Source organism: Musca vetustissima, unplaced genomic scaffold (assembly GCF_032173495.1).
Source record: "Musca vetustissima isolate MV318-11 ecotype Yass unplaced genomic scaffold, APGP_CSIRO_Mvet_v1 utg10925, whole genome shotgun sequence".
Taxonomy (NCBI): domain Eukaryota; kingdom Metazoa; phylum Arthropoda; class Insecta; order Diptera; family Muscidae; genus Musca; species Musca vetustissima.
Window position 1 is genome coordinate 117,174 of NW_026881510.1, and position 237,032 is coordinate 354,205.

Below are 237,032 nucleotides of genomic sequence, written 5' to 3' on the forward strand. Positions count from 1 at the left end.
GATGGACTTTAGAGATTTTGAATATCCACCTCATGGTATTGGTTATAAAAAGATCAACCGTAGGCATACACATGCATATTCACAAATGAATGGCTCAAATACTTTGGAAATAATGTAAAATTCCAAACATTTGAAAATCGATCGGTCTAGATTTATATGCGAACATATGTTCGACATACATACACACATTTTATACATATTTATGCATTGTATACAAAAACTATTATTATATAAGATCCTTCACTTGTTGTCAAATTAAGAATTCAGTGCTCAAATAAATATATTTTTAAATATCCATAAATAAACGTAGGCGGTTAGAAATTAGTCCCCCAATAGGTTTTCTACAATAAAATCTTTCTGTAGGATCTAAAAAAAAAATAGAACAACTTCAAAAGGTCTCCTAAATTTTTTCAACATAGAGAATAGCTTCAATATATTTTCTATGTATAGAAGACTATCTGAGATACGTGGTAGATAGAAAACCTTTGTTCGTCTTCTACATATAGAAGATCTACCGACTTAGAAGTTTCTGTAGGTTTTTTTGTGGATATTCTATACACAATGGACAGAATATTAATGGAGACTTTTTATTTGCAGCAGATGTTCTGAAGGCCACCTTTATATATGTTTTGTACAGATAGAAGGCCTTCTTTGTAATTTTATGTATGCGGAATACCAACTGTACGTCTCCAATAGAAAGGAGAATAAATATATGACCTTTTATAAGCCTTCTATGAATATCTATCTTCTATAAATCTTCGGCGATTAGACGTCGATTACAGTTTTTATTCCAGCTAAGCTATGGTACTGCCATCTATCGTTGAATAGAAAAATCACACACCAACTGTACGTCTCCAATAGAAAGGAGAATAAATATATGACCTTTTATTAGCCTTCTATGAATAGCATATCTTCTATAAATTTTCGGCTTCTTACGCGAATAGACGTCGATTACAGTTTTTATTCTAGCTAAGCAGATGATTAATATGCTGTCGTCTGTGGTAGGCTATGGCACTGTCATCTATCGTTGAATAGAAAAATCACACACTTGAATTTTTTACAGTGGTTGGGGTCTTTGCTTATGTAGTGGCGGCTGCACCATCCTGATCTTAGTTGGGCTAAAACCACTCTCGTTTGTCTATGCAGCTGTCGCTCTTCTGCTGCTATAGGCGGTGGGTGGACTCCAAGTACTGCATTCACACGGTATTGGTCCATTGCCTGGGTCACTGCTTCCCTGTGAATGCTGGTAATTCCTGCTCGATAAGCCTCACGATCTAGGGGTTCTCTTTTGTACCGTTGGACCTCTCTCTCTCTAGATCGTGTAGGTCTCTCCTTACGTGTCTGGGTGGGAAATTCTATCCATAAAATTATGGCATGGATGATTCCTGCGATAACACCCAAGCAGGTACTGCATCGACAACATCCTGTTGTGACGATGTACGGGTAAGTCCATTGCCTCCTCATGTAAATGGTCCGCTGGCGTCATAAGGAGGCACCTTGTCGCAGTTTTCAGGGCGGGATTCTGGCAGGTTTGTATGTTCTTCCACTGCGTATCGCTTACATTCGCGTACCACACTGGCGCCGCATAGCTTACCACCGACCGACCTATTGCTTTGTAAGAGGTCAACAAGGTGTTTTTATCAGCACCCCAAGAGCTGCCGGCAAGCGACTTGAGGACCTTGTTCCTACTTCTCATCTTATCGCAAATAGCGGTGGCTTGCGAGGACGACTTAAATAAGCTATCGAACGTTACTCCCAAAATTTTTGGTGGTCGGAATTATTGCACCATCGACCAACATCATGTTTAGAGGGAGCTTCATTTCACCCGTCCATGTGGTAACAGAGTGGCTGTGGATTTGGCGGCGGATATCTTCATTTTCCTCAGATTGAAGAACTGTACTAAATCAGCTATGTAGACATTTAACCTTTCACAGATGTCATCGATAATAGGGCCCGACGACATGATCGTACAATCATCCGCGTACATTACGATTTCTATGCCGTCCGGTGGTTGTGGAATTTCAGAAAGGTAGAGGTTAAACAGTTCCGGAGATATGACCCCACCTTGGGGAACTCCCTGTTCCACTCTACGGGGGTTAGATTTCTTGTTTCTGAATTCCACATATGACTGGCGACCACACATGTAATTGATTATCCAACGTTTCAAACTAGGCCGGAGGTTGGTCTTCTCTAAGTCCTCGAACAGCTTGGCGTGATTGACAGTATCGAAGGCTTTCGATAAGTCAAGAGCCACCAAGACTGTCCTGTCGCACGACCTGTTCTGGTTAAGACATCTGCTTACATGTGTGGTTATGGCGTTGTGCTACTACGACATGTTTGTTTTGCAGTGGTTGGGAGCTTTGCTTAGTGTTGTCATTTTCTTCTGGGTGGCGCTATCACCTACAATTCCTCATGTGTATATTTTATGTCCAGATTAGTAAGTTCGGAGTTTTCTGATGTATTTCATCTGGAGGAGTATGTAAGCCTACTTTTTACAAATATTCAAAAACCATTTTGAAATAATGGTTCTTCTCCGTTGAGATTTGGGTACACGGGACCCGGGATCAACCCAAGGACCCACAAACATTAAGTTAAAATTTCAGTTTTCTATTATAATACTTCTATGTTTATGTTGGGAGTAGCATTCAGATTCTTCAGTGATATGGAATTATTAGATTCTTAGGTTATGAGATCGGTGCTTTGGAAGTTGTACCATCGGACTGAGAGAGGTAGTAGCAGTCGCCTTCGGTTGTATAGTCGGCTCGCGTTGTATATATTGTCTCTGGTTGTAGTCAGCTCGTGTTGTGGTAGTTTTGCTTAAAGCAGTCGGATCGTGTTGTATTAGGTATTGGACTCGGATTGAAGTAGTAGGCTCGGGTTGTAGCAGTCGTCTAGGATTGAAGTAGTCAGTTCAGGGGACCTTTGGTTAGCCTCCTTCTGAAACGAGAAACGTTATATAGAAGCGAACGAGTTGCAAGAAGGGAATGAATCACAGGAAGATTACGAATCGCTGAAGCGAACAAATTGCAGTTGCACACTAGTTGCAGAAGCGAACGAATCACAGGTCGAAGACCTCGATTATGTTCGGTACAAGGTACTGCGAATGCGAACACTGTCACAAGTCAACTCCGCTCGTACTTGGTCTAATTCTAGCACTCAAGAAAATCTGCCAATGAAAAATGAAATACTTATGTATACGACAACACAAAGTGAATGAGAATTACTTTCCCATATTTCAAAAACTATTGTCATGGTAATTCATTGAAGTCTATTTGTCTCGCTATATACAGCGGCTCCATCGCATAATCGGACAAAAGTTTTTCTAATATAAATGTAGTCTGAACGTTAAAAAAAGTGTTAAACATATATATTTTTTTGCATTTATTTCGACTTCACATACAAAACTTTCGGAACAGAAAAAAAAAACAACAACATTTCTAACGATAACTCTAAATATCAGTAGAAAAATAAAAATAACTCAATTTCTTACGTTCAACGCATAATCCTACAAAGCAATATATCAATGCTAAAAGTCCCGTTATTATGCAAATATGCACTCCAAACCTGTATTTTGTTTGTCATATTCATTCATAAATTGCATTTAGATCAAGAAAGTGGTAATACTAAATAAAAATAAATTTAAATGGCTCCAAAAGGAAAAAAATCAGTGTGGAAATCAGGCAATTAATAGTTAAATTGAAGGTAAAACAGTAAGAGAAATTGCCGAATTAGTAGGAATGAGTAAATCTACTGTCCACGAAATTATAAAGAGGTTTCGTGATGAGTTTAGATTGACCAATAAAAGCAGAGAAGGTCAAGGGTAGATATTAAATGAGTGAGAAGAGCGTTCGATATTAAAAGAAATAAAACAATATCCATTTAAAACTGTAAAAGAACTTAAAATAAATTTAAAAATTCTGATCGCAATACATTACATAAATATGATTATTATGGGAGAGTTGCAAGAAAAAAGCCATATATAAGCCTTAAAAATAAAAACAGTAGAATAAAATATGCCAAGGAGTATTTACTAAAACCAGAAGATTTTTGGAAGCAGGTAATTTGATGATAGATCGTCTTAAAATACATTTCTATGGATAGTTTTCATTATATTAGGGTTCTGTTTACTGACGAAAGCAAATTTAATTTGCACGGATCAGATGGAAAGATGTATGTGTGGCGTAAGCCAAATGCTGAATTTAATCATAAGAATACAAAAGCCACTGTTAAGCACGGAGGAGGTTCTGCTATGGTTTGGGGCTGCATATCGAGTGCGGGAGTAGGCAATTTGAATTTTATTGATGGTAATATGGACAAATTTGTCTACCTCAACATTTTAAAACAAAATGTAAAGAAAAGTGCAGACAAATTGGGTATCGCGAACAACTTTGCCTTTTATCAAGACAACGATCCCAAACACACATCAGGTGTTGCAAAGCTTTGGTTGATCCATAACTGCCCCAAATTTATACAAACACATGCATAGAGCCCAGACCTTAACGTAATTGAGCATCTTTGGGAAGAATTAGCTAGGAGAGTGTATGAAAAAAATTTAACTCCTTAGTACAGCTTAAGGAGGCTTTACTGGAATCGTGGAACTCCATAGAGCCGGAGGTAGGCCGTTCTGGACAACAAAGGATATGCAACTAAATATTAATTTCTCGATTTTTTAACATTGATACTTTGCTTTGTCCGATTTTGCGTTGAACACAATAAATTGAGTTAATTTTGTTTTTCTGACGAAATTTACTGTTATCACTAGGAAAGTTGTTGTTTTTTGTATTGTTCAGAAATAAAAGTAAGTAATGTGTAAATAAAAGCGAAAAAACTACAAATTTAGACAATTTTTTTGAAATGTATAGCATTATTATATCTGACAACCACTTGTCCGATTATTCGATGGAGCCACTGTATAATATACTACTATATATAGGAAATTCTTGGAGGTCTTCTATATGCAGCTCTACTTAAGATAGGGAAATTTCTGTTAGTATATACGACCTACAGAAGGTATTCCATAAGTCTTCTAGGTAAGTTTTCTATTAACATACGATATTCTGCATTTCTTCTATAGACAAAAGCACTTAAAATTTTTTTTCAATTTATTTTAATAACCAGTGAGCGGAGCAGTATAGTCGGACGGGGCCGACCGTATGATACCCTACACAACTACCACGAAAAACACACTTTCGGCGGTTCTATATTCTGAGCCTAAGCAATATTTCGTGATATTTGCACCCTTTTTACCGATTTTAGATCAACAACTCCATATTTGCATATTTTCCAAAATATTTTTTATTGAAGTGAATTTTTACACCATAAAATAAAAAATTGGTCACTTTAGGTTTTGGTTGATTTGACTCTCGGAAAATCGACCGATCAACATCTAAACAGCCGCTGTAAGTATTTGATAATAACATCCCCTTCACCTCCCTGTAAAATATGTGATGTTCTGCGAAAATTAATATAATAATTAGAGAAAACTCTAGATTTTCCATTTGAAACTAGAAAATGCTTTATAACTGACAAAATTAAAATGATATTAAGCCATATAAGTTTTATTATATTACGGGGAAGAAAATTAAGTTAGCTTTCGAAAATGATAAAAATCAAAAAAATCGGTTAAAAAATTGATGACTTATACACATTTTTGTATTGAATCTATGCATATTCTCTAAAGGAAATATGGGTCTGTATCGTTTCCTGTTACAAACCGTTATGATTATAACAGGCAAAAGGAGACGAGATAGAACCATATTTCCTTTAGAGAATATGCATAGAATCAATACAAAAATGCGTATAAGTCATCCATTTTTTAACCGATTTTTTTGATTTTTATCATTTTTAACTTAATTTTCTTCCCCGTAATATAATAAAACTTATATGGCTTAATATCATAATTTCATCGTACAGTCCGAAGAAAAATAAATTTTGACATTTTATGCGTATTTTTTCACATTTCAACCGCTGTAACTACCAAATATATATCTTGTTTGAAAGGAAAAATTGTACTCTTCGAAAGAAAAAGAGAATAATATAAATCCGTTATAAAGTAAATAAGTTATTCAAGTTTCAAATGGAAAATCCATGAAACCACGTTTTTCTCTATATTTACCGTTATAAAATTAATTTTCGAAGTGACCCAGAAAAATCAAAGGTACTTTCGTGGTCCAGGGACTCCAACTAAACAGAATTGGTACATTAGAAGCCCTGAAAAATTTTCGTGTCGCACAGTGTAATTGACTCTAGAGCGACTAGAAAATCTGACAAAATTAAAGTTTTTGGTTCATTGCACCCCCTGAATGAAATCTCAACTTCACCGAAAACTATAGGCGTCGTCCCTGACCATAATCGGAAGTTCATGTACAATTTCAAAGCTATCAGTGCGACATTTCCGTCCTCTAATGGAGTAATAGTAAAAATATGCACATAGTCACCTTTACTTAATTACGTATAACTCCCGCATCGGGTTACATACAGCCATATAATTGGTATCAATTTGAAGGTCAACAACTCATCTTGGACAAAATATCAACATCTCGAGTATATGTCCTTCAGGAGCAAGTATATACGCCCCAGAATACAAATTTTATAATTTTTCACACAAAAGTCAGGGCCCATTTGACCCGCTAAATATTGACCGATCTTTATCAAAACATGCATGCTTATTCTCTGGCCCGATCCCCTTCTCCATGCAAAAATTCGCGGTGTTTGGGCCATAATTGCGGCCTCTGGAGCGACCAGAAAAACCGACAAAAATTCAGTATTTGGTCCATTTCATCCCCTAAATATTAACCGATCTTTCCCAAAAACAATAGGGGTCTTCATTGGCCAGAACCCATCCTACATGCAAAATTTCGTGAAGATTGGTACATAACTGTGGCTTGTATCGTGTTTACATATTATAATGGACAGACGGACGGACGGACACACATGTCTAGATCGATTCAGCTAGTCGAGATATGACGATCGGTATACTTAAAGGTGGGTCTAGGACCAATATTTCGCGGCGTTACAAATATTTGGGGCTGCACAAAGCTATAATACCCTGACAACATAGTTGTGTAGGGTATAAAAATTACACAAAGTGAAGGATTTAAAAAAACAAAACTAGTATGTCGGCATAGCCGAACATTATTGTTAACTATATTATATACACATCAATATCGATCGTATCATTACATATTGTTGTTATTGTCATATTTACACACATTATTTTGGTGTATCGATTCAAATTGATATTTTAACATATTACGATATTTACAAAAATTATATACAATTATGCATATAACACAAATATACCGTAAAATATAGATTATATTGTAGTAGAAAATTAGTTTACACATTTTTATATAAAAATTTTATTTTTAAAGAAAATTCTTATTATTTTTTATTACTATTCACAAATATAATATTGTTATTCATTTTTTTTTTGTAAAATGTTTGTGTAACAACAATAAGAAAATCATGTCAATGTATTAAATGTATTGTATTAAATACTAATGTATATTTAAAAAAAATTGTTGCATTTTTATTAGAATTGGAATTGTTGAAAGCCGGAAAATGCACCCCTTTATTTAGAATATTTGTAGAATTTAGTGGGTGGCGTAGGGTATGATAGATACTAAGCAACGGTTCTAATTGGCTTTAATTTACAACAGATAGCAGAAGCCAATTCCGCTCAATTTACCCACCTGCTTGACGAAAGCACTCCTCGTCGCGATAATAATATACAATATATACTCCCTACAAACTGCAGCAAAAGCAACACTTGGGTACCAAAGAGTTCCATCCAGAAACCTATGGTACGATCCGGAGTGCTGTAATGCTACTGAGTTGAAAAATGCAGCGTATAGGGCAATCCTTCAAGCAGTACCAACACGCAATGCGTGAGAGGATTAGAGTTGTACAGTTCAGGAACGAACTAGTTCAAATGAACGATTCACTAAAAAGACCGATTGAACTAGGTCTTTCAAAGTCGTTCCTTTTAGTTCGATAAAATAACGAACTGGAATAATCGTTCCTTTTGGTTCAAATGTGAGCGTTTTACGGACCTAGTTCGATTTTTCTCTAAATGGAAGCCGCACGAATCGAGTTTTATTTTGCATGTGATATTAACAGCGCTTTCATTTAGTAAACATATAAAATATGTTGCCTATCATTTATGCTCGCAAGAAATTTTTCAAGTATTCTGAAACTTTTCTTTAAAATCCACACCTTATGGATCCCTATAAACTGTTCTAAAATTTTTCTATATAATATCCTCACCATAAATAAAACAAAATTGTAAATTTGTTTTTATTCACACATCACAATCTCCAAGGAACACAAACTATCAACAGAACGATTCGGAAAGTCATGAACTATTAAAAGAACGATCGAAGTAAAACGACAGCTGAATAAAAGAGCTTAATTGTGAACGATTGAACGATTGAACTAATGAACTAGAAGACCGAACTAGTTCAGTCAAAAGAGCTGAACTAAAAAGAGCGATCAGTAACTGAACTAGATAGAAGAACTCTATTGAGGATTATCGGGAAAAATGGAGATAGGAAGAAAAGAAGAAGAAAAAACAAGGAAAACGTGAGCAAATCGAGACGTACAGGAGTCAGAACAAAGTGCGGAAATTTTACCAAGAAGTAAAACACCAAACCGAAGGCTATGGTGCAGGCACATTCTCCTGCAGAGATGAAGATGGAAATCTGGTGACAGATACAGGCAGCGTGTTGAGGATTTGGAAGGAGCATTTTGAAAAGCTTCTGGTACCAAATAGTGGCGGTGAAGAGAATACCCCAAATCCAATAAGAGATGGCGGTATTGAGTTTATACCACCTAGCCAAGATGAGGTCAGAATAGCAATCAATCGGCTGAAGAATAATAAAGCAACAGGTGCCAATGCACACTCCCTACAAACTGCAGCTAAAGCAACATTTGGGTACCAATAAGTTCCATAAAGAAACCTATGGTACGATCCGGAGTCCTGTAATGCTACTGAGTTGAAAAACACAGCAGTAGCAACACGCAATGCGAGAGAGGATTATCGGGGAAATGGAGATAGGAGAAACGCATTTTCAGAAAAGAAGAAGAAAGAACAAGAAAAACGTGAGCGTGAGCAAATCGAAATGTACAGGAGTCAGAACGAAGTGCGGAAATTCTACAAACGAGTAAAACACCAAACCGAAGGCTTTGGTGCAGGCACATTCTCCTGCAGAGATGAAGATGGAAACCTGATGATAGATACAGACAGCGTGTTGAGGATTTGAAAGGATCATTTTGAAAAGCTTCTGGTACCAAATAGTGGCGGTGAAGAGAATACCCCAAATCCAATAAGAGATGACGGTATAGAGTATATACCACCTAGCCAAGATGAGGTCAGAATAGCAATAAATCGGCTGAAGAATAATAAAGCAACAGGTGCAAATTGTTATCAAGACTGGTGGTCAGATGCTGGTCAGATTACTAGAGGAATGCATGTCCAATGATTGGAACCTCAGCATCCTGTGTCCCGCCCACAAAAAAGGAGACAAGACGATATGTGCCAACTATAGAGGAATAAGTCTCCTTCCCGTCGCCAATAAAGTGCTATCCAGCGTGCTGTATGAACGTCTGAAGCCAATGGTCAATGAAATTATTGGACCAGATAATCACTGTGCGCCATATCCTGGAAAAAAACTCACGAAAAACACATCGACACACTCCACCAATACGTCGACTACAAAGCCGCATTCGACAGTCCCATCCGTTCAGACATATTTAAAGCCATGTCTGCGTTCCGTATTCCTGCAAAATTAATACGACTATGCAGAATAACTTTAACTGGCACAAGATCAGTAGTTAAAATCGGAAAGGATCTATCGGAGTCCTTCAATACCGTAAAAGGATTCGGACAAGGTGACAGTTTGTCGTGTGAACAGAAATGACATTCTGTATACCAAAACAACACATGTTACACGCCTACGCCGATGCCACCATTGAACAAATTGAGAAAGAGCCTGCCAAAGTGGGAATGGCAAGACGTCCAGTAGACTGTGGATCTTGAGAACTATAGCTTCGAGGTAGTCAAATATTTTATACACCTTGGTATCGACATAAATAAAACTAATGACATCAGTTTTGAAATTCCGAGAAGGACAGTGTTGACCAACAGATGTTACTATGGACTAAGTAAGCCCCAAACTCACAAACTACAAATTTTGGACATCGCCCTTGTCAGACTTATCGAGCTGCAGCGACTACGTTAGCTAGGTCATGTGAGAATGGATGAAGATGTCCGAGCTCAAAATGCACATAAAAGCCAACCAGCTGATGGTTCATGCAGAAGGGGAAGGCCAAGAATTAGATGGAATGATCAAGTGGAAGACAACATTGCCGAACATGGTCTTTCAAATTGGAAAAACTGCGCAAAAGACCAACGCGCCTGGAAATCTTTTTTTAAGCTCGGCTTATGGAACGAAAGTTCTGTCACAAGCCAGCTCAGTAAGTAGCATTTAGAGTTGACTCATCTTATTATTGGCTACTTTTCTAGCTACATGGTTGTTGTTGTTGTAGCAGCGCTATTGCCTTTACACAATGGGCTGAGGTTTCGGATCGTCGTGGAAACGGGTTACATGGTAGTATGCCACTGCCGTCATTACTTTTAAAGTTTCGTTAGCGAAAGCTGATGAAAAGTTAGAAAGATGTACAAAAGGGTTTTTGGAAATTCGATCTATAAGTGTACGGAAAGTACTAAACTTGACTAAATTTAGTAAAGAGATTGACTGACTGACTAACTGATTTAACGATTCATCCCAAATGAAACGGCTGAAGCTAGAATCTTTAAATTTTGGGTGAGGGTCACTCTTGGTCCAAATGTGACAGATAAGGCTGGGTTCTTGGGAATTCGTACTAGAACGATACGAAAAGTATTAAATGCGAGACCATTTGTATTTGCCGAACCGGTGGAGCTAGAACTATGAAATATGGTTTGGTGGTCGTTGATGGAGTGTAGGATAGATGTACCAAAGGATTTTTGGAAATTCGAACTATAACTATCCGAAAAGTACGAAAATGTACTAAATTTGGTACAATTATGTAGCATTTGAACGGATAGCGCCAAAAACTTGAAATTTGGAGTGTGAATTATGGTTTAGAAGTAGGATAAGGAGATGGTTTTGAAAGCGTGTACACATGTGTACGAAAAGTACTATATTTGGTACCAATTTAATTTGGAGATACAAATCGAGCTGGAATTCTGAAATTTGAAAGTAAAAATACCGTCGGAGTGTAGGATTGTGATATGAACGTAGTTTTAGGAATATGTTACTTGTGTGTTCGAAAAGTACTAAATCGTACTATAATCGGTACGGTTTGGATTTGGGTGAACCGATAGAGCGGGAACAATGCAATTTGAAGTTAGGATCACTGTAGTGGTGTGGGATTGGGGTCAGGATTCAGTTTAAGAAAATAATACTTATGTGTACTAAACGGTACTAAATTTGGTACAATTTCAATTTTAGGAGAACCAATACAGCTAGAATCATGAAATTTGGAGTCAGGATCACTGTTGAGGTGTAAGATTGAGATATGTAGGAATTTTTATAAAATTTTACTAAGTGTACTAAAATTGGTACAACTTAAATTGTGGCTGAGGCGATAGAGTTGGAATCCTGAAATTTTGATTTAGGATCATTGTGGAGGTGTAGGATTGGGGTAGGAAGGTTTGGAAAATAGTACTACTATGTACTAAATTCAGTAAAATTTGATTTGTGGGTGAAGTGATTGAGTTGGAATCCTAAAACTTGAATTTAGGATCAGTGTGGGGATGTAGGATTGGGGTATGTTTTGGAAATTGGTACTATTGTGTGCTAAATTTGGTAAAATTTGATAAGTGGTGAACCGATAGAGTTGGAATCCTTAAAATTGGATTTACGATCAGTGTGGAGTGTAGGATTGAGGTATGTAGGAAGTTTTGGAAATTGGTACTACTGTGTACTAAATTTGGTACAATTTGAATTGTGGGTGAACCTATAGAGTTGGAATCCTGAAACTTGGATTTAGGTTCACTGTGGGGTGAAGGTTTGGGTTAAGTACAAATTTTTGGAAATTCGTACTACTGTGTACTATATTTGGTAGAACATCAATTGTGAGTGAACCAATAGAGTTGAAATCCTAAAATTTGAATTTGGAATCATTGTGTAGGATCGAAGTATGCAGGAAGTTTTGTTGGATGGTTGAGGAAGGTACTTATGGAAATAATGTGTGCTAATTGGAACTAAATACTAAACGGTACTAGATTCGGTACAATTTGAATTTGGGCGTAGTATTGAGGTAGTTTCGAAAATTCGTACTTATGTGTACGAAAAGTACAAAATTTTGTACAAGGTGAACAGATAGAGATGGAATCTAGAAATTGGGAATTAATATGACAGTTAGAGTGTAGGATTGGGGTAGTTTTGCAAATTCATTTTTATGTGTACTAAATTGTACTAAATTTGGTACAATTTGATTTTGTGTGAACGGATAGATATAGAGGCTTAAATTTTGTAATTAAAATTACTGTGGCATTATAGGATTGAGGTAGTTAATTAATTCGCACTTATGGAAACTAAATGGTACCAAATATTGTACAATTTGTTTTTGGGTGTACCGATAGGGTTGGAATTCTTAAATTTGCGATTAAAAGTACTGTTTCAATGTAGAATTGACACATGCAGGAAGTTTTGAGAATTTGTAATAATGTGTACTAATTGGTACTAAACTTTGTACAATTTAGATTTGGTTGAACGGTAAGAAATTTAAGACCTGACATTTTAATTTAGATTACTACTAGAAACATGATTGAGGTACTTTAAGAAATTCGAATCGAGATCCTGAAATTTGGAATTAAAATTACTGTTGGATTGTAAGATAGAGGTAATTTATCAAATTTTTACTTTGGGTACGAAAAGTACTAAACAAGAAAAAGACAAATATAATTGCTATAAATATGTTTACGTAATACTTGAACGGTGCCAATGTATGTGGCGTAGGTACCAGAAGGAGTGGATCGATGGGTCCCATCTTCGGACATGATCTAGGTTTTTTAAATGTATAACGATTTGCAAAGTTTGGATCAAATCGGACATTCAATTTGTTTGATATTGAATTAATATATTTTCAAAATGTTGACACTTTGTGGGGGAGCTACCAGAAGGAGTGGATCGACGGGTCAAAGCTTTAGACATGATCTAGTCAAGGTAAAAGTATTACGATTTGCAAAGTTTCAGTAAAATCAGACATTGTTTCAGTAAAATCGGTATCGATTTAACAAAATTTCAAAAATCACACTTTTTATGGGAGGTGCCTGAAGAAGTGGATCGATGGGTCCCATCTTCGTCCATGATCTAGGTTAGGAATAAAGATAGAATAAAGATTTGCAAAATTTGGATCAAATCGGACACTCCATTTGTTTTATATTAAATTCATATATTTACACCCTACACAACTATGTTGTCAGGGTATTATAGCTTTGTGCAGCCTCTAAAGTTTGTAACGCCGCAAAATGTTGGTCCTAGACCCACCTTTAAGTATACCGATCGTCATAAAAATCGGTTAATATTTAGGGGTTGAAATGGACCAAAAACTAAATTTTTGTCCGTTTTTCTGGTCGCTCCTGAGGCCGCAATTATGGCCTAAACATCGTGAAATTTTACAGGGAGAAGGGGATATGGCCAAAGAATAAGCAAACCTGTTTTGATAAATATCGGTCAATTTTTAGCGGGTCAAATGGACCCTGACTTTTGTGAGAAAAATTGCTAAATTTGTATTCTATATCGTATATATTTACTCCTGAAGGACATAGACCCAAGATGTTGATAGTATATCGAAGAGGAGTCGTTGACCTTTAAATCGATACCAATTATATTATCGTATGTACCCGGATGTGGGAGTTACACATAAATATTTACAAGTGGTTATGTATTCATATATTATTTAGTTACCCATTGCCACACTAGAGAGCGGAAATATAGAGCTGATCGTTTTTTTTTTTAATTTGGGGTCGATCTATAGGTCACAATTGATAGCCGAGCTTCACAACACAAAGGTTGAAGGGAATCTGGACAAGTAGTTAGAAATGCTGTACTGAATATTAGTAGTATTTGTTGATCTCTAGTCCATCAAGAGGGTGGAAATATCGGGAAATATTGTCCAAGCTCAGAACATAAAACCACAGAAAGTTAGACTTTCGTGGAAGTTGTGTAGGGTATCATATGGTCGGCCCCGTCCGACTATACTGCTCCGCTCACTGGTTTCAAAATGTTGACACTTTGTGGGGGAGATACCAGGGGGTTACTCTGTACTGCGTTAAGAATGCAAGAATCTATAAATATTGGAAATATTGACCCCTTAAGGGGAGGTACTAGAAAGAGTGGACTGATAAGTATCATCTTTCAACATTATACAGTCTTACTTACTTAGCTGGCTTGTGACAGAACTTTCGTTCCATAAGCCGAGCTTAAAAAAGATTTCCAGGCGCGTCGATCTTTTGCGCAGTGTTTCCAAATTGAAAGACCGTGTTCGACAATGTTATCTTCCACTTGATCTTTCTGCGTGAACCATCTGCTGGTTTGCTCATATATGCCTTCTGGGCTAGGGGCATCTTCAGCCATTCTCACAGCATGTCCTAGCCAACGTACTCGCTGCAGCTCATTACGTCTGACAATGCCGATGTCTGAGAATAGCTGGTACAGCTAATGGTTCTTTCGACGGCGATATTCACCGTCAACGCAGATCGGCCCGTGGATATTTCGGAGAAATTTTCTCGCAAACACTTCAAGACCTGCCTCATATGCCTCAGATCCATATAATATCACGCGTAGTATCAGCGTCTTGTAGAGTGTGAGCTGGGTCTGGCAGAAGGTGACCTTGCTTTTGAATTGCTTACTCAGACCATAGTAGTATCTGTTGGCCAACACTATCCTTCTTCGAAATTCAAAACTAATGTCATTAGTTTTATTTATGGCGATACCAAGGTATATAAAATCTTTGACTACCTAGAAGCTGTAGTTCTCAAGTTCCACAGTTGGTCCAAGACTACTGGACGTCGTGCGCGTTGATACCATAGCTTGGTCTTCTCGCCGTTTATTACCAGACCCACTTTGGCAGACTCCTTCTCAATTTGTTCAAAGATGGCTGTTACCGCTCTCAAAGTTCGACACATTATGTCGATGTCAACGGCGTAGGCGAGTAACATGTGTTGTTTGGTGTATAGAGTGCCATTTCTGTTCACCTTTGCCTCTCGTATGACATTTTCCAGCATGATGTTAAAAATGTCACACGACAAACTGTCACCATGTCTGAATCCTCGTTCGGCATTAAAGGGCTCCGAGAGGTCCTTTCCGACTTTAAATGCTGATTTTGTGCCAGTTAAAGTTATCCTGTATAGCCGAATTAATTTTGCAGGAATGCCAAACGCAGACATGGCTTTAAACACCTCCGAACGGATAGGGCTGTCGAATGCGGCTTTATAGTCGACGAATAGATGGAATGTGTCGATGTGTTTTTCGTGGGTTTTTTTCCAGGATTTGGCGCAGAGTGAAAATTTGGTCCATGGTGAATTTGCCAGGTCTGAAGCCGCATTGGTATGGTCCAATAATGTCATTGACCATTGGCTTCAGTCGTTCACACAGCATGCTGGATACCACTTTATATGCGATGTGCAAAGTTTGGATGGAATTTGTTACTCTGTTTAAGAGTCATTGTGCACACCAGCCGGTCAGACAGACGGACATTTGTAAATCGACTCCAAATGTATAAAAACGGATTTGGTCCAAAGAAACAAGGATCTAGAAAAAAACCAGTGAGCGGAGCAATATAGTCGGACGGGGCCGACCATATGATACCCTACACAACTACCACGGAACTCTAACTTTTGCGTATGTTTATTTCGAGCCTGGTCAATATTTCGTAATATTTGCACCCTCTTGACCGATTAGAGATCAACAGCACATCTTCCTTACACTGACATATTTTCCGAATATCCCAATATTCAGTAAATCCCTTCTAATTACTTGTCCAGATTCCCTTCACCGTGTTGTGATTTTCGGTTTGTGGCCTATATATTGACTCGAAAAAAAAACACAAAAAAAATAAGTTTCGGTCCACCTCATCCCAAAATTTTAATGTGATCATCAGCGAAAATTACAGGCGTTGTCCTTGACCATACCTGGATCCTCAAGGAAATTTTCAAAGCGATCAGCGCTATATTACCGCCCTCTAGTGTGGTAATGGTTTATTAAATAATATCTAAATACGTAAGCAGCTGTAAATATTTAAGTGTAACTCCCACATCCGAGTACATACGACAATATAATTGCCATCAATTTAAAGGTCAACAACTCCTCTTGGATATACTGTCAATTTATCGGGTATATGTCCTTCAGGAGTAAATATATATGTCAAAGAATACAAATTTTGTCATTTTTCACACAAAAGTGTGGACCCATTTGACCCACTAAATATTGACCGATCTTTATCAAAACATGCATGCTTATTCTTTGGCCCGATCCCCTTCTCCATGCAAAAATTGGCGAGCAGAAAATCAGACGAAAATAATAAATTAACCGATCTTTTCAAAAAACAATAGGGGTCTTCATTGGACAAAACCCATCCTACATGCAAAATTTCGTGAAGATTGGCCAATAACTGTGGCCTGTATCGTGTTTACAAATTATAAAGGACAGACGGACGGACGGACACACATGTCTAGACCGATTCAGCTGGTCGAGATATGACGATCGGTATACTTAAAGGTGGGTCTAGGACCAATATTTCGCGGCGTTACAAACATGACAACATAGTTGGGTAGGGTATAAACACAATTTTTGATGAGGCACATTTTTATACCCTTCACCACACTGTGGTACAGGGTATTATGTCTTTGTGCATATGTTTGTAACAGGCAAAAGGAGACGAGATAGACACATGGTTCCTTGTGAGAATATGCATAGAATCACTTTTTAAGTCGATTTAAACATGTCCGTCTGTCTGTCCATGTTAAATTGTAAACAAAGTACAGGTCGCATTTATTATTTGAATTGCACGAAATTTGGCACAGCGTACTGAATTAAGCCTAAAATGATGTGTGCTAAGTTTCATAAAATCGGTTCAGATTTATATATAGCTCCCATATCTATTTTCGCCCGATTTTAGGAAAATGGTGCACCAAAGCACCTATATATCTTTCGATTTCCACGAAATTTGGTACAGCGTACTGAATAAAGTCTAGAATGATGTGTGTTAAATTTCGTGAAAATCGGTTATGATTTAGATATAGCTCCAATATATATTTTCATCCGATTTTAGGTAAATGGCGCACCAGAGTCCCTATATATCTTTCGTAATGAACTTAGTATAACCTATAAGTTAGATATAAATGCTGCACCGAATTCCCCAGGTGGGTCCGATTGGCACAAAATTTTGCACAACTTATAGAAATTATTATGAGATAACGTGTAGCAAGTTTTGTTGAAATTAGTTCAGATTTAGATATAGTTCCTATATATAGTTTCGTTAGATTTTAAGTAAAATGTGCACCGAAGACCCACAGTTATATAGTTTATATAACCTAACATGTGGAAAGTTTTATTGAAATCGGTTCAAATTTGGATAGAGCTACCATACATATTTTCTCCTGATTTTAAGTAAATAATGCACCAAGAACTCAAAATGGTGCCGATATTCTGTGACAAGTTTCGATGAAATCGGCTTAGATTTCGATATAGCTTTTATAAATATTTTCGTCCGATTTGAAGTAAATGGTGCACCAAACTCCTCATGTTTATCAGATATGTATCCAAATAATCAACGGGTATCCGACTGCAGCAAGATATCTTTATGCGTCCAATTTCATTTTACTGATCCTTCAAAAATGCGACGTCTGTTAAGATTCATATGGTGAATATACCCAAAGTGGTGAAGGGTATCATATAGTCGGCCCCGTCCGACTTTACTACTTTCCTTACTGGTTTCTTTTCCGATTGTATTAAATATTTTTTTTGTTTTAATTCTTTTAGTTAAAAAAAAACAATCGAAATTGTAGACGGTCTAACGGCTTTCCTTTAGTCATGTTTGGTTAAACAACACAGTTGTCAAATTGTGTATGTAACACAAAGAAATACAACCGTGTTTCCTCTTTGAACGGCACTACAACACACAACTCTCTCTGTTTGTGTGTTTCCCTTTCCTCCCTCTCTCTCCCAGCATTTCCATCATTCTCTTTACTAGCGTTGAATTAAATCGCATATACCGAGTTTAGTCAGTTTCTCGCTGGCCGTTGATGTACAAAATACGTGAGTGAATGAAGGCGCGCGTTATTGTTCCGTGAGAATACGATTTTAGTATTTGTTTTTGTTGTGTTTTGTGCCTTGTTTTCTTCTGCTACCCAGCCAACACCCCCCGCATTGGCTAGCAAACAAGTAAAGAATAATAATAATAACAGAAAAAAATCTAACTAAAAATTGTTATGTTAATGGCAGCAACAATAACAACAACAACTGCCACCCGCATATGATGATAGAATTAGAAAATAAAAGAATAACAACAACAACAACAGTAACAGTAACATCATCGAAACAAGAAAGAGCAAATCTAATCATTTTAATTGAACAAAAATATTGGCCCCCTTTTGAAGGCCTGCAACAAGGAGAGCAAGAGTGAGAGAGCGACAGAGAGAGGAGAATAGTTTGCACGATGCCAAAGTGTTTGTTTGTAGTGCAAAATCGAAAATAATAATAACAACAACCACAACGGAATATTACAATAAAAATTATCTATAAAAAAGTGGAATATATTAATAAAGAAATATATTAATTAAAATAGTAACAAATAAATAAAATAAAAAAATATATATGTAATTGAGTGCAAAATTTAAAATAAAAAAAACTGAGAATTCTATTCCCCAAGCAAGAGAGGCCAATGAATGAAAAAATAAAATAAAATATTGCAAAGCTTAATAAAAATAAAATAAATTAATTAAAAGAATACACCAGAAAAATATTTTGAAAATACAACTGTGCTAAAAAATCAAATAAAATTCAATAAAAAATTAAATTAAAAAATCGGCATTGTCATTCACATCATTAATATTATTAATGTTTTTTGTGAAAAATAGTCTCTCAAATCTGTTTGCAAAACAAAAAAAAATCATTAAATTTTATTAAATATTTAAAAGTGGTTGTGTGCAAAACGCGTGTGTGTTTGTGTGTTCCCTCCTCTCTCAATCCCATCCCCACACGACTCGTGTAAATTATTAACAACACAACAAATTGCCAATTCATTAATAAATTTTTAAAATTGAAAAACAAAAACAACAACTGCTCCTAGGTATAATACCACAAACGGATCATCTGTCCATTCATCAAAGGTGGGTAAATTTGTTTTTATTTTTGTTTTATCTCTTTTTTTCGTAGTAGGGTCCCACCATATTTTCTATTCGTTTTCACTTTTTGTTATTTCATTTTCGTTTCGGCTCGGTTAACATTTAACACGAAAAATTACCTTCATTAGAGGTCAAAAGTTCATGTTAGTACAATGTCAGGACAATTGAAGCTATTATAATTTAAATGAAGGGGAAAATAGGTAACTTAGGTGGGTTAAAATAAAGAAAAATACTCAGCCCAAAGGAGGATTATTTTTTTTTCAACTTCTACACAGAAGAGCTGAAGGTCTTTTTCATAGAAGAGTTGAAGATCTTCTTCTTCATAGAAGAGCTGAAGATCTTCTTCATAGATGAGCTGTAGGCCTTCTACATAGAAAACTAACATTTATTGTGCATAATATTTATGGAAGCAATAATAACAACAACTGAAGGTCTTCTTCATAGAAGAGCTGAAGGTCTTCTTCTTCATCATAGAAGAGCTGAAGGTCTTCTTCTTCATCATAGAAGAGCTGAAGGTCTTCTTCTTCATAGAAGAGCTGAAGGTCTTCTTCTTCTTCATAGAAGAGTTGAAGGTCTTCTTCTTCATAGAAGAGCTGAAGGTCTTCTTCTTCATAGAAGAGCTGAAGGTCTTCTTCATAGAAGAGCTGAAGGTCTTCTTCTTCATGGAAGAGCTGAAGGTCTTCTTCATAGAAGAGCTGAAGGTCTTCTTCTTCATGGAAGAGCTGAAGGTCTTCTTCTTCATAGAAGAGCTGAAGGTCTTCTTCTTCATAGAAGAGCTAAAGGCCTTCATCTTCATAGAAGAGCTGAAGGCCTTCTTCTTCATTGAAGAGCTGAAGGTCTTCTTCATAGAAGAGCTGAAGGTATTCTTCTTAAAAAAAGAGTCTTCTTCATAGAAAACTAAAATTTATTGTGCATAATATTTATAGCAGCAATAATAACAACAACTGCCACCCGTATATAGTAGTAGAATTATAAAATAAAAGAATAACAACAACAGTAACATCATCGAAACAAGAAAATATGATCGCCTCCCTGTTCAGAGATGAATGTTTTCTTCTTCATCATAGAAGGGCTGAAGGTCTTCATCTTCTTCATAGAAGAGCTGAAGGTCTTCTTCTTCATCATAGAAGGGCTGAAGGTCTTCATCTTCTTCATAGAAGAGCTGAAGGTCTTCTTCTTCATAGAAGAGCTGAAGGTCTTCTTCTTCATAGAAGAGCTGAAGGTCTTCTTCTTCATAGAAGAGCTGAAGGTCTTCTTCTTCATAGAAGAGCTGAAGGTATTCTTCTTCATAGAAAAGCTGAAGGTCTTCTTCTTCTTCTTCATAGAAAAGCTGAAGGTCTTCTTCTTCATAGAAGAGCTGAAGGTCTTCTTCTTCATCATAGAAGAGCTGAAGGTCTTCTTCTTCATCATAGAAGAGCTGAAGGTCTTCTTCTTCATCATAGAAGAGCTGAAGGTCTTCTTCTTCATAGAAGAGCTGAAGGTCTTCTTCTTCATCATAGAAGAGCTGAAGGTCTTCTTCTTCTCCATATATGAGCTAAAGGTCTTCTTCTCCATAGAAGAGCTAAAGGCCTTCTTCTTAAAAGAAGAGCTGGAGGATTTCTGAGGGTCTTATTTTTCCTAATAAAAGACCTGTATGTGTTCCTTAAAGAAAAGTAGCCCTCAACTAAATCTTTTCTTTACAGTAAAAATTTATCAGCACATCTAAGGATTTTTTTTCTATAGAAAAAAAAATTATCAGCCTAGCTGAGGATTATTGCTCGGCTCAGCAGAGGATTATTTTTCTATAGAAAATAATCATCAGTACAGTTGAGGATTATTTTTTCTATAGAAAAAAATTCGTCTGGTCCACCAGAGGATTATTTTTTCTATAGAAAAAAAAATGGCTAAGCTCAGCTGAGGATTATTTTTCTATAGAACAAATGTATCAGCGAAGCTGAGGATTATTTTTGTCCATTACAATTTCTAATCAAAGTGCAGACTGTGGTTATACACGCATTCCCAATCATCCTGACATGATATATGTAGTTTCGGTTCTGAACTATAGTTTTTGATATTGATCAGCTTTTTTGTTTGCTTTCTGGTCGCTCTAGGGGTCACAACTATGACATCTCGAAATTTTACACCGAGATGATCTGACCGACTAATAAGTATGGTAGTTCTCATGAAGGGGAAACACTGTTTGGGTATTTTGAAGACCCATCTCATGATGGAGAACTTAAAGACATTTTTATTTTTTTGTAATGAAAAAATGTTCTCAGCCCAACTATCGATTTTTTCATATTTGAAAAAAAAAACATATCTCAAGGATTCAGAAAATTGAAACCATATGTACATACTATGTATTTATTCGACTATTTCTCATTTCATAAATAAAAACCATTTGGCTAATGACATCAACATTCACAAAGGAGCTGAGCTGAGCGGAATGAATCACAAATTGATTTAATGCAGGTCAAAAGAAGGTAATTGGGTAAGGATGTGTCAATGACGACGACGACGACGATGATGCCACATACCAAAGCTTAATTTGTGTACCGTTGGTCAAAAGAGACAGAGAAAAATCTTGTTGACATACAGACGAATGTTTTCGAAAGCTCACTCATCCATCAATTGTAAGGAGATGACAGCAAAGTCCTTGAAATGATGTTTAGTATTTTTCTCGAACAAAAAATGTATGTCTTAAGGGGACCCCCCCCATTCTCGGGGTCAAAAATTTTGTTGACTTAATTCCAATCTACACTAATTAAAGAATGTCCCTACAAAATTTCAAATGAAAATCTCAAGAACTCTTGAAGATATAGCCGATTTATTGTGTCAGCATCAAGTGACGGCTGAAGGGCTTCTCAAACTTTAAACGCGTTTTTCTCTAAACATTTTTTTGCGAATAGCGGGCACGATAACTCAAAAACTAATAACCCAATCGATTTCAAATTTTTACACGTTTCTCTGTGAGTGTATAGCTCTCGTATGAACTAGGATAAAGCCAATCGGTGAAGATCTTCCTTATTTTTTAACTTGGGTTTTGGTAAAAAATCGGCGATTTTCCAAAAATATTTTTTCAAAGGTCCACCATTTTGTTAATTTTAGAGCGAAGTCAATAATCCTAGTTCATACGAGAGCCAGACATGTACTCTTTCTAACACCGTTGGAATTTTCGGATTCCGATGTTCCAGTGAGGAGTTATCATGCCCGCCATCAAAAATAAGGACTTTTCTTTAATTACAAAAAACAACAACAAAAATTTTTTGTAAATTATTTTTCTTCTATTTTAAATCTTCAATTATATATGCGTGAAGTTACAAACCTTAACAAGCATTGGTATTGATTTACCAGCCCATTGAAAATCTTGAAAAATTAAAATCGAGAATGGGGGGGTTCCCTTAAGAAAATTTATTTTATAAAAATTTAAAGGTTTTTTGTTATAAAAAGGCTGAATTTAACTCATCTATAAATATTGCCACCAATTATTTTTTTCAGCGGGTTCTTACAGCTCATGTATATGGATATGCTGAAGATCCGTAAAGACTACCGACATGTGGTCCATAATGATCCTCTTCAGGCTCGTCAATAGAGACTGCCTGCTTCAATTCTATGAACATACTCCCTTCAACTAGCCAATAAAGACTCTCTCCATCTCGTTCATGAATGACTCCTTCCAGTTCGTCTAGAAAGACTCCCTTCTGCTCGAATTTAAAGACATCCTTCAGCTCGCCTGTTAGGGCTCCCGTCAGGTCGTGCATAGAAACTGCTATCAACTCGTCACTAGATACTTCTTCCAACTCGTCAATAGAGACTCCCATAAAAGATCCACATCAGCTCATCTATAGAGACTCTCTTCAGTTCGTCTATAGAGACTGCTTTCAGCTCGTCTATGAAAGATCCACATCAGCCCGCACAGACTCCCTTCAGCTCGAATGTAGAGACATCCTTCAGCTCGTCTATAAGAGCTTACTTCAACTCGTCTACGCTCTCCCTTCAGTTCGTCTATAGAGACATTTTTCAATTATGGAAATTCCCTTCAAATCGTCTATAAAGATTCCCTTCAGCTAATCTATCGAGATTCAGCTCGTCTATAGAGACTCCCTTCAGCTTGATTATAGAGTCTCCCTTCAGCTTGATTATAGAGACTCCCTTCAGCTTGATTATAGAGACTCCCTTCAGCTCGTCTATAGAGACTACCTTCAGCTTGTCTATAGAGACTCCCTTCAGCTTGTCTATAGAGACTCACTTCAGCTCGTCTATAGACCCGCTTCAGCTCGTCTATAGAGACCCGCTTCAGCTCGTCTATAGAGACCCGCTTCAGCTCGTCTATAGAGACCCGCTTCAATTCGTCTATAGAGACCCGCTTCAGCTCGTCTATAGAGACCCGCTTCAGCTCGTCTATAGAGACCCGCTTCAGCTCGTCTATAAAGACCTGCTTCAGTTCGTCTATAAAGACCTGCTTCAGCTCGTTTATAGCGAGCCGCTTCAGCTCTTCTATAGAGACCCCGCTTCAGCTCGTCTATGGAGACCCGCTTCAGCTCGTCTATAGAGATCCGCTTCAGCTCGTCTATAGAGAACCGCTTAAGCTCGTCTATGGAGACTCCCTTCGGCACGTCTATAGGGACTCCCAGCTTCAGCTCGTCTATAGGGACTCCCTTTGGTACGTCTATAGAGACTCCCTTCAGCTCGTCTGTAGAGATTCCCATCAGGTCGTCTACAGAGTCTAAAGACTCTCTCAGCAAGCTGATAAAAAGCTCACCCCTGCTCTTTGATAGACCGGCATGGATTTTGGTCTTCAGCACCTAGAACCTCAGCTTCTTTATGAAATACTCCATGATTTCAGTTCTTTATGAAAGACTTCCTAATTTTTTTAGATCACCTAAGACCCCAGGATATCTGAGTAGAAGCTATGAAAGACATTCTAGAATGGAAAAAACTATAATAGATTTAAGATCCCCCCTCCTCCTTCTACCTTGTGTTTCAATCTTGGTGGTCTATCATCAATAAAAAAAACCTGGTAATTTCGTTTTGTTTGAAAATCTTCTATCAGTGTGGAAGTTGTGTTAAATGTTCAGCCCCCCTACCCCCCTCACAGGGGGCATAAAAGAAAATCTGTTTATTGTGCAATAAAACTTAGTTTTATTATTCTGTTATTCTAAACATCTCTCGACGACCTTTCTACTCCATTCAGAAAAAATGTTCCGAACAATTAGATCTGATCTTAAATGGGGAAGCTTAATTTATTCCATTTCCCCTTCCATCACGCATTTAGACAACGATAAGCCATCATAGCATGAATTATCCATTTATTGTTGTAGTTGTTGCTGTTGTTGTGTTTATCTTGTCATTATTATTGAAATAGATTTCCCGTGAAATAGAAAATAAAATAAGGAAATGCAATGTAATGCGATGTAAAGTAAAGTAAAAGCATTTCAATGAAAAGTGCATTAGAAAATGAAGAAGAAAATGCAATGGAAATAACAAGCCATTATAATAATTATTCCAAAGAACCTTTTTATGTAGCTTTGATGAAGCTATGCAATGAGTGGTTGTCGGGAAGGGGTGGGAGATTGTGATAAAGGAGAAAGCCAATATGTGTTGTAGTTTTTCCCCCTTGTTGTTGTAGTTTTTTTCTGAAAGGCCAATCTTTCGAATTCCCTTCAACTAGCAATTGCACGCTTTCATTCACATCGCTGGGTTGGGCTGTACTGGCAGGGCTCAAAGAAAAGTGATCTTGAATTTTCCAACTGTAAAATTTTAATTAAAGAAAAAAAAAAGAAAATTGAGATGTTTTTTCCATTTCATGTTTTGATTATAATGCGGGAAAAATTTTTGTTCATTCCTCTGCCTATGATGGTTTTCCCTTATGGAAGTAGCAACAGCTCAAAAACAATAGCCAAATCAGGGACAGCCACGACAAAGAGAGGGAAGAAGTCGGGAGGGAAGAGTGAAAAACTAAGGCCGCTTGTTCACACAATAACTTTTGGTATTGTTGAATGTCTGATTATTTCTGTTTTTTTTTTCGGAATTCTCAAGGTTTCTTTGGACAACAACAACCCAACACACAACCCATAGGGGCCATGGTGTTGTATGACACCAACAATCAACTGGCAACAACACCACTGCGCCACATTCACATGTTGTTTTTCTTTACCATAATTGTTGTTGTTTTTCCAACTATGAATGGCTTGGCTGAGTAGCTGGCTGGCTGCTGCCTTGTTATAAACGCTTGGCTGGCTATTGTTCATCACATGTACTTAGCTGACGATTATTTTCCCTGCAGATTGGGTAGGAAGGTTGGTCGGTTGGTTGGTTGGTAGGTAGATAATATTATTTTGATTGTAGGTTTACATTTCACTCCTGTGCTACGCAAAATACACACAGCTGAAAAGATTTTGTCATAGATTTTCGTATTGTTTTGAAAAAAAAAAAAAAATATAATGAATAGCTACCTTCAAGGAGGAAAAGCCATACTGAAGCAGGAAGTGTGGACGAGTAGTAAGTGGAAGAAGGAAGTCATTATAGTCGATGTGAAGCAGAATGTCCTTCATTAGTTCATAGACCAGCTGAAGTGAGTTTTTATAGACGAGCTGAAGTCAGTCTCTATAGACGAGCTGAAGCGGGTCTCTACAGACGAGCTGAAGCGGGTCTCTACAGACGAGCTGAAGGGAATCTCTATAGACTTTCAAGGAGCGAAAGGCAAACTGAAGCAGGAAGTGTGGACGAGTAGTAAGTGGAAGAAGGAAGTTATTATAGTGGAGGTGAAGCAGAATGTCCTTCATAAGTTACTTGAAGGCCAGGTTATCATTCATACACAAGCTGAAGGTAGACCTTATAGACGAACTGAATTTAATGGGAACTGTAAGAATTCCTTAGAGGCTTCAAACTGACAGAGACTTCTTTCAGAGCGCAAGCAGAGAGTTTATAGAAACTCTGAATGCAGGAGAATCGTTCATATACAAGCTGAAAGTATCCTCCATAGGCGAGCTGAGAGAAGTACTTCGTAGACAACCCAAAGAAAATCTTTCATAGACCGGCTGAAGGGAGTTTTTATAGACGAGCTGAAGCCAGTCTCTATAGACAAGCTGAAGCGGGTCTCTATAGACGAGCCGAAACGGGTCTCTATAGACGAGCTGAAGCGGGTCTCTATAGACGATCTGAAGCGGGTCTCTACTGAAGGGAATCTCTATAGACTAGCTGAAGAGAACCTCTACAGCCGAACTGATGGGAGTCTTTATAGGCAAGTTGAAGGGAGTCTCTATAGACGAACTGAAGGGAGTCTCTATAGACGTACTGAAGGGAGTCTCTATAGACGTACTGAAGGGAGTCTCTATAGACGTACTGAAGGGAGTCTCTATAGGAGAGTTGATGCGGGTGTTCAGCTGTAACCCTCGAAGCAAGCAGAAGTGTTCAAAAAACTCGCGCATTGCAGTGAATTTTCTTTATTTTTTTATTGCTCAACCAATTCTTTTGTTTTATCCTCGGTTAAACACACAAAAAATAAAATTACAACAAAAATGGAGTGGTTAAAAGTGCCAAAAATTGTATGCAATAAATGCAACGCACCAATAACTTCGATCAGTTACGTTTGGTGTCGCAGCTGCGACAAAAAATACCACTTCTCCGCATGTAGTGGGCTCTCTGAAGCCAGCTACAAGACTATGAGTGCAACAAGAAAATCTGAGTGGAAATGTGAGATATGTAAACCAAGACAGAAATCTCCCAACAACACTCCGCAAGTTTCTCTACACACAGGCGATGTGCAAAATATCACAAAGCAACAACATCAACCTGCCGTAGACAATCTGGCTGCACAACAATCTCTGAGCGGAGATGAAACAACACAACTGGATTGTATTCAAGAACAACAGCAACAACAAAAGAAGCAGAGAGAAGGAGATGATGGTCACAGTTACTCTCCTACGAACGACAACAGTAAACGGTTCAAAGATATGCAAACAACAAATATCACCAACTACAGCAGCACAAATTCTCAATGTTACAACAATAACAACACTTACCTTGCTGAGATCAAGTCTGATATTGGAGAGCTTAAGACTGCAATTCAGTTGATGACAGCAAATGTAAATGCATCTAATATAGCCAACAACAATATGGCAGAGCGAATCAATACCAATCTCAACAAGATAAATGAGACACTCTCCACTATTTCTTACCAGGTCATTGAACTTCAAAAGAAAGATGAAGAAAAAAGCCTACAAATGAGTGCAATGGATAAGAGAATAAGCCGCCTTGAACAGAAAGCTATAGAGCGTAATATAGAAATAAACAGTGCTAATGCTGCAAAAATAGATGCTTATGTTGTTGTGAAAAAAATTGCTGCCTCCGTGGGCGTAGATGTAAATGATGCTCACATTGAGAACGCATATCATGTAAAATCAAAGAATAAAATAATTGTGGAATTTTCTTCCATGCACAAAAAGAAAGAGATAATGTCAAATTTAAAGAGACATAGAGTTGATGAGTGCGTACTAGAAGACAGTATCAATCCAACAAATCGGTATATCTACGTGAATGATGAACTCACAGCTAATTATAGGCGTATCTTATGGATGGCCAAAACGAAGGCAAAAGAGAATGGGTGGAAATTTGTCTGGGTAAAAAATTGTCATATTTACGCAAGAAAAAATGAAACATCACCTCAAATAATTATAAACAATTCTGCTGATATTGAAATGATAACACAATCACAATAAGTAATACCTGAGTAATCTGATTAATATTTATCTCTATCACAAATCTACGCTGTTATACAAATAAAAATAAAAAAGCCTATTTTTTAACCTTTTTTTATGAAAAAAGATAAATCTCAAATTGAATTTCCATATTATATTTAATAAAAAATTATCATCATGAACTCTCTAAATTGTGTTATTAATAACTTTGGTGAGCTTAATGAAATTATCCATAGCAAACGAATAATATCTATATTGTGCATGAATATTAGATCTATCAGAAAAAACTTCATAGATTTTCTAACAAGAACTAAAAATATAATGAATAATATAAACATTATAATTCTAACTGAAACAAATATAAATGATAATGAAACTCAGTTTTACCAGATAAACGGCTATAATTCGACATTTCTGAATCGTGAAAGCAAAGGTGGTGGCATAGCAGTGTACATAAATGAAGAAATGTCTTTTAAAATTTTAAATAAATCAACACAATTTTTCGAAAGTATGCAAATTGAAATATCTATTTGTAATGAAGTTGCCATACATTTAATTCCATGTTACAGACCACCTAACATGAACACCAACTACTTCGTTAAAGAACTTGATGATGTTCTTAGAGAAATCAATAAGAAAAAAAGCATTATACTCGTAGGTGATATGAACCTTGATATAAGCGGTAATAACAAGGCTGCTAAAAGTTATCTAGATATGTGCGCATCATATGGTCTACAGTGTCTTATCTCCGAAAAAACGCGAGAGGATGAACGTATTGGGAGCAGAACATGTATAGATCATCTGTTCGTCAGACATGGTGCAAAATATTATGCTACATCCGCTATAATAACATCAACAATCTCCGACCACTATGCTATATTCGGTTGTAATCAGAATCTGAACAACTAAATACAATAAAAGAGTCTGTCATTAAAACAAAGATCAATAGCAATAAAGTAACCAGTCTAATAAAAGATATAAATTGGAGACAAGTTGTCGATGTATACAATGACACTAATGAGCTTTATAGCAAGATCTACGAAATTTTTTGTGAAATATACAAAAAGTCAACTGATACAAAAATACTTAAGACCAAAAGCAGGAGTGGACAACCCTGGCTTACGAAGGATTTGATAAATTGCTGCAACATAAGAGACAAATTGTATAAAGTATACCGAAAGAACAAAAATTCTGTCAATGAAAAAATTTATAAAACATTCAACAACAAACTGAACAAGGAAATCATAAAAGCCAAAAATGCTTATTTTTTCCGAGAATTTGTTCAAAATAGAAATAATATAAGGCAGACATGGAAAACCATAAACCAAATTACAGGAAAGAAACACAATAGCATTGACGAAACAATTACAATCAACATGGGAAAACAGAATATAGTAGATGTCACTGAAAAATTTGCCCAACAATTTAAAAGAAATGTAGAAGATATAGTACATGTTTGCGAAAAGAATACCCTACGAACCATCCCTACAAACTGTGTGAACACAATTTTCTTCGAGGATACCAATGTAATTGAAATACGAAATATACTAAAATCCCTCAATACTCGAAAAAGTGCTGGTATAGATGGTATTAGGGCTATAGATCTCAAAAACAACGTTGAAAGTATTACACAAACTTTAACGGATTTCATTAACAGAAGTCTACATGAAAATATAATTCCTAATCTGCTAAAAGTATCCATAATTCGTCCAATTTACAAAAGCGGCATCAAATCCGCATACGAAAATTATCGTCCTATATCTATACTACCCATAATAGAAAAGGTACTGGAAGAAATTGTTGTAAGAAGATTAAATAGCTTCATAACAAAATACAACATCATTAATAAAAACCAATTTGGTTTCCAGAAAGGAAAAAACATTAATCAACTACTGGGACAATTTGCTAACGAAATAAACAAAAACCTAAGTGAGCAAAAACAATGCTTAGCATTGTTTATTGATTTCAGTAAAGCGTTTGACACGTTGTCACACAAAAAATTGTTAGACATCCTTGAAAAAAATGGAATAAGAGGACATAGTTTAATGTGGTTCCAAAATTATTTGAGCTGTCGCAGCTTTAAAGTGAAGATAGATAATTATACAAGCAGTGAATATAAATCTGATTATGGAGTACCACAAGGTTCCAAACTCGGTCCCATACTATTCATTATTTATGCTAATGACATGGTGAAATATCTCAAAGATAGTATTACGTTCTCATACGCTGATGACACAACTATAATAGTATCTGACAAATGTCTCCGCAGTGCAGAAACTAGAATTCAAAGTGAGATGAATATAGTTACAAAATGGTGTCACGATAATGGGTTGGTAATAAATGCTAGCAAAACAAAACTTATGCATTTCAGACCCAATCATATTTCAGCGAAGCATATCGATAATTTTTCATAACTACGACTGTTTACACAATGAAATCAGTTCAGACATACGAATGGAAAAATGTACAACGTACATAGAAGTTGTGGATACCTACAAATACCTTGGCATTATTTTAGATAGCCATTTTAAATGGAAGCCGCATATCGAAAATGTGAGAAAAAAACTTCGAAAATCATCCTATGCCATTTATCACTTGAGCAACTGCGCCCCTTACCATGTCTTGAGGCAAGCATATTTTTCATTAGTTGAATCATACCTGAGACATGGAATAACCGCTTGGGGGAATTCAACGCACTGTCGATTACTACAAACTTCACATAATAGCATATTGAAAATACTCCAAAAACGATTACCCATACATGAAGTTCATAATCAACAAATAAATATAAACTCACCCATAACCAACACCGCATTAAACGACGACATTAACCAACATATAATAACATCGCACTCCAATCTGTCAGAACATTCAATCTCACTACATAAAAAATTACACATTCTAAACATCACAAATCTGTATAAAACAACAATACTAAATGAGTTCTCTGAAGATACCAACTTGCTAAAACGTATAAGTCATGGTCAGAATACTAGAAGACGAATGCAGAGAAGATACGACATCCCAAGTTTTAAAAACGAATACGGCAGAAGATCCCTGATAGTGAGTCTTCCCACAACATTAAACGAGCTGAAGCGGATGTCTATAGACGAGCTGAAGCTGGGAGTCTCTATAGACGAGCTGAAGCTGGGAGTCTCTATAGACGAGCTGAAGCTGGGAGTCTTTATAGACGAGCTAAAGGGAGTCTTTAGGCGAGCTGATGGGGGTCTTTATAGACAAGCTGAAGGGAGTCTTTTTAGACAAGCTGAAGGAAATCTTTATAGGCAAGCTGAAGCGGGTGGGAGTCTTTATAGGCAAGTTGAAGGGAGTCTCTATAGACGAACTGAAGGGAGTCTCTACAGACAAGCTGAAGCGGGTTTCTATAGGAGAGTTGATGCGAGTGTCTATAAAGGAGCTGAAGCGGGTCTCTCTAGACGAGCTGAAGCTGGGAGTCTCTATAGACGAGCTGAAGCTGGGAGTCTCTATAGACGAGCTGAAGCTGGAAGTCTTTATAGACGAGCTGAAGCTGGAAGTCTTTATAGACGAGCTAAAGGGAGTCTTTAGACGAGCTGATGGGAGTCTTTATAGACAAGCTGAAGGGAGTCTTTATAGACAAGCTGAAGGAAATCTTTATAGGCAAGCTGAATCGGGTCTCTATAGACGAGCTGAAGCGGGTCTCTATAGACGAGCTGATGCGGGTCTCTGTAGAACTGCTGAAGTCATTCTCTATAGATGAGCTGAAGTCAGCCTCTAATGACGAGCTGAAGCTGGGAGTCTCTATAGACGAGCTGAAGCTGGGAGTCTCTATAGACAAGCTGAAGCTGGGAATCTCTATAGACGAGCTGAAACGGGTCTCTATAGACGAGCTGAAGCTGGGAGTCTCTATAGACAAGCTGAAGCTGGGAATCTCTATAGACGAGCTGAAGCGGGTCTCTATAGACGAGCTGAAGCGGGTCTCTATAGACGAGCTGATGTGGGTCTCTATAGACGAGCTGAAGCGGATCTCTATAGAACTGCTGAAGTCATTCTCTATAGATGAGCTGAAGTCAGTCGCAGTCGCTGATGGGAGTATTTATAGACGAGCTAAAGGGAGTCTTTATAGTCGAACTGATGGGAGTCTTTATAGACAAGCTGAAGGGAGTCTCTATAGACAAGCTGAAGCTGGGAATCTCTATAGACGAGCTGAAGCGGGTCTCTATAGACGAGCTGAAGCGGGTCTCTATAGACGAGCTGATGCGGGTCTCTATAGACGAGCTGATGCGGGCCTCTGTAGAACTGCTGAAGTCATTCTCTATAGATGAGATGAAGTCATTCTCTATAGATGAGCTGAAGTCAGTCCCTATAGACGAGCTGAAGCTGGCAGTCTCTATAGATGATTTGAAGCCGGTCTGCATAGACAAGCTGAAGGCGGTCTCTATAGACAATCTAATGAGAGTCTCTATAGAGTAACTAAGAGGTGTATTTCGTAGACGAGAAGGGAGCCTCTGTATACGTTAAATGAGTATTTATAAATGAGCTGTAGAAATTCTCCACACTCTATATAGTCTCTAGGCAAGCTGTGTCCGATCTGGGGGGAGTCTCTAGAGAAAAGTTAAAATCCGACTCTATATACGAGCTAATAGTGCAGCTAAAGCGGGGAGGCTTTATGGGCTCTAAAGGCTGAAGACCAGAGAGCCTTATATTGACGATCTGAAATTGAGGAGTTTTTTACATGGACTTTAGATCAATCTCAGGCAGAAGTTTTGTCTTCTTCGTATACATCTCCCCCCACCGGTGGAGACTATTGCCAATATTTATATCGGTAATTGATTGTCAAATCTTCCTCATCGTCTTTCTCTTTGTCTGGGTGAAATGTTTTACCGACATGTAAACCGATTACAAATGCTTGTTATTCGCTCTCAATACCTGAGGGGTAACTAGTTATACACCCAAACGTCTGGCTGACAGATTTGTGACAGTTTTCCAACTACCTGCTGATTTCTATTTCAATGAAAAACACAACAACAACAAAACCTTCAACAGATATGACGGAAATTTCCCTCGTATTTTAATATCTCGTCTTTTTGTTTTAGTATATTTTTTTTTTGGAAAATCTTTTGCCTTGTCTCTCATCTGCCTATGGAGAGGTACTAAGACTTAGTTAGCTACTAAGTCTGGATTTATTTGTTTTTTGTTTTGTATTCGATGTAAGTTGATCTGCTTCGCAGGTTTTTTGTGTGTTTGGTTTAGAGAAAAACTGAAATGGAAATCTAGTTTTTATCTTCTATTCCGGTATGTCGGAATATCTCCCGCCCTCTCCCTCTCTCCACATTCTCCTACTTAGTGTTTTGCAAAAAGCAAAACCGTTCTGCTGTCTTTCTTTTCGAAAGTATGATTGACAGTAAGCCAGCGGAGAGTTGGCGTATTTCATTCATTTATTTTAATCGGTATTATTAGAAATTGTTGTTGTTGTTGACTTCGTTAACCTAAATTTAAAAAGAAGAAGCAAACGGCAAGATTTTTGGTTTTTCTTTGATCTATTTTCCACTGATCCTGCTGTATATGTAACCATTTGCTATGTAAGGGAGAACACACTTCTGAAGAATGGTATTTTGTAAAATTAACCGATTTATGGCCCATTGTGGTCCATTATCGCTCTGAGACGAAGGACTCCGTTACATTCAGACTTCCTAAACTTAATGGGTCAAAAAAAAAAAAAAAAAAATTAATCAACCGTCAGATCCTTTGTAAAGACTCCTCATCTGTAAAGACATGATGACCTTTAGCTCATCTATTAAAGTTCAGAATTTCAAATCGTCTACAATAACCTCGTCCATGTTGTCTCTCAAGTACTCAGACCGATGAGTAGACCCCATCTATGAAAGAACCCATGACATGCATCTCGTTTATTAAAAAATTATCACCACTAAATGAAAGACTTTTGGGCCTTTAGATGGTGTATCATAAACTACCTGAGCTTCAGCTAGTCTACCAAGACTCCTTGGCTTTCAGTTCATAAAGAATGATTCCCTTAAGCCCGACTGACCGACTTCCAGCTTAAGATCCTCTATGAATGCCTCCCTTCAGTTGGTCTAAAAATACTCTCAGCTTCAGATCATCTATGAAAGCCTCCCTTTTGTTGGTCTATGAAAGGCTCCCTTCAGTTCGTCTATCAAAGACTCCTTTCAAAGACTACCAGCTTCTGACTCCCTTCTGTTCTTCTATGAAAGTCTCACTTCTGCTCGTCTATAAAATATTCCTTTCTGGGTGTCAGTGTAAGAGTCCAATCAGCTCGTCTAAAAAATATTTTCTTCAGGTCAGGTCTGTGAAAGACTACTAGCTTCAAATGATCTATGAAAGACTCTCAGCTTATATAAAAATTCTTCAGGTCGCCTATGACCGTTCAGCTAGTCTATAGAGACTCCCTTCAGCCTTCATCTCGTCTACATCTCATCTATAGAGACTCCCTTCAGCTCGTCTTTAGAGACTCCCGTCAGCTCGTCTATGAAAGCTTGTCTATAGAGACCGCCTTCAGCTCGTCTATAGAGACTCCCTTCAGCTCGTCTATAGAGACTCCCTTCAGCTTGTCTATGAAAGACTTCTTCAACTCGTCTATGAAAGCTTGTCTGTAGAGACCGCCTTCAGCTCGTCTATAGAGACTCCCTTCAGCTCGTCTTTAGAGACTCCCTTCAGCTCGTCTATGAAAGACTCCCTTCAGCTCGTCTATGAAAGACTCCCTTCAGCTCATCTATAGAGACTGACAGCTTCAGCTCGTCTATAGAGACTGACAGCTTCAGCTCGTCTATAGAGACTGACAGCTTCAGCTCGTTTATAGAGACTGACAGCTTCAGCTCGTCTATAGAGACTGACAGCTTCAGCTCGTCTATAGAGACTGACAGCTTTAGCTCGTCTATAGAGACTGACAGCTTCAGCTCGTCTATAGAGACTGACAGTTTCAGCTCGTCTATAGAGACTGACAGCTTCAGCTCGTCTATAGAGACTGACAGTTTCAGCTCGTCTATAGAGACTGACAGCTTCAGCTCGTCTATAGAGACTCCCTTTAGCTCGTCTATGAAAGACTCCCTGGCGCCCAACACATCCACAAAAGGGCCCCTGCTGCTGCACGTCTGTGAACCCCTCCCTATTTTTATATCGTCCCCACAAAGTGGTATTGTTTAGACTAATTAATGAAAAGCCCTTGCCCTAATTAATACAAAACAATAACCAACAACAACAAAATAAACAAAAGCAATACAAAACAAACCCCAAAAAATTGCATTTCAAAACAAAAAAAAAAAAAAAAATATTAATAATACAACAAATATACAAATTTGGCCATAACAACAAAATCTCCGAATGAAACATAAACAATAGGCTCTGATTTGGTTTCTCAACATCGTTATTTATTTATTTTTGTTATTGTTTAGTTTTAACAACAAATAATCTTGGCAATTGTTTGGATTTGCAATATTGGGTTTTTGATTGGCCCGTAACACTGCCGAAATCAAATTGCTTCACATTGCATGGAAATAAAGATAAAAACCGAAATCATAAAATAAATAAAAGTAGCATTTGCGAAATTTTCAGAATATTCCACAACTATTAACAACACAACAACAATTGTTGTTGTTGTTAGGTGTTCTAATTTTTTCATTTTGTTGCTGGCCGAAGATCACGTTTATTTAATTAGTACATTTGCGTAACTTTTGTCTAGCTTAAGAATTTCAGTTCGGTGTCACCGCTGACGACATCGCCTTATCTTTGGAATTTTTGTTTTTGGAGTTTGAAAAAAAAATTGTTAAGAGAGATAAGATTGCAATCGTAATGGGGAAATGAATGCCAACTTAGAAGTGCTATGAAGTGGTTTATTTCAAATATTTATTTTTTTTAATTAAAATAAAAAATATAGTGGCGTGGAAAATATCGAATACATGTTGTATAACATTAGTATTCGCTGGGAACCCTGAAACACGATATGTTGTTAAAACAAATTAGGTCAACATCGAAATTGTCTTGAGGAAGAGGAAATTGTCTCTACGGCCTTCATATCATATTGTGTAGTAAACACTTTCTAAAAATTTTTTTTGCTTCCGTAAAAAACTCCCTGGAACCCTGACTTTAGATCGCCTATGAAAGACTCCAAGCCCTATGAACAACATATTACAGCCTGACAACCAAAGGATTATTTCACTTCGCCTATGAATGTATTCCTGAACATAAATTGGCGTAAGAACGACTTCCTGGCCTTCGGCTCGTCTATCAAAGATTGCACAGTTTTAAAAATACACCTTGAACTTGATATACAAAGGGTGACCTCAAAAATCCATTTGACTCGATTTATACCTCGTGTGGCATATCGTATGGGTCTTCAAAGTCGAGTCAAATCAAAGAAGCACTTCAAGGAAAATTGTAGGACGGTCAGTTGTGATGGGTATACAGCAAAATCTGTTTGCCTGAAGTTTTAAAAGAAATTGGGGAGAGTAAGGATAGAACATGGCAATTCGAGATCTCACATATCGGCTCAAACTTGCGGTTTTTTTGATCGGCAAAAACTTGTAATTTATTGGTCACCTGGACTAAAAAAAGGACTTTCTACAGATCGGATCTCAAAGCTTCTTTGCTGCTCGCTAAGACGGTCAGTTCTGAGGGGTATACCACAATCTGTTTGCCTGGAATTTTAAAAGAAATTTGAGAGAAGAAGAATAGAACAAGGCAATTTAAAATCTCACACATCGACTCAAACCAGCGCCATTTTGATCGGCCAAAACGTGGTATTTATTGGTCGCCTGTGGCACAGCCCCAACTTCACACCTGATAATTTACTTTTATTCCCGTTGGAAAAGCTATAAAAATTTCCAGATCTTCAGTTCACCTTGAACCCCCCCAAATGCCTTTAGGTGGAGTACAAAAAAAAAAAAATAAATAATAATAATAACAGCTCAAGACTCCCTTCAGCTCGTTTATGTAAGATTTCCTTTAACTAGTCTGTAAATAATATCTTCAGGCCTTGCAAAAAGCCCAAAAAAAACCACCGCAGCTACTCTAATGAAGACTTCCATTAGGTAATGCATAACGTATCATTTCTCTGATTCGGTAATGATCTCTTCCGATAGTCTACAATAATTAACCCAAGTTCATCTGTAAAAGACTCCCTTTAGCACGTCTATAAGAACTCTCCTTAGTATGTCTATGAAGACTCCCCCAACTATATTCAGCTCGCCTATTCAGACTTCATTTTCGTCTATGAAATAATTCCAATAGCTAGTCTCTAATGTTTCATTTTGGCTCGTCTATAAATACTTGACTCATTTCGTCTATCGAAAGATTCCTTCAGCTCGTCTACAAGGACTCCCTGCGGCTTGTCAAAAAAGAATCTCTTCGGCATAACAAGACAGCCTTCGGCTCTCTTATAAATATTCCTTTCGGCTTTCTTTCAGCTTGACTGCAAAGACTCCCTCAGTTCGTCTTTTAAGACGCCCTAAATAGGATCCCTGACCCTCAGCTGGTCTATAATAGTCTTCCTTTTGCCTCGTCTATGAGGACTCACAATGAAGACTTCCTGGATCTCATATCGTATATAAGAGACTCCATGGCCTTGAGCTCGCCCATGAAGGCTCTTTGGGCTTTAGCACATACCTGAAGGACTCTCTGGTCTTTAAGTCGTCAATGACGATTTTTGCCCTTCAGCTGCCCTATAAAAGGCTTCCTTGTCTTCAGAAAGTCTATAAAACGCGCCCCTCTATGAAAGGCTTCATGGTCTTCAGCACATCAATAAAAAGATCCCTTCTTCAACTTGTCTGTGAACGACTGATTGGTCTTCAACTCATTTGTAGAGAACTCTCTGACTACTTGGCATACAACTCGTCTGTGAAAAAATCCCCAGACTTTGGTCCTTCTATAAAAATCTCCTTCAGTCGAAGTCTTCAGCTTCTATATGAGAGAATCCATGGCCTTCAACTTATCCATGAAGACTCTTTGGACTTCAGTCCATTCCTGAAAAACTCCCTGGCCTTCAGGTCGTCAATGAAGGTTTCCTGTCTTTCAGCTCGTCTATGAAAGGCAGATCTATGGTCTTCAGCAGATCTTTAAAAGGATTCCTGTTTCACCATGCCATGAACGACTCCTTGGTTGTCAACTTATCTATAGAGGACTCTCTGACTCCCCGCTCGTCTATTAAGTCACCTTGGCCTACAACTCGTCTTTGAAAGATTCCACAGAAAGTCTCGTCTTTGAAAGACGAAATCGTCAGCTGGCCTATGAGTCTCCCTGGCCATGAGCTCTTCTATGAAGACTCGATGGACTTCAGCTCGTCTATGAAATACCCCTTGATCTTCAATGTTCGTCAACGAAGATTTCCTGCTCTTCCGCTCGTCTAGGCAACCTGGTCTTCAGGAAGTCTGTAAAAGACACCCTGCTTCACCTCATCTACGATGGTCTCCTTGGTCTTCTACTCAGTTCGCATATGAAGCTACCCTGCACTACAACTTGTCTATGAACGACAAAGTCTTCAACTGGCCTATGAGACTCCCTGACCTTCAGCTCTTCTATGAAAACTCCATAGACTGCAGCTCATATATGAAAGACTACCTGATTCTCTATAAAAGGGTCCCTGCCTTACCTTGTCTATGACTGATACCGTGGTCGTCAACTCGTTTATAGAGGACTCTCTGAATCCATGTTCGCATAGGAAAACACCTTGGACTACAACTCGTCTATAAAAGACGAAGTCACTGAGCTTCAGCTCTTCTATGAAAACTCCATTGACTTCAGCTCGTCTATGAAAGACTACCGGATTCTCAGCAAATTTGTAAAAGGCTCCCTGCTTCATCCCATCTATGAGCGATTCCTTGGTCGCCAAGACTCTCGGACGCATACGAAGACATCTTGAACTACAACTCGTCTATGAAAAACGAAGTCTACTGAAAAACTGACCTACATCTCTTCTATGAAGACTTCATGGACTTCAGTTTATCTGTGAAAAACTCCCTGATCTTCCTTTTATGAAATAGGGGAAAATCAGACTGACTTCGACTATATTAAAGCTCCCCAACCTTCAGCACTCCTATGAACTACTCCCTGATCTTCAATGTTCGTTAATGAAGATTTCATGTCCTTTAGTTCATCTATGTAGAGCTACCTGATCTTCAGCTAGTCTATTAAAGGCTGATCCTGCTTCACATCGCCTAAGCCTTCAACTCGTTTGTAGAAAGATTTCCCAGTCTTCGTCTGGTCAAGGAATGTCCTCTTGGGCTTCAACTCGTCTATGAAAGACAAAGTCGTCAGCTGACCTATGAAGACTCCCTCGTCTCTGTAATGAAGGGTCTCTGAGTACTATGAAGTACTCCCTGATATTTCGCTTATGAAAGAATGTTTGTTCGTGCTTGTCAATGAAGACTCCATGACCTCAATTGAGCAGAAGAACGACTATGAGGACTACCTGGTCTTCTAGGAAAACTTCCCGGCCCTCAGATCGTATCCAAAGATACTCTGACCTTCAGCTCGACAAGTTTCCCTTGTCTTTAGCCCATCTTCTAAAGGCATCTTGGCCTAAATTCTACCTGACCTTCATCCCTCTCGAATTTCTTTGGAGGGTCCGGAATTTTCTGCAGTTTTTTTGCGATAGTTTGTCATTTTCGAAATTTGTGTCCTCGATATAGACCGACCACAAATAGGTTTTTATTTGTAGAAATTCGTCTTTATTTTTTTAATTCACTTAGTGGTCTCCTAATTTGTTGTTGTGGTAGTCCGAATAATGTTTCGTTTCATGTTTATATGGTTTTCATGCCTTCTTTTACATTGTGTCTCATTAAAAGAACTGGTTTTTCGCGCAATAAGCCAAAATAAGCAAAACTAACAACAAAAAACCCCACCGAAAGATAAAAACGACAACAGATAAAGACAGACAATAAAATTCACTTTCAGTGCCAGCCGCCAGAAAAACCACCGAAAAAATGAAAAATTCATTTCGTTTAGGAAAAAATGAATAAAAAAATCACAACAAAAATAAACGACAAGAAAAAACCCATTCACACACATATCGAGAAACGGAAGAAGATGAAGACGAAGAAGTAGGAGATTGTTGTCGGATAGCTGCGATCCATTGGATAGCCAAAAAAACCAAAACAAGCCACCATCTCTCTATGGTTAACGCCACTGAGCTGCAATAAATAGTGTTTTTGTAGGCTATAGTCGGAACGTTGTGGCTTTTTTGCTAGCGCTCAGTTAATTCGTTTTCATTTCTCAGAGATTTGTATTTTTGTGTTGCCGATTTTTTTGTTTTCTAGCCATTGAAATTTTTGTCATGTTAATGTTGTTGTAGATTTTTTTTTTTTAAATTTTTTTTTACAAGTACCCGAACAGATCTAGTTGTGGCAAAAAAAAGTAGTTTTGTACAAACTTGGCATTGTACATGAATTTCGAATTCAATATTCAGACGGACAGACTAGCACACAAAACCGATACTCTGTAATTCCAAGTATTCGCACTCGTGCTGGGTTAATTACCAGTAAAGTGAACAGAAAAAAAATCGGAGCACTGTCAAGCAAAAACAAAAAACTTGTTTTTATTTTTCTAAACAAAAAATAACTCAAATAACTTTGAATCTATAAATAAACGCTTTCATTTTGTAACTGCCTGACTTCGAAACCAATCCGAATCAGATCAGATCGAAATACCGAAATACTTTGGCAATGTCAATAGACAACAAACGCAAATCACCAGAAGTTTTTTTTTAATTTTTAGAAATTTTATTTTATTCACAACGAAATGGTGACACCGTTGCATCGACACCGATCTTTGCATCTCAGCAGCTTAACCAAATTCCGAATAAGAAAACAAGTTATTTTGTGAGATTCAGTTGTTGTTTTTTTTTCGTTTTTAAAACTTGATGACAAATTCTTTTGGAATTCAAATGAGTCGCCGGTTGTTGTTTTTTTTATTTTTTTAAAACATTCGTTCTTATATGGAGATTGAGATTATTTATAGCATAAAATTATGACTGAATGCGAATCTAAATAAAAATCGACCTAGATTGAAGGAAAAAATAACGAGAGATTTGAAGTCCAGAATAAATTTAATTTTAAAGAAAAACATTAAGGTCTTCTAGTAGAAGACGGCAACCTTTAGAATACAACAATTCGTGCTGTGAAGGACCTCTTGGTCTTCATCTTTACTATGAGGATTTCCTGAAATACTCCCTGGTATTCCGCTTATGAAAGACTGCCTACCCTTTGTCTCGTCTTTGAAAGAATCCTTGTTTTCCATCTCGTCAGTGAAGACTAAATGGCCTCCATTGAGCTGAAGAACGGTTATGAGGACTATTCAGTTTTTTTAAGAAGTCTCCCTGGTTTTCAGCCCTTCCAAGAAGTTCATTCCAGAAAGACTCCCTGACCTTCAGGTCGTCAATGAAGAATTGCTGCATTTCAACTCGTCTATAAAAGGCGCACTGCATCACCTTGCCTATGAACGACACATTCGTCTTCAACTCAAGCTTTATAGAAGATATTTGGCCTACAGCTCATCTGTGAAAGATTTGCCAACCTTTGGCTCGTATATGAAAGTCTCCTTGGGCTTCAACTCGTCAGCCTGGCCTTCAGTTCGTCTATTTAGACTCCCTGAAGTCCATGCAGTCTTTATAGAAGTGTTGAATACCATTCAGCTCTTCTCTTAAGATTAGAAGGTCATCAAGGCCTTCTAGTAGAAGACCACGACCTTCAGAATACAAAAATTCGCTCTGTGAAAGACCACTTGGCCTTCATCTTGGCTATGGGGACTCCTAACCATAGCTCGCCTATAAAAAACTAACCTTCATCGTCGGAGAATCACTTCAGCTCGATTTTCGAGACTCCCTTCAACTCGTCTATTAAAACGCCCTATAGAGGCTCACTGGCCCTCTGCTCGTCTGTAATAGTCTTCCCGTCCTTCGGCTCATCTATGAGGACTCACTGGTTGCCTATAATGACTCTCTAGCCTTCAGATAGTCTATATAGACTCCTTGGTTTTCAGATCGTATATCAAAGACTACATGGCATTCTGCTTGCCCATGACAACTCTTTGAACTTAATCGCATTCCTGAAAGGCTGCCTGACCTTCAGATCGATGAAGATTTCCTGCCTTTTTAGCTCGTCTATAAAAGGCTTCCTGCTTCACATTAGTCTTTAACTTAACGTTTATAGAAGATTTTTGGCCTACAGCCCATCTGTGTCTCCTTGGGCTTCAACTCGTCAGCCTGGCCTACAGTTCGTCTATTTAGTCTTCCTGAAGTCCATGCAGTCTACATAGAAGAGTTGAAGACCATTTAGCTCGTCTCTTATAATTAGAAGGTCTTTTGTTCGCCTTTGAAGACACTCGAGCTATCAAAACCTCTTTAAAGACTCCTGTTGCTTTTATTAGCAACGAAATTTACTTTCAAAAGAAGTTCAAGTCGGACTTCGAAGTATTTGAAAATGTTCGTTCTTATTGAAGACCAGAAGTTTTTTGTGGAAAGAAGTCCAGAAGTGGCATTTTGACGGAATATCCTACTTCTGCCCTTTACGGAAAAATTATTGGCCTTCTTAATCTTGAGCTCGCCTATTAGAGACTCCCCGGCCTTTACATAGGATATGAATGGTTCCATGCCCTTGAGTTCGTCTAAGAAAGACCCCTGCCTTTAATATATTTGTATCTATGTCAGATTTACTTCAACTAGTCTACGAAAGTCACCTAGATTTCAGTACGTCAATAGCAACCACCCTGCTTCTGTTCGTATATGAAAGACACCCTAGCCTTTAACATTCTAGGGTTTCTTCTACTGATCCTCAACCAGTCTATCAAAAATCGGATGGTATTCAAATCGTCCTTAAAAATCCTTTTCGGCCTTTAAGTCTTCGTCCGATATATCACACAATTGCTGGTATTCAGATCGTCTGGCCAAATATCGCAGACCTTCAATGGCTTTAAGCCTGAATATGAACGACTTGCGGACCATCAATACGGCTATGAAAAACTCCTTCTCTTTAGCTTACAAGCCTACGAGTTTATATCAGATCATTTTTAAACGACATTCGGAAAACCAAACTGTATTTTTCATAGAAGCTCTTTAAGGTTTTTTAGAAAAGTAGCAGGTCCTCTTATTGTGAAGCAGAAGATCAGAAGTTCAGAAGGCATTCTTACGGAAGACTACAAGCTCTACTCATAGCACACCAAAAGTCTTGTCATTACAGACCGGAAGTTTTCTTGCAGAATAATAGAAAATCTTTTTATAGAAGCTAAATACGTCTTGTTGGCTTCTTAGAGAAGATCAGAATATCTTCTTCGAGAAAATCAGAAGATATTCTTCAAGAAAATCAGAAGATCTTCTTTGAGAAAATCAGAAGATCTTATAGAAGATCAACAAGTTTGCCTATGGATCGAAGTGTACATTAAAAGAGGTCAAAATAGGCTTCCTCTTGACCAGAAGTCGAAGAGTAGGCCATATTTTAGAATACCAGAATGTCTTCGTTTTGAAGAAGATTTGCTGAAGTTTTCTCATAAAATATAAGAAGTCTTCACATAGAAAACCAGAAGGTCTTCTTATAAAAACCCTGACATCTTCCTCCTGAAGACAACAAATCTTCTTATTGAAGACCTGAAGGTCATATTTTACAAGACCATTAGATTTTAGTTTAGAACCCTGAATATCTTTCATAAAATATAACCAGTGAGCGGAGCAGTATAGTCGGACGGGGCCGATCATACGATACCCTACACAACTACCACGGAACTCAAATTTTCTGCGGATGTTTATTCCGAGACTGGGCAATATTTCGTGATATTTGCACCCTCTTGCCCGATTAGAGGTAAACAGCACCTCTTCCTCACACTGACATGTTTTCCGAATATTACGAGTATTCAGTACAGCTATTGTCCAGATTCCCTTCACCGTGGGTTGTGTTGTGATGTTCGGCTTTCATTTGAGGTCTATAGATCGACTCGAAAATAACACAAAAAATTAAGTTTTCGGTCCACTTCATTCCAAAATTATTATCTGATCATTACCGAAAATTATAGGCGTTGTCCTTGACCATAACTGGAACCTCATGGAACATTTCAAAGTGATCATCGCTATAGTTCCGCCCTCCAGAGTGATAATGGGTTACTAAATAATATACGAATACGGAGATACCTGTAAATATTTAGGTGTAACTCCCACATCCGAGCACATACAACAATATAATTCTTAATTTAAAGGTCAACCACTCCTCTTGGATATAATATCAACTTCTCGGGTATATGTCCTTCAGGGGTAAATATATACGCCATAGAATACAAATTTTGTCATTTTTCACATAAAAGTCAGGGTCCATTTGACCCGCTAAATATTGACCGATCCTTCTCCAAACAGGCATGCTTATTCTTTGACCCGATCCGCTTCTCCATGCAACATTTCACGATGTTCGGACCATTGTTGCGGCCTCTGGAGCGACCAGACAAACCGATAAAAATTTAGTATTTGGTCCATTTCATCCCCTAAATATTAACCGATCTTTCCCAAAAACAATAGGGGTCTTCATTAGCCAGAACCCATCCTACATGCAAAATTTCGTGAAGATTGGTCCATAACTGTGGCCTGTATCGTGTTTACAAATTATAATGGACAGACGGACGGACGGACACACATGTCAGAGATCGACTTCAGCTAGAAAACCAGATATGACGATCGGTATACTTAAAGGTGGGTCTAGGACCAATATTTCGCGGCGTTACAAACTTTTGGGGCTGCACAAAGCTATAATACCCTGACAACATAGTTGTGTAGGGTATAAAAAGACATGTTTTCAATTGCCTCTTATAGAAGGCCTCATAGAAGACTGGAAGATCATCTCTAGAAAACTAGAAAAACTTATCTTAGAAGAATTGCTGGTAATCTCATAGTACGAGAAGCCCAGACCAGAAGGCCACCTCTTAGAAGAAGGCCTCCTCTTAGAAATTCACATAGGCCTTCTTATAGATGATTGAAATACTTATGTCAAAACATGGGCCACATTGTCTACTAGAGGAATATGAGGATAGAACCATTAAAAAACCTTAAAATCTAGCGCGACCTTTAAACTGCTGAACATGCCAAAGCATTGTTTTGCAAATATTTGTTACGGCTCTCCCAGAACCCGCAATGCTAAATTGTGGGTAAATGCAATTAGTACTTTCAAAATAATTAAAATGTGACGGGACCTTCCGTTGAAGGCAACATTAAAACATGGATCCCAAAATTCCGAAAATGAAGCGGTAAAGTAAAGAATATGAAAACTATATCAAAACGTGGATCGGTATATCCCATTTTCTATACTTTATAGTCTTGCCGTCCTTAGGCTCGTCTATGAGGACTCACTGGTTGCCTATAACGACTCTCTAGCTTTCAGATAGTCTATATAGACTCCCTGGTTTTCAGATCGTATATCAAAGACTCCATGACATTCTGCTTGCCCATGACAACTCTTTGAACTTAATCGCATTCCTGAAAGACTCCCTGACCTTCAGTTGGTCAATGAACATGCAACACAATTAGGACTTTCAAAATTATTAAAATGTGACGGGACCTTCCGTTGAAGGCAACATTAAAACATGGATCCAAAAATTCCGAAAATGAAGCGGTAAAGTAAAGAATATGGAAACTATAACAAAACGTGGATCGGTATATCCCATTTTCTATACCAAACATTCGAGAAGTAGTAGCAATGCAAGAGAAAAATTTTCCAGCTCTATATTAAATTTTGCCATCTCTTTAGTGGTTTTGATTTCGACAGGTCACTTCGAACTGCAATTTTATTTTGATTAAAAAAAATCTATACTCTATTGGATCTCCGACGAATATTTCAAGGTCTTGCAAACGAAATGACAAATTGAACACACACTCCATCTAATGATAGAGTTTATAAAACTATTATGTACATACATACATTTATACCTGTTCGAAACATTATTATTATCAATTGTCAATGACAATTAACGTTAATTAATAATCCATGACAGTGACATTAAAAACAAATTTTTATGTGACATTGAATATTGATTTTATTTGAAATCAACTTAAAAAACAACTTTTTTCCAAATAGCACAAAAAGAGAAACATATTGAAACTGTATTTGAAAGTGGTGTGTTCTGTCGCTAGACCAATGCAACAATTATCGTCTTATTTTTATCTGCGATGTTTTCTAGTTTTGGAGAAAATCCAATTTTCTCGAATCATAAAACCGAAATCTACTTTCCAATTTGTAGGAAGATAATCGGGTAATGCAACAATCTGTGTGTGTATGTTGTTGTTTCAAATAGCACTTCAAGGTTAACTTCTTTGCAAAAGGAAAATTTATTGGCAAGGATATCGGTTGTTTCGCTTTTTTACATTTTGGAAAAATTCTGATAAGAGTTGTTGGGTGTCACGTTCGCTGTGGAAAGAAAGGTGTGTAAAGTGAAAAGTGTTGGAAATGACAAGCCCTTATATCCGTTTTTAACACTCAACAACAGGTGATTTTTTTGTCCTGGTGAGAAAAAAGACGGATTTTAAATATAATAAATACAACGCCATTTTTATACAATTCATCACACTGTGGTACAGGGTATTATGTCTTTGTGCATATGTTTGTAACAGACAAAAGGAAACGAGATAGACACATAGTTCCTTTTGAGAATATGCATAGAATCACGTTCTGAGTCGATTTATGCATGTCCGTCCGTCCCTCCGTCTGTTGGTGTTAAATTGTAAACAAAGTACAGGTCGCATTTATAATCCGATTTGGATGAAATTTGGCACAGCTCATTTGTTTGGCCCAAGGACGAACCCTATTGAAATTGGGAAAAATCGGTTTAGATTTATATATAGCTCCCATATATAGTTTCGTCCGATTTCATGTAAATGGTGCACCAAAGACCCTATATATCCGTCGATTTGCACGAAATTTAGTATAACGTACTGAATTGAGCCTAGAATGATGTCTGCCAAGTTTCGTGAAAATCGGTCCAGATTTATATATAGCTCCAATATACAGTTTCGTCCGGTTTGATGTAAATGGCGCACCACAGTCCCTATATATCTTTCGATTTGCACCAAATTTGGCATAACGTATTGAATCGAGCCTAGAGTGATGTCTACCAAGTTTCGAGAAAATCGGTCCAGATTTAGATATAGCTCCCATATATATTTTCGTCCGATTTCATGTAAATGGTGCACCAAAGTCCCTATATATCTGTCGATTTGCACGAAATTTAGTATAACGTACTGAATTGAGCCTAGAATGATGTATGCCAAGTTTCGTGAAAATCGGTTCAGATTTATATATAGCTCCCATATATAGTTTCGTCCGATTTCATGTAAATGGTGCACCAAAGTCCCTATATATCTGTCGATTTGCACGAAATTCGGCATAACGTAGTGAATTGAGCCTAGAATGATGTATGCCAAGTTTCGAGAAAATCGGTACAGATTTAGATATAGCTCCTATATATAGTTTCGTCCGATTTCATGTAAATGGTGCACCAAAGTCCCTATATATCTTTCGATTTGCACGAAATTTGGCATAACGTACTGAATCGAGCCTTGAGTGATGTCGGTCAAGTTTCGTGAAAATCGGCCCAGATTTAGATATAGCTCCCATATATAGTTTCGTCCGATTTAATGTAAATTTAGTCCAAAATGATGGGTGCCAAGTTTCGTGAAAATCGGTTGAGATTTAGATAGATTGATTGATTTTAAGTAATTGACGCACCAAGGAACCAATAGGCTGGTAGGAACAAAACGTACTTAGTATAACCCAACCTGTGACAAGTTTCGTTGAAGTCGCTTCATATTTGGATCTAGCTTCCATATATATTTTCGCCCAACTTTTAAGTAAATTGGGCAAAATTTAGCATAGAATTGTTGCGTTATCTAGAATTACAGGCATAGTCCAACGGATGACCTATTTATATTTGTTTGAAATCGATTTACATACTTTTGTCCCATTGTAACAAACGAATTATATATTTATGGATAGATCTAGGTAGATTCACATTTAGATAAATATCATCAGCTGTTTAATATACCCATAGTGGTGAAGGGTATCATATAGTCGGCTCGTCCGACTTTACTACTTTCCTTACTGGTTTCCTATTGTAAACTCTCTTTAGCCGAAAAGTAGGCAGTGACATTTTTTTTTGTATTTAAAAAAATGAATAAATTGAAAAAATTTGGGTCATTCAAAATCAATTTTAAAAACATGTTTTTTTGAAGACAGATACCTGCATAAGAGTATTTGATGCACTTTACCGAAATTAGCATAATAGATTTCAGATTTATTTTTTCAATTATCTCTGCAACAAAACAATATGTACCCACAGGCATAAGGTCCATTTAATTTTTTTATATATTTTTTAATATTTTTGGTTGATTGAATTTTAAATGAACTCTATCTAAAATCTTAATTCAAAACTAGTTTATATTTGAATAAGGTAGCATTTTAAGTAGGAAAAACTATTTTGAAATATTAATACAGCCCAACAGTCTACAAGAAAAAATTAAATAAATTAAATGATTAAATGGAAATGGGACAACTGGTTATTTATTTATAATAATTTTATATTTAGTGGAACTAGATTTTACATACAGCGTTTTATACCCTGCACCATATTATGGAGGGTATATTTATTTTATAATTCCGTTTGTAATTCATCGAAATCTTTATGTCCGGTCTATTAAATATATTCTTGGTCAGGGTAATATCCTAAGACCATCTAGCCATGCCCGTTCACTGCATTACTTACTTGGCTGTTTTGTGACAGAACATTTGTTCTATAAGCCGAGGCCTAAACAATATTTCCAGGCTGGTCGGTCTTGTGTGCAGCTCTTCCAATTTGAAATACCATATTCCGAAATGTTGTCTTCCACTTGATCTTTCCATCGAATTTGTGGTCTTCCCCTTCTGCGTGAACAATCGGTTGGCTCGCTGTTATATACCTTTTGAGCTGGGGCACCCTCATCCTTCTCACAACATGGCCTTGCCAACATAATCGCGACAGCTCGATACGTCTGACTATGTCGATGGTCCAATCGACGGCGATATTCACCGTCGACACAGATCGGCCCATAGATCTTTCATATAATTTTTCTCTCAAACACTCCAAGAGCTGCTTCATGTGCTTGCACAAGTACTCATGCTTCAGATCCATATAACAGCACGGGCAGTATCAGCGTCTTGTAAAGTGTGAGTTTAATCTGGCGTGATGTGACTTTGATCCTAAATTGCTTACTCAGACCATAGTAGCAGGTGTTGGCCAACACTTTTCTTCTCCGGATTTAAAATCGACCACTACCTCATTGATGATACACCGCGTTGATACCGCAATTTACTGCCAGGCCCACTTTGGCAGTCTCCTTCTCAATTTATTCAAATATGGCTGTTAACGATCTCAATGTTCGACCCATTATGTCGATGTCATTGGCGTAGGGGAATAACATGTACTGTTCGTATGTACTGCATCTCGTATGACATTTTCCAGCAGGATGTTGAAAAGGTCATACGATAGGCTGTCACCTTTTCCGAAACCTCGTTCGGTATTAAAGCGCTCCGAGAGATCTTTTCCGACTTTAACTGCTGGCCTTGTGCCAGTTAAAGTTTCCCCGGCATAGCCGCCTTGTCCGAGCCCTTGTTTGGTATTAAAGCGCTCAAGAGATCCTTTCCGACTTTAACTGCTACAGTTATCCTGCATAGCCACATTCGTTTTACAGGAATTCCAAACGTAGATAGGGCTGTCGAATGTGGCTTTATAGTCGACGAATAGGTGGAATGTGTCGATAATGGAACACAGAACAGAGATCTCCTATATATAAAAAACTTTAGAATGACTTCTATAAATGGAAAAACTATCGAAGGCTTTTGATAAATAAGTGACCCTTTAGATGTCTCGTATAAAAATATAACTGGAATACACTTCAGTGACCATATGCAGATAGAAGATATTACAGAGGTCTTATTTATATTTAAGGTCCTTCCGAAACGTTTTATAGATAATATACTGAAGATATATTCTCTTCTATAGCGAGAAGAGCCTTTCTGAGGCATTCTGTAGATAGAATCTTCTTCTCAAATAGTAGACCCTTTAAAGAACTCCTATAACTATAACACCAAGCGAAGGTCTTGAATAAATTGAAGAACTCTCGGATGTCTTCTATAAATGGAAAAACTATCGGTGATTTTTTGTAAATTATTGGACCTTGTTTAAATGGATATTTTACCTATGCATTCACTTAAAATACTGTCTTTAGATAGACGACTTTACAGAGGTATTGTTTACTTTAAGGGCCATTCAGAGGTATTTTGTAGATAAAATGCCCCACTGAGGATAGTTTAAGTTAAAGAATGTACAGTCGTATCAATCGGAGACATTTGTCGATTGTACTCATCCCGAAAAAAGGGAAAAAAACGGAGGGGAGAGTAATAGAAGTTTGTAGGGTGTATAATTGTTTGTTAATTTATCCATGTCAAGATTTTGACAAATCTTAAGAACTTTTTTGGGGTATATTCCGGAGAAGAATGCTACAGCATCAATTTCATATTTGGCAAACAGTCGATGTGTTCTGCAAACGATGGACTCCTATATAGTTGTAGTTCAATTGTTTCCAGCTCTTCCTCATCCTCACATAAACGGCAGTAATACACTTCATTTTTGTCCCATTCAAAAGTGAGTAAGTGACAGCTGTCCAGTAGTTCTTCGTCGTTAGAACTCAGGCCATATAGTTTTTTAAATCCCTAATCCAGGCTACTGCCGGCTTTTTCGCAGTAGCTCTTCCGAATTTCGACAATGAAGTATTCTATATGAGGTCCTACAGATCCCTCGGTAGACTGGGCGATTGCGAACCCTCTCCAGCAAGCTCGTCAGCTATTTCATTCCCATATATGTCGCTATGTCGTGGAACCTAACAAAAATTAACGTTCAGTCACTTCTGAATTTATAGTACACGACTTAAGAGCCTCAGGGCCGCAAGACTATAGACATATACAGTCACCGGACCTACATTGTAAGCAGTAAGTGTTTTCATTATTTCAATCGCTTTCGTGATGCTGATTGCCCCGAGTCTCAGAGCACACCTTACCTTCTGGAATTTAACTGAAACATCCAATGATTGGAGATTTTAAATACATTCAAGACAGTTTGCGGCGTCCTTCTGAGTGCTCCAGTTATTAGGATTATCGCTGTACGCTACTCATTTTGTCCAGTTAGCCTCCTGCCACCAAACAAGGCTACCACAGTTAAGTATGGTGAAGACAAACATTGTACGATCTCGAGTTTTTGTCCCCAACTTTTACTTATGGAGTTCTTGCAAAAGTAGAGTGCCGTTTAAATCTGCTTAGTTCGCTCTTCAACATTCCTTTTCCACGTAAGCTAGGGGTCAAGGACTGTCGCAAGGTATTTTGCTTCTAAGGAAAGGTTTATGGTTACTCCACTCAAAGATTGCAGACAGAAGTTTGGGACCTTACGTCTCTTTCCTTTCCTGATTCCTGATATGGTTACTCCACTCAAAGATTGCAGACAGAAGTTTGGGACCTTACGTCTCTTTCCTTTCCTGATTCCTGATATGGTTACTCCACTCAAAGATTGCAGACAGAAGTTTGGGACCTTACGTCTCTTTCCTTTCCTGACGATTTTACATAGAATCTACTTTTCTAATATTAGAGCCTTCAGAGGCTAAATGCTAAAGTCTTAAATTAAAAAAAAAATAAAACTTTTGTTGATTTTCTATAAATAAGTGGCCCTTGGCCCCGCTGAGGTCTTCTGTAAATGGAAACTTCTTATACAAATATTAAAACATTCAAATGTCTCCTACAAATACAATAGCATGAACAGATCTTTTATACATATAGTATACCCATTGGATGTCGTCTACGAATAAAAGGACTATAAAAGGAACTCTTTAAATAAGAGATCCTTCAAAGATCTAATAAATAAATAGATACCTCTTCAGAAGTCCCTTATAGATACGATTGATGCCTTTCATATGTATATGTTGGAACCTTACAGATCTTTAATACATTTTTTACCTTCCATGGGTCTTCCAGAGATCGACAACTTATTGAACAGATCGTGTAGCTGTGTAGAATTCTTTACGGAGTTTATATACTTCTCCACTGACGTATATTACATATATATACGTAAGAGGACTTCAGGCTTGGCCTGTTAAGTTGGCTTATTTTATTGTAAAAGAAAAAAGGAGGACGACGTCCAAAATCAATTTTATTTATTTATTTTTTGACTCTGATATTCCTTTATAAATTGACATTATTATTAGAAATGTAGTGTCTCCAGGTCTACTATTTACAAAAAGCCCTACATATATATGCCTTCTGTTCGATATAGACTCGCATTTTAACGTAGCGGATATTTTGAAATTTAATCATCCCTCGGAACGACCTAGTTCAAAGGAACTATTTCGCAAAAGAAACTAGTTCCTACTACACTAGTTGGTACTAGTTCCGGTCATTTAGCTCCTTTTGATCCTTCTGTATCTTCAATCCAATAAAAAATTCAACTAAGAGGAACTCTGAAACTAAATGAATGACCTAGTTCCTTTTGTGGAACAAACTGAAAATGATTGAACCCCCTCAGGAACTAACAAACATGGCTTATTGTACTAATAACCTATATTACTAATTTAAAATGGGATTAGCTATACGAAATCATCGATGTTCATACTAACGCTTACAGCAAAATCTGAACACGGCATCGATTAACAGCATACCAGATGCCATGAGCTGAGTTAGTTTACTTGGATGTAGGCATCTACAGCCTTTCAGAGCATCCATATCAGAATTTCAATGCTTCAATGACCCTGTTAATACTGATAACACGAGAATTCTAAATAAATGGAAAAGCATAGGCAATTATCGATCGGATAATCTGTCGATATATCAACTGTCTTACATACAAAGCCAACTTAACAGTCCATGCCTGAATCCTTGTATGTGTTTCCCCCCTTAATATTTTGTCCTAAATTTCAAAAACATTTCTAATTTATTTTTCCTTTTTTGTCATTTCAGGATAAATCAAACAAAAACAACACACACCGTCCGTTCAACATAAAAATGAGCCGTAACCTAAATCACAGATCCAATAGCATAACGAATTTTTGAATCCCAACCGAAATTGGTTAGCAATTTTCCAAATGAAATGAAAATATGCAAAAATCTATACAAAGGCACAAAACCGAACAGCAGCTGCCAGTTAATAACAACACAAAAACTACAACAACAATAGTAAATGCAAACGAAACCGATCAGCAGCACCACCACCAACACCAAACAGCCTGAGCAGTTCGCAAAAATTCCAACATTCCGCCGTTAACAAAATTCTTAGCTGTTACTTCTAAAACTAAGTTGTCTGACTATTTTGGCCAGTTAACGTTTCGTTTTTTTTGTTCCGTTCTTTTCTGGTTCTTTGTTTAGTTCATTCGGTTTCAGTTTTTTTTTTTGCTCTCTGTTAACTTCATCTCCCATTTATTGTTGGCCATTACAGAAAAGCAAAAACTTGTTTATTTCCTCTTAGCGAATTTGTAGACAAGTTTAGCGACCAACCAAGTAACAGCCAAGAAATAAATTCTACAAGACTTGCAAAAAAAAAACAAACTACGAGACAACAACAAGACAAAGGAAATAAAAACGAAACTCCAGTTCAAGTGAAAAAAAAATCCCCCAGAAGAAGTTAAAAAAAAGTCGGCGAAGAAAAAACCAAGGGATTGGCATAGGGTCAGTCAGTCGAACTAACCAACCAACCAACCAAACAAAGAACCGAAAACAAACATGACAACGTCACAGACGGACATAAACACAAATTCAAACAGTTCGACGGCTGCCGCCGGCATGGCCAACAATAATGCCGGTGGCATGAACTGTGTTGACAATGTCGGTGGTGTTGGTAGTGGTAACGGTGGTGGCGGCAACAGCACTGGTGGTGGAACCACCAACCTATCATCGATGAATATCAATAGCAATGGATCGGCCGTTGCCACCAACAGTGGTGAGTTCTGCATATTTTTTCTCGTTTCTTTATTTGGTTGTCGTAAACAAACAATTATTGATTTTTTTTCTAAACGTTGCGGGTTGGTTTTGAATGCAGTTTTTCTTATACACTGAGAGAAATTTTGTGTTTTTTTTAATTTTGAAAAAAATTAAAAAGTTTTAGAAATGAAAACTAGTTTTTCAAAGATCCAGCCGAGAAATTTTCTATGGAAAGGATATGATCCAAAGGCACTCTATATATAGAATACCTTTCAGGGACCTTCTAGAGACCGATAACCCTTCGGAAATCTGCTATAGACAAAATACCCTTCAAATATAAAACCCTTCGGGGATTTGCAAAGCTTCTGGTATCAAATAGTGACGATGGAGAAGAGATGATGGTATAGACAGTGTATACCACCTAGCCAAGATAGGGTCAGAATAGCTATCAATCGGCTGAAAAATAATAAGGCAGCCGATGGGTTCAAGCCGAACTATTCAAGACCGGCGGTCAGATGCTGATCTGGAGCATGCGCCAAAGGCACTCTATATATAGAAAACCTTTCAGGGACCTTCTATAGACCATTAACCCTTCGGAAATCTGCTATGGACAAAATATCCTTCAAATAAAAAACCCTTCGGAGATTTGCAAAGCTTCTGGTATAAAATAGTGACGATGGAGAAGAGATGACGATATAGAGTGTATACCACCTAGCCAAGATAGGGTTAGAATAGCTATCAATCGGCTGAAAAATAATAAGGCAGCCGAACTATTCAAGACCGGCGGTCAGATGCTGATCAGGAGCATGCGCCAGCTGATTAATACAATTTGGCTAGAGAAATGCATGCCCAATGATTGGAACCTCAGCATCCTGTGTCCCGTTCACAAAAAGGAAACAAATGCTGGAGAGACCCACGAAAAACACATCGACACATTCCACTTATTCATCGTCAAATAAATCCGCATTCAACAGCCCTACCGCTTAGAGGAGCTTGAAGTCATGTCTGCGTACGGCATTTTTGTAAAATTAATACTGCTATGCAGGATAACTTTAACTTCAAAGTGTGTTCACCACATTTTTAGAGGTCTCCAAATTTTTTTTTTTTTTTTTTTTTGAACATAACATCCTACCGATTTTTACTGCAGTTAGACGTCACTTCAAAGGTCTGTCATCGCTCGAAAACATAGGTGGAAAAGTAGGCCCTTCAACGGACTTTTATATGGAGAACCCTTCAGTGACGCTCAGTAGTGTCTCAAGGTTTTCTATAAACAAAATATCCTGCAGATATGCTGCCCCTTGGTTATAACGATTATTTTTTATCAGACATCGTACATATCAATTCGCCCAGTGCACATGGGGTGTTGTTTTGTAAAACGAACTAGTTCAAAGGAACTATACCACAAAATAGATAATTGGTACTACATCTGGTCCTTTCGTTTGTCTACCTAATTTTCTATCTTATTCCAAATAATGACTGATATAATATGGACTATTGAACTAAATAAATGCCCTAATTCCATTTCAGGAGAGAATAGTTTTGGGAACGATATTGTCTTTACAAACTAACAGAAGTGCCTTATTCCCACTCTCGCACATTCTAATCCTTTCCATCTGATACGACAAAAAGTCTAAACAAGCTGGAAAAGCATAGATATTTAACGGCCGGATAATCTGCCGATATATCAACAGCCTTACTTTAGGAGTGCGGCGGTTTTATATCTTTAACATACTATGACAGCTGAAGACATTTTTTTCAGATTTAGCCTGAATAAAATCTATATACCTGTTGAAATCATAATTTGAAAATTTCAGTGAACTGGACCAATTTAATTCTATCGCCTTCTGACCTATTATAGAGGCTCTATTTGAATGTCGTTTTATTGTTCTGTCCTGACTACATTTTAGTTCACTCAGGCCTACACAAGTAGCAAGAACCCTTCGCTCCCATTTTGAAATACTTTCCATATGACGAGATGTCAAACCAAACTGGAAGAGTATAGGCAAATATTGGACGAATAATCTGTCGATATATCAACAATCTTACGTCGGTTAATAGACGGCCGTGTAATGTCAAGAAACTGCTAGGGGACCTTTTTATCACTATCCAAAATATGTCTGTTGAAATCAAATTTCTGATGAAAATTAGTTACCATTTATTTCATTCTTTCCTTCATCTCCTCTATATTAAGACCAATTTTGAGGATAGGACGGTAATTTTTAAACTTGGAACATATATTTTGTCTTAAATTCTAAAACTTGGAACATATATTTTGTCTTAACGGTTATAATTATAGCCGAGCACTTTACACATTTTAACTTTAAACCCCATGCGGTTAAATACCTATATAGAACCGTCAGATAATCATTCAGCTGTGCCGCCACAGTACGAGCCAGTGAACTTGTTAACACCAGAAGCACGTCATCGGTCTAAGGTAATGCAAACTGAAAAATAATACACAATTGGCCGCCGAATAATTTTTTTGTCTTAAATCCTAAAACTTGGAACATATATTTTGTCTTAACGGTTATCTTTATTGCCGAGCAGTTTACACATTTTAACTTTAAACCCCATGCGGTTAAATACCTATATAGAACCATCAGATAATCATTCAGCTGTGCCGCCACAGTACGAGCCAGTGAACTTGTTAACACCAGAAGCACGTCATCGGTCTAAAGTAATGCAAACTGAAAAATAATACACAATTGTACGCCGAATAATTTTTTTGTCTTAAATCCTAAAACTTGGAACATATATTTTGTCTTAACGGTTATCTTTATTGCCGAGCAGTTTACACATTTTAACTTTAAACCCCATGCGGTTAAATACCTATATAGAACCATCAGATAATCATTCAGCTGTGCCGCCACAGTACGAGCCAGTGAACTTGTTAACACCAGAAGCACGTCATCGGTCTAAGGTAATGCAAACTGAAAAATAATACACAATTGTCCGCCGAATAATTTTTTTGTCTTAAATCCTAAAACTTGGAACATATATTTTGTCTTAACGGTTATCTTTATTGCCGAGCAGTTTACACATTTTAACTTTAAATACCATGCGGTTAAGTACCTATATAGAACCGTCAGATAATCATTCAGCTGTGCCGCCACAGTACGAGCCAGTGAACTTGTTAACACCAGAAGCACGTCATCGGTCTAAGGTAATGCAAACTGGAAAATAATACACAATTGTCCGCCGGATAATCTGTCGATATATAACATCCGTACTTCGTGATTTAGACAGCCGGGCTTCTTCCACAACCTATGACAGCTGAAGAAGACCATTTTTAGCTTTACACAGAATAAATTCTATATGCCTGTATATATCAAATTTCTGATGAAAATAAATCCCCAGTTATTTTATCCTGACCTTCATTTCCCCAATATTAAGACAAATTTGTAGAACCTGTGAGTAGGTCCTAAAACTTGTAGAAGTGTATATATTGTGTCTTGCCTGTTATCATCATAGCCGAGCAATTTTCACCGTTTAACTTTGAAAACCATAAGGTGAAATACCTATAGATAACCGCTTAATAATTATTTATCTATGCGCCCACAGTACGAGCCAGTGGGCTTGTTAACGCCAAAAGCACTACATCGGCTTAAGGTAATGCAAACGGGAAACAAATACGCAACTGTCGGCCGAATAATCTGTCGATATTTAAAATCCGTATTTCGTAAGAATAAATCTATATGCCTGTTAAAATCAAATTTCTGACGAAATATATCCCTAGTTACTTTATCCTGCCCTTCATCTCCACAATATTAAGACCAATTTGTAGGACCGGTCGGTAGGTCCTAAATCTTGGAAAATATATTGTATCTTACCCGTTACACAAAACCCCGTTAACTTTAAACCCTATAAGGTTTTGGTATTTTACCTAAATATAGTTCGGTCAGAAAATCATTCAGCTGTGCCGCCACTGTATAAGCCAGTTGTCCGGTTAACTCTAGAATGCTAAACCTCCAGGAGGACATTCAGGCATATGTAAATGTAACACGTATCACAATGATTCTTTGACAAGAGAGTCTCTCACAAAACTTCACCGTTTACAATTTATCTGTTAAGAAACAAACCACTCTATTGATTTGTTCCTGTCGCTAATTAGCGCACCAATGTCTTTGTGTGTGGACGTCTACTACATCCCTATTATCGCATAGATTTTATGACTGTTCGGAATTTTTAAATGCAAATCTTAAGAAAAAAAAAAACAAAAATTCTCTTCGAAGTATTTGAATATGTTGGAGTCTGACAAATGGAATTTATACTCAAACAATTTTGAAGACAGCTTCTATAGGCACGATATTTTGGACAACCTTCCCTTCGATCTTCAACAAGCTTTTCATAGCTGGGAAATCTCAATGGGCTCCAAAGACCCAATATGTTTCCTATCGATATAAAAAGCTCGACATATATTCTATATGTAGAAGGAAATCAACAGGTCTTCAGCTTACACTGAAAAAAGAAACATACATTTTAATTAATAACATTTAATAAACAATAACATCACAATAAAAATATATATGTTCGCACAAAAAAAATTAATAATTAATGCCCACACGGCCCATCCACAGATCTATACTGCAATCGCCATAAAAGAAAAAATGTATTTCAATTACCGCCAACAATCGACAATGTTGGCAGAAAATAAAACATTTGTTAATGCTAAATATACTTGTAAGCCATGGAATCGTACTGCAACAACAACAACCACTACAATAACATACACTTTTTATAATAAAACAATGAATTTTTGACGAAATACAACATCTAATCGGAACGATTAAGAAACTGTTTTCGTATTAGTTTTTCTGTGCGACCATGATGATGATCTTCAGTACGGCGTGCTGGATTGCGTGCCAACAATTGGTGCTCCATGCAATTGCGAAATGCGGCAGGCAAGTGAGGAAAAACACATTAATCAAAGAAGCGTATAATTTTCCAAAAAAAAAAAATAAAGACCACAACTACCTCTAAACATCGACTAAAAACTAAAATCATCATTCGCATTCGCAATATTAAAACAAAGTATGAATTAAATGGTTCGATGATTTTCTAACATCGTCATTTCCTTCTTTTGCGATCTCGACACTGACTGATGGATTAAAACTTGAACGATTTGCCAAGATGGGCTTTTTAAGTCAGCTCCCCCTTCGGGTATCCGGAAATTGTATTGATAAATGGTTGTTTGGTTTGTTATATATGGCACACACACAAGTTGTTGTAGTTTTGAAAATTATATTAACACGTTTTCCCATAACAGTGTTTACACCTGCAACAATTAAATGGTGTTTTTGTGGTGTTACACGCTTTTGAAGTAGGTTAGAAAATCAATTAGTAAGGGGTAATTTTGGGAAGTGAATCATTTATCTTAATTTATTTTGGAAGAAATTAGAGAAATGTAATTGGGAGGTCATGTGTTTAAAAAGCCCAAAAGTCTACAAAAAGACAATTTCACTGAAAGCCTCCCTAAAGGAAGTTTCTAATTAATTTGTATATTTTACCTTAAACACTACTTACACCAAACTAACTTAGCCTAATTTCGGACAAACAATACTTATCAATTCTCTTTGCAAAACTCTATGCCCCTTGAATGCCTGTAAATCGATGGGGATCATTCCACCTATAACAAGTATGGCTTCCCGGAGACCATTCGGTATAATGAAGTCACCCGAAGCGCCGCCACTCTTTGGACAGGCAATACTTTTTTTAGCTCTTACTTGAGTTTTCACAACTGGTCCCCAAATTTTAGCTCCGTACAGTAGTACATTGTTGCTCGTCTCCATGAGAATCTTCCTCCTGTTCGGTATTGGGCCACCAATGTTGGCCATTAGTCTAGCCAGATGCGATGTTGTTTTCACCTCCTCCTGTTCGGTATTGGGCCACCAATGTTGGCCATTAGTCTAGCCAGATGCGATGTTGTTTTCATCGCTTTCGTCACTGCATAATTAATCTGCTCTGAGTTTTGGGTCCTGTCTCATGCATATTTCGAAGTGGTTTTAATGGGATGATATAGTCGTCTACGTTCATTTCAATCTCAGTGTCTTCGTGTCAGGAGCAATATTTCTGTGTTTTGCATGGGATTCCAACGAAATCTTTGTGCCGATCATGTGTTGGCTTTGTCTTCGTTGTGCTCCTGGCTTTAATCACTGCGTATTCTCTTTCTGTGGCATCTATATTTTAAGGATGTCAGAATATGTTACATTCCATATATCCGGTCCCAATATAGAACGCTGAGCTGCACCTGACTTGCAGGGATCTTGAAGATTTTATCGAGAGTTTCAATAGCGTATATCCATCGCAGCATATTAAAAGCGTTATTGATGTCCAATGTGGTTAGCAGTATAATCGATATCGATCGAATGACCAGATCCTGACCACTGTGACTACAACTTTTTCGATTGTGGATTTCCCCGGCCGAGACCTGTATTGTCTTCTAGAGTGACCCCTGTTGCGCTAATTGCCTAGGTTTTATTAGCCTTAACCAATGTAAATGATTGCTACTCTTTGGTTGTCGGTGATAATCTGTCAAGTAACTATGATATTTCGGTTTACATTTTTCAATTTGCCGAAAAATCAACTCTTGTCCGTAGTAGTCTGCTTTAACCCCTACCAATGCACCAAAAACTGACAAATGAACTGTCTGAGACATCGTCGGCTTCTTCGCCGCAAGTTTTGTGCTCCTTCGTGGACTACAATGTGTTGCATGAGGATATTACACCGCTACTGGAGGTAAAATACGTCAATTGATATTTTACATTGTTGAAAGCTCCCTCTGTACAGACGAAAGTTACTGACTTACTTAGCTGGCTTGGGACAGAACATTTGGTCCATAAGCACAACTTAAAAAAGGTGTCCAGGCGCGTCAGTCTTGTGCACAGCTCTCCCAATTTGAAAATACATGTTCCGAAATGTTGCCTTCTACTTGATCTTTTCATCGAATTAGAATTCTTTGTGAACCATCAGTTGGTTCACTTTTATGAGCCGTTTGAGCTGGGGCAACTTCATCTATTCTCACAACATAACCTAACCAATGTTGTCGCTGCAGCTCGATACTTCAGACTATGTCTATGACCAAGCATAGAGGGTACAACTCATGGTTCATTCGACGGCGATATTCACCGTCAACGCAGATCGGCCCATAGACCTTTCGGAGAATTTTTTCTCTCAAACACTCAAAGAGCTGCCTCAGCTGCTTGCGCAAGTACCCATGTTCAGATCCATATAACAGCACGGGTAGTATCATCGTCTTGTAGAGCGTGATTTTAGTCTGTCAAGAGGTGGCCTTGTCTTTGAATTGCTTACTCAGAACATAGTAGCATCTGTTGGCAAACACTTTTCTCCTCCGGATTTCAAAGCTAATGTTATTATTTTTGATTTGATGGTACCGAGGTATATAAAATCGTACACTAACTCGAAGCTGTAGTTTAAATTGCCACAGTTGCTCCGAGTCTACTAGACGTCTTGCGCGTTGATACCATTAGATTTTCTTTTCGCTATGTACTGCCAGTCCCACTTTGGTCGACTACTTCTCAATTTGTTCCTCTCTCAATGTTCGACCAATTATGTCGATGTCATCGGCGATCGTATGACCTTTTCCAGCAGGATTTTAAAAAAGTCACACGAAAGATTGGAGACAAATCGGAATTGGAATGCCAAACGCAGACATGGCCTTAACACCTCTGAACGGATAGGGCTATCGAATGCGGCTTTAAAGTCGACGAATAAGTGGAATGTGTCGATGTGTTTTTCGTGGTTTTTTTCCAGGATCTGATGCAGAGTGAAAATCTGGTCAATGGTGGATTTGCTAGGTCTGAAGCCGCATTGGTGTGGTCCAATAATGTCATTGACCATTGCCTTCAGTCGTTCACACAGCACGCTGGATCATTTGGCATGCATTCCTCTAGTCAAATTGTACAAATGGTGCATGCTCCTGACCAGCATCTGACCACCCGTCTTGAATAGTTCGGCTAGTAACCCATCGCACCTGCTGCTTTATTATTCTTCAGCCAATTGATTGTTATTCTGACCTCATCTTGGCTAGGTGGTATACACTCTATACTGTCATCACTTATTGGTTCTGGGGTATCTTCTTCACCGCTACTATTTGATATGGAAAGCTTTGCAAAATGCTCCTTCCAGATCCTCAACACGCTGTTTGTGTTTGTCAACAGGCTTCCTTCTTTATCTTTACAGGAGGATGTGCCTGCACCAAAGCCTTCTGTTTGGTATTTTATCCGTTGGTAAAATTTCCTGACTTCGTTCAGACTTCTGTACATTTCGATTTGCTCCCGCTTACGTTTTTCTTGTTCTTTTTTTCTGGAAATACGTTTCTCATCTCTCCTTTTCTCCCGATAATTCTGGAGGGTTGCCTTGTTCGCTGCGTTTTTCACTTCAGTAGCATTACGACACTTCTGATCGTACCACGGGTTTCTTGTTGGTGATCTTTGGTACCAAACTGTTGATTTTGCTGCAGTTTGTAGGGAGTGGGCAATTCTTTGCCACTGTGCTATTATTATCGGGACAATGAGTATTTTGGTCAAGCACGTAGGTATGTTGAGCGGAGTAGGCATCTGTTACCTGTTGTGTTTGCAGCTTTTCGACGATAGATCGCACTTTGGCTGCTGCATTAAGACGAGTGCGAACCTTGGCTGCTACAAGGTTGTGGTCCGAATCGATATTCGCTCCTCGGATCGATCTAACATCTAAAACACTGGATACTTGCTTTCTGTCTATCACAACAGGATCGATTTGATTTCTCGTTGTTCGCCTTGTGTATATCGAAATGCTTGAATCTGGTGCTTCTAACTACCATGTTTTTTACTGCCGCGAAGTCAAGTCATGCCGTTTTCGGATGTGACTTTATGAATTTTCCGACGGTGGGCCCAAAATAATTTCCCTACCGATTTTTGCATTAAAATTTTATAGCAGAATTTTAATGTCATGACCAGGGCAGCGGTCATATGCTAATTCTAGGCGCTCGTAAAATATGTCTTTGGTCTGTTTATCTTTGTCTTCGGTCGGAGATTGATGTAGAAGAACTTCGCTTTTATACGGATTATAGCAATTCGCTTATTTAGTGGAGTGAATCTGGACATGAGGTCTTTTATTCTCCTGTTGACCAAAAACCCGCAGCCAAATTCATGTCTCGTTTCATGGCAGCTATAATACAGTGCGTAATCGTCTGATTTACTTACGCCGCACAGTGGGTTAGAATACCCTGTTTCCTTGGATTAATTAAAAAATTAAATTTTAAGTATCGTTAAAAATTTTTGAACACGGTTAAAGTATATAAAATTCTACATCACTTGTTGAAATAAATGTTAAAAGTGGGCTAGTGTTTTTGTAGTGAAACTTCAAAGTCAAACTTCATAGAAATTTTTGTGCCAAAAAAGGCTGAAAAAAGTGAAAACGTTCCCGTTGAAAATTTTATTTATTTTAAAAAGTATTGTAAAAGTTAAACATTTTTCAACGGAACCATGAAGTTTAGGTTATTTTGCAAATACTTCGTTAACATTTGAGTATGAAATTGTGTTTGGAAGTGATTAAGATTTAGTTATTTATGTTGAAAACCCCAAAAAAATTAATATTTTTATATTTTAAATGGATAAATAGTTATTATTCGTCCACATTCGTGTCATAATTTTTGGTTTATATTAAAGAGGACATAAATCTGTGTTATATTGCAAAATTTTACGCTGCCCTTTTGTGCCTTTTAGAAGCTATGCATTGTTTAATACAAGTGTTGCAGCAGTCAAATTAGCTAAAAGTCACATTGATCTCGTGGCTGGTGCTGTTGTTGAGTGTTGTGTTTTCTTGTTTTTCATGTTATTTTTTCTAATTATTTTATTGTTGTTATTTTTGTTTCTTTTAATAATATTTTACAATAATATTTTGTTTTTGTTTATTTTAATAATATTCATTGTTTTGACAAATAGTGATTGTGTTGTGCAGTTTCAAGTAGTCGGGTAAAAGGGTTCTTTATTAGCATTTTTTATAGGTACAAGTTCGAACGTTGTTTTTTATAATCGTCGAAGCTTATGATGAATTCGAGCGCTCAAACAATGAATGACAAGATGACATTTTTAGCTAAAGAAATCAAAAAAACGCACCAAAACGCTAAAAAAAATCTGCCGAAATAACAAAAATATATGTTAATTTAATAAAAATGCACGTGTCGGTTATAGCTGTATCCAGTGGCCATGAGATTAATAATGAAAAATTTCAAATATATGCACACAATACAGGACGACTTTTTGTTGAAACGTATCCTTGGTATAATATGCCTAGCACTCTGCACAAGTTTTTTATTCACGGACCCGAAATTGTGTCAAATGCCCTTTTACATATTGAGCAATTATCAGAAGTTGGTGATGCTGCGGACAGAGATGGCCTGTCAGAAACAGTGACGTAAATGACATACATTCACGACGTATAATACATACGTCAGAAACGTCGGAAACCCACTCAAAACCATTATTTATAAAATAGCTATTTACATTTTTCGATTTGGAAATAACGTATGCTTTACTCAAATTCATATGGAATATCAAAATTTTTTTCTTAAAAAAATTCAGAATTTTTTATCAGTTCTAGAAAAGAATAGCCACATATACAGTAAAAATAATATATGGTCTGGAAAATTACTGTATATGGTGATAATATTGAAATAAATGACGTTTACGACATTTTATACAGGTATATGACGTTTTCGACGTTTACACCTTTTTGACAGTCGAAAACCTGAAAGTTCGTCATACGGACCATCCCTGGCTGCGGATGATGACGATGTGGATGATTAACTTTAAGATGTATAAAATTCAAGGTTTAAGTTATCATATTATACTCCTTGCACTATATACCTACACTGATATTTGGCACTACTTAATAAAATTATACTCAAATATACTTAGAAAACATTTTTTTTAACTTATTTTAATGGTATTAACTGAAAAATAAAGAAAAATTATTCTAACATAGCTTCCCTGATTTGATCCAAGAAAACATGGTACTCTAACCCACTGTGCGCCGGTCTATTTCCATTGCATTTCCTGTATGACAAACATTTCGGTTTTATACTTCTTGAGTACATCCGCCAAAGCGAAAACTGCGCCTGTTCTGTACAACGTGCGCACATTCCAAGTGCCGATTCGCAGATCGTGGTCCATTACACGTTTGCGGGGTCGTCAACATTAGGGGGATTGGTTTTCTTTTTCGTTGCTTTTTCATAGTAGGAGGAATTTTCCGAGTGTGGGCTACTAACCCGACGCCTCAACCCATTTTTATACCCTACACAACTATGTTGTCAGGGTATTATAGCTTTGTGCAGCCCCAAGAGTTTGTAACGCCGTGAAATATTGGTCCTAGACCCACCTTTAAGTATACCGATCGTCATATCTCGACTAGCTGAGTCGATCTAGACATGTGTGTCCGTCTGTCCATTATAATTTGTAAACAAGATACAGGCCACAGTTATGGACCAATCTTCACGAAATTATGCATGTAGGATAGGTTCTGGCCAATGAAGACCCCTATTGTTTTTGGAAAAGATCGGTTAATATTTAGGGATGAAATGGACCAAAAACTTTATTTTTGTCGGTTTTTCTGGTCGCTCCAGAGGCCGCAATTATGGCCCAAACACCGTGAATTTTTGCATGGAGAAGGGGATCGGGTCAAAGAATAAGCATGCCTGTTTTGATAATGATCGGTCAATATTTAGCGGGTCAAATCGACCCTAACTTTTGTGTGAAAAATGACAAAATTTGTATTCTATAGCGTATATATTTACCACTGAAGGACATAGACCCGAGAAGTTGATAATATATCCAATAGGAGTGTTTGACCTTTAAATTGATACCAATTATATAGTCGTAGGTACTAGGATGCGTGAGTTACACTTAAATATTTACAGGTGCTTACGTATTCATATATTATTTACTAACCTATTACCACACAGGAGGGTGGAAATATAGCTCTGATCGCTTTGAAATGTTCCATGAGGATCCAGTCATAGTCAAGGACAACGCCTAAAATGTTAGGTGATAATCAGATAATAATTTTTCGGATGAAGTGGACTTAATTATTTGTACTTTTCGTGTCGATAGCCGAACATCACAACACAACCCACGGTGAAGGAAATCTGGATAAATAATTAGAGGGGCTGTACTGATTATTAGTAACATTTTCTGACCTCTAGCCAGTCAAAAGTGTGCAAATATCGCGAAATATTGCCCAATCTCAGAATATAGATCCACCGAAAGTTAAATTTTCATGGAAGTTGTGTAGGGTATCGTATGGTCGGCCCCGTCCGACTATACTGCTCCGCTCACTGGTTTATAGTTCTTATGGGTGAACTCGCGGCACATATCAGCTCACTATTTCAACGGGTTATGAAAATAGTTACCCCAGGTGACACCGCGGGCAGGTCAGTGTCCACAATTGAGATGAAAGGGGGACCAAGATAAGCCTGGGCTTCGCCACGTTAAAGCCAATCAGAGCCGTTGCTTGATATCTATCATGCCCTACGCCACCCATTTCGTTAACCCAGTGGGTTTAAATTGTTAATTCTTTTAAATATATACAAAATAAATAAAACAATGACGTCAAATATATGTTAGTTGTTGTTAATATACTGCATGATGTTTCAGTTCCCGCATTTAAAAATTGTACAACTTTTCAGATTTATAAAAGGAAAATCGAAAACAAGTTCGATTAAGAGAATATTCTAAAAATAGTTCAGTGATTTTAAAATTTTAAAGTGCTTTATACCCCTCTATTTTTTACGGCGACCGAGGAACTCTATCCTTAAGTTATTTCCAAGAAATTCAAAAAAAAATCCAATAAAAGTTCAAACTGTCACATTATTTCTATGTCAAAGCTAGTTTCAACGGAAATCCTCTATAGTTCTTTGCGTCTTCATTTTATTTTCTTATTTTTTTGAAATAATTAAAAAGTTCATTCCTCTTCTTAGTCGACTGCATTGAAAACTTTATGACTGGACTATTGAAGTGTCCATAAACACCACTTGATTGAATGTTCTCAAGTCCATAGCGGGGCCATAAACAGGCACCTTATACCAATGTAACAACACACATCAAGCATTATGACAACAACTACAATAAATAATATTGTCAATATGTATGAATGTACACACTGTCAATATTCTAAACATATGCATACAAAATCTAGGAATGTAGCTGGAGGGAGTAACCACTTGGCATATATTTAGACACACATTCAGAATACCTATGTAGCTCTCCTCCTTAGTTTACATTGTAGATTCCATAAGACTGCGGGCAGACTGTTTAATATTCCACATGTGCGACATGCTAAACATATTTCTTTTATGGAATTATTGGCCTCCAGGGGATCTGTCTGTCTGTCTGTCTGCCGGTCTATCGATGGCGTTGTCAACGTCATATATTCAATGTTTGGGTTGTTGTTGTTGTTTGTCGGTATTATTACATTATGTGCAAGCCTAACCAACCAGCCATGTTATGCATTTCAAATACCCGGTCGTGGTTTGGAAAAACTCCATAAAGAAAATCTAAACAAAAACACAAAAAAATGTAGTCTATGGTGGAAATTTGTCACTCACCCCCTGTAAAGCAAAGTGACAACAAACATTTCAACGACAACAACAACAAATCGTCACAACCAAAGGTGTGTGCCAAATTCTTTTTCAAAATTCAGTGAGGGTTAAGCCGAGGTAAAACGTGTGTGTGTGTCAGAGAGGGAGAGAGGAGAAAACGCGCCTTTTGCCAAAGCCAACAAAAGGAGTTTTTTGTTTGGGAGTGCCGCCCAAACAACCGCAACAGCTGAAACTCCCGGTAAAAAAAATTAGCATGAAACCTTCCCTCCCTCACACCCCCACCTTGGCTTGCGTGTTAATCATCTATAAAAACGCAAATGGATTTTTTGTCCTCTGGCCAACCAATGACTCAGTCTGATGAAATAATTTTCTTTTTTTTTGTATTTGGAAATAAAAAAATTGAAATAATTTCATTTGGAATTCGGTAGATATTTCTTTGATTGTTTTCTATTTGAAAAATTGTCATTTGAATCTAGTTAACATTTTTTGAATCTAGTAATAATTTTTAGACTTAATTAATGAAACCCAATTACCTAAAAAATAAGCGGATTATAATGTATAAGACTATGAAACCTTAGAAAAGAAAACAAAAAATTAGGCATGTGTAATAAAAAAATCTTAGTTTTCATATTTTATTTTAATGAGTCATGACTGACAACCATATTCAATTCAATATTCGTGGATTTCTAAGAAAGCCTGTTTTGGTGACCAAATATCTTGAATTGTTTCGAGTTTTTATAGTCTTTTGGCTAATGGAGTGTATGATGTGTTCATCTGCTTTTGGTACCTGTTGGCCCCTGGGACACATGACAAATACATAAGTTGCAATATTGTTTAAGGAACCTCAATATGGGAACATAATATCAAAAATTAAATAAATTGAATATTTCTTAGTTGTAAGAAATTAAAATTGTATGTAACATTAGAACAAAGATAGCTAAAAGAAAAAATAAAATTAGATTACGAAAATGAATTGGAAAAATGTCAGTTGTTGAAAATCAACCGTAATCTCTCCGGTGACCCCTGCCATAAAAATTATTCTGTGTATCTTGGTATACATAAACTCCGACAAAAAAACGTCCTGAAACAAGTTTCAAAAGACTAGAAAATTCATTAGAAAAAGTCTGCGTACAAGGAACAAAAATTAAAAATATAGCTTTTATTTCATATTTTACGTAATAGTTTATAGCCAGTTGGATATCCTTTACGTTATAAAACTTCTGCTAAGTGCTGTTTACGTTTTAAAACTTCTACTGAGCGCTGTGGCATCGAAGAGACCAGCTTGGAAGTTTCTGTTGTAGATATTTGGTTCTTGCAGCGATTCTTTGAGCATTGCCATAGAGGTCGTTCCAGGGCATCCCATAGATGCTCTATCCTGCTGGAAGTAGTAGTCGTTCTCCAGACCCAATTTCCCGGCGCTCCACTATGTCGCGAGTTCATATAAACAGCGGCCAAAAATAGAAGGAGTTATCGTAAGTAAATGAAATTTGGAACTGACAAAAAATTGGATAGATCGGACCAAATTTGGTATACCTCCCATATAAACAAACAAATTCAATGAAAATTGCCAATTTACATTTAATTAGGCCTCTAAAGCAACTGACCAAAAACTGGGTAGATCGGACCAAGATTTGATATACCTCTCATACAAAGGGTCTTGAAAATTTTACTATTTTGGGCTATATAATCTTTAATATTCAACCAAATTCAATGAAAATTGGCAATTTACATTTACTTATACCTATAAAGCAACGGACCAACAACTGGGTAGATTGGACCAAGATTTGATATAACTCCCATACAAAGGGTCTTGAAAATTCCGCTTTTTGGACCTATAAATTGTTTATATTCATCCAAATTCCATGAAAATTTTCATGTCTTCGTCCAAATTACATCAAATTTTGGCGAAGACAGTAATAGGTGTTGTAATTTAGTTGTTGGCTCATATTTCAGGTACCTACCATACCAAAAGTCCCTAAAAATGTAATTTTATGTACTATAAAATTGTTATATGCAGCTAAATTAAGTAGTAGTAGTAGTTTTTTTTGTTATTTTTATTATAGTGTAATAAATATTTGATACCCTTTAGTAACTAATAAATTACTTTTTTATCATTCAAAAAAAAAAAAAAAAAAAAATTAAAACACAAATCATATATATATATATATATATATATATATAAAATATTTCTTCCCAAATGTACGATTTAGTATCATTCACGTAATAAACTCGGGCCTTTACTTTATGGCTGTTTAAGGATATTACAAGTTCAAATTGAAATATAAAATACTAAATAAAATCCTTATTTAACTCGGCTTTAACAAAAGTTCGGCTGCTACTAATTATTTGTTGGCATGACTTGTTAGCATCTTGTCGCCGAAAATTCGCTCAAAAGGTATTGTACTGCACTTTGCATATCCCATGCCATGAAGTAATATTTTTCTGTATGAACTTTCCACAAAGGTAATTCATATGCGACCTCTAAATTTAGATTGTAAGATTATGTCTCAAATGATCTGATAAATAAGTACAATCTTCAAACTGACTGAAAATGTATTTAAAAGCTATATTTTAAAACCAATTCTCCCATATCTCCGCTTCGAATAACGTTTTTACCACTGAATTCCATATTTTATGTAAAATATTGTATTATTACTATGTTCTGAATCCATCTTCTCCTTCCTATTTGGTTGTTGGCTCATATTTCAGGCTCATATTTTAAAAATTTGATGATTTTTTTACTTAAATAACACACTTTTACAAATAAAAAAAAATTAGAGCTAAACTTTTTTTCTGCCCCACTAATTTCAAAATTTGTTTTAAAAATTTGATGAACTAAGTACTACAAGCGTGGGCGACTGTATACACCATATGATATCTATATACATACAAACTAAAGCGAATCGTAGTTTTTACATCCTCAGCAACCAAAATAAACACTTTTATAATAACCGTTAATTTTAATATTCAAACATTTGAGCATCAGAAAAACTACTCGACATATCGATATAAAATTTCATATTTATTCTAATTGGAGTGTTTTCTATCATACCTCATCAAAAAAATTGTACTCCGTCGTACTTTGTTTTGACAATTTTTGGCCGCGGTCGTGACATTGTGCGCTCCGCTTCAAATTTGCCTTTAAGATACGCATATTTATCCATAGTAGACTCGATGAATTCAAATTGTCACACGCCATTACTAATTTCTTATCACTCTTTGTATTGATGAATGTATTCTACCAACAAGTTCACCAATTTCACGGTATGTTTTTCTTCAATGAAGAGCTTATTTCTTTTCCCTTCGCGGTATCGTTTATTTTCTTGTTATAGAAATCTTTTAAAAAATCAAGAACTTATTAAAATACTTACTTCTCTAACATCGAACGAAGCAAATGCGCTTGTTCAATAATTCATGTAGCTACAATGCGAGGAATCACAATTTTACTCTTTGTATGCAGATTCTATGTTGCCAACTAGAATTTTTTCATAAACTAATCGATCTAAACAGTGTTGCCAGACCTACAAGTATATAAACGCCATCGATTTCTTTAAAGGCCCGCAATTAAGCGCAATTTTGTGTACCAATTTTGTGTAGAAAATTTGTATAGAGTAAACCGTATGAATGTACGCAGACTTTTTCTACTGAGTGTATGTCAACTTTTTATTTTGAAAACTCTTCAACTAAAAGGCTAATTTTAGCATATAAATGTTTGTTTATAATCAAAATTTCAAATAGAAATTTCAGAATTTTTTAAAGGAGATTTTTCCTAAAATCGCAAAATTCAATATAGAGGACAAAGTTATATGATGCCATCGCCAAAGTACACATTATTGTATTGGGGTGGAAGCTGCTGGTTCAATATGGAGGAAATACCTAAAGCGGGATCAATATTGATTACAGTGTGTAGGAATTACCGAATAGTTGGAGTTATTATTATTATATGAAGTTCTATGCTTAATTGAGGACTGATATGAATCAATTTCGAACCAAACCCGTGATGTAATTTAAGCGTGATTTTTTTATATTTGGCTGGAAAACCACAAGGGGCTATCGTTAGAGCATCCAGCATTTAAATGTGTATAAATCTTTTGTGTCTCGTACCATCGCTCGTTACCATGATACGGTAGCGTAGCGACTTGACCGAAAATCGTGTCGCGGTGGCCGAAAAATGGCTCGTGAATTGAACATATCATAATTTTCCATTCGGCAAATATTGATAAATGAGTTCGGCGTAAAACCATAGAAATTTCAAAAAGTGCAAGAACTTACTCTGCAACAGAAAGAAAATAGACTCAAAAGAGCTAACAAGTTGCTTCGCTTGACCGGGACCTTGGTCTTTCCAAGAGGAGTCAGCACCATAGCACTCAGCACGCGCCACCCAAGAATGGTTACAAAATCAGGTACCTCGCTTGCTTTACAAAATAGCACAATTGTCACCAAAATCTCCGGATACCAATCCGTTGGACTATTGTGCCTGGAGTATTTTGTAAAGCAAGGTGGGCACTAAATAATACCAAAATAAAGGGCCAAAAGGAACATTTGGGCAGTGTGTGTGGTTTCATTGGCCATAATTCGTTCCAAAGGTGACCAATTCGAACAAATCTAAACCTATTCTACAATGTGATGCTATTTCCGACATTTTTTGCTTTCATTCAATACAATTTAAAAAAAAATTTAAAAATTATGGCGTTTGGCTTTGTTGCATAACAAAGTATTCAAAATTATCTATAATTTGGAATTCCGTGATCTTGTTGGGTAAATAACTTATTCAAAGAACATTCGCATATTCGCAAGTCCATGCTTCTGCATAGCCCCCCCAGCTCGAGATTAGGTCCAAATGTTGTGCGTCATTTTCGGTATCTTAAATTTCCAAGCTCAACTTTCCAACCTGCATGTTTGTAGTTGGGTATTTCATATTACCCTGACAGCAATTTGTCATGCCATTTTCACTATATAAAAGACCAGATCGTTTTTATGCCTTTCACCATAGTATGGACGGCATATTACTCCAAAAAATATTTTGTTAATCTGTCTGTTGAAATCACGGTATAGATCACAATGTTTAAGATCAGGTCCACTTTTTCGATTAGCCATCCCGGCATTTTTTCTACTGTATTGATTGATCATTTACTGGTCACCAAGGAGTCATAGGCAACGAGATAGCAAATCAACTAGCAGCGCTATTGCACTACCCACAAAAGATGTGAATACCGGCAACCCTTTTAGCGAAACACGCCAAGAAATGAGGAAATGGGCGAATGAGACCCACAAAACCCTTTGGGTAATGAGGGGACAGGAAAAATCACTAAAATCTTATGGGGTGACCCAAGTGAAGACAAAACTAAGCAAATCCTAACGCTAAACTAAAAAGAAATAAGGCGGCTGACGGGTATTCTGACGGGACATCTCAGCCTGCAGGCACATCTACTCAAGATTGGATGCGAAGGTAGCAGCATGTGCAGAGCGTGTGTCAAAGACACTGAAACGCGGGGACATTTTCTGTGCCATTGCCCAGTATTAACATGCCTTCGGAAACAATTCTTGGGAAATGACACTCTTGACGGCAGCGTGACCGTTGTGCCACTAAAGTATCAATTTTGATACTTTTTTCGGCCTTGCCACTCTTGTGCCACTTTTCTATTTTGATACCAAATGTGCCCCTTTTTGAAATTTTGTGCAACTTCTTTCCCAAATGAAGGTAGCATTAATTATCCGAATAGGTTAGTAGGATAGTAGGCCTATCCAAATTGTTGAGAATCGGTTCAGATATAGGTATAGCTCCCGTATACAAGATGGTGCGCCTAAGACCCGACTTTTTTCCCAATTGAGGCGAAATTTTCCATTGGGCATCGAATAGAATCTACAATGACTTTTGATTGGATACAGGCTTGGGATTTGTTATCGAATAGAATCTGCAATGACTTTTCATTGGATACAGGCTTGGGATTTGTTAAAATCTGTTACATTCAAGCCTAATGCGCTGCTATGGTGGGGTTCCATGATAGCTCAGTTTAGGAACATTTTTTTGTCAGGGGGAATTCTCAATACTTGCCACCATTAACCCTAGGGAATACACAAATTGAAAAACTGGATCATATCACAAACAAATGTTCCCAAACTGAGCTAGCATGGAACCTCACCATAGCGCCGCATTAGGCTTGAATGTAACAAATCGTCGCAAATATTGAAATATTAGAAGATAATTCTTAGCTTTTGACCGATTTTAAAATTTGTAAGTACCGTCCATATATAATTTCATCAGATTCCATGTTAATATGTAGCAAAATAGTGTGCCACTTTTTGTGCCACCTTTTCAAAAGTTTTGTGCCACTTTTTTTCAAAAATGATACTTTCTGTGATACTTTTCGAAAAAGCGGTCACGCTGCTTGACGGACTAACCGATCTGAGGGGGTGTGAATGGAGAAAACTGAATGAGTTCACAGAAACACGGAATTCCTAGATTTTCCCCTATGAATCTAAGAATTTCGTGTTTCTGTCAAATCCAAATGTTTTTAATATGAACTTTCACTAATTCTAACTTTCTCCGCATTTCTAGAGCGCACAACAGGTCTCAATTGGCTTATGTGTATGCCCTTCTCATGTTGGACCTGTGGTGGTATCATCCACCCCTCTTTTTCAACCTAATCTAGCCTACGTTGTCATTGGGTGACAAATCTTCCTATCATAGCATAGGCCTCATATATAGAAGTCGAGATCGATTTTAGGTATAATAAAAGTTTACCTCATGGTGGAGGTTCAGCAACGGCGAACTTTAGGACTTTTTTACTTGTTAGGTCTTTTGAATGTCCATCTCATGGTGGAGGGTCCGAACTTAATGGCGTTTCTTCTAGCTTTCAGTTAAATTCATGGACCTTTTCCGAATAAATTTTCTTCACTTCACAAACCCTCGAATAACTTTTAGTTTCAAATCTCACATCTACACCCGAAGAGACCACCATAACAATTTGCTGATTTTGCTGTAATTGGAACTCCCCAGCGATATCATTTACATTCGTACTTTTTTCTTCTCCTTCTTGTTAATGGTAGTCTGGAGATCGTTTTCAAAAAATATCACAAACAAATAAAAAAAACGAAACGACAACAACATTCATGTCGGAATGGATGGACGGCGAATGAATGAAAATCTTTGTTGGACTTCGAAACTAAGATTGACATGACTGCATAAATGAATGAATGAAGTCTCAGTTATTTCTATTTCTGTGTTTTTTAAGTGCTGACACTGCTTGTGGAGGCGCCATCCGCTGACATCCCCCCGACATTTAGAAGAAACATTTACTTCAGACTGTGTTTGTTGTCGGTTTTTGTTGCTGCTGGTGGGGGTAAATAGATCACAAAAAAAAACAAAAAAAAAATTATAAAAATAACAACAACAGCAATAACATGTTAAAAAAATACTTTATGCATTTTATTTTTATTTGGTGAATGAACTCTTCGTTAATCTGGCCTTTGCATGATGGCTAACTTCTTCAGTTCGAAAAGTGAAGGGGAAGGTTGAAAATACTGAACATACTCTATATGTCTGGGCTATAGATCATATTTATTGCCCTGCTCCATGGACAGTGTATACATAAATGTGTGGGTGGATGGAGGCTACGGAGTGGAGTGAATTCATGTTGGGTTGTTGTTGTTCATTTCTGTGACGGTCTTGACTGAATTGTTATTAATACAAATTCGAACAAAATTCGATTACCTATTAAAATACAAGATGTTGGTGATTGAACAGATTTAAACCAATTAAAAATTGAATATTTTTTTATATAAAAATCTATAAATTGATAAAATCTATAAATTATAATATCGGAAAATAAGTATAAGGATTTCAAAGTTACACCGGCATATTCATGGATGAAAATTTTACGATTTTTATGAAAATTGTTTTCAGTCAGTAGTGTGGTAATTTGAGTATTGGCAGGGATGGTCCGTGTGACGAATTTTTAGGTTTTAGACTGACAAAAAGGTGTAAACGTCGAAAACGTCATATACGTATGTATTATACGTCGGAATGTATGTTATTTACGTCACTGTTTCTGACGGACCATATCTGGTATTGGGGTTTTAAACAGACGAAGATTTTCAATCTCGATCCATGTTTGATATAGGCCCTATATAAAAATCCTGCCTTATTTTCGACATTTTGATAGTTCTAACCGCTATTTTCCACTGAAGTGGCATTTCGGATTCGTAGATGGTGAAGAACATATTTACAGAAGAAGTATGAATTTTGAGTGATACACCAAAATTTATTTACCCAGAAGCATTTTAATCGGCCATAATTTGTAATTTATGGGATACACGGCCCACCAAATGACTTCTTGTCGTTCCCGTCGTTTCTTTTTATAAATATATTGTTTTTTTTTCAAGGACCACACAAGGCGTTTGTTTTTATACCCTTCACCATAGTATGGAGGGTATAATAATTTTGTCATTCCGTTTGTAACTCATCGAAATATTCATTTCCGACCCTATAAAGTATATATATTCTTGATCAGGGTAAAATTCTAAGACGATCTAGCCATGTCCGTCCGTCTGTCTGTTCGTCCGTCTGTTGTAATAACTCTATCTTCTGAAGGAATTGAGATAGGGTGCTGAAATTTTGCATAGGGTTGTCTTTTGTCTGCAGGCAGGTCAAGTTCGAAGATGGGATATATCGGTATTTTGGCATAGCTCCCATATAAGGGTAGCCGCCAAATTTCGGTATTTTGGGGATTTTCAGACGAATTCCCTGAAATTTGCTACATTTGGTTCTTATTGGGTACTAAATGTCTCCACAAAAAATTATAAGTATAAGTCCATCTTTTCTGGTAGCCCCCATATAGCAGTACCTTCTAATTTTGAGGATTTTGGTCGTATTTTTCCACCGAATTGGCTGTAATTTAGTATTTTGAGTTCTTAATAGATACCAAATCTCTCCACAAAAAATTATGAATATAGGTCAATTTTTTCGGGTAGCCCCCATATAAGGGTACCCCCAATTTTGGATATTTTGGGTTCTTGAGCGCGTTTTTCAACCGAATTCGCTGCAATTTGGTATTTTGTAGTCGTATATGGTAACAAATCTCCCTACTAAAAATTATTAATATTCGCACCCTTTTTGGCATAGTCCCCATATAACCTCCGTTTTTATATTAAAATAGTTATCTGTTGTAATCATTTCACCTGCATAGGATAGAACGTAAGGTTCGATAATGTACTATATATGAACTATAGCCCGGATTTAGGCCTAGGCCTACCCCCTATGTGGGACGAACCAGAAGGAGTGGATCGATATTTCCCATCTTCGAACTTGAACAAAGTTTGGAATAAATAATAATATAGGCAAAGATTGGATGAATTCAAAATTTTCTGAAATGGATTTGATCCAAAAATACGTGGGGTCTAGAACCAATATTTCGACGAGGCACATTTTCACTGTATCAAAGTGTATACACCCTCATTAGCCATAAGGCTGAGGGTATAAATATTCATTAAAAATTGCTGAACTTATGGTTTACATAATCAGTTTGTAGAAAGGTCACTTTTTGGTATGTCCCCTTTATTTTCATTTCAAGTACCTGACAGTATATCTATGGTGGAGGGTATCCAAAATTCAGCCCGGCCGAACTTAACGCTTTTTCACTTGTTATACCCTCAGTCTTATGGCTAATGAGGGTAAAAATGCTTTGCTACGGCAAAAATGCTCCCCATCGAAATATTAATTTTAGACCCAATGCTTGTCACAGATTCACAGAATTTGTAAGCGACTTACAAATGTCCGTCCGTCTGGGTGGCTGGATGTTTGCGGAATAAGTAACAGAAGACAGTAACCGATTTCATCCAAACTTTGCACATCGTATTATTTCTTCCACCCCCTTTTGTTACCTCACCCCAAAATTGTCAAAATTTTGTTGATGATTTTGTTGTTGAAACGAAGTCTATATCAAGTGCGAAGATGGGACAAATTGGTCCATTTTTCTGGGTTATTACAAGGCGTGGATTTTTTAAAAAATATTTTTAAGGACTATTACAAGAACGTGCAAGCCGTGAATTTTTAACAATTTCTACAATTATTATACCCTACACAACTATGTTGTCAGGGTATTATAGCTTTGTGCAGCCCCAAAAGTTTGTAACACCGCGAAATATTGGTCCTAGACCCACCTTTAAGTATACCGATCGACATATCTCGACTAGCTGAGTCGATCTAGACATGTGTGTCCGTCTGTCCATTATAATTTGTAAACACGATAAAGGGCACAGTTATGGAACAATCTTTACGAAATTTTGCATGTAGGATGGGTTCTGGCCAGTGAAGACCCCTATTGTTTTTGGAAAAGATCAGTTAATATTTAGCGGATGAAATGGACCAAAAACTTTATTTTTGTCTGATTTTCTGGTCGCTCCAGAGGCCGCAATTATGGCCCAAACATCTCGAATTTTTACATAGAGAAGGGGATCGGGCCAAAGAATAAGCATGCATGTTTTGATAAAGGACAATATTTAGCGGGTCAAATGGACCCTGACTTTTATGTGAAAAATTACAAAATTTGTATTCTATAGCGTATATATTCACTCCTGAAGGACATATACCCGAGAAGTTGATAGTATATCCAAGAGGGGTGGTTGGCCTTTAAATTGATACCAATTATATTGTCGTATGTACTCGGATGTGGGAGTTACATGTAAATATTTGCAGGTGCTTAGGTACTTAGATATTATTTAGTAACCCATTACCACACTGGAAAGCGAAAATATAGCGCTAATCGCTTTGAAATGTTTCATGAGTTTCCAGTTATGGTCAAGGACAAGGCCTATAATTTTCGTTGATGATCAAATATAAATTTTAGGATGCAGTGGACCGAAAACTTATTTTTGTGTTTTTTTTTCGATTCCATCTATAGGCTACAATTATAAGCCGAACATCACAACACAATCCACGGTGAAGGGAGTATGGACAAGTAATTAGAATGGATGTACTGAATACCGATAATACTCGGAAAATATTTCAGTGTAAGGAAGAGGTGTTGTTGACCTCTAATCGGGCAACAGGGTGCGACTATCACGAAGTATTACCCAGGCTCGGAATAAAAATCCGCAGAAAGATAGAGTTATGTGGTAGTTGTGTAGGGTATCGTATGGTCGGCCCCGTCCGACTATACTGCTCCGCTCACTGGTTTTAAGATTATAACAAGGTGTGGATTTTTTAAAAACAGCTTTTAAGAATTATTACAAGAGGTGGATTTTAAAAACATATTTCTTAAGGACTATTGTAAGGTGTGGATTAAAAAAAATATGTATGAAGGACTATTGTAAGGCGTGGATTTTTAAAAAAAAATCTTAAGGACTATTATAAGGCGTGGATTTTTAAAAACTATCTCTGGATTTAAAAAAAATAAATTTCTTATGAACAACTATAAGGTGTAGATTTAAAAAAATATATTTCTTATTGCACTGTGTTTAAGATGTTTAAAACACGCATTCCTTCCTTTCATGCAACCTCTACATTTCAAATGCCGGTTTGTAAAATGTCTGAACATTTCAAGTGTCATCATGCAACAGAAGAAAAACTTGAAGTAAAAACAAAAAATGAAAGTAAAAATATATAATTTTTTTATCTCCTTAGACAGTCGATGCAACAGGTATTTAATTAGTGTCTAGCGTTTTTTGTTTCCCTCTTCTCCGTATTACAACTTGAGACAAAACGAAAGTAAATACCCCGGCTAGACTTATGTGGAATAAAAACGACTTATGTGGAAAGTAACCGGTAATTAAATATTTTAATTGATAGTTTTGAAATTAAATATTTTTCAACAATTATACAACTGGTTGACAACATATAAAAAAAAAAAACAAAATTCACAGTAGCTCTGATTGTTGTGTCAATGTGGCTGTGTTTGACAAATTCAACAGAATCGACAGATATTGGAGACGTAACGATTCTTTTTTTTCAAAACAAAAAAACGGCAATAATTGTTTATGACAAATTAACCACATGCGATTATTGTTAATATTATTCGAATGCAATTAAAAAAAAGTTTCCAAAAGAGAAATAGGAATTTTGTTAAAAAAAATAAATAGATTCGATTTGTTTATACAATTTCGATAATGTCTGTCACAGTTTCAAGTTTCAAGAGGTTTTAACCCTTTGAGCCCCGAAGGGGGGTTATTTTTTGTGAACATATTCAATGCAACTATCCTAAATAGGATATGAGCAAAATTTGACGTCGCTACATCTTTGCATTCGGGAGATATTTAGCCTTATTTCATAAAAATAAATGTCCACATTTTTGCACTCAACCATATAAAAAAAGCGTATAACTTGACCAAAAATTTGAATTCTTTAGATTTTCTTATATGTTATCTAAAAAGTGTATATATATATATATATACTAGTAGCGTATTAAATATAAGCTCTAAAACATTTTGTTGCCTGTGGGCAACATTGGGCCATAAAGGGTTAAGGAATGCTAAGAGATTCTCTCTTGTCCGACAATTTGTTAATTTGAAATTGATATTGATTGAATATTACACTGTGCAACAATATTTTGGGGGTGGACAATTCCTTGTTGGAATAAAAGCCCTTGACGATTACATTAATAATCCAATAGAACCAATTAATAAACATAGATCAAATTTTCCGGTTATTGGCGTGATATTTTGTTTGCTGGTAATTCTAAAGATCATGATGAAAAAGATTTATGTCTTTGTTTGCAGCTATAACCGTTTAATTTTTATTTCAGTTTTGACGATAATAATTTAATGATTTTTTTGTTTTCCATTTCAGTGTAAAACTTTGATTATTAAGCTCGACTCGAAAGAGAAAAAACTCACCACTCATCCTTGCGGTGGTAGCGGTTCATTTGTAGTAGAGCTAGTTCAAAACCATCAATACCAAATTACAACCACATACGCCCAGTCCAACAAAATACCTAAAACGGGCCGGGACCTTTATATGCGGTGTCTATGCAAAAAAAAAAAAAAAATGTACCTGATAAGCCTGTACGATAATCTTTGTTAGCTGTGCCCTACCTTGAGAGAAATATTAAGATGTGCAAGGTTTGGAAGACATTAGTTAGTCTTCCAAACCTTGCACATCTTAATATTTCTTCCAACCTCAAATTAATTTCGAATGTGGGGAATATCCGTTCACCTCAACTGGTTCCTAACCCACAAAATTGTCAAAATTTTTCTGAAAATTGATTTTATAAAATCATGCGTACGGACTGCCCGATTTGAACCAAACTTTGCACCTACTGTCTTTTTCAAGGCTAGATCCAGAATTCCATTGAAAAATGGGCTAAGACAATTAAAATATCTGAAATGGGGCGAAACCTTTATGCGGGATCTATGGCAAAACATTGGCCTATATTTGAAAGTAAAGATATTTTTCCCCCACTCCAGGAACCGGTTTGCAAATCACAGCCCCTTTCGCTACATTTTTCAACCGAAGTCACAAGAAAAAAACGTAAATTGGGCGGGGTCATTATATTGGTTCTATGTGGAATATCTTCTGCAAAGATATTTTTCACCCTCCAAAAACCCGCATAATCAAATTACAGCCCCTTCAGCTCCCAGAGTTATACCTCAGATTTTATAGCAAATATCCTAGGAGTTGTTCAATCAAAATGCCTAAAATTGTGCGGTACTGGATCAAGATATGGATAATTTTTTGCTAATATATATATATATCTGCCCAAGAACCGAGATTGCCAAATTATTATACCCTCCACCATAGTATGGAGGGTATATTAGTTTTGTTTTTCCGTTTATAACGCATCGAAATAATCATTTCCGACCCTATAAAGTATATATATTCTTGATCAGCATAAAATTCTATGACGATCTAAGCATGTCCGTCTGTCTGTCTGTCTCTCTGTTGTAATCACTATAGCGTCTAAACGAATTGAGATAGAACGCCAAAATTTTGCATAGAGTCGTCTTTTGTCTGCAGGCAGGTCAAGTTCGAAGATGGGCTATATCGGTCCACGTTTAGGCATACCTCCCATATAAGGGTACCCCCAAATTTTCAATATTTTGGGGTTCTTGAGCGTGTTTTTCAACCAAATTCGCTGAAATTTTGTAAAATGGACTCTTTTTGGATACCAAATTTCTCTACTAAAAATTATAACTTTAGGTCCACTTTTTCTGGTAGGCCCCATATAACGGTACCTCCCAATTTTCAGTTTTGGGGGTGTTTTGACCGCATTTTTTCACCGAATTGGCTGTAATTTAGTACTTTGAGTTCTTATTGGGTATCAAATCTCTCCACAAAAAATTATAAATATAGGCCTATTTTTTCGGATAGCCCCCATATAAGGGTACCCCCAATTTTCGGTATTTTGGGGTTCTTGATCGCGTTTTTCAATCGAATTTGCTGCAATTTGGTATTTTGTAGTCGTATATGGTAACAAATCTCCCTACCAAAAATTTTTAATATTCGCCCCCTTTTTGGGGTAGTCCCCATATAACCCCCTTTTTTATATTAAAATAGTTATCTGAGTTTGGGAGGATAGCGAGATAAAAAATTAGAACGTAAGGTTCCATAATGAACTATAGCCGCATTTAGACCTAGTCTCTGTGTGGAGGTTCCAGAAGGAGTGGACCGATTTTCCCCATCTTCGAATTTGAACTAAGTTTGGAGAAATAATAAGATGGGCAAAGTTTGGATGAAATCTAAATTTTCTGAAACGGATTTGGTCCAAAGAAACATGGGGTCTAGAACCACATTGAGGCACATTTCACCGTATTAAAGTGTATACACCCTCATGTATACACCCATAATGTTGAGGGTATAATTATCTATTATAAATAAATTTTAAATAAATTTCTGAATCTGGATTATTTACATAATCCGTTTTTAGAAATTTTGGTATAGGTCCACTTTTTGGTATGTTCCCTATATTTTCATTTCTAGTACCTGTCAGTATATCTATGTGGAGGGTATCCAAAGTTCGGCCGAACTTAACGCTTTTTCACTTGTTTTAATTTAATTTCTTCTTTATTTATTTTGCAATTGAAGCCAATTATTATAAAAACAATGGCCAATTTATATATAAAACTTACAAAGAATCCACATTTTAACATATGTAGCTACTCTAAAACCAATCCTTATAAATATATTATACTAGCATATGCCCGCTGCATCGCTAGCGGGTGTGAGAATTATTTAAACATGTCTAAATATTTTACTTTGTTTTCACAGATAACTGCATACGACAGTAATGCTAATCAACATACACACCAATTTTGACCAATATAGAATTAAATTTTAGTACCATTTAGTTCCTTTGTTATCTTATAGTACGTATTTCCAAAATTACCTCCAAACTACACCCCAAATCTGAATGCAACGCAAATCTAGCTCTATACTAATTTTGGTACAATTTATTATGTTTCGTACTCCTGTAGTACTTAGTTCCAAAAGTAATTCCAAATTTTATGATGCACTGCAAGGTCCACCCAAATCTTTTTTTAACCAAATACAGTACCATTTAGTAGACATTAATATAGATTTCCACATTCAATCCAAAAATAACCTTAATTCCAAATGTAAGAATTCCAGCACTATCGTTTCATCCAAAAGTTTATCAAATTTAGTACGCATAAATGTGAATTAAGACTGTCACTAGCATACAACCAATGGAAATTGTATTTCCCGATTTCAGGATTCCAGATCTATCGGTTCACCCAAAATTTAAACTGTACCAAATTTAGCAGACATTAGTATGAATTTCCAAAACTTCCTACATATCTAAATTCTAGCCCACACAGTGATCCTAACTCCAAATATCAAGATTCCAGCCCTATCGGTTCACCCAAATCCAAATTCGGTACCATATTATACACATTACTGTGGATTTTCAAAACTTCCTACATAGCCCAATCCTACACCCCAACAGTGATCGTAACTTCAAATTTCAAGATTCCAGCTCTATCGGTTCACCCAAATCCCAATTGTACCAAATATAGTACGATATAGTACTTTTCGTACACATAAGTTAAAAATCTGTAAAACTACGTATATATCCCGATAATATTAATTTAAAATTTCAGGATTCCAGATTCATCCTTACCTCCAAATTAAAACTGTACGAAATATAGTACCATATAGTACGTTTCGTGTACATGAGTGCACACTTCCAGAACCACCTCTTTATATAGACCCTACTTCTCAATCTTGATTCGCAGTCTAAATTTATTGGTCCTAGATCCACCTTTAAGTATACCGATCGTCATATCTCGACTAGCTGAGTCGATCTAGACATGTGTGTCCGTCCGTCCGTCGGTCCATTATAATTTGTAAACACGATACAGGCCACAGTTATGGACCAATCTTCACGAAATTTTGCATGTAGGATGGGTTCTGGCCAAGGAAGACCCCTATTGTTTTTGAAAAAGATCGGTTAATATTTATGGGATGAAATCGACCAAAAACTTTATTTTTGTCTGATTTTCTGGTCGCTCCAGAAGCCACAATTATGGAGAAGGGGATCGGTTCAAAGAATAAGCATGCCTGTTTTGATAAAGATCAGTCAATATGGGTCGAATGGACCCATACTTTTGTGTGAAAAATTACAAAAATTGTATTCTATAGCATATATATTTACTCCTTAAGGACATAGACCCGAAAATTTGATAGTATATCCAAGAGGAGTTGTTGGCACTTAAATTGATACCAGTTATATTGTCGTATGTGCTCGGATATGAGAGTTACACTTGAATATTTACAGATACTTACGTATTCAGCTATTACTCAGTAATCCATTACCAAACTGTAGGGCGGATATATATCGCTGATCGCTTTGAAAATTTCCATGAGGTTTCGGGTTTTGGTCAAGGACAACGCCTATAATTTGTGGTGATGATCAGATAATAATTTTGGGAAGTGGACAGAAACTTATTTTTATTGTGTTTTTTAAGTCATTCTATATGCCACAATTCTAAGCCGAATATTACACTGAAAAATAAATCTGGCCAACTAATTTAATGGGCTTCAGTAATGATCTGTCACTATTCAGCTGGTCAAGACCTTTCTGTTTAAAATGAAAAAAAATTATATTATGATATAAAACACAATTCGAAATAGATGTCATGGCAAGAAATAGAAGATATTGACCTCTAATCGGTTAAGACGGTGCAAATATGGCGGAATATTGACCATTCTTGGAATATAGATCTGCAGAAAGTTAGAGTTCCGTGGGAGTTGTGTGGGGTATCATATGGTCGGCCCCGTCCGACTATACTGCTCCGCTCACAGGTTTTATTCTACACGGCATCAGTGACCCTCATTCCAAATTCCAGACTCTAAATGGAATGGCTAAGTGAATATATTCTCCACTTTATGGTGGCGGAAGATTACCTTTTCGCTAAATAGGAATATTCATTTGTGTGTGTGTGTGTGCGATGACAAAGGTGCTAAATAGTTAGGTGGTATACCTTGAACGTATACAAAATAAGCAAATTTCTCCTAAAACTTAGATCATGAGTCGGAAAGAGAGGAGGACTTTTGTGACAAGTTTGAATCGATGAAATTGACATCATTTGCCGATATCGATGGCCATTTAAATGATGGGAAATAAAAGTACAAAAAACAAACATGCAACGAATTTTTGTTGGCCACAAAATAAAAATAACAACAAAAAATTATACAAACAATTTACATAAATATTTAGCCATATTCGTTTGTTTTTGTTTTTTATACTCTGAGACGTCATTTGAGTCATCATTAGTGAATGTGCCAATTGAAATAATGACCACATCGATTGGCTCTTCGTATTGTTGTTCTTTTTTCGTTGTTTATTTACGATTTGTTGTTTCAATTTTGTTTTTGGGAATTTTCGCTTTCAATCTTTACTATCGACGAATTTGCAGTCATTTGTATGAAACAGTTCGAGTATTGCAAAAAAAATCCTATGAAACTTAAAAAACAATAGAGGCAATAGCTAAGCGTGTAACGTTGAAACAAACGATAAAAATCTGCCATGCAAAAAGGGAATAAATTCACTTTTATAACTACAATTAAATGCTTAATTATATAATTGAGTGTAATACTTATTTTGGGGTGATAAAAAATTATTGAATAGTAAACAAAAATTAAACTTGAATTTGTTTTGTAAATGGGCATATCGAAAATTAGGTCGTATCGTTCTATGAGAACTATACCAAAACATAGAATCGAAATTACCAAATGACACCCAAAAATACACTCTCACAATTTTAGGGAATCTTCCATTTAGATAGGACTTGTATAATAAACTCTATACATAGAGGAGCTGTAAAATTATTCTTTTCATTTAAAATTCATCGAACCACTTCAATCAGTGGACTACCCCCTGTATTGTACCAAATATCTATTGAACGATCTCCAATGGAAAATATATTGACATACTACTTCGTTAGCGAATGTGGGATGTATTTAAAACCACCCTATATCGATCATTATTGAAATTTTAGAACCATTTAGTACCATAGTATGTTCTCAAATATATCTCTGTATCTCAACCCTACACACCCATTCCGACCGCAACAGAAATCTACCTCTATACTAAATTTGGTGTAATTTTTTACCATTTGTACTCTTGTTATACTTATTTTGAAAAAAAATCAACCAAATCCAAATTGAGTATCAGTTAGTCCACATTAATATAAATTTCCATAACTACCTACTTTAGCAATCATAAGTACGAATTTCCAACACTTCCCACATACCACAATCTTAATTCCAAATTTCAGGATTCTATCGGTTCACTTAAATCCAATTTGTATCACATTTAGTACCACTTAGAACACATAAGTAAAAATTTCCATTACTACCTACATCATGCAATCAAATTGAAATCATGAATTAGATAAAATTAATTATAATCCAAATAGTATCAAATTTAGTACACAGTAGTACGAATTTCCAAAACTTCCTACTTAACCCAAACATACACTCCCACAGTGATCCTAAATCCAAGTTTCAGGATTCCAACTCTATTGGTTCACCCACAATTCAAATTGTAGCAAATTTAGTACATAGTTGTACCAATGTCCAAAACTTCCTACATACCTTAATCCTACACCCGCACAGTCATCCTAAATTCAAGTTTCAGGATTCCAACTCTATTGGTTCACCCACAATTCAAATTGTACCAAATTTAGTACATAGTTGTACCAATGTCCAAAACTTCTTACACCCCCACAGTCATCCTAAATCCAAGTTTCAGGATTCCAAATTTATCGGTTGACCTACAATTCAAATTGTACCAAAGTTAGTACACAGTAGTACCACTTTCCAAAACTTCCTACCTACCTCAATCCTACATCCCTACAGTGATCGTAAATACAAGTTTTAGGATTCCAACTCTATAGGTTCACCCACAATTCAAATTGTACCAAATTTAGTACACAATAGATCGAATTTCCAAAACCTTCTTCTTACCCCAAACATACACCCCTATAGTGATACTAAATCCAAGATTCAGGATTCCAACTCTAACGCTTCACCCATAGTTTAAATTGTACCAAATTTAGTACACAGTAGTACGATTTTCCAAAACCTCCTTCTTAGCCCAAACCAACACCCCCACAGTGTTCCTAAATCCAAGTTTCAGGATTCAACTTTATCGGTTGACCCACAATTCAAATTGTACCAAATTTAGTACACAGTAGTACGAATTTCCAAAACTTCCTACTTAACCCAAACCTTCACCCCCAGAGTGATACTAAATCCATGTTTCAGGATTCCAACTCTATCTGTTCACCCAAAATTTAAATTGTACAAAATTTTGTACACAGTAGTACGAATTTCTAAAACATTCTACACACCCCAATCATACCCCCACACTGATCCTGAAACCAAGTTTCACGATTCCACCTCTATCGATTCACCCACAATTCAAATTGTACCAAATTTAGTACACATTAGTACCAATTTCCAAATCTACTTACATGCTCCAATCCTACACCTCCACAGTGATCCTGAACCAAAATTCAGGATTCAAACTTTATCGCTTCACCCACAATTTAAATTGTACCAAATTTAGTACACATTAGTACAAATTTCTAAAACATCCTACATATTTCAATCTTACACCTCAACAGTGATCCTGACTCCAAATTTCATGATTCTAGCTCTATTGGTTCACCTAAAATTCAAATTGGACCAAACCATTTAGTACCCATAAGTATTATTTTCTTAAACTGAATCCTGACCCTAATCCTACATCCCTACAGTGATCCTGACTCCAAATTTTATTGTTCCCGCTCTATCGGTTCACCCAAATCCAAATTGTACCAATTATAGTACGATTTTGTACTTTTCGTACTCATAAGTAACAAATTTCCAAAACTACGTACATACACCAATCCTATACTCCGACGGTAATGTCAATATCAATTTTCAGGATTCTAGCTCCATTTGTACCTCCAAATCAAATTTGTACCAAATATAGTACCATATAGTACTTTTCGTACACATGAGTACACGGTTTCAAAACCATCTCCTTATATCGACCCTACTTCCCAACCCTAATTCGCATTCCAAATTTCAAGTTTTTAGCTCTATCCGTTCTCATGCTACAGAATTGTACCAAATTTAGTACACTTTCGTACATTTCGGATAGTTGTAGTTCGAATTTCCAAAAACCCTTTGGTACATCTATCCTACACTCCATCAGTGACCCTCAATCCAAATTTCAGAGTTCCAGCTCTACTGGTTCGCCAAATACAAATGATATCATATTTAGTACTTTTCGTACCCTTCTAGAACGAATTTCCAAAAACCCAGCCTTATCTGTCACATTTGGGCCAAGAGTGACCCTCACACAAAAATTTCAAGATTCTAGCTTCAGCCGTTTCGTCTGGGCGTTGATGAATCGTTAAATCAGTCAGTCAGTCAATCACTTTACTCTTTTATTAGTTTAGATATTGGTATCTATATATAATATTGAGACCATATATTCCAATGGGATCAAAATTAACTACATGGCAGGGTATAACGTCTTTGGGCATTTAGGTATAGCTATCATATATCTTCTATATTCAATTCTATCATGTCGATTCCCTGAAAAAAGGTGCAGACGGATTTATTATACGACTGGGATGAAATTTGACATGATAGGGAATTACTATTTTAGGAACAACCTAGGTTTTCATTAAAACCTCTTACAATATTTTAGAAAATAATATTGACCTTCCACATGTCTTACACCCTTTCGAAAACACCAACACTTCCTAAAACGATTTTTACAAACGCTTTAGAAAAATTGTGGGAATTTTGTAAATATGAAAATTGATGGAAAATACACAAAAACACCACCAACAACAACAATAAATCACTATTTACCAGCTATCATCAGTTGTTGCTGTTTTTTGTTTTTTTGTAATTTGATTATAGGTGGAAATGCATAATTTTCTGCTCAATTAGATTTGAAGGAAGAAAAACAAAAACACTGAAATGTTAAGCCCCTACACACTTGTATCGATGTATGTTAGTTTGTACGTATGTGAGATATTTACGATAGGATATCGTGTGAACCAACATATTTGCATTTTCCTATAATCATAATAATTTGTATGCAAACAATAACAAGCAAAGAGTTTACGATTTAAGGAAAATGCAAGGTTACAAAAAGCTTACTTACTTTCCCACGCTATTTGTCTATTGAAATCGCGATATAGCTCGCAATTTTTAAGACAGAGCATACCACACACCTTGCTAGTATACATAGGATATGACATTGATAAGGAGGCATATGGATCCACGTTAAAGTAACTTAAATCCCGTACATTCACAGGACAGATGAAAATTATCAATATAGGCTAATGTATCGATATAACCCGCAGCATGCCCCCTTTTTATACCCTTCACCACACTGTGGTACAGGGTATTATGTCTTTGTGCATATGTTTGTAACAGGCAAAAATAATCGAGATAGGACCATGGTTCCTTTTGAGAATATTCATAGAATCACTTTCTGAGTCGATTTATGCCTGTCCGTTCGTATGTCCATGTTAAATTGTAAACAAAGTACAGGTCGCATTTATGATCTGAATTGGATGACAATTGGCACAGCTCATTTGTTTGGCCCAAAGACGAACCCTATTGAAATTGGGAAAAATCGGTTCAGATTTAGATATAGCTCCCATATATATTTTCGTCCGATTTAAGGTAAATGGTGTACCAAAGTCCCTATGTATCATTCGATTTGCACGAAATTTGGCATAGCGTACTGAATAAGGTCTAGAATGATGAGTGCAAAGTTTCGTGAAAATCGTTTCAGATTTAGATAAAGCTCCCGTATATATATTCGTCCGACTTAAGGTAAATGGTGTACCAAAGTCCCTCTGTATCATTCGATTTGCATGTAATTTGGCATAGCGTTCTGAATTAACTCTAGAATGATGTGTGCAAAGTTTCGTGAAAATCGGTTCAGATTTAGATGTAGCTCCCATATATATCTTCGTCAGATTTTATGTAATTGGTGCACCAAAGTTCATATATATTTGCACGAATTTTGGTATAGGGTACTGAATTAATGATGTTGCTAAGCTTCGTGAAAAGATCCATAGCTAGGCCGATTGACACAACGTACTGAAGTAATATAAATTAGTCTCTGGCAAGTTTCCCTGAAATCGGTTCAGATATAGATATATAACAAACACGCGATGTCTGTTAGGATACATATATAGAATATAGAATATACCCAAAGTGGTGAAGGGTAACATATAGTCGGTCGACATTACTGCTTTCCTTACTGGTTTATATTATGATGGTGGGTTTTCCGACTTAGCAATTAGGTAGTCTGTTCCCGTATTGCAAGAATCTACTAGATTTCACTATTTACTTCGATAACATAAAGGAAAAAATTATTATCGTAGTAGAAAGTAGTAAATTTTTGAAGTACGGGAACAGACCAAGGGTGTCTGCGGATAAAATTCTATCTGGTAGACACATTTTCATTGTAACTCCTAAATTTTCCACTAGACCCAATTTTCTTTGAAATATTGATTGAAAATGAGTCAAGAAATAAAACGGGACCTACATATGGGGGTACTGATCTATTTTAGGCCATTGTATCGACATAGCCCCATATAAGGCTACCAACCGATTTTATGTATTTTGATGATCCCGCACAGTTTTGTCTATACTTTGAAATTTAAACTTCTTAGAGGATAAAAACATCCGGGAAAAGCTTGTCAGTCTGTAACCGGCGTGACTATGATTAGGTATTTCGGGATTTCACGGGACAACTTACTTAGCCAGCTTGTGACAGAACATTTGTTCCATAACCCGATTTTAATAAAGATTTCCAGGCGCGTCTGTCTTGTACGCAGCTTTTCCAATTTGAAAGGCCATGCTCCGAGATGTTGTCTTCCACTTGATTTTTCCATCGAATTCGTGGACTTTCCCTTCTACGTGATCCTTCAGTTGACTCGATTTTATATGTCTTTTGAGCTGGGGCATCTTCATCTATTTTTACAACATGAACTCTCGATACATTTGACTATGTCGATGTCCGATAATAGATTGTTCATTCGAAGGCGATATTCACAGTTGACGCTGATCTGCCTTAGATATTTTTAAGAATTTTTCTCTCAAACACGTCAAGAAATGTCTCATCTGCTTGCGCAAGTACCAATGCTTCAGATCCATACAACAGCACGGGTTGTATCATTGTCCTGTAGAGCGTGAGTTTGGTCTGGCGAGAGGTGGCCTTGCTTTTGAGTTTTTTACTCAGACCTTAATAGCATCTGTTGGTCAACACTATTCTCCTCCGGATTTCAAAGCTGATGTTATTAGTACGGTTTATGGCGGTACTAAGGTATATATAATATTTGACTACCTCGAAGCTGTAATTTTCAAGTTCCACAGTTGGTCCGAGCCTACCGGACGTCTTGCGCGTTGATACCATCAGCTTGGTCTTCTCGCCATTTACTATCAATACCACATTGGCAGGCTCCTTCTCAATTCATTCGAAGGTGGATGTTACCATCTTCTCTCAATGTTCGACGATGTCGATGCAATCGGCGTAGACGAGTAACATGTGCTATTTGGTGCGCAGAGTACCCTTTTTTACATTTACATCTCCAGCAGGATGTTAAACAGGTCACACGACAAACTGTCACCTTGTTTGAATCCTCGTTCGGTATTGAAGGGCTTCGAGAGGGCTGTCGAATGCGTCTTTATAGTCGACGAATAGGTGGTATGTGTCGATGTGTTTTTCGTGAGTCTTTTCCAGAATCTGGCGCCGAGTGAAAATCTGTTCAATGATGGATTTGCCAGGCCTGAAGCCGCATTGGTATGGTCCAATAATGTCATTGACTATTGGTTTCATTTGTTCACACAGTACGCTGGATAGGACTTTATATGCGATGGGAATGAGACTTATTCCTCTATAGGTGTCACATATCGTTTTGCCTCCTTTTTTGTGCACGGGACACAGGATGCTGAAGTTCCAATCATTGGTCATGCATTCCTCAAGCCAAATTGTACTAATCAGCTGGTACATGCTTCTGACCACCGGCCTTGAATAGTTCGACTGGTAATCCATCGGCACATGTTGCTTCATTATTTTTCAGTCAATTAATTGCTACTCTGACCTCATATTGGCGAGGTGGTATACAATCTATACCGTCATCTCGTATTGGTTATGGGGTATCTCCTTCGCCGCCACTATTTGATACCAGAAGCTTTTCAAAATGCTTCTTCCAGATCCTCAATATGCTATATGTATCTGTCACCAGGTTTCCATCTTAATATCTACCGGAGGATGTGTCCGCTCCAAAGCCTTCTGTTTGATGTTTTACTCGCTGGAGGTCTTCTTATAGAAGAGCTGGGAGTCTTCTTAAAGAAGAGTTGGAGGTCTTCTTATAGAAGAGCTGTAGGTCTTCTTATAGAAGAGCTGTAGGTCTACTTATAGAAGAGCTGTATGTCTTCTTATAGAAGAGCTGTAGGTCTTCTTATAGAAGAGCTGTAGGTCTACTTATAGAAGAGCTGTAGGTCTACTTATAGAAGAGCTGTATGTCTTCTTATAGAAGAGCTGTAGGTCTTCTTATAGAAGAGCTGTAGGTCTTCTTATAGAAGAGCTGTAGGTCTTCTTATAGAAGAGCTGTAGGTCTACTTATAGAAGAGCTGTAGGTCTTCTTATAGAAGAGCTGTAGGTCTTCTTATAGAAGAGCTGTAGGTCTTCTTATAGAAGAGCTGTAGGTCTACTTATAGAAGAGCTGTAGGTCTTCTTATAGAAGAGCTGTAGGCCTTCTTATAGAAGAGCTGTAGGTCTTCTTATAGAAGCTCTTCTATAAGAAGACCTACAGCTCTTCTATAAGAAGACCTACAGCTCTTCTATAAGAAGACCTACAGCTCTTCTATAAGAAGACCTACAGTTCTTCTATAAGAAGACCTACAGCTCTTCTATACTACAGAAGGACTACAGCTCTTCTATAAGAAGACCTACAGCTCTTCTATAAGAAGGCCTACAGCTCTTCTATAAGAAGACCTACAGCTCTTCTATAAGAAGACCTACAGCTCTTCTATAAGAAGACCTACAGCTCTTCTATAAGTAGACCTACAGCTCTTCTATAAGAAGACCTACAGCTCTTCTATAAGAAGACCTACAGCTCTTCTATAAGAAGACATACAGCTCTTCTATAAGTAGACCTACAGCTCTTCTATAAGTAGACCTACAGCTCTTCTATAAGAGGTCTTCTTATAGAAGAGCTGTAGGTCTTCTTATAGAAGAGCTGTAGGTCTTCTTATAGAAGAGCTTCTATAGAAGACCTACAGGTCTTCTGTAAGAAGACCTACAGCTCTTCTATAAGAAGACCTACAGCTCTTCTATAAGAAGACCTACAGCTCTTCTATAAGAAGACCTACAGCAAGAAGACCTACAGCAACAATTTTTAGTTTTATGGGTTTTACTCAATTACCGATTAACTGAGCATAACATTGTGATATTCAACATAACCTTACAAAATTTTTGCAAAATTCTGCAATGATGTAGACATTTTTTTAATTTCTAGAATTTGTCTCCCCTTGTTAAAATCTTCTCATTCTTCGGTTCAATGACCCATAGCCCATTCCAACAAAGACAAATCATCATCGTAATATGTGCCTGCCATTGATTGTGATTTTGATCGCATTTATTTATTTCTTCTTCACTCCTTTCCTTTCTTAGCTTTGCTTTTCTTTTCATTTTCCCATCTTTTCGAAGCAATTGAAAATGTAACGGCTGCCTTTGCTTCTTGAGCTCAATTTTTTCTACTAGAAAAAAAAAAAACAAAAAAAAATACGGCACAGAAAATTAAATTAGTAACGGTATAAATGCTATGATCTGGCCTTCCAATTGGATGACTTGTTCAAAAGAATGACGACGAAGAAGAAGAACAAGCACAAGAAATTGAAATTCGATTTAATATAAAAATCACAGCGATGAATATTCAATCACGCACTCACTCCCCTGCTCACATGCATCATCATTATTGTAAAATGTGGAGGTTCGATGGGGGAGGAGGTTCGACCCACCATACATGATATCATTATAGATATTCAAAAATTCAGCCACAGAAACATGTGCAGCCAGGGACAGACAATACGGACCCACCGCCTATCAATCCAAATGTGAATAAGAGAATCTGGTGGCATTCGGTTGTTGTTATTAATAGAATTACATATTGGAATGGGATGGATGATGACGATGATGATGGTGGTGGCGTTGTAATGTTCTGTGGGGTGGGTGGGGTGTGCCGTTATGTGGTATTCGAATAGCTGTGTAAGAATGCGACGCACAAATGCATTCATTATTCACATATTTGACTTGACTTTTTTGTTTGTGTATCCAATTTTTTATAGACGGGAATGGTTGTTGTTTTTTTTTCTGTGAGACAGTGGTTTGCATAGGGGGATTGGAGGTAACATGTTAATCCCTACATAGGTCTCTAGATATAAACCCTAAAAAATATTCCTTCATATGAATATTTTATAGGGTTTACATCTAGATGATTTCATATAGGCCGTCATTATAGAATGAGAATTTAGACAGGTGTTCTGCATGTAGACAAAAAGGTCTAATAAATATAGAAGTCATTAAGGATACATTTTATGGGTTGAAGATCTCAAAAAGGCCTTATTTCGAGTTCTCATAAAGAATAAAATTGAAATAGATTTATGTTCGGACATAGTCCCTATATAAAAGTTCCGCTGCTACTATGGCTACTAGCCCTATTCTCCAACGTTATTTCGCATTTCAAATTCTCAGAGGGTAAAAAATGTCGTCGTGACCGAAAATTGTCACTTTAGGCATAGTCCTCATTTCAGATCATCGAGCGATTTTACATATTATAGAGGTGATCCTAGGTTACGTTCCCGGAGTATAAAATATAGTAGACATTACAATTGCCTTATATGGGTAAATGATCTTAAAGAGGTTTAATTTTGTGTTCTCAAGAAGAAAACCAGTAAGGAAAGTAGTAAAGTCGGACTGGGCCGACTATATGATACCCTTCACCACTTTATGTATATTGTAAATATGTATCCTAACAATTCCATGTCAATGTTCCCTCGAACATTCATACCTATGCTAAATTTAATTTCAATCGGGCAGATTTAGCATCGTTTGCGTACAATGGTATAAATTTATGGAAATCGATTTAAAGCAAACTTGAAATACGCTACTGAGTATGCTCATACTCAGTCTCAATCAGACACCCGTTCGAAAATTCGTGGAAATCGAATAATAGATATTAACTTTGGTGCACTATTTACATACAAACCGGACGAAAATATATATGGGAGCTATGTCTAAATCTGAACCGATTTTCACGAAACTTAACATAGAAATTCTAGACTCAATTCAGTGCACTATACCAACTTCGTGCAAATCGAAAGATATATAGGGACTTTGGTGAAGCATTTACATAAAATCGGACGATAAAATATATATGGGAGCTATATCTATATCTGAACAGATTTTCACGAAACTTAACACACATCATTCTGGATTTAAATCAGTACCCCATGCCAAATTTCGTGCAAATCCAAAAATATATGTGGCCCATTTACCTTAAATCGGACAAAAATATATATATGAGCTATATATAAATCGGAACCTATTTTTACGAAACTTAGCACACATCATTCTGCACCTAATTCAGTACCCTATGCCAAATTTCGTGCAAATCGAAAGATATATAGGGACTTTGGTGCCTATATCGGACGAAAATATATATGGGAGTTATATCTAAATCTAAACCGATTTTCACCAATTTCAATAGGGTTCGTCCTTGGGCCAAATAAGTGACTTGTGCCAAATTTCATCCAAATCGGGTCAAAAATGCGACCTGTACTTTGTTTACAATTTAACATCTTCAGACGGACGGACGGACGGACATGCATAAATCGACTCAGAAAGTGATTCTATGCATATTCTCAAAAGGAACCATGTGTCTATCTCGTTTACTTTCGACTGTTAGAAACATATGCACAAAGACATAATACCCTGTACCACAGTGTGGTGAAGGGTATACAAAATAAAATAGATTCATGTTCTGACATAGCATACATATAGAAATTCCCATCCCATATTCGATATTTTTAAAATCCTATTCCCATTCTACAACGTAAGTTTCTGTAATTACACATTTCTTCTTTGAAGACAAAAAAAAAACGTCTTTGTCCTGGAAATGGTCATTGTAGGTCCATATATTAGCATTATCCTCATATAAGAACTTCGGTCGATTTTACTCATTATAAAGGTCCTATGGCATGTTCTCATAGTTATCATATAATAGACCCGATCAACTCTATGCATTATAAAGGCTCTAGGTCTTTTGACGTCGTTCTCAATGTATACCAATTTTTATTCACACCCCCTATATTAATGTCCAGTAAATTTGAGTTATTTTGAAATTTTAGGTATTTTGTAATTCCATACATAATAATGTTGTAAGGGTTATTATAAGATTTAATGATCCTAGACCCTAGACCAAATATTGTTTATAAAGGCGACCTAATAAGAACCTCTCAGAGATATTCTACAGGTATAAAATCGGCATACTATATACAGAGGCCTTCGATAAATAGAAGAAATCAAGAAGAAATTTTTTTCCAAAATTCTTCGAAGAGACCTCCCATAAATAGAAGACCTCTGCGATGACATCAATAGGCAGAAGACCTCATAGAGGGCTTCTATAGCCAGAAAACCACTGGAGGGATTTTTCGATGGTTGTCATAAAAGCTTTCAATGGATCAACAAATTCACAGAGACGTTCTATAGGAAGAGGAACCTCACAGAAGCATTCTACAACTACCAGACCAAAAGACTTCGCAGATATTTCATAGCCCAATAATTCTATATAAAGCCTCCAATCAATAAAATCACTCATTGATTGGAGGCCTTATATAGTATTTTAAAAATGAACCACCTCACGGATTTGTTCTATAAATAGAAACCGGTAATTCATTACGTCCATGCTTTCAATAACATTTAGAAGACCTGCAACAGAACTTCTCTAGATAGAAGATCTCAGAGACGACTTCAATAGACAGATGACATCACAGGGGGTTTTCGATGGGTAGAAAACGTTACTAAAAGACTTGCTATTAACTGAGAAAATCACATAGGCAGCTGGGCTTCGTATATATACCTTACAATTTATACAAATACCTGGACCTAAAAGAGATCTTCTAAAGATAGAAGATCTCACAGAGAGGTTTCAAAAAAAACCTTTTACATGTCCTCAGAGAGGCGTTATATAATCAGTATCGGCTAATTCCTTCCATTATTGCTACCAGAAGCTTCCCTTTGGACAGAAGATGGAAGAAGTCACAGTGGACTTGTATGAATAGAAAAGCTTACAGTGGCCCTCTATAGATAGAAGACTACGCAGGGCTCTTCCACAGACAGATGAACTCACAAAGTACTTTTGTAGATAGAAAGCATCCCAGAGATTACATTGTCCAAACAGTGATTTTGTAGATTGAAGGCCTAATAGAGGCCTTCTCATCGAAGTGTTCTATAAATAGGATCAGTTAATTCGATAAGTCCTTGGTCCCAGAGGCCTTCAATAACAATAAAACCCCGTAGATTGGTTCCTAAGAATCCTCCCATAGATAAAATAACTAACAGACCTGTTTTGTAGATAGAAGACCTCTATAGATTTTAGAGCTCGAAGAGGCTTTAAAAATAGCCCACGACATAAAATCTGCAAAAGTAGTTCGATAAGAAATTTTCAGAGTGAATATAAAAATTACCCTACAAAGGTTTTTTATAGACCTCGTCTATATAAAAACTCCGGGCTTCCGCTCGTCTATGAAAGACTCTATAGAAATACGCCCGTCCATACAAATACCAACGGTTACCGCCCGGTAGCTATAAAAGTCTCCCTGTTCTTCAGATCGTCTATAGAAAGACTACCGGCTTCATCTCTTCTATGGAAATATTGTAGGCTTCAGTAGGTAGACATCCTACTTAATCCCAATTATGAAAGACTCCCTGAGTTTTTTGAAAGACTACCTTCGTTTTTTATTAAGAGACTACCTTTAGACGGAATTAGAGACTACCTTTATCGCCAATAAAGATTAATTTCAGATGGTCTATAGAGACTCCCACCCGAACATCTATGATAAACTTTCTCCAGCTAGTCTATAGATACTTCTATCAGGTCGCATATAGAAACTCCTATAAAGACTTCCGTTCGCTCATCTACAGAAATACTCTCTTCAGAACATCTTTAAGAGACTCCCTTCAGGTCGCATACAAAGTCTATGTTAAGTTTAGATCTTATATGAAAGACTCCCCTAGGATCATTCCTTTTGTCGTCCATAAAGACTCCCTTCAGGGGGAATATAGAGAATACAATTAGTTCGCCGATATAGACTCCCTTTATCTCATCTATATAAAGACTATAATCAGGTCGTCTATGAACAACTCGTGGCTTTAGATGGTCTCTTTTCTGTTCCCCGCTCTGATTGTCACCAGTTTGATCTTTTTTATTTTTTTCGTGGTCCATTCTGAATACCCCTTAAATATGTCATTCTTAATTATCAGCTCGAAGAATGTCTGTATTAAAATCTCCATTATTTTTTGCAATGACTTACAATTTCGGATAATAACCGACACCCTCAACGCACAACAGTTTCCTTGTGCGCCGCACTCTTCTTTAAAAACAAAACTGATTTGGCGGCAAAATACACAACGTGTCTGTCTGTTTGAGTATCTTTTTCCAGTTTATCTTTGAATGTGAATGAATAAATGGAAGATTATGACTCTGAAGTGGAGCACAAGGGTGCGGAGTGTGCGACAAAAGACAGAAAATTAAAAAGTCATCCACATATAAATGTGAAACTATTTAAAAAGCTCTTCTGTTCTCAGTTTCATTATGTTGGGCGCCACATTAAATTTTAAATAGAGGGGGGAAATTTTTTTAATTTAAATCGAGGCGACATAAATACACCAATTTTAATAACTGTAATATCCGGTCCCGGAGATTAACAAAAGAGATTGCAAATTCTTTGAAATTGAGGGGAGGGGAAAGTGGAAGGAGAAATTAATGAAAAAATTAGGGATTAAATAAATTTCCGGTTTAGAAGATATAAAAAGTCTATAGAAGATTAGAGTAAGTTTTCTGCCTATACCAGACCTATGACAGATATTCTGCCAATAGAAGGATGTGGGTGGATGACATTCTAGAAGACATGTGGATGATCTTCTGAGAGGCGTGGATTTTTTTAAAATATTTTTTCAATGGCCATTAATGGCCATTTTTAAAAAATATATTTTTTCAATGACCCTACAAAGGCGTGTATTTCTCAAAAATATTTTTTTTAATGACATAGGCGAGGCTTTTTAAAAATATTTTTTCAATGACTCTACAAAAGCGTTTTTTTTAATGTATATTTTTCTAATGTAAATGGTTCAGATCCTCCCGCATATAGATGAAGGTCTGAAAAGATCAATAGATGCTGTCATATATTTTAATTAATTTTTTTTAAACCGGAAGTTCATTATTATCTGCCGAACACAACACATGCAAGCCCCAATACATTCGGGATAGGCTTGCAACACTGATAAGGGTATTCCCAACCCAATAATCAATTCAAAATTATTTCAAATACAAAGTTTTTATAACAATAGTGTGCTGATGGAATAAAAGCCCATTCGAAATAATTACAAACAAGTGGAGCGGATATTCAATGCAATAGAAAAAAATTGTTTCGAACAATCAAGGTCACAATAACACAATACGAACACCCCTAACTATTTTTATTAATGTCGGAAACCTAATCGATTTTGTTTTTTTTTTTCTCTCTTTCTTTTCAGCTGTCATCAGTGAAATGGGAAAACGAAAAAAATTGAAATCTCGCAATAGCACGACATTACCAGCATCGATTTTGAATAGCAGTATTGGAAGTGGTGGTAGTGGTGGCTATACAAAAGATCATTTGGATGCTTGGCTGGAGACATGCTTGAAAGATGCCTCCGCTACCCAGCTGTCTTCATCATCGGAATTTCTAGATTATAATCCGACGGTAAAGACCAGCACATCTAATTCTGCAAATAATTTAAATCAGAAGAATCTCCTCTCGCAGCAGCAGCAACAATCGCCAGTTTTCAATATGGCAAATATGGGCCAGCAGCAGCAACAACAACAAGCAATGAATTCACCACAACAACAACAATTCGCCATGCGAACATCATCAAATCCCCTTAGCAATAATCTGCCAAATAGTAGTAGTTATAATTTTCCATTCAGTCAAGGGTTTCAGAGGGTAAGTACACAACAACAACAACAACAAAAGGGGAACTTGATTTAAAATTATACTATGGGCCAAGTTTCCTAGCTTACTCCTATCCTATTTATAATAATCTCCATAATTGTTTCTCTTAATATTCTAGCCCATGCCGAACTTTATGAAACCGTCCTCAATGAATGCCTTCAATAATCGTTATTCGATGATATATCCATCCATGACGACCGGTGGTTATTATCCACAAAATGATGGTTCGCAGGACTTTGCCAGTCTACCGCCAATGGTGAATATCATGGGCGGCGGAAGTGGCGGTAATTCATCCGAACATGAAAACAATTCCACAGATGTTTTAGATGGCAGTGCCAGTAATCCGAATATAAGTCGGGGGTAATATAATTATTTTTGAAACTTGAGGAAATAATAATTCTAAATATTTTTTTTAGTTTCAGATTTAGCGACCCCTGTCTATTGAATCCTTCGGATAACGATTCGAAAATGAGTGGTCAAAATACGCCAGATCGTCGTAATAATCTACCCAATGATATGGATCAAAATAATAAATTCTTTAATGTGTTGATGGAACAAATCCAATTGCTGCACGAGACAAATAGTAAAATATGCCGTGATCTGCATGAGGCCAAAGGTAAGTGTGTGGGGAAAATTATTTATTTGTATTCGATGTATTTCATTCATTCACATGCCTCGTTATTTAAAAAAAATCAAAGGATAGATGTATCCGAACTCTAAATTGCTGATATCTTCAGATTCTCTAGGAATAAATTTCAAATTGAACACATATTGCTGGACGTGTATGCAAGAGCTAACTTCAATATCTATAGGTATATATCTCTAGTTTTCAGAAAGTCCTCTTACTAGATAAAATCTCACTATGTTCTCTATATAAAAATATTTTTTCAATGACCCTACATAGGTGTGGATTTTTTTAAAATATTTTTGCAATGACCCTACATAGGTGGATTTTTTTTTAAATATTTTTTTAATGACCCTATATAGTCGTGTTTTTTAAGTATTTTTTTAAGGTCTTTTTTTAGGCGTAGATTTTTAAAAGTATTTTTGAAAGTTTTTCCTTAGGCGTGGATTTTTTTAAAAGTATTTTCGAAAGTTATTCCTTAGGCGTGGATATTTTAAAAGTATTTTTGAAAGTCTTTTCTTAGACGTGGATTTTTTAAAAGTATTTTTTCAATGACCCTACATAGGCGTGGATTTTTTAAAAGTATTTTTTCAATAACCCTACATAGGCGTGGATTTTTTAAAAGTATTTTTTCAATGACCCTACATAGGCGTGGATTTTTTAAAAGTATTTTTTCAATGACCCTACATAGGCGTGGATTTTTTAAAAGTATTTTTTCAATGACCCTACATAGGCGTGGATTTTTTAAAAGTATTTTTTCAATGACCCTACATAGGCGTGGATTTTTTAAAAGTATTTTTTCAATGACCCTACATAGGCGTGGATTTTTTAAAAGTATTTTTTCACGCCTACATAGGCGTGGAATTTTAAAAGTATTTTTTCAATGACCCTACATAGGCGTGGAATTTTAAAAGTATTTTTTCAATGACCCTACATAGGCGTGGATTTTTTAAAAGTATTTTTTCAATGACCCTACATAGGCGTGGATTTTTTAAAAGTATTTTTTCAATGACCCTACATAGGCGTGGATTTTTTAAAAGTATTTTTTCAATGACCCTACATAGGCGTGGGTTTTTTAAAAGTATTTTTTCAATGACCCTACATAGGCGTGGATTTTTTAAAAGTATTTTTTCAATGACCCTACATAGGCGTGGATTTTTTAAAAGTATTTTTTCAATGACCCTACATAGGCGTGGATTTTTTAAAAGTATTTTTTCAATGACCCTACATAGGCGTGGATTTTTTAAAAGTATTTTTTCAATTATTATTATTATTATTATGTCATTGTGCATATGTTTGTTTGTCCATGTGTGTGATGTGTGCTAAGTTTCGTGAACATCGGTTCAGATTTAGATATAGCTCCCATATATATTTTCGTCCGATTTCATGTAAATGGTGCACCAAAGACCCTATATATTCTTCGATTTGCACGAAATTTGGCATAGTGTACTGAATTGAATCTAGAATGATACGTGCTAAGTTTCGTGAAGATCGGTTCAGATTAAGATATAGCTCCCATATATATTTTCGTCCGATTTAAGGTAATAGTTGCCCCAATCCCCCTATATATCTTTCGATTTGCACGAAAGTTGGCACAGCGTACTGAATTAAGTATGGAATGATGTGCGCTAAGTTTCGTGAAAATCGGTTCAGATTTAGATATAGCTCCCATACATATATTCGTCCGATTTAAGGTACATGGTGCCCCAAACCCCCTATATATCTTTCGATTTGCACAAAAGTTGGCACAGCGTACTGAATTAAGCCTAGAATGATGTGCGCTAAGATTCATGAAGATCGGTTCAGATTTAGATATAGCTCCCATATATATTTTCGTCCAATTTAAGGTAAATGGTGCCCCAAACCCCCTATATATCTTTCGATTTGCACGAAAGTTGGCAAAGCGTATTGAATTAAGCCTAGAATGATGTGTGCTAAGTTTCGTGAAAATCAGTTCAGATTTAGATATAGCTCCCAAAGACCCTATATATTCTTCGATTTGCACGAAATTTGGCATAGCGTATTGAAATGAGTCTAGAATGATGTGTGCTAAGTTTTTAGATTTTGATATGGCTCCCATATATATTTTCGTCCGATTTTAGGTAAATGGTGCATCAAACTCCTAATGTACGGATTGATGTTAGTCGGTTCACATATAGATAAAGATCACATTCGGTCAATTTCAATGTTCCCTCGAAGTCCATTAGGATATATATGTAGAATATACCAAAGTGGTGAAGGGTATCATATAGTCAGCCCAGTCCGACTTTACTACTTTGCTTACTGGTTTAAATATGTTTTTAAGGTTCTTCCTTAGGCGGGGATTTTTAAAAATATTTTTTAAGGACTTTCCTTATCTTTAATAGAGTCTTTGTAATTTGTAATATTTATACCTGCGGAATCTGAAAATATCTAAACCATTTTTATTTCTTTTTATATATTTTTGTATCATTCACGTATTTTTTTTAATTTACATGTATTTTTTGTACATACACATTATCCTTTATTTTGTATCTCTTTTTTATATGTATTTGTAATTTTCTATATTTTTACTGTCTTACTATCTCTCTTCTATTGTATTTCTCTCTGACTATTAACTCTCTCTCTCTCTTCATGTAATATCCTTTCTTTATTAAAATATCATTTGTATTCTGTTTTGAATTTATTCTATGTATGTCCTTTGTCGCAAAAATAATTTTGTATTTTTTCTGTTTTTTTGTCTTTTTTCATTTGTTGTTGTTGGTTGCCTTACCATCGCCACCCGATTTTTGTGTTTGGAACATTTGATTTGTTGTTATTTTGTTGGTGTTACGACAACTTTTTAGTTTGTATTGAAGTTTTAAAGCACGCTCCCAATTTGGGTATGAGGCACCGTAGAGATAGCATAAGTGGATTAAGTACCCATAGTCAGCCGATGGTGTTTGGCAGTGGATTTGGAACCCAAAGTCCAGCGCCATCATATCATTCAGGTGCGTTTTGAAATAAAGAGAAAGAAACATTGCTTCGGGGGCTTGTTTTGAGATTTGGTTTTAATTTTTTCCCATTTTTCTTTGGTTCTTGCTGTGATCTCTTTTCAGGTGCCTACACGCCCGGCATAATGACAGATGTGGTACGTGAGGTCAAAGAGGCCGCCCGGGTACGTGAAGATGCCCTCTTGAATCGTGTCAAAGCTTTGGTAGAGGAACGCCAATGGTCTATGAATGAATCCAATTTACGCATGATGAGAGATATTGAAGAGTTGAAGGTAAGTCGAAATTCGGAATAATTGATTAACATGATTTTTAATATCGAAAATCCCCTTTTTGTTTCAGTCACAAGTTCATCATTTACGCTCGGATCGCAAAGAAACCAATAAACGTCTCAATCACCTGGAGGCTGAAAATAAATACATGCGTCAAATGTTGGCTGCCCTCTATCACAATCGCAATTCCGTACCCGATATCATTTATGAAAATGAAACATTACGTCCGCGTAAATCATTTCCCCATACGAGGCGAAGTCATCAACAAGCCATAAATTTACATTATGGCACAGTGCAACAACAATCCCAGACAGGAACATCTTCACTGGATGAACAGGAAGAGGAGCCGTTACATATTGTGGAAACTCCCTCTACAACATCGACGGCAGATATTGCTGCCCTTACAGGTCAACGTCCAGCTGATATGCGTCATTCCTTTTCCAGTTCAGATGGTGGTAGTATTAATGGTGGTGGTGGTGTCGGTGGAACTACAACAACCTCGACTAAAATTTCCGGTCCCATTATGTCTCCACCCAATTTTGCTTTAATTTCCTCGGCCAGTGATGATGTGAAACGTAAAAAGGAAAAACCGGCCAAAAAGGCATCATCCGATGAGTGCGATACCGGTGACATGTTGCCAACCATTACCAATGTATCATCGAATCAGGATTTACGCCGTGAATTAAATGAAGCTGTCATTGCCCGTAAAGAAGCCGATGATCGTATTATAGCGTGGGTTTAAAAGCATTTTTTTCTATTAAATTTTGAATGATTTATTTCCACGTATTCATGTTTGCTTTTGCACTACATCACCATGTATTTGTCAGTCATTGAGATAGAAATTGTGCATATTTAATTAATTGACTTCCACTTTATTTTGTTCTTCATTTTATTGTTAAGAACTTTAATTTTTTACAACTAGTCTAAATTGTTAATTTTTTTGTCACAAATTAGAATTTTTTAAATATTATTTAATTGTCTAATTGGCTTAGAGTTTTGTAGATTTATATTTTGAATTTTTTATATATACATATTTATATTTGAGTTTTTGTAAAACATTTGCAAACCATATTTGACCCTCCTTCATTCGATTTTGATATATAAATTGCAAATATCCCTAGAACCTTTAATTATGAACTGTGTCATATTGTTCCAGGCTTCAGTATATACTTCTTAAATTGATTTCTTCCGATTTGAGGTATATTCTTCTAATTTTTAGAAGAAGAAACTCACCTTCTGAAATCTTCTACCCGTATTCGAATGTTTGAACGTTTACTATCATTTCAATTTTCGTTTTAATACAATAAACACTTGACTGCCTCTCTGCTTACATTAATCACTCATATAAATCAGAAGAAAAAGTTACCCAACATCGATCACATTTCTGGGAGGATATAATGCCGCATATGGGCTGTTCCTTCGTTGAAAGATGAGGAGTTGATTTCGTTGGAGTTTTTAGCACGGATAATATACTTCTGAGCAAGTCATCTCAGTCGAGGTCATGATAGAAGGCATTTTACAACTCAGGGTAGGTTAACAGACTAGGTCTATAGAAAAATACCAATGGAGGTATCATTGAACAACCTATTTTCAAACCATTATAGCACAAGTTGTAAATAAATGTTGTCGAAGATTCTGCGATCTTTGTGTAGATAATTTCCCTACCAAAAATTATAACTATTGGTGATCTTTTTAGGTTAGCCGACATATAAGGGTACCTCCAAAGTTCGATATATTAGGGACTTTGCACACGTTTCATCCATCATTTAATATTTTGTATGATGGTCAATATCTCCCCCACAATATGGTCAATATTGTGCAAAAAAATATTTTATAATAACATTCAAATGGACTATCCGATTTTAACGAAGATCTGTCTCATTGGCCCACTCCTTCTGGTACTTTCCCAACAAGTGGTTAACATTTTCAATATTTATAACTTCAATATCAGGCGAAGGGAATGTCCGATTTGATCTAAACTTTGCACAACCTATTATTTCTACCAAGCCCATATCAAGTCCAATGGTGGGACCCGTATGCCCTCTCCTTATAGTACCTCCCCCAAAAATGGGTCAAAATTTTCAATATTTATATACCTATCAAATATCAGACGAATGGAATGTCGGATTTGAACCAAATTTTGCACAACCTATTATCTTTACTAATTTTAGATCAATTCCAAAGATGGGACCCATTCCACTCGTTCTCCATTTTATGAAATGTCTGAGCCGAAATCTTCTACCCACCGAAAATTTTTGCCATCATTTGTTTGAGTTTAAAATCACTTCGATATGCATCGCAGCTTGTGACTTAGACGGCACTCCTCGATTTGTGAACTATTGTCAGAAGTTAAACTGACTTGATATCTCGTTTGTCATACATGTCTTCAATTCGATTGACCTAATACTTACTTACTAAATACTTACATACTATGACAGAACGGTTGTTCCATAAGCCGAGCTTAAAAAAGATTTCCAGGCCCGTCGGTCTTGTGTGCATCTCATCCAAATTGAAAGACCATTTTCCGAGATGTTGTCCTTCCCCTTCTGCGTGAACCATCACTGGGCTCGCTTTTATATGCCTTTTGAGCTGGGGCATCTTCATCCATTCTCACAAGATAGCCTAGCCAACGTAGTCGCTGCAGATCGATCCGTCTGACAATGTCGATGTCCGGAATAGATGGTATACCTCATGGTTCATTCGACGGCGATATACAGAGTGCCATTTCTCTTCACATTTGCATCTCGTATGACCTTTTCAAGCAGGATGTTGAACAGGTCACACGACAAATTGTCACCTTGTCTGAATCCTCATTCGGTATTGAAGGGCTCCGAGAGGTCCTTTCCTGCTTTAACTGCTGACATTGTACCAGTTAAAGTTATCCTACATAGCCGTATTAATTTTGCAGAAATGCCGAACGTAGACATGGCTTTAAACACCTCTGAAAATACGTTTCTACTCTCTCCTCTTCGCCCGATAAATCTCCATCGCATTACGTGTTGCTACTGTCTGACCTAATATTAATATTATTAAAAACGTAAGTTGTGGACCTAGAAAAATATTCCTTTAAAAATGGAAACATATGCCTTCGCCAGGTCTTTGAGAAGACGATTTCAAAAATCTGCAATTTTTTTGCCAGGCCTTAAAAAATATTTTCTTTTAAAAATGTTATGTATTTACAAGACCTGGTGAAAATTCAAAAACCCTACACCTGAAAAAATCTGCACTCATGGATATTTCTAGAAAAAGATACCCTTACGTCTTACCAAGACCTGAGAAAATATTTTTCAAAAGTCCTGGATAAAATATTCTTTTTAATCGATGCTCATAGCATGAACTACGACCAGGGATGGTCCGTGTGACGAATTTTTAGGTTTTCGACTGTCAAAAAGGTGAAAACGTCGAAAACGTCATATACCTGTATAATTTATTTCAATATTATCATCATATACAGTTATTTTCAAGAATATATATTATTTTTACATATATCTGACTATTCCTTACTAGAAATGATAAAAATTTCTAATTTTTTTGAGAAGAACATTTTGAAATTTTATATTAATTTGAGTAAAGCATGCGTAATTTCCAAATTGATTAATGGAAAAGCTATTTTGTCAAAAACCTAATGGATTTGGGTAGGTTTCCGACGTTTCTGACGTATGTATTATACGTCGGAAATGTATGTAATTTACGTCACTGTTTCTGACAGGCCATCCCTGACTACGACCTGGAAAATCCTCCCACATACCTTTACCTGTCCTTAAAATTCTAATAATTTCTAAATGGACCGAACTCTTTATACTCTCCACCATGCGTAAAATACTTAAAATTTATTGATATTTTGGTTGGAGATTTCCATCGTATCCTTAAAATGAAACGGAACATTTATATATAAGTTTCTACTTCTATTAAATTTTTTTCTGCCAAAAAGAATTTTGTTCCGAAATATTTAATTCCAATGAAGAACAAGGTGTTGAGGGTAGTGGAAAATTTCTTATGGTAATAAAATCCCTTGGAGATTCGGAATAGATTTTTTTCGATTTTTTTTTTTTTTTTTTTTTTGGCAATTAAAAACTTTAAATGTTTGTTTGCTGCCACTGCAGGTTATTTTTGAGATCAAATAAAATGAGATATATTTTGTAATACAACTCCTCGCTCTATACCGAGTCCTCGAGCGACTTCTTGAGCCTAATATCAAAAGACGAAGTTTTATGCACTTCAAATATTCCACAAATATGTTGCTCTTACAATTGTAGGTAGGATCCTCAAGGACAAGAAATCCATATTCGTATGTTTTCATCGCCCTTTTTCAATTTTACACGCCCCTATGAATGCATACTAATAAATTCAAAGCTCGGACTTAAATTCTCTTGATCTTTGCCAAAGGTCGCATTTGTCCACGCAGTCTGAGCCTAACGGTATTAACCTAATATTCAAAGGAAACAAAACCGAATTACCAATATCTATATCATCAACGTGTTTGTTTTATTTGAAAATGTTTTCAATAAAAACTCAAATATAGTAAATATTTATCGCTTTATATTTAGTTTAAAAATTAAATACATCTATTACAAGCGTAACATTACTACAACACTAGTTATTGTTGTATTCAGATATTATATATATCACTACCAAAGTCATAATCCCCATTTTTACATTATTATTATTTTTTATTTTTAATAATATTCTTACAATAATTGGCATTAATTATTTAATGTAATTCTAACCTATAAATTAGAAAGTAAATAAATTGTTAATTAATTTGTATTAGCACCCTTAGTATTCGTAGTAGTAACTTCTATAAATTGTTGAAATTTACCATCCACAATATCACCATCTATCCATTAGCAATATCCACCCACCCATCTACCCCCATTACATTTGACACATAACCTCAATTTAATGTTTTGTTTAAATTCACAAACCACTTGTGCGTGTGTGTGTGTTTTAACTGACCATAGAATTATTTCTTCTTCTTCTTTTTATATGTGTGTTCGTTGCCTCTTTTGGGATCTCAATGTTTAGACTTGAGAAATTGGTTAAAACTCTACAAGTAAATGCAACTCATCCCCCATCCTCCATGGCTAACAGTAATAACCACCATAATACCACCACGAACTCCACCACAACCACAGAAAGTAAAACACAGCAAAAATCGCCACAGCAACAGCATCATGTAGCTAATGGTGAGGGTGGAAGTGTTCCTAATAAAAGTAAAACTAATAGTTCGGGAATAACAACGGGTGCAGCTCCACATAGTAAACCCACTAGACGTAGCACAACAGCATCAACGGCTGCGGCCCATAAAAGTAAATGGTCATCATCGACGTCAACGACAACAACAACAGCACATCATCCCCATACCTCTCATCATCATCAGAGTGCCACAACAGTGCATAGTTCACCGGTGAAATTAAGTGTCGCTGGTCCCATCACCGATTTATAGTGCGAACCACAACCAATGACACCGGTAATGGTGCGTAAACCACCCCGACGCAAGAGATCGGGTGTACGAATATCACATTTTTGAAGTAAAACAAAAATTAAAATTTAAAAATAGGTGGCCAAAAAAAAAAACACAATTTCCAAAATTTAGACACAACAAACACACTCACGATTAAACGTAAGCAACGAAGCAACGAACAAAACAGAACACATAACCTAAAAATATAAAACAAAAAATATGTTTGTGTTTAAAAACAAATAATAATATAACATTTAAAAAAGTGTTTATAATATATTTATGTATTTATATGTTATTTTACATATTATCAATTTGTAGTTTGTTTATTTTTAATTAAAATTTTTGTTTTAACTTTTTTTGTATTTTTTGTCACTTAATTTATGGAACTGTGTAAATATTGATATAGAGTATTTTTTTTCAATCTTACTATACTAGTAGTACTATTATGTATTGTAACCTCAGATATTTTCTTATATGGGATATACTTTTATTTAAATACTTCACAGAGAAATAATATACATTAGAAATCGCTTATAACGACGACCAATAAAAAAAAATATTGTATACAAAATATTGTATACAAATTTTTGAAATAGACCAAAATTTCCTGAAAAAAAAATATGTTTTCTAAAATCATGGCTTTGCAAGACATGAGAAAAAAATTCAATAGTCGGTATAAATATTTGACGCTGTATAAATATTAGACTTACGGTCTTGCTAGACCTAGAGAGCCGAACTTTTTATATATTCCCCTTTGAAGTGGACATTCAATATACTAATCAATGATTCGGACTTTTGTAAGGGGCTATGACAGCCGAATGGGTTGGAAATGTGGGGGTACCGTTATATTAGGGGGCTAACGAAACCGTGGACCGATATTAACAATGAATCCAATGGGAACCGAAAATATCGAAATAAAAACAATTTGATTTGAAAAATTTGCCTAAAATATCGAATAATAAGGGCTACTGTTATATGGAGTATACCCGGAAATTGGACCAATATTATATATTAAACAAAAATTTACCTTTCGTTCGTCCTGCGATGAATTCAAAAATTTCAAGACCTAAAAAATGATTCTCTCAAAACTCAAAAAAAAAAAAACTAAAAAATATAAACAAATTTTCTTTTTTTTTAATTCCTTGACGTGGAAAAAATATTCTTTCTAAAATCAAGATCTGATAAATATTCGAAGCCTTACTCCCGTGATAGACGAACTTTTAATATCCTCCACTGGGAGATGGACATTCAATATTTAAAAAAAAATAATCGGGACCTATGTCATGGTAATGCAGTCGAGAGTGTAGCCCCCCGTTATATGGGGGCTAACCAAAGTGTGTACTGATATCGATCAAAACATTTGACATCCGCGTTTGTCGCGTTTTCCTATCAAATGGCTGCAATTTGGTATACCATCTTCTTAGAGGGAACGCAATATTTTTCAGAAATTATTCTATATAAGCCCAGATTGTGACATACCGTATTATTTTTGGTTCGCCCTGAAAAAATATTCTTCAAATGTACGCCGCCTGTTATAGTCATTGAAAAATATTCTTAAACAAAACCACCCGCCTGTTATATAGTCCTTGAAAAATATACTTAAAAAAATCGACCCCTTTAATGGTCCTTGAAAAAGTGGGTGTCAAATTGCGTACGAAAAAACGGCATCCCAGAAAATATTCAGGGCAGGTCAATGTTTATAGCCTGAGCCTTATGGCTATTGAGGGTATATACACTTTGTTACGACAAAAAATTAGCCTTATCGAAATATTGGTATTGGTATAGACCGCATGTTTTTTTAAACTAATTCCGTTTCAGACAAATGTCCGTCCGACTATCTAATGACAACTGTCGCAGGGAGCAACCCATTTTATCCAAACATTGCACATCGTAATATTTCTTTCAAACTGAGTTTAAGTTCGAAGTTGGAACCCACCGGTCCACTTCTTCCGGTACCTACCCCACAAAATGATCAAAATTGTGTTCAACCGTCATATGGGGGTCTATCCTTAAAGTTCCGTCAATTTCGATAATTTTTGTTAGGGAGATTTTTCTATCCAATCCAAAATATGACATTACCGTCAATTTTGGGTAATTACCATATAATGGGGTTTACCCTGGGCCAATTTTGATAATTTTTCATTGTGAGAAGGTATAAAAAGTATTTCTGTTACTGGCTGAGATAAATTTTTAAAAGCCTTCACTATGAAATGACCCTCAAATCGGTCCACACTTAATGTTAAAAATTCTTTGTCAGGAGGTTAAATATCCATTAAGAAAGCGTAATATCAAATTATACACACACTAAGGTTGGAAATTATGATCGAGGGTATTAAAAGTATTTCGGGCTAAGCTGAGAACTTTTCTAGCCTTCACTATGAAATGGCTCTCAAATCCATTCACATTAAATGTGAGAAAATCTTTGTCAGGAGGTTTCTTATCCATTCAGAAACCGACATATCAAATTACACAGACTCAATGGATCGGAAACTTTTATGGTCAAGGCAATGACACGTTGATGTTTCGACATAACCTCAATATGAAGATTCCCATTAATTTTAGATATTTGAAAGGATCGTGGTTCATTTTTTAATGGATGTTGACCAATTGTCAATTCTATTTTAAAGAATCCATGTTTTGAAATTTTGAATTTTTCTCAAATGTTTAAAACCTCCTGGTAAATATCCTCGTTTAGATATAACAGCCATATACCGGACTTTAAATCTTTTCAAGTACTTTTAAAGGTTCTAAGCGCATTTTACAACAAAATTGACTGTAATTTAGCATTTCCATCTTCAAAAAACTCATAACCGATAGATTTCAATTAAGGACCATATTTTAACATAACCTCAATATAAGGGTCCCGAACGATTTTAGATATTTTAATAGCCTAGCCTCATTTCTCAAATGAAAATATTGTAATTTCGCATTTCGGTGTCAGAGGGGATAAAAAAACTAATAGTAAAAAATCGTTAAGGTAGATCCATTGTTCAGTATAATCTCCATATAATGATCCCGCACCACTATACTTAATTTGAAGTTACTTGTATTATTCTCTCACGATAGGTTTGTAATTCGGCATTTTAGTTTCTCAAATTGGTGGCATTATTCGCTGAGGGGTAAGGCAGGGAAGACTATAGTTTCGGATCTCGCCAATGATCCTCATCAGTTCCCTTAGTTTTTTTTTTTTTTTTTTGTTAGGATATTCTCCCCAGAAGCTATTAATAGCTTCTTTACAAAAAAAAAAAACTTTCATACCCAAATGTCTCTTGTAACAAATCGAAGTTCTTACGTTACCAGCGATACGACCTCAATGAGAAGTTCGTTGGCGTCTGACTTCGTGGTAAACAAGGCATTTGCAGAACAACATTTCCCACTGATAATAAGCATTTCTCCATTCCCACGAAATAAGCATTTCTCCATTTCATATAGGAAAAAATATCCATATCCTAAAAATTTTAGGCCCATTGAAATTCCTAACCTCAATTTCTAATTGAAGTGACATAATTTGAAACTTAGCGACCCCTCAAAATGGTATATTGAAAGTTCTGGTTTCATTTTCTAACAAAAGTGAAACGTTCCTCCCAGAATTATATAGTTCAAATGTATTTGGATATTTGGTAACGCAGGTGGAAAGAATCTTGCGTATTTATGCATACTCTGCAATTTTTTACTACAACATTTTTTACTCCCATTTTTCCAAATTATTCAAAATTTATATTTTATAATTATTTTACTGACCATATATGGACCGTAAAATTCCCATTGATTCATTATTTACACAGTTCTTTGAATAAATACGATATGTGTATAATTTACTTAATTTTTTTTTTTTTTTTTTGTTCTTTTCAATATTTGTTGTTGGAAAATGTTAACTAAAAATAATAACAACAACAACGTAACGTACATAATCAAAATGTTTCTAATATATTCCTTAAAACAAATTATTTACAATAGTATAACAACTATATGCGAATATAAAAACCTATACAGACATCAAACTAAAAAAAAAACTAAATAAATTAATGTAATAATAAGGGGCAAACGTAATAGAGGAGGAATTATATAGCTTGCCTTGAAGCTAATTTCGCCATTCAAAGCTGCGAATAAAACTGAAATTCTTCGGGCCCCCTCTTAATTACACTATTGAAAATTATTATTACAAAAAAATAAATAAATACACCAGTAGCCAGTACATATAAGGGTAATTAATATACAAATTTTTAATATTACAAAACATATAAATATAATTATTATATCAATCGAATATATATATAGAAATGGTTATAAACTTTTCATCGGAAATTCGAGTTTTATTAAATGTTTATATAGAAATCTACAAAATAATTTGTTATTTTATGAATATAGCTATAGAATATAAGATATAGAATATAATCATATAAGATATAATGATCGTGTAGAAGACACAATTTTTATACATACAATGTGTGTTTTTTTTTAGTTTATAGTCTTAATAATATTTCAACCACAAAAATAATATATATCCCATTGTATGTATTAATATATGAAATATATTTTTAAGTGCCATTTCATTAAAAAAACAAACAAACGAGTATATAAAATATAAATCAAAATAAATATTTTCATTTTAACATAAAATAAAATTGATTAGTTTATTAGTTTATTTATCAAAGGTCTAGTATAAATCAGCACTTTTAAAAATTTCAGTTATAAGCATCGAATCCATAACAGGATTTCATTGATATGCCTGGAACGCCTAAAGCCAACCATTGCAACGGGACATAGAGCCCTTAAAATATCTTTTAAAAAAATCCACGCCTTGTATAGAGCCCTTAAAATATCTTTTAAAAAAATCCACGCCTTGTATAGAGCCCTTAAAATATCTTTTAAAAAAATCCACGCCTTGTATAGAGCCCTTAAAATATCTTTTAAAAAAATCCACGCCTTGTATAGAGCCCTTAAAATATCTTTTAAAAAAATCCACGCCTTGTATAGAGCCCTTAAAATATCTTTTAAAAAATCCACGCCTTGTATAGAGCCCTTAAAATATCTTTTAAAAAAATCCACGCCTTGTATAGAGCCCTTAAAATATCTTTTAAAAAATCCACGCCTTGTATAGAGCCCTTAAAATATCTTTTAAAAAATCCACGCCTTGTATAGAGCCCTTAAAATATCTTTTAAAAAATCCACGCCTTGTATAGAGCCCTTAAAATATCTTTTAAAAAATCCACGCCTTGTATAGAGCCCTTAAAATATCTTTTAAAAAATCCACGCCTTGTATAGAGCCCTTAAAATATCTTTTAAAAAATCCACGCCTTGTATAGAGCCCTTAAAATATCTTTTAAAAAATCCACGCCTTGTATAGAGCCCTTAAAATATCTTTTAAAAAATCCACGCCTTGTAAAGAGCCCTTAAAAAAATCTTTTAAAAAATCCACGCCTTGTATACAGCCCTTAAAAAAAATCTTTTAAAAAAACCACGCCTTGTATAGAGCCCTTAAAATATCTTTTAAAAAACCACGCCTTGTATAGAGCCCTTAAAATATCTTTTAAACCAGTGAGCGGAGCAGTATAGTCGGACGGGGCCGACCATACGATACCCTACACAACTACCACGAACTCTAACTTTCTGAGGATGTTTATTCCGAGTCTGAGTAATATTTCGTGATATTTGCCCCCTCCTGTCCGATTAGAGGTCAACAACACCTCTTCCTTACTTTTTTCGAATATTTAGTACAGTCCTTCTAATTACTTGTCCAGATTACCTTCACGGTGGGTTGTGTTGTGATTTTCGGATTATACTCGACTCGAAAACACACAAAAAATTATGTTTTCGGTCCATTTCATCCCAAAATTTTAATTAGATCATCACCGAAAATTGTAGGCGTTGTTCTTGACCATAACTGGAACTTCATGAAAAATTTCAAAGCCATCAGCGCGATATTTCCCCCTCTAATGTGGTAATGGGTTACTAAATAATATCTGAATACGTAAGCACCTGTAAATATTTGACTGTAACTCCCACATCTGAGTAGATACATCACTATATTTGGTGTCAATTTAAAGGCCAACCACTCCTCTTGGATATGCTATCACCTCCTGGGGTCTACATCCTCCAGGAGTAAATATATATGCCATAGAATACAAATTTTGTCATTTTTCACACAAAAGTCAGGGTCCATTTGACCCGCTAAATATTGACCGATCTTTATCAAAACATGCATGCTTATTCTCTGGCCCGATCCCCTTCTCAATGCAAAAATTCGCGGTGTTTGGGCCATAATTGCGGTCTCTGGAGCGACCAGAAAAACCGACAAAAATAATGTTTTTGGTCCATTTCATCCCCTAAATATTAACCGATCTTTTCCAAAAACAATAGGGGTCTTCATTGGCCAGAACCCATCCTACATGCAAAATTTCGTGAAGATTGGTCCATAACTGCTAGTCAGCTAGTCGAGATATGACGATCGGTATACTTAAAGGTGGGTCTAGGACCAATATTTCGCGGCGTTACAAACATTTGGGGCTGCACAAAGCTATAATACCCTGACAACATAGTTGTGTTGGGTATAGAAATGCATGCCTTGTATAGAGCCCTTAAAATACATTATATACATTTATGTTTCATTCTACAGGATTTGGACTTCTTGTTTCTGAATTCCAAATATGACTCATATATAAGACGTTATGTCGCTAAACATGTCATTCTTCTTCCTTCTGGGATTCGAGAGTGACCTAACCGGCGCCCACAAACTTTTTGTTCCGGCTCCAATGTTGCAATGCTTCAGCCACTTTTTTTCGTTTGTGCTCGTATGCAAATTTGTTGACTTCAAGGATGAGTTCTTTCACTATCTTACTTCGGATATACGACCAGCAGATACATAGCAGGCGGCTGCAGACATGCTGATGTCTCGGAAATTCCTTTCAGCTATCCGAAGATTTGAGTGTATGGACAGCTCTCTGAAGCGGCGATTGGTAAAATCTCTGAAACCATTTACCATGGTTCTGAAAAGTTCGGTGTTCAGAGGTAAATCGGTTGGTCTATTTAGGGAGACGATAATGGCGTGGTGGTCTTAACCAACACAAATGACAGACTGACATACAACGTCATTTATCAGACCCGAGAATTTGTGATGTCCGGTAAACTCCAATTTCAAGCGGGCATATTCAATCACCATTCAAAATGTGGAGCTGTCAATTAGCTCTCTCAGCGATGTACTCCTCTGCTCATTACCTAGGACGGAATGCCAAAATGTATGATGGGCATTAAAATCTCACAGCTCTCATTTTTCCCTCCAAAGTGAACAAATGTCGGGTAAATAACGCGGATTACACCTATTAAACGGCGGAATGTACTCGATAAGCACCTTTATCTCGGCAGTTTCACATTTGACTGATACCCCCATACACTCCTTGTATGAGTCACTAGAATATATCTCAGGCGAGATAGGTCTGTACTGTGCATAGTCCAGAAATACAATGTGATGATGCAATTACGTTCTATAGTGGATCGTAGGGAGATAAGTTTTATGTAAGGTATTTTTGCATGGCTATCGGTAAAATGTGATGTGCAAACATGTTTACTATAATTGCACAATTTATGGGCATTTTTAATAGCTCTAATAAAATTTAGCTGATGTCACAGCTAAAAATACCACCAAAAATACCTATATTTTGATTTAATGGGAAAAAATCGGATGCGCATCAAATCATTTCGAAGATTACTCTGTTTTTGTGCCCATTATTAAAAATATAGAATACTATTTTTTTAATATCATTTGCGTCTTTAAATTCGGTTTCACAACATGATGTTATGGTCAATATGATATAGATTTTAGGTGATATTCTTGACGTAGGAAAAATTTATTTTTTTTTTTTTCAATTGTTCTCATATTTGTTGATTTTCCCTGAAATCAAGTATGTACATATATTTTGAATAGATTAATGGTGAAATTTCAAATTATTGTATTTACATTGGGTCCTTTGCTTTCTTGTTTTTATATTGCGATCCAGAACGTTGTTGATTTTTACATAAAGATTTTTATTTCATTCACATACACAGTATGCAAAAGCAGTATAATTATTAAATTATTTACGATTTTATACACAAACATCTAAACATGCATTTTCTTCTTTTTGAAAGACGGCTTATGACACAATTCCATAACCTCACTATTTTCTCTTTTCTCGGGTGTATCCTTAGTTTTTGGTGCCGCAGGGCAAATTCTACAATTCAAACACTCCAGACATTTAGGTCGTTGAGGGGTACACACGGTTTGACCAAAACCCACCAATAAATAATTAACTTCATTCCAAAGTTCACGGGGTAACCATTTCTCTAGGGCTTTTCGTGTATCTTCCGGTTCTTTGGTGGGTTTCGGTACCCAACGCAAACGATTAGATATGCGATGAACATGAACATCAACACCAATACCCGTGGTAATATCCCATGCTGTTGACATACAAATATGTGCCATTTTTGGACCAACACCCGGCAACGATACAAGTTCTTTTATGTTGTCCGGTATATCGGAATTGTATTTTTCTATTAGAATTTTCGATGTTTGTTGTAGGTATTTTGCTTTGTTCTGTAAGTAAGGATTGTTTTATTTTTAAAAATGTAATTAATGTTGTTGTGAGGAGCTCACCTTATAAAATGACACGGGATGTAATATATTTTCCAAAACATTCAATTTCATTTCACATATCGACTCGGGAGTCAATGTGTGTTCTCTCAAGCGCAGCATGGCATGATAGGTGGTATCATCTTTAGTTTGACTGGATAACATTAAGGCAACCAATTTATGAAAACGTTGAGTCTGTAAATATTATTGAAGTTATGTTAAATTCCCCAATGTAAATATGGACTTAATGGTCTCAAATTTTATCGTAGTATTTTCAGTATTATTCGTCATAGCAATTACCCACGAGGCGAAGAATATAATAAATTTATTATTCCATTTGCAAGGCCTCGAAATGTCGAAATTTTGCACATAACCTGCTACTAATCCTTAGACGATTGGTATTAGAAATCGGTATATGCTGCATTTTTCCATATTTTTTTAGACACATTGTTAAAGGAAGTGGCTGTGCAATCCGGATTTATGTACCCACCATTGGTAAGATGTGAGGCGACACTGTCTGGAGCAAATTTACGTGCGAATGGTCCACACCGGCCAATAACCTACCTATCTACACCCAATTTCAATTCCAATATCAAATACTTGTAATATCCCATCTTAGCGACAAGACCGCCTTTCTTTTCATATAAGGTGAGGATCCTCTATTTCCTCATCTGAAGTCCGTCGTTCTGCTTTTTAGCCAACCTCAGCGTTTTCTCCAGTCCCATTACTGAGATCACCATCCAGCAGATTTGTTTTTTCCTCAAAGGGAGGAATTCTATCTATTAAAAAGTCTCTCGCAATGTCAGATTGTTCCGAGAGCATATCCGAATGAATTTGAGATTCCTCTTAATCAGAAGTATTTTTTGTAGGTTATAGAGTCCCTTTCCCATTCGATAAACCGGTTGCAGAAGATAACAGCTCTCCTGTAAATTCAATTCGAACATCGAATACTTATAACAACCCATCTTAGCGACAAGACCGCCATTCTTTTCAAATGAGGTGAGGATCCTCTATTTCCTCATCTGAAGTCCATCGTTCTGCTTTTTAACCAACTTCAGCGTTTTCTCCAGTCGATGGTGGGATCCACAGTGAGATCGCCATCCACTCGGAATCTCGTGGACCCTTTCCTCAGAGGGAAGTCCATGCTGTAGGAATTCAATCTATTAAAAAGTCCCTCGCAATGTCAGATCGTTCCGTGAGAACTTCCAAATGTCGTGGAATTTCGTGTTTCCTTGTGCTGGCGATTCATCCATCGCTTTTATGGGGAGTCATCAGCACCAGTCTCTAAAAACATTTTCATTTTGGATGAGAAAATTTTTGTTGAGTGAGGACTTGAGGTCAGCCATGGCATAGACCCTTACCATGGTAAGGACTCCGCAACTAAGATCGAAGAACGTGTTGAGGCGCTCAGATATCAAGGTCCTTCCGAGTCTGGGCCCTGAGTGCAAATCAAAAAAAAAAAAAACTTAGGGAGGATATTGGATATTTGAATGCGCCATTCTCGCCACGTCTGTCCTGGAGCATAGGAACTCGGCCATTTTCTCCGAGACTATCCCCCAGGACCCGCTGATTGTCCGCGACGTTTTATTTATGTTCAGCTACCCAATGAATAATATTGGGCTTTCCGCTATCCGCAACCTGTGGAGGCGTCCGTTAGTTTTCTGCTCTGCTCTCGGTAGGCGAGGCTAATACTCTGAGCCCAACGTGGGAAATTAAGTCTCATCTCGAGTATTTGAAAGAGTAAGAATAAATCTAGCTGTAGCAACTGTAATGAAGTCATGCACTGTACAGTTATGGTAATACTGATTTCATTTGAGGCCAAATATTGCTTCATTTAGTCCAAAAAAATCAAATATCATCAAAAAATTACCTTCTCATCGGCATTTTCATCAGCACACTTGTGACAACCCATCGTATCGACAGGCGCTTTCTCTTTGGAACGCATTATACGTATATTTTCCAAAAGTTTTTGCCAATTTTCTGGTTGCCATTTGTCGATAATATCCTCATCGATTTGAACTTCATTCTTCAATGGACTTTCCGGTGGTTTTTTCTTTGGTGATTTTTTCTTTTTCAGATTTGTATCATTTTCTATTACGTTTATGGATAATGGTATAGAATCGCTTGTTTCTGGTTTAATTACACTTTTATCATCAGTAACTTCAACCTCCTTTTTCTTGATACTTTTCTTTATCGATTTTTGGTTAGTTTCTTTTGTTTCCAACTTAGTAGAGGTAGAGGGCAGTTCTTCATCATGTTCAATTTTGATTACACATTTTGAAGAACTTGATAGAATTTCCAACGGACCATTCTGCGTTTCATCTTTAATAAAATTCTTGTTTCTGGTTATTCTTCGGGGCTTTTTAGTTTCTACTTTTAATTCTTCTTTTGGTTTTATTTTTACATTATTAGACAATTTCGCTTCTTCTGTATCTTTTAGATCCTTTTTGGTTTTAGTCGATCCTCTTAGATTTGATTTTGTGTTAGTATTAATTTGGGAGAAAAGGTTTGGATTTGTTTCCTGTAATAAGAAATGAATAGATTAATAACAGGCAAAGAAGCACCTCTAAATTAATGATTTTAATAAAATACAAAAACCGGATTTCAGAACATTTGTTGTAAGGGTATATAATAAGTTTATGTGGGCTCAAAAGTTTGTAATGCCGCGAAATATAGGTCCTACACCCACATTTTGCATGTAGGTTAAGGGCCAAATTCGGCTTGGCTCGGAATACAACAGTTCCGCTGAAAGTTAGAGTTCCGTGGTAGTTGGTAGGGTATAATATGGTCGGCCCAAGGTTTTTAAATAAAATTATTGTATCAAACCTTTGTTGTGGTCAGTACAGTGAAATTCATCGCACATGAGTGAAGTTTATACTTCCTGAGCAATTTGTCCTTCGATGTTCGGGAATGGTTTGTAATACATTAGTGTTACTACTCCCCCTAGGGCAAAAAAGATTCCCATAATCTGATCTTTATTTACTCGAGGTTTGCACATGCAATTTTTGTAAGTAACTCTTCAGACTTCTTAGGAGAGAGAGAATTTCTCTCAAATATAAAATAACTTACCTCTTGTCGGGCTACCGGTACCTTCTTTGCGGTGGCACTTAGCTTTTTGGCTAATGTTAGTTTAGATTTTCCTTCGGTCGTACTCATATTTCTTAACATCAATGTGATTGCCTTTCGAAACATAAATACAAAGCCAATTGCTAATTAGATTCTAATATTCCGCAGCAGTACAGTACATTTAAGATCAATGTATTCAATCAATTCCAACCAATTTGTCAAAATCGTACGATCTGTGTTGAGGGCGTTGCGATTTGATTTGTGCTTTTTATGCGCCTTTAGCCAGAATTAAAAAAATACTCCAAACGCCGCGCCTTGGGGATACAGGTTAGAATGGCCGATGAATCCTGACCGAAAATAAAATTGAATTGATTGTTTACGAATGAATGTGAAGCATAACGCCGATGTCATGTTTGGAAATAGGGACTTAAAAGAAAGGACCAAAATGGTATTGGAACACTGGGAAACGTTGTGAATTGAAATTTGTTAGGGTTCTCTAAGTCGATTTTGGAGTGCAGTTTCCCAAACGGTACATTAACAATCATGGTACAATTATAAAAGGTAACAGCAAATCCCAGCTGATTTGATTCAAACGTAATACTAGTGTCAATATGAATTTGACAAATTATGTTTTTAAAAATCACCCAACAGGAAAATTGGGAACGCATACAATTTGAAATTGTTCTTTATTAATGTGCTTCCGTATTCAATTTACTCAATCTGCCTGCTGGGAAAGTTTGAGGAAGCAAATCTTTCTTGAAGGAATAACTCGCTATTCCCAGCATTTTCATACGTGTTACACATATATATGGCAATGGCTCAATTAATGGAAAGATGTGGAAGCGATAGAAATATAAATTTGATAGATTTTCATTCATGTTTTTCAATTTTTATTTTGAGGATTCGAAAATATTTCATTTTCAAAATAAAAATAATTTGATGATAATTTGTTTGTTTGTTTACATTTTTCTGTCAAATGAGTTGACACTAGTAGAACTTACAACAACAAATTTCCATGTGGTTGTTGTATCGTTTTTTGTACAACAACATTTGCTGTTACCTTTTATTATTATACCATGATTAACAATGTAGATGTATGGCACAAGAAATATATTTAATAGCACATTTACACACGCACTCATGGCATAATTACAGAAGGTAGTCTCTTTTGAGAATTTTATGATGGCAACCCTTTTTAATTTGGAACTCATCTGTCAATTTTAAATAATATGAAAAACAAATTCCATAAAATTGTATGTATGTCGATTGGCATATTTTCAATAAATTAAACAAAATATATTTTCTAAAGCTGAACATTGATCTCAAGATTTAACAATAGTTGTTACATCTTATATTTATAAGTTTTAGAGGCAGGGAACATCAAATATTTATAAATATTGTTACGTTCTAGGACTTTACTTATTCCCGTGTAGACGTTGTTTTATTTCCCGATACAGCTCGTACCAAATAAAACGCGGGTTCGTTCTGATTACGATTATTACAATGATTTTATTCATACAACTTTACTTTGCACTTTACTTTACACGACGGTTTCAATTCGCGATCTGATTCACAACTGACTAACTGCCTTCCCATTTCCTCTATTTATATGAGCCCTGTCTGTCGCTACAGAAGTTTCTAGACGATCTGGTAACACCTAGATCACGAACAATCTACCAATGCAACAAACACACATACAAACTTACATTGAGTAAACAATAACAACAACACATACAAACTTACATTGAGTAAACAATAACAACAACACATACAAACTTACATTGAGTAAACAATAACAACAACACATATACAGGCGAGGGGGTAACAAAGAAAGAGGAATTAAGCGATCATCAATGATGACGTTTAACAAGAATTGTACGTCAACAAAAAAATAGACAATGAAAGAGGAAATGGAAGGATGTAGAAAAATCTATACAGTAGTTGTTGTTGTGAAGTTATTCAAATAAACTGCGTAGTAGAAATTTACGTTACAATTCAAATTCTTAAATTAACGGAATTCATCTAAAGTAACTTAAATCTAAATTTATATTCGTAACATTGCCCCCCGCTTAAGCCTGTTCGTCCCGAATAGGCACAGTTCCCGTTCCGTAGGGGGTCAGCCGCTCCAAATGTACAACTTTCATCTTCGACCTGGGACTGTCGCTCCTCTGGATGCGATAAACGACGTCATTTATTTTCGTGACAATCTTGTAGGGTCCTTCCCAGTGCGTTTGCAATTTGGGGCATAGTCCTTTCTTTCGTTGTGGGTTGAACAATAGTACCAGTTGCCCTTCTTGAAACCCATCGGTATTTGCCGCTCGATCGTACCTTGCCTTCATGCGGTTGCTAACCATTTTTATTCGATGGCGAACTGCATCGTGGATTTTACTAAAAGAGTTCTGACTGTCTTCTTCTTGGTTGGGGTAGCACCGAATATCAAATCGCCAGGTAGCTTTAATTCATTTCCGAACAGAACTTTGGCTGGGGTCCGGGATGTGGAATCATGAATGGCCGATCTATAAGCCAGTAAAAACTTTGGAATATGCTCATCCCAGTCTCGTTGGCCACTGTCCACCACTTTCCGGAGATGTTCTCCACAATCAGATGGCATGGTGAATCTTTCCACCATGCCATCTGATTGTGGATGTAGAGGCGTCGTTCTGGTTTTCTTGATTCCGTAGGAGTCACACGTTTCCTTGAAGATCGCCGATTCAAAATTCCTAGCTTGATCGGAATGAACCTCAGATGGAACACCATAGCGACAAATCCAATTTTTGCTGAACACATCCACAATTGTCCTGGCTTCTTGATTTGGGATAGCATAAACCTCTGGCCATTTACTGAAGTAATCCATGACCACTAAGACATACCGGTTTCCAGAGTCGCTTGTTGGGAACGGTCCAGCTACATCCATTGCGATTCTTTCAAAAGGGGCTCCTGAATTATACTGCTGCATGTAGCCTCGACTCTTCCGTGTTGGACCTTTAGCTCTTATGCACCTTTCACAATTGGCGATCCAGTCGGCAATGGATTTTTGGCAGCCGACCCAGTAGAATCTCTGCTTTACCTTTTCAGCGGTTTTCAGCGGTCACTTGGCCCATCGTGAAACTCCGACAAGACATCTCTTATTTTGGAGTCTGGGACGACGATCAAGTTCCGGTGAGATTTACCGTCCTCACTTTCCCATTTGCGATATAGGCAACCATCTTTTATAAGCAGACTGTCCCACTGGGCCCAATAGGATTTTAAAAGAGGGCTTTCGGAGGTAATTTCTTTGCGACTAGGTCGCTTGCCCGTTTCTATGGCCGAAATTATTTTGCCCAGAATGGGATCCCCTCGTTGTTCCGTCGACCAATCTTCACCCGACTCAAACTGCAATAGCCGGACATCCACGATATTCTCCTTACACTCAGCCTTTGAGCAATGCCTGCATTCTACCTTGCATGGCCGACGAGACAGGGCATCAGCATTACCGTGCTTTCCGCCTTTTCGGTGCTCGATTCTGAAGTCATAACTCTGGAGCCTCTCGATCCAACGGGCTAGTCGACCTTCCGGATTCTTAAACTGCAGCAACCATTGGAGAGCAGCGTGGTCGGTCCTCAGCAGGAAATGCTGGCCATATAGGTATTTGTGGAAGTGTTTAACGCACTCAAGGACAGCAAGCAGCTCTCTCCTCGTCACACAGTAATTCCTCTCAGGCTTCGACAATGTCCGGCTGTAGTACCCGATGACTTTTTCCTGTCCGTCGATTTCCTGGGAAAGGACGCCACCGATGACGCACGCACTTGCGTCTGTGTCCAGAACAAACTTGCCGCCAGGTATAGGGTATGCCAAAATGGGGGCTCTGCATAGCATGTCTTTGAGCTTTCTGAATGCCTCCTCCTGGCCGTTGCCCCACTGAAACCTCTGGCCTTTTTGCGTCAAGCGGTGTAGACAGGCGGCGATGTTGGCAAAATTTTGGACAAATCGACGGTAGTATGTGCAGAGACCCAGAAAGCTTCGCAGCTCATGGAGATTTCGGGGCTGCGGCCAATCTCTGACGGCTTGAATTTTCTCCTGATCCGTCGATATGCCCTCCGGCGTCACGTGGTGCCCCAGGAACTTCACCTCTCGTTGGAAGAGACTGCACTTCTTTGGGTTTAACTTGAGGCCTGAAGATGAAAGCTGCTGTAGAACATCCTTTAAGTTCTTGATGTGTTCGTCGAAGTTGCGTCCCATGACTATGATGTCATCCAGGTATATTAGGCACGACTTCCACTGCAGCCCTTTTAACACACGCTCCATCAGCCTTTCAAATGTAGCCGGGGCGTTGCAGAGTCCGAATGGCATGACGTTGAACTGCCAGAGACCCCCATTAACGCCAAACGCTGTTTTCTCTTTATCTTTCTCGGCGATCTCTACTTGCCAGTACCCACTCTGCAGGTCGAGGGTGGAGAACCATGACGTCCCGGCTAATGTGTCCAATGTGTCGTCGATTCTTGGGAGCGGATAGCTGTCTTTCTTGCTGACATCATTCAACTTTCGGTAGTCCACACAAAATCGGGTGCTTCCGTCTTTCTTCTTGACCAAGACCACTGGGGAGCACCATGGACTTGACGATGGTTCTATTACACCACTCTTTTCCATTTCACTTATCAGCTTCTGGACCTCGTCTCTTTTCGCCAGGGGAACACTCCTTGGAGGTTGTTTAATGGGTCTCGCGTCTGCTGTATTGATTTCATGCTTCACCACTGATGTTCTTCCTTGGTGCTCTTTTGTCAACGCAAAGGTAGAGGCATATTTCCATAATAGCTGCTTAGCCTTGTTCCTCTCGGAAGGTGATAATTGGTGTGTCCACTCTTTTATGTAGCCGTCGAGGTGCTTCTTCTCCATGGCTGCTGGCTTTTCGGTGCTAGTTTCCAAATTAACTACAGCTTCAGCTGGTGTGCATTGTCCAACATCGGAAAATTGGCAAATTTGCTCTTGCTTGTTTGACAGGTTCAAAACTCTAACAGGAATTAATCCGTCCTTGTTGCTTTTCACCAGGGCATTCGCTATTAGGATGTTACTGTTTTTGTTTTCTGCTGGTTCCACCACCCACAACTTCTCGGCTCCACAATCTCCATTCATTGGTACCCATATTATTGCTTCGGCACAGGGCGGTATTATCTCTGGATGGTCCGAAGTCAGACGTCTAATGGGTGTACTTTCATCGTAGCCCACGTTTAACGGAATTTCGACGTTAGACCAGGTCATCACACGCTCTTTCATATCCAGATTGATACCTAAGGCAATCATAAAATCTGCGCCTATTATCACTTCGTCTACGATATCGGCAACTATGAACTCGTAATTCACCGATTTATTGGCAATAGTCAGTCTCAGGGTAATCTTGCCGTGTACTGCCGCGGGCTCCCCCGTTGCTGTGCGCAGTCTGACTCCATTAAGTTGCGTTATTTTTCCCTTTACCAGATCTGATCTTATGATGGACTTTGATGCGCCAGTATCTAACGTCAGAACTCGCTTGTCACCATTGATGTACCCAGTTGCTGTTAGGTTGTGACTTTTCTGTTGTACTATTGCTATGGAGATTGTGGGGTCATCGTCGATGGGTGCCAGTTCATGCCCCGCTGGACTGGCTCGATTTAGTTTAACGGTGACTCATTGGTGGACTGTTGAGCAATTCTTCTACCATCTTTCGTTGGAGGTGGTGACGATGACCTGGATCGTTTGCGCTTAGCTCTGCATTCGCGCGCAATATGACCTGCTTTATCGCAGTTGAAGCATATAATCCTGCGCTTAGTCATCCCTACTGACTTTGTTTCTTCTATTACCTGCCTCATGGCGTCCTTGATCGAGTTAACGAGAGCTTTGGGTTCGCAACATTCGGTCTCCAGTTGACGAATCTTGTGGGTCTGGGGCTTAACAATTATCCTTGCCGTCTCTTGGGCAAGGGCAAACGACACAGTTTCGGCAAATGACGCTTTTGGTGACGCATATATTGCACACTTAATCTCAGGGTCTCGTATGCCATTCACAAAGGTTTCGATTTTCATACGGTCCACCAATGGGTGATTCTCTCCTGGATACGCCATTAGCACCAAACGTTCCACCTCAGCTGCAAAGTCTTGTAACGTCTCGTTTGCCCTCTGTACCCTTCCCCTTAATTCCATAAGGTATATGTTTTGTTTATGTTCGCCACCGTACTTACGTTCCAGTGCAGCAATAACATCTTCATAGTTGTTCCTAGAAGCGACAGGAATGCTCTGTATAACATCAGCAGCACTGCCCTTCAATGCCAGAAGTAGTGCAACCGCTTTGTCGCTGTCGTTCCACGAATTTCTAGAAGCCACTGTCTCCAACTGTAACTTGAAAACATTGAATGACGTAGAGCCGTCGAATACAGGAGGTTTGATTTTTAGTGTGGTATCAGGAACTCGCACCGGACCACCCTTAATTTCCAGTTCCGACATTTTCTTCTCCAGATTAGTAAACCTGTGGTCGTGGACCAGAAATTTCTCATCCACAGACAGAATCTTCTCGTCAACCGACTGCACTTTCTTATCCAACTCTTTAATCTGGACCTCCACGGTTTCCACTCTCCTTCCAATAACTTCTGTAATGCTCTCGAGTTTCTCGTTCATTATTCTCGAATTTTCATCTAACTTTCTGGCATTCTCTTCGAACATTCGTCTCGTGTTTTCTTCTAACTTTCTGGAATTCTCTTCGCTCCTTCTGGAATTTTCCTCAAACATTTTAGCCAGCATGTCTCTGAGATCGTCAACCCTGGCAGCTACTGACGAGATTTCCCCACCGTTGGATTCGCCCATTTCCGATAAATCCACTTCATCCTTACTGTCAAACTCATATGTATCGATGTTCATACCACGGCGTTCGAACTCATCCAACAGACGTTTTTGCAGCTCAGCTTTGTTGCCAGTAGAGGACAATTCCAATTTATTGAGCTCCTTCTTCAAGTCTTCCACTCGTAGATCCTTAAACTTCATCGTAGTATTATCGTGATCCCACTTCTGACACCAATTGTTACGTTCTAGGACTTTACTTATTCCCGTGTAGACGTTGTTTTATTTCCCGATACAGCTCGTACCAAATAAAACGCGGGTTCGTTCTGATTACGATTATTACAATGATTTTATTCATACAACTTTACTTTGCACTTTACTTTACACGACGGTTTCAATTCGCGATCTGATTCACAACTGACTAACTGCCTTCCCATTTCCTCTATTTATATGAGCCCTGTCTGTCGCTACAGAAGTTTCTAGACGATCTGGTAACACCTAGATCACGAACAATCTACCAATGCAACAAACACACATACAAACTTACATTGAGTAAACAATAACAACAACACATACAAACTTACATTGAGTAAACAATAACAACAACACATACAAACTTACATTGAGTAAACAATAACAACAACACATACAAACTTACATTGAGTAAACAATAACAACAACACATATACAGGTGAGGGGGTAACAAAGAAAGAGGAATTAAGCGATCATCAATGATGACGTTTAACAAGAATTGTACGTCGACAAAAAAATAGACAATGAAAGAGGAAATGGAAGGATGTAGTTATTCAAATAAAGTTATTCAAATAAACTGCGTAGTAGAAATTTACGTTACAATTCAAATTCTTAAATTAACGGAATTCATCTAAAGTAACTTAAATCTAAATTTATATTCGTAACAATATAAATTATTTGTCAGTTTTTGCCACTGAACACCTGATATGCGTACATTTCGAAGGAAGATTTTATCATTTAAATTTTGAAAGCTGAATAACGTCAAAGGAAAATTTATGAAAAATTTGGAAACATATGGCTGCATGAGACAACCTTGTATAATTATGTCATGGGTTGGTGTTGCATTTCCTTCAACTGGATTTCTCGCTTGACACAAACAGCTGATTTGAAGTAAGGCCGAAGAAGGGTTAGGGTTACCAAACGTTCCCTTAAAACAATCAACAAATCAACAAACAATCAACAAATCAATGATTTTCATACATATACCTTATGTGGCGAATAATAAAATATTAAAAAGTAATAATAAAATTATTGTTAAAATTAACGAAATTACTAAATAAAATGACACTGGCAACACTATTTCTGCAAAGTACCATGTTGCACGTGAGAAGCAAAACAGGAAGTACTTATGAGGTGAAGTGTAAAGAACACACCATGAGTTTCAACTTCATATAATTTTAATAATAGTCTAAACCAGTGTGACCGCTTACATTTTTTTGAAAAGTATCAATAAAAGTATCATTTTTGAAAAAAAGTGTCACAAATTTTTTGAAAAGGTGGCACAAAAAGTGGCACTCTATTTTGCTACATATTAACATGGAATCTGACGAAATTATATATGGACGGTAGTTACAAATTTTAAAATCGGACAAAAGCTAAGACTTTTGTTCATATATTTTAATATTTGAGACGATTTTAACAAAATCTATATTATTCTCATCCCAAGCCTGTATCCCATGAAAAATCTTTGTAAACTCTATTCGATACCCAATGGAAAATTTCGCCTCATTGGGGAAAAATCGAGTTTTAGGCGTACCATCTTGTATACGGAGCTATACCTATATCTCAACCGATTCTCAAAAATTTGGATAGGCTAAACAAATGATTGCATCCTATTTCAAAACAAAGTCTAAACAACTCGGAATAAAAGTATTATATTTGGAATTAGCTCGATTTAGCATATTATTTCGAGCAAGTCGAATTAATTATTAAATTATATGGTGAATCAAGATAAGTACAACTGAAACTTACAGGGAATTGAGGACAGGTGGACTGATATTATAAAAACTATTTTTTTAATTTGCTTTAAATTCGATTTAGACATAGATATAATACACTTTTTATTTGATCTGTTTCAATAAATCATTATATTAGATTGTCCCATGGCACAATAAATAGGTAGTCCATTTAGCGCGGCTGATGTCTCGAATAAACTGTCAAAGTGGGTAATTTCTACTTGAATTCGATGTGCAATGTTGCCAACCATATGAAATAGTAAAAGGAATAATTTGAAAGATGGTCGAGACAAAAATAAGAGTTCTTGTTTTGATACATCAAGGCAAGGCAGTAAAACGGCATATACATTATAACTTTTTACTGGCTAACCTACTTTATGATGATTTATTTGACATATATGCAAATAAATTGACAATTGAAAACCACTGGGTTAACGAAATCCGGTTTAATCTAAACGCATTATAATAAGTAGTAATTAAACTAAAAATATCGCTTAATAATTCAAAAGTTTTAATAAACCATTCGTTTTCGAGCTTATATAAAAAGTTTTAATCTAAAAATAAAAAAATTAATAATATATTTTTGTATTCCAAAACAATGTAGGTGGTCTTGTGTTGATAACAAGTGTTTTATTATAAATTAGAAGACACACGTGCTAATATGTATAAACCAGTGAGCGGAACAGTATAGTCGGACGGGCACAACAATCAGTGAGGTCTAATAGCGCGTTTAGATTTACGAAATCCACTCGATCTCAAATATTATCCACTGGATTTTTGAACACGATTAACGTGGAATTTGAGATCGTGTGGATGTAGTAGTCTAAACGCGCTCTAACTTTCTGCGGGTCTATATTTTCACTCCCTTGACCGATTTTCCCGTAGTGAACATTTCAAAATTTAAACTTTCACAAATATCTTGGCTCATTGGACCCCCTACATATTGACCGATCTTTCGATATATCTGACTAGATAAAATGTTATCAAAAATGATAAAATGCGTATTTGATAAAATTCGAATAAGTTTCAAAAAATCCACTATCTCTTTAATTTTAACAAAAAAATTTCATTGTCATATAAAATCACCTTTCAAGTCCTCATAATCCTTAGTAACATATATGTTTTCAATATTCCAATTAAAAATAGCCTAATCATTCTGTAAACAAAATTGAAAACACCGTTCGCTTGCTAATAATCTTTATTTGCCTTAATCACAAAATGATTCTGCATATTTTTTATGTTTCTAAAAAATAAAAAAAAAAAACATGATTATAGCTTTCACGGTCGTGCCTTCAAATTCAACAAATTATGATACAAAAAAAATGGCAAGTCATTCTTACCTTGCATTAAAAAAATCACAGCTCATGTCAGCGATTTAAATATTTTTTTTTTATTTATTTACATACTTAATTCAAATCAGTTGATATTTGTTTCTTTTCCACAATAATTCCTTGTTTTTCTATCCTAATCAGAATATATAGTAAACAATTAATATACGCAGCTTCAAAAAAAGTTCCACGCTATTATCAAAAATAAAAATTTGCAATTCTGTTATGGTCTTCCCAAAAAATAAAATGGGGACTAAAAGGAATGATAATCACAGCGGTTATCAGTGGTTTTGCAAAGGTTTATTAATTGAAAAAAATGAGACACATGAATGGACCAATGTTGTTAATATATCGGTACTAAAGATTTTGTATACTGAAGAAATCGACAAAAATTGCAAAATTTATTACAAATGAGCAGAGCCCTCATTTACGAAATCCACACGATCTCAATTGTCAATTCCATGAACAGAATTAATGCTACAATAATACAAGGTGAATAACAAAAATGCAACTATGTGTGTAGTGGCTTCCTCTGACATATACATATAGAAACACAACAAGTGGTTGTACCAAGGTAGATATATAAGGTAGCCGCATCGGCGAATTAGGAACATTATATGTCAAAATTTTTACCATGGCGAATAGTAATTGTTTAACCATGACATATAAAACTCAAAGCAAATTACATCCACCAATCTGAATTATAGTACGTTTACATAGTTCCGGATTTCGTTAACCCACTGGGTTTAAATTGTCAATTACAGTATTTTTCGGTTAATTGAACATCAAAATTTGCACAAATTTTTGTTCAATTAACCGAGGAACCAATTATCCGAACCCGCTTAATTGAAAAGTTTATTCAATTACAGTAATCACGTATAATTGGAACTACTACAAATTACGCTTTTCAGTTTTGTATTAGTAGAGATGCCACCTAGTATTTTTCAGAAATTATGTCAAATATTTATGTAAAAAATGGCAGATTATTTTTCAATTTTTATTTTGCAATTAACCGGGGAAAAGTAAAAGGAAACTTATTTTTGATGACATGAATTTTGAACCAATTAAGCGGGAAAATCAATTAACAGGGTTTAATTATCCGAGAAAATCTACATGTATTTTCCTATGTAATATTTTTTTGCCCAATCATGTGGTTCAATTAAACGTGGAAACCAATTAACCGTAGGGTCAATTGACCGAAAAATACTGTACATTGTATACATGTCAAATAAATCCTCATAAAGAAGGTTAACCCGGTAAAAAGTTCTAATGTAAATGCCGTTTTAGGCATTTTGAAATATCAAAAAAAAAAAATTGTTTACTTTTGAAATATATATTTTTTTAACTGTTAATTGTTTTTTAATTAATGTTTTGTCTGTAGAGATCTGATCTGTGAATAAAAACAATACCAAAACAGCGGTTAAAATGCAATAAAGTTGGTGCACTCGGATATATGGAAATGGGATATACGAAACGAACTCTTTTCAGTGAAAAATATGCCCTTTTTGCGGAGGATACAACAAAACGAGTAACAGCCAAATGTCGACAATCATTAAGCGGCATTTATATTAGAACTTTTTACCGGGTTAACCTACTTGATGAGGATTTATTTGACATATATGCAAAGGAATTGACAATTGAAACCCACTGGGTTAACGAAATCCGATTAAATGTAAACGTACTATAAGACATTTCTAAAGAGGGTTTCGACATCTCTAAGTGTGAAATTTTACAGGACTTTTTCTACCAATTGACATCTATTATTTCTTATTAAAAGCATCTACGCATCTGTAACTGGGAAGACCATGTGGCTATATATTTTAAATACTGTTTGTAAAGAAATATACTTGAATAAAATTAAGCATTCCATTAACCATTTACCTAATTTTGCTTTTATTCCCTTCTCCACATTGTGGTACTGGGTATTACGTCGTTGTGCATATGTTTGTAACATGCAAAAGAAAATGAGTTGTACCCATAATACCTTTTAAGATATGTACGTCTGTTATTGTAAAAAAGTACATTGATGAAATTTGGTACATCTCTTCTATTTGGCCCAAGGACGCGTCCTATTGAAATTGGTGAATATAGCTTCAGATTTAAATATAGCTACCATATGTTGCTTCGTCTGATTATATCAATGTTTTACTAAAGTCCCTATGTTTACCCGATTGAGACGAAATTTTATTCAGCAACCAAATTGAGTTCAGAGAACAAATAAAAACTTCACTTTGCCCATAACATCTTTCTTTATGCAAAGAATACACACTCTCATTCTTATATGACGATTTTAAAATATATATTTCAAACAATTTTGTATGGTATTTTTTCTTTCTACCTACGGCAAATTCAAATAAAAAATATTTATTTGACATATAATGTTACCATCAGCTGCCATGATACGGTTACCTTATTAACATACCTTGGGTTCTGTGTTATTTGACATTTTTCATCACATAACTAAAACGGCATATACATTATAACTTTTTATCGGGTTAACCTACTTTATGAGGATTTATTTGACATATATTCAAAGGAATTGACAATTGAAACCCAGTGGGTTAACGAAATCCGGTTAAATGTAAACGTACTATAGGAAGGTGATGAATGAATGAAAGACTATGATTTTCTTTTTGTCTTTTTTCATCCACAGCAAAGTAATTATTACCAGATGAAAGCGGTAACAAATCATTTTGATTTCATTTAAATTTGAATAAATAATTTGTACAAATACGGAGTATTTGCAAATCAGTACTGGGAAAATTTACACAGTAAATATTTCCAGTAACATAAGCTGATATTTTATCAGCTGTTTTGTTACGATTCGTAAACAAGTAAAACAATTTGTTTACAAACAACTTCAATGGATGGTAAAGTTGATTTTGTTTCTATAAATATTAAAATTGACAAAGCAGACACGAATAGAAATTAAAATAAATAAATAATTCAAATAACATATGTTATCATTGATCTGCTCCCGTACTGAAAGAATCTAATACTTTTTACTATGATAACGAATTTTCCTTTATGATATCGGTAGGTTCTTGCAATACGGAAACAGATCACTTGCTATTCATTTTTCGAAATAAAAATGACACATTTTTATTCGTGTCAAATTTTTTGTTGTTGTAAAAAGCTGTACTGGTACAACCTTTTTACTAGATGTTGTTGGTTTTATTTTTATTATTTTTTTTTTCAATTTTCTCTCTTTTTCATTTTTACTCTTAACAAATTCTTACTGAGTAAATGTAACTGGAAAAATAAACGAACATACCTATTATGTAATGTATGTGGATAAACAAATATCAACTGACTGTCTTCATATGATTTTAATAATAGTCTAAACAGCTTAATTTAGTAGGTCATAGTCTAAACACTCCTTACCAGTTACTATCCTACTACCTTGTATATTTATGCCATGGATGGTAATGTAAGTAGCATGATGCAATAATAAGGTGATGTGTCAAAACAAAAACCTTTGTTTTTTTCTCGATTATCTGTCAAATTGTTCCTTATAATATTTCACGTGGTTGGCAACACTCCACGAATTCAAGTAGAAATTATGCACTTTTACAATTAATCAAGACATCAGCTGCTCTCAATGGACTACCTATTGATTGTACCATGGTAAGTAGTGTCGACAATCTGTCAATTTTTTTCTATTTTTTTTCGAATTCAAGTAGAAACTACACACTTTAATCGTATCGTAAGGTACGGTAAATGTACTGCCTAATTATTGTGTCACGCCCCCTTCCGTCTCGAGGCTGGAATCCCAGAAACCGACACATAAGCTAGCCACACTATTGCTCAATCAGAGGTTCCTGAAGGAACAACAGTGATTTGTTTTACGCCTTCCTCCATTACAACAGACAGTAGCCAGCAACAGATAAATAGGCATCACTGCAGCTGCTGAAAGGCTCTTTACCCCTTCCTCCGCCAATATCGGTAATGCATTCGTCCAGGAGTCGTATATCAACTAGAATTGACTGGTTTGAGTTGCAATAACATGTTTCACCGCCTCCGATGGAGAAAAGTTAATTACAGTATTTTTCGGTTAATTGACCCTACGGTTAATTGATTTCCACGCTTAATTGAACCACACATTTCATAGTAAGCGGGTTCGGATAATTGGTTCCTCGGTTAATTGAACAAAAATTTGTGCAAATTTTGATGTGCAATTAACCGAAAAATACTGTATTACAAGGTAGGGCACAATGTCAATTAATAAGGTCGTCCAGTGAGACCAGCTGGATATCTGCTGCCTGTTAAGTTTGCTATCAAAATCCATTATTGTGAATTGTCTTCCATTATGAAAATGTAAACAAATTCAAAATTTTTGACTTTCGCTAGCTGTGTGACCTTATTATTAGATCTTGGTAGGGCATAGCTACCAGCTAATTATATTTTTTTCTCAAGGTGCGTGTTCTTTCAATTCAAAAGACATATTTTCAAAAATACATCTTGTCAAATAAATTCAAATTAAATTGAAATGCATTCAAATTTAATTGAAATGAAAATCATTGTTTACCGTGTTCGTCTGGAAGTAATTACATTGTTATGGATAAAACATACATTTCTTGGTATTCCCTACTGAATTTTGAAAATAAACCTTCCATAACCTTCCATTAATTTTTTCCACTTTGAAAATATTTGAAATAAAGGCAATCACTTGTTGTGTTTATTTATTATAATTTGACGTTAGTAGTCGCTACCTACATGGTTGCATTTTGTTAATCACCTCAAGTTGTCCTACCTTGTATTATTGTACCACTACCGAGGTACAATACCACTACCGAGGTACAAGCTATAAATGAACTATATTTGATGCTTATTTCAAATTTCAGCCACAGTTCAATTTATGGTCTGTTCTCGCACTGCAAGAATCTAATATTTTCTTCGATACAGTAGATATCAGATATAAGCACATCTCATATAAGAAAAAATCGCATATAAGAAAGATTATCAAAAACACCGAGCTTATACTTTCTTATATCCTATAATTCCATATAAGAAAAAAAAACGCATATAAGAAAGAAAACAAATTGACAACATTGGTCCACATTATTGTATACCCTCCAAATACCTGTGACGATTGATTTGATACGTTTGTTTTACGATTTATTTCTTCAAATGCTGTCTATAATTTTTTTTTTTTTTTTTGATGTAGCTGCTTTTAAAACATAGCAACAATTTCCCATCGGCCAGTTTTCCAACATCGTCATCATCATCAATACCCCCCACAACAAGAACATCGATAAGCTCCCTTCGGATGGCTTCAAATTGTCGGCCTTGTTCGGTAAACACTTATCATCGTGTTATTATGATTGTTTTTAAAATTTCAAATTTCACACAAACACACGAAAATAATTTGCACAACACACACACAGACATAACAGAATAAATGTCTTCGTCCCAAAATTTTACTCGTACTTTCTTATCAATCCCTCGGGTAGACTTAAATTCATTTTACACAACAAGACAAATGCAAATATAAGGGACTATGAAATTAGATTCGATTTAAGTATTGAAAATCGTCGCAAAGCTACAAGTGTTCGGTTGAAGAAAGCGCGAGTTTAATTCGTCTCAATTTACTATTTGAAATTGAATTTCCTGTAAATCTAAATCGAAATCCTTAAGGATTCAAAAGAAAAAAAAATGGCGATACCATTGTTAACAGTTGGTCTTGTTGGCCTGTTCATATACGCCGCATACAGATATGCCGTGTCGAAACCAAAAGGATTTCCTCCCGGTAATAATAATTCATAACAAAACAATGTTAAATATTTAAGGTGTTGAAAATTTATCGTACATGTGTGAAACGATTGTCTCAGTTGAATAGATTTGCGAAAATATTGTGCTGTGTGAAATATCCTAATATTTATATCATGTTCAAACAATCCAATGGAAACTAAGCAATAAAATAAATGTTCCAAGTCCTGTTGGGATAAAGTGGAATAAAAATATGTGATATTTGATATACAGGATTGATGTGATATTTTATGCAGGATTGCTAAACATATTTTCACTGGTTTTATCGTAAAAAAGATGATATTTTTTACAATACGGAATATATTATCCTGATTAATAGTACGTTTACATTGTACCGGATTTAGTAAACCCAGTGGGTTTAAATTCCCTTACCTATTTGTCAAATAAATCCTCATAAAGTAGGTTAACCCTGCAAAAAGTTATAATGTAAATCCCGTTTAATACACATTGTCAATTAAAATAATCCAATTATTAATTATAGTTTAAAAAAAAGAATCATGGTACAATAATACTTCAACATCTTACTAAAAAATTATGGTTCAATAGTACAAGGTAGGACATTTTGAGGAGAATAATAAAAATACTATGTATACTTCTTCTGTCAAAAAAAAAACATACGCAGCAAGTGGTTGAGTTTATTTCACATTTTTTCAACACATAACTAAAAACGAAAAAGGATTATTTTAGGATATTATTTATTCTCAAAATCCAGTAGGGAATACCATGAAATGTTTGTTTCATCCACGACACAGAGTAATTACTTCCAGACAAAAGCGGCAAAGAATCATTTTTTATTTCAATTAAATTTGAATATATTTTATTTTTTTTTTTTGACACAATATTAAAAATACGGTATTAAAAATATCATAAAATATATTTTTTTGATTTGATTGATTGATTACACCTTGTGAAAAAAAATTGTAATCAGATGGGAGCTATGCCCTACCTTGTAATAATTATACTATAACTAGCGGGCTCGGCAAACGTTATCTTGCATAGCAATATTGTTGATGTATAATTCACATAACGATATCCCAATATTAAGATAGTTTTTTTCTACCCTCCACGATTAGAGATCGTGCTTTGAAATTTTTTGAGATCGTGCTCTGAAATTTGCACAAACATTGCTACTACTCCTAGTATATTTGGTATTGAAAAATTTCAAAATTAGTTTACTATTTAGGGTAGCTCCCATACAATGGTACCTCGCAATATGACAAATTTTGACTATTTTTTTTCAACAGAGTTGTAATTGAGCAGAAAGTCTTCGTATCAAATATTATTAAGTCCGCTTTTCCACAGGCAGATTTTTATTTGGTAAATTTTTTGTTTTCCCTTTTGAAATTTTCGCTTGCTTTTCCATTACCAAATTTTTCTTTGCCAAATTTGCGAATCAAAGTACAAAAGAAAGAAAAAAACGTCAAAAGTGTTTGCATTTTAAAGATTTTTTAATATTTCATTTATTTTTTATATATTTTATTATATAAATTGCAAATATTAAAAATTAAATTTCACTTGCACAAATTAAAACAACAGGTTTGTAAACAAAAGCCGGCTGTGTGTCAGTAAAGCGAATAGGTTCAAAAGGAAATGTCAACAAAATTGTTTTCAACGAACAGAGCAAAGCAGAATTTGCGTGTACGGCGAATTCTGAACAGGCAAATTTTTGTTTTTCTTCCTCGCACCCCTCTCGCCTACAAACTCAGTATTTGCCAAATAAAAATCTGCCTGTGGAAAAGCAGACTTACTAAACACGAAAAACGATATTATTTATTCACCAAATCCAGTAGGACAAAAAGCGGTAAAGAATCCTTTTTTATTTTTTAATTAAATTTGAATATATTTTAATTTGATTTTTTTGACACGATATTGCAAATATATTTTTGATTTGATGGAAAAAACACGATGAGGAAAAATTGTAATCAGATGGGAGATATGCCCTACCTTGTAATAATTATACTATAATTGAAAAACATTTTTAATAAGACCATTTAAATTGTACTGGAGTTTAAATCGGTATAAAGTCCTAATAGTCCGTTTACATTGTACCGGATTTATAAAATCCAGTAGATCTAAATTGCCAATGACATTACATATATGTCAAATAAATCCTCATAGAGGAGGTTAGCCCACCAAAAAGTTCTGTCGTAGTGCAGGGATGCGAAATGAAATTATTCCAATTGTACTGATTTTTAATAAAATGTGTATTTTTTTGTTATTAATAATAGAGAAAAATTATTTTTATATAAACATAGATAAGATAAACACTTAACAATTAACAAAAAAGTACATAAAAATTAATTTGTTCTACGTACTTATAAGTATTATATATAAATGGTCTGTTCCAGTTCTTTTTTAATAGAAAATCTAGTAAAAGGGAATAATGTCAAAATCTCTCTTAGAGTACAAAAAAATTCGAAAAGTTCGGAAACGGAAATCTAGTAAACATTTCAAAATTAGATGTCTTTACTTTAAAATCAAAACAACAGCCAATCATAAGTTAGTATTTCTGGTTACCAGTTTTTCTCGCCCAAATTTTTCGAGTAAAAACTTTACAAAGAGAACGCCATTTTGTTTTGTGCTCTCTTAAATTTGATTCAATGTTTTACCGCTTTTGTGGGTTTAGTAGTGGTTTTCGAGTAAAAAGTTGCAATACTTGTAGAATTAGTAGATTCTTTTAGGTTCTGGAACGGAACTAAAATGATCAATTAAGTAAAACTTTTTTGCAACATATTCTTATGTATCGTTAGAAGCACGACTTCAACAAATCCTTAGTTTAGATAGGATTTGAAGCCGTCGAAACATGTAGTATCTTCCTTTCTTTGGTTTTAATTATATTTCGATATGAAAATACCCTTTTTACATTTGCAGATTAATCTGGAATAGATAATAATCCACTAAAAATTTGTGATTTATAAGGAAACATAACTTCATTTAGCTCATTTTTGACTTCAGCCACCTTTGACCCACTAGTTGTTTTTGGAAGACTTAATAATTTCTACATGCATTCTGGCATCCTCAGACTACATTTCGAAATTGATATTATTTATATTTTTTAGTACATATTGTAAGAACAAAAATAACAGTTTTTACAAGGGTTTTGAAAATGCTGAAATTATAGAATTGAGCCTTAACTTTTGGGAATCAGTTTCGAAATCATTGAGTGTAAAAAATTAAGCCCCAAAATCGTGGAAGCCATCAAGTTGTTGAATATTTAAAAACAACATGAATTTCTGTACCGAAATATTCCTGAAACTTTGAAAAATCATCTCTCTCAGAAATAATAATTAATATTTTTACTGAATTTATCAATCTGATGGGGAATACTAAATTTTGAAGAGGGCACTAAGTTTAAACAGCTAGGGATGGCGATTCATTTAATATGTTTAAGCACTTATAATACTTTTAAGTGAGAATAATTTTCTAAAATTTAGAAATAGTGCTAAATATGTCATTGGGGTGCTATTATATTTTTGACTTCCAAATAGTGCTAAAATTTGTACAATTGTACCAACTTTTGCATTTGTCAGTTCCATTGTATACATGTCAAGTAAATCCTCATAAAGTAGGTGAACTCGGTAAAAAGTTATAATGTAAATGCCGTTTAAACGCCGGTTATTATTTTATTTATATCGAACATGTTTTATCGAAATTATTATTTTAATTGAGTTTTGCGCATAAATTATACTACATTTTTAGTTAAATTCGTTGGCATATAAGCTAAGGATAACATTTTCATTCACAAATTTGCAATTATTTGGGGACCATAGTTTGTACAACACATGCTATTTCATTTGACAACTAACATATGACAGGACAAAAATGTCTCAATGATAACGATGTATGAATTGGAATGTTATGAATATCAAATGTTATCCTTGATATCGTGGACCATTTTTTCCTTTTATTTCATGATTTTTAATTTACTATATTAAACGGCAGGTACATTAGAGATTTTTGACCTTTTAACCTCCTATATGGGGATTTCATTGACATTTATGCAATGATATTGACAACTTAAATCCACTTGATTTAATATATCCTAATGTAAATTTACTATTATAGGAGCCAGAAATTTGAATCTGATATTCCTTTATAAACTCTCATTTAATACAAGGCAACAGAAATAAGACTCCCTGAAATATTTCTACATATTTTCAACGTTCTTTTAAAATTTATACAAATCAGTAGTGTTGGCGGTTTATTTATTTTTTTTTTATTTTTTTTTTTTTTTGGATAACATTTGCATTTTGTTTTTGCAAAATTGTCAGGCTGAATCCCTGTTTGTTGTTTTTATAAACATAAAACAACTATTTATTAGTGGGGAATGTATGTCATTGTCCGCCGAGGGGTAGGCATTCAAGGCTATAGTTTCTGATCTCGCCACTGATCCTCATGAGTGTCCTTAATTTTTTGTTGAGATATTCTCCTCACAAGCTATTTATTGCTTATTTACAAAAACCTTTATGATGATTTATTTGACATATAGGTAATGGAATTGACAATTTAGTTATACAGGATTTAATAAATCCGGTACAATGTAAACGTACTATTAGCTTGTGTAAAAGGGGAAAACTTTTTAAATTTTTAAAGGGAAAATCGAAAACAAACACAAAGACTCGGAAAACTTTTCAAAATACAACACAAATTATTATTTTTTGTTGCCAAAGTTAAATTAAAATCTTTACAAATCCTTCGTTAAAGAATATGCATGACTACGAAATCCACCCGATTCCAAACGTCAATTCCATAGCGTATGTGTCACGTTAATCCTATTCACAAAACCAGTGGATTAAATTTGACTATACGCTATGGATTTAACATTTAAGATCGAGTGGATCTCGTAAATCTGAATGTACATCAAGGCCAAACTAGAAAAAAGCTCTTAAGGCACGTTTAAATATACGATTCTAAATAGACACGATTAAGGAAATCCTGGAATTGCCTAGCCCTGCGTTTTCAAGGGACAGGACAGTCGATGACAATTAAATTCATGTGTTATAGTACGTTTACATTGTACAGGATTTTGTTAACCCAGTGGGTTTAAATTGTCAATTGCATTGCATACATTGTCAATTCGACTTTTATGTTTTACATATATTGTTAGTATTTAGATATACTGTTAGTATTAAAATAAATCGAGATCTGGGATAATGTTTTTTTGTTGATAATTATTATAAATCTGGTTAAATCTAAATCTGCAAGACTATTGCAACATTATAGTACGTTTACATTTAACCGGATTTCGTTAACCCAGTGGGTTTCAATTGTCAATTCCTTTGCATATATGTCAAATAAATCCTCATAAAGTAGATTAACCCGGTAAAAAGTTTTAATGTGTATGCCGTTTTATAAGTTATAGTGTAAACACGCTATTAGTTTCTTTATTTTGATATGGATTGACCAGTCTGATTATTTTTCAGACGCAAAGGCTTGGCATCATGATGCAATAATAAGGTGATGTATACCAACAAAAACCTTTGTTTTTGTCTCGATTTTCTGTCAAATTTTTCCATGTGCAACACTGCACATCGAATTCAAGTACAAATTACCCACTTTGACAATTAATCAAGACATCAGCTGCGCTAAATGGACTACCTATTCATTGTGCCATGCTTTGGCATCTTATGATCAACGAAAATAGGTTCCCATTCATATCAGTTATTAGGTTTTATTAAATACTTAATACACAAATATAAATTCTGAATAGATCTTAAATTTCCGATTTTCATTGGGGCAGAAGTATACTATAAACCAAAAAAAAATAATTTTCTTTCTTTAAATCAGATTTTCAGCACACGTGTGGCAAAAAATTAAATTTGTATAAACAAAAATATAAATGATAAGCTATATTACGCGTTTTAGAAAGCAGTTTCCAAATTTTAGCGTCATCTACATTTTATTGAACTATGGATTTTTTTAGGAATATAAACATTTTTTGGATATGTTTTTATTCCGAAAATTTCATAGTTCCCACATTTTATTATTAACCTAGTAATAATCCAATTAATTATTTGAATGACATATATTGTTATTGTTACAGTAATTCATTTGAGATGCCGTGAAATTTTGTTATGATTTGGCTATTTTACCAAATTACCATATGTACATTCAAATTGTCAAATAAACGTTTGACTCTTGAACCACGCGTTTTGTGATAATAAGAAATTTATTTATTATAGACATGGAATTTGTTCGCATAATAATCTAAAATTCCCATGAATGGAGATCTTGATTTTTGACGACATATTGTCTAGTAAACTATTTTAAAATGCGCCATTTATTACGCCGATGATTACATAATAGTCAAATATTCCCACGACTATTTTTTTCATATTCTGTGATAAGGGATCTCAATCATAGTACAATTATAATGTGAACCGTAAATTAAACATCTTAAAATGCGTCATGTGTATTATTGACATAATAAAGAAAATTCCGATGTTTTCATAATAATATATTCCCACGGAATAAATCTCCATTGATCAAATACTTTTATTAAACTGAAATCGCACAATGACTCCATTCTGATTTTATAAAAAGTGTTTATAAGCTATACTCAGCTATACTTTATTCATAAGATTAACCGGCAGGCGAATTCATATACATTGGAACTTTTACCGGGTTAACCTACTTTATGAGGATTTATTTGACATATATGCAAAGGAACTGACAATTGAAACCCACTGGGTTAACGAAATCCGGTTAAATGTAAACGTACTATTAGTCTTCTCTTGCTGTCAACTTTTTAATCGTAAAATACAAAGCAGGACAGGTTACAAATTCCAAATATCTTTAAAAAAGTGTATTGCTAAGATTGTACACGAATATTTTATTTCAAATAAAAATATTTTTTGTTTATTTATTATTCAAAAAATAAATTTGACAGTCAATGAAGACTTTGAATTCGCCTTCTTAACCTTATACTCATCTGTTCTAGACAAGATGACTAGGTTGACATTAGTCATAATCGATTTTAGTGTTTTAAAATCGGACTTAACAGCTGCATATGCTCTGTTCCCGTACTGTAAGAATCTTTATAATCCACACCATGACACAATGAATAGGTAGTCCATTTAGAGCAGCTGAATGTCTTGATTAATTGTCAATTCGTTGAATTCGATAGGCAAAGGAAACCATGTTAAATATTACAAGAAAAAATTTGACAGATGGTCGAGACAAAAACAAAGGTTTTTGTTTTGATACATCACCTTATTATTGCATTATGATCCACACCAAAGTAAAACCTTCAAGAAAACAGCTGATCTCCTAGTATGAGTACTAAATTTAATATCATCAAACCTTTGAACATCAGCTGATCGTGAATTTAAGATGTGAATTGACAAATATACTATTAAATTATTTCTAATTTAAACTTGTTTACTAATGTTTACATATTTTGTTTATTTCAGTTATTCCCCGCATTCCATTCTTTGGCAGTTATTTGTTTATGATGGCAACAAATTTCCGTTATCTACACAAAGCCGTGTGGAAATTCTCGCAATGGTTTAAATCCGACATTATTGGCCTACACATGGGCCCATATCCAATTGTTGTTGTGCACAATCAAGATGCCATACGTGAAGTATTGAATCGTCCGGAGTTCGATGGTCGTCCCGCATTGTATTTGGCTCAAATACGTGAACCCGATAATGATGTTAAGGGTAAGTGAAGGGGATTACTTTTTAAACTATAAACATTATAATTTGAACAATAACTATACCTAACAAATCTATAAAAATGTATACAAAGATTTGATAGAAATTTCCCATTAAAATCATGAAACCAAGATATATTAAAAAGATCACCCAGCAAGCAATGTCAGCTGTTTCTTATGAAGTCTAATGTCCAAAATTTGGACTTCGTTTATGTTTTTATAATGGAAACTAATTCACAATAATGGAATTTGACAGCAGACTTGAGTGTCAGCTGATCCCCCTAGGTAACCTATTGGCGTAAACGTTGTTTTTCGTTTTCATATTGTGAAGCAATTCACAATAATGGATTTTGACAGGAAACTGGAAAAGCAGCTGACAATGCCTACAAATAAGGTCAAACAGGGAGACCAACTGGATATCGACTGTCTCTTAAGTTTACTGTCCAAATCCATTATTGTGAATTGACTTCCATTATAAAAACGTAAACAAAGTCCAAATTTTTGACATTAGACTTCATAAAAGCAAGACCTATTAATAAGGATACCCAAAAAGCGAACTCAAAGACCAGCTGATCATCACTTCATTTGTCAAAATTTTTCTGATTGAGTCTTGACATTCAAAAGTATTTCCCATAAAAAGATTTTGCCAATTTTAAATTCAATCCAATTAGTAGAACATAAAAAAATTCCAAATTTTTTATTTTTCTGGAAAATAAATAATTAATTCAGTTGATTATCAATTTCAGTTGATTATCAAATTAAATTACTTTTTGGCATGATTTCAGACAAGGCCTATCCAGGGAGACCAGCTGGATATCAGCTGTTTCTCAAATTGGCTGATGTAAAAAGTCAATATTTTTGACAGACTTAAAAAACAGCTGATACATCTTTATTTCTTTTGATATATTTTGATTTTATGCTGAAACGATTCATAACAAAATATATTTTGACTTTGTGCAGGAATTTTCTTCATTGATGGCCCCGAATGGGAGGAACAAAGACGTTTCATTTTACGCTACTTGAGAGATTATGGATTTGGCCGTCGTTCTGATCAATTGGAAGCTGCCATTCAAGAAGAATTAAGCGATATGGTCTCACTTATTCGTAACGGTCCAACATATGATCACGAACGATATGTTGTCAAAGAAGGCGGCTATCGTATCCAACTGCCCTATTTCTTTAATCCCTTCGCTGCCAATTGCGTCTTCCATGTCCTGTTCAACGAAAGATATCCACGCTCCGAACAAGTTGACACCTGGACACTGATGCGTATGATACTCCAATTTACACGTACCGGTGATGATTATGGCAAAATTTTAAGTATTATGCCATGGGTTCGTCACATTTTCCCCAATATCAGTGGTTACAATAAATTGATGGAGGCAAATAAATTCATTTATAATTTCTACAATAAATTGATTACGCAATGTGAACAGACTTATGATGAGTCAGCTGAACGTCATTTCATCGATGTCTATATCAAGGAAATGAAAAAGGCCGAAAAGGAGGGAAAAGCCGACACAACAACATTTAATCACAAACAATTTGTTATGGCTTTAATTGATTTCACATTCCCCGCCATCACCAATTTGGGTACAACATTGGCATTCCTGATTCAATATTTCCTGTTGTATCCTGAAGTTCAAAAGAAAATGCAAAAGGAAATCGATACTGTTGTCGGACCGGGACGTTTCCCCACTTTGGATGATCGCAAGGATATGCCATACACGGAGGCGTGTATTCGCGAAATTATGCGAATTGAAACATTGGTGCCATCGAATGTGGCACATCGTGTTAAAGTTGATACCGATTTAATGGGTTATCATTTGCCAAAGGTAAGTTGTAGTTCAATACCAATTTTTTGATAATTATTTCATTTAATAATTGAGGGATAGTTAAAAGAAATCGTAAATGATAAGGGAAAATTCTAGCATTCAGAAGAAATCTTGACTATGAAAATCTGCTGTTTTTCAAAAAAAAAAAGAGTCGAAAGTCAGCTGTTTCTTCTCAAGTCTAATGTAAAAAATTTGGACTTTGTTTACGTGTTCGTAATGGACGTCTATTCACAATAATGGACTTTGACAAACGTGAGAAGCAACTGATATCTAGCTGGTCTCCCTGGATGATCTTATTAATAGATCTTGGTGTAGACCTTGATTTTAGACAAGGTTATAAAAGTTCCGTTCCAGAACCTAAAATAATCTACTACTTTTACATGTTTTGCAACTTTTTACTCGAAAACCGTTCCTCAACCCACAAGCCACGAGTAATAATGGTAAACAGGAATGACTACTTCTGATTGGCTGTTATGTTGATTGCCATCTAATTTTGGCACATTTACTAGATTTGCTTTCCCGAACTTTTCAAATTATTTTGTACTCTGAGAGCAATTTGGAAATGTTTCCCTTTTACTAGATTTACTATTAAAAAATTACAGGAACAGACCAAAAGTTGACAGTGGATCTCACAGCTGTTTTGTTCTGATTCGCTCTGAAATAACACCCTATTATTGCATCATGGGCCTAGCATTAAATGTCCGAATTGTTTACCTTATTTCAACGAGATGACTGTCCAATTTTTTGATTGCCATATCATTTTGTTTACTATGTCTGGCGAATGACTCGACACTAGTTTGATGGATGATTGACAGCTACAAATGATTATGATAATTGATATAGTCTTAGCACGTGGGCTTAACAGCTCGACGTTATGTCGATTGAAGAAAACACAATGTAATCAAAATTGAAAGTGATGCTTTTCATAGGTGAAAAGTGAAGCTTAGGGAAAATCCCTAAAATATCATATATTTAAAGGGGTAGAAACATAGAAAGATTTCGGGTATTCTTCTATAAGTTTCATTTTATTAAATGCCAATTTCTAAAGGTTGGGCGCCGTTCTCCTCTATTCTTTTACATAGCCAACTTCTTATATTAACTTTTCATACAATCGTAGTAAAGTTAAAAACACACAAGGTTTTGTATGAAATGTCAATTTATAAAGGAATATCAGAGTCAAATTTGATTTTGGACGCCCTTCTCATTTATTTTTTTTAAGAAGCAAACTTAATAGGCCATTCCATGATGCAATAATAAGGTGATGTATACCAACAAAAACCTTTGTTTTTGTCTCGATTATCTGTCAATTTTTTCCATACAATATTTCAAATGGTAGGTAACACTGCACATCGAATTCAAGTAGAAATTACCCACTTTGGCAGTTAATCAAGACATCAGCTGCGCTAAATGGACTACCTATTCATTGTACCATGGTTTTGACCATGATGCAATAATAAGGTGATGTATCACAACAACAACATTTGTTTTTGTATCGATTATCTGTCAAATTTTTCAATATAATATTTCAAATGGTTGGCAACACTGCACAACGAAATCAAGTAGAAATTACCCACTTTGGCAGTTAATCAAGACATTAGCTGCGCTAAATGGACTACCTATTCATTGTGCCATGGTTTTGACAAATATTTGTTTTAAAAATCAGCTGATTTGCTGATCACCTGTTGCTCAAATTACGTTATTGTGAATTAAAAACTATAGAGACATTTCTTCCAGTTTTTTTTGCCTTAAATGAATCATTTCCCCCATTCCACTACCTTTATTTTAACTGATTTTAGAAAAGATAAAAGTCTCTACCTTTCTTTTACACCAAGGAGCTGTCCTAAATCTCATAAAAAATAATTTTACTTATAAAACAATTTAAATCTTTTGTTTTTTCCTGCAGGATACTATTGTCATGGCCAGTTTGTATGCTCTGCACAACGATGAACGAGTCTGGGGTGATCCACAAAACTTCCGTCCCGAAAGATTTTTGGATGATGATGGTAAATTGTGCCTTAAGAAAGATCACTCATTGCCATTCGGTGCCGGTAAGTTTAAAACTCAATTATTTTTTTGAAAGATCCCCAGTAATAAAACCCCGTTTTCCCACTACTTTTTCTGCAGGCAAACGTTTGTGTGCTGGTGAAACATTTGGCCGCAACTTGTTGTTCCTTATGACCGCCACTATGTCACAAAATTTCAACTTTGTATTGGGTCCCAATGATAAACTGCCCGATTTGAATACAACCATGAGTGGTTTGACAACATCACCAACTGACTTTTGGGTACAAGTACAAGATAGAATGTAAATAAAACAGATGGATTTTTGTTTTAGATTTAAGGCATTATATAATATATATTTTAAGTTGAAGTTAAAAAATTTCCCCAACGTACATACATATGAACCCATAGATTGGATACAATCCAAATTGTTATGTTATTTTTTGAAAAAGTTGTTGAAATTATACATTATATGTATTTATTGTTTGTATGTTTACGTTGTTATAAATAAATATAGATTTTTATATAATTATTGGTTTTTATTTAAATATAAAATTACATTTACATATACGATTTTAAATCGACTCGATTAACGAAATCCAGAAATACACCGTAATTGTTTATACATACCTTTAAACATCATTTACATGTCGATCAGCTGATTATTGTTAATGTCCATATAAAATTAAAAATTTGCGCCGAAAACTATTAGTTTGCAATATTTTTGCAATGCTGTGATAGTTTGAAAAGTAAAAAAATTAAAAAAAAACACAAAATTCCTACAAATAATTTTTGTTTTCTTTGATTTTGCATTTGCCAACCGTTAAACCATGGCATAATTATACAAGGTAGTCTCATGCAGTCATATGTTTCCAATTTTTTCATGAAGTTGCCTTTGACAGTATTCAGCTTTCATAAATTAAATGAAAATATCTTTATATTTATAAATATTTATATTTATTTTCATAAATTTATATTATATATTTATAAATATTCTAAAACTTATAATTATGAGTTGTAACAACCATGGTTAAATCTTGAGAGCAATGTTCAGCTTTAGATAATATTTTTTGTTTAATTTATTTTAAATATGCCAATCGACATACACAAAATTTCAAGAAATTTGTTTTTCATATAATTTAAAATTGATAGATGAGTTCCAAATTAAAAAGGGTTGCCATCAAAAAATTCTCAAATTAGACTACCTTCTGTAATTATGCCGGTTCTCGAACGGAGTATTGTTTATTTGGTCTGTTCCAGTATTTTTTTAATAGTAAATCTAGTAAAAGGGAAACATTTCAAAATTGCTCTCAGAGTACGAAATAATTTAAAAAGTTCGGGAACGCAAATCTAGTAAGTATGCCAAAATTAGATGGCAATACTTCAAAATCAACATAACAGCTAATCAGAAGTAGGCATTCCTGATTACCATTTTTACTCGGCCAAATTTCTCGAGTAAAAAGTTTACAAAGAGAACGCCCTTTTGTTTTGTACTCTCTTAAATTTGATTCAATGTTTTACCAGTTTTGTGGGTTGAGGAACGGTTTTCGAGTAAAAAGTTGCAAAACATGTGAAATGAGTAGATTCTTTTAGGTTCTGGAACGGAACTATTGTGTTGGTATGTCTAAATTAGGGATAAGTAAATCGAGTTTCGACTTATCGACTTTTTGTATTGAAAAGTCTAAAAGTCGAAGTCGACTTTTGACCTTTGAGAAAATTACAAAGTCGACTTTTCAAAGACCGACTTTCGATGTTCTTTATAAATTTTTGGTTTATTATCACAAAACCGAAATTGCCGAAAAATTACACATTCCAGAACATTTTTTCATCTCCTGCAACAATTCTTATAAAAAATTAAATTTTTTTAACGATTTAGCTTTATTTGGTAAAAATCGAAAATCGATTTTGAACAGGTTTGACAAAATCGATAGATCGAAAATTCTAAAAATCGACTTTTTGGTCAGAAGCAAAAATCGAAAAGTCTAAAAGTCGACTTTTGCGCTCAACTACGTATCCCTACTCTTAAGTTATAATTATCCCTACTTAAAAGTTATAATTATTCTGTTCAAAACATTAAAGCTAGTAAAAGGTCGTTTACATTAAACCGGATTTGGTTAACCCAGTGGGTTTACATTTTCAATTCCTTTGAATATATGCCAAATAAATCCTCATAAAGTAGATTAACCCGGTAAAAAATTTCAAAAATCGCTCTCAGAGTACAAAATAATACAAAAAGTTGTGGAACGGAAAACATGTAAAAATGTTAAAATTAGATGGCAACACTTGAATATCAATACAACAGCCAATCAGAAGTTGGCTTTCCAGGTTACCAGTTTTGCTCAATTATGAAAAGAGAAATCCATTTTGTTTTGTGTTCTCTTAAATTTTGTTGAAAGTTTTACTAGTTTTGTGTGTTCAGATATTGATTTCACGCAAAACTTCTAATGCCCGAAATATTCGATTTGGACTTATTTATTTTGTGATTGGCATTCTACCAAAATTTATCTTTTATTGTGATAAAGTGTATTATCTCGATTTAATTGCTAAAACGAGCTCAATTTACCATACAAAATTAAATCCACTCAATATCTCGATTTGCTCAAAATTCTATGCCAAATCGAGATACTTTCAAATACAACTCTGTGTTTGCACCAAAAAATAATGACTTATCCATGGCACAATGAATAGGTAGTCCATTTAGAGCAGCTGATGTCTTGATTAACTGTCAAAGTGGTAAATTTTACTTGAATTCGATGTGCAATGCTGCCAAATTTTTGAAATATTATAAGGAAAAATTTGACAGATAATCGAGACAAAAAAAATGTTTTTGTTTTGATACATCACCTTATTATTGCATCATGTACTTATCCTTAAAGTATGCTACAAAATACGTAAAAATTCAAATAGTTGTCTCCAAAACATATGTCAGCTGATTTTATATCAAAATTATAAAAATGTTGTGCTTTTATACGAAAACAAATAACAGCTGTGAAATCAACTTTATATAATTGTAATACTAGTCTAAACAGTTAGGATTTAGTACCTCGATTAACATATCGAGTCGATTGTAGAAGGCATAGTCTAAACGCGCCTTAAGATTGATACGTTTGAACGTTCTGGAAGAAGTGAATTATTATTTTGGTATTTGGTAACAATTGTTTCCAAATTTTATTGTTGTCTGTTTACTGCAGGCATGCTTACCCATATACGCTACCGTAACTGAGGCTCGATGGGTAAACACATTTTCTCTTTGCGTCAGTCGTTTTTAATTGTGAATTCTCAGTTACGCTCGCACAAACTTGCTCTCAATTTAATTTTGCCCAACACTGGTTTACTGATATTGGATAGACAAATGATCTTGGTTTTACAAATATTTAAAATGTTTACCATTTGCGAGCGAGGTACCAGAAGATGTAGGCTAGATAAAGATAATAGGTTGTGCAAAGTTTAGTTCGAATCTGACATTCAATTTACCTGATATTTGATTTATAAATATTGAAATTTTTGACCATCTGTGTACGAGGTACAGAAGAAGTAGAGCAATGGGTCACATCTTCGGACTTGGTCTAGACTTCGCAAAGATAATGAGTTGTGCAAAGTTTAGTTCAAATTGGACATTCTATTGTAATAGAATTTATAAATATTGAATTTTTTACATATCGGACATTCCATTCGCCTGATATGGGATTTACAAAATATTGAAAATTTTTACCATTTGTAGGGAAAGTATCAGAAATAGTGGACCAATGGGTGCCATCTTTGGACATGATGTAGGCTTAAAGATAATTGGTTATACAAAGTTTAGTTCAAATTGGAAATTCGGTTCGCATGATATTAGAATATTAATTTTTAGCACAATTTTTAAAATTTTGTGGGGGAGGTACAAGAAGGAGTGAACCGACATTCCACATCTTCGAACATAAACTCAACGAAATCGGTTGCTCCCAGCCGGCCATACATACAGAATTATGACTGACAAAATTACAAAAATATTACTGTCCATTTTTAATGGACACCATAAGGTTGAGGGTATAATGAAAAAAAAAAAAAAAACATTATACGGATCTTTTACTATCCAAAAGGACGGAAACGGATAATTTTGAAGTACCATAAATTACTAAAATACGTATTTGGGAAATATATAGTTGTAGTCACATTGTCAATTCTTTTCATCTATACTATTAAAAGATTAAAGTTATTGACTGACTTTACGATTCATAAACGCTCAGGATTCAGTTTAAGCAATTTATATTCATGGGTACTAAATTTGGTACAATTTGAATTTTAGGCGAACCAATAAAGCTAGAATCATGATCACTGTTGAAGTGTAAGATCGAGATATGTAGGAAGTTTTAAAAATGTTTACTAATGTGTACTAAATTTGGTACAATTTGAATTGTGGGTGGATTTAGGATCACTGTGGGGGTGTAGGATTGGGATATGTAGGAAGTTTTGGAAAGTGGTACTATTGTGTACTAAATTTAGTACAATTTAAATTATGGGTGAACCGATATAGTTGGAATCCTGGAACTTGGATTTAAAATAACTCTGTTGGGTTTGGGTTAAGTAGGAAGTATGTAAATTCGTACTACTGTGTACTAAATTTGGTACAATTTAAATTGTGAGTGAACCAATAGACTTGGAATCTATATTTGGTACAATTTGGATTTGGGTGAACATTGAGAGCTCGAATCATGAAATTTGGCACTAAATGATACTCAAATTTAATTTAGGGTCGATATTAATGTGTGGATTGCGTAGTTTTTCTGAAATACGAATTTTTCTATGAAAATAAAATAAGACGTTAATACATGTTTAAATATATCCCACATTCGCTAACGAAGTAGCGGGCATATGCTAGTTTGTTATTTAAATATGATCGCTTTTGTAATTTTATGGCAATCCTTCTTAATATGGAATTCATATATCAATTTCAAATACATAAAATGAAAAATAAATTCAATAAAGTGTTACTCATGGCGATTGGCAAATTTTCAAAAAATTAAAAAATATTATTTCTAATTCTCCACATTGTTCTCAAGATTTAACTAAGAATGTTGCAATTTATATTTATAGGTTTTATAGGCAGGGAACCTTAAAATATTAATAAATATAAATGATTCAAAAAATGATGGAATAAAATATTTTGTGTATGTGTGTATATTTTTTGAATACTATGTCCCAATTTAGATTAGGCGAGTTTACTTGCGGCAAGTCTTTGTTTGCTGGAGAGAGGGGTAAGGGGAATAGAAATTGAAACAAATTGCTCGTACACCGCACCTGAACCCACAAAACTGGTAAAACATTGAATCAAATTTAAGAGAGCACAAAACAAAATGGCGTTCTCTTTGTTAACTTTTTACTCGAGAAATTTAGCCGAGTAAAAATGGTAAACAGGAATGCCAACTTCTGATTGGCTTTTGTGTTGATTTTGAAGTATTGCCTATCTAATTATGGCATATTTACTAGATTTGCGTTCCCGAACTTTTAAAGTTGTTGAGAGCGATTTTGAAATGATTCCCTTTTACTAGCTTTACTATTAGGAAAGTACGGGAACAGACCAAACATTAAATATTCGAAGGAGATAAAATTTAATACGTCTCATTTTTTAGCCTATCAAAATTGTTGAGAATCGGTATATAGGTACCCATTCCCATATAAAAGATGGTGCGCCTAAGACCCGACGTTTTTCTAGTTGAGGGGAAATATGTGATACAGACTTGGAATGAGAACAATGTGGGTTTTGTTAAAATCGCCTCAAATATTGATATATTTGCATAAAACTCCAAACTTTTGTGCGATTTTAAAATTTGTATGTAACTTCCAATAGCAAAATAGTGTGCCACTTTTTGTGCCATCTTTTCAAAATATATTTGCCACTTTTTTCAAAAATGATACTTTTCGAAAAATCTCATCGGTCACGCTGTCTGCAGTTTTAAAAACTATAAACATGAAACTATTACTGTAAATATGCCGCATTTCCTAGTAACACTACATTAACTCTGTTTTGTTTACATTTTATTTTCTAGATTTATTTTTATAATTCATTGATACGATGACCTTTTTTACTTATTGCGGCCTCATCTGAAATCGAAAGTATCAACAATTCTTTGTCTAAATGAATGAATGAATGGGTAATGCACTTCTATTTGTGTTAATAATACATTCATTAATAATATACAATATATATATATGCATGTGCTGATAAGAGATGTTTTCTACTAGACAAATTTTCGGTTATTGCCATTTGGCTTAATATTTTTTTGAGAAAAAATATGTAATATATTTTCTTACTTTTAATATTTGTTTTTGGACATACAAACAGTAAATCAACAAATCTGTGCTGATATTCATAATATATTTAATAAATATAAATAAATTTAATTCTCATGTTTATTAATGTTAATTTCTTTAAATTAAATTAACTCATTGACTAATTTTATATAAAAAATTTTCATCTGTTTCCAAATATTTCTTTGGCAAATATTATGATAATTTTTTTTCAAACACAGACAGATACTTTTCCGACACATGAATAGGACAACACAAATATTTTTTAAGAGACTGCTAGTTTTTACAAAAGAAAGGTACAATTGTATATTATTTGTTATTGTTTTTTCTTATTGATTATCGCTCATTAATTGAGTGTAATTTAATGTTCCGAAAATGTACCGTTATGAGATTTTTTTCTATTTTGTTTTGATACTCTGGTAAAAGTACAGTATTTTTTGCGACACTTGAATAAGACACTGCTTTAAATTCCTGTTTTTTCGTACAAGTTAAAACGTGAAGGTCAATAATTTTGCCGTATTTAAAGTAACCTAAATTACAATTCGTGAGAAATGGGACGAGGAAAATAATTGAATGTTAAAGAAAAACTAAAAATTAAAACTTACAAAGAATCTGGTTTATCTATTCATCAAATCGCAAAAAAAAAAAAATTGGCAGAAGCCGGAATGTTGTATACAATTTTTAAGTTGTATAAAACTTAATAAGAAACCACCGCTTAACGACACACGTAAAAAGGCACGTCTCGAATTTTGTCGTTCGCATTGGACGGGTAAACCAAATAGGCACCAAAAATTTAATTTCGAGGGGCCAGATGTTTTTAATTATTATTTCCACGATATTCGAAAAGAAAATCATTATTTGGATCGCTTGCATAGCAGAGTGGGTGGTGTAATGTTATGGGGGCCATATCATACTATGGCACTATCGATTTGCAATTCATGACCACCACTCTGAATGCAAATTGCTATAAAAATGTTCTTCAGGAAACATTTCCTCAATTCAGATTTTTTTCGGAGAAATAGAATGAATATTACAGCACGACAATACACCGATTCATACAGCTGGAGTCGTAAAGTATTGGATTCGAAGCCAAAATGTCAAGCTTCTTAACTGGCCACCTTACTCCCCGGACCTTAATGTAATTGAAACTGTGTGGGGTTGGCTAGTTGAAAAGTTTACGCTTCTGGTAAGCAGTACAACAACAGAGATGACCTTATCTATGCAATAAAAGAGGCCTGGTCCACAATTTTCCTCGACTGCATTAAATCGTTGTACGATTTCATTCCAGATAGAATGTACCAAGTAGTTCTTAACAAAGGAGGACATACTCATTATTAATATTGCAAAAATGTGTTTAAATCTCAATAATGTAACTTTAAAAATAAACCAAAATAAAAACTATTTTCAAACTATACATATTATGGATTTTTTTAAAGAGTGTCCTATTCATGGCACAATGAATAGGTAGTCCATTTAGAGCAGCTGATGTCTTGATTAACTGTCAAAGTGGTAAATTTTACTTGAATTCGATGTGCAATGCTGCCAATTTTTTGAAATATTATAAGGAAAAAATTTGACAGAAAATCGAGTCATAAAAAATGTTTTTGTTTTGATACATCGCCTTATTATTGCATCATGGTCCTATTCTACTGACGCAAAAATAAAGCCAAATTTGCAGTAGTTTTACATTCATTGGCATTCTTTTAAACAACCATTATTCATATCACATCGAAAAATATTTTTCTCCTTAAGAACTAACCTGTCGTTGCAAAAAATGCTAAAACGTCAAATTTGTTTTGCTATATATGTTTATAACTTGTGATTTAATATGAATTACATAGGTGTACTATTCATGTGTCGCGGAGTGTATTTGATAAAACACACAAACTTAAGAAAACCACTTCGATGTTCATGAAATATTCTGCAATAATAAATCCTTACCAATATTTAGTATTTATCTTAAAATCATAATTGTAGTATTTACGACTCTATATGAAACAAATATTTATTTTTAAAACAGTTTTATATAAACATTGTCTAGACAAACATTCTTTTCATCAATATGAAATTGTCAATGATCTCAAATTTTATTTTTTTTTATTAGTTGACAATGAATTGCCATTTTTGTTTGGGTTTAAAAAAAAAATCCAGAAATCACAGAAACTAATAAATTCAATATTCTAACCCACACGATCCTTAATAAAAATGCTTTCAATAAAAAATTCTGTCTAGTCATTCTTTTGGGGCGTTTTGAAACCACAATTTTCCAAAATTTGTTTTTATTTACATACATAAACGGAATGAGTTGCAATTTTTCTTAATAATTCCTTGCCTCCAAATCCTAATCAAAAAATAATAATAATAAAATTAAACCTGTGATACCGGTTTTGTTTTAAAAAAAACTTCCACGATGTTATCAATTTTTGTTTTCAATAGAAATTTCCATTTCTGTTATGGGTGTCTAACAAAAAAGGCGGACTTAAACGAATGATAATCAGCGGTGGTTATCAGCTTCTCAAAAGCCAAGTACGCTCAAACCTAGACAACATCGAGACAAAATTTGGTTTATCGGGTGCAGCTTAATGATGAGACCCCTCCACTCCCTATCTGCTATAGGCGTGCCAAGTGTATTGAGTTGTTGTCGTTGGACTATAATTTTAAACGCGTGGATCACTCAAGAAAACAAAACAATTGCGTTTATGTCTTTATTAGGGTGGATATGCGTATTAAGGATTAAAATTGTAAAATTTAAATTTTGTAGTAAAACATATTTTATTTAATTTCTTTTTTGTAACAAAGAAACTCTACATAAAAGGTAATACTTATTTTAAGAATTATTTTTGTTACAAAATATATAGAAAACTATTAGAATAAGCCAACGTAGACGTTATCACCACCAAAAGTAGCCAACAATAGGTATTTTCAAAGCATTTTGGGGGTGTGTCCCAATGTGCAAAATATTCTCTCAAAAAAAGATTACTTGAATCAAATTTGTTATTCGATATTAACTTTTCATCAATTTTTTTTAAATTAATTTATTTATAGGTAAATTTTTTATCTTCTTAACACCACACTTAAATTACATCTTTTTTATCAGGTTAACCTACTTTATGAGGATTTATTTGACATATATGCAAAGGAATTGGCAATTGAAATCAACTGGGTTAACGAAATCAGGTAAAATGTAAACGTACTATAACACACATCGAGTAAACAGACACAACTAATAAGACACCATTATCTTCCTAAAGGTGCGTTTAGAATATACCTTCTAATGCCATGTTCTGACGGGCATTCGAACAACGTAGTTCGCTCTCAGAATTACGTACATGAATTAACCCGTTCATACTACACTATTCTTAATTCATGTCATTAGAGTTTTTTTATTTCAAACTTTTGTTTCTTGTTTTACACAAAAATGTTAACATATTTGCGTGAATCACATATGGATCTAAATAGAAAAAATAATTCTCTTTCTCCTGACTATAGTATGAACCTATATCTATTTACTTTTAATTCATGTTTTCCATTTTTTCCGAAAATAATGTTGCTATGAATAATTTTTTATATTTTCTCCATTCAAATGTGACATATAAAAAATTGGAGAATTTTTGTTTGGGTTTCCCCACATTTGTTTCTCGTTTTGTACGCTAATTAGAAAAAAAGGGAAGGAAAGGCATATTGCATTATGTAGATTACAAAATTTACTTCCTTCTGCATATATAAAAAATAGACAAATTGTTACTTTTCATTCATCATTTTCAATTTTACTGAAAAAGTTTGAAAATTTCATAAATATTTTCAAACTGTCAAAATTAATTTATTTTCGATAAATACTCTCAATTGTTAGGGATGGGACAGAATTCTTGGTTATTCAGAGAGTGATTCGAATTGAACAACCTATAAAAGTCGGTGTTCGCTCAGAAAATTTTGTATGGGGAACTAAGTAATTACTTCATAATTAGGGGTCGAACAACGAATGAGAGAGCGAACGACGCTCGTCTGTACATGGCATAAATCGGCTCGATTTTAAAATCAAGGTACAAAATAATAACAGATTAACATTTGAAATTTTTGATTGTAAGCGTACTATTGGAAAAGTACTAAAATGATATAAACTTGGTAGTCAGCTGTTATTTATTTACGTATACATACACATTTCTAACACCATGTAGATGGCCACAATTTTCATCATCGTAATCATGGCACAATAATAGCAGTTAATGATCAGCTGCGCTAAATTGACTACCTATTTATTGTGCCATGATCCTAATATGAATTCTCCCATGGCATAATGAATAGGTAGTCCATTTAGCGCAGCTGATGTCTTGATTAACTGTCAAAGTGGGTCAGTTCTACTTGAATTCGATGTGCAGTGTTGCCAACCATTTGAAATATTATATGGAAAAATTTGACAGATATTCAGACAAAAAGGTTTTTTTTGATACATCACCTTATTATTGCATCATGAATTCTCCTCCATCAAGTAAACAAAATCAATAATATCGGTTATTATTCATTATATATTTTTTAGACAAATATTTTGAATTTGAATGGCTTTTGAGTTTTAAAGTAAACAAATGACACATGAAGTATTGGTACATTTGGAAGAAGTGATGTATTTTTGTATTATATCTTAAATTATCTCTGCTATGCATAACTTTTCAAGCAAATCGAAAAAATGAAAGGATTTAATTTTGTATGGTAATGCACGCATAATCTAATAATAAAGTCGCCCAGCTAGCGAAAGTCAGCTGTTTTTTTTCAAGTCTAATGTCAAAATAATAGACGTTGTTTACGGTTTCGTAATAGAAGTCAATTTACAAACATGAGAGGTCAGCTAATATTCATCTGGTCTATTCTATTTTCTTAAAATTGCTAAATAATTTGTATTTATAAATATGTAGACGTCGTTATTCCTAGTAGAGACGACTGAAAACGAAGTAACCCTTCTCTGGACGGTCTGGCCTTCTATACAGACCGATCCAAGATGGAAGAAGGTACTGGGGCAGGCGTCTACTGTGAAAGGTTAGGCCTTGAGTTGACCTACAAGCTGGATAGCAACTGTAGTTTTTTCCAAGCTGAAATCTTCGCGATCTGGAAGGCAGCGGAATTGATAAAAAATCTGGATGCTGATGTCGTTGAACCGATGACTATCTTTGTGGATAGTCAAGCGGCTCTTAAAGCCATCAAATCTTGTCACATCAAATCCGAAGCCGTCCTCAAGTGTAGAGCAGCTCTGGAAGAACTTAACCATAGATATCAGTTGTGTTGGGTACCAGGACATTGTGACATCTCGGGTAATGAAAGAGCGGACGAACTAGCTAGATGAGGAACTCAATCCACCGATTTAGAAACTGATGACTCAATCAAACCACCCATATGTTTTTTCTATGGGAATTTTTAGGCATTCTTTGACGAAGCAACCTGCGAACTTTGGCACAACGAACCTAGGTGCAATGTGTCAAGAGCAATTTGGCCGACTCTGTCTACCAAAAGAACGCACTCACTAATGAACCTGAGCAAAGCTGAAATTAGAGTGATGACGGGAATCATCACTGGTCACTGCAACATCAGGGCTTTTACTAGTAAATGGGATCTTGATGCAACTGATTACTGCAGATTCTGTGTTGACAAGGAGGAGACGGAGACAATTGAGCATCTCCTGTGTCATTGCCCAGCCCTGGCTTACAGGCGACACAGACTAATGGGTGCTCATTTTCTACCGGGTCTCAGCTTCTTCTCAACAACCGAACCTGCTCTAATCTACAGCATAATTAGAAACATAAAGTGGTTAAGAGCATACAACCTTGGCATGTAACACTTTTTCTGTCTGATTCATAGGGCCATCGATCTTCATTCATTCTTCACTCCTTTAATTTACTAATAAAATTTGTAAATGGTTAACAATATTTCAAATTTTACAAAAAAATCCATTATTGTGAATTGACACCATTATGAAAACGTATACAAATTTTTGACATTAGAATTGAGAAAAACCAGATGATTTTCGCTTACTCTGTAACCTTTTAAATAGATCTTGTACCAGAGGAATGTTAAAGTACATTTACATTGTAATGGATTTCGTTGAACCAGTGGGTTTAAATTGGTAATTCCATTGCATATAGTAGGTTAACACGGTAAAAGTAGGTTATCACGGTAAAAGTAGGTTAACACGGTAAAAAGTTGTAATGTACATGCCGTTTTACCTTACTCAATCAATCGTATTTTAAATATTACCAGGGAGTTTCTTCCGTGGGACATTTTTCCCCATTCCGATAAATGTAATAAGTGTTTGCCAAACCGTAATAGGCATAATAATTTTTATAATAGGACACTATTTTTTTCTTTAAATTATTTTTTCCTAATTATTACTATGAGTTACAAACGAAATAAGAAACTTAATATACCATCGGATTTATGTATAACATTTCGCATTGATCCCCCTAATAATAGCAACGCCCATTTTTCCATATAGACTATTGTATATTTTGCATTATTTTTTTTTTGCCTTCATTCTCACCTTAAGATCCATAAAAAAATTTAATTTCTTTTCTCATAGATGGAGGGCATACAATTTTCGGCCTTGTCTGGTCAAACTTATCGCCACAACTACCCTTTTAAATTGTATTTATTTTCGTTTTTACGCAGACATCGTGAATTGGCACAGACAATAAACAAAATGTCTTCGGCTAAAAGCAAAATTGCTCGTCGACTGTTATCAATTTCTCTCGTCGGCCAATTTTAACATTAACATTTATTTTTGTTTGTTTTTTTGCGGTAACAGAAATGCAAATATAAGGGACAATAGAATCTGGATTTCAGTTGAGTGTTGAAAGTTGCCGATCAGCAACAAGTTAATCGGGCGAAAGCGCGACTTTAATTTTGCAATTAAATTTAAAATTTCCAGTGAATATAGTTTAAAATCCTTAAGGATTGAAAATGGCTTTCCCGTTGTTAACAATTGGTCTAGCTGGCCTGTTCATATATCTCTCATACAGATATGCCGTGGCGAAACCAAAAGGATTTCCTCCCGGTAATAATAATAAGAGATTATTAGAAAATATTATTAAAAAAACATTATAAATATATGAAAAAACGTTATATATTCAAAGTGTTGAAATTGTGAATTTTTAAATAATAGATTTGCAAATATACTGTGGAGTGTAAAGTGTCCTAAGAATCTAATGAAACGTTTGATAAAAATTTTAAAAAAACATGCTCTATAAGTATGCTCTGGTATAACATTAAAAATAAAATACTATTTGCACTGAACAAGTAACCTTAAAATATATGTGATAACAATTCTATATAATTAATTAACATATATCTTATGTCCTCATATGTAATTGTCTTTGATTTTTTAAAGGATTCGCAATTTCCTAATAAAATTAAAAAAAACATATTTAATTAATTAAAATGTGGCAGGGTATCCTGTTTTGAAGTTTTTACAGAACAATTGAAAAACGTTCATTTATAAACAAAGTTTATATTCCCGTACCAAAAAAGTTGCCAACTTTTTTCGAAAAAAAGGGTTAATAGAAGATTCTGGAAAAGAGCAATATTTAGTACGTTTACATTGTACCAAATTTATTAAATCCAGAAAATGTCAATTCCTTTACATATATGTCAATTAAATCCTCATAGAGAAGGTTAACCCGGCAAAAAGTTCTAATGTAGATTCCGTTTTACGTATTATCAGTTTTACCAAAAGTTTTTATTTATTTGGCCTTTGTTCAAATGACAGGATAAATTAAAAGACTCGTGTACTTCAAAACATTGTTGATGTAAACATAGAAAATTGTTTTGTGTAGTGTTTAATAATTTCAAAGGATACACTTTGTTTTGAATACGAAATCCATTCGATTTGAAATGTCCGTTTCATTATGTCAAATAAATGATCTTCATAAATTCAGTGACTTTTATTTGACGTACATCAAGGTCTATTAATAAAGATCATCTGTTTTTTTTAAAGAAGTCTGTTCTCAAGTTTAATGTAAAAACTTGGACATTGTTTACGTTTTATAATGTGAAGTCATAATAATAGACTTTGACAGCAAAATTGAAAACAGCTGATCTTCCTGCCTGACCTTATTAATTGACGTACTATGGTATTGACATTTGCAATGGAGTGGATTTCATATGTCTAAATATATTTTAAATAAAATATGTATATAAAGACTTGCCTGATCTGTTTTAAATAATATGAGAAGATTATATCCTTGGACGAACTTTACCCAGGACAAGCATGACAAAAATAATGATTATTCTCAATAAATAATTATAAATTATTTTAATAGTTCAAAGGGACAAACAAATATTGTTTCCTAAAATTATAAAAGCGACATTTCCCAGGGTTTTATTTACTTTAGTCATAGAAGGAAATAAATTGTTTTCCCCAAATTCCTATCAATATTATCACCCAGAAAGCGAAAACCGTTATTATTTCTGTCAAACAAATTTTGGACGTTATTTATGTTTTTATTATGTGATTTGACAGTACATTTTAGAACAGCTGACATTCAGCTGATCTTCCTGGATGACGTTATTAAAAGGCCTTGTTCTGCCAGAGTATTTATAACATAATACACCTGTTCCCGAATCTATAAAAATACTAAACAAAATGTATTTATTTGACACATATACAAAGAAACCAACATCTGTAATGATAAATTATCATAAAAACATTCGGTGTAAATATAACATCAGTTTGCAATATTTTACTAGAATTTTGTTAAGTAAAAAATAGGTGAACATTTCATTTGAATTTTGTAAAAATAATTATTTGACATTCAGCTGATTTTGCTGAAAATTGTGGAATTTAATTTCTTTATTTCAAATTATTTTCGTTCCAATATTTTTTTATTCCTAGAAATATTACTAAAATGTAGTAAAGTGAAAACTAATAATTAATTGTCCAAATTTGTTGGAAAAATTTTTTAAATACAAATTTATTTTGTAATTTTTTTGACATTTTACATGGTTATAAATGACAATGTTATAATTTGCTCAACGCGATTTTGAATATAACGCGTTTTAATTTCCCTACTTCAAATTATTTTAAGTTCCAGAATATATTTTTTAAAACCTCTAGAAATATGCTGTCAATATTCAGTACATTGTATATATTGAATGAAAATGACAGTATAAATGAAATTTTTTATTAAAATGCGTTTAATGTTAGCTTTTAATGTAAATTTTTTCACAAAGATTTTTTTATATATTAATTTACTTTAAAACAATATTAACTTTATTTGTTTTTTTAACTTTTCAGTAATTCCCCGCATTCCCATCTTTGGCAGTTATCTGTTCATGATGATGGTGAATTTCACTTACCTGCACAAGGCCGTCTGGAAATTCTCTAAATGGTTAAAATCCGATATTGTTGGTCTACACATGGGTAAATATCCCATTGTTGTTGTACACGACTCAAAATCCGTACGCGAAGTCTTGACTCGTCCTGAATTTAATGGTCGTCCATCATTGTTTGTCGCTCAGATCAGAGAACCCAATAGAAAAGTTGCTGGTAAGTAAACAATTAATTAAAACAATATCGTAAAATATTAACTCTGTATAATGAAGTAAAAAAAACATAACAATTTGATATTGATATTTTTTATAATTTTGTCAATATCGATAATAATACAAATTTTAAGAATTCAATTGTGGCATTAAGAGTGACAATCAGCTGATTTGATTTAGTTTATCAGCATTATTTTTGAAGTAACAATTGCTCAATAATTTCTGTTGAGAATGTTTACTTCTCTCAGGCAAGATCTAATAAGGTATTTTTCCTCAAGCCTAATGTGAAAAATTGGTCTATGTTTACGTTTTTATAATGGAAATCAATACACAATAATGGATTTTGACAACAAACTTGAGAAGCAGCTGATCCAGATCTATTAATATGATCATCCAGCTAGCGAATGTCAGCTGTTTATTCTCAAGACTAATGTCAAAAATTTGGCGCTTTTGTTTATGTTTTCATTATGGAAGTGAATTCACAATAATGGATTTTGACAGCAAACACTTAAGAGGCAGTTGGTCTCCCTGAACCACTTTTTTTATAGGCCATGCAGCTGATATATAGAACTTGATCCCAAGAAGATCAACAGCAAATCAGCTGATTCTCAGCATTGCTATCAAAACCATTATTGTGAATTAACTTCACATTATGAAAACGTAAATAACGTTAAATTTTTCGAAATTTAGCAAAAATGTTCACAAATTATTGAGTAACATTTTTAAATTTATACAGAGTTGATTTCCTAACACTACCATAATTTAAAATTATTTTCATTAAATAAAATCAAAACCTTTTTTATAGGCATTTTCTTCAAGGACGGTCAAGAATGGGAAGAACAAAGACGTTTCATTCTACGTTATGCCAGAGATTTCGGATTTGGTCGTCGTTCCGATCAATTGGAAGCTATCATTCAAGAAGAATTAAGTGATATGCTTCATATAATCCGCACCGGACCAAAATACCCACATGAACATCAATTCGTCAAGGAGGGTGGTTATCGTGTACTTATGCCCTATTTCTTTAATCCCTTCTCGGCCAATAGCGTATATCAAGTGCTCTTCAACGAAAGATATCCACGCTCCGAACAGGCTGATATGTGGAAATTGATCCGTTTGGGTGTACAATTCCAACGTACCGGTGATGATTATGGTAAAATTTTAAGTATTATGCCATGGGTACGTCACATCTTCCCCAACTGGAGTTCGTACAATAAATTGATGGAATCGAATCGTTATCTGTATGAATTCTATGAGAAATTGGTTGATCGTTATATTGCCACCTATGATGAATCGGCTGAACGTCACTTTGTCGATATCTACATTAAGGAAATGAAGAAGGCCGAGAAGGAGGGCAAAACCAATACCACATTCAATCGCAGTCAATTTGTTATGGCTTTGGTCGATTTTACATTCCCTGCCAGTACTGCTGTCGGTATGACAATGGCATTCTTGGTGCAATATTTGTTACTACATCCCGAGGTGCAGAGGGAATGTCAAAAGGAAATTGATAATGTTGTTGGATCGGGACGTTTGCCAACATTGGACGATCGTCAACATTTGCCATACACTGAGGCGTCGATTCGTGAAATGTTGAGAATTGAAACATTGGTGCCATCGAATGTGCCACATCGTACACGGGTTGAAACCGAATTGATGGGTTATCGTTTGCCGAAGGTAAGATTGGGGGTAGATTTTAAGGAAAATGTAAACAAAACTACTTTTTGAGTTATCCAAAAGAGTTGATGAAGGTCATAGAATATTTAAAAAATTGAGAGGAGCATGTGTGATATACATACCTATGTGTCTTCAATATCCCCATTTCACACTTTTTGTTATAAGTCAGCAAATTTAGTGATCAGTATTTCTCCTTGCAACATCCTTAAGTAGGGTCAATCTTATATATTCGCTTATATATTCTAGAATTGTTGTGTGATATACATACATATCAGTATTTAATAAATTGATAATCAGGGTGTATCCTTTCTGACTTCTTGAAAAAAAGAAGCCTGTAATTGGCCTTATATGGAGAAACTGTTAGCTTGTTTGAAATTTCCAGAATTGTTTATTCTATTTTTTTTTTATTCTTCTGAAAAGCCACTGTTTCTTGTTATTGAATTTGTACATTATCATTTTGAGTGCTAAGTCCCTGTTGCATGGCGACTGACCCGGTTACAGTTTGATGGACGATTGACAATAATAATTGATTACGATGATGAATGAAAATTTTTTAAGCACGTGCTATTTAACGTTTCAATTAAGAATATATTGAAAATAACAATATATTCAACGTTTCTTTGTTCAAAATGGAAATAATAATTTAATTAGGAACTCTCAGAATAAGTGAAGATTCGTAGAAATTCTATTCTCAATGTCTCTAGCAAAATAAATACATACATATGTTTATTTTTTCAAAACAATTCCAGTCAATAGACTTAAGCTGTGGATATTGCAGGCTTTCCTAATCCTTTTGTAAAATATTTTCTTTACACTTACTAATAAACACCCTTTATGTATTCTGCAGGATACCTTTGTCATGACCAGTTTGTATGCCTTGCACAATGACGAAAATCTCTGGGGTGATCCACAAAACTTCCGTCCTGAAAGATTTTTGGATGAAAATGGCAAATTGTCCCTTAAGAAAGATCATTCACTGCCTTTCGGAGCTGGTAAGTGTAAATCAAGATTATTTTACAATGACCTAGAATAATAAAATCCTTTCTCGCGTTTCTTTTTAGGTAAACGTTTGTGTGCTGGTGAAACATTTGCCCGTAACATGCTGTTCCTGATGACCGCCACCATGTTGCAGAACTTCAACTTTGTCTTGGGTCCCAATGATAAAATGCCCGATGTTAGCACAAATTTGAGTGGTTTGTCTACCTCGCCAAGAGACTATTGGGTACAGCTGGAAGAAAGAAAGTTATAAAGTCACAAAGGATTTAAATAGTTTTAGTTATTATATTAAGTTGAATGAGGGGGATAAATGATGCACAAAATTAAGAAACAAAAATAAGGACCCCCTGCTTTGGTTATGCAATCTTACTTTATTTCAAAAACAATGTTTTTTATAAGTATACATTATATGTATGTACGTGTTTTTGTTTACGTTGATTTAAATAAATCATATTTTTAAAGAAATATTTTTGTTTTGTTTTTAAATTCGGGTTCTGGGTTCCTTGGAAACAGATGTCGACGAGAATCAACAATTACTAAAAGGAGGAGCATATCAGAGTAGCATATATAAGAAAAGTATCATCATGAATAATCATAAAAATAATGTAAATTGGATGCTATATAGATAATGCAGGATGCTATGGACAAAATGGTTAAACTAAATTATCGATATTCATTGTAATATATAGCGGATTGACTATTCAATATAGTACAAGTTTTATAAAAGACATGTTAAAACATGTTACCCTGGTGGCCAAAACCTAAGCAACAAAAATTCCAATCCGAATAAAGGACATGTAACTTTTTTTAAAAATAATTTCATAGTGAAAGTTTTTTCAAAACTAAAACAACATTTTGATTTGTTTTCTTATAAATTAGCAAATTTTGCTAGTAATCTACAGCATATTTATTTTTTTCATTATGGCAGCACACCTACGAGGCATAGAATCTATATGATGCTCAATTTGATCCTTGGATATGCTATTCCTCGCATCCTGAACCTTAGGGAAGAGGTTATGTTTGTTTGATTATGAATCTCTTTTGATTTTGCTATTTTGAGTATCATTCAAAGATTTTTCTTTGGGGTGAAGATCTGATGATTGTGCTGGCAATAATAAAACCTTGATTATTGACTCCCACAACCAGTCTTTGACATGTTCCAATGTATGCTTTTAATATTTAACTTTAATTCATTCGAGAACATAATATTTCTACACTGAGTCGAATTCCAATTAACGGAAAAACATTTTGTTGTTGTTTTGTTGTTTTTTGTTATCAAAGAAAAGTCCTTATTTTTGTTGGCGGGCATGATAACTAATCAATGGAACATCGGAATCCGAAAATTCCAACCGTGTTAGAAAGAGTACATGAACTAGGATTTTTGTCATGGCACAGCAACTAACAAAATGGCGGAACGTTGAAACATGTTTTTTTTTTTTGGAAAATCGGCTATTTTTGGAAAATCGCCTATTTTTGGCCACAAACTATGTTCAAAAATAAGGAAGATCTTCACCGATTGGCTTTATCCTAGTTCATACGATAGCTATACACTCACAGAGAAACGTTCCAAAATTTGAAATCGATTGGGTCCTTAGTTTTTGAGTTATCGTGCCCGCCATTCGCAAAAACGTGTTTTGAGAAAAACGTGTTTAAAATTTGAGAAGCCCTTTTGCAGTCACTTGATGCTAATGCAATAAATCGTCTATATCTTCAAAAATTGTTGAGATTTTCACTTGAAAATTTATAGGGACAATCTTGATTAGTGTAGGCTCGAATTAAATCAAAATACAAAATTAAATTTTTTGAAGCCGAGAATGGGTGGGGTCCCCTTAATATGAGTTTTTGTGAAAGCCAATCTGCCTTTCCGATTTTTTTCAGAAATAAAATGGTTTTCTTAGTTGTTTCCGAGCAAGTATACCTGCTATCATAGCTTGTCCACGCTCTGTTCGTGAAGTTATATCCAAGGATAACACTTTCACCAATTCCGTTTATGTCTTAAATAGATATTTTTACTGCTATGACAATTTGTTGATCAGTACGAACTGATGAATTTTCACTACTGATATAGTTGCATAAAACCATCTTATAGTTCGGTTTTATTTATGGATTATTCTATGTTTAATTATGTTCACAATCTTTGGTTATTATCTGTTTTATCGGGGTCTTATATTTGTTTCTAGGCATTTATATATGTATATATTTTTAAGTAAGTCAAAATTTAATACCGACACATCTTATTGTAATAAAATCAATTTGAAAATTATCTATAAAAATTATCCTAAAGGAATCTACAAATTTTACCAGTTTTGCAACTTTTTACACAAAAACCCGTTCCTGAACCCCCAAAACACAAAAGAGAACACAAAACAAAATGACATTATATTTGTAATTTTTTTACTAGAAAAATTTATTTTGTACTTTGAGAGCGATTTTGAAATGATTCCCTTTAACTAAGATGTCGGAGAAATGAAATAGATTTATTGCGCCATTAAATTTTGGGTTAATCGCCCACAATTTACTCCGCATGAGTTAAACATCCCTTAACTGAAAATATCGGATAACTGAAATAGTTTTTGGAGTCAAATCACTCCGTATTACGGAAGGAATGATATTTGTAAATCGACTCCGATTTGTCTGAAACGGATTTGGTCCAAAGAAACGTGTGTTCTATAACCAATATTTCGATGAGGCACATTTTTGCCGCATCAAAATGTATATACCCTCATTAGCCATAAGGCTGAGGGTATAAAAAACGACGTCGGAAGGACAAATAATTGTATACCCTTCGGCATGAGTTTGGAATTCAAAATACCTAAAATCGGGAATTTTATATGTGCAAATTTCTGGTAGGAAAAAATGTTACACCCACTGAAACCCTAAATATAAAACTATAGTCAATTCGGTTGAAACACTTTTTCAAAATGGTAAGTACCATTATATGGAGTCTATCCCGAAACTTAAAAAACGACGTCGGAAGGACAAATAATTGTATACCCTTTGGCATGGGTAGGGAATTCAAAATACCTAAAATCGATCGGGAATTTTATATGTGCAAATTTCTGGTAGAAAAATATGTTACACCCACTGAAACCCTAAATATAAAACTATAGCCAATTCGGTTGAAACACTTTTTCAAAATGGTAAGTACCATTATATGGAGTCTATCCCGAAATTTAAAACAACATGGAATATATATAATTTTCTTCGAAATTATTTTTCAACGTTCAAGATGCCAAAATTTCACATAACAGCCCCTTTCGTTTGTAAATGCAGTTACAACCATTAAAACAGCAAAAATGGGCAGCACAGATATTGGGGCATCGACTGAGACCGATACATCCCATACATACCAAACATCCTAACAGTAGTATCAATGTATGGGTGAAATGTGAAATCTGTCTTAGATATTGCGATCTGTGGTAAAAATTTCAGATCGATCCGTCCTATATTCAACTTATTCCAAAACAAAATGGTGGCAAAATAATCAACTGTTCCATATCCTTGTAAAAATAATGTAAATTTACAACCCTACGGTAAACAAAACTTCCATGTATTTTGTGATATTGTAAACTATTGTGGATACACAACATATGCAAGATGTAGAAGGTCTATTATGCCAATTTCCAGGCATTCGTGCATTCCGCTTAAATAAAAGAACAATTCAAAAATTGTATTAAATAAATACAAGTCATTATTTGGTTCATTACTAATGATCTAAAATTTATTTACAATAATTTTTTTGGTGTCTCAATAAATAAGTAACAAAAATTTTAAATTTTTCGATATTCTTTTAAGGTGAATAGTTAAAAGGGAGGGGGTGGTGCATAAATGCCTGCTTAACATATTGCATCCTTATAGAAAATAAACAAAAAACATATTTACATTGACATCTACATAGCTATTAAAAAATAAACATTAAAACGACAACATAATCTAACTTAATATGTAATAAGAATAAAAAAATTTACAAAACTAATGTTTGGCATTTTCATAAAAATCCATTCGATTGTTGTCACTGTTTTCTTTATTTTCGTGATTTTCCAGTTTCCATTGTTCATCGAGAAAATTTAACCATTTTTTGGCATCAACAGCAAAGGGTTTCCATTCGTAGGATGTTTCGGTACGCTCTAGACAAACACCCTGAAATCTATAGGGCAAAGCATCTTCATTGAAATACATTTGTGTAGTCTCTTTAATGCGACGAATACTGAAATCGAATCAGAAATTAATATTGAAAATGTAATATTTTGAAACAAGTCTAGTTTAGGGTCTCCACTCGGATCGCTTTGGATACTCAAAAACCCCTAAATTTGATTCTGAAATATGTGCCTGTCCATAGGAGAAAGTCTTAAGCCCCGGCCGAAGGCTGGCTACTCAAAAAACCTTAAATTTGATTTTGAAATTACTCTTAAAAAATGATTTGGTTTCCGTAGCCATGTATGCGCCTGTCCATAGGTGAAAGTCTTAAACCACGGCCGAATGCGCGTTACTTAAATTGGAAACACGACAATTCATGTTTGCTTTTTTGGGAAAGTACTCGTTATAAGCTTTAAAATAACCATATTGCATTTGTGGCATTAGTAAAACGGCCGTTTTAATCAAGATATGCTCCGAAATTTTAAAGGCCCATATCTCGGGAAATATGCATTTCCATCACATAAAATATATATCACTGTAATCAGCTCAAGGAGGACTACCTATGGTAAAAAATTCAAAGCGATTCGAGTGGAGCCCCTAAACTAGACTTAAGCCAATATTTTCAAATCTTTTTGACTTACAATTCCCTTCTGGTCAATTCTTGTTTCCTTTGGACAATACGTTGTTGTTCCATCTCCTTACTTTCGCCACGCAATCGTTCTATGTTTATGTTAATGCAATTTAATCTCTCCTCTTCGCCCGCAACAAATTTCTCCAATTCTTCCGTTTCGTGTTTAAGTCTATCAACGGAATTTCTATATCGATTTAGTTCATGTTCCTGGGCGTTTAACATAGTCTTCAATTGGGCTGGAAAACAAAAACAAAGAAATAGGTGGACGTTTGTTGAAATTTATTCGAACTGTCGGTGGGTCTCACATTCTCGCCCGCCCGCTCCCTATCACTTACTCATTTGTTCATAATGTTTGGCACATTTCCGTGCAACGTTTGTTTCCATTTCCACAATTTCGCACTCATTGTTCAGCATGCGTTTCAAACGTTTTGAAAAATCGTATTTACTCATAATTATTTTAATTATTGAGACAACACAATTTTTCATTTATGATATCGAAGATAATAGTAAAAATTAGTAGATTATTGCAGTTCGGGAACAGAACAATTGGCATAAATTCATATTAAAGGAACTCATGGCACAATAATACAAGGTGGGATATCATGAGGTGAATAAAACAAAACAACTCTGAAGTTATTGGTTTCTATCTTCAAATAAAAAATTAACAAGTTGTGTTTATTTTATTTATTTCTTTCAGGTAAAAGTTGCAATAAATAGGTTTCGTTTCAGATTAATTCGAAATTAAAAAAAAAGAAATTGAAGAAATACAGTATTTTTCGGTTAATTGCACATCAAAATTTGCACAATTTTTTGTTCAATTAACCGAGGAACCAATTATCCGATACCCGCTTAATTGAACTGTTTGTTCAATTACAGAAATCACGCATAATTCGGCGAAATTAATATCTAATATTATTGTCAAAAACAAATTAAGCTCTTACGGCTTTTCCTTACCAATAAACATATGTTTGCAATTAGTAGAGATGTACCATAGAGTTTTTTATACCCTTCATCATTTTGGTGTATTCTACATATGTATTCTAATAGACGTCGTTCTTCGAAGGAACATTGACATGAAATTGGACGAACTTAAATATGTGATCTTTATCTATCTATATTTATGGGAACCGCCGAACATCAATCCATAGATATGTCATTCTACAACCTATGCTAAATTTCAAATTGGAAGTTTGGGGCACCATTTACCTAAAATAGGACGAAAATATATATATTGGAGCTATATCTAAATATGAACCGATTTCAAAGAAATTTTATATTAACTTCAGTACATGGTACAAAATTGTGTGGCAATTAGATAAACTTTGGGTTACATAAAAACGGAAGAAAATATATGTATATGAGAACCATATCTAGCTCTGAACCGATTTTCACGAAGCGTAGCACAAATCATTCTAGACTTAATTCAGTACACTATGCAAAATTTCGCGCAAATCGAAAGAAATTTAGAATACATATATGGAGGCTATATCTAAATCTGAACAGATTTTCACGAAACTTAGCACACATCATTCTAGACTCAATTCAGTACGCTATGCCAAATTACGTCCAAATCGAAACATATATAGGGACTATGGTGCACCATTTACAATAAAAACGGACGAAAACATATATGGGAGCTATATCTAAATCTGAACCGATTGGTATTTCAAATTACTGTCACTACAAACAAAAGTACACAAAACGAATTGCCAGAAATTGTCGGTACGAGCAATTTTTTCCCATTTCTATTCCCCTTGCCCCTCTCTCCTGCAAACAAAAACTTGCCGCAAGTAAACTCGCCTAATCTGAATATACAGGGTGAGATAAAAAACTTCAACAAAGTCAAATGCCATAAGTCTTGATTTATATTAGGCGAGTTTACTTGCGGCAATTTTTATCGTTCTCTTTTGAACTTGCTCCATGCGTCTATACAAGGCAATTCGGTTTCCAAAATATTTTTTTATTTGTTGTTTTTTCACATTTAAATATATATCAAATGTCAATAAATACGAAATACACAAAACGAAATGCCAGAAAATTGTCGGTACGAGCAATTTTTTTTCATTTCTATACCCCTTGCCCCTCTCTCCACAAACAAAGACTTGCCGCAAGTAAACTCGCCTAATCTAAATTGGGACTAATTTTTACATTTTTTTTTAATTTTATTGAATGAAAGCAAAAAAATGTCGGAAATAGCATCAAATTTTAAAATAAATTTATATTTATTCGAATTGATCACCTTTGGCACGAATTATGGCCTTCAAATGACCAATGAAAACGTAAGACACTGCCCGAATGTTGCTCTGCGGTATTTTGGTTCATTCCCGGCGAAGCGCTTGCTTGAGGTGATCGACACTTTGGTATTTCTTAGTGTCAACCTTACTTTACAAAAATACTCCAGGCACGGATTGGTATCCTGAGTTTTTGGTGGTCAATGAGCGCTGAAAATGAAGCGATGAACCTCATTTTTTAACCATTCTTGGGTGGTGCGTGCTGAGTGCGATGATCCTGTTGGAATGTCCAAGGTATGCGGCCAAAATGTTTCGTGCTCAAGGCTTTAATACACTCTCCAGAATATTTTCGCGATAATATTCGACATTAATTCTGCTGCTATCACCATGGCGGGCGCTTAAGTTCTGGTGGCCGAAGGTGCACATTTTCAGCTGACTTCTTTGACAAGTAAACACGATCATTTTGTTTGTTTACAAACTGCTGGACAACGAATATTTCCTTGCCGGAGAAAACTAAATTCGACAGTTCACCAATTTCGGCCAAGCGAAGCAGTTTTTTTGAGTCTATTTTCTTTCTGTTGCGGTGTAAGTTCTTGCACTATTTGGAATTTCAATGGCTTTACCCCGAGCTCATTTTTCAATATTTGCGAAAGGAATATTAGCTCTGTCTGTTTACTCGATATTTGGTAACAATTGTTACTAAATGTTACTAAATGTTGTCTGTTTACACAAAAATCCAGTAAAAGAGAATCAAGTGAGAGAGCACGTTTGACAGTTGAACAACAACAAACTTACTGGAGTTTACTGAAAGAATTTTATTCAGTAAGATTTTGCAAACTCAGCCATTTTTGGATCAGCTGTTTTGTGACCAAACACAAAAATTATTCAAAACATTTTTTTAATTTGCAAAGTTCAATTTGAAGTTAATTACAGAAAATGGAAGAAAATTCGTAAGTAATGCAAAGTTTTATTAAATTAGAAACTAATTCCTTATATATTTTTACGCAAGTTCCAGAGGGCAATGTATTGATGCAGGGAGGTTAAATGTTCCCGGGGAACATACCAGATCAATTTTTCTTTTATTATTCATTTTATTTTTAATTTTAAATGCAATACAAATAATTGTGTTCGTCCTTTGTTTGTTGTTTATTTTGGCGCAAATCAAATGTTTTCTTGAAACAGCTGTTTATTTGCTAAATCTTACTAAAAAGTAACCAGACACACCTATTGTGTTTACTCGATATTTGGTAACAATTGTTACCAAATGTTGTCTGTTTACCCAAAAATCCAGTAAAAGAGAGTCAAGTGAGAGAGCAAGTTTGACAGTTAAACAACAACAAACTTACTGGAGTTTACTAAAAGAATTATATGCAGTAAGATTTTCAAACTCATCCATTTTTGGATCAGCTGTTTTATGACCAAACACAAAAATTATTGAAAACATTTTTTTAATTTGCAAAGTTCAATTTGAAGTTAAGTTGTATAAAAATTACAGAAAATGGAATTCTTTATATTTTTAGGTAAGTTCCCGAAAGAATGCATAGTATTCATGCAGGAATCAATTTTTCTTTTATTGTTCATTTTATTTTTAATATTAAATGCAATAAAAATAATTGTGTTTGTCCTTTGTTTGTTGTTTTTTTTTTGGCGCAGATAAAATGTTTTCTTGAATCAGCTGTTTATTTGTTACTGGAAAAATAACCAGACACACCTAATATAAAGAGCTGTTACTGGAATAATTTTAACAGCTGTCGTACGATTGGCTCAGAAATTCAGACAGCAGTCTGAAATTGGTTGCAGTTTTTGCATCTCAACTGTATAGAATAAAATAAAAAAATTGAAAATTTCCAATAAAACCAATTATTATTTTTTTGTTTTTGGTTCAGTTTGCGATTTATCGTTTATTTTTTTTATTGAGTTTTGATTTCATTTTACTAATGTGTGGCAATTTTGTTTTTAAGTTTTTTTAATAGTCAAATATATATTTATTCATATAAGATTAGTAACAATATGACTTAGCAGATACGTTTAAATACATCTATATAAAATTTTAGCCATTATAAATAATAACCATAATATATACAATCGAATATTTCAGTTTTTTTTTGAGTTGATGTTTACCGACAGATAGAATAAATTAAAAAAAAATCAAATATAAGGACTTTCATTGGATACCCGATTTTGAAACGGCTCAAGGCAGTCTTCCTAATTTCTCCTGATATCAAATGAGAGCCCACACCAGCCCATGTGTTTGTTGTTAGGAGGAAACATCAACTCTTTAGACGAAGACTAAGGCTAAAGGTTTTAAGGACTAAAAATCGCTTGCCGTTATATATACGTAGATAATTTGTTTTTTTTTGTTAAATATATAATACGGGGGGTCAATAATAAGGCTAACAATAATAATATATAATATTTATTTTGAAAACCCATAATAAAATTCAAAAATTGATCTCTTTGTAAAATTACGAATGTATGTCTTCAGTTGTTTTTTTTAACTTTTTTCGCTCTTCTCAGTAGTCTTTATATTCCAACAAAAAGAAAATATTTATGTATATATAATAATGCTTTGTGTTATAATTTTTGTATATAATGTATGTGTTTAAGTATGTTTATGTGTGTGTGTTCATATTTCGCTCATAGCCATTGTAGAATTTTTTTGCCGGGGTCGTCAACGTTTAGTTATTCCAGATTTGTTTTTTTTTTTTAAATTTATTTTACATGGTTTCCATGAAGTAGTAGCTGCTTAATACATTTCCTTTTGTCCCTTGGTGTTGTCAACATTTTGGGCATCTACACTACGTTTACCCAATCGTGGTCCAAACCAAACACCAGTTGTGGCACTAGGACCAGCTCTTTTATCCAAAGATTGTTGCATGGCCAAAAATCGTGCCCATTTACGGACTTCAGGATCCATGCGTCCAACCCGTGGGGCATTAAATAGGCTGGCACGTTTCAAATCGGATTTGGGATATTCTGTGGAAAACAAAAGAAGTAAATGATTATTAGTTAATTAAAAAATGGCTGGGTTCAGGAATTTATCTAGGATATCGAAAACTTCTATATACAATAGAATCCCTTTCAGATATCCTATCGACAATAGAGAACCATACACAATAAAATATATCTGGGTCTTCTGTAGGCAATAGAACACATCTGAGACTTCTATAGACAATGGGAGATCTCATTTATACCTAAGAAAACCTCTAGGTTTTCTAGAGAGAAAAAAGAGTACCTCTGGGTCTCATTGAGGCAAAAGAAGGCCTATACGTTATCTAGAAAAAAGAGAAGACTTTTAGGCTCCCTATAGATAAATTAAACCCTTTAGATCTCCTGTAGACAATAGAGGACCTAATGATCCTGCAGATACACTATAATACCTCTAGGCCTAATATAAACGATAGAAGATCTCTAGGTCTTCCATAGACAATAGAATACCCAAAGGTATTCTTGAGACAATACCCCTATGTCATCTAGAGACAATAGTATACCTCTAGATCTCCTGAAGATAAGAAAAGATGTCAAGGCTTTCAGGAGACAATAGAGGGCCTCCAGATTTTCTAAAGACAATTTAACAGCTATAGGTGTTAATTATAAAAAATAAGACCCATATAGAGAAGATAAGTCCTTTAGGTCTCATATAGACAATAGAAGTCCTCTGGGTCTCATGTTGGAAAAATTAGATCTTTGGGTCTTCTAGAGACAATATAAGACCTCTAGATCTCATATAGAAAAATAAATACCTCTAGGTCTTCTGGCGACAAGAGAAGATCTCTAATTGTTTGGGATGCAATAGAAGACTTCTAGGCTTCCTGAGGATTGTAGAATACCTGTAAGTCTCATATAGGCAAAAAAGGCCTATGGGACTCATATAGATAATAGAAGACCACTGGGTCTTCTGGAGACAAAAGACCTGCAGATTCCTTGAGACAATATAGGACCTGTAGGTCTCATGTAAACAATTGAAGGCCCCTAGGTCTCAAATAAACTATAGAATACAGCTGGGACTTATATAAGCAATAGAAGACCTGTGTCTTAAACTATCTCGGTTCTCTATAGACCACTCAAGTCACGTAGGTCTTTTATGGACTATAAATAAGTTCTTGGTCTTCTATAGCCAATAGAAGTTACCCAGGTCTTCTGTGGATAAAGGAAGAAATTTAGGTCTTCGTTGGACAGGTCTTCTCTTTAGAAAAGAAGACCTGTATGCCTCATACTGAAAAATAACTCAATCCTAGGTTTTCTGCGGAAAAAGGAAGACATCTAGGCTTTCGTTGGACAGGTAAGACCTGTATGAACTTTTTCATCCCCATTATTTTCCTTACGAAATTTTAAAATGTCCCCCTTTTTTACCCCCAAACTCCCGTCATTTCCATACTCACCTTCATAGTCTTCGAATGAACCCGCATAGAGAGCATCAAATGCTGCCGCAGCAGCACTTTCCGCTTCGGTATTGTGAACATTGCCGATTGTTAGACTTGGATCACTGCGTCCGACACGTGGAAAAGCATAAAGGCCTGATGTGCCACCAGCTCGCCGATTTTTCGTTTGTTCCAGTTCTATGCGGATGTAAGAAAAGGAGGAAAAGAAAATAGCAAATATATGAATATATGTATGAATGTGTGTTGGTTGTAAGTTAAATAAAACAATAAAAACAAAATCCAAATCAAATATTTAAATTCAATTCGCAAAGTTGAGTAGTACACAGCGTATTAGGAAATGGGAGGAGAATGGGAAAATTGTCATTTGAACTTCCGATATTTTTATTTCCGTGAAAACAATACAAAAACAACGACAATTATGATGGGAGTTCTTAATCGAATTCTGCTAGTCGTGGAAATTTTTGAAAATGATTTTAGTGAGATTCAGCAAGACAGGATGGGAAATTTTCTATAGAAAATCACATTCAGTCAAGCTGAATAGTAAATTTTTGTAAAGAAAAGCATACTTATCCACTGTTAAATGGTAAATTTTCTATAAAAAGCATATTCGGCCGGGCTGAATAGCAAAGAAAATCACATTCAGCCAAGCTGAATTGCAAAACATAATATTTAGCCAATATAAATAGCAAATTTTCAAAAGAAATTTGTATTCAGCTATGCTGATTAGGAAATTTGATTAAGAAATTTTCGAAAGATATACCAAGATTCAGCCAAGCTGAGTAGAGAATTTTTTGAAAGAAATACATATTGAGCCTGGCTGAATAGGGAATTTTTGAAAAAAAAAATTTTTTTCAAAGTGGCTGAATAAGAAGATTTTTTGTAGAAGAGCCTATTCCTCCAAGCTGAATAAGAAATTGCTTATAGAAAAACACATTCAGCCAGTCTGAATAGTGTATTTTCCAAAGAAAATTATATTTAACCAAACTTAAGGGGAAAATCATTTAATAAAAACAGATTCAGCAATGCTGAATAGTAAATTTTCTAAAGAAACTCATATTCAGCTTGGCTGAATAATGAATTTTCCAAATGAAAGCTTTCACTTATTAAATTCCTTGATGTCTTAGATTTTTTTCTTTGCTGAATAAACAGTTTCTTAGGATTAGCTGCTAAATAGGGAATTTTCGAAAGAAAAAGGCATTCAGCCGAGCTGAAAAGGGAATTTTCGAAAGAAAAAAAAATCATATTCAGCAAGGTTAAATAGAGAATTTTTGAAAGAAGAAAACATATTCAGCCAAGCTGAATTGGGAATTTTCAAAAGAAAAACATATTCAACCAAGCTGAATTGGGAATTTTCAAAAGAAAACAATATTCAGCAGGTCGGAATAAGAAGATTTTTTGCTGAAAATCATATTCATGCAAGCTGAATAGGAAATTACTTAACGAAAACCACATTCAGCCATGCTGAATAGTGTATTTTCCAAAGAAAGTAATGTTAACCAAACTGAATAGAAAATTTTAGAAAAAAAATTATATTCAGCAAGGCGGAATAGTAAATTTCCCATAAAAAATCCTATTCATCTTGGCTAAATAGGGTATTTTCCAAAGAAAACCACATTCAGCTTGGCTGAAAAGGGAATTTCCTAAAAAATCCATAAAGTCTTTAAACTTTATATGCTTGCTGAATAAGAATTTTCTTAGGTTTTAACTGCTAATGGCAACCAATGATAGATGTTGATCTCTTCACTTATTAAAAAAAAAAAACACAAAACAAAAAACAGTATTATGTCCTCATTAAATCCCTTGTCCATTTGTTTTAAATCGCTGTAAATCTCTCGGCCACCAAAAACAAATTCAAATGATGGCCTGCCATAAATTTTGTCACCACCATCAACATCACCATTTCCAGCCCTCCCACTACAGCAGCAACAACTTGTTGCTTTGATTTGTTTATGTTGATGGACTATTAAACCATGACAATCAATAACTCCTCAGGGGTAGAAATGTTGAAGCCACAGTTAAACACAACGATTTGTCTGTATTTGGCTGAATTGATATTAAGCATATCCTGCAGCATTTTCACGCAACATATTTGTTGATTTATGTAAATCAGAGCGTTTGACTGGCATGGGAAAATGTTAATAAATATCAATTGAATAAAGATTTTTTGTTTTGAAGTCAAAGAATTGAAAATGATAGAATATGTCAATGGGTAGAAACATATGTAGGTGAACTTATTCAGGTATATTTTTAATTTAAAATGTTCCGTCATGAAATAATCAACTCTTGGTCTTAGCTGTTTAATGTCAGGACAAGTGTATTCAAATGAAGCCTGGAGCCTCAACATGTATAAATGATTGTTGACAAGTCCATTCAATGATAGTGGGGGAGAAAATGCCACGATGGCCATTTCAAGTGCACTGATGACGTATAAAATAAAAAAACCCAACATATTGTAGCCCTTTCATACTCAGCCGTTTTTTCCACAGGAGCACACACAAACATCTACATAGCAACAAAGGACATTTTGCCAGGATCGTCGCCCAGATCTTTAGATTTAATACCTTTCATACTAAATTTGCCATTCTGTTTGCTATACCTCAAATTATTCTTCGGAGACCCTATAAATTATCTGTTTTTTGAAATCACGATAGAGGTAATATATTCCGGATATTCCGTTCAATGGAGCTGTAATATTACGTTCCGATTTTTCGGAAGTTAGAAAACTTTTTCAATAAAGAATTCCAATATAGGTTCCTGTATTGACATAACCTCCTTATAAAGGGAACGTCTAAAACTTCTAAAACTGAATCTGTAATTTGATATTTCGTTTTCTCTGTAAATAAGGAATTCTCTTGGCAGATATTCACCAATTCAGCCAAGCTGAATTCGGAATTTTGAAGAGAAAAATATATTCAGCAGGCAGAATAAGAAGATCTTTTTGCAGAAAAACATATTCATACCAGAATACCTGAATAGGTAATTTCTTAAAGAAAATCACATTTTTCGGAGGTTGGAAAACTTTTTCAATAAATAATTCCAATATAGGTTCCTGTATTGACATAACCTTCTGAAAAAGAGAACGTCTAAAACTGAATCTGTAATTAGATATTTCGTTTTCTCTGTGAATAAGATATTCTCTTAGCAGATATTTACCAATTCAGCCAAGCTGAATTCGGAATTTTGAAGAGAAAAATATATTCAGCAGGCAGAATAAGATTTTTTGCAGAAAAACATATACATACTAGCTGAATAGGTAATTTCTTAAAGAAAAGCACATTCAGCCGGGCTGAATAGTGTATTTTCCAAAGAAAACTGTATTTAATCGAACTTAAGTGGAATATCATTTAATATAAACAAATTCAGCAATGCTCAATAGTAAATTTCCTAACGAAACTCATATTCAGCCAGACCGAAAGAAAATCAAATTCAGCTTGGCTGAATAACGAATTTTATAAAGGTAGAATAAGAAGTTATTTTTTTTTGCAGAAAAACATATTTATACTAGCTGAATAGGTAATTTCTTAAGAAAAGCACATTCAGCCGGACTGAATAGTGTATTTTCCAAAGAAAATGCTCAATTGTAAATTTCCAAACGAAACTCATATTCAGCCAGATCGAAAGAAAATCAAATTCAGCTTGGCTGAATAGCGAATTTTCTAAAGGTAAACATTCACTTATTAAATTTCTTGATATCTTAAGACATCAAATCTATCTGCCACCAAAAACGACTTAAAATGATGGTCTGCCTAGGGATACGTAGTCGAGAGTGAAAGTCGACTTTTAGACTTTTCAATTTTTGCCTCTTACCAAAAAGTCGATTTTTAGACTTTTCGATTTTTGACTTTGACTAAAAAGTCGACTTTTCGATCTTTCGATTTCGACTTTTCAATACAAAGAGTCGATTAGTCGAAAGTCGATTTACTTATCCCTAGGTCTGCCATAAATTTTGTCACCATCATCATCACCGCCTATTTTCTAGGAGTAAACTTCAGTCATGTAGATCACATCTCAAATAATTAATAAGTAATCTCGTCAGGTCTAGGAGTAGACCGGAAATCACTTAAGAAGGTATTTTTAGGCGCAACTATATTGTGCTGGTGTATGGAGCATATGTTTTATCCTCCAATGGAATTAGAAGCGGATCTTTAAATACGGAGGAAGAAAACGATGAAATCCCCTGAGTACTGGGCTTAAAAATCACCATTCAATGTATTGAATTGCATTAATGTTACAGCTTGGGCGCCATCCATTTAGGAGAAGCATGTAAATATGGATTTAGGTTCAGCCAAGAAATTGTTAAGTCGATTTTAAAGGAATAAACTTTTGAATTGGAACGTATAAGAGTCTACATTTCGTAAATATAATTCATGATTGTATCAAAAATAATAGGTCTGTTCCCGTACACAAAAACTGGGATAAACTTTTTCAAATTTATTAAGAAAAACAATTCAAATGTTAGGTTATGGAACAAAGCATATCCTTCCTAAATTTTCTATTATCTGTTGACCGATCGATTTTATTATCTGTTAATTTAGTCGATTTTGTAGCATCAGGTGCCGATGGATTACCAGCTGAACTATTCAAGACCTATGGTCAGATGCTGATCAGGAGCATACACCAGCTCATTCGAACAATTTAGCTAGAGGAATGCATTCCCAATGATTGGAACCTCAGCATCCTGTGTCCCGTGCACAAAAAATGATACAAGACGATATGTGCCAACTATCGAGGAATAAGTCTCATTCCCATCGCATATAAAGTGCTATCCAGCGTGCTGTGTGAACGACTTAAAAAACCCATGAAAAACACATCGACACGTTCCACTTATTCGTCGACTATAAATCCGCATTCGATAACCCTATCCATTCAGAGGTGTTTAAAGTCATGTCTGCGTTTGGCATTCCTGCAAAATTAATACAGCTATGCAGGATAACTTTAACTGGTACAATGTCAGCAGTTAAAGTAGGAAAGGACCTCTCGAAGGACCTCTCAATACCGAACGAGGATTCAGACAATGTAACTGTTTATCGTGTGACAATGGCCATACGAGACACAAATGAAAATGTCATACGAGATGCAAATGCGAACAGCATAGGTACTTGCGCAAGCAGATGAGGCAGCTCTTGGAGTGTTTTAGAAAAAATTCTCCGAAAGATCAATGGGACGATCTGCATCGATGGTGAATGAACCATGAGCTATACCATCTATTCTCGGACATCGACATAGTCAACGAATAGAGCTGCAGCGACTACGTTAACTAGGCCATCTTGTGAGAATAGATGAAGATGCCCCAGCTCATATAAAAACGAGCCAAGTGATGGTTCACACAGATGGGGAAAGCCACGAATCCGATGGAAAGATCAAGTTAAAGACAACATCTCGGAAAATGGTCTTTCAAATAGGATGAGATGCTCACAAGACCTGGATATCTTTTTTTAAGATCGGCTTATGGAACAACCGTTTTGTCATAAGCCAGCTAAGTAAATGAGCTATATAAGCTAAAGAGCTGGACCTAGTTCCCAACGTTTCTTTATCGGAATAGTACCAATGAACAAATTCGTTCCGAACCGATTCAAATCAAACTGTTAGTTGTCATCACGAACAATAGAGTGAAGTTACGTTTATCGATGGATTCAAATTCTTTATCACAATGATAAATGTTGGGATAATGAAATGAAGCGTTGCCAGGTACTGAACAACAAATTTTTGCACATAGGTCTGGGTGTGGTTTAGCCTTCAAATTTTTTAAATTCCGTTAAATGCCTCCCATTTCTTCACACAGTCACTTATCACCTTCTAATACTCTTACCTTAGAACTTTGTTTTCAAACAGACCCTGGTATTAATAAAGATGCCAATAATTGACTAAAATGACACGTAATGTAAATTTAAGAAGATTAGAATAACTGTTTTTGAGCTCGGTATCATGCATATTTCGTCACGATGGAACAGCATCATCATTGCCATTGCTTTGCTAGCCCACAATAACTACTGAAATGGTAATTGATACATTCACTGCTTCGAGGTATTAACTGTGTAGTTTGTCATAGGTGAGTTTGTTTATGGTTGCAAGACAGTCACTCGTAGGACAGAACAGGCGGGTTAACAAACACATTAGTGCAAAGATGCTCTGCAGTTGCAGTGCATCTAATGGCAAATATGGCCTCGCATATTTATCCGAACTAATTAAAGTGCTGGCGTTCACAAAGGATGACACCGATGGTACTAAGCTGGACAAAAATGAAATGACATATCTGACAGAGGTGCAAAAGTGTTAAACTGTTGCGGATTAGGCGATAATGTTGCTGGTGCGGTGTTCCAGTTGACAGGGAGCATCGTCATTGGTGATATTTTAAGGAAATAATGAAATTAGTTTGAAAGTTGGTAATAAATATTATTAGAAGGTGGGATGATTTACCGACAATGATTACATTTGAGAAACCTGAAGGATCGGAGTCACTAAACTATTTTCTTTAGCAGCCTGCTGGAAAAGGTCATATTAGAGGCAAAGGCAAATAAATGACACTCTGTGCAACAAATAATACATGTTACTCGCCGATGAGTAACATGTGTTACTCATTATCCCCTACACCATGGGTGGCGATGATAGATACCAAGCAACGGCTCTGATTGGCTTTAACATGGCGAAGTCCAGGCTTATCTTGGTCCCTCTTTCATCTCAATTGTGGACACTGACACACTCACTATTCCATCACCCGATGAAATGGAATAGTGAGCTAATATGTGCCGTGAGTTCACACATAAGAACTATAAAAAATAGGTTGAGGTGGGTTAGTTGCCCACTCTCGGAAAACCTAACCTACTATGAAAACGTAAAGAAAAAGAAAACCAAACCCCCGTAATGTTAACGGCCCTCGCAAACGTATAAAGGACCTCGATCTGCGAATCTGCACTTGGAATGTCCGCACTTTGTACAGAACAGGCGCAGTGTTCGCTTTGGCGGATGTACTCAAGAAGTACAAAGCCGATATTATTGCCTTACAGGAAATGCGATGGAAAGGGACTGGCGTAAGTAAATCAGATGATTACGCCCTGTATTACAGCTGACATGAAACGAGACATGAATTTGGCTGCGGATTTATGGTCAAAAGGAGAATAAAATACCTCATGTCCAGATTCACTCCAGTAGATGAGCGAATTGCTTTAATCCGTATAAAAGCGAAGTGCTTCTACATCAGTCTCATTTGCGTCCATGCTCCGACCGAAGATAAAGATGAACAGACTAAAGACATATTTTACGAGCGCCTTGAAACAGCATATGACCGTTGCCCTGGCCATGACATTAAAATTCTGCTAGGAGATTTTAATGCAAAAATCGGATAGAAAAATATCTTTGGCCCCACCGTCGGAAAATTCAGCCTTCATGAAGAAACATCCGACAACGGCATGAGGTTGATTGACATCGCGGCAGCAAAAAACATGGTAGTTAGTAGCACCAGATTCAAGCATCTCGATATACACAAGGCCACCTGGATCTCTCCTGATCAAGTAACGAGAAATCAAATTGATCATGTTGTGATAGACGGGCATTCATCCAGTGTTTTAGACGTCCGAGGAGCGAATATCGATTCGGACCATTACCTTGTGGCAGCCAAGGTTCGCACCCGTCTTAATGTAGCAGCAAAGGTGCGATCTAACACAAAACGGAAACTCGGCGTCGAAAAGCTGCAAACACAACAGATACCCGAGGCCTTCTCCGCTCAACTTATCCACCTGCTTGAAGAAAGCACTTCTTGTCCCGATAATAGTATAGAAGCACAATGGCAAAGAATTGCACACTCCCTACAAACTGCAGCAAAAGCCACACTTGGGTACCAAAAACTACCACCAAGAAACCCATGGTACGATCAGGAGTGTCGTAATTCTACTGATGTGAAAAAACGCAGCGTATTGGACAACTCTGCAGACAGTAGCAACACGTAACGTGATGGAGAATTATCGGGAGAAAAGGAGAAACGTGAGCAAATCGAGATGTACAGGAGTCAGAATGAAATCCGGAAATTTTACCAACGAGTTAAACACCAAACCGAAGGCTTTGGTGCAGGCGCATCCTCCTGTAGAGATAAATAATGAAATCTGGTGACAGATACAGGCAGCATGTGGTTTGTACCTTGGTACCGCCATAAACTAATGACATCAGTTTTCAAATTCGGAGAAGGCCAACTATGGTCTATGTAAGCAGTTTAGAAACAAGGCCAACTCCCGCCCGACCAAACTCACACTCTACAAAACGTTGATACTACCCGTGCTGTTATATGGATCTGAAGCACGGATACTTGCGCAAGAAGATGAGGCAGCTCTAGGAGTGTTTAAGAGAAAAATTCTCCGTCCAAAGAGGGGAAAATTTCCATTTTATCCTCACAGTGAGACTACTACGAACTGTTTTTTTTTGTTTTTTTATAATAATTACTATTCTTACTTATCATCATCATGGGACCATATAAAAATAACTTAATTGGACGGGACCTTTATATGGGAACTATGTCGGAACATGATTATAATCGTGGATTTTTGAAAATGTTTTAATGATCTAATTATAATCACATTGAAGGGTAGAAAATGAGAGGATATAAGAAAAGTTGTTTATCCAACTTATGTTGGCGCCCAATTAAGCGAACACATTTTATTTTACGTCATAATGAGGATACGTATTTTTCAGTTTTTGTTTTAATTTTTTTTTTTTTTTTTGCCAAGGGCGAATAATTTACAATTTTTTACGCTCCAATAACCCGGTACACCAAAACCCAGCCACTTTGGTTGGAAAATTCTAATAGAACTACGAAAAAGATCTAAAATAGGAATGGGTTATGTTGGCGCCCAATTAGGAGAACTTTTTAAAAACATTGTGATATTGTTTTTCTTCGCCTTTTTATAATAATTAGTAATGTGATTGTTCCGAGTCGATATAAGAAAGGTGTTTATCTAACATATATTGGCGCCCAATTAGACGAACAATTATTATTTTTCCTCACAGTGAGGATTTTATAGGTATTTTCAGTTTTTTTTTTTTTTTTTTTTTTTTGTCAAAGATTTTAGCTTCCAAGAACCCGGAACACCAAATTGCAGCCCCTTTAGTTGGCAAATGCTAATAGGACCAAGAAAAATACCGACCTACCTTTATGTGGGAGTTAGGTCACAAATAGTTATAATCGTGGATTTTTAATTTTTTTTTTTTTTTGAATGGCTCAATGGGAATGGGTTATGTTGGCGCCCAATTAGGATAACTTTTTAAAAACATTGCGAGATATTTTTTTCGCCTTTTTTATGATAATTTAAAATTTGATTCTTCCGCATATTAGAAACGAATAAATTATTTGTTCCAGAATAAATACGAATTTTCGAAATTTTTTTCGGTTTTTCCTTTATAATTAAAAAAAAAAACTTTACAATTTCTTGAGTACAGGAAAAAGGTATTTTATTTAATTTGCAATTAAAATTTAATAACTACAATGTTTCATAAAAATAGCATGCTGATTTTTTTCTTTTTTTTTGAAATAAAAAACATATTTGAAATCAAATATTGGAAAAATTTTGCATTGTATCTACTTAGGGGTATTTTTTAATTTTATATTTTTTATACCCTACACAACTATGTTGTCAGGGTATTATAGCTTTGTGCAGCCCCAACAGTTTGTAACGCTGCGAAATATTGGTCCTAGACCCACCTTTAAGTATACCGATTCCAAATCAACCAAAACCTAAAGTGGCCAGTTTTTTTATTTTATGGCGTAACAATTCACTTCAAGAAAAAAATGATCCTCAGTTCCATTAAAAAACATTTTTTGAAATTGTTTTTTCTGAGTTTTTGTAAAAAAAAAAAAAAAAAATAGCAAGGCAACACTACAGAGGTGGATTTTTCTATTTTTCCTAATTAGATCTATAATTTGGAAATTGCGGTAATATTTTTTATTTTAACTTTTCGCAATTAAAATATATATATATATATATATAGGTTAGACCTTAATTTTTATTTTCACTTAATGTGTTCATATGTTTCTTTTTTATTTATTAATTTTTTTTTGATTCCTTCACATAATTATTTCACTTACCAGCCTTCGAATAACCGACAATTGCGAACAACAAAACGAGGCAGAAAATAAGATCGGCACAATTCAACGACTTCATCATTTTTGTTGGGATTATTTTCTTTTTTTTTCGTTGAGAGGACACTAATTAATTAACACTTCCCAAAAAAGGATAATCGGATTTTTTTGTCACTAATAACTTTGAACACTTAAGGAAATAATTCTAGGGTTCAAATTACTGCTCGTAGTAAACTTAAATGGGTTATCACACAAAGCAAGACAAAAAAATAATAATTATAATCCTAGTTTTAACACAACAAAGGATCAAGGTAGGTGTGTGTCTTTTATCCTTCGATATTGCCAGTGATGGATTTGACCCGGAGCAATTGTTGTTTAATTTTGTTGTAGGTTTTCGTTTCGTATTTTTTGTTGATGTTTTGTTTTAGTTTTTCGTTTGAGGTTGCTGGTGTTGTGTTGTGTCGTTTGTAACGTTCGAACAAATTATGCTTGAACATTGTTTCAAAAATGTCCTTTTATACGGAAAAAATAACCAAAAGACAAAAGGTATGGCCCTAAGCGGCAGCAGCAGCAACAGTGGTAGCAGCATCACGACAACCCCCACCACCCTACCATCAGTGACAACGTCAACAGCCAGCCAGCATCATTAACATCATCTAGCCAACCACGCACGGCAGCATTCCCATCATCATCGTCAACATGTTATCATAGAGGCCAGTTACACTCATACATACACTCACACACAAACACCCCCAAACATTTAGGATAAATAACAACAACAACAATATGCAAAACTGTAATGCAAACTACCAATTGGAAAGACATCATGGTGTTGCAAAAAAAAAAAAAAAAAAAAATACAGATGATGGTTTGTAGCATTTCATTGAGTTCTGTTCGGTTCGTTGGGGTTCGGGATTTGTATTATTTTAGAGGGGAGAGGAGAGTATGTTCCTATTACAACAATGACAGATTCATGTTTCGCAAATACTATGTATATTATTGTCTTGTGTCTTTTGCTTCAAAAAATAATGTATGAATGTATAATTTACTATGTTTTGCTAGGGTTGAGCCTAGCTGTTAAACATGCGAATTAATATTAGAGTTGCCAACGAGCCACGGGGGCAAGAATATCTGTAAAAAAAAATCTGGAATTTAACGGGGCTGAACCGCAGGTGGCAAATTGTCACACCTTCTGTTGTAGTATGCAGGTATCATCGACATTCCGTTTGAAATAGGTTGAACTTTGAAGGTTCGTTTACACTAAAACATCAGTTAGGGAGAAAGTGTGTAATAAGATAACGGACCATTACACTGTGATACAAAAAACATCAGAACCCCTGATCTGATGATCCAATTCTTTCTAGTTGGAGTCCCTGGACCACGAAAATACCTTTGGTTCATATACCCTTTACCACCCTGTGGTACAGGGTATTATGTCTTTGTGCAAATGATTGTAACAGGCAGAAGGAAACGAGATAGACACATGGTTACTTTTGAGAATATGCATGGAATCACTTTCTAAGTCGATTTATGGATGTCCGTCCATCTGTCCATGTTAAATTGTAAACAAAGTACAGGTCGTATTTATGATCCGAATCGTATGAAATTTGACACAGCTCATTTATTTGGCCCAAGTACGAACCCTATTTAAATTGGGAAAGATCGGTTCAGATTTAGATATAGCTCCCATATATATTTTCGTCCGATTTTAAGTAGGACCCAAGGACCCAAAATATGTCCATTAAGCACAAAACGTTCTGAAGTTAGTCTAACCTAACCTGTGACAAGTTTCGTTGAAATCGGTTCATATTTAGATATAGCTTCTATATCTAATTTTATCCGATTTTAAGTAAATGGTGCACCAAACGCTTTATTTTTTTTCAGAATAGAATGACGTAATTGCATGTTAAAGTACAGATATAGTCCATATATATTTCCGACCGACTTCGGGTTAATTGGGCTCAAAATATTCAACGGGTGCCCGATTGATATTTCCTTTAAATCGATTTACATAATTTTGTCCCATTGTAACAAACGAATGACAGGTCACATATGTATCTGTTAGGATACATCTGTTTAATATACCCATAGTGGTGAGGGTATCATATAGTCGGCCGCGTCCGACTGTACTGTTTTCCTTACTGGTTTTGACTGACTTAACGATTCATTAACGTTCAGACGAAACGGCTGAAGCTAGAATCTTGAAATTTGGGGTGGGGGTCACTATTGGTCCAAGGGTGTCAGTTAAGGCTGGGATTTTTCGAACTAGAACCGCACGAATTAGTACTAAATACGGTGCCATTTGCGGTGGAGCTAGAACTCTCAAATTTGGATTGAGGGTTATTGATGGATGTGTCACATTTTGGACATGCGAACTATAACGATACGAAAAATACTAAAATGTACTAAATTTGTTACCATTTCGTAGCTAAAAAATTTGAATGCGAATTAAGGTTGAGAAGTTGGGTCGATATAAGGAGGTGGGTTTTTCAAAGCGGGCACTTATGTATACGAAAAGTACTAAACTGTACTAAATTTGGTACAATTTGAATTTAGAGAAACGGATGCAGTTGGAATCCTAAAATTAGAAATTAACATTATCGTCGAAGTGTGGGATAGCAATATGTAGATAGTTTTGGGAATTTATACCTATGTGTACGAAAGGTACTAAATGGTACTATAGTTGGTACAATTTGGATTTTGGTGAACCGATAGAGCTGGAATCTTCAAAGTTGATGTTAGGATCATTGTTGGGGTGTAGGATTAGGGTTTGTAGAAAGTTTAGGAAATTCGTACTAATGTGTACTAAATGTGGTACAATTTATATTCCGAGTTAACCAATTGAGCTGGAATTCTGAATTTTGGAGTTAGGGTTACTGTTTGGGTGTAGGATTGGAATATGTAGAAAGTTTTGGAAATTAGTATTAACGTGTACAAAATGATAACAAATGTGGATTTGGGTGGACCGATAGAGCTGGAACGCTGAAATTTGGAAATAGGGTTACTGATGGAGTTTAGGATTGGGAGATTGATGTAGGTTTGGAAATACATACCTCTGGGTTTTAAATTGTACTAAATTTAATAAAATTTGAATTTTGGTGAACTGATAACACTGGCATTCTGAAATTGTTGGGGTGTAGGATTGGGATATGTAGGAAGTTTTGGAAATTTGTACTAAATGTTGGTTTTGGGTGAACCGATAGAGCTGGAATCTTGAAATTTAAAGTTAGGATCACTGTTGCTGTATAGGATTGGGCTATGTAGAACGTTTTGAAGATTTGTACTAATGTGTACAAAATGGTACCAAATTTGGATACAGGTGAACAGATGAGCTGGAATCATGACATTTGGAGTAATGATCACAGTAGGGGTGTTGATTGGGGTATGTAGGAAGTTTTCTACTAATGTGTCACAATATTTGGTACAATTTGTATTTAGATTGAATCGATACATCAATCTGATCTTAATTCAGTAAGCTGTGCAAATTTTTGTCTCAATTGGACAAACATTGGGAGTTTGGTGCACCGTTTATATAAAATCGGACGACACTATATAAGAGAACTAAATCTATATCTAAGCCGATTTAAAAAAAAAACTTCACGGACGTCCAAATGTTGTCTCAATCGGTCAAACATTGGAATTTTGGTGCACCATTTACATAAAATCGGACGAAACTATATATGGAAGCAATATCTAAATCTGAACATATTTTCACGAAACTTAACACACATCATTCTAGATTTTATTCAGTACACTATGCCAAATTTAGTGCAAATCGAAATATATAGGGACATTGGTGCACCATTTGCATTAAATCTGAACCGATTTTCTCCAATTTCAATAGGGTTCGTCCTTGGGCCAAAAAAGGGAGCTGTGCCCAATTTCATCTCATTTGGATCATTACAATTTAACATCATCAGACGGATGTGATATTTGCACCCTCTTGCCCGATTAGAGACTGACATTTTTTTCGAATATTACTAATATTCAGTACAGCCTTTCTAATTACTTGTCCAAATTCCCTTCATCGTAGATTATGTTGTGATGTTTGGCTTATAATTATGGCCTATAGATTGACGCGAAATAGAACACAACAAATTAGAATTTTGGTTCAAAATTGTTATCTGATCATCACCGAAAATTATAGGCGTTGTCCCTGACCATAACTGCAACCTCATGGAAAATTTCAAAGCGATCAGCGCTATAGTGTGGTAATAATATTTACCAGTGAGCGGAGCAGTATAGTCGGACGGGGCCGACCATACGATACCATACACAACTACCACGGAACTCTAACCTTCTGCGGATTTTTATTCCGACCCTGGGCAATATTTCGTGATAGTTGCACCCTGTTGCCCGATTAGAAATAAACATATATTCCAAATATTACTAATATTCAGTACAGCCCTTCTAATTACTTGTCCAGATTGCCACCCTCTAGTGTGGTAATGTGTTACTAAATAATATATGAATACATAAGCACCTGTAAATATGTAAGTGTAAGTCCCACACCCGAGTACATACGACAATATAATTGGTATCAATTTAAAGGTCAACCACTCCTCTTGGATATACTATCAATTTATCGGGTCTATGTCCTTCAGGGGTAAATATATACGCTCTAGAATACAAATTTTGTCATTTTTCATACAAAAGAAAGGGTCCATTTGACCCGCTAAATATTGACCGATCTTTATCGAAACAGGCATGCTTATTCTTTGGCCCGATCCCCTTCTCCATGTAAAAATTCGAGATGTTTGGGTCATAATTGCGGCCTCTGGAGCGACCAGAAAATCCGGCAAAAATAAAGTATTTGGTCCATTTCATCCCCTAAATATTAACCGATCTTTACCCATCCTACATGCAAAATTTCGTGAAGATTGGTCCATAACTGTGGCCTGTATTTTGTTTACAAATTATAATGGACAGACGGACGGACACACATATCTAGATCGACTCAGCTAGTCGAGATATGACGATCGGTATACTTAAAGGGGGGTCTAGGACCAATATTTCGGCGTTACAAACTCTTGGGGCTGCACAAAGCTATAATACCCTGACAACATAGTTGTGTGGGGTATAATAATTGAAATCAATTTAAAGGTCAACACTACTCTTGGGTATTCTATCAACTTCTGGGGTCTATGTCCTTCAGGGGTAAATATATACGCCATTGAATACAATTTTTGTAATTTTTTACACAAAAGTCAGAATCTATGTGAGCCGCTAAATAATGACCAATCTTTATCAAAACAGGCATGTTAGTTCTTTGGCCCGACCTTCTAATCCATGTAAAATTTTGCTATGTTCGGGCCATAATTGCAGGCTTTGGAGGGACCAGAAACATCGACAAAAATGAAGTACTGGCCATTTCATCCCCTAAATATTAAGCAATCTTTACCATAAAAAATAGGGGTCTTCATTGGCCAAAAAATTGAAAAACTCCATATACCCTTATTAGCCCGAAGACTGCGGATATCAAAATACGTTAAGTTCGATCGAAGCAAACTTTTTATAACTTCCTACACATAATCATAAACCTGGGTTAGAAAATTTCGCTAGGACCTTCAACTTATGTCAAAATTTATTCAATTTTTCATTTTTTATCCTCTGACTACCTCAACGTAAGTCGTATCACTTGGAAAATGAAGCTAGAACCAAAAAATAGCTATATTTTGTCAAAATGTGGCTAGGATTATCAATATACTTAAAATAATGCGCCATATTTAATAGGGGATATAAAAAGACATTGATCTGTTTTTTATCCCTGAGAAATACAAATTGTAATTATATTATAACAATAACTTCCAGTGTAAATGCTGAAAACTTGGGTAACATCGGATACATAGGAAATATTCTAAAATGGAAAGACAATTAATAATAGATAGCAAATGCATCAGCAACCTTCTAATGATAGATAGATATTCCTGATACATCGGATATAGTTCTGCAAAACAATAATACATTTCTGACAAAAAAAATGTATTTACCACGACAAAATAATATGAAGGATGTATCGTTTATACTGAATCGTCAGCCTATAGCCCAAGGAGTGGAACGATATTATACATCTTCGAACATGAATTAAGTTTGGAAGAAATATTAAGATTTGTAAAGATAGGATTAAATAGATTATTCCCTTCGAGAGTTATCGGGCGCACCAACCCACCAGACAGACAGATGGACAGACATTTGTAAATCGACTCCAAATTTTCTGAAACGGAACCAAAATTTCGATAAGGCACATTTTCATTGTATCAAAGTGTACCCTCATTAGCCATAAAATCTAAAACCAATATTGACGTTTTTGTTTTTGTTCATGAAATTTTGTTTCTCTTTTCGCCAGAGTTTTGGAAAATTCCCCTCATAATCCTAGATATTAATATCACCGGCAACCCTACTACGTAAATGCACTCTGACGAACTATGCCACAAGAAATGGCCAAATAAAACAGGACACAACAAATGTACAAACATATTTGGGATAATGAGATGCCACATTTTGACTTGGCCATCATCATGTTATGCTGTTTGGGGCCAACAATAGAATCTGCACCCCCACACACAATAACCACTCTGACATTGTACGATATCCCTTTTTTGTTTAACAACTTGTTTGTTTGTTGTAAAGGTTACATTACATTGTTCATCAAAATTTCGTATTTCTTTTTTTTTGTTATTGTTTTCCTAAGTTTACTCAATAAGCAATTATTGCGAAAAATTATCTTGGAGAGCTAATGTTTATTACTACAACAACAATCAAAAAGAGAGGAAGAAAAAAAACAGAAAAATGTTTTTATCAAAACAATCTTACCTTGGCGAAATGATAATTTAAGCCAGCAGAAAAAATTGAATTAATTAAGAAATTTTATTTAGAATACCAACAATCGAATAAGTATATGGGGTGTTACTCACCCACTGGGAAAACAATGCGCATGCGTTTCACGTAAATGTTGCTATACACTTGTTGTTTGTGTGTCCTTCTTTATGTCTGTCTGTGATTTGCAGCTGCAACAGGTGTGTTGTATGAATGAAATATGTTTTTGTTGCAAAACATTTATATATTTGCGAATGAATGACTGTTGGCAACATGTTGCTTCTTTTTATTTGGGAAAAGTTTTGTCAGTCCAATGGTGGCAAGGAGCACATAAACACTTGTTGCTATTCCGATATTTTCAATAACGGAAATTTCAATGGTCAGTCAATCAAATGGTCGATTAGCCTTGGAGAAGTCAAAATAAAATAAATATTAAGTTAATACAATATTTTTTAATAAACATTGTAAAAAAGTAGAAAATAAAATAAATTTGTTTGACTGCGAAGGTGTGGATTATGTGTCGTATACTTTTTTTTATTGAAACGCATACGCTCCATATAGATATATTAAAATAATGTAATGCCCGCAAGTAAAATCGGCTAAATTTGAAAAGTCTAAAAAAATAATATTTTGGCCCCAAGGGGGGAAAAACAAAAGTTTTAAACTCGTGTTCATGAGTTGACAAAATTTTTTCAAATTTTTTGAAATGTGAAAAATCCTGAGTGCGATGGTAGAATCTCTGCAACAAAGTCAAACGCCATAATTTTAACATTTTTCTTTTTAATTTTATTGTTAATTTTATTGAATGAAAGCAAACAATTTCGGAAATAGAATCAAATTTTAGTTTAGATTTGTTCGAATTGTTCACCTTTGACACGAATTATGACCTTCATAGGGCCAATGAAACTGTCACACGGGGCCCGAATGTTGCTCTGCGGTATTTTGGCCCATTCCCGGCGAAGCACTTGCTTGTGATGATCGACACTTTGGTATTTTTTAGTGCCAATCTTGCTTTCCAAAATACTTCAGACACAATAGTCCAACGGATTTGTATCCGGAGATTTTGGTGGTCATTGTGCGCTGGAAAAGAAGCGAGGAACCTCATGTTGTAACCATTCTTGTGTGGCACGTGCTGAGTGTGGTGGCACTGAGTCCGGTTGGAATGTTTTAAATCGAGTACTTTATTCACTAAAAAAAATAATAATAAAACCAGTGAGCGGGGCAGTATAGTCGGACGGGGCCGACCATACGATACCCTACACAACTACCACGGAACTCAAATTTTCTGCGGATGCTTATTCCGAGCCTGGGCAATATTTCGTGATATTTGTACCCTCTTGCCCGATTAGAGGTAAACAGCACCTCTTCCTCACACTGACATTTTTTCCGAATATTACGAGTATTCAGTGCAGCTATTGTCCAGATTCCCTTCACCGTGGTTTGTGTTGTGATGTTCGGCTTTCATTCGACCCGAAAATAACACAAAAAATTAAGTTTTCGTTCCACTTCATTCCAAAATTATTATCTGATCATCACCGAAAATTATAGGCGTTGTCTTTGACCATAACTGGAACCTCATGGAACATTTCAAAGCGATCAGCGCTATAATTCCGCTCTCTAGAGTGATAATGGGTTACTAAATAATATACGAATACGGAGATACCTGTAAATATTTAGGTGTAACTCCCAGATGCGAGCACATACAACAATATAATTGGTCTTAATTTAAAGATCAACCACTCCTCTTTGATACAATATCAACTTCTCAGGTCTTTGTCCTTCAGGGGTAAATATATACGATATATAATACAAATTTTGTAATTTTTCACACAAAAACCAGGGTCCATTTGACCCGCTAAATATTGACCGATCTTTATCAAAACAGGCATGCTTATTCTTTGGCCCGATCCCCTTCTCCATGTAAAAATTCGCGAAGTTTGGGCCATAATTGAGGCCTCTGGAGCGACCAGAAAATCAAAATACAAAAATAAAGTTTTTGGTCCATTTCGTCCTCTAAATAGTAACCGATATTTACCAAAAACAATAGGGGTCTTCATTGGGCAGAACCCATCCTACATGCAAAATATCGTGTTTACAAATTATAATGGACAGACGGACGGACGGACACACATGCCTAGATTGACTCAGCTAGTTGAGATATGATCGGTATACTTTAAGGTGGGTCTAGGATCAATATTGCGCGGTGTTACAAACTCTTGGGACTGCACAAAGCTATAATAGCCTGACAACATAGTTGTGTAGGGTATAAATATTGATATAAATATTGTTGAAAAATTCATTATGAAACCAGTGAGCGGAGCAGTATAGTCGGACGGGGCCGACCATACGATACCCTACACAACTACCACGGAATTCTAACTTTCTGCGGATGTTTACTTCGAGCCAGGGCAATATTTCGTGATATTTGAACCCTCTTGACCGATTAGAGGTCAAAACACCCCTTCCTTACACTGACATATTTTCCGAATATTACAGTCCTTCTAATTACTTGTCCAGATTCCCTTCATTGTGGGTTGCCTATAAATCGACTCAAAATATACAAAAAAAATAATAAGTTTTCGGTCCACTTTATCTGATCATCACCGAAAATTATAGGCGTTGTACTTGACCACTAATGGAACCTCATGGAACATTTCAACATTCGATCAGCGCTATAAATAAATATTTAAGTGTAACTCCCGCATCCGAGTACCTACGACTATATAATTGATATCAATTTGAACGTCAACCACTCCTCTTGGATATACTATCAACTTCTCGGGTCTATATCCTTCAGTGGTAAATATATACGCTATAGAATACAAATTTTGTCATTTTTCACACAAAGGTTAGGGTCCATTTGACCCGCTAAATATTAACCGATCCTTATCAAAACAGGCATGATTATTCTTTGGCCCGTTCTCCTTCTCCATGCAATAATTCGCGGTGTTTGGGTCATAATTGCGGCCTCTGGAGCGACCAGAAAACCGACAAAAATAAAGTTTTTGGTCCATTTCATCTCCTAAATATTAACCGATCTTTTCCAAAAACAATAGGGGTCTTCATTGGCCAGAACCCATCCTACATGCAAAATTTCGTGAAGATTGGTCCATAACTGTGGCCTGTATCGTGTTTACAAATTATAATGGACAAACGGACGGACGGACACACATGTCGAGATCGACTCAGCTAGTCGAGATATGACGATCAGTATACTTAAAGGTGGTCTAGGACCAATATTTCGCGGCGTTACAAACTTTTGGGGCTGCACAAAGCTATAATACCCTGACAACATAGTTGTGTAGGGTATAAATATTGTTGAAAAATTCATTATGAAATAACTACTAATTTATGGATAAGGGAATTGTCTCAATTTTTTCATGGACAAAGCTAAAGCAACTCTGTAGTAAAAACATATGAGCTCTGAAATTTTTATGCAACTGTAGTAACAGTTCAACGGAATTCGTGAGAGTTGGATATAACCTAAAGACCAGAGCGTGGACGAGCTATGGTAGCAGGTATACATGCTCGGAATCAAGAAAGTTTTTTTATTTGAATTATGCTCTCGGAAGAATTTATTATGCTCTCGGAAGAAAACCAGTAAGGAAAGTAGCAAAGTCGGGCTGGGCATATATATATATATATATGGAAGCTATGTCTGCATCCGCACCCATTACACAAAAAACGAAATCATTCTAATCTCAATTGGATACGTTGTGCAAAATTTCGTATCAATCGCACAAACATTAGATATTTGGTGCACCATTTACCTAAATTCGGACGAAAATATATATGGGAACTATATCTAAATCTGAACCGATTTTCACGAAACTTATGACATATCATTCTGGACTTAATTTGGTGCAAATCGAAGGATATATAGGGACATTGGTGTACTATTTACCTAAAATCGGACGAAATTATATGTGGGAGCTATATCTAAATTTTGAATTGATGTTTGCAATTTCAATATGGTTCGTCCTAGGACCAAATAAATGAGCTGTACCAAATTTCATCCAATTCCGACCATAAATGCCATCTGTACTATGTTTACAATTTATAGCTTATTAGATATAACTTATTGACGAAGCAGACGCTTTAGGTTTGTACCCTGATTCCGAAAATACCTTAACTATTTTTGTATGAAAAGACGGCCTCCAAAAACCGAAGAATATAATTCATTTTTGACAAAAATGAAACTCAAAATACCAAATTACAGCCCCATCGGATGAAAAGCGTGTACAAACAGCCAAAAATATCGAAAATTGTGGTGGTACTGTTTTATGTGGCGCTACACAAAAAAATTGGGCCAATATTGATATTTTTTGTTAGAGTGATTTCGTATCCAAAGAGAACTCAAAATATCAAATTACGGTTGCAATACATAGTCAAATCTTCAAATTTTCGAAAAAAAAGAAAGGATGTTAATAACTATAAATTGCGGCTACTTCGTTAGAGGATGTGAGAATTATTTAAACATTAAATTTTATTTTTGTTTTCACAGAGAACTGCTTTTTTCAAAAGAGCTAATTTAAATGAAATCGGCCTTAATGGCTTCAAATTGCATTTTTGGAATAAATAAATAAATAATCAACATAATATTGACTATAATTAAACGTTTAGTACCATTATGGTATTTTGTTACTTTGTAGAAGGTAGTACAAAACAATTTCCATATTTCAGCACTACACACCTATTCTGATCGCAACACAAATCTAGCTCTATACTAATTTTACTATACTATTTTCTGCACATTCCAATACTACACCCTAACAGTGACACTAACTCAAAATTTGAGGATCCCAGCTCTATTGGTTCACCCAAAATCCAAATTGCACAAAATATAATACCATTTACTATTTTTTTCCTACACACAAGAACAAATTTCCAAATCGCTATCATACTCTCTGAAGGTAATGTTAATGTTAAATTTCAGGATTCCAGCTCAATTCGTTTTTTCAAATTCAAATGGTACCAAATTTAGTACTTTTCATATACATGAGTACGCGCTTCCAAATCCACCTCCTTATACCAACCCTACTTCTCGGCCTTAATTAGTATTCCAAATTTCATGTTTTTAGCTCTATCTATTCACATGCTGGGAATTTAGGGAATTTAGTACATTTTAGTACTTTTCGTATACATATAGTTCGAATTTCTAAAAAAACCCTTTGCTACTTCTATTCTACACTCCATCACTGATGAATCGTTAAGTCAGGCAGTCAATCACTTTACTCTTTTATTAGTATAGATTTTTGGTATAGAGATTAGCTATCGAAATGCGAATCCAAAAATACCAAATTTGGTTGAATTGTTTTTTATGGAGGCTACCCTAAAATTGTACCAATATTGATTATGAGAACACAACTTAAAAAATTACAGCAAATCGGTTTGAAAATCCTATCCAAAATCCGGTTGAAAATCCTACCCAAAATCCGATTGAAAATCCTATCCAAAATCCACAAAATACCGAAAACTGGGGGAGGATCCTTAATTTGTGGGCGTATACCAAATTGTGGAACGATATTCATAATTGTTAGTGTGGAGATTTAGTAACCACGAAACCTAATACACATCATTCTAGACTCAATTGAGTATGCTATGCCAAATTTCGTGCAAATCGAAAGATATATAAGGACATTGGTACACCATTAACATAAAATCGGACGAAAATATGTATGGGGGCTATATCTAAATCTGAACCGATTTTCACGAAACTTAGCACACATCAATTTACACTCAATTTAGTACCCTATGCCAAATTTCGTGCAAATCGAAAGATATATAGGGACTTTGGTGCATCATTATATCCTACATAACTACGTTGTCAGGGTATTATAGCTTTGTGCAGCCCCAAAAGTTTGTAACGCCGCGAAATATTGGTCCTAGACCCACCTTTAAGTATACCGATCGTCATATTTCGACTAGCTGAGTCGATCTAGACATGTGTGTCCGTCCGTCCGTCTGTCCATTATAATTTGTAAACCAATATGGACCAATCTTCACGAAATTTTGCATGTAGGATGGGTTCTGGCCAATGAAAATCCCTATTGTTTTTGGAATAGATCGGTTAATATTTAGGGGATGAAATGGACCAAAAACTTTATTTTTGTCGGTTTTTCTGGTCGCTCCAGAGGCCGCAATTATGGCCCAAACACCGCGAATTTTTGCATGGAAAAGGGGATCGGGTCAAAGAATAAGAATGGCTGTTTTGATAAAGATCGGTCAATATTTTGCGCGTCAAATGGACCCTGACTTTTGTGTGAAAAATGACAACATTTGTATTCTATCGCGTATATATTTGCCCCTGAAGGACCTAGAGCCAAAAAGTTGATAGTATGCTCCAGAGGAGTGATTGACCTTTAAATTGATACCAATTGTATGGTCTATGAACTCAGATGTGGGAGCTACACTTAAATATTTACGTATTCAGACATTATTTAGTAATCCAAAACCACAATAGAGGGTGGAAATATAGCGCTGATCGCTTTGAAAATTTCCATGAGATTCCAGTTATGGAATGATGATCAGATAATATTTTTGGGATGAAGTGGACCGAAAAATTATTTTTATTTTATTATTTTTTTAGTCGATCTATATGCCACAATTGAAAGCCCAACATTACAACATAACCCACGGTAAAGAGAATCTGGACAAGTATAACCCTCGTCTACTGAATATTAGTAATATTTGTTGACCTTTAGTCAGGTTTCAAGAGGGTGAAAATAACGCAAAGTTAGATTTTCGTGGAAGTTGTGTAGGGTATTATATGGTCGGCCCCGTCCGACTATACTGCTCCGCTCACTAGTTTTCATTAAATTTGACGAAACTATATATGGGGGCAATATCTAAATCTGAACCGATTTTCACGAAATTTAACACACATCATTCTGCACTTAATTCAATACGCTATGCCAAATTTCTGCAAATGGAAAGAGACATAGGAGCTTTGGTACACCATTTAAATAAAATCGGACGAAAATATATATGGTAGCTATGTCTAAATCTGAACCGATTTTCCACAATTTCAATAAGGTTCGATCATGGGCCAAACAAGTGAGCTGTACCAAATTCAAATCAAAAATGTGACCTGTACTTTGTTTACAATTTAACATGAACAAATAGAATGACGGACGGAGGGACGTGCAAAAATGGACTTAAGAAGTGATTCTATGCATATTCTTAAAGGGAACCATGTGTTTATATCGTTGCTTTTGCATGTTACAAACATATGCACAAAGACATAATACTCCGTACCACAGTGTGGTGAAGGGTATGAAAAAAGATATACACGGACTCGAAGTGTATACTTTATAGAAATAATCCTTATTTGATTTGATTGAAGACATGACATCCTAAAATAACTTTCAATAGTCGCAAACATGAGCTCATGAACTTTAGAGTTACCAGGAAAATAATGTCATTGTGCCTTAACTACAATACTTGCCCCATGGCGTTTTTGTATTTTGTCCTCATAATTCCCAACCCAGACTCGATTTTGTGTCCCAGTGTCCCCTCACTATTCTGTATGGATGGAGTCTGGAGAGTTTTTTTAAAACTTTTTTCAAAATTCCATACCTTTCCCATCACGCCATTACCTTAAGCAATTCTACACACATTTCCATATCTATGGTTTATATTTATATTTTATAATTTATTTTTATTTTTGCATTTTATCTGTATTTGTATTTAATTAATAATTCTTTTTTATTAATATTTAAAAAATATCAATTATTTGTCTTTAGTCTCAAAGTGTAATGCTAGTACATCAAATAGAATAGAATAACTTTTATCCAATTTTTTTAATGGCAATTAGCTTCTTCTTCTTTCTTTGATTTCATTTTCTATGTTGTCCTCATTTAAAGCCAACCGGATATCATGCGACCAGTTACCGTGGACTTGCCACGATCACCACCGGCAGCAGCACTACTCTGACCCACTTTAATATTTGTCTTAGGTTTCTTATCATCGGGTTTCTTTTCGTCTGGTTTCTTAGCATCGGCTTTCTGGCCGTCGGGTTTCTTATCATCGGGTTTCTTGTCATCGGGCTTCTTGTCGTCAGGCTTTTTCTCATCGGGCTTTTTGGCATCAGCTGCTGGTTTATCCCCAGCACCATCAGCAGCTTTGGTGGCAGCACCTGCAGCTGCTTTGGCCGCATCACCTGGTGGTAATTTTGCATTGGCGTCGGGTTTACCGGGTGCAGCAGGAGCGGCAGCTTTATTAGCAGCAGCTGCACCGGCTGCTGGTGGTTTTGCAGCATCCGTTTTGGCAGCTTCGTCTTTTTTAGCGGCCGCTGCTGGAGGTTTGTTGGCTTCACCGGGTTTAGCTACGGCTGGTTTGGCGGCATCAGCAGCATTCGGTTTGGCAGCTGGTGCCGGACCATTGGCTGGTGGCTTAGGTGCTCCGGGTTTCGTATCTCCTGGTTTGGCGGCTGGGGCAGCTGGTTTACCATCTTCTTTGGGTTTGTTTTCTTCCTTACGGGTCTAAAAATGAAGCAAATGGAAAATTTAAATTTTGAAAAATTTAAGATTATTGGATTTTTAAAGGTATTTTTTTAAATATCTGGAATCGAAGAGTGGATTTTTTAAAAAGATTTTTTTCTTCCTAGAGACTCTAGCATCGGATTTTGTTATTATTGTTTTTAATTATATTTTTCATCTATGGATTTTGAGTAGCTGATACTAGGGAGTTTTCTTTATTGAAGAAAAATTAATGTAGACCTCTATAGGAAACCTTTCCAGAAGTTCTTAAATGTTTTCTCTTGGCCAAGGATCAGATTAATATGTCCGCAAAAGTGGACAGATTGCTTTTTGTTATTTCCAGTATACTTTAGCCACTATGCAATGCTTCAAAAGGGAGATAAGGTTATCTCTATGAAGGTTCTGAGTTTTATATAATAGATTTAAGTTCCAGTTTCTCTCACCTGTACACGTTTCATTGTCTTCCTGGTATCATTACCGGCTGCGGCAGCAGCTGGTTCCGGTTCTGGTGGTGCTGTCTGTTCATCGTGTTCCATCTTCTTCTTCATGAATTTAACATAGGCAACACGTGTTGCACGTGTGACATCACCCAGTTCGGGTTTGTAGGCTAATGAGCGGGACAATAACAAAACAAATTAATAAAATCGAAACCCTAACACCGGATTCGAAGCTATACATACCCAACAGTTGATTTTGATTCATACGCAAGCCCTCATTGGCATCGTCAATAATGCGGCGTCTCAAGCTACGTTGCGAATGGCGTTGCAATGATGAACGTTTGCTGCCAATCGGATTTGAACTCATTGTATTTTTGCGAGCAATAGCATTCCAATCTTTTTCGCTGTCAAGAGAAGAAGAAGAGAAAAACTAAACGATTAGGGGAAATTATTAACAAAAAAACAATTAGGTGTTTCAATGTTTTTTTACTTTTTGCAAACAACCAAATATGGCGCCCAATCATTTTATTTTATATAATATTTTTTAAGAACAATTCGACCGATAAGCGTGGAGTTTGTAAAATAATAGTTTCAAGGACCAATCGTCCGAATAGCGTAGATTTCCAAATTAATATTTTCAAGGACCAACAATTTCAGAGACCAACCGACCAATATGAGTGGATTTTTAAATCATATTTTTCAAGGACCAACCGACCAATAAGCGTGGATTTTTTAAAAAATATTTTCAAGGACCAATCGTCCAATTAGCGTAGATTTCCCAAATAATATTTTTCAAGGACCAACCGACCAATAAGCGTGGATTTTTTAATAATATTTTTCAAAGACCAATCGACCCACAAGCTTGGATTTTTTAAATAAAATTTTTAAGGACCAACGTACCACTAGGCGTGGATTTTTTTAAATAATATTTTTCAAGGACCAACCGACCAATAAGCGTGGATTTTTTAAATAATTTTTATTTCAAGGACCATCTGATCAATGAGCCTGGATTTTTCAAATAATATTTTTTCAAGGACCATCCCACCAATAAGTGTGGATTTTGTAAATAATCAACTTTCAAGGACCATCCGATCAAAAAGCGTGGATTTTTTAAATAATATTTTTCAAGGACTAACCGACCAATAAGCGTAGATTTTTTAAATATATTTTCCATCCATAAAGGAATCTATTGTGGATTACAATTGATTCCTTTAGACCCCATATAACGATTCTTCCCAATTTTAGGTATTATGGAGGGTTTGGGCACGTTTTTCGACCAAAGTGGCTCGATTTTTGTATTTTGGATTCTTATTGGGTAGCAAGTCTTCCTACCAAAAATTATCAATATTGACATAGTGTTCGTAAACACAAGGATTTCTGAGATACGAACAAAAAAAAATGGAAAAGGACAATCAAAACATTGGAATGTCGAATTTTTGTCTTTTAAAATTATGGGAGGAATATAGTCATATTATGATCATTAAAGGGGACCTAATGTTTATTGAAGGTTTTTACTTCATTATTGCAAGCAACCAAATATGGCGCCCAATCATTATACCCTACACAACTATGTTGTCAGGGTATTATAACTTTGTGCAGCCCCAAGAGTTTCTAACGCCGCGAAATATTGGTCCTAGACCCACCTTTAAATATACCGATCGTCATATCTTGAGTAGCTGAGTCGATCTAGACATGTGTGTCCGTCCGTCCGTCTGTCCATTATAATTTGTAAACACGATACAGGCCACATTTATGGACCCATCTTCACGAAATTTTGCATGTAGGATGGGTTCTGGCCAATGAAGTCCCCTATTGTTTTTGGTAAAGATCGGTTAATATTTAGGGGATGAAATAGACCAAATACTTAATTTTAGTCGGTTTTTCTGGTCGCTCCAGAGTCCGCAATTATGGTCCGAACATCGTGAAATTTTACATGGAGAAGGGGAGCGGGCCAAAAAATGAGCATGCCTTTTTTGATTAAGATCGGTCAATATTTAGCGGGTCAAATGGACCCTGATTTTTGTGTGAAAAATTACAAAACTTTTATTCTGGGGCGTATATACTTGCTCCTGAAGGACATATACCTGAGAAGTTGATAGTATATCCAAAAGGAGTTGTTGACCTTCAAATTGATACCAATTATATGGCTGTATGACACTCTGATGTGGGAGTTATACGTAATTCGGTAAAGGTGACTATGTGCATAGTATTACTATTACTCCATTAGAGGACGGAAATGTCGCGCTGATCGCTTTGAAATTGTACATGAGGTTCCAGTTATGGTCAAGGACGACGCCTATAGTTTTCGGAGAAGTTGAGATTTCATTCAGGGGGTGTAATGAACCGAAAACATTAATTTTTTTCAGATTTTCTAGTCGCTCTAGAGGCAATTATTATATGCAGAACATCACATATTTTACAAGGTGAAGGGGATCTGATCAAATACTGATGACCGGTCAATATTCCGACGGTCAAATCAACCAAAAACTAAAGTGACCAATTTTTTATTTTATGGCGTAAACGTCACTTCAAGAAAAAAAATTGGAAAATATGAAAGGGTTAGAACGTGGAGTTGTTGATCTGTAATCGGAAAAAGGGCACGAATATCACGAAATATGGCCTAGGCTCAGAATATAGAACCGCAGAAAGTTTGCTTTTCGTGATAGTTGTGTAGGGTATCATATGGTCGGCCCCGTCCGACTATACTCCTCCGCTCACTGTGATCAGAATAAAATTCTATGTCGTTTCAGCCATGCCCGTCTGTATTTTCGTTCGAACGTCTCTTGAAATCACGATAGAGCTCGCAGTATTTAATATAGAGCTTTGAACATACATTGACATTACTCCTTGGGTATATGTTATATATCGGTCAACTTTTCGGATAGTCCCCTTACAACGGTTTCCCTCATTATTCTGTATTTTAGGAAGTTTGGATAAAAAGTTCAAATTCTCATTGTCAAATCTTCCTATCATCATCCTATCAAATTCGGGAATTCGATTTTGCATATGGGTATTCTTTATAAAGTATTTTTTTAAATAACTTTTCAATTCTTACCCCTTTTGTGACTTCTTTTTCCCCATAGCCTTGGCCAAGGATGAGAATATATCGACACCACCCTCGGCAGCCATTTCTTCTTTAAGATTTTCAACAAAGCCAATTTGGAAATCTTTGAGAATTTGGAAATCTTATATGCAGAACATCACATATTTTACAAGGTGAAGGGGATCTGATCAAATACTGATGACCGGTCAATATTCCGACGGTCAAATCAACCAAAAACTAAAGTGACCAATTTTTTATTTTATGGCGTAAACGTCACTTCAAGAAAAAAAATTGGAAAATATGAAAGGGTTAGAACGTGGAGTTGTTGATCTGTAATCGGAAAAAGGGCACGAATATCACGAAATATGGCCTAGGCTCAGAATATAGAACCGCAGAAAGTTTGCTTTTCGTGATAGTTGTGTAGGGTATCATATGGTCGGCCCCGTCCGACTATACTCCTCCGCTCACTGTGATCAGAATAAAATTCTATGTCGTTTCAGCCATGCCCGTCTGTATTTTCGTTCGAACGTCTCTTGAAATCACGATAGAGCTCGCAGTATTTAATATAGAGCTTTGAACATACATTGACATTACTCCTTGGGTATATGTTATATATCGGTCAACTTTTCGGATAGTCCCCTTACAACGGTTTCCCTCATTATTCTGTATTTTAGGAAGTTTGGATAAAAAGTTCAAATTCTCATTGTCAAATCTTCCTATCATCATCCTATCAAATTCGGGAATTCGATTTTGCATATGGGTATTCTTTATAAAGTATTTTTTTAAATAACTTTTCAATTCTTACCCCTTTTGTGACTTCTTTTTCCCCATAGCCTTGGCCAAGGATGAGAATATATCGACACCACCCTCGGCAGCCATTTCTTCTTTAAGATTTTCAACAAAGCCAATTTGGAAATCTTTGAGAATACGTCGTTCCATTACTTTGCCCTTTTTGGTGCCAGCTGAAATCAAACAAAGGAAATTTAATTACACAAATTTTCAATAATTTTTTTCATTTAAATTAGCACAAGACCACATGACCACTGTGTGTGTGTTTGTGTCTATGTGTCCATCTGCCTGTATTGGTGTGCATTTCCAAAACAAACTCACCTGCTGCTGCTGTCTTCTTCTCAATATCCGGTACATTATAGTTGTTATTCTGGAAAATCTCCAATAATTCGAAACGCAATGAACTAATGTCCTGACGCACTTCAATGATGTCATCTTCGGTAATACCGAAATCATCACGACGTCGCTGTTCGGCAGTGACATAACGTCGTATTAATAGTTTCATTACCTTTTCATGCAGAGCCAATGCCTTTTCCATTGATTTGCGCTGTAAGCAAAAAAAAAGAGGAGGGTGAGAGGTTAGAACAATTTTTAAAACAGTAGCTGTCATCAGACAATCATCCTGTCCACCCCAAGTGTCAAAGATAAGGCATCACAAATGCAAAGATTTGCATTCGCACATCATTCCCCCAGCATTTGCCAATGACGTCTATTGTCCCGTAGTGTTCGATTGTTTACCAACAGCTTCACACCGTGCTGAGTTTTTGCTTTATTACAATAAATGTCCTCAATTTATTAACGATAATCCCTTTTAAAATTATTTACAAACAATACGTTTCTGTTTAGTTCCGGTGACATAGCTATTCTGACGCCCAGTATTTCATTACGGGAGAAGCAGAACGGAAAACATTATCATTTATTTGCTGTTCGTATGAACATAACTACAATGTAAATACCTTTGTGGCAGTATTTTGTTGTGGAACTAAGCGTTCACCTATTAGGAGGGTAGAAGTGAAATATTTAGGAGAACACCCAATCTATGCTTAGTTAACAAAATCGGCATATTTATACCTTTCACCACACTGTGGTACAGGGTATTATGTCTTTGTGCATATGTTTGTAACAGGCAAAAATAATTGAGATAGACCCATGGTTCCTTTTGAGAATATGCATAGAATCACTTTCTAAGTCGATTTATGCATGTCCGTCCGTCCGTCTGTCTGTCTGTCCATGTTAAATTGTAAACAAAGTACAGGTCGCATTTATGATCCGAATTGGATGAAATTTGGCATAGGTCACTTATTCGGCCCAAGGACGAACCCTATTGAAATTGGGAAAAATCGGTTCAGATTTAGATATAGCCCCCATATATATATTTAACCGATTTAATGTAAACGGTCCCTATATATCTTTCGTTTTGCACGAAAGTTGGTACAGGCTAATCATTTAGTCCTATAATGATGTCTGCCAATTTTCTGCCAAAAATCGGTCCAGATTTAGATATAGCTCCCATATATAGTTTTGTCCGATTTCATGTAAATGGTGCCCCTAAGTCCCTATATATCTTTTGATTTGCACGAAATTTGGCATAACGTACTGAATTAAGCCTAGAGTGATGTCTGCCAAGTTTCGTGAAAATCGGTCCAGATTAAGATATAGCTCCCATATATAGTTTCGTCCGATTTCATTTAAATGGTGCCCTAATGTTCTTATATATCTTTCGATTTTCACGAAATTTGGTATAACGTACTGAATTGAGCCAAGAATGATGTCTGCCAAGTTTCGAGAAAATTGGTCCAGATTTAGATATAGCTCCCATATATATAGCTTCGTCCGATTACATGTAAATGGTGCACCAAAGTCCCTATATATCCTTCGATTTGCACGAAATGTGGCATAACGTACTTAATTGAGCCCAGAATGATGTCTGCCAAGTTTCGAGAAAATTGGTCCAGATTTAGATATAGCTCCCATATATATAGCTTCGTCCGATTACATGTAAATGGTGCACCAAAGTCCCTATATATCCTTCGATTTGCACGAAATGTGGCATAACGTACTTAATTGAGCCCAGAATAATGTCTGCCAAGTTTCGAGAAAATCGGTCCAGATTTAGATATAGCTCCCATATATAGTTTCGTCCGATTTCATATAAATGGTGCCCAAAGTCCTTATATATCCTTCGATTTGCACGAAATGTGGCATAACGTACTTAATTGAGCCCAGAATGATGTCTGCCAAGTTTCATGAAAATCGGTCCTGATTTAGATATATCTTCCATATATAGTTTCGTCCGATTTCATGTAAATGGTGCCCCAAAGTCCCTATATATCTTTTGATTTGCACGAAATTTGGTACAGCCTAATCATTTAGGCCTAGAATGATGTCTGCCAAGTTTCGTGAAAATAGGTCAAGATTTACATATAGCTCCCATATATAGTTTCGTCCGATTTCATGTAAATGGTGCACCAAAGTTCCTATATATCCTTCGATTTGCACGAAATTTGGCATAACGTACTGAATTGAGTCTAGAATGATGTCTGCCAAGTTTCTAGAAAATCAGTCCAGATTTCTATATAGCTCCCACATATAGTTTCGTCCGATTTCATGTAAATGTTGCACCAAAGTCCCTATATATCTTTCGTTTTGTACAAAATTTGGCATAACGTACTGAATTGAGCCTAGAGTGATGTCTGCGTTGTTTCGTGAAAATCGGTCCAGATTTAGATATAGCTCCCTTTTATTATAGATTGATTTTAAGTAATTGACGCATTAAGAACCAATAGGAACAAAACGTTCTGAAATTAGTATAACCTATCCTGTGACAAGTTTGTTTGAAATCGCTTAATATTTGGATAGAGCTTCCATATATATTTTCGCCCGATTTCAAGTAAATTGGGCATCAAACTCCTCATGTTAGTCAGTTTGACATCAAATTTTGCACAACGTACAAAATTGAGCATAGAAGTATGTATTATGTTTGAAGTCGATTTACATACTTTATGGATAGATCTACGTAGATTTACATTTAGATAAATATCACATATTTTTTTTTTCATCCAATTTCATGCTAATAGTCCTGTTTAATATACCAATAGTGGTGAAGGGTATCATATAGTCGGCCCCGTCCGACTTTACTACTTTCCTTACTGGTTAATTTTTATTTCGTTGGAACCTAACATTATTTAATAAAGTATCTATAAATATCAAGTGAAGATTTTAATAAGCAGATTTGTTTAATCTATTACGTAGCGCGATCGATCATTCTCGTTCCTTTTTTAGAAAGGAACTAGTTCGTTTGCTCCATACAGTTCCGACTCCTAAATTATTTCACTTACATACAGACCATTTTTTATAACCCGAGCTTAAAAAAGATTTAAAGGCGCGACGGTCCGTGGTCTTCCCCTTTTGTATGAGCCATCAGTTGGCTCGCTTTTATATGCCTTTTGTGCTGGGGCATCCTCATCCATTCTCACAAAATGACCTAGCCCCCGTAGTCGCTGCAGCTTGATATATCTGACAATGCCGATGTCCGAAGATAGATGGTGCAACCCATGGTTCATTCGTCAACGATATTCACCATCGATGCAGATCGTTCTATAGATCTTTTGGAGACGTTTTCTCTCAAACACTTCAAGAGCTGCCTCATCTGCATGCGCAAGTACCCATGCATCAGATCCATATAACAGCACGGGTAGTACCAGCATTTTGTACAATGTGATGTTGGCCCAAGGGAAGGTGGCCTTGTTTCGAAATTTCTTACTTAGACCATATCATCTATTGGCCAACACTATACTTCTCCGAATTTCAAAACTGGTATCAGTATTTTTGTTTATGGCGGAACCAAGGTATATAAAATCTTCGAATACCTCGAAACTGTAGTTCTCAAGGTCCACAGTTGGTCCGAGTCTACCGGACTTCTGGCGCGTTGATACCAACAGCTTGGTTTTTCGCCATTTACAGCCAGACCCACTTTGGCATACTTCTTCTAAATTTGTTCAAAGGTGGCAAAGGTTAGCGCTCTCAATGTTAGACCCATTATGTCGATGTCATCGGTGCCATTTCGATTGTGTACAGAATGTCATTTCTGTTCACATTTGCTTCTCGTATGACCTTTTCCAAAAGGATATAAAAAAGGTTATATATATCCTTTCCTTACCTTTCCTTACCCTTTCCTTTCCTTTTGGCCCAAGGGAAGGTGGCCTTGTTTCGAAATTTCTTACTTAGACCATATCATCTATTGGCCAACACTATACTTCTCCGAATTTCAAAACTGGTATCAGTATTTTTGTTTATGGCGGAACCAAGGTATATAAAATCTTCGAATACCTCGAAACTGTAGTTCTCAAGGTCCACAGTTGGTCCGAGTCTACCGGACTTCTTGCGCGTTGATACCAACAGCTTGGTTTTTCGCCATTTACAGCCAGACCCACTTTGGCATACTTCTTCTAAATTTGTTCAAAGGTGGCAAAGGTTAGCGCTCTCAATGTTAGACCCATTATGTCGATGTCATCGGTGCCATTTCGATTGTGTACAGAATGTCATTTCTGTTCACATTTGCTTCTCGTATGACCTTTTCCAAAAGGATATAAAAAAGGTTACACGAAAACTGTCACCTTTTCTGAATCCTCGTTCGGTATCGAAGGGCTCAGAAAGGTCCTTTCCAACTTTAACTGTTGACCTTGTGCCAGTTAAAGGTATATTGTATAACCGTATTAATTTTGCAGGAATGCCAAACGCAGACATGGCTTTAAATACCTCTGAGCGGATAGGGCTGTCGAATGCGGCTTTGTAGTCGATGAAAATGTAGAATGCGTCAATGTATTTTTCGTTGCTCTTTTCCAGGATTTAGCGCAGTGTGAAAATCTGGTCTATATTGAATTTACCAGGTCTGAAGTCGCATTGGTATGGTCCAAAATTGTTATTGAACATTGGCTTCAGTCGTTCACACAGCAAGCTCGATAGAACTCTATATGCGATGGGAAGAAGACTTATTCCTCTGTAGTCTTTGTGCACGGGACACAGCATGCCGAATTGAATTAATCAGCATCTGAACACCAATCATTGGACATGTATTCCTCTAGCCAAATTATACTAATCAGCATCTGAACACCAGTCTTGTATAGTTCGAATGGTACCCATCGTCACCTGCTGCCGAATCCTAAAGAGTTCATTGGAATATCTTCCTTTTATCGTTCTGCTTGTTTTCGCGTTCCATAGATTAGGAGGAAAAAGCGGAACAGGTAAGGGACAACACGGTGGAATAGACCACCTCAATATAATCGTCTACGTTAATAGGCTACCCGACTTCATAATATCTGAACGCCGTACTTTACAGAAACATTCAGTAAGCTGTACATCCCCTCAGATCATTGGGTCGCTCAAATGAATTTTTGGGGTCAGGCTTGAGAGTGGATAAGAGACACGAAAACAGAAAAGCCAATAAAGGATTATGCACTTCAATGTCGGAAGAGTAAGCCGTCGAAGAATGATGATGCTTCCGAGAAGAAGTTGACGTTTCAGAAAATCGATCTCCAGGTCGAAGAAATGATGAACAAACAACGGAAAATGGTTTGCCAAGATGCAAAAGGCTACAATTCCGAGTATTCCGGCTTGGATGAAGCCAGCGATCACAGGAACAGAGCAGACAAACGAAGAAGATGTGGTCGATAAGCTGAACATGGCAATCCGTCATTTTCCTGGGATCATACGACGTCCCCATCATCCACACCCGGTTTCATAATATCGGAAAGTTTCAGAGTTTTTTTCCAATCACTGCTTCAGAGGGATGCTCATCCCCTCAGATCCTCGGGTCGATGAAATGATTAACAACCAATGGAAAATGGTTTGCCGAGATGCAAACGGCGACAATTCCGTCTTAGAAGAGTTAGCCGGCGATCACAGGAGCGGAGCCGACAAACGAAGAAAGTGTGGTCGATAAGCTGAACATGGCAACCGGTCAGTTTCCTGGGATCACACGACTTCCCTATCATCAACACCCGGTTTCATAATATTGGAATACTGTTCTTTCCAAAACTATAGGAAAGCCTATCGGCAAGGTTTCAGAGGTTTTTTTCCAATCACAGCTTCAGAGGGAATCTCATCCCCTCAGATCCTCGGGTCGATGAAATGATTAACAACCAATGGAAAATGGTTTGCCGAGATGCAAACGGCGACAATTCCGTCTTAGAAGAGGTAGCCGGCGATCACAGGAGCGGAGCAGATAAACGAAGAAAGTGTGGTCGATAAGCTGAACATGGCAACCGGTCAGTTTCCTGGGATCACACGACTTCCCTATCATCAACACCCGGTTTCATAATATTGGAATACTGTTCTTTCCAAAACTATAGGAAAGCCTATCGGCAAGGTTTCAGAGGTTTTTTTCCAATCACAGCTTCAGAGGGAATCTCATCCCCTCAGATCCTCGGGTCGATGAAATGATTAACAACCAATGGAAAATGGTTTGCCGAGATGCAAACGGCGACAATTCCGTCTTAGAAGAGGTAGCCGGCGATCACAGGAGCGGAGCAGATAAACGAAGAAAGTTTGGTCGATAAGCTGAACTTGGTCACTCGTATCATCATGGCCAATTGTATCGTATCAAGGTTTCAGATGGTTTTCCAATTACTCTTGAGGGAACAGTTCATCCCCTCAGATCCTCGGGTAGCTGAGAGGAATATCCGAAAAAATTGGCTGGACGAATACGCGAAGTAAGATCAATCATACCAGCAGAGGTGGGGGTATTGGCAAATGAAGGCGACCCAAGGTATGATAGCTTTATTTTGAGGCTAAGAGGTTATTATGTGAGTATAAAAAAGATTGCGATCGGAACAAGTAAATTGTGGAGAAAGGTTAAGTTAGTTTCGGGGTCGATATAAGCGTAACATATCCGAAGAGGTGTGTTTTTTTTAACCGGCAGTTTACACATCATCAAGGGTCCAAGAGGCGAATGCCGCATGGGAGCCGTCGCAACCGAGGAAAGATGTTGCAGACGTCATCTAAAACGATAAGTCATCCAAAGCGTTGGGACCGGGCATGCTAAGCAACTAGGGTACATCCGAGTACTGAACATCAAACCTGATATTGTCGTTAGTCACCCACATAGATCATGAAACCTGGAAGGTAGGCAGGGTGGTCCCGATAGTGAAAACTGGTAAGAACGTCAGCAGATTTGTATCCTAAAGGTCGATTTCACATCTGTCGCGAGCGGCAAACATATTTGAGGCTCTATTCCTCCTATCGACGAGAACAATTTTTCAGGACATACTAGAAGACTCACATATTACTAGAGGACTTAATCAGAACAGGAGGTGGGTTGGAACAGTATGGCAACTCTTTACCTATCGAAGGCATAGGACATAGAGAAGACCAACCTTCGACTGTGTTTTAAACGTTGGATATTTAGAAACAGAAAGTCGAAGACCAGTAAAATAAAACACAGAGTTACCCAAGGTGGAGTAATTTCTCCGGGTCAGTTTAACGTCTATGTTCTATCTAGCATTATTTATGAAATTACAACTGCACTGCCGACGACTGAGCGACAAAATATGGCGCCCAATTATTTCTGGTAACACTAAACTGCAATACTCGTTCAGTCATAACTAATGTACATAAAAATGATATAGAGATGGCGCCCAATTAATTTCGATATTCCATAACAATTTTTTTTAATATAAACATTCAATCCTCCAACTTACCATAAAACTCTTCGAACGTTTGCGTGACACCTTACCGAATGCCTTCTTCATCAGCTTGACCGATGGCATCATATTAAATGGTGGTGGCACGGTGCCACCATCTTCAAAATAACTCATCCATAGCTGGGAGCGGGCAAATTTCCATTCAACATCGGCACGTTCCGAAATAATTTGATAGGAATTGGACATCATGGCAATCAGCATGTTGAGCAAGACAATGATGTTGATTACCGAATAAGAGCCGAACATGAGTAGGGCCCAAAAGCGAGTGAAACTTTTAATGCCGGCCAAATCAAAGGATACCAAATCGACCAAACCGAAAGAGGCCCAAAACAGAGACTGCGATGTTTCAAAGAGACTGAAAACGAAAAATATATTCAGTATAAATTTTACAGTCGTAACTTCGAGAGGGATCTTACTTTGAAAAACGTCTCCATATGGTGCAGGCCTTTTCTTGATCATCAAAATCGGCCACATCTGGATGTAGATGATAACATTTATGCTGTTCTAATTCGGCATAGTACCATAGTAACTGATTGAGACCGCAACCAAAGGCGAACAGAACCAAAGTATAAATGAAGAAGAACTTGATGATATCGATAATCATACGTCCGAGAGATACTTGCAGCGGACCCAAATGTGGATTTATGGAGAATATGTGTACCAATTTCAAATAGGAAAATACCATGCCAGCGGCAAAGGCACCTTCAGACAACAGCATAGGATCGAAGGGATGCCAATGTTCTCGTGGGAAAAATGGATCTATATTCCGGTACCAAAGATCACGCTACAAAAAAAAAAAAACGGGAAAATTAGGAATTTTTTAGGTTGTGGAATTTTGACATACGTACATGTACTACAATCCATGCCGTGGCCCTACAAAGAATCCACGTAACATAGAACATGTTCGATATAAAGTCCACAATATTCCAAAGATCTTGTATATACTCGAAAATACCATCAGAATATAGAGATTTCAATTCGCCAAAAATTAAACCTGCCGACAAAAGTGGATATGTTAGAAATGTTATCAAGGAGGTGGCTACCCAATACTTACTGCTAATATACATAATAATACCCAATTCAATGGGACCGGGTAGGGAGCCACGTTCATGTTTTCGCCAATCCTCCAGCATTGCCAACATCCAAGGGAATGCAATTAATTCGAACATGATTTGGACAATACGTAGAGAAGCGGCACCCAAAAGCGCTAAAATGGAATATTATTCCGATTATAAGTTTTTTTTTTCATCCCAAATATCCTCATTGCGGATACTCACTTAAGAAGACCATATACGAACAAGAGTGTGATATAAATTTGACAAATGGTTTCTTCATAAATTTACCAGCATCCGAATCGGGGGACATTAAATAATTCATACTGTTGATGGGAAACATGCAACCCAATTTGATGACTTCGGCAATTTGCTGGGATGTTTGTTTGCGACGGAAACCGGGTAGACCTTCATACCAAATGGCGGCCAACAGCTGTTGTACATTGGGATGGGCGACAAACTGAAAAAGAGGAAAAGTTACACGACTATCAATAAAAACAAATGCTTCCGCTCAGGATAAGAGAAATTCATTCTGTTCACAAAGGCTCTCTGTTTGCTGACTTCGGCGTCGATAAAAAATCGTCTTTACTCTTCCATAAACAAAAATTATTCCTTACAGTCGTTACATACAGTTTTCCAATTCTTTCGAATGCTTTTTACGAAGTCTGTAAAAGAAGTCTGTAAAAGATAAAAAATGACACAATCTTTAAAAATAATTCCTACTCCTACCCGGTCCACGTTAAAAAAAAAACCCTTCTCTTTTGAGTCGGTATTCCAAGAAAGTGGATATTCTCTTCGCAGTCTGAAAATACTCCCTTTGGAGTCCTTCAATGATGGAAGTATATCATCAAATTATCAAAGATATGTAGGTATTATTGTTATGGCGCCCAATTGTTTTTATATCCTTCATGGAGGACATGTCTATTTTTGGACGTCCCTTGTATGCATATTGATGGGGGTTTTCCAACCGAAATGATTGTAATTTGGCATCACGTATTTTTGGTAGGTATTTCCGAATATTTCATACAAATTTAATGTCTGAAGATATGATACGAATCCACCTGGAAGACTATTTCCGAAATGGGTCCATGTTCGGGTACATGAGAGTACCCCGTATTTAAGGTATTTTAACCACATTTTTTCACTAAAGTAGCCTTCGGGTTGTCGGAGTGTTAAAAACATATTTACCGACCATACTTTGACATAGTTTCCATCTCGATGTTCTGCCCAATATATATTTACGGAATATTTTCGATACAAGCCATCCCGCCACATGTTTGGTATTTTATTTTTCTCACTACAGTAGCTGTAATTTAGCATTACTGTTCCTTGGAAGATGAAGAATAAATTTCAGCAAATATTCGATATAGGTCCATATTTTCACATAGCCTCATATGAAAGTTCCGAAATTTAAGTTTAGTTGATATTATTTAACATTCCGTATTATATTTTTAAATATCCCACAAGCAGAGAGAGAGAGAGACTCCCTTCACCTCATTTAGGGAAACTATAAAAACCTCCTTCAGGTCGTCTAGAGAGACGCCCTTCAGCCAGTCTAGAGAGAGAGATTATCCTCAGCTCATCGAGATAGACCCACAGCTAGTCTATAAAAACTCCCTCCATGCCGGTCGTTTAGGGCAACTACCTTCAGGTCGTCTAGCGATACTCCCTTCAGATTGTCTGAGGAGACTCCCTTCAGGTCGTTTAGAGAGACTCCCTACATGACGTCCCTAGGTACTTCCTTAAGGTCGTTTATAGGGATTCGCTTTAAATTAACTATAGAGACTGAGTCCATGTCTTCTTCAGTGACTCTATAGAGACTACATTCAGCTAGTCCATGGGGACTTCCTTCATCTCCCTTTAGTTCGTCTATAGAGACTTCCATCTATTTTTCTACAGAATCTTTCTCCAGGCCGTCTATAAAGATTACATCATGGTTGTGTTGAGGGACTCCTTTCAGCTCAGTCTATAGAGACATTCTTTAGGTCGACTTAAGAGACTTCCTTTAGGTCGACTATAGAGACTCCTTTTTGATCGCCAATGTCGGATTCCCTTAAATTTGTGTACGGAATATTCCCTGCCTGCTAGATCCTGTGTAAAAGATTCCATGCCCTATAGTCCTTGGAATCTATTGAAACTCCCTCCATATTCAACCCACATAAAACAATTTTTTTTTGCCTTGAGTCTCTAACTATCAAGAAGATTTACTGACATTCAGCTCATCTACAAAAGAATCTCCGACCTTTATCTACAAAAGAATTTCCGAATGCTCGTTTGCAAAAAAATCCCTACCATTCAACTTGTCTATAGGGAATTCCTAACCTTTTATTCGATGACCTTTGCTCATCTACGAGGATTGCCCGTGCTTTCAGCCCATCCATAGGAGACTTCTACAGGCTCTAGTCCCCATTGTGTAGTCTCATTTAAGATTTTTCTTGACATTATTTTGTCTATGAAGGGTTCTATGCTCTTCTTCAGTCCGTCTATTAAGACTAAGTGGTTTTCAAATAGCCTAGAGAGATTGCCTGCCTTTCAGCTTATATACGAGATAGTCATTGCCCCCCAGATTATCCATAAAAGCCTATCTTGCATTCAGCTACTCTACGAAAAGTCACATCTGACCTTCAAATCGTTTATAAACAAATCACTAATCTTTATCAAGTCTTAAAAAATCTGCTGGTCCTAATCGAAGTTTCCACATCCTTCAAAAATACTCCAAAGATATTCAATGCCCTTTACGTAAACTACGAATAAATTCCCATCTTCAGCTCAAAATTCTTCGTAGCTTTGGCGGATCTATAGAGGACCCATTTAAGTGATTCTCCCTTCTCCTTCCGATATACCGTCTTACCGTTTTTTGTTTAAAACGAATGGCCAACTTTAATCTTTCCAATGTTTGCCTCTTGCCAGGAAACCAAATTTCATTCGATGGCTCATGATTGAAATTCAACATTACTTCCAGTTCCGTAGAGGTTCGTACATGATCCAGCAGTGACGTCACAAACTCTTGTACACCTTGTCGCATCTCCTGCAAGAAGAAAAAATAAAAAAAAAATAAAAATAATCAGTATCAGTGTCACTCTCATAACTGGAAGTCCTCCATAGCCATCTGAAGTCCAGAGAGTCCTTCATAGATGTCCTCTAGGCCACGGAAACTTTCATAGGCTTTCATTTCTATAGATTAAGGGGTGGAGCTGAAGCTCACAAAGGCTTTCATGGATAAGCTGAAATGCAAAGAGAAGACTCTAAAGGGACTGAAGGGGTGAATAATCTCCTACAGACTTGCTGAGGGGCAGGGATTCTTTCTTAGATGATTTGAAATACTTCGCCTTTCTCTATAAGAGTTAAAATATTGAGAATCAGTGGACATGGAGTTTTTTACGGACGCTATGAAGGTCAGAGATAGTACTTCCTGAAGCCCTGGAATTTATTCTGAATTTATTGAGACTCCATTCAGAAGGTTAGTCTTTGAATGAGAGTTAAAATTCTATAGATAAACTGAGGCCAGGGACACTTTCGTAAACGAGCTAAAATCCAGGAAGATTCTCTTAACGATCTGAAGACTAGGTAGACTTTACAGATGATTCGAATGCCAGAACGTTTTTCATGCACTACATATTAGAAAGGTTGGAATTTTTTCCTCAAAGAGTGTAGAAAGGACAGAATGGCCGTCATAGGCGAGCTGAAGGTAGGAAATTTTAATATAGTTGAGCCGAAGGTCAACTAGACACTGTAGCTGAAGACTTCTACAGAAGAACTGAGGGCAGAAATGCCTCAGTACTCGAGTTGATATTCAGGGAGTCTACTTCTCAAGACTGTGTGGCCTTTATAGATGACCCGAATGTCAGGAATTGTTTCTTATACAAATTCAAAGGTAAGATTTTTTTCTTTGAAAGGCTGAAGGACAGCATGGTCGTCATAGGTAAGCTGAACGCAGAAATTCTTAAATTGTTGAGCCGTAGACCAGAAATAACTTTAGCTGATGAGTTACCTACTCGTTTTATAGACAAACTGAAGAACAGGCAAGCTGAAACTTGAATCTTTAAATTTTGGGTGAGGGTAACTTTTAGCCTGAAGGAGTCAGATAAGTTTTAGCCTGAAGGAGTCAGTGTTTACTCATGTTTACGAAAAGTACTAAACAGTACTAAATTTGTTACAATTTGAATTTAGACGAACGAATGGAGCAGGAATCTTTAAATTTGTGTAGGATTGGGATTTGTAGGTTGTTTTGGAAAGTTTTACTTTTGTGTACGAAAAGTACTATATGGTATTCTATGGTACACTGAAAACATGCACTGCATTGTAGAATTGAGGTATGTAGGTAGTTTTGGAAATTCGTACATATGTGTACTAAATGTTACTAAATAGGTTCGATATAAGGAGGTGGTTTCGGAAGTGTGTAGTCATGTGTAAGAAAAGTACTAAATGTGGTACAATTTGAATCTAGAGGAACGGATGGAGCTGGAATCTCGAAATTTGAAATTAACATTACCATAAGAGTGTAGGATTGGGATATGTAGGTAGTTTTAGAAAGTTTTACTTATGTGTACAAAAGGTACTATATGGTACTATATTTGGTACAATTTGTTTGAGTGAACCGATAGAGCTGGAACACAGAAAACTTGCACTGTATTGTAGAGTTGAGGTGTGTAGGTAGTTTTGGAAATTCGTACATATGTGTACTAAATAGTACTAAATTTGGTACAATTTTTTTTGTATGAAGCTTTTGAGCTGGAATTCTGCAATTTTAAGTTAGGATTACTGTTGGCATTTTGGATTGGGCTATGGATGTAGGTTTGGAAAATTGTACTTATGGGTACTAAATTGTACCAAATTTGATAAAATTTGGATTTAAAGTGAACAGATAGGGCTGAAATTGGGAAATAATATTTCTATTGGATTGAATGATGTTGGTAATAATGAAAATTTGTACTACATAGGTGAACTAAATGGTACTGAATTTGATATAATATTGATTTAGGTGATCTTATAGCTGAAATCCTGAAATTAAGACTACTGTCAGAGTATGGGATTGGGGTATGGATGTAGTTTAGGAAATTTGTACTTATTGGCACTAAATGGTACTAAATTTTATACAATTTAGATGAATTTTATACAATTTAGATGGAATCCTAATATTTGAAACTAGCATATGCCCGCAATTTCTTTAGCGAATGTACTAAATGGTACTAAATTTTATACAATTTAGATGAACCGACAAAGTTGGAATCCTAATATTTGAAACTAGCATATGCCCGCAATTTCTTTAGCGAATGTAGGAAATATTTAAACGTGTATTAACATCGGCCATAAATTAAATTTATTACCAAATTTCATGATTCGGGCTCTAAAGGTTCACCCAAATCCAAATTTTCCATTTATCACACATTATTTCCATAAGTACCCTGTTCAACCATCCAACAAAAATGCATGCATACAATGATTCCAGATTCAAATTTCCGGATTCCAACTCTATTGGTTCACCAACAATTTGAATTGTACCAAATTTAGTACACAGTAGTATGTATTTCCAAAACTTCCTAAATACCCCAATCCTACACCCCGACAGTGATTCTAAACCCAAGTTTCATGATTTCAACTCCATAGGTTCATCCACAATTCAAATTGTACCAAATTTTGTACACAGTGGTACCAATTCCAAAACTTCCTATATACCCACAGTGATCCTACATCCAAGTTTCAGGATTCTAACTCTATCCGTTGTACCAAATTTAGTACACATTTGTACAAATTTCTAAAACTTCCTACATATTTCAATCTTACACTTTAACAGTGATCCTAACTCCAAATTTCATGATTCTAGCTCTATTGGTTCACATAAAATAAAAATGTACCAAATTTAGTACCATTTAGTACCAATAAGTATTAATATGTTAAACTGAATTCTGACCCTAATCCTACATCCCTACAATGATCCTAACTCCAAACATCATTGTTCCAGCTCTATCGGTTCAACCAAATCCAAATCGTACCAATTATAGTACGATTTAGTACTTTTCGTACACATAAATAAAAATTTCCAAAACTGCGTACATATACCAATCCTATACTCCGACGGTAATGTTACTTTCAATTTTCAGGATTCCAGCTTGTTTTGTACCTCCAAATCAAATTTGTACCAAATATAGTACCATATAGTACTTTTCGTACACATGAGTACACGCTTTCCAAACTCTCCTCATATCGACCCTAATGCTCAACCTTAATTTGCACTCCAAATTTCAAGTTTTTAGCTCAATTCATTCACATGCTACGAAATTGTACCAAATTTAGTACATTTCAGTACTTTTCGGATAGTTATAGTTCGAATTTATAAAAACCCTTTGCTACACCTATCCTACACTCCATCAGCGACCACCAATCCAAATTTCAGAGTTCTAGCTTTTCCGGTTCGCTATATACAAATGGTATCACATTTAGTACTTTTTAGTACTTTTCGTACCGTTCTAGTACGAATTTCCAAAAACCCAGCCTTATCTGCCACCTTTGGACCATGAGTGACACTCATCTAAAATTTCAAGATTCTAGCTTCAGCCATTTCGTCTGGGCGTTGATGAATAGTTAAATCAGTCAGTCAGTTAATCACTTTACTCTTTTATCAGTACAGATTAAATTTGTACCAAATATAGTAACATATAGTACTTTTCATACACATGAGTACACGCTTTCAAAACCATCTTCTTAAATAGACTCTACATCTCAACCCTAATTCGCATTCCACATTTCAAGTTTTTAGCTCTATCCATTCACATGCTACGAATTTGTACCAAATTAAGTACATTTTAGTACTTTTCGGATAGTTATAGTTCGAATTTCTAAAAACCCTTTGCTACACCTATCCTACACTCCATCACCAATCCAAATTTCAGAGTTCTAACTTTACCGGTTCGCCAAATACAAATGGTATCACATTTAGTACTTTTTAGTACTTTTCGTACCGTTCTAGTACGAATTTCCAAAAACCCAGCCTTATCTGTCACATTTGGACCAAAAGTGACACTCACCTAAAATTTCAAGATTCTAGCTTCAGCGGTTTCGTCTGGGCGTTTGATGAATCGTTAAATCAGTCAGTCAGTCAATCACTTTACTCTTTTATTAGTATAGATTAATATAGATTAAATTTGTACCAAATATAGTACCATATAGTACTTTTCATACACATGAGTACACGCTTTCAAAACCATCTTCTTAAATAGACTCTACATCTCAACCCTAATTCGCATTCCACATTTCAAGTTTTTAGCTCTATCCATTCACATGCTACGAATTTGTACCAAATTAAGTACATTTTAGTACTTTTCGGATAGTTATAGTTCGAATTTCTAAAAACCCTTTGCTACACCTATCCTATACTCCATCAGCGACCACCAATCCAAATTTCAGAGTTCTAGCTTTACCGGTTCGCCAAATACAAATGGTATCACATTTAGTACTTTTTAGTACTTTTCGTACCGTTCTAGTACGAATTTCCAAAAACCCAGCCTTATCTGTCACATTTGGACCAAAAGTGACCCTCACCCTCTCTGTTGGAGTGCAGGATTGGAAATTCGTACTTATGTGTACTAAATGGTACCAAAATTGGTACAATTTGGTTGGGGAACAGATTCCAGGACAACTGGCTATAGAAGTGGATTTTTATACCCTTCACCACACTGTGGTACAGGGTATTATTGTGCATATGTTTGTAACAGGCAAAAATAATCGATATAGACCCATGGTTCCTTTTGAGAATATGCATAGAATCACTTTCTGAGTCGATTTACGCATGTCCGTCCGTCCGTCTGTCCATGTTAAATTGTAAACAAAGTACAGGTCGCATTTATGAACCGAATTGGATGAAATTTGGCACAGCTCATTTGTTTGGCCCAAGCACGAACCCTATTGAAATTGGGAAAAATCGGTCCAGATTTAGATATAGCTCCCATATATATTTTCGTCCGATTTAAGGTAAATTAGGTACCAAAGTCCCTATATATCTTTCGATTTGGACGAAATTTGGTACAGCCTACTGAATTAGGTCTAGAATGATGTGTGCCAAGTTTCGTGAAAATCGGTTCATATTTAGATATAGCTCCCATATATAGTTTCGCCCGATTTTAGGTAAATGGTGCACCAAAGTCCCTGAAAATCATTTGATTTACACGAATTTTGGCACAGCGTATTGAATTAGGTCTAGAATGACGTGTGCTAAGTTTCGTGAAAACCGGTTCAGATTTAGATATAGCTCCCATATATAGTTTCGACCGATTTAAGGTAAATGGTGTACCAAAGTCCCTATATATATTTCGATTTGCACGAAAATTGGTATAGCCTACTGAATTAGGTATATAATGATGTGTGCTAAGTTTCGTGAAAATCGGTCCGGATTTAGATATAGCTCCCATATATAGTTTCGCCCGATTTAAGGCAAATGGTGTATCAAAGTCCCTATATATATTTCGATTTGCACGAAATTTGGCATAGCGTACTTAATTAAGTCTAGAACGATGTGTGGTAAATTTCGTGAAAATCGGTCCGGATTTAGATATAGCTCCCATATATAGTTTCGTCCGATTTTAGGTAAATAAGGCCCCAAAGTACCTATATATCTTTCGATGTAAACGAAATTTGGCACCGCGTGAAAATCGGTACAGATTTAGATTGAGCTCCCATATATATTTTCGTCCGATTTTAGGTAAATGGTGCACCAAAGTCTCTGAAAATTATTTGATTTGCACGAATTTTGGCATAGCGTATTGAATTACGTCTAGAATGATGTGTACACCTCCTATATATATTTTCGTCCGATTTTAAGTAAATTGTGCCCTAAAGATCCACAGCTAGGCCGATTGACACAACGTAGGTTCCAGAAAGATATAAAAATCACATATTTAAGTTCATTCAATTTCATGTCAAAATTCCTTCAAAAAGGCGACGTCTTTTCGGATACATATGTACCCAAAGTGGTGAAGGGTATCATATAGTCGGCCCAGTCCGACTTTACTACTTTCCTTACAGGTTAACTTTGCTTCAATCTCGCTATGTAATCTCTTTATTTGTTTGCTGTTGTTTCTCTCTCCCTCTCTTCCTTACCCCATATTCAGAACGAAATTCCGATTCCATAGTTTGTAGACGTTTCAATTCCCAAGCCAATTCGAATGCTGTCAGGACTGGATCACGTGAACTCAGAGCAATTAAAGAGCTAGCCGATAGGGCACGATAGGCATTAATACGTGACTGAGAATGGCGCAACGAGTCGGTTTCCTGTGAAGTGACACACTCATCACAACCGCATCTGTAACGAGAAAACAAAAACATTTTTATTTTTTTTGATTTAAGATACCACGAAATATTTTTAAGATAATAAAATATGCATCAACTTCAACAAATATAAAAACATGAAAAAATAATCTCTAGTTATTCTTGGTCTAAAAAAAAAATTAATCCAATTTATATTCATCCATAAGGCCATTACACTTTCTTAACAACAACCAAGGATAAAATTAGCTTTTTATGGATTTTTTTTTGCTGTTGTTTTTTTCACTTAGCCTAATAGCCATTAGGTGGTTTCATTTTAACCTCCCCCACAAACATTTGTTGGAAGGTCTTTTGTGTTTTTTTAAGCCTGAAGTTCCATATCTCACCCTATATCTAAATGGCGGCAATTTGATGTTGGTGTCGAAAATGACAAAATATGTATGTATGTTGATAGCATTGAACCGCAACAGATAATCCAATTTTAACAAAATATTATCAGAAATGCAAACCAGAGAACTGACCTACAATGTTTTTTTTCTTTTGATGAAGTAATGGATGTTGTAATTCGTTTCGTTTCACTTTTTTGTTGTTAGGAAATAAATCTGGTACTAATGCTGGTGTATGTATTTCCTACCAAATATGTGAAAATATTCCATATGGAGAACTGGAGGATAAAAAAATCTATATTAATGACGACAAAAAAATTAAGAAAAAAAAAATTATAAAATTATTTATTAGAGGCGTGGATTTCCATTAAACAATTCGTTCAAGGCTTGACTTTTTGAAGAAATATGTTTTTTTGTCTAGATTTAGCGAGTTAACTTGCGGCAATCCTTACCGTTCTCTTTTGAACTTGCTTCATGCGTCTATACAAGACAATTCGGTTGCAAACATATATTTTCTGAATTGAATTATTTCTTCTGAAATTACACTACAAATAAAATACACAAGACGAATTGCGAGAAAATTGTCGGTACGAGCAATTTTTTGCATTTCTATTCCACTTGCCCTTTCTCTAGCAAATAAAAACTTGCGGCAAGTAAACTCGCCTAATCTAAATTGGGACTATTTTCAAAAAGAAAAAAAATGTTCCTTTTTTATACCCTTCGCCATAGTATGGAGGGTATACAGGGTTGCCCATATTCGGCGGACCCATCTGGTGTCAGTCCAAGATTTTTACAACGAACAAATACACGCCACGCGAGCGCTCTGAAATAGTTGAAATTTACATTTAACAGAAGAGGTCAATTGTGAAAACTCAATGTGCTTTTAAAACATTAAAAAATATGAGAAGTGCGCCTTCTAAGGCTGCCGTACGAGCCAGTGTTGAGAGGTTCCCAAGAACATCCCAAAAACGACGTTCTCAGAAGTTGGGCATGGCTCGGTCCACTTTACAAGGGATTAATCGCATTGATTTACATTTGTTCCCGTACAAAATTCATTTGACGCAGAGAATGTTGCCTGCGGACAAGCCGATTGAAATGGTCCCAAAGAGTCATCGAAATGGTCGAAGATGACGAGCAATTTTGGAACAAAATTATCATGTCCGATGAAGCCCATTTCACATTGAATGGGACCGTAAATAAGTAAAATTGCCGTTTTTACACCACTGAAAATCCTCAGGAGATTCAAGAAGTGCCTTTTCATGACGAAAAAGTCACAGTTTGGTGCGGCGTTAGTGCGAAAACGGTCATTGGGCCGTTTTTCTTCCAAAATGAAAATGGCCATGCTGTTACCATCAATCAGGAGCGTTATCGCGACATGATGACCAATTTTGTGAAGCCAATTATTCGTCGAAAGCGTATGAGGCATTTCTGGTTTCAACAAGACGGCGCTCCACCGCACACAATTCGCATAACAATCGATTTTCTGAAGAATTTGTTTCCGGGCCGTTTGATGTCGAAAAGCGGTGATTTGGACAGGCCACCGCGTTCGCCCGATTTGAGATATTTCTTGTGGAGATATTTGAAGTCAAAGGTTTACGTTAACAAGCCAAGGACCGTAGAAGAGCTCAAGGACAACATTCGTGAAGAAATAGCCGCTATTCCGGCAGAAAAGTTGGTTGCCAACCGCCAAATTTTTATTTTTTTCTTTGATTAAAAAAAAAACATGGGTCCGTCGAATATGGGCAACCCTGTATATATTCTTGATCAGGGTAAAATTCTAAGACGATCTAGCCATGTCCGTCCGTCTGTCTGTCCATCCGTCTATTGAATTGAGATAGACCTCCAAAATTTTGCATAGAGTCTTTTGTCTGCAGGCAGATCAAGTTCGAAGATGGCCTCTATCGGTCCACGTTTAGGCATAGCTCCCATATTAGGATACACCCACAATTTGGGTATTTTAGGGTTATTGAGCGTGTCAGCCGAATTCGCAGTAATTTGGTACATTGGGTTCTTATTGGGTACCAAATTTCTCTACTAAAAATTATAAATATAGGTCCATAGGTTCTGCTGGCCCCCATACAACGGTATCTTCCCATTTTCAATATTTTTGGGTTTTTGGTCGCATTTTCGCCCAAATTGTCTGTAATATAGTACTTTGAGTCCCTATTGGGTAACAAATCTCTTCAAAAAAAAAAATTATATATATGGACAATATTGCCAATTTTTTAACATAGCTGAAGCGGAGGTTCACCCCTTTAAAACTCGGGAATTACTTAAGTATATGAAAAAATGTGAATAGTTTTGGGTTAATTGATCTGTCGTTGCAAACTGTTCATGATATTGACCTCCAAACATTATTTTGGTGGAAGCTGTGTCTACTTTAATGTATAAAAACAGGTTGAGGCGACCAGTTTTTTTATGTTCTCTATCGATTTGTGACTAGGCCACTCATTTCACGGTCTTCGTGTCAAAGTAAAACTAGAAGCCAACAAAATGGGCACTACGCCCCTTATGTATCATTTTTAAAAATTTTAACAGCATCTACCTTTAAATGATGCTGGCATTTTGAAGCTCGATTTTGGCTGTTTTTTTAATTTTACTTCTAGCTTTAATACGCAAACAGGAATTTCTAACAATCGATTATAAGATTATTGTAGTCGCGAATCTGCGTAATTTGATATGTATTTTGTGTATGTAGTATGTACAGCTTCAGAAAATTTGTGCGATCATATTTCTAAAAAACCTATTTTTTCAGGCCAAATTTTTAGATCTGTCAACTGAATGATGTGGGTACCCGCGATCAATAAGGTTTTTTACGTTTCGGATGATATAAAATCTTCTTCCATCTACTAGAACGGCGGGAACTTCCAAAAACACGAAATTTGCAAAAAAAAAATGTTTTTGACAATATCGCGGATTTATTTGCGTTTTCTGTGGATCATTTCCGCTTCAATAAATGACCTTATACGGATTTTGATCTTTTTCGAAAAGAGAACTTTAAAAACTTCAGCCGAAAGAGAGATGTACACAATTTATCTCAAAAATAGTGTGAGCATGGCACATCCATGGTTCATAATGGACCACATCGAAATCAGTATAGATCGATGTATTTTTTTAAAGTGCACACCGAAATCGGATGCGCGTTAATGGCATATGGAGTTTTCGGAAATTATTCGCGCTTTACGATTTTTTGGGTACTTCAATGCAACGTGTGGCACATCTTAGCCGTCAAATTAAATTTCGCAAAATATATATGGATTGGAAGATAAACTTCAGTACTTCCTGGAAACCGCATGCGCATCAAATGATTTTGAGAATTACGCGATTTAGACGCAATTTAAAATGTATATTTCATAATATTATTTTATTTTAAGATTTATTCCTATTTATAGAACCCCAAGATTTATCGGAAGGGTCTTGATAAAATCCACAAGGCGTATACTTATACACAAAAAGTGATTATTATTATATATGTAAATTTGTCGGTGAAATTTTGGGCAAAATTTCAGAATAACCCCAACATTTTTATCTGAAATATAAGATGTATAAGATTAAAAAAATAAATATGATGACATTATTTTTTCGAACTGAAAACCAATATTTTTCCTCAATATCTTGTTTTGCTGTCGCTGTGATTTACAAACCGCTACACGGACTTGTGTGATTTTGATATCATTTGATCCGTCATGGTGTTTAGATTATGTAGATATTTTTAAATTAATTTTTAGGTGTGTATATGTCATTAATGTAATGAAAATATTGATGTAATCTGCTATATTTTTTTATTTTTCTCATATTTCGCGAAGACGTGCAACTTTATCGCGATTATTATAATATATTCTTATTTTACGGAGGAAGATCTATATCGCGAACGGTTTCGGAGTCAGAACATTTTTCTCTATATGTGTACCAAAAATCATTGATGTGCCAAAAAAACAAAAAAGCTGATTTTTTGAAAATGGAATATTAAAAAATTGGCAATATTACCCATATATGTATTGTTTTCATACACCATAGTATGGGGGGTATATTAATTTTGTTATTCCGTTTGTAACTCATCGAAATATTCATTTCCGACCCAATAAAGGCTAAAATTCTAAGTCGATCTAGCCATGTCCCTCCGTCCGTCTGTTGTATTCAGACGATTCAGGCGATCTAGATAGATCGCCAAAATTTTGGATAGAGTCTTTTGTCTGCAGGCAGGTCATGTTCGAAGATGGGCTCTATCGGTCCACATTTAGGCATAGCTCCCATATAAGTGTGCCTCTCCCAATTTTGGGTATTTTAGGGTTCTTAAGCACGTTTTCAGCCGAATTCGCCGAAATTTGGTACATTGGTTTCTTATTGGGTACCAAAATTTCTCTACTAAAATTATAAATATAGATCCACTTTTTCTGCTAGCCCCAATACAAAGGCACCCCAAATTTTCAGTATTATCGTGGTTTTGATCGTATTTTCCCCGAATTGTCTAAAATTTATTACTTTGAGTTCTTATTGAGTACAAAAATATTGTCCCATTTTTTGGATAGGCCCCCCATATAAGAGGTGCTCCAATTTTCGGCATTTTGGGGTTCTTGAGCGCGTTTTTCAACCGAATTTGGTACTTTGAGTGCTTATTACGTGGCAAATCTCTCCGTTTGTAACTCATCGAAATATTCATTTCCGACCCTATAAAGTATATATATTCTTTATCGGGGTAAAATTCTAAGACGATCTAGCCATGTCCGTCCGTCCGTCTGTTGTAATCACGCTATCTTCTGAAGGAATTGAGATAGGGTGCTGAAATTTTGCATAGGGTTGTCTTTTGTCTGCAGGCAGGTCAAGTTCGAAGATGGGATATATCGGTCCACGTTTAGGCATAGCTCCCATATAAGGGTACCCGCCAAATTTCGGTATTTTGGGGTTCTTGAGCGCGTTTTTCAGCCGAATTCGCTGAAATTTGGTACATAGGATTGTTATTGGGTACTAAATGTCTTCATAAAAAATTATAAGTATAGATCCACTTTTTTTGGTAGCCCCCATATAAGGGTACCCCCCAATTTTCGGTATTTTGGGGTTCTTGAGCGCGTTTATCAGCCGAATTCGCAGAAATTTGGTAGATTGGGTTCTTATTAGGTAATAAATGTCTCCACAAAAAATTATAAGTAAAGGCCCACTTTTTCTGGTAACCCCCATATAACGGTCCGTTTATACAATTTTTCTATCTGTTGTAATTAATCTTCCTTTGAAGGATATCGAGATAAAAAACTAGAATGTCAGGTTCTAGAATGACTATATCGGCCTAGCCCCTATATAAAAGCAACTACCGATTTAATATTTAGCGTTAAGGAAGGTATTTAGATACAAAACTTTCCACACTGATTTAGGAAATTAGTAAAATCGGACGGGGTCGACTTTATAATACCCTTCACCACTATGGGTATATTAAACAGATGCATCCCAACAGACATAGCATTTTTGAAGGACCATTAACATCAAATTGTATGAACCAAAATATACTATCTTTATCAAAATATGAACTGACTTAGATCAATCCATTTCAAGCAAAAATCAATCGGACATCCGTTGAGCTATGTGTGTACTTCTACAAAATGCAACTACGTCATTCTATGCTCAATTTTGTACGTTGTGCAAAATTGCATGTCAATCTGACAAACATGAGGAGTTTGGTGCACCATTTGCTTAGAATATATGCAAGCTATATCCAAATATGAATCGATTTCAAAGAAACTTGTCACAGGATAGGTTATACTAATTTCATTTTATTGTGTTGCTATCGGTCATATTTTGGGTCCTTGGGAGCTATATCCAAATCTGAAAAGATTTCAAGAAAACTTTACACACGTTATGTTATAGTAACTTTAGTACGTTGTGCAAAATTTTGTCCCAATCGGCTTAACTTTGAGTCTTTGGTGGACTATATATGTTTAATATTTTTTTCAAGTCTTGGATTTCTTCCAATACTTTTAAATGCATTATAGTATTTGAGGAATACTTAATTAAAATATAAATTTTGAATAGTGCTAGTGGGTTGTTTGGGGTACCAATGTCATATTAATTTGTTTTATGTTATCAGATATAGAGGTCGTATGAGATACATTTTAAGAACTATACGCCCCATAGTACCTAAATTAAATGCAATTCATTGACAACGCAATAACATTTGATTACTTATTTGACCTTTTTAATAGTTAACATTTTAGCGATACATATCGTGACCCCATTAGCAGATACACAGATTATTCAAATATTTCACCTGGCATTTTGTCACAAAACAAATGACACCATCTTTACAAAAGAATTTTCAGTTTTATGTCCAAACTATGTATACATGAATATTTGCCCTGCGTACACATGGACCCATTCACATATTCTACTTTGACTATGACTATCACGTTTCTCTACTAGTTTCATTCGATACATATCATCACATGGACGTGTCATTTCTTTAGTGGACCAGCTAAATTACTAGGTCGCATCTAAATTCCGAGAACTCACACACACAAAAACTTACTTGACATCATGAGGCATTGGTAAGGTGGCACCACGATCCAATAGAATTTTTAGAATTTCATAGTTATTACGATGTGCAGCCAATATGAGGGGTGTAATGTCCGGTGTAAATGTTGATTTGGCACGATCCACAGCCTCCCAACTCTGTTTGACAAAAAAAAAAAAAAATAGAAAATGTGCAAAATAAATAAACTTGCCACATATTTTTGTAGTTGCATAGATGACTGACTGCATTACTACTTACATAGGGTGTTCCCTCCTTGTGATTTTGTTCCTCCCATTGCAGTAGTTCTTCAACAGCTTCAACATACTCTTCCGAAATGGCATGCAGCAAAGCATCCCCCACTTCTATGCCCTCTTCAAGCAACAAAATAATTAAATCATAATTTTCATTTTCAATAGCCGAAATCAAAGCCGAACGATTCATCGGATCCTTGCAATTGATGTTGAATTCTTTGGCATTGTTTTTGTTATCGTGAATGATTCTGGAAAGCATTAAAAATATAAATGTAATAAATAGAACAAGAAATGGTGACAATAATTAAAAAGTGTTGCCTACTTTTAGGCATAACTACCATTTGAGGCGTTGAGTTTACAAAAAAAAAAAAAAATCCAAGGGCCATCCTAAGGCGTGAATTTTCTAAAGAATATTTTTTCAATAATCAAATAAGGCGTGGATTTTTTAAAGAATATTTTTTTCAATATTCAAATAAGGCGTGGATTTTTTAAAGAATATTTTTTCAATAGTCAAATAAGGCGTGGATTTTTTAAAGAATATTTTTTCAATAGTCAAATAAGGCGTGGATTTTTTAAAGAATATTTTTTTCAATATTCAAATAAGGCGTGGATTTTTTAAAGAATATTTTTTCAATAGTCAAATAAGGCGTGGATTTTTTAAAGAATATTTTTTCAATAGTCAAATAAGGCGTGGATTTTTTAAAGAATATTTTTTTCAATATTCAAATAAGGCGTGGATTTTTTAAAGAATATTTTTTCAATAGTCAAATAAGGCGTGGATTTTTTAAAGAATATTTTTTCAATAGTCAAATAAGGCGTGGATTTTTTAAAGAATATTTTTTCAATAGTCAAATAAGGCGTGGATTTTTTAAAGAATATTTTTTCAATAGTCAAATAAGGCGTGGATTTTTTAAAGAATATTTTTTCAATAGTCAAATAAGGCGTGGATTTTTTAAAGAATATTTTTTCAGTAGTCCAATAAGGCATGGATTTTTTAAAGAATATTTTTTTAATAGTCAAATAAGGCGTGGATTTTTTAAAGAATATTTTTTCAATAGTCAAATAAGGCGTGGATTTTTTAAAGAATATTTTTTCAATAGTCAAATAAGGCGTGGATTTTTTAAAGAATATTTTTTCAATAGTCAAATAAGGCGTGGATTTTTTAAAGAATATTTTTTCAGTAGTCAAATAAGGCGTGGATTTTTTAAAGAATATTTTTTCAATAGTCAAATAAGGCGTGGATTTTTTAAAGAATATTTTTTCAATAGTCAAATAAGGCGTGGATTTTCTAAAGAATATTTTTTCAATAGTCAAATAAGGCGTGGATTTTTTAAAGAATGTTACACAAATTACTTACGTTCTAACACCAGCAAGATCACCACGCTCCGCTGCCAATATAAATGATTTTTCGATATCCGTTAGAATATACTCCTCGGCGTATTGGATATCGTATTGCTCCTCCTTTTCACCTTTTTCAGCGTCGGTTGCCATTTTAATATTGTGTTTTAATTAAGTATTATTTTTTGGTAATTTTATTTTTGCTTGTATTTTTTTTATTTCGAAAGACTAGGCTTATCACCTCTCTTTCTTTTAGTTTTTTTAATTAATTTCAGTTTTTTCTATTTTTCATGAAAAATAATCAATTCAAAATTTAAGAAGCATTTCATGTCGTTTATCCGACAACATGTGTTTTTTGCGAACAATAAACTTAGCGTGATGTACAATTTTCAATTCAAAATATATCACTAGCCGATTACAACCAGAGACGATTCAAGATTCTAAAAATGTGAATATTTTTTGGGGGCCTACAGATTGGAACTATGAATTAAGAACCCGAAATCTCTAATTACAGCCACATCATTTGGAAGATACGCCAGGGACCATAAAAGAAATTAATATACATTCAACATTATAGTGGTAAATTTAATTTCCACTCGAAATTTACAGAATTTTTACCAAGGTCCGTAAAATTTTTTAAGAAATCTGATTCTCTAACCGTTTCATACCAAAATTTAAATTTTTTGAAATGGATTTTTTTTTTGCTCTCAGGCTGAGGTTATAAAAATCGTCTAAAGAAAGAATCTATTTCAAATTATCCGAACTCTGTTCAGCTTTTGTTTATCGGAACTGTATAAGCAGCCCAATGTGCAGCCCAAATGCAAGACATCGACAAGTCTTTGGGGTCAGAGTAAGATTTGATTTTTTTTTTTTAAGAGAAAATTGATCGTCTAAAGAAGGAATCTTTTTCAAATTATCCGAACAGTGTTCATCATTTTGTTATCGGAACTGTATAAGCAGCCCAATGTGCAGACCAAATGCAAGACATCGACAAGTCTGTTGGGTCAGAGTAAGATTTTTTTTTTTTTTTTTTTGAAAGAGAAAAGTGATCGTCTAAATAAGGAATCTATTTCAAATTAGCCGAACTCTGTTCAGCATTTGTTTATCGGAACTGTATAAGCAAGAATATTTCAATGTACAGCCCAAATGCAATAAATTTAAAGGTCTTTGATTTTTTTTTTTTTTTTTTTTTGAAAGAGAACTAAATCTACGGGTAGTAAAGATAGTAAGATCGGCCAAGTTTAGACCTTATAAAATGATTGATCATATTTTGGGATCTGAATATACACCAATATAGATTAAATATTGGTGTGTCCGATTGAAACCAAATTTTAAAGATTAATTAAACGATCATCAGTCCATTTGCATAAAATTGGATTTACAAATATCGACAACTTTGTGGGATAGGTACCGATTGGTCCCATCCTTTAAGTTGTTCTAGGGTTTTTCACCCTACACAACTACATTGTCAGGGTATTATAGCTTTGTGCAGCCCCAAAAGTTTGTAACGCCGCGAAATATTGGTCCTAGATCCACCTTTAAGTATACCGATCGTCATATCTCGACTAGCTGAATCGATCTACACATGTGTGTCCGTCCGTCTGACCATTATAATTTGTAAACACGATACAGGCCACAGTTATGGACCAATCTTCACGAAATTTTGCATGTAGGATAGGTTCTCGTCAATGAAGATGGGTTCTGGTAAAGATCGGTTAACATTTAAGGGGATGAAATGACAGGTGCTTACGTGCTCCGATATTATTTAGTGACACATTAGCACACTAGAGACGGAAATATTGCGCTAATAGCTTTGAAAATTTCCATGAGGATCTAGGTATGATCAAGGATAAGGCCTATAATGTTCGGTGATGATCAGATAATAATATTAGGATGCAGTGGACCGAAAATTAATTTTTTTTGTCTCTGTGTGTGTGTGTGTTTTTTTTTTTTTTTGAGAAGAAATATAGACCGCAATTGAAAGCCGATCATCACAACACAACCCACGGTGCAGGGAATCTGGACAAGTGATTAGAAGGGCTGTACTGGATATTTGTAATACTGGCTGACCTCTAGTCGGTTAAGAGGTTGCAAATATCGCGAAATATCCAAGCTCAGAATAAAGAACCACACAAAGTTAGATTTCCGTAAATGTTTTGTAAGATACATTATGATATGCAACGATGGCTGCCTCAAGAGCTACCGTGCACTCCAGCCAGACATTTGTAAATAGACTCCAAATTTCCTAAAACGAATTAGGGTCAAAACACGATTTTTGGATTAGGCACATTGGCCATAAGGGCTATGGGTA

The 237,032-nt window shown here is 35.6% G+C and overlaps 6 protein-coding genes across 6 annotated transcripts; 2 read left to right on the forward strand and 4 right to left on the reverse strand.

Annotated features, from left to right (window-relative positions):
- Positions 1 to 53,827: 53,827 nt before the first annotated feature.
- On the forward strand, positions 53,828 to 109,693 carry LOC133327405 (uncharacterized). Its single transcript, XM_061535963.1, has 8 exons — positions 53,828 to 54,048; positions 99,924 to 100,372; positions 100,500 to 100,741; positions 100,798 to 100,997; positions 103,832 to 103,975; positions 104,084 to 104,250; positions 104,318 to 104,979; positions 109,273 to 109,693. Exons 1-8 carry the CDS (start codon positions 53,832 to 53,834, stop codon positions 109,691 to 109,693), a joined length of 2,502 nt encoding a protein of 833 aa, XP_061391947.1. The 5' UTR covers positions 53,828 to 53,831.
- Positions 109,694 to 117,806: 8,113 nt separating this feature from the next.
- On the reverse strand, positions 117,807 to 121,472 carry LOC133327406 (uncharacterized). The gene is made up of 4 exons (XM_061535964.1): positions 121,386 to 121,472; positions 120,187 to 120,837; positions 118,341 to 118,511; positions 117,807 to 118,280 (listed from the first exon to the last, which is right to left on the reverse strand). Exons 1-4 carry the CDS (start codon positions 121,470 to 121,472, stop codon positions 117,807 to 117,809), a joined length of 1,383 nt encoding a protein of 460 aa, XP_061391948.1.
- Positions 121,473 to 137,135: 15,663 nt separating this feature from the next.
- Positions 137,136 to 167,481, forward strand: LOC133327408 (uncharacterized). Its single transcript, XM_061535965.1, has 11 exons — positions 137,136 to 137,229; positions 144,662 to 144,913; positions 145,867 to 146,741; positions 148,645 to 148,789; positions 148,866 to 149,046; positions 155,720 to 155,802; positions 161,968 to 162,069; positions 164,308 to 164,559; positions 165,361 to 166,232; positions 167,080 to 167,224; positions 167,294 to 167,481. Exons 1-11 carry the CDS (start codon positions 137,136 to 137,138, stop codon positions 167,479 to 167,481), a joined length of 3,189 nt encoding a protein of 1,062 aa, XP_061391949.1.
- Positions 167,482 to 171,200: 3,719 nt separating this feature from the next.
- Positions 171,201 to 172,446, reverse strand: LOC133327409 (kinetochore protein Spc25-like). Its single transcript, XM_061535966.1, has 3 exons — positions 172,332 to 172,446; positions 172,007 to 172,232; positions 171,201 to 171,435 (listed from the first exon to the last, which is right to left on the reverse strand). The coding sequence occupies exons 1-3, from the start codon at positions 172,444 to 172,446 to the stop codon at positions 171,201 to 171,203; spliced, it is 576 nt and encodes a 191-aa protein (XP_061391950.1).
- Positions 172,447 to 176,973: 4,527 nt separating this feature from the next.
- Positions 176,974 to 182,859, reverse strand: LOC133327410 (cardio acceleratory peptide 2b-like). The gene is made up of 3 exons (XM_061535967.1): positions 182,811 to 182,859; positions 178,610 to 178,786; positions 176,974 to 177,203 (listed from the first exon to the last, which is right to left on the reverse strand). Exons 1-3 carry the CDS (start codon positions 182,857 to 182,859, stop codon positions 176,974 to 176,976), a joined length of 456 nt encoding a protein of 151 aa, XP_061391951.1.
- A 20,488-nt stretch (positions 182,860 to 203,347) lies between these two features.
- On the reverse strand, positions 203,348 to 234,875 carry LOC133327393 (transient receptor potential protein-like). Its single transcript, XM_061535952.1, has 15 exons — positions 234,741 to 234,875; positions 233,391 to 233,631; positions 233,148 to 233,290; positions 226,083 to 226,284; positions 219,841 to 220,017; positions 217,215 to 217,449; positions 216,992 to 217,144; positions 216,786 to 216,931; positions 216,354 to 216,721; positions 215,935 to 216,292; positions 208,559 to 208,784; positions 208,254 to 208,410; positions 204,649 to 204,809; positions 204,412 to 204,575; positions 203,348 to 203,971 (listed from the first exon to the last, which is right to left on the reverse strand). Exons 1-15 carry the CDS (start codon positions 234,872 to 234,874, stop codon positions 203,348 to 203,350), a joined length of 3,489 nt encoding a protein of 1,162 aa, XP_061391936.1. The 5' UTR covers position 234,875.
- Positions 234,876 to 237,032: the final 2,157 nt, after the last annotated feature.

Excerpts from the sequence above, each read along its gene's own strand:
- LOC133327405 (XM_061535963.1), top strand. The coding sequence starts at position 53,832 with ATGACAACGTCACAGACGGACATAAACACAAATTCAAACAGTTCGACG. Across the intron at positions 54,049-99,923 it reads GGCCGTTGCCACCAACAGTG|CTGTCATCAGTGAAATGGGA; the intron begins GTGAGTTCTGCA and ends CTTTCTTTTCAG. Across the intron at positions 104,251-104,317 it reads GAGATATTGAAGAGTTGAAG|TCACAAGTTCATCATTTACG; the intron begins GTAAGTCGAAAT and ends TTTTTGTTTCAG.
- LOC133327406 (XM_061535964.1), bottom strand. The coding sequence starts at position 121,472 with ATGAGTACGACCGAAGGAAAATCTAAACTAACATTAGCCAAAAAGCTA. Across the intron at positions 120,838-121,385 it reads TACCGGTAGCCCGACAAGAG|GAAACAAATCCAAACCTTTT; the intron begins GTAAGTTATTTT and ends TTCTTATTACAG. Across the intron at positions 118,281-118,340 it reads ATCCCGTGTCATTTTATAAG|AACAAAGCAAAATACCTACA; the intron begins GTGAGCTCCTCA and ends CCTTACTTACAG.
- LOC133327408 (XM_061535965.1), top strand. The coding sequence starts at position 137,136 with ATGGCGATACCATTGTTAACAGTTGGTCTTGTTGGCCTGTTCATATAC. Across the intron at positions 148,790-148,865 it reads CTCATTGCCATTCGGTGCCG|GCAAACGTTTGTGTGCTGGT; the intron begins GTAAGTTTAAAA and ends CTTTTTCTGCAG. Across the intron at positions 162,070-164,307 it reads ACCAAAAGGATTTCCTCCCG|TAATTCCCCGCATTCCCATC; the intron begins GTAATAATAATA and ends TTAACTTTTCAG.
- LOC133327409 (XM_061535966.1), bottom strand. The coding sequence starts at position 172,446 with ATGAGTAAATACGATTTTTCAAAACGTTTGAAACGCATGCTGAACAAT. Across the intron at positions 172,233-172,331 it reads CAAACATTATGAACAAATGA|CCCAATTGAAGACTATGTTA; the intron begins GTAAGTGATAGG and ends TTTGTTTTCCAG. Across the intron at positions 171,436-172,006 it reads GAATTGACCAGAAGGGAATT|TATTCGTCGCATTAAAGAGA; the intron begins GTAAGTCAAAAA and ends ATTCGATTTCAG.
- LOC133327410 (XM_061535967.1), bottom strand. The coding sequence starts at position 182,859 with ATGGATGGCGCCCAAGCTGTAACATTAATGCAATTCAATACATTGAAT. Across the intron at positions 178,787-182,810 it reads GCAATTCAATACATTGAATG|AACTGGAACAAACGAAAAAT; the intron begins GTGATTTTTAAG and ends ACATCCGCATAG. Across the intron at positions 177,204-178,609 it reads TTCATTCGAAGACTATGAAG|AATATCCCAAATCCGATTTG; the intron begins GTGAGTATGGAA and ends TGTTTTCCACAG.
- LOC133327393 (XM_061535952.1), bottom strand. The coding sequence starts at position 234,874 with ATGGCAACCGACGCTGAAAAAGGTGAAAAGGAGGAGCAATACGATATC. Across the intron at positions 233,291-233,390 it reads ACAAGGAGGGAACACCCTAT|AGTTGGGAGGCTGTGGATCG; the intron begins GTAAGTAGTAAT and ends TTTGTCAAACAG. Across the intron at positions 226,285-233,147 it reads CCAATGCCTCATGATGTCAA|ATGCGGTTGTGATGAGTGTG; the intron begins GTAAGTTTTTGT and ends TTCTCGTTACAG.